The following is a 288,358-nucleotide window of genomic DNA, read 5'->3' on the forward strand; positions in this document are numbered from 1 at the left end:
AGCACAGGCCTCTCTCCTCCTGACTCACTTCTCTGTAACACACACACTGCGATGTAAACGGCGTCTCATTACCCATCTTTCCCTATAGCACAGGCCTCTCTCCTCCTGACTCACTTCTCTGTAACACACACACACTGCGATGTAACCGGCGTCTCATTACCCATCTTTCCCTATAGCACAGGCCTCTCTCCTCCTGACTCACTTCTCTGTAACACACATACACTGCGATGTAACCGGCGTCTCATTACCCATCTTTCCCTATAGCACAGGCCTCTCTCCTCCTGACTCACTTCTCTGTAACACACATACACTGCGATGTAACCGGCGTCTCATTACCCATCTTTCCCTATAGCACAGGCCTCTCTCCTCCTGACTCACTTCTCTGTAACACACACACTGCGATGTAACCGGCGTCTCATTTCCCATCTTTCCCTATAGCACAGGCCTCTCTCCTCCTGACTCACTTCTCTGTAACACACACATACTGCGATGTAACCGGCGTCTCATTACCCATCTTTCCCTATAGCACAGGCCTCTCTCCTCCTGACTCACTTCTCTGTAACACACACACACTGCGATGTAACCGGCGTCTCATTACCCATCTTTCCCTATAGCACAGGTCTCTCTCCTCCTGACTTACTTCTCTGTAACACACACACTGCGATGTAACCGGTGTCTCATTACCCATCTTTCCCTATAGCACAGGCCTCTCTCCTCCTGACTCACTTCTCTGTAACACACACACTGCGATGTAACCGGCGTCTCATTACCCATCATTCCCTATAGCACAGGCCTCTCTCCTCCTGACTCACTTCTCTGTAACACACACACTGCGATGTAACCGGCGTCTCATTACCCATCTTTCCCTATAGCACAGGCCCCTCTCCTCCTGACTCACTTCTCTGTAACACACACACACTGCGATGTAACCAGCGTCTCATTTCCCATCTTTCCTATAGCACAGGCCTCTCTCCTCCTGACTCACTTCTCTGTAACACACACACACTGCGATGTAACCGGCGTCTCATTACCCATCTTTCCCTATAGCACAGGCCCCTCTCCTCCTGACTCACTTCTCTGTAACACACACACACTGCGATGTAACCGGCGTCTCATTACCCATCTTTCCCTATAGCACAGGCCTCTCTCCTCCTGACTCACTTCTCTGTAACACACACACACACTGCGATGTAACCGGCGTCTCATTACCCATCTTTCCCTATAGCACAGGCCTCTCTCCTCCTGACTCACTTCTCTGTAACACACACACACTGCGATGTAACCGGCGCCTCATTACCCATCTTTCCCTATAGCACAGGCCTCTCTCCTCCAGACTCACTTCTCTGTAACACACACACACTGCGATGTAACCGGCGTCTCATTACCCTTCTTTCCCTATAGCACAGGCCTCTCTCCTCCTGACTCACTTCTCTGTAACACACACACACTGCGATGTAACCGGCATCTCATTACCCATCTTTCCCTATAGCACAGGCCTCTCTCCTCCTGACTCACTTCTCTGTAACACACACACTGCGATGTAACCGGCGTCTCATTACCCATCTTTCCCTATAGCACAGGCCTCTCTCCTCCTGACTCACTTCTCTGTAACACACACACACTGCGATGTAACCGGCGTCTCATTACCCATCTTTCGCCAAAGCACAGGCCTCTCTCCTCCTGACTCACTTCTCTGTAACACACACACTGCGATGTAACCGGCGTCTCATTACCCATCTTTCCCTATAGCACAGGCCTCACTCCTCCTAATTCACTTCTCTGTAACACACACACACTGCGATGTAACCGGCGTCTCATTACCCATCTTTCCCTATAGCACAGGTCTCTCTCCTCCTGACTCACTTCTCTGTAACACACACACTGCGATGTAACCGGCGTCTCATTACCCATCTTTCCCTATAGCACAGGCCTCTCTCCTCCTGACTCACTTCTCTGTAACACACACACACACACACACACACAGCGATGTAACCGGCGTCTCATTACCCATCTTTCCCTATAGCACAGGCCTCTCTCCCCCTGACTAACTTCTCTGTAACACACACTCACACTGCGATGTAACCGGCGTCTCATTACCCATCTTTCCCTATAGCACAGGCCTCTCTCCTCCTGACTCACTTCTCTGTAACACACACACACTGCGATGTAACCGGCGTCTCATTACACATCTTTCCCTATAGCACAGGCCTCTCTCCTCCTATCTCACTTCTCTGTAACACACACACTGCGATGTAACCGGCGTCTCATTACCCATCTTTCTCTATAGCACAGGCCTCTCTCCTCCTGACTCAATTCTCTGTAACACACACACACTGCGATGTAACCGGCGTCTCATTACCCATCTTTCCCTATAGCACAGGCCTCTCTCCTCCTGACTCACTTCTCTGTAACACACACACTGCGATGTAACCGGCGTCTCATTACCCATCTTTCCCTATAGCACAGGCCTCTCTCCTCCTGACTTACTTCTCTGTAACACACACACACTGCGATGTAACCGGCGTCTCATTACCCATCTTTCCCTATAGCACAGGCCTCTCTCCTCCTGACTCACTTCTCTGTAACACACACACTGCGATGTAACCGGCGTCTCATTACCCATCTTTCCCTATAGCACAGGCCTCTCTCCTCCTGACTCACTTCTCTGTAACACACACACTGCGATGTAACCGGCGTCTCATTACCCATCTTTCCCTATAGCACAGGCCTCTCTCCTCCTGACTCACTTCTCTGTAACACACACACTGCGATGTAACCGGCGTCTCATAACCCATCTTTCCCTATAGCACAGGCCTCTCTCATCCTGACTCACTTCTCTGTAACACACACACTGCGATGTAACCGGCGTCTCATTACCCATCTTTCCCTATAGCACAGGCCTCTCTCCTCCTGACTCACTTCTCTGTAACACACACACTGCGATGTAACCGGCGTCTCATTACCCATCTTTCCCTATAGCACAGGTCTCTCTCCTCCTGACTCACTTCTCTGTAACACACACACTGCGATGTAACCGGCGTCTCATTACCCATCTTTCCCTATAGCACAGGCCTCTCTCCTCCTGACTTACTTCTCTGTAACACACACACTGCGATGTAACCGGCGTCTTATTTCCCATCTTTCCCTATAGCACAGGCCTCTCTCCTCCTGACTCACTTCTCTGTAACACACACACTGCGATGTAACCGGCGTCTCATTACCCATCTTTCCCTATAGCACAGGCCTCTCTCCTCCTGACTTACTTCTCTGTAACACACACACTGCGATGTAACCGGCGTCTCATTACCCATCTTTCCCTATAGCACAGGCCTCTCTCCTCCTGACTCACTTCTCTGTAACACACACACACTGCGATGTAACCGGCGTCTCATTACCCATCTTTCCCTATAGCACAGGCCTCTCTCCTCCTGACTTACTTCTCTGTAACACACACACTGCGATGTAACCGGCGTCTCATTACCCATCTTTCCCTATAGCACAGGCCTCTCTCCTCCTGACTCACTTCTCTGTAACACACACACTGCGATGTAACCGGCGTCTCATTACCCATCTTTCCCTATAGCACAGGCCTCTCTCCTACTGACTCACTTCTCTGTAACACACATACACTGCGATGTAACCGGCGTCTCATTACCCATCTTTCCCTATAGCACAGGCCTCTCTCCTCCAGACTCACTTCTCTGTAACACACACACACAGCGATGTAACCGGCGTCTCATTACCCATCTTTCCCTATAGCACAGGTCTCTCTCCTCCTATCTCACTTCTCTGTAACACACACACTGCGATGTAACCGGCGTCTCATTACCCATCTTTCCCTATAGCACAGGCCTCTCTCATCCTATCTCAATTCTCTGTAACACACATACACTGCGATGTAACCGGTGTCTCATTACCCATCTTTCCCTATAGCACAGGCCTCTCTCCTCCTGACACACTTCTCTGTAACACACACACACTGCGATGTAACCGGCGTCTCATTACCCATCTTTCCCTATAGCACAGGCCTCTCTCCTCCTGACTCACTTCTCTGTAACACACACACTGCGATGTAACCGGTGTCTCATTACCCATCTTTCCCTATAGCACAGGTCGCTCTCCTCCTGACTCACTTCTCTGTAACACACACACTGCGATGTAACCGGCGTCTCATTACCCATCTTTCCCTATAGCACAGGCCTCTCTCCTCCTGACTCACTTCTCTGTAACACACACACACTGCGATGTAACCGGCGTCTCATTACCCATCTTTCCCTATAGCACAGGCCCCTCTCCTCCTGACTCACTTCTCTGTAACACACACACTGCGATGTAACCGGTGTCTCATTACCCATCTTTCCCTATAGCACAGGCCTCTCTCCTCCTGACACACTTCTCTGTAACACACACACACTGCGATGTAACCGGCGTCTCATTACCCATCTTTCCCTATAGCACAGGCCCCTCTCCTCCTGACTCACTTCTCTGTAACACACACACTGCGATGTAACCGGTGTCTCATTACCCATCTTTCCCTATAGCACAGGTCTCTCTCCTCCTGACTCACTTCTCTGTAACACACACACTGCGATGTAACAGGTGTCTCATTACCCATCTTTCCCTATAGCACAGGCCTCTCTCCTCCTATCTCACTTCTCTGTAACACACACACTGCGATGTAACCAGCGTCTCATTACCCATCTTTCCCTATAGCACAGGCCTCTCTCCTCCTGACTCACTTCTCTGTAACACACACACTGCGATGTAACCGGCATCTCATTACCCATCTTTCCCTATAGCACAGGCCTCTCTCCTCCTGACTCACTTCTCTGTAACACACACACTGCGATGTAACCGGTGTCTCATTACCCATCTTTCCCTATAGCACAGGTCTCTCTCCTCCTGACTCACTTCTCTGTAACACACACACACTGCGATGTAACCGGCGTCTCATTACCCATCTTTCCCTATAGCACAGGCCTCTGTCCTCCTGACTCACTTCTCTGTAACACACACACACTGCGATGTAACCGGCGTCTCATTACCCATCTTTCCCTAGAGCACAGGCCTCTCTCCTCCTGACTCACTTCTCTGTAACACACACACACTGCGATGTAACCAGCGTCTCATTACCCATCTTTCCCTATAGCACAGGCCTCTCTCCTCCTATCTCACTTCTCTGTAACACACACACACACTGCGATATAACCGGCGTCTCATTACCCATCTTTCCCTATAGCACAGGCCTCTCTCCTCCTGACTCACTTCTCTGTAACACACACACTGCGATGTAACCGGCGTCTCATTTCCCATCTTTCCCTATAGCACAGGCCTCTCTCCTCCTGACTCACTTCTCTGTAACACACACACACACTGCGATGTAACCGGCGTCTCATTACCCATCTTTCCCTATAGCACAGGTCTCTCTCCTCCTGACTTACTTCTCTGTAACACACACACTGCGATGTAACCGGTGTCTCATTACCCATCTTTCCCTATAGCACAGGCCTCTCTCCTCCTGACTCACTTCTCTGTAACACACACACTGCGATGTAACCGGCGTCTCATTACCCATCTTTCCCTATAGCACAGGCCTCACTCCTCCTGACTCACTTCTCTGTAACACACACACTGCGATGTAACCGGTGTCTCATTACCCATCTTTCCCTATAGCACAGGCCTCTCTCCTCCTGACTCACTTCTCTGTAACACACACACTGCGATGTAACCGGCGTCTCATTACCCATCTTTCCCTATAGCACAGGCCTCTCTCCTCCTGACTCACTTCTCTGTAACACACACACTGCGATGTAACCGGCGTCTCATTACCCATCTTTCCCTATAGCACAGGCCTCACTCCTCCTGACTCACTTCTCTGTAACACACACACTGCGATGTAACCGGTGTCTCATTACCCATCTTTCCCTATAGCACAGGCCTCTCTCCTCCTATCTCACTTCTCTGTAACACACACACACTGCGATGTAACCGGCGTCTCATTTCCCATCTTTCCCTATAGCACAGGCCTCTCTCCTCCTGACTCACTTCTCTGTAACACACACACACACTGCGATGTAACCGGCGTCTCATTACCCATCTTTCCCTATAGCACAGGCCTCTCTCCTCCTGACTCACTTCTCTGTAACACACACACTGCGATGTAACCGGCGTCTCATTACCCATCTTTCCCTATAGCACAGGCCTCTGTCCTCCTGACTCACTTCTCTGTAACACACACACTGCGATGTAACCGGCGTCTCATTACCCATCTTTCCCTATAGCACAGGCCTCTCTCCTCCTGACTCACTTCTCTGTAACACACATACACTGCATTGTAACCGGCGTCTCATTACCCATCTTTCCCTATAGCACAGGCCTCTCTCCTCCTGACTCACTTCTCTGTAACACACACACACTGCGATGTAACCGGCGTCTCATTACCCATCTTTCCCTATAGCACAGGCCTCTCTCCTCCTATCTCACTTCTCTGTAACACAAACACTGCGATGTAACCGGCATCTCATAACCCATCTTTCCCTATAGCACAGGCCTCTCTCCTCCTGACTCACTTCTCTGTAACACACACACTGCGATGTAACCGGCGTCTCATTACCCATCTTTCCCTATAGCACAGGCCTCTCTCCTCCTGACTCACTTCTCTGTAACACACACACACACTGCGATGTAACCGGCGTCTCATTACCCATCTTTCCCTATAACACAGGCCTCTCTCCTCCTGACTCACTTCTCTGTAACACACACACTGCGATGTAACCGGCGTCTCATTACCCATCTTTCCCTATAGCACAGGCCTCTCTCCTCCTGACTCACTTCTCTGTAACACACACAGACTGCGATGTAACCGGCGTCTCATTACCCATCTTTCCCTATAGCACAGGCCTCTCTCCTCCTGACTCACTTCTCTGTAACACACACACACAGCGATGTAACCGGCGTCTCATTACCCATCTTTCCCTATAGCACAGGCCTCTCTCCTCCTGACTCACTTCTCTGTAACACACACACACTGCGATGTAACCGGTGTCTCATTACCCATCTTTCCCTATAGCACAGGCCTCTCTCCTCCTGACTCACTTCTCTGTAACACACACACACACTGCGATGTAACCGGCGTCTCATTACCCATCTTTCCCTATAGCACAGGCCTCTCTCCTCCAGACTCACTTCTCTGTAACACACACACACTGCGATGTAACCGGCGTCTCATTACCCTTCTTTCCCTATAGCACAGGCCTCTCTCCTCCTGACTCACTTCTCTGTAACACACACACACTGCGATGTAACCGGCGTCTCATTTCCCATCTTTCCTATAGCACAGGCCTCTCTCCTCCTGACTCACTTCTCTGTAACACACACACACTGCGATGTAACCGGCGTCTCATTACCCATCTTTCCCCATAGCACAGGTCTCTCTCCTCCTGTCTCACTTCTCTGTAACACACACACTGCGATGTAACCGGTGTCTCATTATCCATCTTTCCCTATAGCACAGGCCTCTCTCCTCCTGACTCACTTCTCTGTAACACACATACATACTGCGATGTAACCGGCGCCTCATTACCCATCTTTCCCTATAGCACAGGCCTCACTCCTCCTAATTCACTTCTCTGTAACACACACACTGCGATGTAACCGGCGTCTCATTACCCATCTTTCCCTATAGCACAGGCCTCTCTCCTCCTGACTCACTTCTCTGTAACACACACACTGCGATGTAACCGGCGTCTCATTACCCATCTTTCCCTATAGCACAGGCCTCTCTCCTCCTGACTCACTTCTCTGTAACACACACACACTGCGATGTAACCAGCGTCTCATTACCCATCTTTCCCTATAGCACAGGCCTCTCTCCTCCTGACTCACTTCTCTGTAACACACACACACACTGCGATGTAACCGGTGTCTCATTACCCATCTTTCCCTATAGCACAGGGCTCTCTCCTCCTGACTCACTTCTCTGTAACACACACACACTGCGATGTAACCGGCGTCTCATTACCCATCTTTCCTATAGCACAGGTCTCTCTCCTCCTATCTCACTTCTCTGTAACACACACACTGCGATGTAACCGGCGTCTCATTACCCATCATTCCCTATAGCACAGGTCTCTCTCCTCCTATCTCACTTCTCTGTAACACACACACACTGCGATGTAACCGGCGTCTCATTACCCATCTTTCCCTATAGCACAGGCCTCTCTCCTCCTGACTCACTTCACTGTAACACACACACACTGCGATGTAACCGGCGTCTCATTACCCATCTTTCGCCAAAGCACAGGCCTCTCTCCTCCTGACTCACTTCTCTGTAACACACACACACACACACACACACACACACAGCGATGTAACCGGCGTCTCATTACCCATCTTTCCCTATAGCACAGGCCTCTCTCCCCCTGACTAACTTCTCTGTAACACACACACACACTGCGATGTAACCGGCGTCTCATTACACATCTTTCCCTATAGCACAGGCCTCTCTCCTCCTGACTCACTTCTCTGTAACACACACACACTGCGATGTAACCGGCGCCTCATTACCCATCTTTCCCTATAGCACAGGCCTCTCTCCTCCTGACTCACTTCTATGTAACACACACACACTGCGATGTAACCGGCGTCTCATTACACATCTTTCCCTATAGCACAGGCCTCTCTCCTCCTGACTCACTTCTCTGTAACACACACACACTGCGATGTAACCGGCGTCTCATTACCCATCTTTCTCTATAGCACAGGCCTCTCTCCTCCTGACTCAATTCTCTGTAACACACACACACTGCGATGTAACCGGCGTCTCATTACCCATCTTTCCCTATAGCACAGGCCTCTCTCCTCCTGACTCACTTCTCTGTAACACACACACTGCAATGTAACCGGCGTCTCATTACCCATCTTTCCCTATAGCACAGGCCTCTCTCCTCCTGACTCACTTCTCTGTAACACACACACTGCGATGTAACCGGCGTCTCATTACCCATCTTTCCCTATAGCACAGGCCTCTCTCCTCCTGACTCACTTCTCTGTAACACACACACTGCGATGTAACCGGCGTCTCATAACCCATCTTTCCCTATAGCACATGCCTCTCTCCTCCTGACTCACTTCTCTGTAACACACACACTGCGATGTAACCGGCGTCTCATTACCCATCTTTCCCTATAGCACAGGCCTCTCTCCTCCTGACTCACTTCTCTGTAACACACACACTGCGATGTAACCGGCGTCTCATTACCCATCTTTCCCTATAGCACAGGCCTCTCTCCTCCTGACTCACTTCTCTGTAACACACACACTGCGATGTAACCGGCGTCTCATTACCCATCTTTCCCTATAGCACAGGCCTCTCTCCCCCTGACTCACTTCTCTGTAACACACACACACACTGCGATGTAACCGGCGTCTCATTACCCATCTTTCCCTATAGCACTGGCCTCTCTCCTCCTGACTCACTTCTCTGTAACACACACACTGCGATGTAACCGGCGTCTCATTACCCATCTTTCCCTATAGCACAGGCCTCTCTCCTCCTGACTTACTTCTCTGTAACACACACACTGCGATGTAACCGGCGTCTCATTTCCCATCTTTCCCTATAGCACAGGCCTCTTTCATCCTGACTCACTTCTCTGTAACACACACACACTGCGATGTAACCGGCGTCTCATTACCCATCTTTCCCTATAGCACAGGCCTCTCTCCTCCTGACTCACTTCTCTGTAACACACACACAGCGATGTAACCGGCGTCTCATTACCCATCTTTCCCTATAGCACAGGCCTCTCTCCTACTGACTCACTTCTCTGTAACACACATACACTGCGATGTAACCGGCGTCTCATTACCCATCTTTCCCTATAGCACAGGCCTCTCTCCTCCTGACTCACTTCTCTGTAACACACACACACAGCGATGTAACCGGCGTCTCATTACCCATCTTTCCCTATAGCACAGGCCTCTCTCCTCCTGACTCACTTCTCTGTAACACACACACACTGCGATGTAACCGGCGTCTCATTACCCATCTTTCCCTATAGCACAGGCCTCTCTCCTCCTATCTCACTTCTCTGTAACACACACACACTGCGATGTAACCAGCGTCTCATTACCCATCTTTCCCTATAGCACAGGCCTCTCTCCTCCTGACTCACTTCTCTGTAACACACACACACTGCGATGTAACCGGCGTCTCATTACCCATCTTTCCCTATAGCACAGGCCTCTCTCCTCCTGACACACTTCTCTGTAACACACACACACTGCGATGTAACCGGCGTCTCATTACCCATCTTTCCCTATAGCACAGGCCTCTCTCCTCCTGACTCACTTCTCTGTAACACACACACACTGCGATGTAACCGGCGTCTCATTACCCATCTTTCCCTATAGCACAGGCCTCTCTCCTCCTGACTCACTTCTCTGTAACACACACGCACACTGCGATGTAACCGGCGCCTCATTACCCATCTTTCCCTATAGCACAGCCTCTCTCCTCCTGACTCACTTCTCTGTAACACACACACACTGCGATGTAACCGGCGTCTCATTACCCATCTTTCCCTATAGCACAGGCCTCTCTCCTCCTGACTCACTTTTCTGTAACACACATACACTGCGATGTAACCGGCATCTCATTACCCATCTTTCTCTATAGCACAGGCCTCTCTCCTCCTGACTCACTTCTCTGTAACACACACACACTGCGATGTAACCGGCGTCTCATTACCCATCTTTCCCTATAGCACAGGCCTCTCTCCTTCTGACTCACTTATCTGTAACACACACACAGCGATGTAACCGGCGTCTCATTACCCATCTTTCCCTATAGCACAGGCCTCTCTCCTCCTGACTCACTTCTCTGTAACACACACACTGCGATGTAACCGGCGTCTCATTACCCATCTTTCCCTATAGCACAGGCCTCTCTCCTCCTGACTCACTTCTCTGTAACACACACACACTGCGATGTAACCGGCGTCTCATAACCCATCTTTCCCTATAGCACAGGCCTCTCTCCTCCTGACTCACTTCTCTGTAACACACACACACTGCGATGTAACCGGCGTCTCATAACCCATCTTTCCCTATAGCACAGGCCTCTCTCATCCTGACTCACTTATCTGTAACACACACACAGCGATGTAACCGGCGTCTCATTACCCATCTTTCCCTATAGCACAGGCCTCTCTCCTCCTGACTCACTTCTCTGTAACACACATACACTGCGATGTAACCGGGGTCTCATTACCCATCTTTCCCTATAGCACAGGCCTCTCTCCTCCTGACTCACTTCTCTGTAACACACACACACTGCGATGTAACCGGCGTCTCATTTCCCATCTTTCCCTATAGCACAGGCCTCTCTCCTCCTGACTCACTTCTCTGTAACACACATACACTGCGATGTAACCGGCGTCTCATTACCCATCTTTCCCTATAGCACAGGCCTCTCTCCTCCTGACTCACTTCTCTGTAACACACACACACTGCGATGTAACCGGCGTCTCATTACCCATCTTTCCCTATAGCACAGGCCTCTCTCCTCCTGACTCACTTCTCTGTAACACACACACACTGCGATGTAACCGGCGTCTCATTACCCATCTTTCCCTATAGCACAGGCCTCTCTCCTCCTGACTCACTTCTCTGTAACACACACACAGCGATGTAACCGGCGTCTCATTACCCATCTTTCCCTATAGCACAGGCCTCTCTCCTACTGACTCACTTCTCTGTAACACACATACACTGCGATGTAACCGGCGTCTCATTACCCATCTTTCCCTATAGCACAGGCCTCTCTCCTCCTGACTCACTTCTCTGTAACACACACACACTGCGATGTAACCGGCGTCTCATTACCCATCTTTCCCTATAGCACAGGCCTCTCTCCTCCTGACTCACTTCTCTGTAACACACACACACACACTGCGATGTAACCGGCGTCTCATTACCCATCTTTCTCTATAGCACAGGCCTCTCTCCTCCTGACTCACTTCTCTGTAACACACACACACTGCGATGTAACCGGCGTCTCATTACCCATCTTTCCCTATAGCACAGGCCTCTCTCCTCCTGACTCACTTCTCTGTAACACACACACACTGCGATGTAACCGGCGTCTCATTACCCATCTTTCCCTATAGCACAGGCCTCTGTCCTCCTGACTCACTTCTCTGTAACACACAAACACTGCGATGTAACCGGTGTCTCATTACTCATCTTTCCCTATAGCACAGGCCTCTCTCCTCCTGACTCACTTCTCTGTAACACACAAACACTGCGATGTAACCGGTGTCTCATTACTCATCTTTCCCTATAGCACATTTCCCTATAGCACAGGTCTCTCTCCTCCTGACTCACTTCTCTGTAACACACACACACTGCGATGTAACCGGCGTCTCATTACCCATCTTTCCCTATAGCACAGGCCTCTCTCCTCCTGACTCACTTCTCTGTAACACACACACACTGCGATGTAACCGGCGTCTCATTACCCATCTTTCCCTATAGCACAGGTCTCTCTCCTCCTATCTCACTTCTCTGTAACACACACACACTGCGATGTAACCGGCGTCTCATAACCCATCTTTCCCTATAGCACAGGCCTCTCTCCTCCTGACTCACTTCTCTGTAACACACACACACAGCGATGTAACCGGCGTCTCATTACCCATCTTTCCCTATAGCACAGGCCTCTCTCCTCCTGACTCACTTCTCTGTAACACACACACACACTGCGATGTAACCGGCGTCTCATTACCCATCTTTCCCTATAGCACAGGCCTCTCTCCTCCTGACTCACTTCTCTGTAATACACACACTGCGATGTAACCGGCGTCTCATTACCCATCTTTCCCTATAGCACAGGCCTCTCTCCTCCTGACTTACTTCTCTGTAACACACACACACTGCGATGTAACCGGCGTCTCATTACCCATCTTTCCCTATAGCACAGGCCTCTCTCCTCCTGACTCACTTCTCTGTAACACACACACTGCGATGTAACCGGTGTCTCATTACCCATCTTTCCCTATAGCACAGGCCTCTCTCCTCCTGACTCACTTCTCTGTAACACACACACTGCGATGTAACCGGCGTCTCATTACCCATCTTTCCCTATAGCACAGGCCTCTCTCCTCCTATCTCACGTCTCTGTAACACACACACACTGCGATGTAACCGGCGTCTCATTACCCATCTTTCCCTATAGCACAGGCCTCTCTCCTCCTGACTCACTTCTCTGTAACACACAAACACTACGATGTAACCGGCGCCTCATTACCCATCTTTCCCTATAGCACAGGTCTCTCTCCTCCTGACTCACTTCTCTGTAACACACACACTGCGATGTAACCGGCGTCTCATTACCCATCTTTCCCTATAGCACAGGCCTCTCTCCTCCTGACTCACTTCTCTGTAACACACACACTGCGATGTAACCGGCGTCTCATTACCCATCTTTCCCTATAGCACAGCCTCTCTCCTCCTGACTCACTTCTCTGTAACACACACACACTGCGATGTAACCGGCATCTCATTACCCATCTTTCCCTATAGCACAGGTCTCTCTCCTCCTGACTCACTTCTCTGTAACACACACACACACTGCGATGTAACCGGCGTCTCATTACCCATCTTTCCCTATAGCACAGGCCTCTCTCCTCCTGACTCACTTCTCTGTAACACACAAACACTGCGATGTAACCGGCGTCTCATTACCCATCTTCCCCTATAGCACAGGCCTCTCTCCTCCTGACACACTTCTCTGTAACACACACCCACACTGCGATGTAACCGGCGTCTCATTACCCATCTTCCCCTATAGCACAGGCCTCTCTCCTCCTGACTCACTTCTCTGTAACACAAACACTACGATGTAACCGGCGCCTCATTACCCATCTTTCCCTATAGCACAGGTCTCTCTCCTCCTGACTCACTTCTCTGTAACACAAACACTACGATGTAACCGGCGCCTCATTACCCATCTTTCCCTATAACACAGGCCTCTCTCCTCCTATCTCACTTCTCTGTAACACAAACACTACGATGTAACCGGCGCCTCATTACCCATCTTTCCCTATAGCACAGGTCTCTCTCCTCCTGACTCACTTCTCTGTAACACACACACTGCGATGTAACCAGCGTCTCATTACCCATCTTTCCTATAGCACAGGCCTCTCTCCTCCTGACTCACTTCTCTGTAACACACACACACTGCGATGTAACCGGCGTCTCATTACCCATCTTTCCCTATAGCACAGCCTCTCTCCTCCTGACTCACTTCTCTGTAACACACACACTGCGATGTAACCGGCGTCTCATTACCCATCTTTCCCTATAGCACAGGCCTCTCTCCTCCTGACTCACTTCTCTGTAACACACACACTGCGATGTAACCGGCGTCTCATTACCCATCTTTCCCTATAGCACAGGCCTCTCTCCTCCTGACTCACTTCTATGTAACACACACACACTGATATGTAACCGGCATCTCATTACCCATCTTTCCCTATAGCACAGGCCTCTCTCCTCCTGACTCACTTCTCTGTAACACACACACACTGCGATGTAACCAGCGTCTCATTACCCATCTTTCCCTATAGCACAGGCCTCTCTCCTCCTATCTCACTTCTCTGTAACACACACACACACTGCGATATAACCGGCGTCTCATTACCCATCTTTCCCTATAGCACAGGCCTCTCTCCTCCTGACTCACTTCTCTGTAACACACACACTGCGATGTAACCGGCGTCTCATTACCCATCTTTCCCTATAGCACAGGCCTCTCTCCTCCTTACTCACTTCTCTGTAACACACACACACTGCGATGTAACCAGCGTCTCATTACCCATCTTTCCCTATAGCACAGGCCTCTCTCCTCCTGACTCACTTCTCTGTAACACACACACTGCGATGTAACCGGCGTCTCATTACCCATCTTTCCCTATAGCACAGGCCTCTCTCCTCCTGACTCACTTCTATGTAACACACACATACTGCGATGTAACCGGCGTCTCATTACCCATCTTTCCCTATAGCACAGGCCTCTCTCCTCCTGACTCACTTCTCTGTAACACACACACACTGCGATGTAACCGGCGTCTCATTACCCATCTTTCCCTATAGCACAGGTCTCTCTCCTCCTGAAACACTTCTCTGTAACACACAAACACTGCGATGTAACCGGCGTCTCATTACCCATCTTTCCCTATAGCACAGGCCTCTCTCCTCCTGACTCACTTCTCTGTAACACACACACACTGCGATGTAACCGGCGTCTCATTACCCATCTTTCCCTATCGCAGAGGCCTCTCTCCTCCTGACTCACTTCTCTGTAACACACACACACTGCGATGTAACCAGCGTCTCATTACCCATCTTTCCCTATAGCACAGGCCTCTCTCCTCCTGACTCACTTCTCTGTAACACACACACTGCGATGTAACCGGCGTCTCATTACCCATCTTTTCCTATAGCACAGGCCTCTCTCCTCCTATCTCACTTCTCTGTAACACACACACTGCGATGTAACCGGGGTCTCATTACCCATCTTTTCCTATAGCACAGGCCTCTCTCCTCCTATCTCACTTCTCTGTAACACACACACTGCGATGTAACCGGGGTCTCATTACCCATCTTTCCCTATAGCACAGGTCTCTCTCCTCCTGACTCACTTCTCTGTAACACACATACACTGCGATGTAACCGGCATCTCATTACCCATCTTTCCCTATAGCACAGGTCACTCTCCTCCTGACTCACTTCTCTGTAACACACACACACTGCGATGTAACCGGGGTCTCATTACCCATCTTTTCCTATAGCACAGGCCTCTCTCCTCCTGACTCACTTCTCTGTAACACACACACACTGCGATGTAACCAGCGTCTCATTACCCATCTTTCCCTATGGCACAGGCCTCTCTCCTCCTATCTCACTTCTCTGTAACACACACACACTGCGATATAACCGGCGTCTCATTACCCATCTTTCCCTATAGCACAGGCCTCTCTCCTCCTGACTCACTTCTCTGTAACACACACACTGCGATGTAACCGGCGTCTCATTTCCCATCTTTCCCTATAGCACAGGCCTCTCTCCTCCTGACTCACTTCTCTGTAACACACACACACTGCGATGTAACCGGCGTCTCATTACCCATCTTTCCCTATAGCACAGGCCTCTCTCCTCCTGACTCACTTCTCTGTAACACACACACTGCGATGTAACCTGCGTCTCATTACCCATCTTTCACTATAGCACAGGCCTCTCTCCTCCTGACTCACTTCTCTGTAACACACACACACACTGCGATGTAACCGGCGTCTCATTACCCATCTTTCCCTATAGCACAGGCCTCTCTCCTCCTGACTCACTTCTCTGTAACACACACAAACACTGCGATGTAACCGGCGTCTCATTACCCATCTTTCCCTATAGCACAGGTCTCTCTCCTCCTGACTCACTTCTCTGTAACACACACACTGCGATGTAACCGGCGTCTCATTACCCATCTTTCCCTATAGCACAGGCCTCTCTCCTCCTGACTCACTTCTCTGTAACACACACACACAGCGATGTAACCGGCGTCTCATTACCCATCTTTCCCTATAGCACAGGCCTCTCTCCTCCTATCTCACTTCTCTGTAACACACACACTGCGATGTAACCGGCGTCTCATTACCCATCTTTCCCTATAGCACAGGCCTCTCTCCTCCTGACACACTTCTCTGTAACACACACACACTGCGATGTAACCGGCGTCTCATTACCCATCTTTCCCTATAGCACAGGCCTCTCTCCTCCTGACTCACTTCTCTGTAACACACACACTGCGATGTAACCGGTGTCTCATTACCCATCTTTCCCTATAGCACAGGCCTCTCTCCTCCTGACTCACTTCTCTGTAACACACACACACTGCGATGTAACCGGCGTCTCATTACCCATCTTTCCCTATAGCACAGGCCTCTCTCCTCCTGACTCACTTCTCTGTAACACACACACTGCGATGTAACCGGCGTCTCATTACTCATCTTTCCCTATAGCACAGGCCTCTCTCCTCCTGACTCACTTCTCTGTAACACACACACTGCGATGTAACCGGCGTCTCATTACCCATCTTTCCCTATAGCACAGGTCTCTCTCCTCCTGACTCACTTCTCTGTAACACACACACACTGCGATGTAACCGGCGTCTCATTACCCATCTTTCCCTATAGCACAGGCCTCTCTCCTCCTGACTCACTTCTCTGTAACACACACACACTGCGATGTAACCGGCGTCTCATTACCCATCTTTCCCTATAGCACAGGCCTCTCTCCTCCTGACTCACTTCTCTGTAACACACAAACACTACGATGTTACCGGCGTCTCATTACCCATCATTCCCCATAGCACAGGCCTCTCTCCTCCTGACTCACTTCTCTGTAACACACACACTGCGATGTAACCGGCATCTCATTACCCATCTTTCTCTATAGCACAGGCCTCTCTCCTCATGACTCACTTCTCTGTAACACACACACACTGCGATGTAACCGGCGTCTCATTACCCATCTTTCCCTATAGCACAGGCCTCTCTCCTCCTGACTCACTTCTCTATAACACACACACACTGCGATGTAACCGGCGTCTCATTACCCATCTTTCCCTATAGCACAGGCCTCTCTCCTCCTGACTTACTTCTCTGTAACACACACACTGCGATGTAACCGGTGTCTCATTACCCATCTTTCCCTATAGCACAGGCCTCACTCCTCCTGACTCACTTCTCTGTAACACACAAACACTGCGATGTAACCGGTGTCTCATTACTCATCTTTCCCTATAGCACAGGCCTCTCTCCTCCTGACTCACTTCTCTGTAACACACACACTGCGATGTAACCGGCGTCTCATTACCCATCTTTCCCTATAGCACAGGCCTCTCTCCTCCTGACTCACTTCTCTGTAACACACACACTGCGATGTAACAGGTGTCTCATTACCCATCTTTCCCTATAGCACAGGTCTCTCTCCTCCTGACTCACTTCTCTGTAACACACACACACTGCGATGTAACCGGTGTCTCATTACCCATCTTTCCCTATAGCACAGGCCTCTCTCCTCCTGACTCACTTCTCTGTAACACACACACACAGCGATGTAACCGGCATCTCATTACCCATCTTTCCCTATAGCACAGGCCTCGCTCCTACTGACTCACTTCTCTGTAACACACATACACTGCGATGTAACCGGCGTCTCATTACCCATCTTTCCCTATAGCACAGGCCTCTCTCCTCCTGACTCACTTCTCTGTAACACACACACACAGCGATGTAACCGGTGTCTCATTACCCATCTTTCCCTATAGCACAGGCCTCTCTCCTCCTGACTCACTTCTCTGTAACACACACACTGCGATGTAACCGGCGTCTCATTACCCATCTTTCCCTATAGCACAGGCCTCTCTCCTCCTGACTCACTTCTCTGTAACACACACACACTGCGATGTAACCGGCGTCTCATTACCCATCTTTCCCTATAGCACAGGCCTCTCTCCTCCTGACTCACTTCTCTGTAACACACACACTGCGATGTAACCGGCGTCTCATTACCCATCTTTCCCTATAGCACAGGCCTCTCTCCTCCTGACTCACTTCTCTGTAACACACACACACTGCGATGTAACCGGCGTCTCATTACCCATCTTTCCCTATAGCACAGGCCTCTCTCCTCCTGACTCACTTCTCTGTAACACACACACACTGCGATGTAACCGGCGTCTCATTACCCATCTTCCCCTATAGCACAGGCCTCTCTCCTCCTGACTCACTTCTCTGTAACACACACACTGCGATGTAACCAGCGTCTCATTACCCATCTTTCCCTATAGCACAGGCCTCTCTCCTCCTGACTCACTTCTCTGTAACACACAAACACTACGATGTAACCGGCGCCTCATTACCCATCTTTCCCTATAGCACAGGTCTCTCTCCTCCTGACTCACTTCTCTGTAACACACACACTGCGATGTAACCAGCGTCTCATTACCCATCTTTCCCTATAGCACAGGCCTCTCTCCTCCTGACTCACTTCTCTGTAACACACACACACTGCGATGTAACCGGCGTCTCATTACCCATCTTTCCCTATAGCACAGCCTCTCGCCTCCTGACTCACTTCTCTGTAACACACACACACTGCGATGTAACCGGCGTCTCATTACCCATCTTTCCCTATAGCACAGGCCTCTCTCCTCCTGACTCACTTCTCTGTAACACACACACTGCGATGTAACCGGCGTCTCATTACCCATCTTTCCCTATAGCACAGGCCTCTCTCCTCCTGACTCACTTCTCTGTAACACACACACACTGCGATGTAACCGGCGTCTCATTACCCATCTTTCCCTATAGCACAGGCCTCTCTCCTCCTGACTTACTTCTCTGTAACACACACACACTGCGATGTAACCGGTGTCTCATTACCCATCTTTCCCTATAGCACAGGCCTCTCTCCTCCTGACTCACTTCTCTGTAACACACACACTGCGATGTAACCGGCGTCTCATTACCCATCTTTCCCTATAGCACAGGCCTCTCTCCTCCTGACTTACTTCTCTGTAACACACACACACTGCGATGTAACCGGTGTCTCATTACCCATCTTTCCCTATAGCACAGGCCTCTCTCCTCCTGACTCACTTCTCTGTAACACACACACACTGCGATGTAACCGGCGTCTCATTACCCATCTTTCCCTATAGCACAGGCCTCTCTCCTCCTGACTCACTTCTCTGTAACACACACACTGCGATGTAACCGGTGTCTCATTACCCATCTTTCCCTATAGCACAGGCCTCTGTCCTCCTGACTCACTTCTCTATAACACACACACACTGCGATGTAACCGGTGTCTCATTACCCATCTTTCCCTATAGCACAGGCCTCTCTCCTCCTGACTTACTTCTCTGTAACACACACACTGCGATGTAACCGGTGTCTCATTACCCATCTTTCCCTATAGCACAGGCCTCTCTCCTCCTGACTCACTTCTCTGTAACACACAAACACTGCGATGTAACCGGTGTCTCATTACTCATCTTTCCCTATAGCACAGGCCTCTCTCCTCCTGACTCACTTCTCTGTAACACACACACTGCGATGTAACCGGCGTCTCATTACCCATCTTTCCCTATAGCACAGGTCTCTCTCCTCCTGACTCACTTCTCTGTAACACACATACACTGCGATGTAACCAGCGTCTCATTACCCATCTTTCCCTATAGCACAGGCCTCTCTCCTCCTGACTCACTTCTCTGTAACACACACACTGCGATGTAACCGGCGTCTCATTACACATCTTTCCCTATAGCACAGGCCTCTCTCCTCCTGACTCACTTCTCTGTAACACACACACACTGCGATGTAACCGGCGCCTCATTACCCATCTTTCCCTATAGCACAGGTCTCTCTCCTCCTGACTCACTTCTCTGTAACACACATACACTGCGATGTAACCAGCGTCTCATTACCCATCTTTCCCTATAGCACAGGCCTCTCTCCTCCTGACTCACTTCTCTGTAACACACACACACTGCGATGTAACCGGCGTCTCATTACCCATCTTTCCCCATAGCACAGGCACCTCTCCTCCTGACTCACTTCTATGTAACACACATACACTGCGATGTAACCGGCGTCTCATTACCCATCATTCCCTATAGCACAGGCCTCTCTCCTCCTGACTCACTTCTCTGTAACACACACACTGCGATGTAACCGGCGTCTCATTACCCATCTTTCTCTATAGCACAGGCCTCTCTCCTCCTGACTCACTTCTATGTAACACACACACTGCGATGTAACCGGCGTCTCATTACACATCTTTCCCTATAGCACAGGCCTCTGTCCTCCTGACTCACTTCTCTGTAACACACACACACTGCGATGTAATCGGCGTCTCATAACCCATCTTTCCCTATAGCACAGGCCTCTCTCCTCCTATCTCACTTCTCTGTAACACACATATACACTGCGATGTAACCGGCGTCTCATTACCCATCTTTCCCTATAGCACAGGCCTCTGTCCTCCTGAATCACTTCTCTGTAACACACACACACTGCGATGTAACCGGCGTCTCATTACCCATCTTTCCCTATAGCACAGGCCTCTCTCCTCCTGACTCACTTCTCTGTAACACACACACTGCGATGTAACCGGTGTCTCATTACCCATCTTTCCCTATAGCACAGGCCTCTCTCCTCCTGACTCACTTCTCTGTAACACACACACTGCGATGTAACCGGTGTCTCATTACTCATCTTTCCCTATAGCACAGGCCTCTCTCCTCCTGACTCACTTCTCTGTAACACACACACACTGCGATGTAACCGGCGTCTCATTACCCATCTTTCCCTATAGCACAGGCCTCTCTCCTCCTGACTCACTTCTATGTAACACACACACTGATATGTAACCGGCATCTCATTACCCATCTTTCCCTATAGCACAGGCCTCTCTCCTCCTGACTCACTTCTCTGTAACACACACACACTGCGATGTAACCGGCGTCTCATTACCCATCTTTCCCTATAGCACAGGCCTCTCTCCTCCTGACTTACTTATCTGTAACACACACACACTGCGATGTAACCAGCGTCTCATTACCCATCTTTCCCTATAGCACAGGCCTCTCTCCTCCTGACTCACTTCTCTGTAACACACACACACTGCGATGTAACCGGCGCCTCATTACCCATCTTTCCCTATAGCACAGGCCTCTCTCCTCCTGACTTACTTCTCTGTAACACACACACACTGCGATGTAACCAGCGTCTCATTACCCATCTTTCCCTATAGCACAGGCCTCTCTCCTCCTGACTCACTTCTCTGTAACACACACACACTGCGATGTAACCGGCGCCTCATTACCCATCTTTCCCTATAGCACAGGTCTCTCTCCTCCTGACTCACTTCTCTGTAACACACACACACTGCGATGTAACCGGGGTCTCATTACCCATCTTTCCCTATAGCACAGGCCTCTCTCCTCCTGACTCACTTCTCTGTAACACACACACATTGCGATGTAACCGGCGCCTCATTACCCATCTTTCCCTATAGCACAGGTCTCTCTCCTCCTGACTCACTTCTCTGTAACACACACACACTGCGATGTAACCGGCGTCTCATTACCCATCTTTCCCTATAGCACAGGTCTCTCTCCTCCTGACTCACTTCTCTGTAACACACACACACTGCGATGTAACCAGCGTCTCATTACCCATCTTTCCCTATAGCACAGGCCTCTCTCCTCCTATCTCACTTCTCTGTAACACACACACACACTGCGATATAACCGGCGTCTCATTACCCATCTTTCCCTATAGCACAGGCCTCTCTCCTCCTGACTCACTTCTCTGTAACACACACACACTGCGATGTAACCGGCGTCTCATAACCCATCTTTCCCTATAGCACAGGCCTCTCTCCTCCTGACTTACTTCTCTGTAACACACACACACTGCGATGTAACCAGCGTCTCATTACCCATCTTTCCCTATAGCACAGGCCTCTCTCCTCCTGACTCACTTCTCTGTAACACACACACACTGCGATGTAACCGGCGTCTCATTACCCATCTTTCCCTATAGCACAGGTCTCTCTCCTCCTGACTCACTTCTCTGTAACACACACACACTGCGATGTAACCGGGGTCTCATTACCCATCTTTTCCTATAGCACAGGTCTCTCTCCTCCTGACTCACTTCTCTGTAACACACATACACTGCGATGTAACCGGCGCCTCATTACCCATCTTTCCCTATAGCACAGGTCTCTCTCCTCCTGACTCACTTCTCTGTAACACACACACACTGCGATGTAACCGGCGTCTCATTACCCATCTTTCCCTATAGCACAGGCCTCTCTCCTCCTGACTCACTTCTCTGTAACACACACACACTGCGATGTAACCAGCGTCTCATTACCCATCTTTCCCTATGGCACAGGCCTCTCTCCTCCTATCTCACTTCTCTGTAACACACACACACACTGCGATATAACCGGCGTCTCATTACCCATCTTTCCCTATAGCACAGGCCTCTCTCCTCCTGACTCACTTCTCTGTAACACACACACTGCGATGTAACCGGCGTCTCATTTCCCATCTTTCCCTATAGCACAGGCCTCTCTCCTCCTGACTCACTTCTCTGTAACACACACACTGCGATGTAACCGGCGTCTCATTACCCATCTTTCCCTATAGCACAGGCCTCTCTCCTCCTGACTCACTTCTCTGTAACACACACACTGCGATGTAACCTGCGTCTCATTACCCATCTTTCACTATAGCACAGGCCTCTCTCCTCCTATCTCACTTCTCTGTAACACACACACTGCGATGTAACCGGCGTCTCATTACCCATCTTTACCTATAGCACAGGCCTCTCTCCTCCTGACTCACTTCTCTGTAACACACACAAACACTGCGATGTAACCGGCGTCTCATTACCCATCTTTCCCTATAGCACAGGCCTCTCTCCTCCTGACTCACTTCTCTGTAACACACACACTGCGATGTAACCGGCGTCTCATTACCCATCTTTCCCTATAGCACAGGCCTCTCTCCTCCTGACTCACTTCTCTGTAACACACACACACTGCGATGTAACCGGCGTCTCATTACCCATCTTTCCCTATAGCACAGGCCTCTCTCCTCCTGACTCACTTCTCTGTAACACAAACACTGCGATGTAACCGGCGTCTCATTACCCAGCTTTCCCTATAGCACAGGCCTCTCTCCTCCTGACTCACTTATCTGTAACACACTGCGATGTAACCGGCGTCTCATTACCCATCTTTCCCTATAGCACAGGCCTCTCTCCTCCGGACTCACTTCTCTGTAACACACACACACTGCGATGTAACCGGCGTCTCATTACCCATCTTTCCCTATAGCCCAGGCCTCTCTCCTCCTATCTCACTTCTCTGTAACACACACACTGCGATGTAACCGGTGTCTCATTACCCATCTTTCCCTATAGCACAGGCCTCTCTCCTCCTGACTCACTTCTCTGTAACACACACACACTGCGATGTAACCGGCGTCTCATTACCCATCTTTCCCTATAGCACAGGCCTCTCTCCTCCTGACTCACTTCTCTGTAACACACACACTGCGATGTAACCGGCGTCTCATTACCCATCTTTCCCTATAGCACAGGTCTCTCTCCTCCTGACTCACTTCTCTGTAACACACACACACTGCGATGTAACCTGCGTCTCATTACCCATCGTTCCCTATAGCACAGGTCTCTCTCCTCCTGACTCACTTCTCTGTAACACACACACACTGCGATGTAACCTGCGTCTCATTACCCATCGTTCCCTATAGCACAGGCCTCACTCCTCCTGACTCACTTCTCTGTAACACACACACACTGCGATGTAACCGGCGTCTCATAACCCATCTTTCCCTATAGCACAGGCCTCTCTCCTCCTATCTCACTGCTCTGTAACACACACACACTGCGATGTAACCGGCGTCTCATTACCCATCTTTCCCTATAGCACAGGCCCCTCTCCTCCTGACTCACTTCTCTGTAACACACACACACTGCGATGTAACCGGCGTCTCATTACCCATCTTTCCCTATAGCACAGGCCTCTCTCCTCCTGACTTACTTCTCTGTAACAAACACACTGCGATGTAACCGGCGTCTCATTACCCATCTTTCCCTATAGCACAGGCCTCTCTCCTCCTGACTCACTTCTCTGTAACACACACACACTGCGATGTAACCGGCGGCTCATTACCCATCTTTCCCTATAGCACAGGCCTCTCTCCTCCTGACTCACTTCTCTGTAACACACACACTGCGATGTAACCGGCATCTCATTACCCATCTTTCCCTATAGCACAGGCCTCTCTCCTCCTATCTCACTTCTCTGTAACACACAAACACAGCGATGTAACCGGTGTCTCATTACCCATCTTTCCCTATAGCACAGGCCTCTCTCCTCCTGACTCACTTCTCTGTAACACACATACACTGCGATGTAACCGGCGTCTCATTACCCATCTTTCCCTATAGCACAGGGCTCTCTCCTCCTGACTCACTTCTCTGTAACACACACACACTGCGATGTAACCGGCGTCTCATTACCCATCTTTCCCTATAGCACAGGCCTCTCTCCTCCTGACTCACTTCTCCAGTAAGGCTGTGGTCCCCCAAACCATTCATCTATGTACCGTCCCCTAATGATAGGCACAGCGCCCCTGATAGAGCTGCGCCATCCATCATGTTCTTATGGAACAGTGACCCAGGATTGCATACTGTGGACGATGTATGTCTATGTACTAAGCCATATGCGCTATTTTATCTATGAGCTGCTAATGGTTTATTCTTCTGTCCACCAAATTCTGTTTGAAACCCAGGAATAATGGTCCTTTGGCAGAAGATATGGCCTGACGGTCTGTATGCAGAGATGTAACATAAAGCAGACACCTTACCCAGTACACAGGGACCAGACTACAACTACCTGAGTCCGGCTGAATGTGTCCCGTCCTCAGGAGAAAGTCCAGAACCACCAGAGCGCAGTTGGGTTTAAACTCCTCTGTAGCGATGGCCGCTCTCACCTGTGTATTAGAGTAATTGTCAGTATAAGAGTGAGGGGTCTGCCCATAGCTGCAGGATGGGGCCGATCACCTACCTTGTCCAGGGGCCACAGATAAAACTCCTGCACCTCTCCGTCTCCTACAACTGGCTGGAAGGATTCCGGGACCTCTAGATCATATACAAACTGGCATTCCGGGTACAGCCCATCGTCCTGCTTATAAGCATAGCTACAATGGCGGGATAATAACAATATGTAATATGGGGGAGTGAAACTCCGGGTACAGCCCATCGTCCTGCTTATACGCATAGCTACAATGGCGGGATAACAACAATATGTAATATAGGGGAGTGATACTCCGGGTACAGCCCATCGTCCTGCTTATACGCGTAGCTACAATGGCGGGATAATAACAATATGTAATATGGAGGAGTGACACTCCGGGTACAGCCCATCGTCCTGCTTATACGCATAGCTACAATGGCGGGATAATAACAATATGTAGTATGTGGGAGTGAAACTCCGGGTACAGCCCATCGTCCTGCTTATACGTGTAGCTACAATGGCGGGATAATAACACTATGTAATATGGGGGAGTGACACTCCGGGTACAGCCCATCGTCCTGCTTATACGTGTAGCTACAATGGCGGGATAACAACAATATGTAATATGGGGGAGTGACACTCCGAGTACAGCCCATCGTCCTGCTTATACGCGTAGCTACAATGGCGGGATAACAATATGTAATATGGGGGAGTGACACTCCGGGTACAGCCCATCGTCCTGCTTATACGTGTAGCTACAATGGCGGGATAACAACAATATGTAATATGGGGGAGTGACACTCCGGGTACAGCCCATCGTCCTGCTTATACGCATAGCTACAATGGCGGGATAACAACAATATGTAATATGGGGGAGTGACACTCCGGGTACAGCCCATCGTCCTGCTTATACGCATAGCTACAATGGCGGGATAATAACAATATGTAATATGGGGGAGTGACAATCCGGGTACAGCCCATCGTCCTGCTTATACGTGTAGCTACAATGGCGGGATAACAATATGTAATATGGGGGAGTGACACTCCGGGTACAGCCCATCGCCCTGCTTATACGTGTAGCTACAATGGCGGGATAATAACAATATGTAATATAGGGGAGTGATACTCCGGGTACAGCCCATCGTCCTGTTTATACGTGTAGCTACAATGGCGGGATAACAATATGTAATATGGGGGAGTGACACTCCGGGTACAGCCCATCGTCCTGCTTATACGCGTAGCTACAATGGCGGGATAACAATATGTAATATGGGGGAGTGACACTCCGGGTACAGCCCATCGTCCTGCTTATACGCGTAGCTACAATGGCGGGATAATAACAATATGCAATATGGGGGAGTGACACTCCGGGTACAGCCCATCGTCCGGCTTATACGCGTAGCTACAATGGCGGGATAATAACAATATGTAATATGGGGGAGTGACACTCCGGGTACAGCCCATCGTCCGGCTTATACGCGTAGCTACAATGGCGGGATAACAATATGTAATATGGGGGAGTGACACTCCGGGTACAGCCCATCGTCCTGCTTATACGTGTAGCTACAATGGCGGGATAACAATATGTAATATGGGGGAGTGACACTCCGGGTACAGCCCATCGTCCTGCTTATACCCATAGCTACAATGGCGGGATAATAACAATACATAATATAGCGGAGTGACACTCCGGGTACAGCCCATCGTGCTGCTTATACGCGTAGCTACAATGGCGGGATAATAACAATATGTAATATGGGGGAGTGACACTCCGGGTACAGCCCATCGTGCTGCTTATACGCGTAGCTACAATGGCGGGATAATAACAATATGTTATATGGGGGAGTGACAGTCAGTGATTCGTAGGCAGCACGGTTGGCATAGCCGCTAGCATTACTAAGCACAAATGAGTTCTATTCCTTATGAAGGTACTATATGTGTGGGGTTTGTGTCTTCTCCCTGTGTTTATAATTATGTATATATAGTCCTAGCTGGTTGGACGGGGATCCATATACTGAAGGTGGCTTATACAAGATGTCGTACGTGTACGGATGGAGGCCAAGGATACAATACAGAGGTCACCTAACTCAGAGATGCCCAGCTTAAGAGTCTATGGAGAATCTAACAATACACTAGTCAGTAACTAGAGGTTACCTGACGGTCCCGGCTGGTTTGGCGGTGACTGCAAGGGATTCTGGGATACACGCCTCTTCCATACACTCCTTGAGGAGAGTCTTCCACACTCCGGATCCTGCTGCGATTCCTCCTGCGGCCTGTTATGCAGGAGACTGAGGATTATATTCTCATACAGATTCTATATCTACTATACGGTTTTATATAGATAAATCCTCTTATGACGTCCTATGCACAGTTATTTACTATTATGGCTGCTGTGGGCAGAGGTCTCTCACACACAATTGGTGTCAGACAGCAGATTAATGTAAGTTAATGTCTGAGGAACTTACGTCAGCGCAGAACTTCTTCTGTACAATATAAACCATTACTTATTACTATTATATGTTCCTCACTGTGACACATGAACCCACCAGGACTCACCCCCACTCACCAGGTGGTCCAGCTTTCCAGGGTACGTGGGCTTCGTCAATGAACGTCTGGCGACCCACATAAATGTTTCCGCACCCCTACACAGGAAGCCATTGACGTGCACCCCATACCGTGACACCCCAAGGAGAGCTGGAAATAGGGGAGAAATAGGTGATTATTCAGAGATGCAGATGGATAACAAGAGATATGGTAAGAACTTACCTTTGTTATCTCTCTTTCTACGAAGTCCATAGGGTCCACAGGGTTGACCTTGGGGGTATAGGTTGGGAACCAAATCCGGGCACCACACAGTTAAAGCGTTTAGCTCCCAGGATGCACTGGGTCCAATCTCCCTATAGCCCCACCCCCAAGCCAGAGGCACCTCTGTTTGTAAGTAGCCAAAGGCCGGAGGAGGAAAGAAAGAGAGAGAAGACTGGAACACTCAAGAACCATACTCACAGGAGAAGGAGACGGGAAACCGGTGACCAGTAACACAGCCCATATGAAGCCAGGTGCGTCAGGGCAGGCGCCCTGTGGACCCTATGGACTTCGTAGAAACAAAGGTAAGTTCTTACCATATCTCTTGTTATCTACTTCAGGGTCCATAGCTGGTCCCCAGGGTTGACCTTGAGGATGTCCCAAAGCAGTCCTTATAAGGGTGGGGACGCTCCTGTGCTGAGAGGAGAATTTGTCGCCCAAAGGAAGCATCCTGAGAGGCAAAGGAAACATGCATAGAACCTTAAAAAAGGTGTGGACAGGAGACCACGTGGCCACCTTGCAAGGCAGTACAGCCGAGGCGCCACAGCGAGCCGCCCACGAGGGGCCCACAGCCCAAGTAGAATAGTCATCAACCAAAACAGAAAGGCCTATCCTATGTGTAGGCCCGAGATAAAAAAAAAAAAAAAAGGAGGAAAGAAAGGAAACTAAGCTATAGACCATGTAATGGCTATCAAAGCTAGTACTACGAAATCCCAAGGAGCCCCTAAGGGAGATAAAAGGAGGCATAATCCAGAAAAAATTGGATACCAGAGAGCGGAGCAATTCCACCTCCAAACCATACTGACAGTGCAGAGATCCGCACTCTCAGGAAGGCCAGGAGGAGGGCGAGACCCAAGCCAGCTGGAAGGAATGCCAGAACTTTTGAAAATCCCAATCACCGGAGGTCGTAGCGACAGGTACGATACCCTAAGAATTATGTATGCCACAGTCTGTGGTAGATCCCAGCCAAAGCTGGCCTATGCGCTCTAAACATTTCAAAGATGACAGAGCCAGGGAAGCCTTAGGAACACAGTAGTTACGCAGTCAAAGACAAACTATCCAGGTCCAAGGAAAAACAAGGACCCTGAGACCACAGGTCCGGATAGTGAAGCAGCAGGTACGGAGCATCGATGGAGAGACTCCGAAAATCCAAGAACCAGTAACATCTGGAGCGATCTGGAGCCACCAGAAGGAAAGCCCATCCGTCTCGAATTAAACCTCCAAAGACCTCGAGAAAGAAGTGAGACCAAAGGACACAGGTACCCAAAGTGGAAGGATCACTTCACTGACAAAGAGTCACTGAAGGTTGCTTCAGTACCTCTAGAGCTGGACGCTAACACCAGTAGTGAGGGACAGAGTCAGAAAGCCATGAGGATAACCTCAGGGAGGCCCCCTCTGCTCACCAGGAGATGAAACCTCTCTTGGGGAAGAGACTAGTCCCCGGGATGCACGTCGTGACGGCTGGAGGAAGCCCACTTCCCAATGGAGAGCTCCCGGAATGAACACTGCAGAGATGGCCAGGAGGAGACCCTCAGACTATGTCAGAATGTGAGACATTCCTGTCGTTGCCACCCAACGACCAGTGTTGCCTAGATGGAAGCCACTGTTGTGACACTGTCGGACTGAACCTTTTCAGGTTTTACCGTGAAATATGTGTTAGGCCAGAGCGAAGGCCCCAGACCGCCTAAAGTTCCAACAAGTTAATTGGCAGAGCCGAATCGACAGACGTCCAACTGCCCCGAAACGAATGTGGACCAGACACTGTACGTAGCAAAGAATACCCTGGACGAGATGGCCATATCCACCCGGACGGAGACCGACTCGCCTCCAGAGAGAGCATCATCGTCTGAACAGTGATCCGATGGAAAAACTTATTCCATCTGGAGAGCTCTTCTCTTCAATTATGGAAAGGCCTGGAATGGAACTGAGCATATTCCACCCTTCCAAAAGGTAGACACTCTGGATATTCGACCGCGCATTACATAATGTAATGACATATGTCGACTGCATAGACATCCGCGCACTCCTAGTTGAAGAGTGGAGATCTTGTTTCACTGCAGAAGAATTCTCAGATTCTGAGAATCCAGCAGGGCTCCCAGATGAAGTATACCCTGTGAGGGATGCGGGGAGGACTTTTTCCCCGTTGATTAATCATCTGTGCTCTGAAGAAGCCACGGTTATCCTGACATGGCTGTAAAGTACCTTGGTGATCCTGCTAAGAGCAGGAGGCCGACCAGATACTGGAGCAGTCGGATACACTGAACAGGTGAACTGTCAGAAATCCATAAAGTTGGTAAACCCCAGTGGGGCTGAGGACAGTCCAAAAGGCAGAGCCCGAAAATTGCAAGTGTTGCTGTGGCACAGCAAACCTGAGCCCATGCTGATGAGAGGGCTCTATATGCACCCGTAGGTATATGTCCTGGATATTCAGAGATACCATAAAATCCCCAGGTTCCAAAAAAAAATCGGAAGATGGAACATGGTGGACTCCTCCTGAGTCCAAGCATCCTTAGAATCTCATTCAGTGATTTGAGACATAGGATAGGCAAAATGAGGACCAGTCCGGCACTGCTCCAGAAAGAAAGTAGAACAACCAGTCAACCAGTCCCTCGCTGAGATAGTGAGGGTGGCCAAACTAGCTCTGCTTACCGCAAAGACTGTACAGCTTTCTGGATTTGTAAGGCCCTGATCGGGTCTGAAGAAGGGCCCGTGTAACAACACGTGAGGAGGCCACCTGAGCAATGAGAGGGAGTACCCGTTAGAGACTACCACTCCTACCCAAGCAGCCATGGCGACTTAACACCAGCACTGGGTGAACTGAGAAAATCGGTATCTCACTCTGGAATCCCCCAGTTGTAGACCTGTCCCGTCAGGCTGAAGATTTATCCTTAGGTTCAGAAGCAGGGTCGTCTGGAAGTCCAGGTCTGCTCGGTACTGGATATGGTGACCCTCGTGGAGGCCGACAGCCTAGGAAAAAACAGGCCTTTAGGCTGACCCTGAGGACAAAAAGACTTAACAGAGTTAGTCCGAATGTAGTGGGAGTAGCTAAAGACGGTATCTTCCCATTAGTGATACTGCCAATGATGCAACAATCTTGTCAGGGTCATGACCAAACAAGATCCCCATAGAAGGTATCTGCACTTCTGCTTTCCCAGAGCGCAGCCATAGGTATTGCAGCAGATATAGTCGCAGCCGAAACCCTGAAGGTTAGAAGACTGGCATCCAATGTAGGTATTCCCACATATGACAACTGCATATTTTATGTGAGCGGCAAAAGACATTAAACCCCAAACATGTTGGAGGGGAAAAACGTTACAAATGCATCAGCCCAGTATGCAATAGCATTAACCAATCCTGTGACGGCCCCGGTAGGACAGGCAACAGCCCCTGAAAGCGAGAATATTGACTTCAGGTAAAGTTCCGTATCCGTAAAATCCGTCCAGGCCGGAATGGGGGGCGTATTACTGCCTGTTGTGACACCTCGTATCTGGCGACAGCCAGAATCCTGACATGAAACTGAGGGTGTATGATACAGGTGCAGGAACGACATTCTCTATAACCAGAATGGACCTGGCTACCAGCCCCAAAGCAGGGATAATAATAATACTTGAAATCAGCACCCCCCCATGTAAGATGGAAAGAGCCCGATACATCATCCAGTTCACGGCCGAGCCAACTGGGAAGTAACCACAGGGCGTATATCACGCCAGCTTGTATTCCGTAGAAAACAACATCCACCCAGGGTGGCTGTTGTGGTAATCCCTGCAAGGGGATTGTCGAAGCTGATTTAATGGCTGAGACAGAATCAGTGTAAAATTAGCTTGGAGCGACGCCATCTTGCGAATGGCAACCAGACTCCATCTTAAAAATAAGAATCTGCAAGACGCCATTTTGCGACCAGTGCCATTTTAAGTTACAACTCACGAGCTAAGTACAGATGGCAATGTTTTTGATAACCTTTTTAGAAGCCATGACAGGCCCATTCTGGGGACAACCATGCATAAAGAAATACCAAAACAAACACAGTATCATTTAGCCACTAGAAAAACAGTTTCCTGAGAAAAGGAATTAGAAAAAAAGCAATACGTCAGGAACTGTGGGTGTTTTTGCATGTAAAGGGAGAGACCCCACATGTGGACAGGTGTAGCTGTGGCAATTGTAATATGGCCCAGACACTTGAATTTGAATGAACAATGGTCTTTTAAACTCACTGTCAGACAGGCTGGCACCAGCACGGTTGGGGGTCTCCACCTTGTTTGAGAGTGAAGCTCACTGCCCATAACACATTTGCATTGCAGTTTGAAAATGTTAGTAAGAAATTAATTATATTATATTATAATATATATATATATATATATATATATACACACACACACACACACACACACACACACACACACACACATACAGTCAGGTCCATAAATATTGGGACATTGGCTCTCATTCAGAGCCGTACGCTCTGAGCAGAGCGCACGCTCTGAATGAGGGCCGGGCTCCATTTTCATGGAGCGTCCTCCTGGACGCTCGTATAGCTGTGGGTCACCACCCACAGGCTATACGAGCGTGCTTTGTGATGGCCGCGATGGTCGAGACCATCGAATTTGCGAGCCGGAGCCTGCGGTTGAGGTTTTCAACCGCAAGCTCCGGAGTGATTTTGGCTCTATCAGAGCCAAAATCACTCCCACTGACATCACTAGTGATGTCAGTGGGCCGGCTTCTGACGGGAGGCGTTCCCGTGGGAACGCCCCCGTCAGGGAGGCACGCCCCCGGCACGCCCACCAAAGGGGGCGTGCTGTCAATCAACATTGACAGCACGCCCCCTTTGATCGGACACAACGAGCGAAGGACTTTCCTTCGCTCGTCGCGTCTGGCGCATGCGCACGACGGAGCTCCCTCCGTCGTGCGCATGCTCAGTGCATAACATCGACCCACTTGCGAGCGGACAGCCGCTCGCGAGTGGGTCTGAATCAGGCCCATTGACAGAATTTTCATATTTTGTCCTCTATTCACCACCACAATGGCTTTGAAATTAAACAAACAAGATGTGCTTTACCTGCAGACTTTCAGATTTAATGTGAGGGTAATTACATCCAAATCAGGTGAACGGTGTAGGAATTACAACGGTTTCTATATATGCCTCCCACTTTTTAAGGGGCCAAAAGTAATGGGACAAACTAAACAATCCTAAATCTAACTTTCACTTTTTAATACTTTGTTGCAAATCCTTTGCAGGCAATTACAGCCTGAAGTCTGGAACGCATAGACATCACCAGACGCTGGGTTTCATCCCTGGTGATGCTCTGCCAGGCCTCTACTGCAAATGTCTTCAGTTTCTGCTTGTTCTTGGGGCATTTTCCCTTAAGTTTTGTCTTCATCAAGTGAAATGCATGCTCAATCCGATTCAGGTCAGGGGATTGACTTGGCCATTGCATAACATTCCACTTTTTAGCCTTAGAAAACTCTTTGGTTGCTTTTGCAGTATGCTTCGGGTCATTGTCCATCTGCACTGTGAAGCGCCGTCAATGAGTTCTGAAGCATTTGACTGAATATGAGCATATAATATTACCCGAAACACTTCAGAATTAATTCTACTGCCTTTGTCAGCAGTCACATCATCAATAAATACAAGGGAACCAGTTCCATTGGCAGCCATACATGCCCACGCCATGACACTACCACCACCATGCTTCACTGATGTGGTGGTATGTTTTGGATCATGAGCAGTTCCTTTCCTTCTCTACCCATCACTCTGGTACAAGTTGATCTTTGTCTCATGTGTCAATAGGATGTTGTTCCAGAACTGTAATGGCTTTTTTAGGTGTTGTTTGGCAAACTCTAATCTGGTCTTCCTGTTTTTGTGGCTCACCAATGGTTTGCATCTTGTGGTGAATCCTCTATATTCACTCTTGTGAAGTCTTCTCTTGATTGTTAACTTTGACACATATACATCTACCTCCTGGAGAGTGTTATAGATTTGGCCAACTGTTGTGAAGGGGTTTTTCTTCACCAGGGAAATAATTCTTCTGTCATCCACCACAGTTGTTTTCCGTGGTATTCCGGGTCTTTTGGTGTTGCTGAGCTCTCCGGTGCGTTCTTTCTTTTTAAGAATGTTCCAAACAGTTGATTTGGCCACACCTAATGTTTTTGCCATCTCTCTGATGGGTTTGTTTTGATTTTTCAGCCTAATGATGGCTTGCTTCACTGATAGTGACAGCTCTTTGGATCTCATATTGAGAGTTGACAGCAACTGATTCCAAATGCAAATGTCACACCTAGAATCAACTCCAGACCTTTTACCTGCTTAATGGATAATGAAATAGCGAGGGAATAGCCCACACCTGTCCATGAAATAGCTTTTGAGTTGATAGTTCCATTACTTTTGGTCCCTTAAAAAGTGGTAGGCACATATTGAAACTGTTGTAATTCCTACACCGTTCACCCGATTTCGATGTAATTACCCTCAAATTAAATCTGAAAGTCTGCAGTTAAAGCACATCTTGTTTGTTTCATTTCAAAACCATTGTGGTGGTGAATAGAGGCCAAAATCTGAAAATTCTGTCAATGACCCAATATTTATGGACCTGACTATATATATATATATATATATATATATATATATAGTCCATCATAAATAGAACACATGCATAAACACCGCACATTACGCACAGTTGCGCTGTTAACATGACGCACATTAGCGAATGCACAATATCCTGCATGCGAACGCTGTTTATTAGCTGCATGCGTGCACATCTCCCCCAAATCAGATAAACCTAACTAGCGTCTTTTCCCAAACCCCTAATACTTACACAATGCACACTCACATAAAAGGTTCCATAACTTTAAAGTATAAGATTCAAGTTTTATCCATATATTACAAATGCTGTGAAATAAAGGCTATTTGGTATCTAAGGTTTAATACATGATAAGTAAGCCGTGTTTGATGTTATACTGATCTGCACTTTCTCATCAGCTTTCCGGTATCATCGGTGTGAAGATCGCAACATGCATTCTCAACTTATGGACCGTAGAGATATAAAGCACCAAAATGTATTTTGTGAAACTAACAGCTTAGATTTGCATGCAGGGAGAATAGAGGAGACAATAGGCTGTTGGAGGCTGACCTGTGTCTATTTGAATCAACCTCTTAAATATCCTGTAACAGATGCACCTGCACTGGTGTCGAAGCTGGATAATTGGCTGAGACAAGATCAGTTTAAAATTGAATCGCAGCGATGCTATCTTGCGACTGGCCGCAAGATGCCATTTTGGAAATGAGATCGCAAGATGCCATTTTGCGAATGGCCGCCTAAGCGCCATTTTAGATAAACTTACACTTTAGTACATGTGGCGATATTACTATTAGCAACATGCGATTGCATCTTTCACCATTTCTCATACACACATTAATACGCACAATTGCGCTGTCAACTAGTCGCATATTAGCGAATGCATAGGACTTTGTATGAAACCGCTGTTTTATTAGCTTTATGCGCACGCATCTGCCCCAAGTTAACTAGCGTCCTTATATCAAACCCCGCATACTCACACATTACATATTCAAACATAAGGTTTAATAAGCTTTAAAGTATAAGATTTAAGTTGGCTCAGTTAGGATAAATGCTGTGAAATAAAGATATTTGATAACTAAGGTTTTATACATGCTAAGTAAGCCGTGTTTGGTTTTGTACTGATGCGTACTCTTTCAACAGAATTCCGGTATTATCGGTTTGGAGATCGCATCAGGCATTCCCAACTTATGGACCGCAGAGACTTCAAGCAACAAAATGTATATTATGAACAACTGTTAGGATGTTGCATGGGGGCGGGAGGGCAGAGACCGCCAGTTGTTAGAGGCTGGGTGAGTCTATTTGAACCAGCCTGTTAAACGCTCTGTAACAGATGCTCCCCCCCTGGGAACCAATGGCATCAGCAACAAACTTCTCTATTGTTCTGTCTATTCTGGGGGGGTATAAATATGTGTGCTCAAACACTGGGTTTTTAGTCTTCGTGCTGAATGCTGAATGACGACGGGGTTTCTTGCTGATGCCCATCATCTGGTCCGCAAGCGCTGCGTATGTATACTGTACTTGGGTCTGTATAATTCCTTTGCGCCGAATTGTGTCTGGATCAATAGCGTGTAACTGAATAATACTTTGTGTTTTGGAACCACATGTTCTAAGTCTGGAGTCTCTATTTACTGTATGACTGCGTACGCAAATTAGCGTCATCCTTAGAGGTTTATAGGTAGGATTTTAGAAGGTACAGGCAGGGGTATATAAAGGTTCAATTTCAGTATCGTTACTGGGAACCAATGAGATCAGCAACAAACCTCTCTATTGTGTTGTCTATTTCTGTAAGGGTATAAATATGTGTGTTGTGACCCCCTTCTGGAGTCTTCTTGCTGATTGCTGATTGACGGAGGTTTCTTGCTGATGCCGGTATCTGGTCCAGAGCACGTGCGTATGTATAACTGTATCTTGGGTCTGCATAACTCTTTGCGCTAAATTGTACTTAGATCACAGCGTGTAACTGACTGTACTTTACTTGAATAATACTTTGTGCTTTGGAAACACATGTTCAAGGTCTAAAGTTTTTATTTTACTGTATGACTGCGTACGCAAATAGCGTCAATTTTAGAGGTTTATAGGCAGGTTTTAGAAGGTATAGGTAGGAGCGTATAGAGGTTCAAATTCAATATCCTTAGGAATGACAGACCGTTGTGGTACCGGAGGCAATTCATGTACTGTTAAAAACCCCGGCAGGGAGCGATAGTCTGTGTCACAGGGGTAAAGTGCAAGAAACTGCTCGATACCCTGAGATGAAAAGGGCAGTATGGTGAAGTAACCCCAAGTGAGTTACGACAATGGGGCCCACCCGGCGATCCGCAAAGGAGAGGATCCTGAGAATAAACCGCCCAAGGGGGTCGTGTAAGGGGCCTGGCACCAGATGGCGCCGCATACTTAACCCTTTCTGAGTCAAATCCTCCGCACTAACACCTGCAGCACATGACATATCTGACTAACCATCTTGGCGGAAATATAAAACAGCGCCATACCGGTCCTGACTGACGCTAAGATTAGCTGCAGGGACCCATTATCAGCGTATGCAACACACAGTTCCACCTAAAATATGGCAACTTGCAGCACGCAACAGTATATGACAAACCTCACAAATATATATATGTGAGGTCTCAGAACCACCCCAGGTACAGCTGTATTAGGGCAGATGGTAAGGAAAAGGGATAGATATACACTGATAGGTGAGAGAAGAAGCAGACAGTCAGCACTAGCATAAGTCACATACCATGCAGATATATACATATATACATACATTAGCATGACATATAATATACTGCACCATGTCGCTACATTCAACTGCCCAGATTCAGTGTCTGGGAAGGCTACAGCGCTGTGTACACTGACCTGATGGTGAGGTACGCAGGGGGACTGGACTCACTGCCATCTCCGGAGCTCTGCTGCTGCACATAGAAAATGGCCGCCTGGAGACCTCAGAAGCAGCGTGGCCCGCGGAGGAAGCAGCTCAGCGACACCAGACTATAATACTGAAAGGTGCGCTGAGCTGAGGGGAGGAGCCGCTGTAACAGGGAAGGCTTCCTCCCCTGGCCGGCTATTAACCCCCAGGACGCCAGCTCCCAGCGCCGATCGTTAAGTCCCTGGTGGTCTAGTGGACACGCGGGGTATGGGGGGGACCGCCGCCACCTCCGGTCTGTCCCCAGAGACATCGGACTGCATTTGGAAATGTGCGGATCACCGCAAGCAGAGACCCGCGACCTTACCTGCTCCCCGACGATCCAGCAGCAGTCCTGGGCGCCCGCAGAGTCCGGCTAGTACAGACTCTGGGGTCCCATTGAGATCCCCCGATCTGTACTGGCGTCTCAGCGCCGGCGGGGTGACGGAGCGGCAGCCTGGACGTCCTATGGACAGTCCGACGCTGCCGCTCAAAGGAGTCCAAAAGTAAAATAAAAATGTGAACTCATAAAATAAAATAAGCTTAAGGGCTGCTAATCAGCTCCCCCTGTGATAACGGTGACCAGACTATGGCCGGGCACCAACTTAAACTGAGGTGCCTCTGGCTTGGGGGCGGGGCTATAGGGAGAGTGGACCCAAGTGCATCCTGGGAGCTAAAAGCTTTAACTGCGTGGTGCCCGGATTTGGTTCCCAACCTATACCCCCAAGGTCAACCCTGTGGACCCTATGGACCCTGAAGTAGAAACGGGGATAGTCTACGGAGCAGCAGGAAAGTGGCAGAGATACAAAGAAACATGAAGTATAAAGGGACTTGTGACAAGAAAAGATTGCAAGCTCTTGGGGATAAGAATCATTTTTCACACCTCAGCAATAAAGGGTTACTCACGTGCTGCAGCTCGCTCCATGCTGAGGAGAGGGGGGTCTGAGAAGAGACCCTTCACATCATAGAGCTAAGGAAGAGACAGAGTGAGGGTAAATAAATGTATCACCCCCGGGGGAGCTGGCCAGGAACTCACATGGGCAGACGCAGATGACTATAATGTGTGATCAGCTTTCTGTACGGCCGACGCTAATCAATGTTCTGTTACTAATCCTGCATCACAAGGTCTCTAAGCTGAGTAAGTGATTTCACAGTACAGGAAACTCCTCTCCATGGTGGCCCAGAGCCCCCATCTCCATGGTGGCCCAGAGCCCCCATCTCCATGGTGGCCCAGAGCCCCCATCTCTATGGTCACCCAGAGCCCCCATCTCTATGGTCACCCAGAGCCCCCATCTCTATGGTCACCCAGAGCCCCCATCTCTATGGTTAAGAGCGAAGGTGACCCAAATTTCTGCACACTTTGATGCTGCCCTCCTCAACGAGCACCTGGGTGTCACCAACACCCCACTAATAGACACATTAGAAAATATAAACAGAACTCAGATGAGGGTGCTTCTTTAGTAGTAATATATATATATAATGTACTTCCTTAAAAAATATTGATGTAATCTTCTGGGTCTTTTCTTGCTTCTAAATTTCTTCAAGGATTTATTTGCTCCCAGTATATGTACATAAAACAGAGAGGAAAAAACGGAGATAGTGTAGTATTGTTTTATATACTTTAAAAGTTCTTATTCCCCATCACCAAATGGGTGTTACTAGAAAGGGATATGGGAAAAGAGCATCCCCTATATATAACAGAGATCTCGTGTGCTTAGTAAATATATATGGATCACCCCACACTGTGAAGAGAATTTTAAAGGGGCGTACCCCACTCACTCTGCTCTCAGTGATGTATATAAAGGTATCTTTAGCGTACCATACTCACAGAAGGTGTATACTTCTTCCTCCTATCAAGGCATCTTTAAATACATAATCCACAGCTAGGATGTAGCGTAATATTCCAAAGTGTATTTTATTCAGTACAATATAAATTTCATAAAAAACAGAAAAACATATCAAACTTCTTATTTCTCAGAAAAAAAAAACTATAAATCAAGGTTTAAAAGAAAGAAAGACCCCTTACGGTCGAAACGCGTTGGGTATTTGGAGATGCAAAGTAAGAACTGATTAATATAACTACCAGGACTTTATTTTACTCAGAGACTGCTGGGGCCTCACCTCATCCCTCCATTCTCGGAGACAGGGGAAGATGTCCTGACCTCTCAGCGACTCCATCACCTCTTGTACAGCTCGTGTCCTATCCTGGGGGGAGCACAGACGGCCATTAAGCTCCAGGCGGGCGGAGGGGTCTCTATGTAGGGAGAACACATCGGAGTTCTGCGATAGAAGCTCTGCCACCGGCTGCAGCACCCAGCCGACCCGCTGCCTTTCTACGCAGAACGGCAGACAACCTGCAGGATATATATCATCACATATACAGTATATAACCTATGTACTGGGGGTGTATAGGGGGACCGTGCACAGTATGGCCTCAGGGACATCACATATACTGTATATAACCTATGTACCGGGAGTGTATAGGGGGACCGTGCACAGTATGGCCTCAGGGACATCACATATACTGTATATAACCTATGTACTGTGTGTGTATAGGGGGACCGTGCAGAGTATGACCTCAGGCACATCACATACACTGTATATAACCTATGTACTGGGTGTGTATAGGGGGACCGTGCACAGTATGGTCTCAGGGACATCACATATACTGTATATCACCTATGTACCGGGTGTGTATAGGGGGACCGTGCACAATATGGCCTCAGGGACATCACATATACTGTATATAACCTATGTACTGGGTGTGTATAGGGGGACCGTGCACAGTATGGCCTCAGGGACATCACATATACTGTATATAACCTATGTACTGGGTGTGTATAGGGGACCGTGCACAGTATGGCCTCAGGGACATCACATATACTGTATATAACCTATGTACTAGGTGTGTATAGGGGGACCGTGCACAGTATGGCCTCAGGGACATCACATATACTGTATATAACCTATGTACTGGGTGTGTATAGGGGGACCGTGCACAGTATGGCCTCAGGGACATCACATATACTGTATATAACCTATGTACTGGGTGTGTATAGGGGGACCGTGCACAGTACGGCCTCAGGGACATCACACCACATACACAGAAGACCCCACTCACCTCCACGATGCAGGTTGTTGAGATCTAGCACCAGCTTCAGAACCCGTTTAGACCAAGCAGCTGCCGCCATCCCACTACAGAGCACACAGGATACAACACGGTCAACTCTTCCTGTAGAACCCACAGCAGACAATACAGTCCACCTTTCCTGCAGACCCACAGTTCACTCCTCCTGCAGAACCCATAGCAGATAATACACAGCCCACTCCTCCTGCAGATCTCACAGCAGGTAATACACAGCCCACTCCTCCTGCAGAACTCACAGCAGGTAATACACAGCCCACTCCTCCTGCAGAACTCACAGCAGGTAATACACAGCCCACTCCTCCTGCAGAACTCACAGCAGCTAATACACAGCCCACTCCTCCTGCAGAACTCACAGCAGGTAATACACAGCCCACTCCTCCTGCAGAACTCACAGCAGATAATACACAGCCCACTCCTCCTGCAGAACTCACAGCAGATAATACACAGCCCACTCCTCCTGCAGAACTCACAGCAGATAATACACAGCCCACTCCTCCTGCAGAACTCACAGCAGATAATACACAGCCCACTCCTCCTGCAGAACTCACAGCAGATAATACACAGCCCACTCCTCCTGCAGTACTCACAGCAGATAATACACAGCCCACTCCTCCTGCAGTACTCACAGCAGATAATACACAGCCCACTCCTCCTGCAGAACTCACAGCAGATAATACACAGCCCACTCCTCCTGCAGAACTCACAGCAGATAATACACAGTCCACTCCTCCTGCAGTACCCACAGCAGATAATACACAGCCCACTCCTCCTGCAGTACCCACAGCAGATAATACACAGTCCACTCCTCCTGCAGACTGGCAGCTGTCAGAGGGTATTGCAGGCCAGGGCTGGGGTGGGCAGCAGCAGATGACAGGTGGTGAGGGCGGCCATGTTTCCGGAGACCTGGAGCATGAGACAAATCACACAGTAAATAGTGTATCCGCTATGCATGTTATTTATTGGAGGCAGTGAGTCATGTGACCCGCCGCCATCTTAGTACACCCGGAAATGCCATCAGCATAGCGCTCGGGCCCATTATATACTTCCAGTTTATCCTCCTGGAATAATCAGCTCCTACATGGAGAAGGAGATCAAGTGCGAGGGATAAGAATTAACATGAAGATAGCGGAGTGTCAGTGCCAGTGGGTGTAGTAAGATGGCTTCCAGGCCTGGATTCCACCTGTTGTTATAATCATAGGACTCTGCTGAAGTTCTGTCTCCAGGTAATGGTCACCAGCTTACTGTTTCCCTTCTCCCACTGCCCCCGGGGTAACTGCTTCCCCTCTCCTACTGCCCCCTCCCCGGGTAATTGCTTCCCTTTTCTTCTCCCACTGCCCCCGGGGTAACTGCTTCCCCTCTCCTACTGCCCCCTCCCCGGGTAACTGCTTCCCTTTTCTTCTCCCACTGCTCCCGGATTATCTGCTACCCTTCTCCTACTGCCCTCCCCCCAGGGTCGTTGCTTCCCTCCTCCCACTGCCCCCCCCCCCGGATCACTGCTTCCCTTATCCCACTGCCCCCCCCCCGGGGTCGCTGCTTCCCTTCTCCCACTGCCCCTCCCCCCCGGGGTCGCTGCTTCCCTTCTCCCACTGCCCCCCCGGGGTCGCTGCTTCCCTTCTCCCACTGCCCCTCCCCCCTCGGGGTCGCTGCTTCCCTTCTCCCACTGCCCCTCCCCCCCCCGGGGTCGCTGCTTCCCTTCTCCCACTGCCCCCCCCCCCCGGGGTTGCTGCTTCCCTTCTCCCACTGCCCCCCCCCCGGGGTCGCTGCTTCCCTTCTCCAACTGCCCCCCCCCCCCCGGGGTCGCTGCTTCCCTTCTCCCACTGCCCCCCTCCCGGGGTCGCTGCTTCCCTTCTCCCACTGCGCCCCCCCTGGGTTTACTGCTTCCTTTCTCCCACTGCCCCCCCCGGGGTCGCTGCTTCCCTTCTCCCACTGCGCCCCCCCTGGGTTTACTGCTTCCTTTCTCCCACTGCCCCCCCCCCTCCCCAGGGTAACTGCTTCAATTCTCCCAATACCCCTTCCCCCAGGGTAACTGGGTAACTGCTTCAAACTCCCACTACCCACTCCCGGGGTTACTGATTCCCTTCTCTCACTGCCCCCCCCCCTTTCGTGTAAGTGATCCCCTTCTTCCACTGACCCCCCGGGTAAGTGCTATCCTTCTCCCATCACACCCGCATACCCTCAGAGGGTCTGCACCCGGGCCACTGCTGCCCTTCTCCCACTGCCCCATGGGTAACTACTGCCCTTCCCCCACTGCCCCCGGGTCACTGCTGCCCTTCTCTCATTACACCCGGGTCACTGTTGCTATGGTCGTACGATGTTAAAAGCTGTTCAACATCAGGTACGGCCACGGGGTACTATTGAGCATGCGTTAATCATATAAATATGGGGCCGTATTCAATTAGCGGCGAAAAGTCTAAAAAATTATTGCCGGTTGCGACTTTTCGCCGGTGTGACAGTTTCCTCCATATTCAATTCCAAAGAGTTCACCGGCGCAAAAGCGCAATGCAATGTAATAGGCGAAAAAGATTCTCCTATTGCAGAATTGTGGTTTTGGGGTGCAAAGGTGCGGAAACCACCCTGCACCCTTGACAGCCCCCGAAGGTTAACTGCATCAAAAAGATCCCCCCAAAAAATGACTTTGGAAAAGGGGGCAAAAAAGTACAACGTTGGGGTTCATACTTAAGCTAGCAAAATAAGCTTTTGGGGGGTCTGCAACTATGGGGGAGGTGTTTTTTTGGATTGCAGGTGCTTGCTGATGGTGCTCTTTTTAAAACTTCACTTTAGCAATTTTAAACCACGCTTACGCCCATTTTCATGTACCCCAAATTTGCTGGGACTAGTTATTTCCTACAAAAACAAAATGCTAAATGCTATTCTTCACCCCTTGTGCAAAGATGCCATATAGAGGCAATTGCAAGCACTTAAATACCCCAGATAGCTCCAGGGGGGCTAATCGGGGACATTTATACTGATCCCCAATGTTAGGGCATCTTTTGGGGGGTGTCAGGCTGATTTCCCTAAAACTGACAGCACTTTTTCGCATGTTTGAGTTTTGCTGGGATGCGTTTTTGCGTCCTTTGGAATTGAATACGGCGAATAGCGGGGGCGCGCATGATAAGTTTCTGCGGCAAAAACACGTGAAGTCGGCGAAAAGTGCAGCATGCGATAAGTACGGGACTTTTCGCGGGTAATTGAATATGCCCCATGGTTGGTTACCATCACATGAAAACTTTTGATGGTGGAAGCCCAGCTATCATGATGGTGGCCTACTGATGTCCATCCCTACTGCACGTTCTATAAACCATACAATCCAGAGTTATTCCCAGCAGTGGAGATAAATAGGAGCAGCAATCACTGTTTAGTGCTTAGGTTGCAAATTATTGAAACATCTCAGCAAGTTCATAGGATGTTCCCCTCGATGTCTGGTTCTATTACAGTAGTCTTGGGGCAGATAAATATTGTGCGGACGTCGGGTGAGACATCGTGTGAACTTGCTGAGATGTAGTGTGGAGGTACCGAGGCACCGGGTGAGTGTCAGTCAGTGGGGAATATATATATATTATATTGTCGGTAGAGGATGAGAAGTGGTTACAGTCGGCAGTATGTCCGCCTCCTCCTGCAGCTGCTGGGTAATGTTGTCAGACTGGCTCTGTCTCTCCCCAGGCTCCCTTCCTTAGTAAGATGTTTATGCTGAATCCAGCCCCACCCCTGGGTGCTGCCTCGCTCTCCCCTACAGCCGCTGCCGCCTAATTGGCAGCTGGTATATCTGGTCTTCATACAGCGAGCTATTCAGCTGGTGGCAGAGTCAGACATGGGCTCTATATTCTGCTCATTCTCCCCCCAGCTGCTTTATCATTATTATTATGTACTAGTATTATGTTATGAATTTTAGGTCCAGGATGCCACATCTGCCCCTGACAATGCCCCCGGAGCGTGGGGGTGGCTCGCTCTTCAGCCTGAGATTCACCACCTTCGCAGTGGGCACGGTCTGCCTTCCTCTCTTTGGTTTCATCTCCTGTGTTATCCTGTCGCTGCTGTTTGATTTCAGTGAGACGACTGCCACGCACTGCGGGGTGAGCGCTGTTACCAGGGGTATAATGCAGGGAGCGGGTAACGCCACAGTGTGGCACAGTGTTCTGACTTGTGCATTCAGCAGGTGGGTGGCAGCAGGCATGGTGACATGAGAGTGGGCACCTGAGATGTAGATGTGTGAATGGCAAAAAACTCAAAGCTGGTGTGGGTTGCATGGTGCCAGCATGGTATAGAGACGCTCTGTGGTAGTGCATGGTGCCAGCATGGTATAGAGACGCTCTGTGGTGGTGCATGGTGCCAGCATGGTATAGAGATGCTCTGTGGTGGTGCATGGTGCCAGCATGGTATAGAGACGCTCTGTGGTGGTGCATGGTGCCAGCATGGTATAGAGACGCTCTGTGGTGGTGCATGGTGCCAGCATGGTATAGAGACGCTCTGTGGTGGTGCATGGTGCCAGCATGGTATAGAGACGCTCTGTGGTGGTGCATGGTGCCAGCATGGTATAGAGACGCTCTGTGGTGGTGCATGGTGCCAGCATGGTATAGAGACGCTCTGTGGTGGTGCCAGCATAGTATAGAGATGCTCTGTGGTGGTGCATGGTGCCAGCATGGTATAGAGACGCTCTGTGGTGGTGCATGGTGCCAGCATGGTATAGAGACGCTCTGTGGGATGAGAGCCTACCCATGCTTTATGTGCACAGCATGGCGAGGACCCATACATTGGAACTCTTTATGTCACAGCAGCTGATGACCAGAGATATAATGTTACACTAGCAGAACATGCCCTGTGTCACTATATGGTAACAGATGAGGCACAAGTATGAATATAATGGGAGAGGATATCATTGCTGTCTGTCGTCACTGTAAAGTTGACCCTCTCTCATTGACTTTTTGAAAGGTTCCTAATTACCTGCCATCAATCAGTGCTGCGATTGGAGGTGTGACCCCACAGAGATACATCTGGAGGTTATGTATCGGTCTGCACTCTGCCCCCCGTCTCCTGGTAGCGGTGGCTTACCTCAACTTCTACCAAGAAATCGGCAGCTCCTCCGCCCTATCTCACATCAACTTCCTCTTCAATGTGCTGGAGATTGTCACCCTCCTGCTGCTCACCTACATCTCTTCCAATGAGAACCAGGGTGAGACCAGTCACTCCAGCCCTCTGACCTTCTGTGTGATGGTTCCCATCATCCACAATCATTAGTTATTCCAGTGAGGTCATTCCTGATTCCTTTCCACTTCTCCCTCACTATTTGTATCTCCCAGATCCCCTCTACTTACTCATAATATTCCCGCTCTCCATTCTCACTGTTATATTCCCCCCCATACTCCTCCTCCTCTCTGATTCTCCATTCTCACTGTCATATTCCCCCCCATACTCCTCCTCCTCTCTCATTCTCCATTCTCACTGTTATATTCCCCCCATACTCCTCCTCCTCTCTCATTCTCCATTCTCACTGTTATATTCCCCCCATACTCCTCCTCCTCTCTGATTCTCCAGTCTCACTGTTATATTCCCCCATACTCCTCCTCCTCTCTCATTCTCCAGTCTCACTGTTATATTCCCCCCCATACTCCTCCTCCTCTCTCATTCTCCATTCTCACTGTTATATTCCCCCCCATACTCCTCCTCCTCTCTGATTCTCCATTCTCACTGTTATATTCCCCCATACTCCTCCTCCTCTCTGATTCTCCATTCTCACTGTTATATTCCCCCCATACTCCTCCTCCTCTCTGATTCTCCATTCTCACTGTTATATTCCCCCCCATACTCCTCCTCCTCTCTGATTCTCCATTCTCACTGTTATATTCCCCCCCATACTCCTCCTCCTCTCTGATTCTCCATTCTCACTGTTTTATTCCCCCCATACTCCTCCTCCTCTCTGATTCTCCATTCTCACTGTTATATTCCCCCCATACTCCTCCTCCTCTCTGATTCTCCATTCTCACTGTTATATTCCCCCCCATACTCCTCCTCCTCTCTCATTCTCCATTCTCACTGTTATATTCCCCCCCATACTCCTCCTCCTCTCTCTGATTCTCCATTCTCACTGTTATATTCCCCCCATACTCCTCCTCCTCTCTGATTCTCCATTCTCACTGTTATATTCCCCCCCATACTCCTCCTCCTCTCTGATTCTCCATTCTCACTGTTATATTCCCCCCCATACTCCTCCTCCTCTCTGATTCTCCATTCTCACTGTTATATTCCCCCATACTCCTCCTCCTCTCTGATTCTCCATTCTCACTGTTATATTCCCCCCCATACTCCTCCTCTCTGATTCTCCAGTCTCACTGTTATATTCCCCCCATACTCCTCCTCCTCTCTGATTCTCCATTCTCACTGTTATATTCCCCCCCATACTCCTCCTCCTCTCTGATTCTCCATTCTCACTGTTATATTCCCCCCATACTCCTCCTCCTCTCTGATTCTCCATTCTCACTGTTATATTCCCCCCCCATACTCCTCCTCCTCTCTGATTCTCCATTCTCACTGTTATATTCCCCCCCCATACTCCTCCTCCTCTCTGATTCTCCATTCTCACTGTTATATTCCCCCCCATACTCCTCCTCCTCTCTGATTCTCCATTCTCACTGTTATATTCCCCCCCATACTCCTCCTCCTCTCTGATTCTCCATTCTCACCGTTATATTCCCCCCCATACTCCTCCTCCTCTCTGATTCTCCATTCTCACTGTTATATTCCCCCCCATACTCCTCCTCCTCTCTGATTCTCCATTCTCACTGTTATATTCCCCCCCATACTCCTCCTCCTCTCTGATTCTCCATTCTCACTGTTATATTCCCCCCCATACTCCTCCTCCTCTCTGATTCTCCATTCTCACTGTTATATTCCCCCCATACTTCTCCTCCTCTCTGATTCTCCATTCTCACTGTTATATTCCCCCCCATACTCCTCCTCCTCTCTGATTCTCCATTCTCACTGTTATATTCCCCCCATACTTCTCCTCCTCTCTGATTCTCCATTCTCACTGTTATATTCCCCCCCATACTCCTCCTCCTCTCTGATTCTCCATTCTCACTGTTATATTCTCCCCCATACTCCTCCTCCTCTCTGATTCTCCATTCTCATTGTTATATTCCCCCCCATACTCCTCCTCTCTGATTCTCCATTCTCACTGTTATATTCCCCCCCATACTCCTCCTCTCTGATTCTCCATTCTCACTGTTATATTCCCCCCATACTTCTCCTCCTCTCTGATTCTCCATTCTCACTGTTATATTCCCCCCATACTTCTCCTCCTCTCTGATTCTCCATTCTCACTGTTATATTCCCCCCCATATTCCTCCTCCTCTCTGATTCTCCATTCTCACTGTTATATTCCCCCCATACTTCTCCTCCTCTCTGATTCTCCATTCTCACTGTTATATTCCCCCCCATACTCCTCCTCCTCTCTGATTCTCCATTCTCACTGTTATATTCCCCCCCATACTCCTCCTCCTCTCTGATTCTCCATTCTCACTGTTATATTCTCCCCCCATACTCCTCCTCCTCTCTGATTCTCCATTCTCACTGTTATATTCTCCCCCATACTCCTCCTCCTCTCTGATTCTCCATTCTCACTGTTATATTCCCCCCCATACTCCTCCTCTCTGATTCTCCATTCTCACTGTTATATTCCCCCCATACTCCTCCTCCTCTCTGATTCTCCATTCTCACTGTTATATTCCCCATATACTCATCCTCCTCTCTGATTCTCCAGTCTCACTGTTATATTCCCCCCCATACTCCTCCTCCTCTCTGATTCTCCATTCTCACTGTTATATTCTCCCCCATACTCCTCCTCCTCTCTGATTCTCCATTCTCACTGTTATATTCCCCCCCATATTCCTCCTCCTCTCTGATTCTCCATTCTCACTGTTATATTCCCCCCCATACTCCTCCTCCTCTCTGATTCTCCATTCTCACTGTTATATTCCCCCCCCATACTCCTCCTCCTCTCTGATTCTCCATTCTCACTGTTATATTCCCCCCCATACTCCTCCTCCTCTCTGATTCTCCATTCTCACTGTTATATTCCCCCCATACTCCTCCTCCTCTCTGATTCTCCATTCTCACTGTTATATTCCCCCCCATACTCCTCCTCCTCTCTGATTCTCCATTCTCACTGTTATATTCCCCCCCATACTCCTCCTCCTCTCTGATTCTCCATTCTCACTGTTATATTCCCCCCCATACTCCTCCTCCTCTCTGATTCTCCATTCTCACTGTTATATTCCCCCCCATACTTCTCCTCCTCTCTGATTCTCCATTCTCACTGTTATATTCCCCCCCATACTTCTCCTCCTCTCTGATTCTCCATTCTCACTGTTATATTCCCCCCATACTCCTCCTCTCTGATTCTCCATTCTCACTGTTATATTCCCCCCATACTTCTCCTCCTCTCTGATTCTCCATTCTCACTGTTATATTCCCCCCATACTCCTCCTCCTCTCTGATTCTCCATTCTCACTGTTATATTCCCCATATACTCATCCTCCTCTCTGATTCTCCAGTCTCACTGTTATATTCCCCCCCATACTCCTCCTCCTCTCTGATTCTCCATTCTCACTGTTATATTCTCCCCCATACTCCTCCTCCTCTCTGATTCTCCATTCTCACTGTTATATTCCCCCCCATATTCCTCCTCCTCTCTGATTCTCCATTCTCACTGTTATATTCCCCCCATACTCCTCCTCCTCTCTGATTCTCCATTCTCACTGTTATATTCCCCCCCCATACTCCTCCTCCTCTCTGATTCTCCATTCTCACTGTTATATTCCCCCCCATACTCCTCCTCCTCTCTGATTCTCCATTCTCACTGTTATATTCCCCCCATACTCCTCCTCCTCTCTGATTCTCCATTCTCACTGTTATATTCCCCCCCATACTCCTCCTCCTCTCTGATTCTCCATTCTCACTGTTATATTCCCCCCCATACTCCTCCTCCTCTCTGATTCTCCATTCTCACTGTTATATTCCCCCCCATACTCCTCCTCCTCTCTGATTCTCCATTCTCACTGTTATATTCCCCCCCATACTTCTCCTCCTCTCTGATTCTCCATTCTCACTGTTATATTCCCCCCATACTTCTCCTCCTCTCTGATTCTCCATTCTCACTGTTATATTCCCCCCCATACTCCTCCTCCTCTCTGATTCTCCATTCTCACTGTTATATTCCCCCCCATACTCCTCCTCCTCTCTGATTCTCCATTCTCACTGTTATATTCCCCCCCATACTCCTCCTCCTCTCTGATTCTCCATTCTCACTGTTATATTCTCCCCCATACTCCTCCTCCTCTCTGATTCTCCATTCTCACTGTTATATTCCCCCCCATACTCCTCCTCCTCTCTGATTCTCCATTCTCACTGTTATATTCCCCCCCATACTCCTCCTCCTCTCTGATTCTCCATTCTCACTGTTATATTCCCCCCCATACTCCTCCTCCTCTCTGATTCTCCATTCTCACTGTTATATTCCCCCCATACTCCTCCTTCTCTCTGATTCTCCATTCTCACTGTTATATTCCCCCCCATACTCCTCCTCCTCTCTGATTCTCCATTCTCACTGTTATATTCCCCCCCATACTCCTCCTCCTCTCTGATTCTCCATTCTCACTGTTATATTCCCCCCCATACTCCTCCTCCTCTCTGATTCTCCATTCTCACTGTTATATTCCCCCCCATACTCCTCCTCCTCTCTGATTCTCCATTCTCACTGTTATATTCCCCCCCATACTCCTCCTCCTCTCTGATTCTCCATTCTCACTGTTATATTCCCCCCCATACTTCTCCTCCTCTCTGATTCTCCATTCTCACTGTTATATTCCCCCCCATACTCCTCCTCCTCTCTGATTCTCCATTCTCACTGTTATATTCCCCCCCATACTCCTCCTCCTCTCTGATTCTCCAGTCTCACTGTTATATTCCCCCCCATACTCCTCCTCCTCTCTGATTCTCCAGTCTCACTGTTATATTCCCCCCCATACTCCTCCTCCTCTCTGATTCTCCAGTCTCACTGTTATATTCCCCCATACTCCTCCTCCTCTCTCATTCTCCAGTCTCACTGTTATATTCCCCCCATACTCCTCCTCCTCTCTGATTCTCCAGTCTCACTGTTATATTCCCCCCATACTCCTCCTCCTCTCTGATTCTCCAGTCTCACTGTTATATTCCCCCCCATACTCCTCCTCCTCTCTGATTCTCCATTCTCACTGTTATATTCCCCCCCATACTCCTCCTCCTCTCTGATTCTCCAGTCTCACTGTTATATTCCCCCCCATACTCCTCCTCCTCTCTGATTCTCCAGTCTCACTGTTATATTCCCCCCCATACTCCTCCTCCTCTCTGATTCTCCAGTCTCACTGTTATATTCCCCCCCATACTCCTCCTCCTCTCTGATTCTCCAGTCTCACTGTTATATTCCCCCCATACTCCTCCTCCTCTCTGATTCTCCATTCTCACTGTTATATTCCCCCCATACTCCTCCTCCTCTCTGATTCTCCATTCTCACTGTTATATTCCCCCCCATACTCCTCCTCCTCTCTGATTCTCCATTCTCACTGTTATATTCCCCCCCATACTCCTCCTCCTCTCTGATTCTCCATTCTCACTGTTATATTCCCCCCCATACTCCTCCTCCTCTCTGATTCTCCATTCTCACTGTTATATTCCCCCCCATACTCCTCCTCCTCTCTGATTCTCCATTCTCACTGTTATATTCTCCCCCATACTCCTCCTCCTCTCTGATTCTCCATTCTCACTGTTATATTCCCCCCCATACTCCTCCTCCTCTCTGATTCTCCATTCTCACTGTTATATTCCCCCCATACTTCTCCTCCTCTCTGATTCTCCATTCTCACTGTTATATTCTCCCCCATACTTCTCCTCCTCTCTGATTCTCCATTCTCACTGTTATATTCCCCCCATACTTCTCCTCCTCTCTGATTCTCCATTCTCACTGTTATATTCCCCCCATACTTCTCCTCCTCTCTGATTCTCCATTCTCACTGTTATATTCCCCCCCATATTCCTCCTCTCTGATTCTCCATTCTCACTGTTATATTCCCCCCCATATTCCTCCTCCTCTCTGATTCTCCATTCTCACTGTTATATTCCCCCCCATATTCCTCCTCCTCTCTGATTCTCCATTCTCACTGTTATATTCCCCCCATACTTCTCCTCCTCTCTGATTCTCCATTCTCACTGTTATATTCCCCCCATACTTCTCCTCCTCTCTGATTCTCCATTCTCACTGTTATATTCCCCCCATACTCCTCCTCCTCTCTGATTCTCCATTCTCACTGTTATATTCTCCCCCATACTCCTCCTCCTCTCTGATTCTCCATTCTCACTGTTATATTCCCCCCCATACTCCTCCTCCTCTCTGATTCTCCATTCTCACTGTTATATTCCCCCCCATACTCCTCCTCCTCTCTGATTCCCCATTCTCACTGTTATATTCCCCCCCATACTCCTCCTCCTCTCTGATTCTCCATTCTCACTGTTATATTCCCCCCCATACTCCTCCTCCTCTCTGATTCTCCATTCTCACTGTTATATTCCCCCCCATACTCCTCCTCCTCTCTGATTCTCCATTCTCACTGTTATATTCCCCCCCATACTCCTCCTCCTCTCTGATTCTCCATTCTCACTGTTATATTCCCCCCCATACTCCTCCTCCTCTCTGATTCTCCAGTCTCACTGTTATATTCCCCCCCATACTCCTCCTCCTCTCTGATTCTCCAGTCTCACTGTTATATTCCCCCCCATACTCCTCCTCCTCTCTGATTCTCCAGTCTCACTGTTATATTCCCCCCCATACTCCTCCTCCTCTCTGATTCTCCAGTCTCACTGTTATATTCCCCCCCATACTCCTCCTCCTCTCTGATTCTCCATTCTCACTGTTATATTCCCCCCATACTCCTCCTCCTCTCTGATTCTCCATTCTCACTGTCATATTCCCCCCCATACTCCTCCTCCTCTCTCATTCTCCATTCTCACTGTTATATTCCCCCCATACTCCTCCTCCTCTCTGATTCTCCAGTCTCACTGTTATATTCCCCCCCATACTCCTCCTCCTCTCTCATTCTCCAGTGTCACTGTTATATTCCCCTCCATACTCCTCCTCCTCTCTGATTCTACAGTGTCACTGTTATATTCCCCCCATACTCCTCCTCCTCTCTGATTCTCCATTCTCACTGTTATATTCCCCCCCCATACTCCTCCTCCTCTCTGATTCTCCAGTCTCACTGTTATATTCCCCCTCATACTCCTCCTCCTCTCTGATTCTCCAGTCTCACTGTTATATTCCCCCCCATACTCCTCCTCCTCTCTGATTCTCCAGTCTCACTGTTATATTCCCCCCCATACTCCTCCTCCTCTCTGATTCTCCATTCTCACTGTTATATTCCCCCCATACTCCTCCTCCTCTCTGATTCTCCATTCTCACTGTTATATTCCCCCCCATACTCCTCCTCCTCTCTGATTCTCCATTCTCACTGTTATATTCCCCCCCATACTCCTCCTCCTCTCTGATTCTCCATTCTCACTGTTTTATTCCCCCCATACTCCTCCTCCTCTCTGATTCTCCATTCTCACTGTTATATTCCCCCCCATACTCCTCCTCCTCTCTGATTCTCCATTCTCACTGTTATATTCCCCCCATACTCCTCCTCCTCTCTGATTCTCCATTCTCACTGTTATATTCCCCCCCATACTCCTCCTCCTCTCTGATTCTCCATTCTCACTGTTATATTCCCCCCCATACTCCTCCTCCTCTCTGATTCTCCATTCTCACTGTTATATTCCCCGCATACTCCTCCTCCTCTCTGATTCTCCATTCTCACTGTTATATTCTCCCCCATACTCCTCCTCCTCTCTGATTCTCCATTCTCACTGTTATATTCCCCCCCCCATACTCCTCCTCCTCTCTGATTCTCCATTCTCATTGTTATATTCCCCCCCCCATACTCCTCCTCCTCTCTGATTCTCCATTCTCATTGTTATATTCCCCCCCCCCATACTCCTCCTCCTCTCTGATTCTCCATTCTCATTGTTATATTCCCCCCCCCCATACTCCTCCTCCTCTCTGATTCTCCATTCTCACTGTTATATTCCCCCCATACTCCTCCTCCTCTCTGATTCTCCAGTCTCACTGTTATATTCCCCCCATACTCCTCCTCCTCTCTGATTCTCCAGTCTCACTGTTATATTCCCCCCATACTCCTCCTCCTCTCTGATTCTCCAGTCTCACTGTTATATTCCCCCCCATACTCCTCCTCCTCTCTGATTCTCCAGTCTCACTGTTATATTCCCCCCCATACTCCTCCTCCTCTCTGATTCTCCAGTCTCACTGTTATATTCCCCCCCATACTCCTCCTCCTCTCTGATTCTCCAGTCTCACTGTTATATTCCCCCCCATACTCCTCCTCCTCTCTGATTCTCCAGTCTCACTGTTATATTCCCCCCCATACTCCTCCTCCTCTCTGATTCTCCAGTCTCACTGTTATATTCCCCCCATACTCCTCCTCCTCTCTGATTCTCCAGTCTCACTGTTATATTCCCCCCATACTCCTCCTCCTCTCTGATTCTCCAGTCTCACTGTTATATTCCCCCCCATACTCCTCCTCCTCTCTGATTCTCCAGTCTCACTGTTATATTCCCCCCCATACTCCTCCTCCTCTCTGATTCTCCAGTCTCACTGTTATATTCCCCCCCATACTCCTCCTCCTCTCTGATTCTCCAGTCTCACTGTTATATTCCCCCCCATACTCCTCCTCCTCTCTGATTCTCCAGTCTCACTGTTATATTCCCCCCCATACTCCTCCTCCTCTCTGATTCTCCAGTCTCACTGTTATATTCCCCCCCATACTCCTCCTCCTCTCTGATTCTCCAGTCTCACTGTTATATTCCCCCCCATACTCCTCCTCCTCTCTGATTCTCCAGTCTCACTGTTATATTCCCCCCCATACTCCTCCTCCTCTCTGATTCTCCATTCTCACTGTTATATTCCCCCCATACTCCTCCTCCTCTCTGATTCTCCATTCTCACTGTTATATTCCCCCCCCATACTCCTCCTCCTCTCTGATTCTCCATTCTCACTGTTATATTCCCCCCCATACTCCTCCTCCTCTCTGATTCTCCATTCTCACTGTTTTATTCCCCCCATACTCCTCCTCCTCTCTGATTCTCCATTCTCACTGTTATATTCCCCCCATACTCCTCCTCCTCTCTGATTCTCCATTCTCACTGTTATATTCCCCCCCATACTCCTCCTCCTCTCTGATTCTCCATTCTCACTGTTATATTCCCTCCCATACTCCTCCTCCTCTCTGATTCTCCAGTCTCACTGTTATATTCCCCCCCATACTCCTCCTCCTCTCTGATTCTCCATTCTCACTGTTATATTCCCCCCCATACTCCTCCTCCTCTCTGATTCTCCATTCTCACTGTTATATTCCCCCCCATACTCCTCCTCCTCTCTGATTCTCCATTCTCACTGTTATATTCCCCCCCATACTCCTCCTCCTCTCTGATTCTCCATTCTCACTGTTATATTCCCCCCCATACTCCTCCTCCTCTCTCATTCTCCATTCTCACTGTTATATTCCCCCCCATACTCCTCCTCCTCTCTGATTCTCCATTCTCACTGTTATATTCCCCCCCATACTCCTCCTCCTCTCTGATTCTCCATTCTCACTGTTCTGAATCTTCTTTCTTTGTACTTTATTCCCTGATTAATGTGACGTTCTCCGGTCTCTGCAGGGATACACCAGCTCTCTTTTGCACTCTTTATGATGTTTTCCCTCGTGTATATGATTATGACCATCTTACTATGGAGGAAATGCCAGAAATATGTAAGTGCTGAGGTAAGGATGACGTTTTATGACTTGTTTGTTACACAAGAGACCTCTTAACTGTGAAGTTATTGGAGTATAGACCTGGCTGGTAAATAGTTGGCATCGGGGTAATATTAATTATAGACAGAAGAATGTGGTGGGATGGTGGCATCTATCCAAAACGGTGGCATTGCCCCTTATGCTGGAGCACCCGTTTGTTGTGTAATATATTTCCTTCTTCAAGGTCCAATGTGTTCACAGGATCTACCTTGGGGTATGTAGTTGGAGAGATCCTTTGCACCAAACAGCTACAGCTTTAAAGCTCCCAGAATGCACTGGTCCTCCTCCCTATGTAACCCGCCCTCAGTCATAGGCATTTTGTTTTTTTGTGTGGTGCGTGGCAAGTATTCAGACGCACCTGTTATACAGCGGGACTGCCTAGGCAATCCAAGGCTTTTTCTCTTATGATATACTTTTAGTTTTTTTAACTTCTGACTTTAGCGGTTCTAAGCGTCGAATTGGCGCAAGTACTGCAACTCCTATGCTGCTATATGCCCTGGGGATTTCGGCGGGCCTCAGCGAGGCTTGGCTAGCGGCGACGGTGGGGTCCGGACTGCGATCGGATTCACTGAGATGGCAGGTAAGCGATTCCTCGTGAAGGGAATGTTGCGCAACGCAGTCAAGGCCTCCGTTGTAGGAGATGCTTCGGAGGCGGCTGCGGGTGAAGGCCTCGTGTAACGTGTACTCGCTAAGGCGGCCGGGGCCATATACTCTGTTGCCGGGGATGGTTAGTAGACGCACTAGTTAGCGTCTACTTCTGTGAGGCCAACGTACTCATGCTGTCAAAATCGCAGCTTAGGGGAGATTGGCACTCCCCCCGGCCGCTCCTCCCCCAACCCGGACGCAACTTCTGGTTACGGATTCCCGCCTCTGGATTGCTACTTCTGACCACCTCGTGTGTGAGACGCTCGCAGTTCGCATTTGTGTGTACTGCTGAAGCTGGTGTCTCAGAGGTCTGCTCTGTCTCCATGTATACCTCTCCTCTGGGTATGGTATATAGCGCTCTATATCCTGCCAATATCCCTGCAGGGCTGGTCAGTTGATTTGGAGTCAATTTGCAATAGTAATTGTTTGCATTTATACTGTATACCTTATACCTGTCACACATTTGCCTTGTCTGAAGGTAAAGGAGAGAAGGATGAGCCTGTGCTGAAATCGTGTAAATCCTGATTTGCAGGCCTGTCTGAACAGGATTTTGTGCAAGATGAGTTGTGTAGTGCCTGTTGCAAACAGCCAGCTTTCCTATCTTGTACACCTGCACCAACACAAGAGCCATCCTGGGTGGCTTCTTGGTCGTAGGTTTTGTCGCATATGGTGGATAAGGTCGTAGCATCGCGTGCTCCTGCCACGATATTGCCTCCTGCTATGGGATACCCATTTCAGTTGCATCCTCCTATGTACATGTCCCCTATGAATCCCTGTTGGTTGGATTCTTCTGATCACTCTAGTCAGAGTATGCTGCCAGCTATAGCCCCTCAGCAGGTGGTACAGGCGGATAGACCAGGGGCATTACAGAAGCAGGGGCATAAGAGAGGTTCTCTTCAGACGTTGTCTCAAGATTCTGACCCTCCTCATCACACACTATCAATCCTCTGTGGATGTCCCCTCTCTGGTGAGAGCGGTTAGATCTGTCCTCAGTATAGAGGCTCCTCCTAAAGCTAAGACTCCGGTCTTTAGGTGTCAGAAGGTGGCTAAAGATTATTTCCCCCAGTCTGAGCAACTGACGAATTTCATGACTGAAGCATAGTGTACTCCAAATAAGCATTTCCATGCTACAAGGAATTTAACCTCTCCATACCCATTTGCACTTGGTGAATGTAGCAAATGGGAAGTTCCCCCATGGGTAGATGCTCATGTGACTAGATTGATGAAGAGCTCTACGTTACCCATTCCTGCAGCATCCTCATTGTAAGAGGTTACAGATAGAAAACTTGATAACTATTTAAAATCCATGTTTTCATTATCTGGGGCTATTACCAGGCCAGCTTTGGCTGTTGCGTGGGTGGCCAAGGCTATGGAAGAATGGACAAAGTCTCTGGAGGATAGCATGCCGAATGCTACCAGAGAACAGCTGTCTTCCCTCTGTCAGATGCGAGAAGCAGCTATGTATATGGGGCAAGCGGTCATTGACGCAGGTATCTTAGCTTCTAGGGTATAGTCAGCTTCGGTTGCAGCTCGAAGAACCCTTTGGCTAAAAATCTGGAAGGCGGATACAGGTTCCAAGAAGGCCCTGCAGTCTTTGCTTTTTGTTGGGAAGGTACTGTTTGGACCAGAGCTGGATGACATAGTGTCTTCTCTGGCAACATCTAAATCTGCTAAGATTCCATCTACGACTACCCCTATATATAGGCAGTCGTCAGCTCGGTCCTTTCGTCCACAGAATAGGGCAAAGGGACAGTCTTCATCTAGCAAGGATATTTCCCACATGAAACGGCAGACGAAGAAATCCTGGTCAATCAAGTGTCCTGCTTCCAAGCCGGGTGGTAAGCTCACTGCCTAAAGGGGCTGTCCTCCCCCTGGGGGGGTCTCAGGGTTGGAGGCTAGCTTCTACAGTTTTCTCAGGCCTCAGACCATGACAGATGCCTGGGTTCGAGAGATGGTCTCTCAAGGTTACGCCATCACGTTCCTGAGGCATCCCCCTCAAAGTTTTGTTGTTACAACCCTGTCTTTAGACCCGTTCGGGTCCTCGGCCTTCCGGGAGTCTATTGGGGCCCTCCTGAGGTCAGGAGTCATAATCCCCGTTCCGGTGACGCAACAGTGAAGGGGTTATTCAAATTATGGAATCAGAAACCAAATGGGTTACATCACCCTACAGTATCTTGAATCTGAAGTCTCTCAAAAGATTCATCCATGTGAACAAATTCTGTATGGAAACCATACGGTCAATTATGCTGGCAATGGAGCCTAAAGATTTCATGGTCTCCCTGGACATACAGAATGCATATCTGCATGTTCCAATTGCACGATACCATCAAAGATTTCTGAGATTGGTGGTAGATCAGCAACATTACCAATTTCAGGATCTACCCTTCGGGCTGGCCACAGCCCCTCGGGTATTTACCAAGATAATGGCAGTTATGACGGCTCATCTCAGACAACAAGGGGTCAGGATACTGCCATGCTTGGACAACCTCCTGATATTAGCACAATCGAAGGAGTTGTTACTTTGTCGTCTTCAGATGACCATTTGTCTGTTTACAAGAGCACGGCTGGATAATAAATTGGAAAAAGTCCTCTTTCTCCAACTGCAGATGGCGCACTTCGGATACAATCTCAGAGGATCCACATCTTGCCAGAGGTTCGGCTCTCCCTCGCTTGGTGGCTGGAGATGACTCATTTAGACAAGGGTTGTCCATTATGGGTCCCAGATTGGGTATTCCTCACCACAGATGCAAGTCTGCAAGGATGGGGAGCAGTGACAGGTCATCACACCTTTCAGGGAAGGTGGACGATTCAGGAAAGTCACCTACTGATTAAATATCTTGGAGCTTCGTACAGTGCACAGAGTGTTCAGTCTGGCGCAGGCCATTCTTCACGGCAGGCCTGTCCAGTTTCAGTCCGACAACGTGACCACAGTGGCCTACATCAATAATGAGGGAGGCACATGAAGTCCGGCAGCCATGAGGGAAGTGGCAAACGTTCTGGTTTGGCCAGAATGCCATCCTCCAGCAATCTCGACAGTATTCATCCCAGGAGTCCTCAACTGGGAAGTGGACTTCCTAAGTTGTCAGGACAGACACGCCGGAGAATGGGCTCTTCATTCCGACATCTTTCAACTTCTGGTGGACAGGTGTGGACTACCAGACGTAGACCTCATGGCGCCGCGCCACAACCAAAAGGTCTCCAGGTACGGGTCCAGAACAAGGGACCCCTCAGCCGCCTTCGTGGACGCTCTGGCGGTGAGATGGGACTTCAGGTTGACATACCTGTTTCCTCCAATCTTCCTCCTCCCAAAAGTCATCAGAAAGTTCAAGCAGGAAGGTGGCAGGTTAATACTAATGGCTCCTGTCTGGCCCAGGAGACATTGGTTCACCGATCTGACATGTCTATCCATAGACAGTCCACTTCCACTGCCGCTACAACCAGATTTGCTAGTGTAGGGTCCCTGCCTATATCCGGATTTACCTCGGCTGGCTTTGACGGCGTGGCTATTGAGGCTTAAAGGCCAAAGGTTTCTCCCCACTTCTGTGATCCAGACAGTGAGGGCAAGGAACCCTGCTTCATCCCGCATCTATCACAGGATTTGGCATTCATATTTTTGTTGGTGTTCACACAGAAAATATGACACTAAGGGTTTCAAGAGTACTTTCTTTTCTGCAGGCTGGATTAGACTTGGGTCTTCTCCTGGCTACCTTGAGAGTTCAGGTTTCTGCTTTGTCAGTTTTTTTTTTTCCGGCACAGAATTGCTCCCCTGGCAGATGTAAGAATATTTTTGCAGCGGGTTCTCCGACTGCAAACTCTGTTTGTCCCTCTGGTAGCATCATGTGATTTATCCTTTGTTCTCAGGGCACTGCAAGCTCCCCCTTTTTGAATCCTTGGATAAGGTGGAAAGATGGTTGACAACAAAGACACTTTTTCTCCTCGCTATCTCCTCAGCTCGTAGAGTTTCTGACTTGGCAGTACTGTCATGTCGCTCTCCATATTTGATTTTTCATCAAAATAGAGCTGTACTTCGTACTAGGGTGGGCTACCTTCCGAAGGTGGTATCCGTTTCCATCTGAATGAGGATATTGTAGTCCCGGCTTTTCAGTCTTCAAACCTTTCTACAGGTGAAGCTTCTCTGGATGTGGTTCGAGCTCTTCGTATCTACGTGGATCATACCAACTCCATCAGGAAATCAGATTTGCTATATGGGTTTCACAAACGAGGCTGGCCAGCAAACAAACAGACTTTGGCTCGCTGGCTGCGTACGACTATTTCTCAGGTCTATATACAGGCGGATCTCCCTGTTCCTAACAAGGAGACGGAGCGTTCTACTCGGTCTGTCGGACCGTCGTGGGCGTTTAGAGATTGGCGCCCCGGCTGAATAGCTGTGCAAGGCAGCCACTTTGTCTTCCATCCCTACTTTTATCAAATTCTATGCATTTGATACTTTTGCCTCCCAGGATGCTTCCTTTGGGTGGTGGAATCTCCTCTCTGCTCAGGAGCGTCCCCACCCTTAAGGAAACTGCTTTAGGATGTCCCCAAGGTAGATCCTGTGGACCCTATGGACCCTGAAGAAAATTAGTTATGGTATAACATACCTCAGTTAACGCTTTTTTTTCGAGGTCCTGACGCTCCTGGCCTCAGTTGGGATCTGTTCTTTGCCTTTTTGTATCACTGATTCCCTCTTCGTATGTTGTGTTTCTTGTGTACATTGTACTTCCTTCTCCAGGTTCTGGCTCTTGCCTTTAGGCTTGTCTACAAACTGAATGCCTATGGCTAGGGGGCGGGGTATATAGGGAGGAGGACCAGTGCATGCTGGGAGCTTTAAAGCTGTAGCTGTTTGGTGCAATGGATCTCTCCAACTACATACCCCAAGGTAGATCCTGTGGACCCTATGGACCTCAAAGAAATAGTTTAACTGAGGAATGTTTTACCATAACTCTACAATTTTATTGGTAATCTATAAATTATTCCTGATGTGATGTTTTCTGACCTAGGAGCGGAAATCATATAACTGGAAAAAGCGAATTTTCTGGTTCTACCTTCTCGCCTTTGTGGTCTCCATGATGTTTTACATCCGCCATAATATGTTCTGCGAACCTGGAGGTAGGAGGCACCTGGCAGACGCTGAAAGGCTGCACCGGGGTTTTATTTATTTTCAGATTTTTACAGTTAGTATAAAAGTCTTCAGTTGTTTCACTGAGGGATTTAATGGCAGACTTCATGGGAAGATTGTGGGTTCTAGATATGTTGATTCCTCCAACCAGCATCATGACCTAGAGGCCCCAGTTATATCCATTGTTCTGTCCTGTGCTCCTAATTATTCTATTAGGATTATCTCCACGTTCCCTTTCCATCCTCCCTCTGTTCTATGACTTCTAGTCCTGGCATCATGGCCTAGAGTCCCCAGGTTTATCCATAGCTCTGTCCTGTGCTCCTAATTATCCTAGTAGGATTATCTCCACGTTCCCTTTCCATACTCCCTGTGTTCTATGACTTCCGATCCTGGCCTTAGTCTCCATCACAGCACCGTCCCTGCGACCTCATTCTCCTTATGTCGTCTTCCTATTGCCTATCTACCTGCTCTGCTTCTCTTCCACAGTCTACACCATGTTCGCGTTGCTGGAATACCTGGTGGTCTTCTCCAATATGGGCTTTCACATGACGGCTTGGTGGGACTTTGGCAATAAAGAGCTTCTCATCTGCTCCCCACCAGAGGACAAGCGGATCTAGGAGGGAACCTAGCACTGATGCACCCTCGTCCTGTCCACCATGGTAAGGATGGGCTGTCTCAGCCGGTGACTAATGGGAGGACATGGTGGAGCCGGCAAGAGATCAGATCTCCGATCCTGCATATCCTGTATGTACGAATAATCGGTGACTGTAGCTATGTCCCCGCACCCAGTGATCCTTCCTAGGAGCCGAGGTCTAGAGCGATTCCGTGCTTCCTGTGGTCCTGCCTAGAGGCCGCAGGCCGGATGACCAGTTGTGTTGGTAATAGGTCAGTATGTCTTCACAGTAGAAAGTCCAGGTTGGTTGTAGTGTATGATGTTGTGCTACCCTCTAGTGGTGAGTATGCAACTGCACCCGTGGCTGCTGAGTACACTACACAGACCTTATAATCACCACAGTCCACGTAGGGGACTAAATCAGCCAAAGCTCATTTCAGGGACCAAGATCATAATCCTACGCAGAAAATAATGTTATTACATTTTTACGACCAAATACAGACTCTTTGCTGAAGAACTTCAGCTTTTAACCAAATATTGTACAGACCATTTGTAATTCTTCCAGTCATTGTGCATTATAAGAGTTTATCTAAAGTGAACTTCCTCTCATCTGGTAGAGGGACCCAGAATACTTGTGATGTTACTATCCTACTTCAGGGGGTACCAGTAACATACACGGATCTTGAATACTCGTGATGTTATTCTCATCCTCCAGGGGGCACCAGTAACATACACGGACCCTGAACACTTGTGATGTTATTACCCCGCTGCAGGGGGCACCAGTACCATACACGGACCTGAACACTTGTTATGTTATTACCATCCTGCAGAGGGCACCAGTAACACACATGGACCATGAACACTTGTGATGTTATTCTCAACCTGCAGGGGGCACCAGTAACATACACGGACCATGACCACTTGTGATGTTATCATCCTGCAGGGTGCACTGGTAACCCGCATGACCGTGTATAGTGAGTCACAAGTGAGTTATTATTTATTTATTACCAGTTATTTATATAGCGCACACATGAAAACCGGAGCACCCGGAGGAAACTCACGCAAGCACAGGGAGAATATACAAACTCCACACAGTTAGGGCTGTGGTGGGAATCGAACCCATGACCTCAGTGCTGTGAGGCTGTAACGCTAACCATTATACCATCTGTGCTGCCACACCGTACAGAACTGGTTATAAAACCAACATTATTGCACTGTATACTTTGGATATACCTGTATAATTTATTTACACCCCCCCAGGTGTTTGCTCTTTTTATGTTGTGCTATTTATTGCAGTGGGACATGTAAGCAGGAGAATTTAATTATAACACTAGAAAATAACACTATACATATAGAGGATATATAACAGGGGGACATCTTTCCTGGGTCCTCATCTATGTTTTGAAATAAAATGTTTGAAGACAATGAGCCCTTGTGATTATTGTGCTGGTTTCCCTGTGACGGTTGTAACGGGCTGCTGGCAGTGATGACTGAGGAGTCGGGAATACACAGGGACAGGGAAGACTGGAGCCCTCGGGCTGGAGGTGAAGCAAAGCACAAATAGTGTCTGCTCCATAAACCTGAACTGTTGGGGAGCCTTGAGGACCGCGTTTGGGAACATCTGCACTATACGATTACAGCCCAAGTTTTAAGGATATTCAGAGATGGTACAATCAAACTGTCTGAGCTAGTAATTACGTCACTTGCTATGAAGGAACAACAGCATAGAGCAGTCCCCCTTGGATTTAAACTAGATCATTGGTTCTCAAACGCTGTCCTCAGGACCCCACACAGCTCACGTTTCCCAGGTCACCCAGCTGTAAGCCGGTTTATGCGCCCTGAGCATAGTCTGTACTAGTGCTCGAGAAAAATCCCTTAGATCTTAAGAGGGATGTCTCAAGAGCCACGCCGTCAGACAGATGATCCAAGTCCGAGTGTAGACAAGGACCCTGAAATAACAGATCCAGCCGTTGAGGCAGCAGAAGGGGAGCATCGATGGAGAGGGTCCGGAGGTCTGAGTACCAATGTCATCTGGGCCCCGCTGGAACCACCAGAAGGAAACCTGGTGGTACATAACCTGGCTCCAGGGAGAGTGACTGGGAGGGGACTATTCAGATGCACGGGGATGGGCCGTCTAATGGGCATGTTATGGGAGTGTCGGGGGCATTCCTAGTGCAGTGACTGGGAGGTGGCTATTCAGATGCACGGGGATGGACCGTCTAATGGGCGTGTTATGGGAGTGTCGGGGGCATTCCTGGGCAGTGACTGGGAGGTGGCTTTCAGATGCACGGGGATGGACCGTCTAATGGGCGTGTTATGGGAGTGTTGGGGGCGTTCCTAGGGCAGTGACTGGGAGGTGGCTATTCAGATGCACGGGGATGGACCGTCTAACGGGCGTGTTATGGAGTGTTGGGGGCATTCCTGGGAAGTGGCTTTTCAGATGCACGGGGATGGACCGTCTAATGGGCGTGTTATGGGAGTGCCGGGGCGTTCCTGGGCAGTGACTTACGGGCGTGTCGCTTATAGTATTTACATACACAGACTCTTAATCGCTCACATCGGAGGTCATAGTAGGAGAATCTGCACAAACCATGGGGCTTGTTCGGGTTTCAATGGTGCGACCGATGATGGCATCTAATGAAGTACCAGGCGGTATTACGCTCGGAGTGGGCGTCCCAGTCCTTACACAGAAGCACAGCTGTACCCTGAGGGAAGGGATGATATTGGCATAAAGTTGCAGAAACGACTACACTAAAGTGATCGCAGAACTTCGTACCTCTGTATCAGGCCTCCGTACCCCCATCCTGCTGGATCTACACCTCGCCCCACACCACTCCCCACAGCTCGCCTCACACCTTGCCGTACAGCTCCATGTGTAAGGTGTCTGAAAGCAATGTGAGAGCTGATGGGTTTGAGTTCCGGGTATGGCCATTTTGAGAAATGTTTGTGTTAATTTAGGAGTTTGTACCTGAAGGTGCACATAGTCTCCTGTACTTACGGGAGCCTTCCTGCATGTCAATGTGAGGTGAGAGGTGCTGGCTTCAAGTCCTGTTTCCCATTTAGCCATATCCTCCTTTGGTAATAGATGAAGAGTCTGCGACCTGCCTGTAATCTGCCTATAATCTGAAACAATCAGAATTGGTCCGCACCCCACAGGGAGATTCCTCCAATTGTGTAGGAGAAAGAGAAATGGACAACTCATCTTATTCTTCCTCCTAAATAGCGAATTGCCAGGTTCCCCCGACCACTTGCTGCCCTGGACGTTTAGTGCCTGCTGCTCCGTCTGCACCAGATCACACCGCCCTATCCTCCATGTGTGATTCTTCCTATACCTTACCTTCTTCTGGGGCAAGGACTCCGAATCAGACCTTCTCCGTCATCAGGGCCAAAGCAGAACTCCGATGTTTCCCTGACTTCCCTGGCCATATGTTTTTCCTCAAAGTATTTCCTTACGTGGCCATGTGAGCCCCAATCCACCTGAAAGGAACCACACTAGACTCCTGTGAAAGTGGTTTATTTGTCAGAGGTGCCTGGGGCGGACTTATAGCGGTACTACACCCGGCCTGCTGAGCGCCAGGAAGGACGGGAAAAGCTTCTGTAGAAACTCCTGTATCATGTCCATGGTTTGTGCAGAGCAGACGCTGCCGATGTTCCTCCTCAGGAAGTTTGGGTCCTTTGTATGGATGAGTTCCATCAGGTAGTAGAAGAAGAAGAGCAGGAAGCCAGAGATGAAGAAGACTTTGAGGTACCAGCAGAGAAGTTGCAGCAGCATATTACACAGCGACCTGTAAGAGAACATCCCGTTACAGCGATGACCAGGAGGAATAGTATTTAGGGAATGGGAATGAGCATAAATCACCTTATGAAGCTGCGACTCTTCTGTTCCTTTTCCCAGTGACTCTGCCGCAGCTGCTTCTCCTGATGGGAAATCACAGAAGATGGGGGTCAATGGGATTACGGGGGGGGGGGGGTCAGTACAGGTTTGGGATTGAATGTTTATATGGGATGAGTGACGAGCTGCAGATGTAGCTGACATGTTGGCGATGTGAGAAGTAAGGCCGCCACGGGAGCCCCTGGAGGTACGCAGTAAAAGGCATCTGGCATTTTGGACAACTATTGTATTTTGTGGTCCCAAAATGGACACCTTGCCTGATGATTACACAGCTGAAACCAGTGAGACCAGTGTCCTGCGTTTTGGGCGGTCGGGTGTGTCGTCTTCGGTCTACTGTAACAGGTCCTGGAAGCAATCTGGCTGCTTGGCCTAAGCACCGACTCAACGGATCTTGTCCACCGTGGACAGCAATCGTGTTGTCAAACTGGACAATAGTCTTGCGGCTCATCCCGTGTATGCCCGACATAAAGAGGACAGAGACATTAACTCCTTTGCTAAAGCAAGTTTGGAACAGTCTACAGCGAGTAAGAAAAGTCCTGGCCGTCCGCGCCTGACGGCAGCTGTGTGGTTCCCGTCATGGCTCAGGGGGCAGGGTTCCGTCTCACCACCTGTGCACATGCTAGGAGGGGTCCTGGTGTGTGCCTCCCTCAGTGCAGCGCCTCCGTGTTATAGGCACGGGCCCCTACTACTACCAGAATAGGGCCCCACACCTAGGCAGGTATAGCAGGAAGCGCAGTCTATGTATATTTATGGGTAACACAGAGCGTACATGCACCTAACGCACATAGAAAGGCAGCAACATCTCAGTCTCCTGTCACATGACTGCGGCCGAGGTGGGTGGAGTCACTACCCCAGTACCGGGAAGAGAGTGCACCATACCGAAGCTATCGGCCTCGTGCGACTTTCCGTAGCGCATTTGTGGTCTGATTCAGAGCCACATGCAATGACGATGTTCACATAGTTGCGCAATTTTCTTTGCCACTGTGCATGTGCGAAAATCCCTGAGAACTCCTGCGGCGCATGCCTGACACAGAGCGTAACGCACAAAGGCGCCATTGTGACGGAGGCTCGCGGTGACAAATGTCTTGGAAAAGTGCTGCGTATTACTGGCAGGTGGCTTAGCAAATGCATGGAGAGGATCTGACTTATGGGCGTGTTATGAGGGAGTCGCAGAGGGCGTGTCGCTGACATTGGTTGTGTACACAGACGCACACAGAGGAGAACGTGCTCGGATAGAGGAGCGCGCTCAGGCGTAGGGCTAGTGCAAGGTTCCATGGCGCGACCCATGGTCTAAAGAGGCACCAATCGGTGTGAGAGCGTGTTCGGGCGCTGGCAGTGGTGGTGTGAGAGCGTGTACGGGCGCTGCCAGTGGCGGTGTGAGAGCATGTACGGGCGCTGGCAGTGGTGTCTCAGTCCTAGGTTACAAAGATGGATGTGGTGGTCTCCTCCATGTTTAAACTTCTGCTTGTCCTATGGAGACCGAGTGTCAGTATCCAATTAGCTCCCAAAAATTTTCGGACGCATAAAAACAAGTTTTTTCCGCCAATGTTTTTTTTCGTGGTGTCCAATTAAACTTCCCCCCCCCCCCCCATTTTTTTTTTCTTGTCTGAAAATTTTCAGTTTTTGTCACGAAAACACATAGGATCAGCGAAAATTCGTGGACCTACTGTATGTATTTTCACTGCCGCGATCGGGAGAAAAATGGCTTCTTATAGATCTGGTGTCGCCTGCCTGATGCAGGTGAAACAAAATCCCCTAGAAGTGCCGGCATCGCCCCGCTATTTGGATAGCCCCGGGCGAGGTAATTAGCTGCGCTGATTTATCGTGGCTAATTGGATACCGGCCTAGATCCACGTCTCCCTTTGGAAAGGCTGATTCTCTGTAACTGGACAGGAGTTAGGCCGAGTCTGCAGTCGGCTCACATGGTGTCGCCCACCTGCTATCACTTCTATAGACCCGTCAGGCTCCACCCTCTTGGGACTTCGCTCCGGCCAGCTGGCGCCATCCTGGATTATTTATAGAGCAATTACCATTATCTACCCCCTGAGCCCTGTAACTGTGAGAGCATCTGTGGTCATTAGTAACGGCACTTACACCTGCCCCATACCTGCAGAAGATGCATCAGGGAATGGCGAGCAATATGCATATGTGCAATTTAGCCAACATATACCCGTGGAACGCTCCTCATGTGCAAATGCTCCTTAGCCACCCAGTAACGCCCAATCGGCTGTTGGTGAAACGCACCCACCTAGGAACCTTCTGTAGCTGCCACGTTGCTGAGTTTGCGAGAAATCTCATCCTGTAGCTGCAACGCAGGACAGGAGCGCAGGGGTCTCAGGACAGGAGCGCAGGGGTCTCAGCACAGAACAGGAGCACAGGGGTCTCAGCACAGAACAGGAGCACAGGGGTCTCAGCACAGGACAGGAGCACAGGGGTCTCAGCACAGAACAGGAGCACAGGGGTCTTAGCACAGAACAGGAGCACAGGGGTCTCAGCACAGAACAGGAGCACAGGGGTCTTAGCACAGAACAAGAGCACAGGGGTCTCAGCACAGGACAGGCGCACAGGGGTCTCAGCACAGAACAGGAGCACAGGGGTCTCAGCACAGAACAGGAGCACAGGACAGGAGCGCGGGGGTCTTAGCACAGAACAGGAGCACAGGGGTCTCAGCACAGGACAGGAGCACAGGGGTCTTAGGACAGTAGCACAGGTGTCTCAGCACAGAACAGGAGCACAGGGGTCTTAGCACAGAACAGGAGCACAGGGGTCTCAGCACAGAACAGGAGCAAAGGGGTCTTAGCACAGAACAGGAGCACAGGGGTCTCAGCACAGAACAGGAGCACAGGGGTCTCAGCACAGGACAGGAGCACAGGGGTCTTAGCATAGGACAGGAGCACAGGGGTCTCAGCACAGAACAGGAGCACAGGGGTCTCAGCACAAAACAGGAGCACAGGACAGGAGCGCGGGGGTCTTAGCACAGAACAGGAGCACAGGGGTCTCAGCACAGGACAGGAGCACAGGGGTCTTAGGACAGGAGCACAGGTGTCTCAGCACAGAACAGGAGCACAGGGGTCTCAGCACAGAACAGGAGCACAGGGGTCTCAGCACTGAACAGGAGCACAGGGGTCTCAGCACAGGACAGGAGCACAGGGTCTCAGCACAGAACAGGAGCACAGGGGTCTTAGCACAGAACAGGAGCACAGGGGTCTTAGCACAGAACAGGAGCACAGGGGTCTCAGCACAGAACAGGAGCACAGGGGTCTCAGCACAGAACAGGAGCACAGGGGTCTCAGCACAGAACAGGAGCACAGGGGTCTCAGCACAGAACAGGAGCACAGGGGTCTCAGCACAGGACAGGAGCACAGGGGTCTCAGCACAGAACAGGAGCACAGGGGTCTCAGCACAGAACAGGAGCACAGGGGTCTCAGCACAGAACAGGAGCACAGAACAGGAGCACAGGGTCTTAGCACAGAACAGGAGCACAGGGGTCTCAGCACAGAACAGGAGCACAGGGGTCTTAGCACAGAACAGGAGCACAGGGGTCTCAGCACAGGGTCTTAGCACAAGACAGGAGCACAGGGGTCTTAGCACAGAACAGGAGCACAGGGGTCTCAGCACAGAACAGGAGCACAGGGGTCTTAGCACAGAACAGGAGCACAGGGGTCTCAGCATAGAACAGGAGCACAGGGGTCTCAGCACAGAACAGGAGCACAGGGGTCTCAGCACAGAACAGGAGCACAGGGGTCTCAGCACAGAACAGGAGCACAGGGGTCTTAGCACAGAACAAGAGCACAGGGGTCTCAGGACAGGAGCGCAGGGGTCTCAGCACAGAACAGGAGCACAGGGGTCTCAGCACAGGACAGGAGCACAGGGGTCTTAGCACAGAACAGGAGCACAGGGGTCTTAGCACAGAACAGGAGCACAGGGGTCTCAGCACAGAACAGGAGCACAGGGGTCTCAGCACAGAACAGGAGCACAGGGGTCTCAGCACAGAACAGGAGCACAGGGGTCTTAGCACAGAACAGGAGCACAGGGGTCTCAGCACAGAACAGGAGCACAGTACAGGAGCACAGGGTGTTAGCACAGGACAGGAGCGCGGGGGTCTTAGGACAGGAGCACAGGGGTCTTAGCACAGAACAGGAGCGCAGGGGTCTTAGCACAGAACAGGAGCGCAGGGGTCTTAGCACAGAACAGGAGCGCAGGGGTGTTAGCACAGAACAGGAGCACAGGGGTCTCAGCACAGAACAGGAGCACAGGGTCTTAGCACAGAACAGGAGCACAGGGGTCTCAGCACAGAACAGGAGCACAAGGGTCTCTGCACAGAACAGGAGCACAGGAGTCTTAGCACAGAACAGGAGCACAGGGGTCTCAGCACAGAACAGGAGCACAGGGGTCTCAGCACAGAACAGGAGCACAGGGGTCTCAGCACAGAACAGGAGCACAGGGTCTTAGCACAGAACAGGAGCACAGGGGTCTCAGCACAGAACAGGAGCACAGGGGTCTTAAGACAGGAGCACAGGGGTCTTAGCACAGAACAGGAGCACAGGGGTCTTAGCACAGAACAGGAGCACAGGGGTCTTAGCACAGAACAGGAGCACAGGGGTCTTAGCACAGAACAGGAGCACAGGGGTCTTAGCACAGAACAGGAGCACAGGGGTCTTAGCACAGAACAGGAGCACAGGGGTCTTAGCACAGAACAGGAGCACAGGGGTCTCAGCACAGGACAGGAGCACAGGGGTCTCAGCACAGAACAGGAGCACAGGGGTCTCAGCACAGAACAGGAGCACAGGGGTCTCAGCACAGAACAGGAGCACTGGGTCTCAGCACAGGGGTCTTAGCACAGAACAGGAGCACAGGGGTCTTCGCACAGAACAGGAGCACAGGGGTCTTAGCACAGAACAGGAGCACAGGGGTCTTAGCACAGTACAGGAGCACAGGGGTCTCATCACAGAACAGGAGCACAGGGTCTCAGCACAGAACAGGAGCACAGGGGTCTCAGCACAGATCTGGAGCACAGGGGTCTTAGCACAGAACAGGAGCACAGGGGTCTTAGCACAGAACAGGAGCACAGGGGTCTCAGCACAGGACAGGCGCACAGGGGTCTCAGCACAGAACAGGAGCACAGGGGTCTCAGCACAGAACAGGAGCACAGGACAGGAGCGCGGGGGTCTTAGCACAGAACAGGAGCACAGGGGTCTCAGCACAGGACAGGAGCACAGGGGTCTTAGGACAGGAGCACAGGTGTCTCAGCACAGAACAGGAGCACAGGGGTCTTAGCACAGAACAGGAGCACAGGGGTCTCAGCACAGAACAGGAGCAAAGGGGTCTTAGCACAGAACAGGAGCACAGGGGTCTCAGCACAGAACAGGAGCACAGGGGTCTCAGCACAGGACAGGAGCACAGGGGTCTTAGCATAGGACAGGAGCACAGGGGTCTCAGCACAGAACAGGAGCACAGGGGTCTCAGCACAAAACAGGAGCACAGGACAGGAGCGCGGGGGTCTTAGCACAGAACAGGAGCACAGGGGTCTCAGCACAGGACAGGAGCACAGGGGTCTTAGGACAGGAGCACAGGTGTCTCAGCACAGAACAGGAGCACAGGGGTCTCAGCACAGAACAGGAGCACAGGGGTCTTAGCACAGAACAGGAGCACAGGGGTCTCAGCACAGAACAGGAGCACAGGGGTCTCAGCACAGAACAGGAGCACAGGGGTCTCAGCACAGAACAGGAGCACAGGGGTCTCAGCACAGAACAGGAGCACAGGGGTCTCAGCACAGAACGGGAGCACAGGGGTCTCAGCACAGAACGGGAGCACAGGGGTCTCAGCACAGAACGGGAGCACAGGGGTCTCAGCACAGAACGGGAGCACAGGGGTCTCAGCACAGAACGGGAGCACAGGGGTCTCAGCACAGAACGGGAGCACAGGGGTCTCAGCACAGAACGGGAGCACAGGGGTCTCAGCACAGAACGGGAGCACAGGGGTCTCAGCACAGAACGGGAGCACAGGGGTCTCAGCACAGAACGGGAGCACAGGGGTCTCAGCACAGAACGGGAGCACAGGGGTCTCAGCACATAACAGGAGCACAGGGGTCTCAGCACAGAACAGGAGCACAGGGGTCTCAGCACAGAACAGGAGCACAGGGGTCTCGGCACAGAATAGGAGCACAGGGGTCTCAGCACAGTACAGGAGCACAGGGGTCTCAGCACAGAATAGGAGCACAGGGGTCTCAGCACAGAACAGGAGCACAGGGGTCTCAGCACAGAACAGGAGCACAGGGGTCTCAGCACAGAACAGGAGCACAGGGGTCTCAGCACAGAACAGGAGCACAGGGGTCTCAGCACAGGACAGGAGCACAGGGGTCTCAGCACAGAACAGGAGCACAGGGGTCTCAGCACAGAACAGGAGCACAGGGGTCTCAGCACAGAACAGGAGCACAGGGGTCTCAGCACAGAACAGGAGCACAGGGGTCTCAGCACAGAACAGGAGCACAGGACAGGAGCACAGGGGTCTCAGCACAGAACAGGAGCACAGGGGTCTCAGCACAGAACAGGAGCACAGGGGTCTTAGCACAGAACAGGAGCACGGGTCTCAGCACAGGGTCTTAGCACAAGACAGGAGCACAGGGGTCTTAGCACAGAACAGGAGCACAGGGGTCTCAGCACAGAACAGGAGCACAGGGGTCTTAGCACAGAACAGGAGCACAGGGGTCTCAGCATAGAACAGGAGCACAGGGGTCTCAGCACAGAACAGGAGCACAGGGGTCTCAGCACAGGACAGGAGCACAGGGGTCTCAGCACAGGACAGGAGCACAGGGGTCTCAGCACTGGACAGGAGCACAGGGGTCTCAGCACACGGGACAGGAGCACAGGGGTCTCAGCACAGAACAGGAGCACAGGGTCTCAGCACAGGACAGGAGCACACGGTCTTAGTAAAGAAAAGCTGGAGCCCCCGATACCCAGGATGTCAGTAAATGGGAGGGGGTAGTGGGTGGCTGCACTACTGCTACCAGCATGCCCTAGAAAACACTACTGCTTCCAGGATTCACAGCTAAGATAATCAGAAATATCACAGGTACTGTAGTCCTAGGGTAACATCTGGCGGGGAAGAGGGTAACCTGGTGTTTGAGAATCTAAGGGTATGACGGATGGAATTGGGGTTCCACCCGCTTAGTCCTTGTGACAAGTGGCTGGGGACCCCCATGTCACAGCTGCTATCATTAGCTCATCAGCCACCTGTCACTATAATTGGTGTCGCCCTGCTCTACGCCATGGGATGTGCAGGTGCTGGGGAGGAGGTGCTTGTACACTGAGCTACCTGCCCCCTCCCCAGTACAGATGTGCCCTTAATGTGTCATTAGGTGGGAGAGCTGGTCTGAGAGGTGTAGTGTAAAGTCTCGTTGTTTATTGCATCTTATTCACATCGCAGACGCAGCAAATCACCACTCAGTGCCCTAGAGACGCCGACTGTGACCTCACCCACACAGGAATTACTATCACACACATAGAGAGTCACACACCTACGTAGTAATGTCACACACATAGTAACACACCTACTAATGTCTCACACCTATGTACTAATGTCACACACATAGTCACACACTTACGTACTAATGTCACACATACTAATGTCACACACACCTACGTACTACTGTCACACACCTACGTACTACTGTCACACCTACGTACTAATGTCACACACATACCTACTAGTGTCACACCTACGTACTAATGTCACACCTACTTACTAATATCACACACCTACGTACTACTGTCACACACCTACGTACTAATGTCACACACATACCTACTAGTGTCACACCTACGTACTAATGTCACACACCTACATACTAATGTCACACACACACATACCTACTAATGTCACGCACCTACTGACTAATATCACACACCTACGTACTACTGTCACACCTACGTACTAATGTCACACCTACTTACTAATATCACACACCTACGTACTACTGTCACACACCTACGTACTAAAGTCACACACATACCTACTAGTGTCACACCTACGTACTAATGTCACACACCTACATACTAATGTCACACACACACATACCTACTAATGTCACGCACCTACTGACTAATATCACACACCTACGTACTACTGTCACACCTACGTACTAATGTCACACACCTACATACTAATGTCACACACCTACGTACTAATGTAACACACGTACTAATGTCACACACCTACGTACTAATGTCACACACGTACTAATGTCACACACCTACTAATATCACACACCTACATACTAATGTCACACACCTACGTACTACTGTCACACCTACGTACTAATGTCACACACACAGAGAGTCACACACCTACTAATGTCACACACATAGAGAGTCACACACTTACGTACTAATGTCACACATACTAATGTCACACACACCTACGTACTACTGTCACACCTACGTACTAATATCACACACCTACATACTACTATCACACACCTACGTACTACTGTCAAACCTATGTACTAATGTTGCACCTACTTACTAATGTCACACACCTACGTACTACTGTCACACACCTACGTACTAATATCATACCTACGTACTAATGTCACACACCTACGTACTACTGTCACACACCTACGTACTACTGTCACACACCTACGTACTAATGTCATACCTACGTACTAATGTCACCCACCTACTTACTAATATCACACACCTACGTACTAATGTCACACACCTACATACTAATGTAACACACCTACTAATGTCACACACCTACGTCCTACTGTCACACATATACTAATGTCGCACACCTACGTACTAATGTCGCACACCTACGTACTAGTGTCACACCTACATACTAATGTCACACGCACCTACGTACTAATGTCACACACCTACGTACTAATGTCACACATATACTAATGTCACACACCTGTACCTACTAATGTCACACCTACGTACTAATGTCACACACCTACATACTAATGTCACACACCTACATACTGTCACACACACACATACCTACTACTGTCACACACCTACGTGCTAATGTCACACATATACTGTCACACACCTACTGTACATTCTAATGTCACACACCTACATACTAATGTCACACCTACGTACTAATGTCACATATCTACATACAAATGTCACACACCTATGTACTAATGTCACACACCTACCTACTACTGTCACACACCTACACCTACTACTGTCACACGTATGTACTAATGTCACACACACCTACGTACTACTGTCACACACCTACGTACTAATGTCACACACCTACGTACTAATGTCACACACCTACTAATGTCACACACCTACATACTAATATCACACACCTACGTACTAATGTCACACACCTACTAATGTCACACACCTACGTACTAATGTCACACACGTACTAATGTCATACACCTACGTACTAATGTCACACACCTACGTACTACTGTCACACGTATGTACTAATGTCACACACACCTACGTACTACTGTCACACACCTACGTACTACTGTCACACCTACTTACTAATATCACACACCTACTAATGTCACAGACCTACGTACTAATGTCACACACGTACTAATGTCATACACCTACCTACTAATGTCACATCTACGTACTAATGTTGCACCTACGTACTAATGTCACACACGTACTAATGTCATACACCTACCTACTGCTGTCACATCTACGTACTAATGTTGCACCTACTTACTAATATCACACACCTACTTACTAATATCACACACCTACGTACTAATGTCACACACGTACTAATGTCACACACCTACGTACTAATATCACACACCTACTTACTAATATCACACACCTACGTACTAATGTCACACACACCTACGTACTAATGTCACACACCTACATACTAATGTCACACCTACGTACTAATATCACACACCTACGTACTAATGTCACACCTACGTACTAATGTCACACATATACTGTCACACCTACATACTAATGTCACACCTACGTACTAATATCACACACCTACGTACTAATGTCACACCTACGTACTAATGTCACACACCTACGTACTAATGTCACACACCTACATACTAATGTCACACACCTACGTACTAATGTCACACACCTACATTCTAATGTCACACACATACTACTGTCACACACCTACTTATGTCAAATACATACTAATGTCACACACCTACGTACTACTGTCACACACCTACGTAGTACTGTCACACACACCTACGTACTACTGTCACATCTACGTACTAATGTTGCACCTACTTACTAATATCACACACCTACTAATGTCACACCTACTTACTAATGTCACACCTACATACTAATGTCACACACCTACTAATGTCACACACCTACGTACTACTGTCACACATATACTAATGTCACACACCTACGTACTAATGTCACACACCTACCTACTAAAGTCACACACGTACTAATGTCACACACCTACCTACTAAAGTCACACACCTACTAATGTCACACACCTACTAATGTCACACACCTATGTACTAATGTCACACACCTACGTACTAATGTCACACACATACATCCCTACTAATGTCACACGCAGCTACGGACTAATGTCACACATTTACTAATGTCACACACCTACCTACTAATGTCACACACCTATATACTACTGTCACGCACCTACGTACTACTGTCACGCACCTACGTACTACTGTCATGCACCTACGTACTAATATCACACACCTACGTACTAATGTCACACACCTACATACTAATGTCACACACCTACGTACTAATATCACACACCTACGTACTAATATCACACACCTACGTACCAATATCACACACCTACGTACTAATATCACACACCTACTTACTAATATCACACACCTACGTACTAATGTCACACACGTACTAATGTCACACACGTACTAATGTCACACACCTATGTACTAATATCACACACCTACTTACTAATATCACACACCTACGTACTAATATCACACACCTACTTACTAATATCACACACCTACGTACTAATGTCACACACACCTACGTACTAATGTCACACACCTACGTACTAATATCACACACCTACGTACTAATGTCACACCTACGTACTAATGTCACACATATACTGTCACACCTACGTACTAATATCACACACCTACGTACTAATGTCACACCTACGTACTAATGTCACACACCTACGTACTAATATCACACACCTACGTACTAATGTCACACCTACGTACTAATGTCACACACCTACATACTAATGTCACACACCTACATACTAATGTCACACACCTACTTATGTCACATACATACTAATGTCACACACCTACGTACTACTGTCACACACCTACGTACTACTGTCACACACCTACGTAGTATTGTCACACACACCTACGTACTAATGTCACACACACCTACGTACTACTGTCACATCTACGTACTAATGTTGCACCTACTTACTAATATCACACACACCTACTTACTAATATCACACACCTACTTACTAATATCACACACCTACGTACTAATGTCACACACGTACTAATATCACACACCTACTTACTAATATCACACACCTACGTACTAATGTCACACCTACATACTAATGTAACACACCTACTAATGTCACACCTACTAATGTCACACATATACTAATGTCACACACCTACGTACTAATGTCACACACCTACCTACTAAAGTCACACACCTACTAATGTCACACACCTACTAATGTCACACACCTATGTACTAATGTCACACACCTACGTACTAATGTCACACACATACATCCCTACTAATGTCACACACCTACCTACTAATGTCACACACCTATATACTACTGTCACGCACCTACGTACTACTGTCATGCACCTACGTACTAATGTCACACACCTACGTACTAATATCACACACCTACGTACTAATGTCACACACCTACGTACTAATGTCACACACCTACGTACTAATGTCACACACCTACGTACTAATGTCACACACCTACATACTAATATCACACACCTACGTACTACTGTCACACCTACGTACTAATATCACACACCTACTATTGTCACACCTACACCTACTACTGTCACACACCTACGTACTACTGTCACACACCTTCGTACTAATGTCACACATATACTAATGTCACACACCTACGTACTAGTGTCACACCTACGTACTAATGTCATGCACACCTACGTACTAATGTCACACACCTACGTACTAATGTGTCACCTACCTACTAATGTCACACACATACTAATGTCACACACCTACGTACTAATGTCACACACATACTAATGTCACACACCTACGTACTAATGTCACACACCTACGTACTAATGTCACACACCTACTTACTAATGTCACACACCTACGTACTAATGTCACACACCTACTAATGTCACACATATACTAATGTCACACACCTACATACTAATGTCACATACCTACGTACTAATGTCACACACCTATGTACTAATGTCACACACCTACGTACTAATGTCACACACATACATCCCTACTAATGTCACACGCAGCTACGGACTAATGTCACACACCTACTTACTAATATCACACACCTACGTACTAATGTCACACACCTACTAATGTCACACACCTACGTACTACTGTCACACATATACTAATGTCACACACCTACATACTAATGTCACACACCTACCTACTAATGTCACACACCTACTAATGTCACACACCTATATACTACTGTCACGCACCTACGTACTAATGTCACACCTACGTACTAATGTCACACACCTACGTACTAATATCACACCTACGTACTAATGTCACACACCTACGTACTAATGTCACACACCTACTAATGTCACACCTACACCTACTACTGTCACACACCTTCGTACTAATGTCACACATATACTAATGTCACACACCTACGTACTAATGTCACACACCTACGTACTACTGTCACACACCTTCGTACTAATGTCACACATATACTAATGTCACACACCTACGTACTAATGTCATGCACACCTACGTACTAATGTGTCACCTACCTACTAATGTCACACACATACTAATGTCACACACCTACGTACTAATGTCACACATATACTGTCACACACCTACTGTACATACTAATGTCACACACCTACATACTAATGTCACACACATACCTACTAGTGTCACACCTACGTACTAATGTCACATACCTACATACTAATGTCACACACCTTCGTACTAATGTCACACATATGCTACTGTCACACACCTTCGTACTAATGTCACACATATACTAATGTCACGCACACCTACGTACTAATGTCACGCACACCTACGTACTAATGTCACGCACACCTACTTACTAATGTCACACACCTACGTACTAATGTCACACACCTACGTACTAATGTCACACATATACTGTCACACACCTACTGTACATACTAATGTCACATCTACGTACTAATGTCACATACCTACATACTAATGTCACACACCTATGTACTAATGTCACACACACACACATACCTACTAATGTCACACACCTACACCTACTACTGTCACACACCTACGTACTACTGTCACACGTATGTACTAATGTCACACACACCTACGTACTACTGTCACACACCTACGTACTAATGTCACACACCTACTTACTAATATCACACACCTACATACTAATGTCATACATCTACTAATATCACACACCTACTTACTAATATCACACACCTACGTACTAATGTCACACATCTACTAATGTCACACCTACATACTAATGTCACACACCTACGTACTAATGTCATACACCTACCTACTAATGTCACACACGTACTAATGTCATACACCTACCTACTAATGTCACACACCTACGTACTACTGTCACATCTACGTACTAATGTTGCACCTACGTACTAATATCACACACCTACGTACTAATGTCACACACGTACTAATGTCACACACCTACGTACTAATGTCACACCTACGTACTAATGTCACACATATACTGTCACACCTACATACTAATGTCACACCTACATACTAATGTCACACCTACGTACTAATGTCACACACCTACGTACTAATATCACACACCTACATTCTAATGTCACACACCTACGTACTAATGTCACACCTACATACTAATGTCACACACCTACGTACTAATGTCACACACCTACGTACTAATGTCACCTACGTACTAATGTCACACACCTACTAATGTCACACACCTACTAATGTCACACACACCTACGTACTAATGTTACACGCATACATCCCTACTAATGTCGCACGCAGCTACGGACTAATGTCACACACCTACCTACTAATGTCACACACCTACCTACTACTGTCACACACATAGCTACTATCACGCACCTACGTACTAATTTCACTCACCTACTTATGTCACATACATACTAGTCACACACCTACGTACTAATGTCACACCTACTTACTAATATCACACACCTACTTACTAATATCACACACCTACTAATGTCACACCTACTTACTAATATCACACACCCACGTACTAATGTCACACACCTACATACTAATGTCACACACCTACGTACTAATGTCACACACCTTCTAATGTCACACCTACTAATGTCACACACCCACGTACTACTGTCACACATATACTAATGTCACACACCTACGTACTAATGTCACACACCTACATACTAATGTCACACACCTACCTACTAATGTCACACACCTACTAATGTCACACACCTACTAATGTCACACACACCTATGTACTAATGTCACACACCTATGTACTAATGTCACACCTACGTACTAATGTCACACACATACATCCCTACTAATGTCACACGCAGCTACGGACTAATGTCACACACCTACCTACTACTGTCACACACCTACGTACTAATGTCACACACCTACCTACTACTGTCACACACCTACGTACTAATGTCACACACCTATATACTACTGTCACGCACCTACGTACTAATTTCACTCACCTACTTATGTCACATACATACTAATGTCACACACCTACGTACTAGTCACACACCTACGTACTAATGTCACACCTACTTACTAATATCACACACCTACTAATGTCACACCTACTTACTAATATCACACACCTACTTACTAATATCACACACCTACTAATGTCACACCTACTTACTAATATCACACACCCACGTACTAATGTCACACACCTACATACTAATGTCACACACCTTCTAATGTCACACCTACTAATGTCACACACCTACGTACTACTGTCACACATATACTAATGTCACACACCTACATACTAATGTCACACACCTACATACTAATGTCACACACCTACGTACTAATGTCACACACCTACATACTAATGTCACACACCTACGTACTAATGTCACACACCTACTAATGTCACACACACCTATGTACTAATGTCACACACCTATGTACTATTGTCACACCTACGTACTAATGTCACACACATACATCCCTACTAATGTCACACGCAGCTACGGACTAATGTCACACATATACTAATGTCACACACCTACCTACTAATGTCACACACCTACGTACTAATGTCACACACCTATATACTACTGTCACACACCTACGTACTAATGTCACACACCTATATACTACTGTCACGCACCTACGTACTAATTTCACTCACCTACTTATGTCACATACATACTAATGTCACACACCTACGTACTAGTCACACACCTACATACTACTGTCACTCACCTACGTACTAGTCACACACCTACATACTACTGTCACGCACCTACGTACTAATGTCACTCACCTACTTATGTCACATACATACTACTGTCACACACCTACATACTACTGTCACACACCTACATACTAATGTCACACATACCTACATACTACTGTCACACACCTACATACTAATGTCACACACCTACATACTACTGTCACACACATACCTACTACTTTCACACACCTACGTACTAATGTCACGCACCTATGTACTAATGTCACACACCTACGTACTAATGTCACCTACCTACTAATGTGTCACCTACCTACTAATGTGTCACCTACCTACTAATGTCACACACCTACGTACTAATGTCACACACCTACTAATGTCACACACCTACATACTACTGTCACACACCTACGTACTAATGTCACACACCTACATACTAATGTCACACACCTACATACTACTGTCACACACCTACGTACTAATGTCACGCACCTATGTACTAATGTCACACCTACGGACTAATATCACACACCTACGTACTACTGTCACACCTACGTACTAATATCACACACCTACGTACTAATGTCACCTACCTACTAATGTGTCACCTACCTACTAATGTGTCACCTACCTACTAATGTGTCACCTACATACTAATGTCACAAAACTACTAATGTCACACACCTACTAATGTCACACCTACACCTACTACTGTCACACACCTACGTACTACTGTCACACACCTTCGTACTAATATCACACATATACTAATGTCACACACCTACGTACTAGTGTCACACACCTACGTACTAATGTCACACATATACTGTCACACACCTACTGTACATACTAATGTCACACACCTACATACTAATGTCACATCTACGTACTAATGTCACATACCTACATACTAATGTCACACACCTATGTACTAATGTCACACACACACACATACCTACTAATGTCACACACCTACACCTACTACTGTCACACCTACGTACTACTGTCACACGTATGTACTAATGTCACACACACCTACGTACTACTGTCACACACCTACGTACTACTGTCACACCTACGTACTAATGTCACACACCTACATACTAATGTCATACACCTACATACTACTGTCACACACCTACGTACTACTGTCACACGTATGTACTAATGTCACACACACCTACGTACTACTGTCACACACCTACGTACTACTGTCACACCTACGTACTAATGTCACACACCTACGTACTAATGTCACACATCTACTAATGTCACACACTTACTAATATCACACACCTACGTACTAATGTCACACCTACATACTAATGTCACACACCTACTAATGTCACACACCTACGTACTAATGTCATACACCTACCTACTAATGTCACACACGTACTAATGTCACACATATACTGTCACACCTACATACTAATGTCACACATATACTGTCACACCTACATACTAATGTCACACATATACTGTCACACCTACATACTAATGTCACACCTACGTACTAATGTCACACATATACTGTCACACCTACATACTAATGTCACACCTACGTACTAATGTCACACACCTACGTACTAATGTCACACACCTACTAATGTCACACACACCTACGTACTAATGTCACACACCTACGTACTAATGTCACACACGTACTAATGTCACACACCTACGTACTAATGTCACACACCTACTAATGTCACACACCTACTAATGTCACACACACCTATGTACTAATGTCACACGCATACATCCCTACTAATGTCACACGCAGCTACGGACTAATGTCACACATATACTAATGTCACACACCTACCTACTAATGTCACACACATAGCTACTATCACGCACCTACGTACTAATTTCACTCACCTACTTATGTCACATACATACTAATGTCACACACCTACGTACTACTGTCACACATATACTAATGTCACACACCTACGTACTAATGTCACACACCTACATTCTAATGTCACACACCTACGTACTAATGTCACACCTACATACTAATATCACACACCTACGTACTAATGTCACACCTACATACTAATGTCACACACCTACTAATGTCACACACCTACTAATGTCACACACACCACGTACTAATGTCACACACCTACTAATGTCACACACCTACTAATGTCACACACACCTATGTACTAATGTCACACGCATACATCCCTACTAATGTCGCACGCAGCTACGGACTAATGTCACACATATACTAATGTCACACACCTACCTACTACTGTCACACACCTACTTACTAATATCACACACCCACGTACTAATGTCACACACCTACATACTAATGTAACACACCTACTAATGTCACACACCTACGTACTACTGTCACACATATACTAATGTCACACACCTACGTACTAATGTCACACACCTACCTACTAATGTCACACACCTACCTACTAATGTCACCTACCTACTATTGTCACACACCTATGTACTAATGTCACACACCTACGTTCTAATGTCACACACATACATCCCTACTAATGTCACACGCAGCTACGGACTAATGTCACACATATACTAATGTCACACACCTACCTACTAATGTCACACACATACCTACTAATGTCACACACATACCTACTAATGTCACACACACAGCTACTATCACGCACCTACGTACTAATTTCACTCACCTACTTATGTCACATACATACTACTGTCACACACCTACGTACTACTGTCACACCTACGTACTACTGTCACACACCTACATACTAATGTCACACATACCTACATACTACTGTCACACCTACGTACTAATATCACACACCTACGTACTAATGTCACACACCTACGTACTAATGTCACACACCTACTAATGTCACACACCTACGTACTAATGTCACACACCTACTAATGTCACACACCTACTAATGTCACACACACCTACGTACTAATGTCACACACGTACTAATGTCACACACCTACGTACTAATGTCACACACCTACTAATGTCACACACCTACTAATGTCGCACGCAGCTACGGACTAATGTCACACATATACTAATGTCACACACCTACCTACTACTGTCACACACATAGCTACTATCACGCACCTACGTACTAATTTCACTCACCTACTTATGTCACATACATACTAATGTCACACACCTACGTACTAATGTCACACCTACTTACTAATATCACACACCTACTTACTAATATCACACACCTACTTATTAATATCACACACCTACTTACTAATATCACACACCTACTAATGTCACACCTACTTACTAATATCACACACCCACGTACTAATGTCACACACCTACATACTAATGTAACACACCTACTAATGTCACACACCTACGTACTACTGTCACACATATACTAATGTCACACACCTACGTACTAATGTCACACACCTACCTACTAATGTCACACACCTACCTACTAATGTCACCTACCTACTAATGTCACACACCTACTAATGTCACACACCTATGTACTAATGTCACACACCTATGTACTAATGTCACACACCTACGTACTAATGTCACACGCAGCTACGGACTAATGTCACACATATACTAATGTCACACACATACCTACTAATGTCACACACATACCTACTAATGTCACACACACAGCTACTATCACGCACCTACGTACTAATTTCACTCACCTACTTATGTCACATACATACTGTCACACCTACGTACTAGTCACACACCTACATACTACTGTCACACACCTACGTACTAATGTCACACACCTACATACTAATGTCACACACCTACATACTAATGTCATACACCTACATACTACTGTCACACACCTACGTACTAATGTCATACACCTACATACTACTGTCACACGTATGTACTAATGTCACACACACCTACGTACTACTGTCACACACCTACGTACTACTGTCACACCTACGTACTAATGTCACACACCTACTAATGTCACACACCTACATACTAATGTCATACACCTACCTACTAATGTCACACACGTACTAATGTCATACACCTACTTACTAATATCACACACCTACTTACTAATATCACACACCTACGTACTAATGTCACACACGTACTAATGTCACACCTACGTACTAATGTCACACATATACTGTCACACCTACATACTAATGTCACACATATACTGTCACACCTACATACTAATGTCACACATATACTGTCACACCTACATACTAATGTCACACCTACGTACTAATGTCACACATATACTGTCACACCTACATACTAATGTCACACATATACTGTCACACCTACATACTAATGTCACACCTACGTACTAATGTCACACACCTACTAATGTCACACACCTACTAATGTCACACACACCTACGTACTAATGTCACACACCTACGTACTAATGTCACACACGTACTAATGTCAAACACCTACTTACTAATGTCACACACCTACTAATGTCACACACCTACTAATGTCACACACACCTATGTACTAATGTCACACGCATACATCCCTACTAATGTCACACGCAGCTACGGACTAATGTCACACATATACTAATGTCACACACCTACCTACTAATGTCACACACCTACCTACTAATGTCACACACATAGCTACTATCACGCACCTACGTACTAATTTCACTCACCTACTTATGTCACATACATACTAATGTCACACACCTACATACTAGTCACACACCTACGTACTAATGTCACACACCTACGTACTAATGTCACACACCTACATACTAATGTAACACACCTACTAATGTCACACACCTACGTACTACTGTCACACATATACTAATGTCACACACCTACGTACTAATGTCACACACCTACCTACTAATGTCACACACCTACCTACTAATGTCACCTACCTACTAATGTCACACACCTACTAATGTCACACACCTATGTACTAATGTCACACACCTATGTACTAATGTCACACACCTACGTACTAATGTCACACACATACATCCCTACTAATGTCACACGCAGCTACGGACTAATGTCACACATATACTAATGTCACACACCTACCTACTAATGTCACACACATACCTACTAATGTCACACACATACCTACTAATGTCACACACACAGCTACTATCACGCACCTACGTACTAATTTCACTCACCTACTTATGTCACATACATACTACTGTCACACACCTACGTACTACTGTCACACCTACGTACTACTGTCACACACCTACATACTAATGTCACACATACCTACATACTACTGTCACACCTACGTACTAATATCACACACCTACGTACTAATGTCACACACCTACGTACTAATGTCACACACCTACGTACTAATGTCACACACCTACTAATGTCACACACCTACGTACTAATGTCACACACCTACCTAATGTCACACACACCTACGTACTAATGTCACACACCTACGTACTAATGTCACACACGTACTAATGTCACACACCTACGTACTAATGTCACACACCTACGTACTAATGTCACACACCTACTAATGTCACACACCTACTAATGTCACACACACCTATGTACTAATGTCACACGCATACATCCCTACTAATGTCACACGCAGCTACGGACTAATGTCACACATATACTAATGTCACACACCTACCTACTAATGTCACACACCTACCTACTAATGTCACACACATAGCTACTATCACGCACCTACGTACTAATTTCACTCACCTACTTATGTCACATACATACTAATGTCACACACCTACGTACTACTGTCACACATATACTAATGTCACACACCTACATTCTAATGTCACACACCTACGTACTAATGTCACACCTACATACTAATGTCACACACCTACTAATATCACACACCTACGTACTAATGTCACACCTACATACTAATGTCACACACCTACTAATGTCACACACCTACTAATGTCACACACCTACTAATGTCACACACCTACGTACTAATGTCACACACGTACTAATGTCACACACCTACTAATGTCACACACCTACTAATGTCACACACACCTATGTACTAATGTCACACGCATACATCCCTACTAATGTCGCACACCTACTAATGTCACACACCTACGTACTAATGTCACACACCTACGTACTAATGTCACACACGTACTAATGTCACACACCTACTAATGTCACACACCTACTAATGTCACACACACCTACGTACTAATGTCACACACACCTACGGACTAATGTCACACATATACTAATGTCACACACCTACCTACTACTGTCACACACATAGCTACTATCACGCACCTACGTACTAATTTCACTCACCTACTTATGTCACATACATACTAATGTCACACACCTACGTACTAATGTCACACACCTACTTATTAATATCACACACCTACTTACTAATATCACACACCTACTTACTAATATCACACACCTACTTATTAATATCACACACCTACTTACTAATATCACACACCTACTAATGTCACACCTACTTACTAATATCACACACCCACGTACTAATGTCACACACCTACATACTAATGTAACACACCTACTAATGTCACACCTACTAATGTCACACACCTACGTACTACTGTCACACATATACTAATGTCACACACCTACGTACTAATGTCACACACCTACCTACTAATGTCACACACCTACCTACTAATGTCACCTACCTACTAATGTCACACACCTACTAATGTCACACACCTATGTACTAATGTCACACACCTATGTACTAATGTCACACACCTATGTACTAATGTCACACACCTACGTACTAATGTCACACACATACATCCCTACTAATGTCACACGCAGCTACGGACTAATGTCACACATATACTAATGTCACACACCTACCTACTAATGTCACACACATACCTACTAATGTCACACACACAGCTACTATCACGCACCTACGTACTAATTTCACTCACCTACTTATGTCACATACATACTGTCACACACCTACGTACTAGTCACACACCTACATACTACTGTCACACACCTACGTACTAATGTCACACACCTACGTACTAATGTCACACATATACTGTCACACACCTACTGTACATACTAATGTCACACACCTACATACTAATGTCACACACATACCTACTAGTGTCACACCTACGTACTAATGTCACATACCTACATACTAATGTCACACACCTATGTACTAATGTCACACACACACACATACCTACTAATGTCACACACCTACGTACTAATGTCACACACCTACATACTAATGTCACACACCTATGTACTACTGTCACACACCTATGTACTACTGTCACACACACACACCTATTAATGTCACACACACCTACTAATGTCACACACACCTACTAATGTCACACACCTACGTACTAATGTCACACACCTAATGTCACACACTATACATACTTATGTCACACACATACTACTGTCAAACACCTACTTATGTCACATACATACTAATGTCACACACCTACGTACTAATGTCACACACTTACTAATGTCACACACTTACTAATGTCACACACCTACGTACTAATGTCACACACCTACATACTAATGTCACACACCTACGTACTACTGTCACACCTACGTACTAATGTCACACACTTACTAATGTCACACACCTACGTACTAATGTAACACACGTACTAATGTCACACCCCTATGTACTAATGTCACACACCTACGTACTAATGTCACACACGTACTAATGTCACACACCTATATACTAATGTCACACACCTACGTACTAATGTCACACACTTACTAATGTCACACACTTACTAATGTCACACACCTACGTACTAATGTCACACACCTACATACTAATGTCACACACCTACGTAGTACTGTCACACCTACGTACTAATATCACACACACCTACGTACTACTGTCACACCTACGTACTAATGTCACACACACCTACGTACTACTGTCACATCTACGTACTAATGTTGCACCTACGTACTAATGTCACACACCTATTTACTAATATCACACACCTACTTACTAATATCACACACCTACGTACTAATGTCACACACGTACTAATGTCACACACCTACTTACTAATATCACACACCTACGTACTAATATCACACACCTACGTACTAATGTCACACACTTACTAATGTCACACACCTACTAATATCACACACCTACATACTAATGTCACACACCTACGTACTAATGTCACACACTTACTAATGTCACACACCTACGTACTAATGTCACACACCTACTAATATCACACACCTACATACTAATGTCACACACCTACGTACTAATGTCCCACACGTACTAATGTCACACACCTACTAATATCACACACCTACATACTAATGTCACACTCCTACGTACTAATGTCACACACTTACTAATGTCACACACCTATATACTAATGTCACACACCTACGTACTAATGTCACACACTTACTAATGTCACACACCTACGTACTAATGTAACACACGTACTAATGTCACACCCCTATGTACTAATGTCACACACCTACGTACTAATGTCACACACGTACTAATGTCACACACCTATATACTAATGTCACACACCTACGTACTAATGTCACACACCTACGTACTACTGTCACACCTACGTACTAATGTCACACACCTACGTACTAATGTCACACACACCTACGTACTAATGTCACACACTTACTAATGTCACACACCTACGTACTAATGTCACACACACCTACGTACTAATGTCACACACTTACTAATGTCACACACCTACGTACTAATGTCACACACCTACATACTAATGTCACACACCTACTAATGTCACACACCTACGTACTAATGTCACACACGTACTAATGTCACACACCTACGTACTAATGTCACACACCTACGTACTAATGTCACACACCTACATACTAATGTCACACACCTACGTACTAATGTAACACACGTACTAATGTCACACACCTACGTACTAATGTCACACACGTACTAATGTCACACACCTACATACTAATATCACACACCTACATACTAATGTCACACACCTACGTACTAATGTCACACACTTACTAATGTCACACACCTATATACTAATGTCACACACCTACGTACTAATGTCACACACTTACTAATGTCACACACCTACGTACTAATGTAACACACGTACTAATGTCACACAGCTACGTACTAATGTCACACACGTACTAATGTCACACACCTACATACTAATATCACACACCTACATACTAATGTCACACACCTACGTACTAATGTCACACACTTACTAATGTCACACACCTATATACTAATGTCACACACCTACGTACTAATGTCACACACTTACTAATGTCACACACTAATGTCACACACCTACGTACTAATGTCACACACCTACATACTAATGTCACACACCTACGTACTAATGTCACACACCTACGTACTAATGTCACACACCTACTAATGTCACACACCTACTAATGTCACACACCTATGTACTAATGTCACACACGTACTAATGTCACACACGTACTAATATCACACACCTACATACTAATGTCACACACCTACGTACTAATGTCACACACTTACTAATGTCACACACCTATATACTAATGTCACACACCTACGTACTAATGTCACACACTTACTAATGTCACACACCTACGTACTAATGTCACACACCTACATACTAATGTCACACCTACGTACTAATATCACACACCTACTTACTAATATCACACACCTACGTACTAATATCACACACCTACGTACTAATGTCACACACCTACGTACTAATGTCACACACCTACATACTACTGTCACACCTACGTACTAATGTCACACACCTACGTACTAATGTCACACACACCTACGTACTAATGTCACACACCTACGTACTAATGTCACACACACCTACGTACTAATGTCACACACTTACTAATGTCACACACCTACGTACTAATGTCACACACCTACATACTAATGTCACACACCTACTAATGTCACACACCTACGTACTAATGTCACACACCTACGTACTAATGTCACACACCTACATACTAATGTCACACACCTACGTACTAATGTCACACACGTACTAATGTCACACACCTACTAATATCACACACCTACATACTAATGTCACACACCTACGTACTAATGTCACACACCTACGTACTAATGTCACACACTTACTAATGTCACACACTTACTAATGTCACACACCTACGTACTAATGTCACACACCTACATACTAATGTCACACACCTACGTACTAATGTAACACACGTACTAATGTCACACACCTACGTACTAATGTCACACACGTACTAATGTCACACACCTACTAATATCACACACCTACATACTAATGTCACACACCTACGTACTAATGTCACACACTTACTAATGTCACACACCTATATACTAATGTCACACACCTACGTACTAATGTCACACACTTACTAATGTCACACACTTACTAATGTCACACACCTACGTACTAATGTCACACACCTACATACTAATGTCACACACCTACGTACTAATGTCACACACCTACATACTAATGTCACACACCTACGTACTAATGTCACACACGTACTAATGTCACACACCTACTAATATCACACACCTACATACTAATGTCACACACCTACGTACTAATGTCACACACTTACTAATGTCACACACCTATATACTAATGTCACACACCTACGTACTAATGTCACACACTTACTAATGTCACACACCTACGTACTAATGTCACACACCTACATACTAATGTCACACACCTACGTACTAATGTCACACACCTACGTACTAATGTCACACACCTACGTACTAATATCACACACCTACGTACTAATGTCACACACCTACATACTAATGTCACACACCTACTTACTAATGTCACACACTAGTGCAGTAGTTTTGTCACTTCCAGTTGCTTTATTTATGCAGATAAGACGCAGATTATGAGCAGAAAGACTCTTGGTGAGGTTGAGACGTAGGGGACCCGATGCACAGAGAGGGCTGTTTGGCGCACATGAAGTCAGTGTATGAGGAGGACGTTCTGTATATCTGGGGAGAGGATGGGAACCTGTCTTTGTGGTATATAGTAAATAGTACTAAACAAAAGACCTGTGACAGGAGTTGAGCTCCTAGTGGTGGTGTCAGAGAGTGTAACACAGTGACCAGGACTGGGTTCTGTGTAACACAGGGCCTGATTCAGAGCCGCTCGTAAGCGGCCGCTCGTTCGCTCCGAGCGATGTTCGCACATCTGCGCATGCGTATGGGTTTTAGTACGCATGCGCGAACCAGTCATTGCGGTCGAAAATCGTGTGCTCGCAAAATAGCAAATGCCTGCTAATTTGAGTGACAGGATGAGGCGTATGTGGGTGGTAACAGGGGAAGGTGCTTGAAAACGGGGAGTGGAGATCCGAACGCAGGCGTGCCAAACGGTCAAAATGGGCGTTTTAAGGGTGTGCATAATTAACAAAGCAGCGTCATCGAGCACGTCACTTGGTTGTCTTTTAGCCTGAACTGCTCGCATGATTGCGGTAGGAAAATCCAACCACAAGAATAGCGAGCAGTTCATACGCTTTTCGATGCACTCGATTAATCAAATAAATAGCGGAGATGACGTATGATGCGAGCGGCCAGGGGGCGTTTTTTCCAAAATAGTGAGCGCATGTTTCGTTCGCTCGTTCAGACATAGAGGCGTCAACAGACCGCAAAGAGCGAGCGTTTAATTTAAATAGCCAGCCCCTTTTTCTGAACGAGCGTCCGCAAATAGCGTCCGGCTCTGCATCAGGCCCACAGTGACTGGGGCTGGGTTCTGTGTGACCGGGGCTGGGCTCTGTGTGACGCGGTGACCGGGGCTGGGCTCTGTGTGACGCGGTGACCGGGGCTGGGCTCTGTGTGACGCGGTGACGGGGGCTGGGCTCTGTGTGACGCGGTGACGGGGGCTGGGCTCTGTGTGACGCAGTGCCCGGGGCTGGGTTCTGTGTGAAGCAGTGCCCGGCGCTGGGTTCTGTGTGAGGCAGTGACGGGGGCTGGGCTCAGTGTGACGCGGTGACGGGGGCTGGGCTCAGTGTGACGCGGTGACGGGGGCTGGGCTCTGTGTGACGCAGTGCCCGGGGCTGGGCTCTGTGTGAGGCGGTGACGGGGGCTGGGTTCTGTGTGAGGCGTGATGGGGGCAGGGTTCTGTGTGAGGCGGTGATGGGGGCTGGGTTCTGTGTGAGGCGGTGATGGGGGCTGGGCTCTGTGTGCCGCAGTGACGGGGGCTGGGCTCTGTGTGCCGCGGTGACGGGGGCTGGGCTCTGTGTGCCGCGGTGACGGGGGCTGGGCTCTGTGTGCCGCGGTGACGGGGGCTGGGCTCTGTGTGACGCGGTGACGGGGGCTGGGCTCTGTGTGACGCAGTGCCTGGGGCTGGGTTCTGTGTGAGGCGGTGACGGGGGCTGGGTTCTGTGTGACGCAGCGGTCGGGGCTGGGTTCTGTGTGACGCAGTGATGAGGCTGGGCTCTGTGTGACGCAGTGACGGGGGCAGGGCTCTGTGTGACGCAGTGACGGGGGCTGGGCTCTGTGTGACGCAGTGACGGGGGCTGGGCTCTGTGTGAGGCGGTGACGGGGGCTGGGTTCTGTGTGAGGCGGTGATGGGGGCAGGGTTCTGTGTGAGGCGGTGATGGGGGCTGGGTTCTGTGTGAGGCGGTGATGGGGGCTGGGCTCTGTGTGCCACAGTGACGGGGGCTGGGCTCTGTGTGCCGCAGTGACGGGGGCTGGGCTCTGTGTGCCGCGGTGACGGGGGCTGGGCTCTGTGTGCCGCGGTGACGGGGGCTGGGCTCTGTGTGACGCAGTGCCTGGGGCTGGGTTCTGTGTGACGCAGTGCCTGGGGCTGGGTTCTGTGTGAGGCGGTGACGGGGGCTGGGTTCTGTGTGACGCAGCGGCCGGGGCTAGGTTCTGTGTGACGTGGTGATGGGGCTGGGCTCTGTGTGACGCAGTGACGGGGGCTGGGCTCTGTGTGACGCAGTGACGGGGGCTGGGCTCTGTGTGACGCAGTGACGGGGGCTGGGCTCTGTGTGACGCAGTGACGGGGGCTGGGCTCTGTGTGACGCAGTGGCCAGGGCTGGGTTCTGTGTAATGTAGCGTATAGTGAGGTGTAGATGGGAGAGTTCTCCAGGAGAGCAGAGCAGGCCGTGTAATGTCACCATCCCTGCTGTATAGTCATACAGTGACCGTCATCTCCTACTGCTGACATAGGGTCTCAGGGCCTGGTTCTGTAACAACGGGGGCCTATGTACTAAGCCTTGGAAGGAGATAGGGTACCAGCCAATCTGCTCCTAACTGTCATTTTTCAAACACAGCCTGTGACATGGCAGTTAGGAGCTGGTTGGCTGGTACCTTATCTCCATCCAAGGCTTAGTAAATAGACCCCTGTATGTGTGCCTGGGCAAAGCACACTGCAATGCAAGGGGGGCAAATACATTTATACTTTTTGCACGCAGGGTAAATACTGGCTGCTTTAGCATGTAGCCCACAAGCGCAATGTTTATTCTTACATTGCACTTTATATTTGAGTTTGGAAACTCCCCTCTGACATCTAATCTCTCTGCACATCATATACCTGAGCCCCCTCCCCCCTTCCCGCAGCGCAGCATGGTCTTACTCGCTGAGGCACCATCACACAGAGGAAGGGGACACGGACTCACCAGATTAGCCTGTACCATCTCGTACATCAACGTGCCGTCCGCTGCTGGGTCAGGTGACAGCGCCATTGTCTGCTCCACTGATTTCCTGCCAAGAGACCGTATGATACTGGTACAGCGCAGGGTCATTCAACATGGCTTCTCTTATACATTTACTTCAGTGTTGTGTAGGGTTTATATAAACGTATTACTAATACAGTATAGATTATGGGGTTTCTCTGGTATTTTCACCCTTGAAAAGACGTTTAGACACTTCTCCTCCGGTGCACACCAGGTTATCGCTGCCCCCGGAGATCTCTATGGGGACGGGAGCTTAGCACAAGTCATCACGGAAAAGCTTTGCTTGAGATTTAGTTGCCCAACTTGCCCTAGACCTTCGCTTCACGTGGGACCCTCGCTGACCCATGGGCTCCTGTACACAACACACCTTGCACCCTGTATAGCTATTAGAACATGATGTACAGAGTCTTTCTGGAGTTATTAGAGCAGTATATAGCTTTTACTCTTTGCCACCATGGCTTTTTATCTGAGTCCATGTCCTGGCCCCTGACTAAGGGCCAAATTCAATTAGCCGCGAAAAGTGCCATTCAGAGAAAAGTTTTCTCCGATTTGCACTTTTCGCCTGTTTTCAAAGTATCTCCGTATTCAATTCCCCGGAGTTATCACCTACGCTAAACTCCATAGGCAAAAACAGGCGAGAAAGTTTCTCCAGCAAAAGGCAGGAGAAAAGAAGTGTGAAATCCATATTTTGGGGTACAGATGTAGGGACTTGGTTCAGAACCCTTTGGATACACCCCCCCCAATTAACTAATAGGGCAGACATTTTTAAAAAAAATTTACTTAATTCACCCCGAAAAAAGACATGTAATTTTTGAAGCGAAAATGAAAAAAGTGTTGGAAAATGGAAAAAAAAAGTGGGGGGCCTGTTATATTGGGGGGCTATATGGATGGGACAGGTGTTTTTGGGATTGCAGGAGGCTGCAGTATTTTGGAGATTTTTTAAATCTTCATTTTAAGGAAACCAAAATATACTAGCACCCATTACATGTACCCCAAATGTAACTACGGTACTTATTTCTTAGGAAAAAAAAACATTGCTTTATATAATTTTTCCACACTTATGCAAATATGAATATAACAAAATAAGGCCCCTGAATCAGGGCCGTCCTTTTTTTTTTTTTAGCGCGGCCTCCTGGTCGCTCGCATAGCTGTGTGTGACCACCCACAGCTATAGCAAGCGGCCAGGAAGATGGTCGCGATGGTCAAGACCATCGCGATCATCGGGCTTGCGACGAGACCCTTGTGGTAGGGTCTCGTTGCCGCAAGCCCAAGAGTGCTTTTGGCTCTGACAGAGCCAAAAGCACTCCCACTGACATCACTAGTGATGTCAGTGGGGCCGGCCCTAGACGGTAGGCGTTCCCATGGGAACGCCTCCGTCTGGGCAGCCACGTCCCCGGCCCGCCCACCAAAGGGGACGTGCTGTCACTCAACATCGACAGCACGCCCCCTTTGGTGCGAGACCCGGAGCGACGGCTTGCCCGTCGCTATCCGGGTCTCGCGCATGCGCACTGGGCCAACATCGACACGCTTGCGAGCGCATAGCGCTCGCGAGCAGGTCTGAATCAGGCCCTAAGTTCACTAAATACCTTTATTAGGGCTATTACTAGTATTCTATATTGATTCCCAGGGTCACTGAAGCTTTTTATTGGGTGCAGACTAATTTCCCCAAAAAAATATGTCCTTTTCGCTAGTTTCAGTTTAGAGAACATTCGACTATCCGAGCTTTCGCATGTTTTACAATTGAATAGGGCGAAAAGCGGGGCCGCATGGAGAAAACATTGCCGCAAAACAGGCGAATGAGGTAAATTCATTCCGCCTTTAGCCAAATGACACTTTCGCAGCTAATTCAAATCGTCCCTTAGCATAATTATCCCCAAAAAACGAGTATGTGGTGATAAGGAATGCTAATTATTTATTAATAAATATGACCCCCAAGTCTCTGGAGTTACAGGAACATATCTAGGACCGAGCTGAATATTCTTCCACCGTCCCAAATTACCTCACTTTCCACAATTTCACTATTGGCCGCACCACCATCTCTAATAGCCCTAAAGTGCGCTGTCTTGGGGTTATCCTGGACTCCTCCTTCTCCTGCAAACCCCATATCCAGCGCCTCTCACAGTCCTGCCATCTCCATCTCAGATATATCTCCAGGATCAGACGCTTTCTAACCTTGGAGGCAACAAAGACCCTCATCTGCTGACTGGTCATCTCCAGATTGGACTACTGTAACCTCCCCCTATCTGGCCTCCCTGACTCCCACCTCTCTCCTCTCTAGTCTGTCCTCAGTGCTGCTGCTCGGCTCATCTTCCTCTACAAACGTAATACATCTGCCTCCCCTTCTCCTACAAGCCCTACACTGACTCCCCTTCTCCTACATGCCCTACACTGACTCCCCTTCTCCTACAAGCCCTACACTGACTCCCCTTCTCCTACAAGCCCTTCACTGACTCCCCTTCTCCTACAAGCCCTACACTAACTCCCCTTCTCCTACAAGCCCTACACTGACTCCCCTTCTCCTACAAGCCCTACACTGTCTCCCCTTCTCCTACAAGCCCTACACTGTCTCCCCTTCTCCTACAAGCCCTACACTGGCTCCCCTTCTCCTACAAGCCCTACACTGGCTCCCCTTCTCCTACACTGGCTCCCCTTCTCCTACAATGCCCTAGACTGGCTCCCCCTCTCATACAACTCCCTACACTGGCTCCCCTGCTCCTACAACGCCCTACACTGGCTCCCCTGCTCCTACAATGCCCTACACTGGCTCCCTTGCTCCTACAATGCCCTACACTGGCTCCCCTTCTCCTACAATGCCCTACACTGGCTCCCCTTCTCCTACAAGCCCTACACTGACTCCCCTTCTCCTACAAGCCCTACACTGACTCCCCTTCTCCTACAAGCCCTACACTAACTCCCCTTCTCCTACAAGCCCTACACTGACTCCCCTTCTCCTACAAGCCCTACACTGTCTCCCCTTCTCCTACAAGCCCTACACTGTCTCCCCTTCTCCTACAAGCCCTACACTGGCTCCCCTTCTCCTACAAGCCCTACACTGGCTCCCCTTCTCCTACACTGGCTCCCCTTCTCCTACAATGCCCTAGACTGGCTCCCCCTCTCATGCAACTCCCTACACTGGCTCCCCTGCTCCTACAACGCCCTACACTGGCTCCCCTGCTCCTACAATGCCCTACACTGGCTCCCTTGCTCCTACAATGCCCTACACTGGCTCCCCTTCTCCTACAATGCCCTACACTGGCTCCCCTTCTCCTACAATGCCCTACACTGGCTCCCCTTCTCCTACAAGCCCTACACTGGCTCCCCTTCTCCTACAATGCCCTACACTGGCTCCCCTTCTCCTACAAGCCCTACACTGGCTCCCCTTCTCCTACAAGCCCTACACTGGCTCCCCTTCTCCTACAAGCCCTACACTGGCTCCCCTTCTCCTACAAGCCCTACACTGGCTCCCCTTCTCCTACACTGGCTCCCCTTCTCCTACAATGCCCTAGACTGGCTCCCCCTCTCCTACAACGCCCTACACTGGCTCCCCTGCTCCTACAACGCCCTACACTGGCTCCCCTTCTACAATGCCCTACACTGGCTCCCCTTCTCCTACAATGCCCTACACTGGCTCCCCTTCTCCTACAATGCCCTACACTGGCTCCCCTTCTCCTACAATGCCCTACACTGGCTCCCCTTCTCCTACAATGCCCTACACTGGCTCCCCTTCTCCTACAATGCCCTACACTGGCTCCCCTTCTCCTACACTGGCTCCCCTGCTCCTACAACGCCCTACACTGGCTCCCCTGCTCCTACAATGCCCTACACTGGCTCCCTTGCTCCTACAATGCCCTACACTGCCTCCCCTCTCCTACAATGCCCTACACTGGCTCCCCTTCTCCTACAATGCCCTACACTGGCTCCCCTTCTCCTACAATGCCCTACACTGGCTCCCCTTCTCCTACAATGCCCTACACTGGCTCCCCTTCTCCTACAATGCCCTACACTGGCTCCCCTTCTCGCCCTGTTCTGATGACTTCTGCCCATTTACTACAGAAGGCAGATTGAACTTGTAGCCGGTGTGAGGAGTGAACAGAATCAGCCGTAACAGCCAGGAAAATGTCAGCAGCTTGCGTTATATTGAATCTGGCCCCAAGTATTTGTATAATTATTAGTATAGACCGAACCAATTACAGTATGGATCCAGTGTTTCTAGCACAGTATTGGCAGCTGCTGTATGAATCGAGTAGAACAGGGCAGACAAAGACTTTCTGTAATTACAGCCAGACCGTTCCAGACTTATTTGGTGTACTGTACATAGACTAACACAGCCTGGACAGCACCGGTCACTACTGTACCAACATGTTCCTGTATATGACGTAACCCATATAGATACTGTATATGACCTAACCCATATAGATACTGTATATGACGTAACCCATATAGATACTGTATATGACCTAACCCATATAGATACTGTATATGACGTAACCCATATAGATACTGTATACGACGTAACCCATATAGATACTGTATATGACCTAACCCATATAGATACTGTATATGACCTAACCCATATAGATACTGTATACGACGTAACCCATATAGATACTGTATATGACGTAACCCATATAGATATTGTATTTGACATAACCCATATAGATACTGTATATGACGTAACCCATATAGATACTGACAGTGCGATCTCCTGGCGAGTCTGTTCCTGCTGCACCTGCAACGCTCGGATCCTACTATTCAGGACCTAGGGGAAGAGATATGGGGTAAGATACATTATACACACACAGCCTGTCCCCTCTGGTCATTATACAGTACCTCTATAATATCCGAATATTCATTCACTGTCAGCGTCATCTCTTCCACGACTGAGTCTCTCTAAGATAGATGAAGAAGTTCATGTCAGACCCAGAGGCTGGTCCTCTTCCACAGTGCTCCCCTCCATACACCGGTGTGACCCCCATAACGCATCACCTTGGGATAATACCCCCACCCCACGATTCGCCCATTTCCCTGACCGTGTGCTGTTTCTGCTCCTCCTACCTATACTGCCCCCACTTTTCTCACTTTTCCTTAGTGATTTGTGTGGCCCTAACGACCTCACTCCCTCCGGGCCGCTCACCCACCTTCTGTGAGGATTCCTCCTTCTCCTTCAGCTCCAGCGTTTTCCTTTGCAGATTTATCTACAACAGGGAGAAAAATCATTTCACGGAAATTGGCCTTTTCTTGTATTTTTTTATTTTTCATTTTGTATAGAAATTTATTTTCGAAAGATTTAATTTATACATAACAGCAACACCAATATAAAGAGACGAGAGAAGACGCCAGCGGGACCTCTGCTGCGGCTGTCAGGGATGGACATCGGAAGCTCCTCATCAAATGGTGGGATGGGCTCCCGTCATCGAATGTTCTGATGTGATGGTAACTGACCATCCTGTGCATTAATCCGGAGTCACGCTGTGCGTCTGGAGTGGGAGGAGCCAGACAATCTGTCACTAAGTTGGAGGATAGGAGGCGGTGCAGGGCCTCACGTCGCAAGTGATGACCAGTCAGGACAGTATCGGAACACCATCAAATGACTACAATCAGATGGCAGCAAACGGCGAAAAGCCGCCATCGAATTGTAAAAACACTAACATCGCATAAAAAAACATTGATAGTGCGTAACCATCGACCATCGATGTCCATCCCTACATTGGGCGCTCTCATATTCTGTCTGCACCTATGACCTGAGAGCTGGAGCAGACACCCGCGTAGACCCGCTGCCTAAGCACCACCTCTTTATAGTAACTTTTATACGGCACCTCCAGCTCTGTGACCCGCAGCCTCAGTCCAGTGACCTGGTCACGCAGTGACTTGTTCTCATATCCACAGTCGCTAATCTGTAACAGAGGGAATTAAAGACAGGTACAGCATGGCCACAGAAATACAGGGATGAGTACAGGGATATGCACAGGAATACAGAGCTGAGTACAGGAATACAGGGATATGCACAGGAATACAGGGCTGAGTACAGGAATATAGGGATATGCACAGGAATACAGGGATGAGTACAGGAATATAGGGATATGCACAGGAATACAGGGATGAGTACAGGAATACAGGGCTGTGTACTGGAATATAGGGCTGTGTACAGGGATGAGTACAGGCATACGGGGCTGTGTACAGGAAAACAGGGCTGTGTACAGGAATACAGGGATGTGTACATTAATATTTGCCTGTGTACAGGATTACACGGCTGTGTACAGGGATGTGTATGGGAATACAGGAATGTGTACAGTAATATTGGGCTGTGTACAGGATTACAGGCCTATATGTACATATAGAGTCCGGCTTCAGAGTCCATAATGCAGGCACTGGTGGGGAGGCCACTGAAGTGAGTCTAGTGTGTTACAGCCAGGCAGTGAGGAGCAGGGACACAGCTTACACTGACTGTGAGAGTGTGTCTCTGTGCTGTGTGAGTGATTGCTGCTGGGCGTGGGCTGCGCTCTGATTGGCTCTCTGTGCTGTGTGAGTGATTGCTGCTGGGCGAGGGCTGCGCTCTGATTGGCTCTCTGTGCTGTGTGAGTGACTACTGCTGGGCGAGGGCTGCGCTCTGATTGGTTCTCTGTGCTGTGTGAGTGACTACTGCTGGGCGTGGGCTGCTGTCTGATTGGCTCTCTGTGCTGTGTGAGTGACTGCTGCTGGGCGAGGGCAGCGCTCTGATTGGCACTCTGTGTGATGTGAGTGACTGCTGCTGGGCGAGGGCTGCGCTCTGATTGGCTCTCTCTGCTGTGTGAGTGACTGCTGCTGGGTGAGGGCTGCGCTCTGATTGGCTCTCTGTGCTGTGTGAGTGACGGCTGCTGGGCGAGGGTTGCGCTCTGATTGGCTCTCTGTGCTGTGTGAGTGACGGCTGCTGGGCGAGGGCTGCGCTCTGATTGGCTCTCTGTGCTGTGTGAGTGACGGCTGCTGGGCGAGGGCTGCGCTCTGATTGGATCTCTGCTGTGTGAGTGACTGCTGCTGGGTGAGGGCTGTGCTCTGATTGGCTCTCTGTGCTGTGCGAGTGACGGCTGCTGGGCGTGGGCTGCGCTCTGATTGGCTCTCTGTGCTGTGTGAGTGATTGCTGCTGGGCGAGGGCTGCGCTCTGATTGGCTCTCTGTGCTGTGTGAGTGACGGCTGCTGGGCGAGGGCTGCGCTCTGATTGGCTCTCTGTGCTGTGTGAGTGACGGCTGCTGGGCGAGGGCTGCGCTCTGATTGGCTCTCTGCTGTGTGAGTGACTGCTGCTGGGTGAGGGCTGCGCTCTGATTGGTTCTCTGTGCTGTGTGAGTGATTGCTGCTGGGCGTGGGCTGCGCTCTGATTGGCTCTCTGTGCTGTGTGAGTGATTGCTGCTGGGCGAGGGCTGCGCTCTGATTGGCTCTCTGTGCTGTGTGAGTGACGGCTGCTGGGCGAGGGCTGCGCTCTGATTGGCTCTCTGTGCTGTGTGAGTGACGGCTGCTGGGCGAGGGCTGCGCTCTGATTGGCTCTCTGTGCTGTGTGAGTGACGGCTGCTAGGCGAGGGCTGCGCTCTGATTGGCTCTCTGTGCTGTGTGAGTGATTGCTGCTGGGCGAGGGCTGCGCTCTGATTGGCTCTCTGTGCTGTGTGAGTGATTGCTGCTGGGCGAGGGCTGCGCTCTGATTGGCTCTCTGTGCTGTGTGAGTGACGGCTGCTGGGCGAGGGCTGCACTCTGATTGGCTCTCTGTGCTGTGTGAGTGACGGCTGCTAGGCGAGGGCTGCGCTCTGATTGGCTCTCTGTGCTGTGTGAGTGATTGCTGCTGGGCGAGGGCTGCGCTCTGATTGGCTCTCTGTGCTGTGTGAGTGACTGCTGCTGGGTGAGGGCTGCGCTCTGATTGGTTCTCTGTGCTGTGTGAGTGATTGCTGCTGGGCGTGGGCTGCGCTCTGATTGGCTCTCTGTGCTGTGTGAGTGATTGCTGCTGGGCGAGGGCTGCGTTCTGATTGGCTCTCTGTGCTGTGTGAGTGACGGCTGCTGGGCGAGGGCTGCGCTCTGATTGGCTCTCTGAGACAGTTTTGTAGTTTTCTTCATTTTGGAGTGATCAGTGACTGATGAGGTGTCATTGGGAGTGAGGGGGATGGCTGTGTATAATATACACCTGGGGTGAGGGGGATGGCTGTGTGTATAATATACACCTGGGGTGAGGGAGATGGCTGTGTATAATATACACCTGGGGTGAGGGGGGTGGCTGTGCATAATATACACCTGGGGTGAGGGGGATGGCTGTGTATAATATACACCTGGGGTGAGGGGGGTTGCTGTGGATAATATACACCTGGGGTGAGGGGGATGGCTGTGTATAATATACACCTGGGGTGAGGGGGATGGCTGTGTGTATAATATACACCTGGGGTGAGGGGGATGGCTGTGTGTATAATATACACCTGGGGTGAGGGGGATGGCTGTGTAGAATATACACCTGGGGTGAGGGGGGATGGCTGTGTATAATATACACCTGGGGTGAGGGGGATGGCTGTGCATAATATACACCTGGGGTGAGGGGGATGGCTGTATGTATAAAATACACCTGGGGTGAGGGGGATGGCTGTATGTATAATATACACCTGGGGTGAGGGGGATGGCTGTGTATAATATACACCTGGGGTGAGGGGGATGGCTGTGTATAATATACACCTGGGGTGAGGGGGATGGCTGTATGTATAATATACACCTGAGGTGAGGGGGATGGTTGTGTGTATAATATACACCTGGGGTGAGGGGGATGGCTGTGTATAATATACACCTGGGGTGAGGGGGATGGCTGTGTATAATATACACCTGGGGTGAGGGGATGGCTGTGTATAATATACACCTGGGGTGAGGGGATGGCTGTGTATAATATACACCTGGGGTGAGGGGGATGGCTGTGTGTATAGTATACACCTGGGGTGAGGGGGATGGCTGTGTGCATAATATACACCTGGGGTGAGGGGGATGGCTGTGTATAATATACACCTGGGGTGAGGGGGATGGCTGTGTGTATAATATACACCTGGGGTGAGGGGGATGGCTGTGTATAATATATACCTGGGGTGAGGGGGATGACTGTGTATAATATACACCTGGGGTGAGGGGGATGGCTGTGTATAATATACATCTGGGGTGAGGGGGATGGCTGTATGTATATATAATATACACCTGGGGTGAGGGAGATGGCTGTGTATATTATACAGCTGGGGTGAGGGGGATGGCTGTGTATAATATACACTTGGGGTGAGGGGGATGGCTGTGTATAATATACACCTGGGGTGAGGGGGATGGCTGTGTATAATATACACCTGGGGTGAGGGGGATGGCTGTGTATAATATACACCTGAGGTGAGGGGGATGGCTGTATGTATAATATACACCTGGGGTGAGGGGGATGGCTGTGTATAATATACACCTGGGGTGAGGGGGATGGCTGTGTATAATATACACCTGGGGAGAAGGGGATGGCTGTGTATAATATACACCTGAGGTGAGGGGGATGGCTGTATGTATAATATACACCTGGGGTGAGGGGGATGGCTGTGTATAATATACACCTGGGGTGAGGGGGACGGCTGTGTATAATATACACCTGGGGTGAAGGGGATGGCTGTGTATAATATACACCGGGGGTGAGGGGGATGGCTGTGTATAATATACACCTGGGATGAGGGGGATGGCTGTGTATAATATACACCTGAGGTGAGGGGGATGGCTGTGTATAATATACACCGGGGGTGAGGGGGGATGGCTGTATGTTTAATATACACCTGGGGTGAGGGGGATGGCTGTATATATAATATACACCTGGGGTGAGGGGGATGGCTGTGTATAATATATACCTGGGGTGAGGGGGATGGCTGTATGTTTAATATACACCTGGGGTGAGGGGAATGGCTGTATATATAATATACACCTGGGGTGAGGGGGATGGCTGTATTTATAATATACACCTGGGGTGAGGGGGATGGCTGTGTATAATATACACCTGGGGTGAGGGGGATGGCTGTGTATAATATACACCTGGGGTGAGGGGGATGGCTGTGTATATTATACACCTGGGGTGAGGGGGATGGCTGTGTATAATATACACCTGGGGTGAGGGGGATGGCTGTATGTATAATATGCACCTGGGGGTGAGGGGGATGGCTGTGTATATTATACACCTGGGGTGAGGGGGATGTCTGTGTATAATATACACCTGGGGTGAGGGGGATGGCTGTGTATAATATACACCTGGGGTGAGGGGGATGGCTGTGTATAATATACACCTGGGGTGAGGGGGATGGCTGTGTATAATATACACCTGGGGTGAGGGGGATGGCTGTATGTATAATATACACCTTGGGTGAGGGGGATGGCTGTGTATAATATACACCTGGGGTGAGGGAGATGGCTGTGTATAATATACACCTGGGGTGAGGGGGATGGCTGTGTATAATATACACCTGGAGTGAGGGGGATGGCTGTGTATATTATACACCTGGGGTGAGGGGGATGGCTGTGTGTATAATATACACCTGGGGTGAGGGGGATGGCTGTGTATAATATACACCTGGGGTGAGGGGGATGGCTGTGTATAATATACACCTGGGGTGAGGGGGATGGCTGTGTATAATATACACCTGGGGTGAGGGGGATGGCTGTGTATATTATACACCTGGGGTGAGGGGGATGGCTGTATGTATAATATACACCTGGGGTGAGGGGGATGGCTGTGTGTATAATATACACCTGGGGTGAGGGGGATGGCTGTGTATAATATACACCTGGGGTGAGGGGATGGCTGTGTATAATATACACCTGGGGTGAGGGGGATGGCTGTGTGTATAATATACACCTGGGGTGAGGGGGATGGCTGTGTGTATAATATACACCTCGGGTGAGGGGGATGGCTGTGTGCATAATATACACCTGGGGTGAGGGGGATGGCTGTGTATAATATACACCTGGGGTGAGGGGGATGGCTGTGTATAATATACACCTGGGGTGAGGGGGATGGCTGTGTGTATAATATACACCTGGGGTGAGGGGGATGGCTGTGTGTATAATATACACCTGGGGTGAGGGGGATGGCTGTGTGTATAATATACACCTGGGATGAGGGGGATGGCTGTGTATAATATATACCTGAGGTGAGGGGGATGGCTGTGTATAATATACACCTGGGGTGAGGGGGATGGCTGTATGTATATATAATATACACCTGGGGTGAGGGAGATGGCTGTGTATATTATACAGCTGGGATGAGGGGGATGGCTGCGTATAATATACACCTGGGGTGAGGGGGATGGCTGTGTATATTATAAACCTGGGGTGAGGGGGATGGCTGTGTATAATATACACCTGGGGTGAGGGGGATGGCTGTGTATAATATACACCTGGGGTGAGGGGATGGCTGTGTATAATATACACCTGGGGTGAGGGGGATGGCTGTGTGTATAGTATACACCTGGGGTGAGGGTGATGGCTGTGTGCATAATATACACCTGGGGTGAGGGGGATGGTTGTGTATAATATACACCTGGGGTGAGGGGGATGGCTCTGTATAATATACACCTGGGGTGAGGGGGATGGCTGTGTGTATAATATACACCTGGGGTGAGGGGGGATGGCTGTGTGTATAGTATACACCTGGGGTGAGGGTGATGGCTGTGTGCATAATATACACCTGGGGTGAGGGGGATGGCTGTGTATAATATACACCTGGGGTGAGGGGGATGGCTCTGTATAATATACACCTGGGGTGAGGGGGATGGCTGTGTGTATAATATACACCTGGGGTGAGGGGGATGGCTGTGTATAATATACACTTGGGGTGAGGGGGATGGCTGTGTATAATATACACCTGGGGTGAGGGGGATGGCTGTGTATAATATACACCTGGGGTGAGGGGGATGGCTGTGTATATTATACACCTGGGGTGAGGGGGATGGCTGTGTGTATAATATACACCTGGGGTGAGGGGGATGGCTGTGTATATTATACACCTGGGGTGAGGGGGATGGCTGTGTATATTATACACCTGGGGTGAGGGGGATGGCAGTGTATATTATACACCTGGGGTGAGGGGGATGGCTGTATGTATAATATACACCTGGGGTGAGGGGGATGGCTGTGTGTATAATATACACCTGGGGTGAGGGGGATGGCTGTGTATAATATACACCTGGGGTGAGGGGATGGCTGTGTATAATATACACCTGGGGTGAGGGGGATGGCTGTGTGTATAATATACACCTGGGGTGAGGGGGATGGCTGTGTGCATAATATACACCTGGGGTGAGGGTGATGGCTGTGTGCATAATATACACCTGGGTTGAGGGGGATGGCTGTGTATAATATACACCTGGGGTGAGGGGGATGGCTGTGTATATTATACACCTGGGGTGAGGGGGATGGCTGTGTGTATAATATACACCTGGGGTGAGGGGGATGGCTGTGTATATTATACACCTGGGGTGAGGGGGATGGCTGTGTATATTATACACCTGGGGTGAGGGGGATGGCAGTGTATATTATACACCTGGGGTGAGGGGGATGGCTGTGTATAATATATACCTGGGGTGAGGGGGATGGCTGTGTATAATATACATCTGGGGTGAGGGGGATGGCTGTATGTATATATAATATACACCTGGGGTGATGGAGATGGCTGTGTATATTATACAGCTGGGGTGAGGGAGATGGCTGTGTATATTATACAGCTGGGGTGAGGGGGATGGCTGTGTATATTATACACCTGGGGTGAGGGTGATGTCTGTGTATAATATACACCTGGGGTGAGGGGGATGGCTGTGTATAATATACACTTGGGGTGAGGGGGATGGCTGTGTATAATATACACCTGGGGTGAGGGGGATGGCTGTGTATAATATACACCTGAGGTGAGGGGGATGGCTGTGTATAATATACACCTGAGGTGAGGGGGATGGCTGTATGTATAATATACACCTGGGGTGAGGGAGATGGCTGTGTATATTATACAGCTGGGGTGAGGGAGATGGCTGTGTATATTATACAGCTGGGGTGAGGGGGATGGCTGTGTATATTATACACCTGGGGTGAGGGGATGCATGTGTATAATATACACCTGGGGTGAGGGGGGTGGCTGTGTATAATATACACCTGGGGTGAGGGGGGTGGCTGTGTATAATATACACCTGGGGTGAGGGGGGTGGCTGTATGCATAATATACACCTGGGGTGAGGGGGATGGCTGTGTATAATATACACCTTCGGTGAGGGGGATGGCTGTGTATAATATACACCTGGGGTGAGGGGGAGGCTGTGTATAATATACACCTGGGGTGAGGGGGATGGCTGTGTATAATATACACCTGGGGTGAGGGGGATTGCTGTGTGTATAATATACACCTGGGGTGAGGGTGATGGCTGTGTGTATAATATACACCTGGGGTGAGGGTGATGGCTGTGTGTATAATATACACCTGGGGTGAGGGGGATGGCTGTTTATTATATACACCTGGGGTGAGGGGGATGGCTGTTTATAATATACACCTGGGGTGAGGGGGATGGCAGTGTATATTATACACCTGGGGTGAGGGGGATGGCTGTATGTGTAATATACACCTGGGGTGAGGGGGATGGCTGTGTGTATAATATACACCTGGGGTGAGGGGAATGGCTGTGTATAATATACACCTGGGGTGAGGGAGATGGCTGTGTATATTATACACCTGGGGTAAGGGGGATGGTTGTGTATAATATACACCTGGGGTGAGGGGGATGGCTGTATGTGTAATATACACCTGGGGTAGGGGGATGGCTGTGTATAATATACACCTTCGGTGAGGGGGATGGCTGTATATAATATACACCTGGGGTGAGGGGGAGGCTGTGTATAATATACACCTGGGGTGAGGGGGAGGCTGTGTATAATATACACCTGGGGTGAGTGGGATGGCTGTGTATAATATATACCTGGGGTGAGTGGGATGGCTGTGTATAATATATACCTGGGGTGAGGGGGATAGCTGTGTGTATAATATACACCTGGGGTGAGGGGGATGGCTGTTTATAATATACACCTGGGGTGAGGGGGATGGCTGTTTATAATATACACCTGGGGTGAGGGGGATGGCTGTGTATAATATACACCTGGGGTGAGGGGGATGGCTGTGTATAATATACACCTGGGGTGAGGGAGATGGCTGTGTATATTATACACCTGGGGTAAGCGGGATGGTTGTGTATAATATACACCTGGGGTGAGGGGGATGGCTGTATGTGTAATATACACCTGGGGTGAGGGGGATGGCTGTGTATAATATACACCTGGGGTGAGGGGGATGGCTGTGTATATTATACACCTGGGGTGAGGGGGATGGCTGTGTGTATAATATACACCTGGGGTGAGGGGGATGGCTGTGTATATTATACACCTGGGGTGAGGGGGATGGCTGTGTATATTATACACCTGGGGTGAGGGGGATGGCAGTGTATATTATACACCTGGGGTGAGGGGGATGGCTGTATGTATAATATACACCTGGGGTGAGGGGGATGGCTGTGTGTATAATATACACCTGGGGTGAGGGGGATGGCTGTGTATAATATACACCTGGGGTGAGGGGATGGCTGTGTATAATATACACCTGGGGTGAGGGGGATGGCTGTGTGTATAATATACACCTGGGGTGAGGGGGATGGCTGTGTGCATAATATACACCTGGGGTGAGGGTGATGGCTGTGTGCATAATATACACCTGGGTTGAGGGGGATGGCTGTGTATAATATACACCTGGGGTGAGGGGGGTGGCTGTATGTATAATATACACCTGGGGTGAGTGGGATGGCTGTGTGTATAATATACACCTGGGGTGAGGGGGATGGCTGTTTATAATATACACCTGGGGTGAGGGGGATGGCTGTTTATAATATACACCTGGGGTGAGGGAGATGGCTGTGTATATTATACACCTGGGGTAAGGGGGATGGTTGTGTATAATATACACCTGGGGTGAGGGGAATGGCTGTGTATAATATACACCTGGTGTGAGGGGGATGGCTGTATGTATAATATACACCTGGGGTGAGGGGGATGGCTGTGTATATTATACACCTGGGGTGAGGGGGATGGCTGTGTGTATAATATACACCTGGGGAGAGTGGGATGGCTGTGTATATTATACACCTGGGGTGAGGGGGATGGCTGTGTATATTATACACCTGGGGTGAGGGGGATGGCTGTGTATATTATACACCTGGGGTGAGGGTGATGTCTGTGTATAATATACACCTGGGGTGAGGGGGATGGCTGTGTATAATATACACTTGGGGTGAGGGGGATGGCTGTGTATAATATACACCTGGGGTGAGGGGGATGGCTGTGTATAATATACACCTGAGGTGAGGGGGATGGCTGTGTATAATATACACCTGAGGTGAGGGGGATGGCTGTATGTATAATATACACCTGGGGTGAGGGAGATGGCTGTGTATATTATACAGCTGGGGTGAGGGAGATGGCTGTGTATATTATACAGCTGGGGTGAGGGGGATGGCTGTGTATATTATACACCTGGGGTGAGGGGATGCATGTGTATAATATACACCTGGGGTGAGGGGGGTGGCTGTGTATAATATACACCTGGGGTGAGGGGGGTGGCTGTGTATAATATACACCTGGGGTGAGGGGGGTGGCTGTATGCATAATATACACCTGGGGTGAGGGGGATGGCTGTGTATAATATACACCTTCGGTGAGGGGGATGGCTGTGTATAATATACACCTGGGGTGAGGGGGAGGCTGTGTATAATATACACCTGGGGTGAGGGGGATGGCTGTGTATAATATACACCTGGGGTGAGGGGGATTGCTGTGTGTATAATATACACCTGGGGTGAGGGTGATGGCTGTGTGTATAATATACACCTGGGGTGAGGGTGATGGCTGTGTGTATAATATACACCTGGGGTGAGGGGGATGGCTGTTTATTATATACACCTGGGGTGAGGGGGATGGCTGTTTATAATATACACCTGGGGTGAGGGGGATGGCAGTGTATATTATACACCTGGGGTGAGGGGGATGGCTGTATGTGTAATATACACCTGGGGTGAGGGGGATGGCTGTGTGTATAATATACACCTGGGGTGAGGGGGATGGCTGTGTATAATATACACCTGGGGTGAGGGAGATGGCTGTGTATATTATACACCTGGGGTAAGGGGGATGGTTGTGTATAATATACACCTGGGGTGAGGGGGATGGCTGTATGTGTAATATACACCTGGGGTAGGGGGATGGCTGTGTATAATATACACCTTCGGTGAGGGGGATGGCTGTATATAATATACACCTGGGGTGAGGGGGAGGCTGTGTATAATATACACCTGGGGTGAGGGGGAGGCTGTGTATAATATACACCTGGGGTGAGGGGGAGGCTGTGTATAATATACACCTGGGGTGAGTGGGATGGCTGTGTATAATATATACCTGGGGTGAGTGGGATGGCTGTGTATAATATATACCTGGGGTGAGGGGGATAGCTGTGTGTATAATATACACCTGGGGTGAGGGGGATGGCTGTTTATAATATACACCTGGGGTGAGGGGGATGGCTGTGTATAATATACACCTGGGGTGAGGGGGATGGCTGTGTATAATATACACCTGGGGTGAGGGGGATGGCAGTGTATATTATACACCTGGGGTGAGGGGGATGGCTGTATGTATAATATACACCTGGGGTGAGGGGGATGGCTGTGTGTATAATATACACCTGGGGTGAGGGGGATGGCTGTGTATAATATACACCTGGGGTGAGGGGATGGCTGTGTATAATATACACCTGGGGTGAGGGGGATGGCTGTGTGTATAATATACACCTGGGGTGAGGGGGATGGCTGTGTGCATAATATACACCTGGGGTGAGGGTGATGGCTGTGTGCATAATATACACCTGGGTTGAGGGGGATGGCTGTGTATAATATACACCTGGGGTGAGGGGGATGGCTGTGTATATTATACACCTGGGGTGAGGGGGATGGCTGTGTGTATAATATACACCTGGGGTGAGGGGGATGGCTGTGTATATTATACACCTGGGGTGAGGGGGATGGCTGTGTATATTATACACCTGGGGTGAGGGGGATGGCAGTGTATATTATACACCTGGGGTGAGGGGGATGGCTGTGTATAATATATACCTGGGGTGAGGGGGATGGCTGTGTATAATATACATCTGGGGTGAGGGGGATGGCTGTATGTATATATAATATACACCTGGGGTGAGGGAGATGGCTGTGTATATTATACAGCTGGGGTGAGGGAGATGGCTGTGTATATTATACAGCTGGGGTGAGGGGGATGGCTGTGTATATTATACACCTGGGGTGAGGGTGATGTCTGTGTATAATATACACCTGGGGTGAGGGGGATGGCTGTGTATAATATACACTTGGGGTGAGGGGGATGGCTGTGTATAATATACACCTGGGGTGAGGGGGATGGCTGTGTATAATATACACCTGAGGTGAGGGGGATGGCTGTGTATAATATACACCTGAGGTGAGGGGGATGGCTGTATGTATAATATACACCTGGGGTGAGGGAGATGGCTGTGTATATTATACAGCTGGGGTGAGGGAGATGGCTGTGTATATTATACAGCTGGGGTGAGGGGGATGGCTGTGTATATTATACACCTGGGGTGAGGGGATGCATGTGTATAATATACACCTGGGGTGAGGGGGGTGGCTGTGTATAATATACACCTGGGGTGAGGGGGGTGGCTGTGTATAATATACACCTGGGGTGAGGGGGGTGGCTGTATGCATAATATACACCTGGGGTGAGGGGGATGGCTGTGTATAATATACACCTTTGGTGAGGGGGATGGCTGTGTATAATATACACCTGGGGTGAGGGGGAGGCTGTGTATAATATACACCTGGGGTGAGGGGGATTGCTGTGTGTATAATATACACCTGGGGTGAGGGTGATGGCTGTGTGTATAATATACACCTGGGGTGAGGGTGATGGCTGTGTGTATAATATACACCTGGGGTGAGGGGGATGGCTGTTTATTATATACACCTGGGGTGAGGGGGATGGCTGTTTATAATATACACCTGGGGTGAGGGGGATGGCAGTGTATATTATACACCTGGGGTGAGGGGGATGGCTGTATGTGTAATATACACCTGGGGTGAGGGGGATGGCTGTGTGTATAATATACACCTGGGGTGAGGGGGATGGCTGTGTATAATATACACCTGGGGTGAGGGAGATGGCTGTGTATATTATACACCTGGGGTAAGGGGGATGGTTGTGTATAATATACACCTGGGGTGAGGGGGATGGCTGTATGTGTAATATACACCTGGGGTAGGGGGATGGCTGTGTATAATATACACCTTCGGTGAGGGGGATGGCTGTATATAATATACACCTGGGGTGAGGGGGAGGCTGTGTATAATATACACCTGGGGTGAGGGGGAGGCTGTGTATAATATACACCTGGGGTGAGTGGAATGGCTGTGTATAATATATACCTGGGGTGAGTGGGATGGCTGTGTATAATATATACCTGGGGTGAGGGGGATAGCTGTGTGTATAATATACACCTGGGGTGAGGGGGATGGCTGTTTATAATATACACCTGGGGTGAGGGGGATGGCTGTTTATAATATACACCTGGGGTGAGGGGGATGGCTGTGTATAATATACACCTGGGGTGAGGGGGATGGCTGTGTATAATATACACCTGGGGTGAGGGAGATGGCTGTGTATATTATACACCTGGGGTAAGCGGGATGGTTGTGTATAATATACACCTGGGGTGAGGGGGATGGCTGTATGTGTAATATACACCTGGGGTGAGGGGGATGGCTGTGTATAATATACACCTGGGGTGAGGGGGATGGCTGTGTATATTATACACCTGGGGTGAGGGGGATGGCTGTGTGTATAATATACACCTGGGGTGAGGGGGATGGCTGTGTATATTATACACCTGGGGTGAGGGGGATGGCTGTGTATATTATACACCTGGGGTGAGGGGGATGGCAGTGTATATTATACACCTGGGGTGAGGGGGATGGCTGTATGTATAATATACACCTGGGGTGAGGGGGATGGCTGTGTGTATAATATACACCTGGGGTGAGGGGGATGGCTGTGTATAATATACACCTGGGGTGAGGGGATGGCTGTGTATAATATACACCTGGGGTGAGGGGGATGGCTGTGTGTATAATATACACCTGGGGTGAGGGGGATGGCTGTGTGCATAATATACACCTGGGGTGAGGGTGATGGCTGTGTGCATAATATACACCTGGGTTGAGGGGGATGGCTGTGTATAATATACACCTGGGGTGAGGGGGGTGGCTGTATGTATAATATACACCTGGGGTGAGTGGGATGGCTGTGTGTATAATATACACCTGGGGTGAGGGGGATGGCTGTTTATAATATACACCTGGGGTGAGGGGGATGGCTGTTTATAATATACACCTGGGGTGAGGGAGATGGCTGTGTATATTATACACCTGGGGTAAGGGGGATGGTTGTGTATAATATACACCTGGGGTGAGGGGAATGGCTGTGTATAATATACACCTGGTGTGAGGGGGATGGCTGTATGTATAATATACACCTGGGGTGAGGGGGATGGCTGTGTATAATATACACCTGGGGTGAGGGGGATGGCTGTGTATATTATACACCTGGGGTGAGGGGGATGGCTGTGTATATTATACACCTGGGGTGAGGGGGATGGCTGTGTATATTATACACCTGGGGTGAGGGGGATGGCTGTGTGTATAATATACACCTGGGGTGATGGGGATGGCTGTGTATAATATACACCTGGGGTGAGGGGATGGCTGTGTATAATATACACCTGGGGTGAGGGGGATGGCTGTGTGTATAATATACACCTGGGGTGAGGGGGATGGCTGTGTGTATAATATACACCTGGGGTGAGGGGGATGGCTGTGTGCATAATATACACCTGGGGTGAGGGGGATGGCTGTGTGCATAATATACACCTGGGGTGAGGGGGATGGCTGTGTATAATATACACCTGGGGTGCGGGGGGTGGCTGTATGTATAATATACACCTGGGGTGAGTGGGATGGCTGTATGTATAATATACACCAGGGGTGAGGGGGATGGCTGTATATATACACCTGGGATGAGGGGGATGGCTGTGTATAATATACACCTGGGGTGAAGGGGATGGCTGTGTATAATATACTCCTGGGGTGAGGGGGATGGCTGTATATATAATATACACCTGGGGAAGGGGATGGCTGTGTATAATATACTCCTGGGGTGAGGGGGATGGCTGTATATATAATATACACCTGGGGTGAGGGGGATGGCTGTGTATAATATATACCTGGGGTGAGGGGGATGGCTGTGTATAATATATACCTGGGGTGAGGGGATGGCTGTATGTTTAATATACACCTGGGGTGAGGGGGATGGCTGTGTATATTATACACCTGGGGTGAGGGGGATGGCTGTGTATATTATACACCTGGGGTGAGGGGGATGGCTGTGTGTATAATATACACCTGGGGTGAGGGGGATGGCTGTGTATATTATACACCTGGGGTGAGGGGGATGGCTGTGTATATTATACACCTGGGGTGAGGGGGATGGCAGTGTATATTATACACCTGGGGTGAGGGGGATGGCTGTATGTATAATACACCTGGGGTGAGGGGGATGGCTGTGTGTATAATGGATAACACCTGGGGTGAGGGGGATGGCTGTGTATAATATACACCTGGGGTGAGGGGGATGGCTGTGTGTATAATATACACCTGGGGTGAGGGGGATGGCTGTTGTATAATATACACCTGGGGTGAGGGGGATGGCTGTGTGCATAATATACACCTGGGGTGAGGGGGATGGCTGTGTGCATAATATACACCTGGGGTGAGGGTGATGGCTGTGTGCATAATATACACCTGGGTTGAGGTGGATGGCTGTGTATAATATACACCTGGGGTGAGGGGGGTGGCTGTATGTATAATATACACCTGGGGTGAGTGGGATGGCTGTGTGTATAATATACACCTGGGGTGAGGGGGATGGCTGTTATAATATACACCTGGGGTGAGGGGGATGGCTGTTTATAATATACACCTGGGGTGAGGGAGATGGCTGTGTATATTATACACCTGGGTAAGGGGGATGGTTGTGTATAATATACACCTGGGGTGAGGGGGAATGGCTGTGTATAATATACACCTGGTGTGAGGGGATGGCTGTATGTATAATATACAACTGGGGTGAGGGGGATGGCTGTGTATATTATACACCTGGGGTGAGGGGGATAGGCTGTGTGTATAATATACACCTGGGGTTGAGGGGGATGGCTGTGTATATTATACACCTGGGGTGAGGGGGATGGCTGTGTATAATGATATACACCTGGGGTGAGGGGGATGGGCTGTGTGTATAATATACACCTGGGGTGAGGGGGATGGCTGTGTATAATATACACCTGGGGTGAGGGGATGGCTGTGTATAATATACACCTGGGGTGAGGGGGATGGCTGTGTGTATAATATACACCTGGGGTGAGGGGGATGGCTGTGTGTATAATATACACCTGGGGTGAGGGTGATGGCTGTGTGCATAATATACACCTGGGGTGAGGGTGATGGCTGTGTGCATAATATACACCTGGGGTGCGGGGGGTGGCTGTATGTATAATATACACCTGGGGTGAGTGGGATGGCTGTATGTATAATATACACCAGGGGTGAGGGGGATGGCTGTATGTATAATATACACCAGGGGTGAGGGGGATGGCTGTGTATAATATACACCTGGGGTGAGGGAGATGGCTGTTGTTTAATATACACCTGGGGTGAGGGGGAATGGCTGTATGTTTAATATACACCTGGGGTGAGGGGAATGGCTGTATATATAATATACACCTGGGGTGAGGGGGATGGCTGTATTGTATAATATACACCTGGGGTGAGGGGGATGGCTGTGTATAATATACACCTGGGGTGCGGGGGGTGGCTGTAGTATAATATACACCTGGGGTGAGTGGGATGGCTGTATGTATAATATACACCAGGGGTGAGGGGATGGCTGTATATATACACCTGGGATGAGGGGGATGGCTGTGTATAATATACACCTGGGGTGAGGGGGATGGCCTATGTTAATATACACTCTGGGGTGAGGGGAATGGCTGTATATATAATATACACCTGGGGTGAGGGGGATGGCCTGTATTATAATATACACCTGGGGTGCGGGGGATGGCTGTGTATAATATACACCTGGGGTGAGGGGGTATGGCTGTTGTATAATATACACCTGGAGTGAGGGGGATGGCTGTGTATATTATACACCTGGGGTGAGGGGGATGGCTGTGTATAATATACACCTGGGGTGAGGGGGATGGCTGTATGTATAATATGCACCTGGGGGTGAGGGGGAATGGCTGTGTATATATATACACCTGGGGTGAGGGGGATGTCTGTGTTAATACACTGGGTGAGGGGATGGCTGTGTATAATATACACCTGGGGTGAGGGGGATGGCTGTGTATAATATACACCTGGGGTGAGGGGGATGGCTGTGTATAATATACACCTGGGAGTGAGGGGGATTGCTGTGTATAATATACACCTGGGTGAGGGGGATGGCTGTGTATAATATACACCTGGGGTGAGGGGGATGGCTGTATGTATAATATACACCTTGGGCTGAGGGGATGGCTGTGTATAATATACACCTGGGGTGAGGGAGATGGCTGTGTATAATATACACCTGGGGTGAGGGGATGGCTGTGTGTATAATATACACCTGGGTGAGGGGGATGGCTGTGTATATATACACCTGGGGTGAGGGGGATGGCTGTATGTATAATATACACCTGAGGTGAGGGGGATGGTTGTGTGTATAATATACACCTGGGGTGAGGGGGATGCTGTGTATAATATACACCTGGGGTGAGGGGATGGCTGTGTATAATATACACCTGGGGTGAGGGGGATGGCTGTGTGTATAGTATACACCTGGGGTCGAGGGTGATGGCTGTGTGCATAATATACACCTGGGTGAGGGGGGATGGCTCTGTATAATATACACCTGGGGTGAGGGGGATGGCTGTGTGTATAATATACACCTGGGGTGAGGGGGATGGCTGTTGGTATAATATATTACCTGGGGTGAGGGGGATGGCTGTGTATAATATATACCTGGGGTGAGGGGGATGGCTGTGTATAATATACATCTGGGGTGAGGGGGATGGCTGTATGTATATATAATATACACCTGGGGTGAGGGAGATGGCTGTCGTATATTATACAGCTGGGGTGAGGGGATGGCTGTGTATATTATACACCTGGGTGAGGGTGATGTCTGTGTATAATATACACCTGGGGTGAGGGGGATGGCTGTGTATAATATATACCTGGGGTGAGGGGGATGGCTGTGTATAATATACACCTGGGGTGAGGGGGGATGGCTGTGTATAATATAAACCTGGGGTGAGGGAGATGGCTGTGTATATTATACACCTGGGTAAGCGGGATGGTTGTGTATAATATACACCTGGGGTGAGGGGGGATGGCTGTGTATAATTACACCTGGGGTGAGGGGGATGGCTGTGTATATTATACACCTGGGTGAGGGGGATGCTGTGTGTATAATATACACCTGGGGTGAGGGGGATGGCTGTGTATATTATACACCTGGGGTGAGGGGATGGCTGTGTATATTATACACCTGGGGTGAGGGGGATGGCAGTGTATATTATACACCTGGGGTTGAGGGGGATGGCTGTATGTATAATATACACCTGGGGTGAGGGGATGGCTGTGTGTATAATATACACCTGGGGTGAGGGGGATGGCTGTGTATAATATACACCTGGGGTGAGGGGATGGCTGTGTATAATATACACCTGGGGTGAGGGGGATGGTCTGTGTGTGTATAATATACACCTGGGGTGAGGGGGATGGCTGTGTGCATAATATACACCTGGGTGAGGTGATGCTGTGTGCATAATATACACCTGGGTTGAGGGGGATGGCTGTTATAATATACACCTGGGGTGAGGGGGGTGGCTGTATGTATAATATACACCTCCTGGGGTGAGTAGGATGGCTGTGTGTATAATATACACCTGGGGTGAGGGGGATGGCTGTTTATAATATACACCTGGGGTGAGGGGGATGGCTGTTTATAATATACACCTGGGGTGAGGGTGATGGCTGTGTATATTATACACCTGGGGTAAGGGGGATGGTTGTGTATAATATACACCTGGGGTGAGGGGGAGGCTGTGTATAATATCACCTGGGGTGAGTGGGATGGCTTTGTATAATATATACCTGGGGTGAGTGGGATGGCTGTGTAAAATTTATACCTGGGGTGAGGGGGATAGCTGTGTGTATAATATACACCTGGGGTGAGGGTGATGGCTGTGTGTATAATATACACCTGGGGTGAGGGGGATGGCTGTTTATAATATACACCTGGGGTGAGGGGGATGGCTGTTTATAATATACACCTGGGGTGAGGGGGATGGCTGTGTATAATATACACCTGGGGTGAGGGAGATGGCTGTGTATATTATACACCTGGGGTTAGGGGGATGGTTGTGTATAATATACACCTGGGGTGAGGGGGATGGCTGTATGTGTAATATACACCTGGGGTGAGAGGGATGGCTGTGTATAATATACACCTGGGGTGAGGGGGATGGCTGTGTATATTATACACCTGGGGTGAGGGGGATGGCTGTGTGTATAATATACACCTGGGGTGAGGGGGATGGCTGTGTATATTATACACCTGGGGTGAGGGGGATGGCTGTGTATATTATACACCTGGGGTGAGGGGGATGGCTGTGTATATTATACACCTGGGGTGAGGGGGATGGCTGTGTGTATAATATACACCTGGCGTGAGGGGGATGGCTGTGTATAATATACACCTGGGGTGAGGGGGATGGCTGTGTGTATAATATACCCCTGGGGTGAGGGGGATGGCTGTGTGTATAATATACACCTGGGGTGAGGGTGATGGCTGTGTGCATAATATACACCTGGGGTGAGGGTGATGGCTGTGTGCATAATATACACCTGGGGTGAGGGGGATGGCTGTGTATAATATACACCTGGGGTGAGGGGGGTGGCTGTATGTATAATATACACCTGGGGTGAGTGGGATGGCTGTATGTATAATATACACCAGGGGTGAGGGGGGATGGCTGTATATATACACCTGGGATGAGGGGGATGGCTGTGTATAATATACACCTGGGGTGAGGGGGATGGCTATGTATAATATACACCTGGGGTGAGGTTGATGGCTTTATGTATATATATTATACACCTGGGGTGAGGGGGATGGCTGTGTATAATATACACCTGGGGTGAGGGGAATGGCTGTGTATAATATACACCTGGTGTGAGGGGGATGGCTGTATGTATAATATACACCTAGGGTGAAGGGGATGGCTGTGTATAATATACACCTTGGGTGAAGGGGATGGCTGTGTATAATATAGACCTGGGGTGAGGGGGATGGCTGTGTATAATATACACCTGGGGTGAGGGGGATGGCTGTGTATAATATACACCTGGGGTGAGAGGGGATGGCTGTGTATAATATACACCTGGGGTGAGGGGGATGGCTGTGTATATAATATACACCTGGGGTGAGGGGGATGGCTGTGTATAATATACACCTGGGGTGAGGGGGATGGCTGTGTATAATATACACCTGGGGTGAGGGGGATGGCTGTGTATAATATACACCTGGGGTGAGGGGGATGGCTGTGTATAATATACACCTGGGGTGAGGGGGATGGCTGTGTGTATAATATACACCTGGGGGTGAAGGGAGATGGCTGTGTATAATATACACCTGGGGTGAGGGGGATGCTGTGTATAATATACACCTGGGGTGAGGGGGATGCTGTTTATAATATACACCTGGGGTGAGGGGGATGGCTGTATATAATATACACCTGGGGTGAGGGGGATGGCTGTATATAATATACACCTGGGGTGAGGGGGAGGCTGTGTATAATATACACCTGGGGTGAGGGGGATGGCTGTATGTATAATATATACCTGGGGTGAGGGGGATGGCTGTATGTATAATATATACCTGGTGTGAGGGGGATGGCTGTATGTATAATATACACCTGGGGTGAGGGGGATGGCTGTGTATAATATACACCTGGGGTGAGGGGGATGGCTGTGTATAATATACACCTGGGGTGAGGGGGATGGCTGTGTATAATATACACCTGGGGTGAGGGGGATGGCTGTATGTATATATATTATACACCTGGGGTGAGGGGGATGGCTGTATGTATATATAATTATACACCTGGGGTGAGGGGGATGGCTGTATGTATATATATTATACACCTGGGGTGAGGGAGATGGCTGTGTATAATATACACCTGGGGTGAGGGAGATGGCTGTGTATAATATACACCTGGGGTGAGGGGATGGCTGTGTATAATATACACCTGGGGTGAGGGGGATGGCTGTGTATAATATTCACCTGGGGTGAGGGGGATGGCTGTGTATAATATACACCTGGGGTGATGGGGATGGCTGTGTATAATATACACCTTGGGTGAAGGGGATGGCTGTGTATAATATACACATGGGTGAGAGGGGATGGCTGTGTATATAATATACACCTGGGGTGAGGGGGATGGCTGTGTATAATATACACCTGGGGTGAGGGGGGGATGGCTGTATGTTTAATATACACCTGGGGTGAGGGGGATGGCTGTGTATAATATACACCTGGGGTGAGGGAAGTGGCTGTGTATAATATACACCTGGGGTGAGGGAGATGGCTGTGTATATTATACACCTGGGGTAAGGGGGATGGCTGTGTATAATATACACCTAGGGTGAGGGGGATGGCTGTGTATAATATACACCTGGGGTGAGGGGGATGGCTGTGTATAATATACACCTGGGGTGAGGGGGATGGCTGTGTATAATATACACCTGGGGTGATGGGGATGGCTGTGTATAATATACACCTGGGGTGAGGGGGATGGCTGTGTATAATATACACCTGGGGTGAGGGGGATGGTTGTGTATAATATACACCTGGGGTGAGGGGGATGGCTGTATGTGTAATATACACCTGGGGTGAGGGGGATGGCTGTGTGTATAATATACACCTGGGGTGAGGGAGATGGCTGTGTATAATATACACCTGGGGTGAGGGAGATGGCTGTGTATAATATACACCTGGGGTGAGGGCGATGGCTGTGTATAATATACACCTGGGGTGAGGGGGATGGCTGTGTATAATGTACACCTGGGGTGAGGGGGATGGCTGTATGTATAATGTACACCTGGGGTGAGGGGGATGGCTGTTTGTATAATGTACACCTGGGGTGAGGGAGATGGCTGTGTATAATATACACCTGGGGTGAGGGAGATGGCTGTGTATAATATACACCTGGGGTGAGGGGGATGGCTTTATGTATAATATACACCTGGGGTGAGGGGGGTGGCTGTGTATAATATACACCTGGGGTGAGGGGGATGGCTGTATGTATAATGTACACCTGGGGTGAGGGGGATGGCTGTATGTATAATGTACACCTGGGGTGAGGGGGATGGCTGTGTGTATAATATACACCTGGGGTGAGGGAGATGGCTGTGTATAATATACACCTGGGGTGAGGGGGATGGCTGTGTATAATATACACCTGGGGTGAGGGGGATGGCTGTGTATAATATACACCTGGGGTGAGGGGGATGGCTGTGTATAATATACACCTGGGGTGAGGGGGATGGCTGTGTATAATATACACCTGGGGTGAGGGAGATGGCTGTGTATAATGTACACCTGGGGTGAGGGGGATGGCTGTGTATAATATACACCTGGGGTGAGGGGGATGGCTGTATGTATAATATTTTCCTGGGGTGAGGGGGATGGCTGTGTATAATATACACCTGGGGTGAGGGGGATGGCTGTATGTATAATATACACCTGGGGTGACGGGATGGCTGTATGTATAATATACACCTGGGGTGAGGGGGATGGCTGTGTATAATATACACCTGGGGTGAAGGGGATGGCTGTGTATAATATACACCTAGGGTGAAGGGGATGGCTGTGTATAATATACACCTAGGGTGAGGGGGATGGCTGTGTATAATATACACCTGGGGTGAGGGGGATGGCTGTATATAATATACACCTGGTGTGAAGGGGATGGCTGTGTGTGTAATATACACCTGGGGTGAGGGGGATGGCTGTGTATAATATACACCTGGGGTGAGGGGGATGGCTGTGTGTATAATATACACCTGGGGTGAGGGGGATCGCTGTGTGTATAATATACACCTGGGGTGAGGGGGATGGCTGTGTGTATAATATACTCCTGGGGTGAGGGGGATGGCTGTGTATAATATACACCTAGGGTGAGGGGGATGGCTGTGTATAATATACACCTGGGGTGAGGGGGATGGCTGTGTATAATATACACCTGGGGTGAGGGGGATGGCTGTGTATAATATACACCTGGGATGAGGGGGATGGCTTTGTATAATATACACCTGGGATGAGGGGGATGGTTGTGTATAATATACACCTGGGGTGAGGGAGATGGCTGTGTATAATATACACCTGGGGTGAGGGAGATGGCTGTGTATAATATACACCTGGGGTGAAGGGTATGGCTATATATATTATTACATGTGGGCGATGCTGTGAACACCTATACCTGATATATTAATGTTTGTTGGTAGTGTATGAGCTGGCAGCAGTAATTGCTTGGATCGGCTTTGGTGAGTATCTCCTGGGACAATCCGTATTCCTGGGCAGAGCCCACCATGCCCGGCTATATCTTCATGGTACAGTATAACAGTCACAGATTTGCTGGTGGACGCACCTGGTTTGTTAGCTGCTCTGCTCTCTCCTCCATCTGCAGAGATCTTCTCTCCTGCCCGGGCGACAATGAGGTTATATAGAGAGAAATAAATCTATGTCACATTTACCATCACTGTGTTCTCCAGGATATTACCCTCTCCCATGGGAACAGCAGGAGACTCAGGGCAGGTAATTCTACGCTATCCCCCAGCCCTCCTCAGTCTATACGTGTGAGGAGCTGAAGGGAAGGGTGAGCCCCCCTACCATGACCACAAGAAAACACTGCTAAGTCTGATAGAAGGGTTCATTTGCCTTGGACATCAGTGAGGGGGTATAATGACATTTACTTTGTTAATTAGCAATGGGGTGAGGGTGTCCAAAGCTGACTGTAAGTCATGTTTACATAACTACACAAAGCTCATCATGGATGACCGTGCCTCAAGCCAAGCTCTGACTGACTGCCCAAACTTGTCCTCGTAGAATGAGCCTCAATAACAGAAGAGGCTGCTGAGTTATGAGCTTAAAACTAATTTCATCAGCATCTCTTGTCATTGGAAGCCTGATGTCCTAACCTTGGACCTCCAAACTCTAGAAACAAGGAATTTGGTGTCTTAGTTGTTTATGCTTTTTCAAATTGTTCTATTTTAAAGGCCCTAAGAACATTCATCTTACTCCACAACTCTAGCTCTGGTCCAAGAACTTTGCTGGTGCAATGAGATGATTATGGAGAAGCTATGACAATTCTCTAGGGACTGACGTTACAATTTGGTTGCAGGGGCACTATCCTCTTGGATGTCCTCGAAGCATGGACTGTACAGGAAAAGGAGATGGCTGACTTCAGAGGATATCCCTTTAGTCAAATTCTGTCCTGTTACTGAAATGCTGGGTCCGATAGGGCTTCTGGAACTAGTGCTAGATCTCAGGAGGATCTCATGGAGCCACTCATCCTTTGTTTGTTGTTAATATTTTACATATAGCATTACATTTATCTGATAATGAGAAGACCCCTAACTCAGGTGAGACAGGTGAGGTGGTCTGACCGAAGTGTCCGTCACCTGGGTAGGCGAGTAAGGAAACAACCAGCTGCTGGGCCGATAATCTGAATTAGAGTCACCTCGGCTTGTTCCTCTCTAATCTTCTTGAGACCACTGATTGTGAGCGGGAAACACACACATTAATGGGAAATTTCACAGGATGGCCTCATAGATCTGGGAACCATCCTAGTGGCTGTCTCAATGGATTCTGACACCATACACCTCGGTGGATCTCTGGAAAGCTAACAGGGCAAGGTACAGTACATTTCCTTGTGTTCTCTGAATGGACCATTGACTCCCAAGAAGTCTGATCCTCCCTGAATACATGAAAGATCGGTGTTTCTCCTCTATCATACACCCTTACTGAGGTTGCTGCAGTATATACATGAACATACCGTATATTCCCAAAATATTTGTGTCTTTGTAAAAGGAAATGTGTCTGAGTTGGATCAGGGACCAGCAAACAGGTTCTGTTGTTGCCACCACCTCGCCCACTAGATGACAGGAGTCAGTAGGATATTGTATGAACTTCTCATTTACCATTACCATTGGGGTCTAGCATTACTCCCCCAAATCTCATGGTGGACGAAGACAAGTTTTGGACCAGTTTTATCAGGAAATCTTTGCAGAGCTATTTGGGCTTCTAAGACCCCAGGAAATCTTGTGAGAGTCCAGCATAACCCAGACCATGCTAAATGCTGGTCTTCCCAGGCACCCCTCCCCCTATTTTCGGGACAGAGACCTAATCCTGCCAGAGGCCTGCACTTTGTAAAGTGCTGTGTAATCTGCGGTCACTATATTAATAAAGGATAATTATGTTCATGGCCTGTGGCACCCATTTTCTTGAAGCACTCCTTAGATAATGGGACCCCGCGTAATGACGCGTCACACTCAGGGCTTCATATAGTCGCAACAGTCACATTCAAATTATCCCCCCGACTGTCCTCATTTAGGCAGGTCAGGCCCGATTTGGGAGGACTGCCCTGAGTCCCGACATCCCGCCAGATGGCACGTTTGTCCCTACTTCCAGGGTAGATGGGTGAGCTGGCGTCACCATGGCGAGAGAGTGGAGCACGTACATGAGGCAGGGGGCCTTCGGTGTGTGTGCGGCAATTCAAGGGGGTTTTTGGGAGGGGAGATGGAGTTGGTCTAATGCTTCAGTAGCGCGTGGCAGGCCCCGGGGACATAACACGTCGCTCATCATGACGTATCTGCGGCTTTTTGTGATTACCCCGGGACAGTGCTGATAGATATTTACAGGTGGATATAGATCATACCAGCTCCGCCTTCTGCTGCTGCGCAGTATAGACCGCCTCCTTACTCTGCTCCACCACCAGCTTCAGGTTATCCGTCTCCTTCAACAGGTCCTTGAGCTGCGTGTTCTCTCTCTGCAAGCTGGACAGACGGGGGTTATACCGTAGGTAGAGAAGTCCTTCCTTATGTAGTGAATATTTAATGTACACGTGCGCCAGGCAGGTTCGATATATTATGTCTCCATTCATCATGTCGCCATGGTCTTTATGTCGACATGGCAATAATATGTTTATAATGTTCCTGATTGAAAATAATTATGCTATAAACAGCGCTCATTAAAGTGCAAAACAGTCAGCGCCCCTGAACCAGCACAAAATAAATTACAGTAATCACCGCAAGGATTCTTCAATATAAGTCCTACAAAACTGGAATCCCCCCCCCCCCCCCGTCATATAAGCGAGGGTTACAGCTTGTTCCTCTTACTCCTCCTCAGTAAATCTGTAATAACCTGTGTGAACAGCGCCATAGGTGGAAAGATGACATACAGAATAAAGAGAACAGTGCAGAGACTTCTGACAGGTATAAATATGTAATAATACATTGTACTTACAACCTACTGACGTTTATATAAACATAATAAATATCCCCAGGGGCAAATCAGGAACCGATGGCTGAGCCCTGGAAGTTCAAGTGATGGTAGTAGAACTGGTAAGACGTCCGTTCCGGTTATCCAAATGTACTATAGCTTAATGTGTTTACAGAACGAGAGCGCTGCTTATTGCATCATTATTTTCAATCTGCATTTTTTTTATTATTTATTTTTATTGTGCACTATCCTAATTATTCTTTGTTTGAAATTTTGATGTTCAAGTTTGATGTTTAATGTTGACATTGACCATATTAACATTCAGCATGTCCACACTGATTTCATGTCGACATGGTCGGAAACGTGACACTGGGGCTGATTCAGCTTGGATCGCAGTGTCTAATGCGCACGCTATCGGTCAATTGTTACATACTGCGCATGCCCGAACTCGCCGTTGCGAATGTACGAACACCACGGACTTCACGCAGGGCATTAGCAGAATTGATTGACAGGCAGAGAGCGTTTGGGGTGGTGACGGGGGGGTGGTGGGGTGGTCGGGGAAACGCAAGCGTGCTTGTGCGTTTGAACGCCGTTGCATGGGTGTGATAAATTAGCCTGAGCTTTCCATGTGACCCGGAAAGTTAACAATTTGTGAGTAAGATCTGACCTGCCGCAATGCTGGGTGTGGGTTTCATGTCCTCCGATGTGTCCGATGTTTGGCCTGGTTTGGGCGGTGTAATGAATGTGAGCGCAGGCAGAGGGCGTGTGTATGTTAGCCGTGCGACGGCATTGCGAATGCAGCATTTGCATATATTCGCCTAAGACCTGCCTACAGAATTGCGCACAAGCTAGCAACTGCGATCCGAGCTGGGTCAGGCTCATTGTCTTTCTCATGTCAGTCTATCTCTAATCCTAAAGCTCACCCTATCCCTAATCTTAATAATAACCATAAACCTTATTCTAACGGTGGCCCTAACCGTATATATAGCAGTAACCCTAACGATAACTCTACTGCTAACTGTAAAGTTAGTGCGTAACCCTAATGATAATCCTAACCGTAATCCTCTACCCCTAACCGAAACCCTAAATCGATCATAAAGGTAACCTTACCCCTAGCTTTAACCCTAATGTTAACAATAAACCTATTGGTGATCCTAACACTAACCCTAATGATAATCCTAACGGTAACCCTACCCCTAACAGTAACGTTAGTACATAACCTTAGCCTTAATGATATCTCTAACGGTAAAAGTAATGGTAACTCTAAGCCTAATGCAAATGTAGACATTTTGACAATATCAACATTTTGTAGGTGTCAACAAGTATGATATCGACATTGTCACTTTCTACATTCTGATGTCTACATTTTCAATGTCGGCTTCATGACTGTAGTGTTCCTGCTAGGTTGCTTTAGCAGCGCACCACACCCTGCCCTTATCTATCTATCTATCTATCTATCTATCTATCTATCTATCTATCTTTCTATCTCATATCTATCTATCTATCTATCTATCTCATATCTATCTATCTATCTCATATCTATCTATCTATCTCATATCTATCTATCTATCTATCCCATATCTATATCATATCTATCTATCTATCTATCTATCTATCTATCTCATATCTATCTATCTATCTATCTTATATCTATCTCATATCTATCTATCTATCTCATATCTATCTATCTATCTCATATCTATCCCATATCTATCTATCTCATATCTATCTATCTATCTTATATCTATCTATCTATCCCATATCTATCTATCTCATATCTATCTATCTATCTATCTATCTCATATCTATCGATCGATCTATCTATCTATCTCATATCTATCTATCTATCTATCCCATATCTATCTATCTATCCCATATCTATCTATCTATTGTGCCACAGGGGGAGGGTCCCTGATAACGCCATCTTTCCCTAATCATTATAGACTCTCCTCCTTGCCCAGCACCTGATAGGTGTCTCCTGCGCTCACCTGTTATTCTGCTCTCGCTCTGATGCCACTTCCTCCAGCAGTCTCTGCACTGCCAGATCCGCTCCCTCCAGGGCATCATACAGGTCGGTGGTCTCTTGCCTCAGCCTTTGGCACCTCTCCTCTAGTGCCAGGTGGTCTGTCATCCCTCTGTGCAGGAGAAAAAGTGTGTGCTGAGACAGATCAGGGCTACACTGTATGCAGGAACGGAGCTGAGCGTGTGCTGAGACAGATCAGTGCTACACTGTATACAGGAACGGAGCTGAGCGTGTGCTGAGACAGATCGGTGCTACACTGTATGCAGGAACGGAGCTGAGCGTGTGCTGAGACAAATCAGGGCTACACTGTATGCAGGAACGGAGCTGAGCGTGTGCTGAGACAGATCAGTGCTACACTGTATGCAGGAACGGAGCTGAGCGTGTGCTGAGACAGATCAGGACTACACTGTATGCAGGAACGGAACTGAGCGTGTGCTGAGACAGATCAGTGCTACACTGTATACAGGAACGGAGATGAGCGTGTGCTGAAACAGATCAGTGCTACACTGTATGCAGGAACGGAGCTGAGCGTGTGCTGAGACAGATCAGTGCTACACTGTATGCAGGAACGGAGCTGAGCGTGTGCTGAGACAGATCAGTGCTACACTGTATGCAGGAACGGAGCTGAGTGTGTGCTGAGACAGATCAGTGCTACACTGTATGCAGGAACGGAGCTGAGCTTGTGCTGAGACAGATCAGTGCTACACTGTATACGGGAACGGAGCTGAGTGTGTGCTGAGACAGATCAGTGCTACACTGTATGCGGGAACGGAGCTGAGCGTGTGCTGAGACAGATCAGTGCTACACTGTATGCAGGAACGGTGCTGAGCGTGTGCTGAGACAGATCAGTGCTACACTGTATACAGGAGCGGAGCTGAGCGTGTGCTGAGACATCAGTGCTACACTGTATGCAGGAACGGAGCTGAGTGTGTGCTGAGACAGATCAGTGCTACACTGTGTGCAGGAACGGAGCTGAGCGTGTGCTGAGACAGATCAGTGCTACACTGTATGCAGGAACGGAGCTGAGCGTGTGCTGAGACAGATCAGTGCTACGCTGTATGCAGGAACGGAGCTGAGCGTGTGCTGAGACAGATCAGTGCTACACTGTATGCAGGAACGGTGCTGAGCGTGTGCTGAGACAGATCAGTGCTACACTGTATGCAGGAACGGAGCTGAGCGTGTGCTGAGACAGATCAATGCTACACTGTATGCAGGAACGGAGCTGAGCGTGTGCTGAGACAGATCAGTGCTACACTGTATGCAGGAATGGAGCTGAGCGTGTGCTGAGACATATCAGTGCTACACTGTATGTAGGAACGGAGCTGAGCGTGTGCTGAGACAGATCAGTGCTACACTGTATGCAGGAACGGAGCTGAGCGTGTGCTGAGACAGATCAGTGCTACACTGTATGCAGGAACGGAGCTGAGTGTGTGCTGAGACAGATCGGTGCTACACTGTATGCAGGAATTGAGCTGAGCGTGTGCTGAGACAGATCGGTGCTACACTGTATGCAGGAACGGAGCTGAGCGTGTGCTGAGACAGATCGGTGCTACACTGTATGCAGGAACGGAGCTGAGCGCGTGCTGAGACAGATCGGTGCTACACTGTATGCAGGAACGGAGGTGAGCGTGTGCTGAGACAGATCGGTGCTACACTGTATGCAGGAACGGAGCTGAGCGTGTGCTGAGACAGATCGGTGCTACACTGTATGCAGGAATGGAGGTGAGCGTGTGCTGAGACAGATCGGTGCTACACTGTATGCAGGAACGGAGCTGAGCGTGTGCTGAGACAGATCGGTGCTACACTGTATGCAGGAGCGGAGCTGAGCGTGTGCTGAGACAGATCGGTGCTACACTGTACGCAGGAACGGAGCTGAGCGTGTGCTGAGACAGATAGGTGCTACACTGTACGCAGGAACGGAGCTGAGCGTGTGCTGAGACAGATCGGTGCTACACTGTATGTAGGAACGGAGCTGAGCGTGTGCTGAGACAGATCGGTGCTACACTGTATGCAGGAACGGAGCTGAGCGTGTGCTGAGACAGATCGGTGCTACACTGTATGCAGGAGCGGAGCTGAGCGTGTGCTGAGACAGATCGGTGCTACACTGTACGCAGGAACGGAGCTGAGCGTGTGCTGAGACAGATCGGTGCTACACTGTATGCAGGAACGGAGCTGAGCGTGTGCTGAGACAGATCGGTGCTACACTGTATGTAGGAACGGAGCTGAGCGTGTGCTGAGACAGATCGGTGCTACACTGTATGCAGGAACGGAGCTGAGCGTGTGCTGAGACAGATCGGTGCTACACTGTATGCAGGAACGGAGCTGAGTGTGTGCTGAGACAGATCAGTGCTCTGGGAAGGGAGGCTGGGAAAGGAGGCTGGGAAGGGAGGCTGCGAAGGCAGGGTGGGAAGGCAGGCTGAGAAGGGAGGCTGGGAAGCAGGTTGGGAGGGCAGGCTGGGAAGACAGGCTCCATTCACTGAGTAGAACCGAGTCCCAGCTCAGATCACTTTGGGGTTCTCTGAGTAGAACCGAGTCCCAGCTCAGATCACTTTGGGGTTCTGAGTAGAACCGAGTCCCAGCTCGGATCACTTTGGGGATCTGAGTAGAACCGAGTCCCAGCTCGGATCACTTTGGGGATCTGAGTAGAACCAAGTCCCAGCTCAGATCACTTTGGGGTTCTGAGTAGAACCGAGTCCCAGCTCAGATCACTTTGGGGTTCTCTGAGTAGAACCGAGTCCCAGCTCAGATCACTTTGGGGTTCTCTGAGTAGAACCGAGTCCAAGCTCAGATCACTTTGGGGTTCTGAGTAGAACCGAGTCCCAGCTCAGATCACTTTGGGGATCTGAGTAGAACCGAGTCCCAGCTCGGATCACTTTGGGGATCTGAGTAGAACCAAGTCCCAGCTCAGATCACTTTGGGGTTCTGAGTAGAACCGAGTCCCAGCTCGGATCACTTTGGGGTTCTCTGAGTAGAAGCAAGTCCCAGCTCGGATCACTTTGGGGTTCTCTGAGCAGAAGCGAGTCCCATCTCAGATCACTTTGGGGTTCTCTGAGCAGAAGCGAGTCCCAGCTCGGATTACTTTGGGGTTCTCTGAGTAGAACCGAGTCCCAGCTCGGATCACTTTGGGGTTCTCTGAGTAGAAGCGAGTCCCAGCTCAGATCACTTTGGGGTTCTGAGCAGGGTTGTCTTAACAGCAGTGTGGGCCCTGGTCAAATCAATGCACTGGGGCCCCTACCCACCCATTCACGGTAAAAAAATTTAATTGGTCAATAAAATGAAACCCTCCTGCATGCCCATCAGGTCTGAAGCCAGCAGATTAAGTGAAACTGGGACTGAGGTGAGTACTCGCAGCTGTAGGGGGGCAGGTTGGTGGGCCCCTACAAGCTTTGGGCCCTTGGGCAACTGCCCAACAAGCCCAATGGAAGAGATGGCCCTGGTTCTGAGTAGAACCTAGTCCCAGCTCAGATCACTTTGGGGTTCTGAGTAGAACCGAGTCCCAGCTTGGATCACTTTGGGGTTCTGAGTAGAACCGAGTCCCAGCTCAGATCACTTTGGGGTTCTGAGTAGAACCGAGTCCCAGCTCAGATCACTTTGGGGTTCTCTGAGTAGAAGCGAGTCCCAGCTCAGATCACTTTGGGGTTCTCTGAGTAGAAGCGAGTCCCAGCTCGGATCACTTTGGGGTTCTCTGAGTAGAAGCGAGTCCCAGCTCAGATCACTTTGAGGTTCTCTGAGTAGAACAGAGTCCCAGCTCAGATCACTTTGGGATTAACTGAGTAGAACAGAGTCCCAGCTCAGATCACTTTGGGGTTTTCTGAGCAGAAGCGAGTCCCAGCTCGGATCACTTTGGGGTTCTCTGAATAGAAGCGAGTCCCAGCTCAGATCACTTTGGGGTTCTCTGAGCAGAAGCGAGTCCCAGCTCAGATCACTTTGGGGTTCTGAGTGAAACTGGGACTGAGGTGAGTACTCGCGGCTGTAGGGGGGCAGGTTGGTGGGCCCCTACAAGCTTTGGGCCCTTGGGCAGCTGCCCAACAAGCCCAATGGAAGAGATGGCCCTGGTTCTGAGTAGAACCGAGTCCCAGCTCAGATCACTTTGGGGTTCTGAGTAGAACTGAGTCCCAGCTTGGATCACTTTGGGGTTCTGAGTAGAACCGAGTCCCAGCTCAGATCACTTTGGGGTTCTGAGTAGAACCGAGTCCCAGCTCAAATCACTTTGGGGTTTTGAGTAGAACCGAGTCCCAGCTCAGATCACTTTGGGGTTCTCTGAGTAGAAGCGAGTCCCAGCTCGGATCACTTTGGGGTTCTCTGAGTAGAACAGAGTCCCAGCTCAGATCACTTTGGGATTCTCTGAGTAGAACAGAGTCCCAGCTCAGATCACTTTGGGATTCTCTGAGTAGAACAGAGTCCCAGCTCAGATCACTTTGGGATTCTCTGAGTAGAACAGAGTCCCAGCTCAGATCACTTTGGGATTCTCTGAGTAGAACAGAGTCCCAGCTCAGATCACTTTGGGATTCTCTGAGCAGATGCGAGTCCCAGCTCGGATCACTTTGGGGTTCTCTGAATAGAAGCGAGTCCCAGCTCAGATCACTTTGGGGTTCTCTGAATAGAAGCGAGTCCCAGCTCAGATCACTTTGAGGTTCTCTGAGTAGAAGCGAGTCCCAGCTCAGATCACTTTGAGATTCTCTGAGTAGAAGCGAGTCCCAGCTCAGATCACTTTGGGGTTCTCTGAGTAGAAGTGAGTCCCAGCTCAGATCACTTTGGGGTTCTCTGAGTAGAAGCGAGTCCCAGCTCAGATCACTTTGGGGTTCTCTGAGTAGAAGCGAGTCCCAGCTCAGATCACTTTGGGGTTCTCTGAGTAGAAGCGAGTCCCAGCTCAGATCACTTTGGAGTTCTCTGAGCAGAAGCGAGTCCCAGCTCGGATCACTTTGGAGTTCTCTGAGTAGAAGTGAGTCCCAGCTCAGATCACTTTGGGGTTCTCTGAGTAGAAGCGAGTCCCAGCTCAGATCACTTTGGGGTTCTCTGAGTAGAAGCGAGTCCCAGCTCAGATCACTTTGAGGTTCTCTGAGTAGAACAGAGTCCCAGCTCAGATCACTTTGGGATTCTCTGAGTAGAACAGAGTCCCAGCTCAGATCACTTTGGGGTTTTCTGAGCAGAAGCGAGTCCCAGCTCGGATCACTTTGGGGTTCTGAGTAGAACCGAGTCCCAGCTCAGATCACTTTGAGGTTCTCTGAGTAGAAGCGAGTCCCAGCTCAGATCACTTTGAGATTCTCTGAGTAGAAGCGAGTCCCAGCTCAGATCACTTTGGGGTTCTCTGAGTAGAAGCGAGTCCCAGCTCAGATCACTTTGGGGTTCTCTGAGTAGAAGCGAGTCCCAGCTCAGATCACTTTGGGGTTCTGAGTAGAAGCGAGTCCCAGCTCGGATCACTTTGGGGTTCTCTGAGTAGAAGCGAGTCCCAGCTCGGATCACTTTGGGGTTCTGAGTAGAATCGAGTCCTGACTCCGGACTTCTCGCCAAGTATGGAACTTGGATCTAAAAAGCGGATCTTGGGTGTTTGGATTAATGTAATTCCCTCCCTCGTGATTTCAGCTGCTGTGAGGCGGACAAAATTGACTGGAAGTGACTGGAAATTGATGTTTTTGATGTTAATACTATAGGAACAGGCCCAAGTTACATGATTTTAGCTATTTTAGTAAATTTTAAAGAAATCATAAACCAAACCTGAACAAAAACACTTGGGGATCGTTTTGCCAAAACTTAAACATGGGGGTGAGCGCCAGAGGTCACCGGGTCTGGTGACACCTGGTGTACACTCTAAATCTCCCTTGCGTAGTTTTGCCGATCGCATTCCGAAAAGGGGGTGTAGTCTATTATAGAGGGGGCGTGGCCTTGCGGGGACTCCCAATAGCGTTACTTGCGGGCTTGCCCAGTATCCCTGGACATGCTGGGCTGTCCCCGGAGACTGTACCTGCGCTGCCAGCTCCTCCTCTGTGCTGCAGGAGATGTCACACTGCTGTCACTGATGTCATTTTGGTGTCACCACCTTAGAGGGTGACCCCCATTGCGGCCCGTACCACCCGCACCCCCATAGTGACGCCAGTGGTGAATGCACATCTCTAAGTAAATAACACCATCTTTAGATAGCGGATGCTGCTTGTTCCTATGGAGTGCGATCCCTCCGCTAATTCTCAGCGGCAGAACAGGTTTTAGTCATTGCCGGGACAGTTACTCCAAAGAATCAATGAATAAATTACCCCAGAACAACATTTATTTATGCATCACTTATTGCCCAGATAGCAGCGCTAGGTCATGGTAGTTACATGTAGATAATAAATATGCGTCCTCCGGCTGGTGGGCACTGGGCAGCATTATATAGCGCCAGCAGATTCCGTGGTGGGGTGATAGGATTAGGGAGAGGAGTGGGAGAGAAGTACGGGAGGCAGAGTGATCGCTGTATACAGGCTGGGGGCAGACGCTACATTATATACCAGGCCTTTGGCCATAGCACAAGATTCGTAGTGATGCCACATTTACCCGCCAGTCATGTGATAACGCACACGTGCAATGTGTGTGCAGGAACAGAGGGCCTAATTCTGAGATGGACGCTAATGACGCAGCCGGCAGAATTTATATTAAGACGCCCACAGGCGACATCGCAAATCCAAGAAGCTGCGTACATCGGTCACAGATCAGCCGATTATTGGACTTCTGAGTAATCCTATGTTTGCGCAGAAAGGTTGCTGGACCTCAGACGCTGTAGCCATTTTTACTGGGTATGGCATCGCAGGCAGGGACACTCCCCGGTTGCGACATGTCGCAACCTCCCCCCATTGCCGTCTACAAACAGCTAATGACTATCAGTCCCTTTGCGAATAAATCCTCACTACGAACGTCGATGGTAATGACACATGACGCATGCACAGTGTGATGCATGCACAGGCCACCGATAATCGCTCAACTGCATGAACAATGAGATTGCGTCCATAATGTGAATCAGCCACAGAGTACTGTATATGTTACTTACATGGTGTCACCACCTGAATCCAGCCAATGTTCTGCAGGAGCAGAGCCCATGGTCCCCTTCTGTCACATGTACAACACAATTACTCAGCAGATACGGTACACGTGCAATAATATACCCAGCTATCTACCAGTGTTATATAATATACCCAGCTATCTACCAGTGTTATATAATATACCCAGCTATCTACCAGTGTTATATAATATACCCAGCTATCTACCAGTGTTATATAATATACCCAGCTATCTACCAGTGTTATATAATATACCCAGCTATCTACCAGTGTTATATAATATACCCAGCTATCTACCAGTGTTATATAATATACCCAGCTATCTACCAGTGTTATATAATATACCCAGCTATCTACCAGTCTTATATAATATACCCAGCTACCTACCAGTGTTATATAATATACCCAGCTACCTACCAGTCTTATATAATATACCCAGCTACCTACCAGTGTTATATAATATACCCAGCTACCTACCAGTCTTATATAATATACCCAGCTACCTACCAGTCTTATATAATATACCCAGCTACCTACCAGTCTTATATAATATACCCAGCTACCTACCAGTCTTATATAATATACCCAGCTACCTACCAGTCTTATATAATATACCCAGCTACCTACCAGTCTTATATAATATACCCAGCTACCTACCAGTCTTATATAATATACCCAGCTATCTACCAGTCTTATATAATATACCCAGCTACCTACCAGTCTTATATAATATACCCAGCTACCTACCAGTCTTATATAATATACCCAGCTATCTACCAGTCTTATATAATATACCCAGCTACCTACCAGTCTTATATAATATACCCAGCTATCTACCAGTCTTATGTAATATACCCAGCTATCTACCAGTCTTATGTAATATACCCAGCTACCTACCAGTCTTATATAATATACCCAGCTACCTACCAGTGTTATATAATATACCCAGCTATCTACCAGTGTTATATAATATACCCAGCTACCTACCAGTGTTATATAATATACCCAGCTACCTACCAGTGTTATATAATATACCCAGCTACCTACCAGTCTTATATAATATACCCAGCTATCTACCAGTGTTATATAGTATACCCAGCTATCTACCAGTGTTATATAATATACCCAGCTATCTACCAGTGTTATATAATATACCCAGCTATCTACCAGTGTTATATAATATACCTAGCTATCTACCAGTGTTATATAATATACCCAGCTACCTACCAGTGTTATATAATATACCCAGCTACCTACCAGTGTTATATAATATACCCAGCTACCTACCAGTGTTATATAATATACCCAGCTACCTACCAGTGTTATATAATATACCCAGCTATCTACCAGTCTTATATAATATACCCAGCTACCTACCACTGTTGTATAATATATCCAGCTATCTACCAGTGTTATATAATATACCCAGCTATCTACCAGTGTTATATAATATACCCAGCTACCTACCAGTGTTATATAATATACCCAGCTACCTACCAGTGTTATATAATATACCCAGCTACCTACCAGTGTTATATAATATATCCAGCTACCTACCAGTCTTATATAATATACCCAGCTACCTACCAGTCTTATATAATATACCCAGCTACCTACCAGTCTTATATAATATACCCAGCTATCTACCAGTCTTATATAATATACCCAGCTACTTACCAGTGTTATATAATATACCCAGCTACCTACCAGTGTTATATAATATATCCAGCTACCTACCAGTCTTATATAATATACCCAGCTACCTACCAGTGTTATATAATATACCCAGCTACCTACCAGTGTTATATAATATATCCAGCTACCTACCAGTCTTATATAATATACCCAGCTACCTACCAGTCTTATATAATATACCCAGCTACCTACCAGTCTTATATAATATACCCAGCTACCTACCAGTCTTATATAATATACCCAGCTATCTACCAGTCTTATATAATATACCCAGCTACCTACCAGTCTTATATAATATACCCAGCTATCTAACAGTGTTATATAATATACCCAGCTATCTAACAGTGTTATATAGTTTACCCAGCTATCTACCAGTCTTATGTAATATACCCAGCTATTTACCACTGTTGTATAATATATCCAGCTATCTACCAGTCTTATATAATATACCCAGCTACCTACCAGTCTTATATAATATACCCAGCTATCTACCAGTGTTATATAGTATACCCAGCTACCTACCAGTCTTATATAATATACCCAGCTACCTACCAGTCTTATATAATATACCCAGCTATCTAACAGTGTTATATAGTTTACCCAGCTATCTACCAGTCTTATGTAATATACCCATCTATTTACCAGTCTTATATAATATACCCAGCTATCTACCAGTCTTATATAATATACCCAGCTACCTACCAGTCTTATATAATATACCCAGCTACCTACCAGTGTTATATAATATACCCAGCTATCTACCAGTCTTATATAATATACCCAGCTACCTACCAGTCTTATATAATATACCCAGCTACCTACCAGTCTTATATAATATACCCAGCTACCTACCAGTCTTATATAATATACCCAGCTACCTACCAGTCTTATATAATATATCCAGCTATCTACCAGTCTTATATAATATACCCAGCTATCTACCAGTCTTATATAATATACCCAGCTACCTACCAGTCTTATATAGTATACCCAGCTACCTACCAGTCTTATATAATATACCCAGCTATCTACCAGTCTTATATAATATACCCAGCTACCTACCAGTCTTATATAATATACCCAGCTATCTACCAGTCTTATATAATATACCCAGCTACCTACCAGTCTTATATAATATACCCAGCTACCTACCAGTCTTATATAATATACCCAGCTACCTACCAGTCTTATATAATATACCCAGCTATCTACCAGTCTTATATAATATACCCAGCTATCTACCAGTCTTATATAATATACCCAGCTATCTACCAGTCTTATATAATATACCCAGCTATTTACCAGTGTTATATAATATACCCAGCTATCTACCAGTGTTATATAATATACCCAGCTATCTACCAGTCTTATATAATATACCCAGCTATCTACTAATGTAATATAATATACCCAGCTATCTACTAATGTTATATAATATACCCAGCTATCTACTAATGTAATATAATATACCCAGCTATCTACCAGTCTTATATAATATACCCAGCTACCTACCAGTCTTATATAATATACCCAGCTACCTACCAGTCTTATATAATATACCCAGCTACCTACCAGTCTTATATAATATACCCAGCTATCTACCAGTCTTATATAATATACCCAGCTACCTACCAGTCTTATATAATATACCCAGCTACCTACCAGTCTTATATAATATACCCAGCTATCTACCAGTCTTATATAATATACCCAGCTATCTACGAGTCTTATATAATATACCCAGCTATCTACCAGTGTTATATAATATACCCAGCTATCTACCAGTCTTATATAATATACCCAGCTATCTACCAGTGTTATATAATATACCCATCTATCTACCAGTCTTATATAATATACCCATCTATTTACCAGTCTTATATAATATACCCAGCTATCTACCAGTCTTATATAATATACCCAGCTATCTACCAGTCTTATATAATATACCCAGCTATCTACCAGTCTTATATAATATACCTAGCTATCTACCAGTGTTATATAATATACCCATCTATTTACCAGTCTTATATAATATACCCAGCTACCTACCAGTCTTATATAATATACCCAGCTATCTACCAGTCTTATATAATATACCCAGCTATCTACCAGTCTTATATAATATACCTAGCTATCTACCAGTGTTATATAATATACCCATCTATTTACCAGTCTTATATAATATACCCAGCTATCTACCAGTCTTATATAATATACCCATCTATTTACCAGTCTTATATAATATACCCAGCTATCTACCAGTCTTATATAATATACCCAGCTATCTACCAGTCTTATATAATATACCCAGCTATCTACCAGTCTTATATAATATACCCAGCTATCTACCAGTCTTATATAATATACCCAGCTATCTACCAGTCTTATATAATATACCCAGCTACCTACCAGTCTTATATAATATACCCAGCTACCTACCAGTCTTATATAATATACCCAGCTACCTACCAGTCTTATATAGTATACCCAGCTACCTACCAGTGTTATATAATATACCCAGCTATCTACCAGTCTTATATAATATACCCAGCTACCTACCAGTCTTGTATAGTTTACCCAGCTACCTACCAGTCTTATATAATATACCCAGCTACCTACCAGTCTTATATAGTTTACCCAGCTACCTACCAGTCTTATATAATATACCCAGCTATCTACCAGTCTTATATAATATACCCAGCTACCTACCAGTCTTATATAATATACCCAGCTATCTACCAGTGTTATATAATATACCCAGCTACCTACCAGTGTTATATAATATACCCAGCTACCTACCAGTCTTATATAATATACCCAACTATCTACCAGTCTTATATAATATATCCAGCTATCTACCAGTCTTATATAATATACCCAACTATCTACCAGTCTTATATAATATACCCAGCTATCTACCAGTCTTATATAATATACCCAGCTATCTACCAGTCTTATATAATATACCCAGCTATCTACCAGTGTTATATAATATACCCAGCTATCTACTAATGTAATATAATATACCCAGCTATCTACCAGTGTTATATAATATACCCAGCTATCTACTAATGTTATATAATATACCCAGTTATCTCCCAGTATAATAGTATACCCAACTATCTACCAGTGTTATATAATATACCCAGCTATCTACTAATGTAATATAATATACCCAACTATCTACCAGTGTTATATAATATACCCAGCTATCTACTAGTATAATATAATATATCCAGCTATCTACTAATGTAATATAAAATACCTAGCTATCTACAGTACTAGTATAATATAGTATACCCAGCTATGAACTAGTATAATATAGTATACCCAGCTATCTACTAGTATAATATAATATATCCAGCTATGAACTAGTATAATATAGTATACCCAGCTATCTACTAGTATGATATAGTATACCCAGCTATCTACTAGTATGATATAGTATACCCAGCTATCTACTAGTATGATATAGTATACCCAGCTAAGAACTAGTATAGTATAATATACCCGGCTATATACTGGCAGTGATGTTTGGCAGCAGTTGGGGTGGCAGTTGGTCTGGCTCCCCTATTTGCATAGCTCCACCTCTGGAGCCACCACTGCTAAGGACTGAACACTGCAAGGACTGTAAGCTCATTGTCTGGGATGAGAGCACCATGTCGCACAAGGGGGTTTTGAGGCACTGAGCAGAACCCTCAAAGACATCAGGGGCAAAGATGGAGTGATGGGGGGGGGTTGTCACCGTGCTGTTAGCTGGAGATTTCCTTCAGACTCTACCAGTAGTGCCGAGGGGGATCTCGAGCTGATGAAGTTAAGGCGTGCGTCAAGGCGTCGTATCTGTGGTCCCTCATCTGGGAACTCATACTCAGGAAGAACATGAGGATCCGCTTGAGGGGCAATGTCTCTGCTGGGCAATTCTCTGAACTCCTTCTCAAAATAGGGGACGGAGAGTATTCTGAGTCAGAGGGAAAGGTGACCATCCCTGCAGGCCTAGGCACAGTAGTGACGACCCCAGCAGACCTCACAGCCAGGATATACCCCGATACTCCATGGACTGGCTTCGAGTGTGCCATGCTGACCCCCAAGAAAAACATGGCTACCGTCATTAATGACACTCTACTTTAGTTACTCAAAGGGGCAGAAATGCAGTACAGGTCTGTGGCCTCTGTAGTGCAAATGGATGACGCCATGGAGTTCCTCAACACCCTCAGCCCTCCTGACCTCCCAGCCCACAATCTTCTCCTCAGAGTGAGGGTTCCAGTGATGTTGCTGCTAAACCTCAAACCACCCAAACTCTGTAATGACACCAGGCTGCAAGTAAAGGCCCTATATAGGAACGTCATGGAGGCCACAGTGTTCACCGGCTGTACTCGGGGGGGGAGTGGCTGTTCATAATACGCATACCATCAGAGCACCCCTTCCAGTTCATGAGGCTGCAGTTCCCCCTCAAGGTTTGATTTGCAATGACCATCAGCTCAGCAAGTCCCAGGGGCAGTCACTGAAGGTGGCAGGGATTGACTTGAGGGAGGACTACTTCTCACATGGGCAGCTCTACATGACCTGCCCCAGTATGAGCTCGCCCAGCAACCTGGTGATTCCAGCACCCGATGTGGTTTACAAAGAAATACTTAAGTAGAGAAAAAAAGGTTTACATACCTCTTATAACCCACCTTCAGTTCATTCATATTAAAAAAAAGTTTAAAAAACTCAGTTTATATAAATGGATACAACCACTCTCCTTTACCCCAGAGGCCTAAAATCAACTAAGCATACAAGATAAGTTAAGTTAAAATGGGATGAAGGAAATAGTAAATGTCTAAGGTCTACCCGGGTGAAATTGGGTATATTAGCTAGTCTATCTACAGTATAAGTATAATAGGATGTCATAGAAAACACTATCTACCATTATCCTGTAATATACCCAGTTATCTACTAGTATAATATAATACACCCAGCTATCTATTAATATAATATAATACATCCAGCTATATACCATTATCATGTAATATACCCAGTTATCTACTAGTATAATATAATACACCCAGCTATCTATTAATATAATATAATACATCCAGCTATATACCATTATCATGTAATATACCCAGTTATCTACTAGTATAACTATAATATAATATGCTCAGCTATCTATTAATATAATATAATACATCCAGCTATATACCATTATCATGTAATATACCCAGTTATCTACTAGTATAATATAATACACCCAGCTATCTATTAATATAATATAATACATCCAGCTATATACCATTATCATGTAATATACCCAGTTATCTACTAGTATAATATAATACGCTCAGTTATCTATTAATATAATATAATACATCCAGCTATATACCATTATCATGTAATATACCCAGTTATCTACTAGTATAATATAATACACCCAGCTATCTATTAATATAATATAATACATCCAGCTATATACCATTATCATGTAATATACCCAGTTATCTACTAGTATAATATAATACGCTCAGTTATCTATTAATATAATATAATACATCCAGCTATATACCATTATCATGTAATATACCCAGTTATCTACTAGTATAATATAATACATCCAGCTATCTACCATTATCATGTAATATACCCAGCTATCTACTAGTATAATATAATACACTCAGCTATCTATTAATATAATATACCCAGCTATCTACCATTATCAGGGTTGGACTGGCTTACAGGGGTACAGGGGAGATCCCTGGCAGGCCACCTCTTCTTCTAGTGTTAGGTTTCACACAGTACATTTGAATCATACATGGTTATTCTATTACCGAGTCAGTTATCTGGTAGAGCAGGAACAGGGATGTAGAGGCCATGTACTGTTAAATCCATATTATCTAACTACAGTATAATGGTTGGCCAATTCTCTCTGTGGTTCCTGGCCACACTTTAAAGATAGGCCCCTACCAATGCCTTCCCCTTGTGGGGGCGACACTGACCAATATAATATAATATACCCAGCTATCTACCAGTATAATATAATATATCTTCATTATTAGCTAACATACCCAGCTGTCTATTAGTATAATATAAGTTATGCCGCTATCTACTAGTATAATATACCCAGCTACTGTATCTAACATTATAATATAATATACCCAGCTATCTATCATTATTAGATAACATACCCAGCTATCTACTAGGTATAATATAATATACACAGCTTTCTACTAGTATAATATACCCAGCTACTATATCCAACATTATAATATAATATACCCAGCTACTGTATCTCCCTCCGTCGTGCGCATGCTCAGTGCATAACATCGACCCACTTGCGAGCGGACAGCCGCTCGCGAGTGGGTCTGAATCAGGCCCATAGTCTGTGTATACAAGTACACTATCTGCTCCTCCATTGTGCTCTTCCCCAATCCCTACAGCTGTGTGTTCTCCCAACTGTTCTAGTCTGTATTTATCTGCACCAATTTGTCTTTACCCACCTGCACTGCTCTCTTTCCATGTTCATGCCCCTCTCTACCCCCGTGCACATCGCTGTACCCCCAAACCATGCCACTCTGACTCCCCCCTATCCACACCACTGTTTTCCACCCATCTGCATCACTTTGGGTCCCCCCCCCCTGTACTGCTCAATCTTCCCTCCCAATTCTGTGACTTAGCAGCTCCACCATTTAGTGTCCTATTATACGTCCCTGGTCCCTCCTGTGGGGATAGTGACAGCCGTGTATCAGCCTGTGGCTGCCTGTCCTTACGGTGTCCTATTATACGTCCCTGGTCCCTCCTGTGGGGTTAGTGACAGCCGTGTATCAGCCTGTGACTGCCTGTCCTTACAGTGTCCTATTATACGTCCCTGGTCCCTCCTGTGGGGTCAGTGACAGCCGTGTATCAGCCTGTGACTTCCTGTCCTTACAGTGTCCTATTATACGTCCCTGGTCCCTCCTGTGGGGTTGGTGACATCCGTGTATCAGCCTGTGACTGCCTGTCCTTACAGTGTGCTATTATACGTCCCTGGTCCCTCCTGTGGGGTTGGTGACATCCGTGTATCAGCCTGTGACTGCCTGTCCTTACAGTGTCCTATTATACGTCCCTGGTCCCTCCTGTGGGGTTGGTGACAGCCGTGTATCAGCCTGTGACTACCTGTCCTTACAGTGTCCTATTATACGTCCCTGGTCCCTCCTGTGGGGTTAGTGACAGCCGTGTATCAGCCTGTGACTACCTGTCCTTACAGTGTCCTATTATACGTCCCTGGTCCCTCCTGTGGGGTTAGTGACAGCCGTGTATCAGCCTGTGACTACCTCTCCTTACAGTGTCCTATTATACGTCCCTGGTCCCTCCTGTGGGGTTAGTGACAGCCGTGTATCAGCCTGTGACTGCCTGTCCTTACAGTGTCCTATTATACGTCCCTGGTCCCTCCTGTGGGGTTAGTTACAGCCGTGTATCAGACTGTGACTACCTGTCCTTACAGTGTCCTATTATACGTCCCTGGTCCCTCCTGTGGGGTTAGTTACAGCCGTGTATCAGCCTGTGACTACCTGTCCTTACAGTGTCCTATTATACGTCCCTGGTCCCTCCTGTGGGGTTAGTTACAGCCGTGTATCAGCCTGTGACTACCTGTCCTTACAGTGTCCTATTATACGTCCCTGGTCCCTCCTGTGGGGATAGTGACAGCCGTGTATCAGCCTGTGACTACCTGTCCTCACGGTGTCCTACTATACATCCCTGGTCCCTCCTGTGGGGTTAGTGACAGCCGTGTATCAGCCTGTGACTACCTATCCTTACGGTGTCCTGTTATATGTCCCTGGTCCCTCCTGTGGGGTTAGTGACAGCCGTGTATCAGCCTGTGACTACCTGTCCTTACGGTGTCCTGTTATACGTCCCTGGTCCCTCCTGTGGGGTTAGTGACAGCCGTGTATCAGCCTGTGACTACCTGTCCTTACGGTGTCCTATTATACGTCCCTGGTCCCTACTGTGGGGTTAGTGACAGCCGTGTATCAGCCTGTGACTGCCTGTCCTTACAGTGTCCTATTATACGTCCCTGGTCTCTCCTGTGGGGTTAGTGACAGCCGTGTATCAGCCTGTGACTACCTGTCCTTACAGTGTCCTATTATACGTCCCTGGTCCCTCCTGTGGGGTTAGTGACAGCCGTGTATCAGCCTGTGACTGCCTGTCCTTACAGTGTCCTATTATACGTCCCTGGTCCCTCCTGTGGGGTCAGTGACAGCCGTGTATCAGCCTGTGACTTCCTGTCCTTACAGTGTCCTATTATACGTCCCTGGTCCCTCCTGTGGGGTTGGTGACATCCGTGTATCAGCCTGTGACTGCCTGTCCTTACAGTGTGCTATTATACGTCCCTGGTCCCTCCTGTGGGGTTGGTGACATCCGTGTATCAGCCTGTGACTGCCTGTCCTTACAGTGTCCTATTATACGTCCCTGGTCCCTCCTGTGGGGTTGGTGACAGCCGTGTATCAGCCTGTGACTACCTGTCCTTACAGTGTCCTATTATACGTCCCTCCTGTGGGGTTAGTTACAGCCGTGTATCAGCCTGTGACTACCTGTCCTTACAGTGTCCTATTATACATCCCTGGTCCCTCCTGTGGGGTTAGTGACAGCCGTGTATCAGCCTGTGACTACCTCTCCTTACAGTGTCCTATTATACGTCCCTGGTCCCTCCTGTGGGGTTAGTGACAGCCGTGTATCAGCCTGTGACTGCCTGTCCTTACAGTGTCCTATTATACGTCCCTGGTCCCTCCTGTGGGGTTAGTTACAGCCGTGTATCAGACTGTGACTACCTGTCCTTACAGTGTCCTATTATACGTCCCTGGTCCCTCCTGTGGGGTTAGTTACAGCCGTGTATCAGCCTGTGACTACCTGTCCTTACAGTGTCCTATTATACGTCCCTGGTCCCTCCTGTGGGGTTAGTTACAGCCGTGTATCAGCCTGTGACTACCTGTCCTTACAGTGTCATATTATACGTCCCTGGTCCCTCCTGTGGGGTTAGTGACAGCCGTGTATCAGCCTGTGACTACCTGTCCTTACAGTGTCCTATTATACGTCCCTGGTCCCTCCTGTGGGGTTAGTGACAGCCGTGTATCAGCCTGTGACTGCCTGTCCTTACAGTGTCCTATTATACGTCCCTGGTCCCTCCTGTGGGGTTAGTTACAGCCGTGTATCAGCCTGTGACTACCTGTCCTTACGGTGTCCTATTATACGTCCCTGGTCCCTCCTGTGGGGTTAGTGACAGCCGTGTATCAGCCTGTGACTACCTGTCCTTACAGTGTCCTATTATACGTCCCTGGTCCCTCCTGTGGGGATAGTGACAGCCGTGTATCAGCCTGTGGCTGCCTGTCCTTACGGTGTCCTATTATACGTCCCTGGTCCCTCCTGTGGGGTTAGTGACAGCCGTGTATCAGCCTGTGACTACCTGTCCTTACAGTGTCCTATTATACGTCCCTGGTCCCTCCTGTGGGGATAGTGACAGCCGTGTATCAGCCTGTGACTACCTGTCCTCACGGTGTCCTACTATACATCCCTGGTCCCTCCTGTGGGGTTAGTGACAGCCGTGTATCAGCCTGTGACTACCTATCCTTACGGTGTCCTGTTATATGTCCCTGGTCCCTCCTGTGGGGTTAGTGACAGCCGTGTATCAGCCTGTGACTACCTGTCCTTACGGTGTCCTGTTATACGTCCCTGGTCCCTCCTGTGGGGTTAGTGACAGCCGTGTATCAGCCTGTGACTACCTGTCCTTACGGTGTCCTGTTATACGTCCCTGGTCCCTACTGTGGGGTTAGTGACAGCCGTGTATCAGCCTGTGACTGCCTGTCCTTACAGTGTCCTATTATACGTCCCTGGTCTCTCCTGTGGGGTTAGTGACAGCCGTGTATCAGCCTGTGACTACCTGTCCTTACAGTGTCCTATTATACGTCCCTGGTCCCTCCTGTGGGGTTAGTGACAGCCGTGTATCAGCCTGTGACTGCCTGTCCTTACAGTGTCCTATTATACGTCCCTGGTCCCTCCTGTGGGGTCAGTGACAGCCGTGTATCAGCCTGTGACTTCCTGTCCTTACAGTGTCCTATTATACGTCCCTGGTCCCTCCTGTGGGGTTGGTGACATCCGTGTATCAGCCTGTGACTGCCTGTCCTTACAGTGTGCTATTATACGTCCCTGGTCCCTCCTGTGGGGTTGGTGACATCCGTGTATCAGCCTGTGACTGCCTGTCCTTACAGTGTCCTATTATACGTCCCTGGTCCCTCCTGTGGGGTTGGTGACAGCCGTGTATCAGCCTGTGACTACCTGTCCTTACAGTGTCCTATTATACGTCCCTGGTCCCTCCTGTGGGGTTAGTTACAGCCGTGTATCAGCCTGTGACTACCTGTCCTTACAGTGTCCTATTATACGTCCCTGGTCCCTCCTGTGGGGTTAGTGACAGCCGTGTATCAGCCTGTGACTACCTCTCCTTACAGTGTCCTATTATACGTCCCTGGTCCCTCCTGTGGGGTTAGTGACAGCCGTGTATCAGCCTGTGACTGCCTGTCCTTACAGTGTCCTATTATACGTCCCTGGTCCCTCCTGTGGGGTTAGTTACAGCCGTGTATCAGACTGTGACTACCTGTCCTTACAGTGTCCTATTATACGTCCCTGGTCCCTCCTGTGGGGTTAGTTACAGCCGTGTATCAGCCTGTGACTACCTGTCCTTACAGTGTCCTATTATACATCCCTGGTCCCTCCTGTGGGGTTAGTTACAGCCGTGTATCAGCCTGTGACTACCTGTCCTTACAGTGTCCTATTATACGTCCCTGGTCCCTCCTGTGGGGATAGTGACAGCCGTGTATCAGCCTGTGACTACCTGTCCTCACGGTGTCCTACTATACATCCCTGGTCCCTCCTGTGGGGTTAGTGACAGCCGTGTATCAGCCTGTGACTACCTATCCTTACGGTGTCCTGTTATATGTCCCTGGTCCCTCCTGTGGGGTTAGTGACAGCCGTGTATCAGCCTGTGACTACCTGTCCTTACGGTGTCCTGTTATACGTCCCTGGTCCCTCCTGTGGGGTTAGTGACAGCCGTGTATCAGCCTGTGACTACCTGTCCTTACGGTGTCCTATTATACGTCCCTGGTCCCTACTGTGGGGTTAGTGACAGCCGTGTATCAGCCTGTGACTGCCTGTCCTTACAGTGTCCTATTATACGTCCCTGGTCTCTCCTGTGGGGTTAGTGACAGCCGTGTATCAGCCTGTGACTACCTGTCCTTACAGTGTCCTATTATACGTCCCTGGTCCCTCCTGTGGGGTTAGTGACAGCCGTGTATCAGCCTGTGACTGCCTGTCCTTACAGTGTCCTATTATACGTCCCTGGTCCCTCCTGTGGGGTCAGTGACAGCCGTGTATCAGCCTGTGACTTCCTGTCCTTACAGTGTCCTATTATACGTCCCTGGTCCCTCCTGTGGGGTTGGTGACATCCGTGTATCAGCCTGTGACTGCCTGTCCTTACAGTGTGCTATTATACGTCCCTGGTCCCTCCTGTGGGGTTGGTGACATCCGTGTATCAGCCTGTGACTGCCTGTCCTTACAGTGTCCTATTATACGTCCCTGGTCCCTCCTGTGGGGTTGGTGACAGCCGTGTATCAGCCTGTGACTACCTGTCCTTACAGTGTCCTATTATACGTCCCTGGTCCCTCCTGTGGGGTTAGTTACAGCCGTGTATCAGCCTGTGACTACCTGTCCTTACAGTGTCCTATTATACGTCCCTGGTCCCTCCTGTGGGGTTAGTGACAGCCGTGTATCAGCCTGTGACTACCTCTCCTTACAGTGTCCTATTATACGTCCCTGGTCCCTCCTGTGGGGTTAGTGACAGCCGTGTATCAGCCTGTGACTGCCTGTCCTTACAGTGTCCTATTATACGTCCCTGGTCCCTCCTGTGGGGTTAGTTACAGCCGTGTATCAGACTGTGACTACCTGTCCTTACAGTGTCCTATTATACGTCCCTGGTCCCTCCTGTGGGGTTAGTTACAGCCGTGTATCAGCCTGTGACTACCTGTCCTTACAGTGTCCTATTATACGTCCCTGGTCCCTCCTGTGGGGTTAGTTACAGCCGTGTATCAGCCTGTGACTACCTGTCCTTACAGTGTCATATTATACGTCCCTGGTCCCTCCTGTGGGGTTAGTGACAGCCGTGTATCAGCCTGTGACTACCTGTCCTTACAGTGTCCTATTATACGTCCCTGGTCCCTCCTGTGGGGTTAGTGACAGCCGTGTATCAGCCTGTGACTGCCTGTCCTTACAGTGTCCTATTATACGTCCCTGGTCCCTCCTGTGGGGTTAGTTACAGCCGTGTATCAGCCTGTGACTACCTGTCCTTACAGTGTCCTATTATACGTCCCTGGTCCCTCCTGTGGGGTTAGTTACAGCCGTGTATCAGCCTGTGACTACCTGTCCTTACAGTGTCCTATTATACGTCCCTGGTCCCTCCTGTGGGGTTAGTTACAGCCGTGTATCAGCCTGTGACTACCTGTCCTTACAGTGTCCTATTATACGTCCCTGGTCCCTCCTGTGGGGTTAGTGACAGCCGTGTATCAGCCTGTGACTACCTGTCCTTACAGTGTCCTATTATACGTCCCTGGTCCCTCCTGTGGGGTTAGTTACAGCCGTGTATCAGCCTGTGACTACCTGTCCTTACAGTGTCCTATTATACGTCCCTGGTCCCTCCTGTGGGGTTAGTTACAGCCGTGTATCAGCCTGTGACTACCTGTCCTTACAGTGTCCTATTATACGTCCCTGGTCCCTCCTGTGGGGTTAGTGACAGCCGTGTATCAGCCTGTGACTACCTGTCCTTACAGTGTCCTATTATACGTCCCTGGTCCCTCCTGTGGGGTTAGTTACAGCCGTGTATCAGCCTGTGACTACCTGTCCTTACAGTGTCCTATTATACGTCCCTGGTCCCTCCTGTGGGGTTAGTGACAGCCGTGTATCAGCCTGTGACTACCTGTCCTTACAGTGTCCTATTATACGTCCCTGGTCCCTCCTGTGGGGTTAGTTACAGCCGTGTATCAGCCTGTGACTGCCTGTCCTTACAGTGTCCTATAATACGTCCCTGGTCCCTCCTGTGGGGTTAGTTACAGCCGTGTATCAGCCTGTGACTACCTGTCCTTACAGTGTCACACATACTGAATGTTACATAAATGAGAAATGATACCGGGTTATACATATAGTATAAGAGATACAGTATATAGACAAGGCCCCGGTATGTGACACAGTCATAGGAATGGGTGAGTCACAGCCTCCTACAACGTCAGCAGACGCTTCCTGAAATAGTCTGTGCTGCTGTGAGCATGATCATGATCTGATTGGCTACATATTGTTCTCTCTCCGCCCACTTCCAGACTGTGGACACCCATATGATAGAAGATACTCTCTGATTCTGCAGAAATGCTCCTGAAACATGAGGCCTTACTCCATGAATGTAGTGATATGCTGCATTCACTTCTATATTCTAATATGATATGAAATATACCTGTATAAGACAGTCTAACGTGACATACAGCTGTACTACTTACTCTCTCTGAGCTGTCTCTCTGGGCTGTGTGGTCACTCTGATGTCACAATGCATGATGATGTCACCATTAGAACTCGTGACTCTCACCTGCAGACTGATCACATCTGTAATAGATACGCTGTGATGTGGGGGGTGGTCAGGTGGTAACTGGGGGTGGGTGGGAGACACAGCTGCCCATCCTAGCTCAGGGGTGGGAGAATGACCTGGCGTGAGGCGTTTATCCCATATTCCCCAATGATTGTTACAGAACATATGGAATATATATCATAGGAGGTGCTGTATCTTCTCCTGGATATGAATGTTCGCAAAGTGTTTGTGGTACTTACTAAGGAATTCTGAACTATTTGTGGAGGGGGTCACAGAGCCAGCAGCCCATGGGGGTCTATTCTGCTCCATGGTGACAGAGGGGCTATGTATCAAACTGGTTTTTACATTAAATTATGCAGAATTTTTGTAGGATTAGATGGGGCTTTCTTATGACTGCTACACACTGGATCATATATTGTTCATACAGTTGACGAACAATATGTCGTCCTGACCATCAGTCAGTGTGTATCTATAAACCACGTAGTTCACCGATATATCGTGTCGGCCGTGCAGCATGGCAGATGTGAGTTATCTGAGAGATACATTGTGCACATCTTCCTGTGTGTACGGGCAACCGAGAGACCCATGTGATTGCCGTGGGAACCAGCGACAATGATGTCACAACTGTTTCCTGCGGGCAGACATATCGGTCGTCCGATTGGTAAGTGTATATGTACCGCCGCATACTTATCAAATCTGTCAGTTGGCCAGACAGGCGGGCGATACGTCGGCCACGTGTGTCCCCCATATTAGACACTAATATTTAATGTGGTCACAATAAGGGACCCTTGTGTCTTATAATCAATAATAGTGTTATAAAATAGCCACATTAATCTGAGGCGCTCACCAACCATTGTGTCTTCTGTCTAGTAGGAATGTCCGCTTGCCGCAGTAATGCTGTGTTGGTGTAGAGACCCATCTATATGGGATTATTGGGGTAGATGCTGTTCTTATAGTGAGGAGGATAAGGAGCCAGCGTCCTACGCAGAGGACAGTGAGGACGATCCGCAACAAGGCTTCAAGAAGGAAAAGCTGTTTGTGCGCGTGGCACTGTATACTGTACAGTACAGGGGTAAGTGTTGGCCAATCACCTACGTGGAACCTCAGAGACTGACCTGGATTTTTAATTTTCAGCACCATAATTAGCAAATTATTTAACCTTAATGAACTCGGACGCTGTACTTTATACAAGAACCAAATAATCTGCAAGCTGTACTCTAAAGCACTTCCTACGGATGGTCATCACTCGGGTGTCCATAGATGGATACCATCGATGGACCCATCGGTGATTACCACCGATGGCACAAAAACCATCTAGGGTTTGCACCCCCTCGATGGTCACCTCTGCTGCATGCATGGCAGGCCACGGGCCAATAAAAAAATGGGAGTGGGGTTTAGCAGCTGCCGGGGCGGGACTAAACTCCATCCTGCCACAAAAAAAAACCATCAGCTCCCACTCCATTGGTTTTCTGTCATCGATGGCAAAAGTAGTGAACATTGGCAGCAACCATCGATGCTTTGAAAACATCGACAGTCAGTGACCATTGTTAGCACTTCCCATGCTGTGGCATCCTGCAACATACAGGCTTATCAGCTAGAACTGCAGTCTTTCCAACTTAGCCATGCATTAGGTCACCATCAGCTGTGAGCTATAGGCAGTGTAGGGCGTATGCACGTCTGACGTACGTCTAATGCTCGCCTGGAGTATATGCTGCTGCCGTATGGCTGGACACATGTAACCCCCTTATTGATGTATAATATAAAGTATACAATAGATGATGTAGGTTATTTCGTCTTATGGGATGGTTTATATTATCACAATATGTTTTCATTTTTATATGGAGTAAAATATATATTTTATTTTCTCTCAGATGTTTTCACTCCTCCATCTGTTTCCTTCCTATCTGGGTAACATTACTCATATAAAGAAAAACAAAATAAGCACTTAGTGGTAATTTGTAAAGACCAGGGACTCTGATAGGGAATCTGCGAAATAGTATAGAGGTCGGGCCTGTGGTTACCACAATAATCCCTACATTTCCTCATAAACAATTTTGTGTTCATTTACAGAATCAAAACGACATATAAAAAACCCTGTGTCAGTTAATACTCCTTATTCTATATAAATATCTGGTTAATGTTCACACACAGCTTCTGACATCACATACAGTATTTCCAGATATTAATTTGACGTACAACAGGAACCGTCCATAAACCATCCCTGTAATAAAGGAACCGACCATAAACCATCCCTGTAATATAAGAGGAACCGCCCATAAACCATCCCTGTAATATAAGAGGAACCATCCAGAAACCATCCCTGTAATATAAGAGGAACCATCCAGAAACCATCCCTGTAATAAAGGAACCGACCATAAACCATCCCTGTAATATAAGAGGAACCGACCATAAACCATCCCTGTAATATAAAAGGAACCGCCCATAAACCATCCCTGTAATATAAGAGGAACGCCCATAAACCATCCCTGTAATGTAAGAAGAACCGTTCACAAACCATCCCTGCAATATAAGAGGAACCGTCCACAAACCATCCCTGTAATATAAACCATCCCGTCCATAAACCATCCCTGTAATATAAACCATCCCATCCATAAACCATCCCTGTAAAATAAGAGGAACCGTCCATAAACCATCCCTGTAATATAAGAGGAACGTCCATAAACCATCCCTGTAATATAAACCATCCCGTCCATAAACCATCCCTGTAAAATAAGAGGAACCGTCCATAAACCATCCCTGTAATATAAAAGGAACCGCCCATAAACCATCCCTGTAATATAAAAGGAACCGCCCATAAACCATCCCTGTAATGTAAGAAGAACCGTTCACAAACCATCCCTGCAATATAAGAGGAACCGTCCACAAACCATCCCTGTAATATAAACCATCCCGTCCATAAACCATCCCTGTAATATAAACCATCCCGTCCATAAACCATCCCTGTAATATAAACCATCCCGTCCATAAACCATCCCTGTAATATAAACCATCCCATCCATAAACCATCCCTGTAAAATAAGAGGAACCGTCCATAAACCATCCCTGTAATATAAGAGGAACGTCCATAAACCATCCCTGTAATATAAGAGGAACGCCCATAAACCATCCCTGTAATATAAAAGGAACCGTCCACAAACCATCCCTGTAATATAAACCATCCCATCCATAAACCATCCCTGTAAAATAAGAGGAACCGTCCATAAACCATCCCTGTAATATAAGAGGAACGTCCATAAACCATCCCTGTAATATAAGAGGAACGCCCATAAACCATCCCTGTAATATAAGAGGAACCATCCACAAACCATCCCTGTAATATAAGAGGAACCATCCAGAAACCATCCCTGTAATAAAGGAACCGTCCACAAACCATCCCTGTAATAAAGGAACCGTCCACAAACCATCCCTGTAATATAAACCATCCCATCCATAAACCATCCCTGTAATAAAGGAACCGTCCACAAACCATCCCTGTAATATAAGAGGAACTGTCCACAAACCATCCCTGTAATATAAGAGGAACCGTCCACAAACCATCCCTGTAATATAAGAGGAACCGTCCATAAACCATCCCTGTAATATAAGAGGAACCGTCCATAAACCATCCCTGTAATATAAGAGGAACCGTCCACAAACCATCCCTGTAATAAAGGAACCGTCCACAAACCATCCCTGTAAAAAAGGAACCGTCCACAAACCATCCCTGTAATATAAGAGGAACCGTCCACAAACCATCCCTGTAATATAAGAGGAACCGTCCACAAACCATCCCTGTAATATAAGAGGAACCGTCCATAAACCATCCCTGTAATATAAGAGGAACCGTCCATAAACCATCCCTGTAATATAAGAGGAACCGTCCACAAACCATCCCTGTAATAAAGGAACCGTCCACAAACCATCCCTGTAATATAAGAGGAACCGTCCATAAACCATCCCTGTAATATAAGAGGAACCGTCCATAAACCATCCCTGTAATATAAGAGGAACCGTCCACAAACCATCCCTGTAATAAAGGAACCGTCCACAAACCATCCCTGTAATATAAGAGGAACCGTCCACAAACCATCCCTGTAATATAAGAGGAACCGTCCACAAACCATCCCTGTAATATAAGAGGAACCGTCCATAAACCATCCCTGTAATATAAGAGGAACCGTCCATAAACCATCCCTGTAATATAAGAGGAACCGTCCATAAACCATCCCTGTAATAAAGGAACCGTCCACAAACCATCCCTGTAATATAAGAGGAACTGTCCATAAACCATCCCTGTAATATAAGAGGAACCGTCCACAAACCATCCCTGTAATAAAGGAACCGTCCACAAACCATCCCTGTAATATAAGAGGAACCGTCCACAAACCATCCCTGTAATAAAGGAACCGTCCACAAACCATCCCTGCAATATAAGAGGAACCGTCCATAAACCATCCCTGTAATATAAGAGGAACCGTCCATAAACCATCCCTGTAATATAAGAGGAACCGTCCATAAACCATCCCTGTAATATAAGAGGAACCGTCCATAAACCATCCCTGTAATATAAGAGGAACCATCCACAAACCATCCCTGTAATAAAGGAACCGTCCACAAACCATCCCTGTAATATAAGAGGAACCGTCCACAAACCATCCCTGGAATATAAGAGGAACCGTCCACAAACCATCCCTGCAATATAAGAGGAACCGTCCACAAACCATCAGACATTCTGCATTGGAGTCAGTGGTTGTTTGGGTGGGTGAGAGAGGGCACAACAGGCACCCATATCTGTCCGTCTGACAGAGCAGGCTCTTATCACTATCTCAATGAATCATAGCTCTGAGCAAATGGGGCTTACTGGACATATCTGTAAAGTATTATTAAAGGTCTTGGCTATGAACTGAGGGCCTGATTCAGAGCCGCTCGTAAGCGGCCGCTGGTTCGCTCCGAGCGATGTTCGCACATCTGCACATGCGTATGGGTCGTAATGCGCATGCGCCAACCAGTCATTGCGGTTGGAAATCGTGCGCTCGTAAAACAGCGAGGGGCTGCTAATTTGAGTGACAGAATGTACCGTTTGTGGGTGGTAACAGGGGAAGGTGCTTGAAAACGGGGAGTGGAGATCCGAACGCAAGCGTGCCAAACGGTCAAAACGGGCGTTTAATGGGAGTGCATAATTAGTAAAGCAGCGTCATCCATCACGTCACTTGGTTGTCTTTTAGCCTGAACTGCTCGCAGTGATTGCGGGAAGTAAAACCTACCACAAGAATAGCGAGCAGTTCAGACGCCTTTCGATGTACTCGAATAAATCTAATAAATAGTAGAGATGACGTATGATGCGAGCGGCCAGGGGGCGTCTTTACAAAATAGCGAGCGCTCAATTTAAATAGCCAGACCCTTTTTCTGAATGACCGTTCGCAAATAGCATCCGGCTCTGAATCAGGCCCTGAGCTCATTGTTCATCAGGATGGGAAAATCCGTTTGGGAAAACAGTTTTAATCCATGTTATCCACATGCAGCACAGGAGCCAGCCATATAATAATGCTTCATCACTTCTACGTGGCTCTACTGGACAGGATTCTCCATCCGCACCTGCTGGGAATTTGGGATACGGAGTGAAATAATAATCCATATTTTCTGCTTATATAGGAGAGAAGTGTAACTCCAGCTGTTCCCAATCTGATTTTTATGCCAGCAGATACGTGTGACCCGTCGCATTGTCCCAACAAAAGGCCAATATATGGCAAAGCAAATGTTATAATGTCCATGTATAGATTACTGGTGGTAGTATAAGGTGTAGTCTGCAGTGCCTGCATATCTGAGCCTACGGCTAACCTAGAACATGTATGTAAATGTTCATGATCCTATCAGGTTAATCTTCATAAACCCTTGAAATGTTTTTCCTTGGTTAACCCCAAAATCCTATCCCGTATCTCCTTGGTCCTTGCCCCATAGATCATGGGATTGCACATGGGTGGAATGAGGATATACAGGTTAGCGAGAAGGATGTGGGTGTGCAGAGGGATGTTATGTCCAAACCTATGTGTGAAGAAGGAGAAGAGAGCCGGGATGTAGGAGATCAGGATGACACAGATGTGGGGGCCACAGGTACCTAGCGCCTTGTGACGAGCGGCCCTGGAGGAAAGTCTTAAGACCGCCCTAACGATGGCACAATATGACACAGTTATACATATAATATCTACAGCTATCACCAGCAGAGCCACAGTTATACCGTACATCTGATTTATGGTGGTGTCCGTGCAAGCGATCTTCACCACAGCCATATGCTCACAGTAGGTGTGAGAGATGACGTTGGTCCTGCAGTAGGACAACCTCCTTATCAGGAACGGAGCTGGAGCCATGAAGAATGAGCCTCTAATTATCGCTAGAACCCCAATCCTGGCAATAGTGAGGTTAGTTAGGATCGAGGTGTATCTGAGAGGGTGGCAAATGGCGACATAGCGGTCAAACGCCATAGCCAAGAGAACTGTAGACTCCATCATGGAGAGGGCATGGATGAAGAAGAGCTGGGCCAGGCAGGTGTTGTATTCAATCTCCCTGGAGCTGAACCAGAAGATGGAGAGCATTTTGGGGGTGGTGGTTGTAGCTAAGAGTACATCAGCAATAGATAGCGTAGACAATAAGAGGTATACTGGCTTGTACAATGTTTCTTCTGACAAGATAATAAATAATAACGTGAAGTTCCCAATGATAATTAATATATACATGACGCACATTGGTATGGCAATCCAGATCTGTACGTCCTCAAGCCCTGGAATTCCAGTCAATATGAACATTTCCGGCCTCCTGGTTTGGTTTAAAGACATTGAGCCAATCAGCACGTACAGAGAGAAAAGTCGTAAGACAAGTGAAGGTTTGGCCAACAATAGATAAATGGGTAGAACATTCCAAAAAGTCACTCAGATGACGCCATCATAACCCGCTACTCTTAGGTCCAGTCTGTATTTCCAGATAGAAACCAGAAACCGGGCCACCTGTGACGCTTTCACCACAGACATACGGGACATAAATAAAGTGCCACGAAATTTCATCAGAGGAAATAGTGAAAGGAGCAAACTTCCGGGTGCATCAGATCGGGGTCAGACGCTGAGGGTTTCTCCCCAGTTTACAATCACAGACGTTCTCTGCTAAAAAAAAGAAAGTTGCATTCAGTGAAATGTTATTGCTGACAAGTGTATTTGCATTTCATATATATACTTACTTTATTGGATATTTTCATAGCAAAGATGTGAGATGGAGGATTCAGCACACATAATTTATATACATTTAAAAAAGTTAGAAAAAACTTGTGCACATGATATGGGTGTGTGTGTTTATGGGCTCTATTTATTAGCATTATTTTTACTAAAATAAAGTGAAAAAGGGTGTTTTGTGTTGTCACACCCTTTTCACATTATTTTAGTTTCACCTGTAGTTATTACAGGGCAATTGGAGTATAATTAGTAAAATTCTACTCCAACCCCTAAGTATCACTTATTTTTAGTAAAGCAGATCGCATTTCCCATAACTGTAATGGGAAATGTGATCCAACCACAGTTACTAAAAATAAATTGTAAAAAAATACCGGGGGAAGCCCTGTGATAATAACGCCACCTGGAGGTGGCGTTATCCAGGGTCTCCCCCGGTTACCGGGCTCCCACTCTGCTCTAACGGGGAGAGCAGAGGCGGGAGCCGGTACCAGTAATCAGCTATGTGGTCTAAACAGACCGCAAGCTGATTACTGTAAAAAAAAGAAAAAGAAAATTTTTTTTTACTTACCTGAATCCAGAGACCGGTGATCGGGCCTCCGGTGATGGCTCCTCTCCGGTCAGCTGGTCTCCCACAGTGCACTGCTGCCCGGTCATCAGGTGATCGGGCCAAAGTGCAGTATGGGAGATCACCTGATCGGGAAGCCCGGAGAAGATCACCGGAGGCTAGGAGGATGCAGGTAAGTGTAATGAAGGGAGGGGGGGTCGCGGGGGTCCGCGATCGTGGGGGGTGGGGCTTAGCGTCGGTGGGGGGTAGTAGCGGTGGTCGGTCGGCGCATGCGCGGGCTCTTAGTCGCGGTATTTTTTCAGAAAATACCGCGACTAGAGTGCAGATGGGATCCGCAGGGACAGAGCTTTATCGCAAGCTCTGTCCCTGCAAGGGATTTATAGTAAATCCCTGTGATATTGCCTGAATTCACAATGCGAATTCACTCGGTAATATCACACTACAATCTGCATTCAATATGTGGATTGTAGTAAATAGAGCCCTATGTGTGTGTGTGTGTGTGTGATTATGTGTGTGTGCTTATGTGGGTGTGTGTGTGTGCTTATGTGGGTGTGTGCTTATGTGGGTGTTTATGTGGGTGTGCGTGTGTGTGTGCTTATGCGGGTGTGCTTACGTGTGTGTGGGTGTGCTTATGTGGGTATGTTTATGTGTGTACAGGGCCGGTTCTAGACATTGTGGAGCTCAGGGCGAAACTTCCCAGTTGTGCCCCCCCCCGCCCCCGATATCCAAAAAAAGAAAGACAGAAAGAACTTTTTTTAGATAACATATCATTATACCACACGCAGTAATGCCCTGTATAACACATTATACCACACGCAGTAATGCCCTGTATAACACATTATGTCACACACAGTAATGCCCTGTATAACACATTATGTCACACACAGTAATGCCCTGTATAACACATTATACCACACACAGTAATGCCCTGTATAACACATTATGTCACACACAGTAATGCCCTGTATAACACATTATACCACACGCAGTAATGCCCTGTATAACACATTATACCACACGCAGTAATGCCCTGTATAACACATTATGTCACACACAGTAATGCCCTGTATAACACATTATGTCACACACAGTAATGCCCTGTATAACACATTATACCACACACAGTAATGCCCTGTATAACACATTGTCACACGCAGTAATGCCCTTTATAACCCATTATGTCACACACAGTAATGCCCTGTATAACACATTATGCCACACGCAGTAATGCCCTGTATATCACATTATACCACACGCAGTAATGCCCTTTATAACACATTATGCCACACACAGTAATGCCCTTTATAACACATTATACCACACGCAGTAATGCCCTGTATAACACATTATGTCACACACAGTAATGCCCTGTATAACACATTATGTCACACACAGTAATGCCCTGTATAACACATTATACCACACGCAGTAATGCCCTGTATAACACATTATGCCACACGCAGTAATGCCCTGTATAACACATTATACCACACGCAGTAATGCCCTGTATAACACATTATGTCACACGCAGTAATGCCCTTTATAACACATTATGTCACACACAGTAATGCCCTGTATAACACATTATGCCACACGCAGTAATGCCCTGTATAACACATTATACCACACGCAGTAATGCCCTGTATAACACATTATACCACACGCAGTAATGCCCTTTATAACACATTATGCCACACACAGTAATGCCCTTTATAACACATTATGCCACACGCAGTAATGCCCTGTATAACACATTATGCCACACGCAGTAATGCCCTGTATAACACATTATACCACACGCAGTAATGCCCTGTATAACACATTGTCACACGCAGTAATGCCCTTTATAACACATTATGTCACACACAGTAATGCCCTGTATAACACATTATACCACACGCAGTAATGCCCTGTATAACACATTATGCCACACGCAGTAATGCCATGTATAACACATTATGCCACACGCAGTAATGCCCTGTATAACACATTATACCACACGCAGTAATGCCCTGTATAACACATTATACCACACGCAGTAATGCCCTTTATAACACATTATGCCACACGCAGTAATGCCCTTTATAACACATTATGCCACACGCAGTAATGCCCTTTATAACACATTATGCCACACGCAGTAATGCCCTTTATAACACATTATGCCACACGCAGTAATGCCCTTTATAACACATTATGCCACACGCAGTAATGCCCTGTATAACACATTATGCCACACGCAGTAATGCCCTGTATAACACATTATGCCACACGCAGTAATGCCCTGTATAACACATTATGCCACACGCAGTAATGCCCTTTATAACACATTATGCCACACGCAGTAATGCCCTTTATAACACATTATGCCACACGCAGTAATGCCCTTTATAACACATTATGCCACACGCAGTAATGCCCTTTATAACACATTATGCCACACGCAGTAATGCCCTTTATAACACATTATGCCACACGCAGTAATGTCCTTTATAACACATTATGCCACACGCAGTAATGCCCTTTATAACACATTATGCCACACGCAGTAATGCCCTTTATAACACATTATGTCACACGCAGTAATGCCCTGTATAACACATTATGTCACACGCAGTAATGCCCTGTATAACACATTATACCACACGCAGTAATGCCCTGTATAACACATTATGCCACACGCAGTAATGCCCTTTATAACACATTATGCCACACGCAGTAATGCCCTTTATAACACATTATGCCACACGCAGTAATGCCCTTTATAACACATTATGCCACATGCAGTAATGCCCTGTATAACACATTATGCCACACGCAGTAATGCCCTGTATAACACATTATGCCACACGCAGTAATGCCCTTTATAACACATTATGCCACACGCAGTAATGCCCTTTATAACACATTATGCCACACGCAGTAATGCCCTTTATAACACATTATGCCACACGCAGTAATGCCCTTTATAACACATTATGCCACACGCAGTAATGCCCTTTATAACACATTATGCCACACGCAGTAATGTCCTTTATAACACATTATGCCACACGCAGTAATGCCCTTTATAACACATCATGCCACACGCAGTAATGCCCTTTATAACACATTATGTCACACGCAGTAATGCCCTGTATAACACATTATGTCACACGCAGTAATGCCCTGTATAACACATTATACCACACGCAGTAATGCCCTGTATAACACATTATGCCACACGCAGTAATGCCCTGTATAACACATTATGCCACACGCAGTAATGCCCTTTATAACACATTATGCCACACGCAGTAATGCCCTTTATAACACATTATGCCACACGCAGTAATGCCCTTTATAACACATTATGCCACACGCAGTAATGCCCTTTATAACACATTATGCCACACGCAGTAATGCCCTTTATAACACATTATGTCACACGCAGTAATGCCCTGTATAACACATTATGCTATATGCAGTAATGCCCTTTATAACACATTATACCACACGCAGTATTGACCTTTATAAGACATTATACCACACGCAGTAATGCCCTGTATAACACATTATGCTAAATGCAGTAATGCCCTTTATAACACATTGTGCCACACACAGTAATGCCCTTTATAATACATTATCCCCAATTCAAATTACACCACACAGTAGTCCCTTATGTTATGACACAAAGTGGTGCCCCTTTTACATAATGCCAAAATTTGTGTACCTTATACACAAGGCCCACAGTAGTAGTGCCCCTAATACAATGCCCACAGTAGTAGTGCCCCTTATACAATGCCCACAGCAGTGGTGCCCCTTACACAATGGCCCAAGTAGTGGTGCCCCCCATGCAGTGCCCCCATTAGTAGTACCCCCAGTGGTAATGCCCCCAGTAGTAATGCCCCCAGTAGTAATGCCCCTATAGTAGTTCCCCCAGTAGTAAAGCTCCACAGTAGTAATCCCCCAATTAGTAATGCCCCCATTAGTAGTGCCCACAGTAGTAATGCCAGTAGTAATGTCCCTTATTGTAGTTCCCTCAGTAGTAATGCCCCCCATTAGTAATGCTTCCCAGTAGTAATCCCATTAGTAATGTCCCCTATAGTTGTGCCCCCATTAGTAATGCTCCCCAGTAGTACTGCCCCCTATAGTAGTGCCCACTGTAGTAATGTCCCCCAGTAGTGGTGCCCCCAGAAATAATGCCCCCTGTAGTTGTGCCCACTAGTAGTAATGCCCCTATAATCGTGCCCCCAGTGCTGGTGCTTCCGACTCTAAAAAAAAACAAAAAACACAATACTTACCTTTAGCCGCGCTCCTGCTGCCGCTGCCGTCTGGTCCGACCACGGCTCCTCGGATCTATGGGGAGACGTCATGACATCATCACGTCCCTCCCATAGTGCTCTCTCTCTCTGCCGGAAGCTGGAGCTCAGGAGTGAGCTCCGGCTTTCGGCTGCCGCTGCAGGGAGTGAGCTGCGTGCCTGCTGATAACAAATATCAGTGGGCGCCCGGCAAATGCAGCCTCCCAGTGGCGGCAGCGACTCGGGGGGTTTGGGACCGGCGCATTTTTAATTTTTTTTATTTTTATCCTTCTAGGGTTTTTTTTCGGGGGGGGGGGGGACTCAGTGGCGCCCTGTATGTGTCAGCGCTCCGGGCGACGGCCCTGTTAGCCCGCACCTAGAACCGCCACTGTGTGTGTATGTGCTTATGTGGGTGTGTTTATGGGTGTATGTGCTTATGTGTCACTGACACCATCACATCACCTTTTAGTAGTGGTCCCTCCAGTAGTAGCACCCCCCAGCCATGCTCCCAGTAGTAGTCCCCCCCAGCAAAGCCCCCAGTAGTAGTCCCCCCAGAAGTGCCCCCAGTGGCAGTCTCCCCCCCAGCAATGCCCCCAGTAGTAGTCACCCCAGAAGTGCCCCCAGTAGTAATCCCCCTCTGTGCAGTCCCCTTAGTAGTAGTAAACACCCCACTCCCCCCCCCCCCCCCTGCCAGACAGACGCACAAAAAAAATTCCACTTACCTTGATCCAAACTCCGGCATCTGCTCCTCCATCCGGCGTCCTCCCGGGCCGGTCCGCTCTGCAAGATGGGAGAGACATCTCTTCCATCACCCACTGCGGAAGCCGGAAGAGCCCGGCTCTGGCATTGGGTGCAAGGCAACCAGCCAATGAGAGTCTGATTCTCATCGGCTGCTGAAACAAACACACAGCTACCGGCGCCGGCGGCTGTTTGTTTGTTATAATAGTAGTGTAGTGCGGACTGCACTTACGTGCTGTCCACACTACCGCCCTGCCTCGGTGACTAACAGATGCTAGAGGTCCAGTAGGACCTTTAGCATATGTCTCCTCCTAGGTGACGGCCATTTTTGGAGGGCCGTTTTCAGCAGATTTCATGCGGATGGCTACTCCGCATGAAATCTGCAGCCCCCACGCCACCGCGCCCCACAAGCCTCCGCACCCCCAAGCCACCGCGGGGTCAGCGGGGGAGGTAGTTATGCCACTGCCTTCAGCCAGAATCTATGCCTGGGGCATCCTTAGGGCACTTCAGACGGTCACACCGCTGCCCTTACAGCTCCCCGGAGCATCCTCAGGATGCTCCAGGCATTGTTGTAATCACTGGCGATTGTGGACATGCCCTTTGTGACATCACACGGAGGGGGCGTGGCCTGCACCAGGCTCGCAAATATTGTTAAATATATCAAAATGGCCCCACCCCTGTTTTAGTGTCTATAGGTCATACTTACCAACTCTCCCTGATAGAATTAGCAGCATCTCCCTGATTACACCTTCCCCCCATTATGAAGATGTAATGTATAAAAATAAACAGATATTTACATTCAAATGGGATCATTAGTATCATTTCCCTGCATTGTGCTAAGGCACACTGGGGCAGATGTATGACGCTCTGGGAAGTGATAGCGTCTGCTGCTAGGGATGAGGACAGCGCCTCGGACGTAATGATGATTAGTCTCTTGGGGGGTCACGATAAGGCAGCCTGTCGGCTCACTTACATGTGTGTTTTCAGTATCCAGCTGAGCACCGCTGAATTACTTATCTAATCATCCTGGTTTGGAGCAAGTTTCACATCGTATTTTTATTATCTGGATGACCACGCATGTACATACCCATTGACAGGAGAGGCTTGTGATATCTGCATCTGGGACAAGTGTTAGGGGCACTCATGTAAGTGAGCCGACAGGCTGCCTTATCGTGACCCTCCAAGAGACTAATCATCATTACGTCCGAGGCGCTGTCCTCATCCCTAGCAGCAGACGCTATCACTGTCTGCAAGCCGAAAGGCTGCCGAGCGGTATCTCCTGACAGACAAGCTCACTCTACGCGTGTTGCCCGTACTTCCAGCAGCGTACGGTGCATCTATAACTGTGGTCTCCCAGGATATGTAAGTGCCACTTTTTGCATCAGCAGGACTGTGTCTGTTTTCTGCAAGGAGAACTTGTCACTATCCGTGACACTGCCTATTGTTCAGGAGAGACTTGCTATCCAGTCCGGCACACTGAGCCTGATTCAGACCCACTCACGAGCGCTGAGCGCTCGCACGTGGGTCGATGGTGGCCCAGTGCACATGCGCACGACGGAGCCGGCTCCGTCGTGCGCATGCGCGAGACCCGGATAGCGACGGGCAAACCGTCGCTCCGGGTCTCGCTACAAAGGGGGCAAGCTGTCAATGTTGAGTGACAGCACGCCCCCTTTGGTGGGCGGGCCGTTGGAGTGGCTGCCCAAACGGAGGCGTTCCCATGTGAACGCCTCCGTTTGGGGGTGGCCCCACTGACATCACGAGTGATGTCAGTGGGAGAGATATCGGCTCTGTTAGAGCCGAAATCTCTCTGGGGCTTGTGGCCACAAGACCCTACCACAAGGGTCTCGTCGCAAGCCCGATGGTCGTGATGGTCTTGACCATCGCGACCATCTTCCTGGCCGCTCGCTATAGCTGTGGGTGGTCACCCACAGCTATGCGAGCGGCCAGGGGGCCGTTCTAAAAAAAAAAAAAAAGCCCGGCCCTGATTCAGAGCGAGCCCTATGTCAGAGCGTCCGGCTCTGAATCAGGGCCACTGTGCACAGATTTAAAGACACCAGTCTATATCTGTGGAATAAGAATACCTGCCCAAACGAGTGATATCCAGTGATTATCGAGACAGATATGAAGTGTTGTTTTTAATTACAACCTTAAGAGGGATTTTTTTATATTAGCATATTAATAGTGGGCTTGTAGTACTTATTTATATGTGTGGTGCTCAATATGCTTTTTTAGTTTATACCTATTAACAAGATTTTTATTTGAGACATGTTGTCTATATATCTATGTTAATATTAACACGGTACATTATATGCAATTGATACTTTTTATGTTTTACAAACAAATTGTATTTTTATATTTACATAAGATCGAGTCTAGTTGATATTATTCTGCCATTTCAGATCACTAATAGGCAACAAGCGCAAAGTTCATTTTTTTCTTGCTTTGATTTTTGTTTGATTATATGGGGTTTCTCCGCCCCCTATAGAACATTTGCAGCTGCCATTATTACATTTAGATTGAATTTTATATAATACAAACAGTATATAAATAAATATATAATTTTCTTTTTTTGCTAAAGACGTTTTATATTAGCGCTGGAGTCAATTTGCTTATTTTTCAAACTCAGCCTGTCACATGACCTGTCACATGACAGCTGGGAGCTGAGTGGTTGGTCGTTTATCACTCTCCAGTTTATCACTTCCCAGAGCTTAGTACATCTGCCCCAATGATCCCTATGGCTACATACATGAGAAGTATCAGTGTGTTTTCATCCAAAAATAAATCTTACTAACTGCTTTGGGGGCTCATTTACATGTGGATGCAAATTAGTTATATGACACGTCTCTCAGATGTAGCAGGACACACCTTCCACATGTATGACACGTCTCTCAAGTGTAGCAGGACACGCCTTGCACATGTATTACACACCTCTCAGATGTAGCAGTACACGCCTTGCACATGTATGTCACGCCTCTCAGATGTAGCAGTACATGTCTTGCACATGTATGACATGCCCCTTAGATGTAGCAGTACATGCCTTGCACATGTATGACATGTCTCTCAGATGTAGCAGTACATGCCTATCACATGTATGACACAGATGTGTCTCTCAGATGTAACAGGACACGTCTATCACATGTATGACATGCCTCTCATGTGTAGCAGTACACACCTATCATATGTATGACACGCCCCTCAGATGTAGCAGGACATGCCTTGCACATGTATGACACGCCTCTCAGATGTAGCAGTACATGCCTATCACATGTATGACACGCCTCTCAGATGTAACAGGACACGTCTATCACATGTATGACATGCCTCTCATACGTAGCAGTACACACCTATCATATGTATGACACGCCCCTCAGATGTAGCAGGACATGCCTTGCACATGTATGACACGCCTCTCAGATGTAGCAGTACACGTCTTGCACATGTATGACACGCCCCTCAGATGTAGCAGTACATGCCTATCACATGTATGACACGCCTCTCAGATGTAGCAGGACACGTCTATCACATGTATGACACGCCTCTCAGATGTAGCAGTACACGCCTATCACATGTATGACACGCCTCTCAGATGTAGCAGGACACGTCTATCACATGTATGACACGCCTCTCAGATGTAGCAGGACACGTCTATCACATGTATGACACGCCTCTCAGATGTAGCAGGACACGTCTATCACATGTATGACACGCCTCTCAGATGTAGCAGGACATGCCTATCACATGTATGACATGCCTCTCAGATGTAGCAGTACACGTCTTGCACATGTATGACATGCCCCTCAGATGTAGGAGTACACGCCTATCACATGTATGACACGCCCCTCAGATGTAGCAGTACACGCCCACTTTACTGCCGCGCTCATAGGTGCTGCTGTCACACTCTCCCTGACATGCTTGTATGGTCAGCACTGAGGTAACCATGGCGTCCTTGTATTTCCTAATCATGTAGGTGTAATGGTCATATATGATATTATACAGAATTACAGCGATCATTACTGGCAGCTATTAGGGGAGATGCAGGAAAATGGAAATCTGCTAAGAGGACAGGTAGAGGCGGGGCCTGCAGCAACCAATCAGATGCTATCGTCCTGTAGACTGCACTAAATAAATGACAGCTAGAAGCTGATTGGTTGCTGTGGCCACTTCTCCTCGCGTCCTCGTTAGTAGGTCTGATACATCTCCCTGTCTGATAACATGATGTCTGCCAGTCTGCCCCCTCTTATTGCCCCTGCCCTTGGTGCACTTACCTCCTCCTCTGATACCCTCTTATTGCCCCTGCCCTTGGTGCACATACCTCCTCCTCTGATAACATGATGTCTGCCAGTCTGCCCCCTCTTATTGCCCCTGCCCTTGGTGCACATACCTCCTCCTCTGATACCCTCTTATTGCCCCTGCCCTTGGTGCACATACCTCCTCCTCTGATAACATGATGTCTGCCCCCTCTTATTGCCCCTGCCCTTGGTGCACATACCTCCTCCTCTGATAACATGATATCTGCCCCCTCTTATTGCCCCTGCCCTTGGTGCACATACCTCCTCCTCTGATAACATGATATCTGCCCCCTCTTATTGCCCCTGCCCTTGGTGCACATACCTCCTCCTCTGATAACATGATGTCTGCCAGTCTGCCCCCTCTTATTGCCCCTGCCCTTGGTACACATACCTTCTCCTCTGATAACATGATATCTGCCCCCTCTTATTGCCCCTGCCCTTGGTGCACATACTCAAACCATTCCCTTCAGCAAGGTAACGGATCTGTCACATAGATTGTAAGCTCCTGGGAGCAGGGTCCTCCTCCCTCCTGTCTCACAGCCCTCTCCTCTAGCACTTCAATGACAGCCGTCACCTTCCCAGCTGTACTGTGCACTGAGAATTGTGCTGCTAATTGTTACTTGTGCTCCGTATGTTTCAGTTACTATATTCAGAGCCGGCGCTAGGCATTGCTGCGCCCAGCGCCATCCTGTGTTGCCGCACCTTCCCTCCTCCGCTCCCTCCCCCTGTGCTTAAATATGTCCTATAGCGCTGGGAGGGAGGTGGGCATTTCCTTCGCCCTCCATAAACAGTAGCGCTCCGGGTGAAGGACTGGCTTACCCGTACCTGGAGCCGCTACTGACTAACTGGCCCTAACTGTGTGGAGTTTGTATATACTCCCTGTGCTTGCGTGGGCTTCCTCCGGGTGCTCCGGTTTCCTCCCACACTCCAAAAATATACAGGTAGGTTAATTGACTCCCAACAAAATTGACAATAGTGTGTATGTGTGTGAGTATATGACAGGGAATATAGATTGTAAGCTCCACTGGGGCAGGGACTGATGTGAATGGTAAGATATTCTCTGTACAGCGCTGCGGAATATGTGTGCGCTATATAAATAACTGGTAATAAATAAATAAAATGTTCTGTGTACCCTGTACTGTCCTACTGCTGCCATACGTACCCTGTACTGTCCGACTGCTGCCATACGTGCCCCGTACTGTCCTACTGCTGCCATACGTGCCCCGTACTGTCCTACTGCTGCCATACGTATCCTGTACTGTCCTACTGCTGCCGTACGTACCCTGCACTGTCCTACTGCTGCCATACGTGCCCCGTACTGTCCTACTGCTGCCATACGTGCCCCGTACTGTACTACTGCTGCCATACATACCCTGTACTGTCCTACTGCTGCCATACGTACACTGTACTGTCCTACTGCTGCCATATGTACCCTGTACTGTCCTACTGCTGCCATATGTACCCTGTACTGTCCTACTGCTGCCATACGTACCCTGTACTGTCCTACTGCTGCCATACGTACCCTGTACTGTCCTACTGCTGCCATACGTACCCTGTACTGTCCTACTGCTGCCATACGTACACTGTACTGTCCTACTGCTGCCGTACTTACCTTGTACTGTCCTACTGCTGCCATACGTACCCCGTACTGTCCTACTGCTGCCATATGTACCCCGTACTCTCCTACTGCTGCCATACGTACCCCGCACTGTCCTACTGCTGCCATAGGTACCCCGTACTCTCCTATTGCTGCCATACGTACCCTGTACTGTCCTATTGCTGCCATACGTACCCTGCACTGTCCTACTGCTGCCGTACTTACCTTGTACTGTCCTACTGCTGCCATATGTACCCTGTACTGTACTACTGCTGCCGTATGTACCCCGTACTCTCCTATTGCTGCCATACGTACCCTGTACTGTCCTACTGCTGCCATACGTACACTGTACTGTCCTACTGCTGCCGTACTTACCTTGTACTGTCCTACTGCTGCCGTACGTACCCCGTACTGTCCTACTGCCGCCATATGTACCCCGTACTCTCCTACTGCTGCCATACGTACCCCGTACTGTCCTACTGCTGCCATACGTACCCTGCACTGTCCTACTGCTGCCATACGTACCCTGTACTGTCCGACTGCTGCCATATGTACCCCGTACTCTCCTATTGCTGCCATACGTACCCTGTACTGTCCTATTGCTGGCATATGATATGTACACTGTACTGTACTACTGCTGCCATACGTACCCTGCACTGTCCTACTGCTGCCGTACTTACCTTGTACTGTCCTACTGCTGCCGTACGTACCCCGTACTGTCCTACTGCTGCCGTATGTACCCCGTACTCTCCTATTGCTGCCATACGTACACTGTACTGTCCTATTGCTGGCATATGTACACTGTACTGTACTACTGCTTCCATACGTACCCTGTACTGTCTTACTGCTGCCATATGTACCCTGTACTGTCTTACTGCTGCCATATGTACCCTGTACTGTCCTTTTGCTGCCATACGTACCCTGTACTGTCCTACTGCTGCCATATGTACACTGTACTGTCCTACTGCTTCCATACGTACCCCGTACTGTCCGACTGCTGCCATACGTACCCCGTACTCTCCTACTGCTGCCATACGTACCCCGTACACTCCTACTGCTGCCATACGTACCCCGTACTGTCCTACTGCTGCCATACGTACCCGTACTGTCCTACTGCTGCCATACGTACCCCGTACTGTCCTACAGCTGCCATAGGTACCCCGTACTGTCCTACTGCTGCCATACGTACCCCGTACTGTCCTACTGCTGCCATACGTACCCCGTACTGTCCTACTGCTGCCATACGTACCCCGTACTCTCCTACTGCTGCAATACGTACCCAGTACTGTCCTACTGCTGCCATAGGTACCCTGTACTGTCCTACTGCTGCCATACGTACCCTGTACTGTCCTACTGCTGCCATACGTACCCTTTACTGTCCTACTGCTGCCATATGTACCCTGTACTGTCCTACTGCTGCCATAGGTACCCTGTACTGTCCTACTGCTGCCATACGTACCCTGTACTGTCCTACTGCTGCCATACGTACCCCGTACTGTCCTACTGCTGCCATAAGTACCCCGTACTGTCCTACTGCTGCCATAGGTACCCCGTACTGTCCTACTGCTGCCATAGGTACCCCGTACTGTCCTACTGCTGCCATACGTACCCCGTACTCTCCTACTGCTGCCATACGTACCCCGTACTCTCCTACAGCTGCCATACGTACCCCGTACTCTCCTACAGCTGCCATATGTACCAGTACTGTCCTACAGCTGCCATAGGTACCCCGTACTGTCCTACAGCTGCCATAGGTACCCCGTGCTGTCCTACTGCTGCCATAGGTACCCGTACTGTCCTACTGCTGCCATACGTACACCGTACTCTCCTACTGCTGCCATAGGTACCCGTACTCTCCTACTGCTGCCATACGTACCCCGTACTCTCCTACTGCTGCCATACGTACCCCGTACTCTCCTACTGCTGCCATACGTGCCCTGTACTGTCCTCTGCTGCCTTACGTACCCTGTACTGTCCGACTGCTGCCATACGTAACCTGTACTGTCCTACTGCTGCCATACGTACACTGTACTGTCCTATTGCTGCCATATGTACCTTGTACTGTCCTACTGCTGCCATATGTACCCTGTACTGTACTACTGCTGCCATACGTACCCTGTACTGTCCTACTGCTGCCATACGTACCCTGTACTGTCCTACTGCTGCCATACGTACACTGTACTGTCCTACTGCTGCCGTACTTACCTTGTACTGTCCTACTGCTGCCGTACGTACCCCGTACTGTCCTACTGCCGCCATATGTACCCCGTACTCTCCTACTGCTGCCATACGTACCCCGTACTGTCCTACTGCTGCCATACGTACCCTGCACTGTCCTACTGCTGCCATACGTACCCCGTACTGTCCGACTGCTGCCATATGTACCCCGTACTCTCCTATTGCTGCCATACGTACCCTGTACTGTCCTATTGCTGGCATATGATATGTACACTGTACTGTACTACTGCTGCCATACGTACCCTGCACTGTCCTACTGCTGCCGTACTTACCTTGTACTGTCCTACTGCTGCCGTACGTACCCCGTACTGTCCTACTGCTGCCGTATGTACCCCGTACTCTCCTATTGCTGCCATACGTACACTGTACTGTCCTATTGCTGGCATATGTACACTGTACTGTACTACTGCTTCCATACGTACCCTGTACTGTCTTACTGCTGCCATATGTACCCTGTACTGTCTTACTGCTGCCATATGTACCCTGTACTGTCCTTTTGCTGCCATACGTACCCTGTACTGTCCTACTGCTGCCATACGTACACTGTACTGTCCTACTGCTGCCATACGTACCCTGTACTGTCCGACTGCTGCCATACGTACCCCGTACTCTCCTATTGCTGCCATACGTACCCCGTACCGTCCTACTGCTGCCATACGTACCCCGTACTGTCCTACTGCTGCCATACGTACCCTGTACTGTCCTACTGCTGCCATACGTACCCTGTACTGTCCTACTGCTGCCATACGTACCCTGTACTGTCCTACTGCTGCCATACGTTCCCTGTACTGTCCTACTGCTGCCATACGTACCCTGTACTGTCCTACTGCTGCCATACGTACCCTGTACTGTCCTACTGCTGCCATACGTACCCTGTACTCTCCTACTGCTGCCATACGTTCCTTGTACTGTCCTACTGCTGCCATACATACCCTGTACTGTCCTACTGCTGCCATACGTACCTTGTACTGTCCTACTGCTGCCATAGGTACCCCGTACTGTCCTACTGCTGCCATAGGTACCCCGTACTGTCCTACTGCTGCCATAGGTACCCCGTACTGTCCTACTGCTGCCATACGTACCCTGTACTGTCCTACTGCTGCCATACGTACCCCGAACTGTCCTACTGCTGCCATACGTACCCCGTACTCTCCTACTGCTGCCATACATACCCCGTACTGTCCTACTGCTGCCATACGTACCCCGTACTGTCCTACTGCTGCCATACGTACCCCGTACTGTCCTACTGCTGCCATACGTACCCGTACTGTCCTACTGCTGCCATACGTACCCCGTACTCTCCTACTGCTGCCATACGTACCCTGTACTGTCCTACTGCTGCCATAGGTACCCTGTACTGTCCTACTGCTGCCATACGTACCCTGTACTGTCCTACTGCTGCCATACGTACCCTGTACTCTCCTACTGCTGCCATACGTACCCTTTACTGTCCTACTGCTGCCATATGTACCCTGTACTTTCCTACTGCTGCCATAGGTACCCTGTACTGTCCTACTGCTGCCATACGTACCTTGTACTGTCCTACTGCTGCCATACGTACCCTGTACTGTCCTACTGCTGCCATACGTACCCTGTACTGTCCTACTGCTGCCATACGTACCCTGTACTGTCCTACTGCTGCCATAAGTACCCTGTACTGTCCTACTGCTGCCATAGGTACCCCGTACTGTCCTACTGCTGCCATAGGTACCCCGTACTGTCCTACTGCTGCCATACGTACCCCGTACTGTCCTACTGCTGCCATACGTACCCCGTACTGTCCTACTGCTGCCATACGTACCCCGTACTCTCCTACTGCTGCCATACGTACCCCGTACTCTCCTACAGCTGCCATAGGTACCCCGTACTGTCCTACTGCTGCCATAGGTACCCGTACTGTCCTACTGCTGCCATACGTACCCCGTACTCTCCTACTGCTGCCATACGTACCCCGTACTCTCCTACTGCTGCCATACGTACCCCGTACTCTCCTACTGCTGCCATACGTACCCCGTACTCTCCTACTGCTGCCATACGTACCCTGTACTGTCCTATTGCTGGCATATGTACACTGTACTGTACTACTGCTGCCATACGTACCCTGTACTGTAATACTGCTGCCATACGTGCCCCGTATTGTCCTACTGCTGCCATACGTGCCCCGTACTGTCCTACTGCTGCCATACGTGCCCCGTACTGTCCTACTGCTGCCATACGTGCCCCGTACTGTCCTACTGCTGCCATACGTGCCCCGTACTGTCCTACTGCTGCCATACGTGCCCTGTACTGTCCGACTGCTGCCATACGTACCCTGTACTGTCCTCTGCTGCCATACGTACCCTGTACTGTCCGACTGCTGCCATACGTACCCTGTACTGTCCTACTGCTGCCATACGTACCCTGTACTGTCCTACTGCTGCCATATGTACCCTGTACTGTCCTACTGCTGCCATATGTACCCTGTACTGTCCTACTGCTGCCATACGTACCCTGTAATGTCCTACTGCTGCCATACGTACCCTGTACTGTCCGACTGCTGCCATATGTACCCTGTACTTTCCTACTGTTGCCATACGTACACTTTGCTGTCCTACTGCTGCCATACGTACCTTGTACTGTCCTACTATAGACATATGTACGGCGCTGCGGACCACGTCAGGTGTCTTATACATAAAATGTTATAATATACTAATTTGTGGTATCTGGCGCAGTCCCTCCCAGTGCTCCCTCTAATACAACATTGCACTGCCACCTCCAAACACAGGGAATGTAGGGAATGAATCAGTAGTAGGATCTTACCACACTCGGATCACGCTGACAGGTCAGGAATGGTCCCAATTATCTGAGCGCTTGTCATGAGGTATTTATGTACTAAGCAGCTGGACCTGTCCTGTGGGAGACGGATCTCTGAGGCGCCAGAAGTTCTTCCAGCAATGACTGGTATCTCCTGAGGATCAGCCGGCCGCGTGTTACTTCACATTGTCATTACGGTGTCAAACGTTATACTTACTGGTATTATACACAACACGGGCACAATCTACTGTATGTGCCCCATTCTAAGCAGCCAGCTCAATGCCCCTCATACAACCATATACAGCATAATGCCAATTATATACATCTTTAGGCCACCATATACTGTTATACTGTATAATATATATATATATATATTATATACACCTATTAAAGTCCTATAGGAATGTTGCCAACATAACGTTACTAAACATTTATTGTCCCTCACATACCGATTATATAACAACATTTCGGTTCCACCTGGGACCTTTGTCAATGTAGCATCATCTGAAGAAATTGTCCACAAAACAGCAATGGCAACATACGTGAAGAACCCAGTGTATGTATATATATTAGTACAGGTTAAGTCTTCCATAATGCTTGGGACCAGAAGTATTGTGGATATCGTATTTTTCTGTATTGTGGAATATATATATAGGTGTATATTCAGATGCCTTTATGTTTCTCATACAGTGTATACACACAGGGTCTGATTCATCAAGGAATGCAACTGCTAATACGCATGCAATCGGATGCATCGCAGAGTGATTGACAGGAAGCACCGTTTATGGGTGGTGACGGGGGTTGGTCAGAGAAACGCAGGCGTGTCAGTGCATTTGAACACCGTTGCATGGGCGTGCATTAATTAGCCATTGCGTTAGGACACAGGTTCTGAAACTCGGTCCTCAGGACCCCAAACAGTACATGTTTTCCAGGTCTCCTCACAGAATCACTATTAAAATAATTAGCTCCACCTGTAGACCTTTTAAAATGTGTCAGTGAGTAATGATTACACCTGTGCACCTGCTGGGTGACCTGCAAAACGTGACCTGTGTGATGTCCTAAGGACCGAGTTTTAGAAACACTGCATTAGGATATGCAGTTTGAGCTCCCGATATGCGCAGTGAAGTTAGCAATTTCTAAGTAGGGTCCGGGCTGCTGTAATTCTGCGTGAGGGACCGATGGTACCGATGGTTTTATTTAGCTAAGTATTACGTATGTGTGTAAGGGGATGTGGGTGTCTTTATGTTGGGATGTGATGGCATTGCAATTGCAATCAGTAGCATATTTTCGCAGTGGATCTGCATGCGATTACGGAGCTGCGTTCGCAATAGCGATACTTACTGGATCAGACCCACAGCCCAAAGGTAATTTTATACAATATTTGTAATATTCATGACATTGAGCACGGCCGCTGAACAATATCATTAACGATATCGTTCAGCGCCGGGCTCTCTCCCCCATTCCCTGACATGCAGCAACCTGACGAGATCGTCAGGTTGGCCTGCATGTCAGCCTGATGAACGATGATGACGAACGACCCGCGGGAACGCGTGTCATCGTCATCGTTCATCTTTTTGGGGTTAAAAATGGATGATAAAGTGGACAACTGAACGATAACGATATCGTTATCGTTCAATCGTCCACTTTATCGCCCAGTGTGTACGCACCAGTAGAAAATTCCATATTTTGGAATATTCCGCATTTCGGATTATTTGGATATGGGAGATTCACTATATACACCTATCACATGTATATATACACCTATCACATGTATCCGCAGTGCACAAATTAGAGAAAATACAATCAGCAGAGATTCCCAATGACAGGATTATGACAGCAATGCCGCCAGACATACCTACTGTTCTGTTTATATCACTGGCGATGATCTATATTACAGTAGGTGCCCAATGCCCAGACTGTACAAACCATGCTTGTAATTAAATACTACAATATAAGAAGGAAATATGCCTCCTGCACAATGAACAGCCCTTATTGCTTAGCCAATGGAGTGGTTTATTCACAAAGAGGTACTGTTACACACTGGTTTATGGAGCAGAACTTGAGCGGAGTTGGGGGTGATATATAGCTCACCATATAATCCTGCACACTCCATACTCAACATTCCCACTCATTACAGATAGTGATAGGGTTTGGTTAACGAGATGAACCATTATTCATTGCAGCTGAAATGCCTTGTTGCATCTGAATTAGTATACCAGCAATCTTTTCTGCGTGTCAGTCTGTGAGTGCATATAGCTATGCAGTAGCAGTGCAGGATGCTTGAAAAGAGGTATTACATATAATACACCAGGTCTTTATGGAGCTAAGTAGAAGACGCCATCTCTCAACATGTCACTCTTACACATTGACAAGAATGCACCACGCATGCGCATTAGTTAGGCCAGTGGCCATCTTGGTAAGGGAATAAAGCCTGCCCACAGGAACCAACATGGAGTCTGCATAGTAGCACACTCCATTCTCATTAATATATCCCAGGACTACCCTTCCATCCCATAGCCCAGCAAAGCTACATGGAGAGATGGTTGGCTCCTGGCACTGAGAGGATGGCTGGCTCCTGGCACCATAAGGATGATAGGCTTATAGTACTGAGGATGGTTGGCTCCTGGCACTGAGAAGATAGCTGGCTCTAGGCACTGAGAGGATGATATGCTCATAGCACTGAGAGGATGGTTAGCTCCTGACACTGAGAGGTTGGTTGACTCCTGGCATTGAGAAGATGGTTCGCTTTTGGCACTGAGAGGATGGTTGGCTCCTGGCACTGAGGGGTTGGTTGGCTCCTAGCATGGAAAGGATGATTGTCTTCTGGCACGGAGAATATGGTTGGCTCCTGGCACTGAGAATGGTTGGCTCCTGCTAATGAGAGGATGTTTGGCTCCTCCCGCTGAGAGGATGGTTGGCTCCTGCCACCTGAGAGGATGATTTGCTCCTAGCACTGAGAGGATGATTGGGTTCTGTAACTGAGAGGTTGGTTAGCTCCTGGCACTGAGAATGGTTAGCTCCTTACACTGTGAGGATTGTTGGCTCCTAGAATTGAGTGGGTGATTGGTTCCTGGCACTGAGAACATTTGGCTCCTGGCATTGAGAATGGTTGGCTCCTGGCACTGTGAATGGTTAGCTGCTGGCACTGTGAGGATGGTTGGCTCCTAGCACTGTGTGGATGATTGGTTCCTGGCACTGAGAATGGTTGGCTACTGGCACTGAGAATGGTTAGCTCCTGGCCTTGTGAGGATGGTTGACTCTTAGCACTGAGAGGTTGGTTCACTCCTTGCATTGAGAAGATGGTTGGCTTTTGGCACTGATAGGATGGTTGGCTCCTGGCACTGAGAATGGTTGGCTTCTGGCACTGAGAGGATGGTTGGCTCCTGGCACTGAGTAGATGATTGGTTCCTGGCACAAAGAATGGTTAGCTACTGGCACTGAGAATGGTTGGCTACTGGCACTAAGATTGGTTGGCTACTGGCGCTGAGAATGGTTAGCTCCTGGCACTTTGAGGATGGTTGACTCCTATCACTGAGTGGATGATTAGTTTCTGGCACTGAGAGAATGGTTGGCTCCTGGCACTGAGAATGGTTGGCTCCTGGCACTGAGAGGATGGTTGGCTCCTGGCACTGAGAGGATGGTTGGCTCCTAGCATTAAGTGGATGGGTGGTTCCATTCACTAAGAATGGTTGGCTACTGGCACTGAAAATGGTTAGCTCCTGGCATTGTGAGGATGGTTGACTCCTAGCACTGAGAGGTTGGTTCACTCCTGGCATTGAGAAGATGGTTGGCTTTTGGCACTGATAGGATGGTTGGCTCCTAACACTGAGGTGTTGGTTGGCTTCTGGGACTATGGATGGTTGGCTCCTGGCACTTAGGGGGTGGTTGGCTCCTGGCACTGAGAATCGTTGGCACTTGGCACTGTGAGAATTGTTGGCTCCTAGCACTGAGTGGATGATTGGTTCCTGGCATTTAGAATGGTTGGCTCCTGGCACTGAGAATGGTTAGCTCCTGGCACTGTAAGGATGATTGACTCCAAGCACTGAGAGGAGGATTAGCTCCTGGCACTGAGAATGTTTAGCTCCTGGCACTGTGAGGATGGTTGACTCCTAGCACTGAGAGGAGGATTGGCTCCTGGCATTGACAGTTTTTTAGCTCCTTGTACTGTGAGGAAGGTTGACTCCTAGCACTGAGAGGAGGATTAGCTCCTGGCACTGAGAATGGTCAGCTCCTGGCACTGTGAGGATGGTTAACTCCCAGCACTGAGAGGAGGATTGGCTTCACTCCTGGCACTGAGAATGGTTGGTTTCTGGCACTGAGCATGGTTAGCTACTGGCACTGTGAGGAGGATTGGCTCCTGGCACTGAGAATGGTTAGCTCATGGCACTTTGAGGATGGTTGGCTCCTAGCACTAAGTGGATGATTGGTACCTGGCACTGACAATAGTTGGTTCCTGGCTCTGAGAATGGTTAGTTCCTGGCACTGTGAGGATGGTTGGCTCCTAGCACTGTTTGGATGATTGGTCCTGGCACTGAGAATGGTTAGCTGCTGGCACTGTGAGGATGATTAACTCCCAGCACTGAGAGGAGGATTGGCTTCACTCCTGGCACTGAGAATGGTTGGTTCCTGGCACTGAGCATGGTTAGCTACTGGCACTATGAGGAGGATTGGCTCCTGGCACTGAGAATGGTTAGCTCATGGCACTTTGAGGATGGTTGGCTCCTAGCACTAAGTGGATGATTGGTTCCTGGCACTGACAATAGTTGGCTCCTGGCTCTGAGAATGGTTAGCTCCTGGCACTGTGAGGATGGTTGACTCCTAGCACTGAGAGGATAATTGGCTCCTGGCACTGAGAATGGTTATCTCCTGGCACTGTGAGGATGGTTGGCTCCTAGAACTGTGTGGATGATTGGTTCCTGGCACTGAGAATGGTTAGTTGCTGGCTCTTTGAGTATGGTTTGCTCCTAGCACTGAGTGGATGATCAGTTCCTGGCACTGACAATGGTTGGCTCCAGGCACTGAGAATAGTTAGCTCCTGGCACAGTGAAGATGGTTGACTCCTAGCACTGAGAATATTTGACTCCTAGCACTGAGAATATTTGACTCCTAGCACTGAAAGGATGATCAGTTCCTGGCACTGACAATGGTTGGCTCCAGGCACTGAGAATGGTTAGCTCCTGGCACAGTGAAGATGTTTGACTCCTAGCACTGAGAATGGTTAGCTCCTGGCACTGAGAATGGTTAGTTACTGGCACAGTGAAGATGATCGGTTCCTGGCACTGACAATGGTTGGCTCCTGGCACTAAGAATGGTTAGCTCCTGGCACAGTGAAGATGGTTGACTCCTAGCACTGAGAGGAGGATTGGCTCCTAGCACTGAGAATGGTTAGCTGCTGGCACTGAGAATGGTTAGCTCCTGGCACTGAGAATGGTTAGCTCCTGGCACAGTGAAGATGGTTGACTCCTAGCACTGAGAATATTTGACTCCTAGCACTGAGAATATTTGACTCCTAGCACTGAGAGGAGGATTGGTTCCTGACACTGAGAATGGTTGGCTCCTGGCAGTGTGAGGATGATTCACTCCTAGCACTGAGAGGAGGATTGGATCCTGGCACTGAGAATGGTTGGCTTCTGGCACTGAGAGGAGGATTGGTTCCTGACACTGAGAATGGCTGGCTGTTGGCAGTGTGAGGATGGTTGGCTCTTAGCACTGAGAGGAGGATTGGCTTCTGGCACTGAGAGGAGAATTGGTTTCTGATACTGAGAATGGTTTGTTCCTATCACTGAGAATATTTGGATCCTGGCACTATGAGGAGCTCTGGTACACACGACACAAAACAATCTCAGCACAAAGGATTTCTGCAGAACCAGAGCTGCAGTGCTAGATAATAGAGGTGATCACCAGACAGTAACCACTAAGAGGCCACTTCATGTGGTAGAGCGGTCTCTGGTCACTACGAGTATGTTGAAGCCAGAATGGGAGATATGTTCCCACATCTCTGGACTTCATAATGTTATATGCAGAGTTTTGTATATCCTGGCTGATAGAGGATCTGTAATGCGTATCCTGGATGGGGAGGGGCTCAGGGTCTGATTCAGAGCCGGATGCTATTTGTGCTCGCTCGTTTAGAAAAAGAGGGTGGCTATTTAAATGAACCGTTCGCTCTTTGCGGTCTGTTCACGCCTCTATGTCTGAACGAGCGAACAAAACATGCGGTCGTATTTTGGAAAAAGACGCCCCCTGGCCGCTCGCATCATACGTCATGTCCGCTATTTAATAGATTAATCGAGTACATCGAACAGTGTATGAACTGCTCGCAGTGCTTGTGGTAGGATTTTCCTATCGCAATCATGCGAGCAGTTCTGACTATAAAACAACCCAGTGACGTGGTCAATGACGCTGCTTTGTTAATTATGCACACCCATAAAACGCCTGTTTTGACCTTTAAGCACGCCTGCGTTCGGATCTCCACTCCCCGTTTTCAAGTACCTTCCCCTGTTACCATCCACATACGCCTCCTCCTGTCACTCAAAGTAGCAGGCATTCGCTATTTAGCAAGCACACGATTTTCGGCTACACTGATTGGTTCGCGCATGCGTATTACAATCCGTACGCATGCACAGATGTGCGAACATCGCTCGGAATGAACGAGCGGCCGCTTACGAGCGGCTCTGAATGAAGCCCTTAGTCCCCCTGCATTGTACTCCTGCAGAGTGTCACTAATCAGCGTCCTAGCATCCCTTACATTCACTCCTCTATTTCTGTACAACACAGTATTAAACTAGGCGCTGGGAGGTAGTGATATCTCTGTACACAACCAAAAGCAGCTACAAATGGATGGCCAAGCCAATATTAAAAAGACAAAGAAAATATAAGCAGCGCTATAGTGGTGTATATTAATCACAAATACATATGGGTAAAATACCTTATTTATTAAAATATATAATATATTCTATTAATCAACATATAATCATAAGCATCCTGTACAAAAACTTATTTGCAAACATACAGTATACATACGAATGACATCAACCAGTGTTTAACAATCTGTGTGCTAATCACTGTTGCGAACCCTCCCGATTTAGTCGGGAGTCTCCCGAATATCGGGTGCCGCTACCGATCCCCCCGGGAAGGCAGGCAATCCTCCCGGCTGCTGCCTGCCCCCCACTACTCATAGGGAAACCCCCACAGCGGGGGGGCCAGTGACGCATTTTGCGCTGAATCACATCATCGTGGCCCCGCCCCCTGCTTCACAATGCCAATATTTTCAGCATTGTGGAGAGGGGGCGGAGCCACGATGATGCAATCGTGCGACCCCACCCCAGCTCTGCCCCCAATGCTGCATCATTACCCAACCACGCCCCCGCTGTGTGCAGACATTCAGCTCCCTCCCGGAAGGAGGGAGCTGAATGTCGGCAAGTATGGTGCAAATATAAAAAAAATCTATCTATAGTTAGCTCAAGGATTGTGAAGTTCAGTCCAGAGCAATGTAAGAAAAAAGCCAGAAAGCCGTCTTTGCTAGTAAATATGTAAGTAACCTGCCGTGTGCTGCAATACAGTCACTGACCGCCGGTATCCAACCACTGTGGTGTAATTAAGGGGCACGTGGATCTGGCTTGCGGCCTGCCAGATGATGCTCCTATGCGATTGTATCCCCTGATACCTCCGGTATACACTCTTGCTGGTCTCCAGATATTGGGATGTGTAGTAATGAGGGGGCCAGCGGAGCTGGCTTGCAACCTGCCAAATCTAGCTCTGATGCGACTAAGACCCCCCTAGTCTCATGAATACTGGATCTATATTGAGCGGAATAAAGTGTAACCTCAGTGGTGTGACAGCATGCAAATAATTGGACACAATCCCAACAGCCGGTTTCCCGACTGCTTTATCCCGGCGAGGGTTAAATGACAGGCATCTAAATCTAGACGCCTGTCATTTTACCGACACCGGGACACCGGCGCCCGGCATCCCGATCGAAGAGATGCCGGGTGCCACTGTGGACAGCCGCGCGGGGGGGGGGAGGGTTAGGTTTAGGGCTTCTGGGGGGGACTTAGTGTTAGGCACCCCCCCGGGAGGTTAGGGTTAGGCTAGGGGAAGGGAGGGTTAGGAACCCCGGGGGGGACTTAGGGTTAGGCACCCCCCAGGGGACTTAGGTTTAGGCGGGGGGGAAGGGGGGGTTAGGTTTAGGCACATAGAGGGGGGATTAGTGTTAGGCACTGGGGTGAAGGTTAGGGTTAGGCACCCCTAAGGGAGGGTTAGGGGGGGGAGGTTAGGTTAGTTAATACATACCTTGGGACGATCTGGATTTTCAGCCATGTCGGCCAGCCGCTGTCGGGATTTGAACCCGGCGGTAATGCATACTGATTCCCTCCACTTTGTATACTGTCATGGATAGCAGCTCCTGGATATTCATTATTCCTACCTGCTGTTATCCATGACAGTATATACACTGGTGTGCTGTTATCCATGACAGTATATACACTGGTGTGCTGTTATCCATGACAGTATACACACTGGTGTGCTGTTATCCATGACAGGATACACGCTGGTGTGCTGTTATTCATGACAGTATACTCACTGGTGTGCTGCTATCCATGACAGTATACACACTGGTGTGCTGCTATCCATGACAGTATACACACTGGTGTGCTGCTATCCATGACAGTATACACACTGGTGTGCTGTTATCCATGACAGTATACACACTGGTGTGCTGCTATCCATGACAGTATACACACTGGTGTGCTGCTATCCATGACAGTATACACACTGGTGTGCTGTTATCCATGACAGTATACTCACTGGTGTGCTGTTATCCATGACAGTATACACACTGGTGTGCTGCTATCCATGACAGTATACACACTGGTGTGCTGTTATACATGAGAGTATACACACTGGTGTGCTGTTACCCATGACAGTATACATACTGGTGTGCTGCTATCCATGACAGTATACACACTGGTGTGCTGTTACCCATGACAGTATACATGCTGGTGTGCTGTTATCCATGACAGTATACACACTGGTGTGCTGTTATCCATGACAGTATACTCACTGGTGTGCTGTTACCCATGACAGTATACACGCTGATGTGCTGTTATCCATGACAGTATACACACTGGTGTGCTGTTATCCATGACAGTATACTCACTGGTGTGCTGTTACCCATGACAGTATACACGCTGATGTGCTGTTATCCATGACAGTATACACACTGGTGTGCTGTTACCCATGACAGTATACTCACTGGTGTGCTGTTACCCATGACAGTATACACGCTGATGTGCTGTTATCCATGACAGTATACACGCTGGTGTGCTGTTATCCATGACAGTATACACACTGGTGTGCTGCTATCCATGAGAGTATACACGCTGGTGTGCTGTTATCCATGACAGTATACATGCTGGTGTGCTGTTATCCATGACAGTATACACGCTGGTGTGCTGTTATCCATGACAGTATACACGCTGGTGTGCTGCTACCCATGACAGTATATACACACTGGTGTGCTGTTACCCATGACAGTATACACGCTGGTGTGCTGTTATCCATGACAGTACACACGCTGGTGTGCTGCTATCTATGACAGTACACACGCTGGTGTGCTGCTATCCATGACAGTATACACGCTGGTGTGCTGTTATCCATGACAGTATACACGCTGGTGTGCTGCTATCCATGACAGTATACACGCTGGTGTGCTGCTATCAATGACAGTATATACGCTGGTGTGCTGCTATCCATGACAGTATACACGCTGGTGTGCTGTTTTCCATGACAGTATACACGCTGGTGTGCTGTTATCCATGACAGAATACACGCTGGTGTGCTGCTATCCATGACCGTATACACGCTGGTGTGCTGCTATCCATGACAGTATATACGCTGGTGTGTTGCTATCCATGACAGTATATACTGGTGTGTTGCTATCCATGACAGTATATACACTGGTGTGCTGCTATCCATGACAGTATATACACACTGGTGTGCTGTTATCCATGACAGTATATACACACTGGTGTGCTGTTATCCATGACAGTATATACACACTGGTATGCTGTTATCCATGACAGTATATACACACTGGTGTGCTGTTATCCATGACAGTATATACACTGGAGTGCTGTTATCCATGACAGTATATACACACTGGTGTGCGGCTATCCATGACAGTATATACACTGGTGTGCTGTTATCCATGACAGTATATACACACTGGTGTGCTGTTATCCATGACAGTATACACGCTGGTGTGCTGCTATCCATGACAGTATACACGCTGGTGTGCTGCTATCCATGACAGTATACACGCTGGTGTGCTGTTATCCATGACAGTATACACGCTGGTGTGCTGTTATCCATGACAGTATACACGCTGGTGTGCTGCTATCCATGACCGTATACACGCTGGTGTGCTGCTATCCATGACCGTATACACGCTGGTGTGCTGCTATCCATGACCGTATACACACTGGTGTGCTGCTATCCATGACCGTATACACACTGGTGTGCTGCTATCCATGACAGTATACACACTGGTGTGCTGCTATCCATGACAGTATACACACTGGTGTGCTGCTATCCATGACAGTATACACACTGGTGTGCTGTTATCCATGACAGTATACACGCTGGTGTGCTGTTATCCATGACAGTATACACGCTGGTGTGCTGCTATCCATGACAGTATACACGCTGGTGTGCTGCTATCCATGACAGTATATACACTGGTGTGCTGCTATCCATGACAGTATACACGCTGGTGTGCTGCTATCCATGACAGTATATACACTGGTGTGCTGTTATCCATGACAGTATACACGCTGGTGTGCTGCTATCCATGACAGTATACACACTGGTGTGCTGCTATCCATTTACTAGCAAAGACGGCTTTCTGGCTTTTTGGGGGTTTTTTTTCTCACACCCACACACTGGACAGGAGCGGGTATAGCGGTTAGCTGCACGCCCATACCCTGGACAGGAGCGGGTATAGCGGTTAGCTGCACCCCCACACACTGGACAGGAGCAGGTATAGCGGTTAGCCACACGCCCATACACTGGACAGGAGCGGGTATAGCGGTTAGCCGCACGCCCATACTCTGGACAGGAGCAGGTATAACGGTTAGCTGCACGCCCATACCCTGGACAGGAGCGGGTATAGCGGTTAGCCACACGCCCATACACTGGACAGGAGCGGGTATAGCAGTTAGCCACACGCCCATACACTGGACAGGAGCAGGTATAGCAGTTAGCCACACACCCACACACTGGACAGGAGCAGGTATAGCGGTTAGCCACACGCCCATACACTGGACAGGAGCGGGTATAGCAGTTAGCTGCGCAGCCACACAGTGGACAGGAGCGGGTATAGCGGTTAGCTGCGCAGCCACACAGTGGACAGGAGCAGGTATAGCGGTTGGCCACACACCCACACAATGGACAAGAGCGTTATAGCGGTTAGCCAAACAACCACACCCTGGACAGGAGCAGGTATAGCGGTTAGCTGCACCCCCACACACTGGACAGGAGCGGGTATAGCGGTTAGCAGCACCCCCACACACTGGACAGGAGCGGGTAAAGCGGTTAGCTGCACGCCCACACACTGGACAGGAACGGGTATAGCGGTTAGCTGCATGCCCACACCCTGGACAGGAGCGGGTATAGCGGTTAGCTGCACCCCCACACACTGGACAGGAGCGGGTATAGCGTTTAGCCACACGCCCACACACTGGGCAGGAACGGGTATAGCGGTTAGCCACACGCCCACACACTGGGCAGGAACGGGTATAGCGGTTAGCCGCACCCCCACACACTGGGCAAGAGCGGGTATAGCGGTTAGCTGCACGCCCACACACTGGACAGGAACGGTTATAGCGGTTAGCCGCACGCCCACACACTGGACAGGAGTGGGTATAGTGGATAGCCACAAACCCACAAACTGGACAGGAGCAGGTATAGCGGTTAGCCACACGCCCACACACTGGGCAGGAACGGGTATAGCGGTTAGCCGCACCCCCACACACTGGGTAGGAGCAGGTATAGCGGTTGCTTAGATACTTCAACCTGAGAGCAATAGATGAACGCTGGTGGAAGTATTTCCTTTTCCGCTAGAGATTGCTCTCATGGAGCCACTGGTTATATCTGCACCCAGGACATTATAAACTGTTCTATATATAATACAATCCTATTTGTCTGGCTATTCCCATTGGTGCATATAAGACTGCAAGCACACTATCAGACATTTGTACGTATTCCAGCTGCAATACACTATACTATATCTAATATCTGAGGATTACCTATGTCACCAGGGGGAAATTAAGGGACCTGGGAGACTGATTCTATCTATTCCACTGGATGGGTATATAATATATGATCATTTTGTTTGGACTTTCTATTAATAGCAATTATACTACCTCACCACATGATGCAACCTATGAAGTTTATAAATGTATCTTTAATTAATAAAAATTTGTTATTTTGAAATATATGAGTTGGATATTTGAAATTATTTAAGATTTCTAGTTAGAGGCGCTATTATAGTCGCCTTTGTTACCTAAATCATAATGTACCTATATATAGGATTGGTTACAGGTGCCAGTAAAGTTGCTTTGGTATCTATTAGATTGTAGGTAACGGGGAACTGGTTTAACCCCTACTTGGCTGTCTTCCAATTTTCTGTAACACTGATTTGTGCCACTCTACGAGCCTCCGCTTCCCACAGTGCCCCCTGCTGGCCGGTGCCAGTGCACTGCAAGCCAGGCCATCCCTGGGCAGTGTAAGAGAAATTCCTCTGGGCAGAGCGTCCGTGAAATATATCCTGGGGAGAACGCTGGTTAGGAAACCATGGGATTCACTAAGGCCAAAAAGCACACATTAAATCACATTTTTGGAAATGGTCATCCCCATTTTTTCTAAAACTAATAAACATTCCTGATATTCAATGAAGATAACCATTCCAGTATATGAAGCATTATAGCATGCCTTCGGTATGAACGCACTTAGAATATCTCCAATGTCAGTCAATTGTCGAAGTCAAATAATTGGTTATGATCGTTTGTAATTATTATCTGATTATCTAGTCATCTGTGGGCTGATAAAGATAGATCGGACTCTACTCTGCATCGGCGAAATCCGATTCGCACAAATGCGTATATGTATATTTATATCTATGCAAGGTTTAGTCAGTGATGAGAAACAGGTTCTGTATACATGTCTGTGACTAGTAATTGAAATACACAAAGATACTGTGAAGTGTTTAGGAATATTTTAATTGCAAAGTTAGAAGCAATTGTTAGAAGTTTTGACTATCGTTAGCAATTGTATGCCTTGTGTTCAATGCTAATGTGGTTAAGTAGAACTGACAATTATATTCTAAATAAGCATAGGGAAGCCTTTGTTGAGTTATCAGACTTCTTGACTCCTGCAAAAGCTTGCTATGTCACCTGTGAGCAGAACAACTTCATTGTATATGACTCCTTGGAATTAGATTCAGACAGATATAATATCAAAAATGCCAGTTAATGGATAAAGCTATATAGCTATATATATATATCTTAATCCATGACACATACAATGATGCACATTTGCACACACATATATACATGCATACACATAGACGATCGCATGTGTATCCACATGTGTACACATAGACGCTTACATGCATACTCACATACATAGTTGCTATTTTTAATATAAAGACGCACAACACGTATTGATGAATTCCTGTAAATGTCTCACATTCACTTATGCAAGCACATATATAAAAGGTTCCCTAGCAATGAGTGTAATATTGGAGCTTTTGTTAGCTAATCATTATGGTGTAAAATGTATATATATGATATTTAAGGTATAGAACTTAGTAGACATGTCATGTTTGGTATCATACTGACACCCTGTTTAATTCCAGATATCCGAATCTATCAGCGAACGAGTCGCATCTTGCATTCGGTGGTTATGGATTATGGGGAATTATTGGTTAGAATATGTACTTTGTATGTAGTGTTATCTCGTCTGGAGCGATGGACCATATCCCTATTGTCCCCATATGAACTGTCCTATGTCCTGCATCGTACCAGAATGACAAGAATCAAGAACCAATGAAATCACGTGTGCTTGTCTCTATTGTTGGTGTAACACTCTGGAAGGTATATATTCTTGTGCTTTTGGGGCTAGATCTCAGTCATACCCATTTGATGGCCGCAGACGTCAGGATTGATGACTGGGCCTGGATCCGGGGCGCATGTGTATGTATTGGCTGTACCTTTTGCATTTAATTGTCTTTGCGCTAATTGTGATAGATCAAAGCGTGTAACTTACTTTTTGTTGCAATAAGAACTTTTTGTGCTTTGGAACCACAATCAAAGTCTGGAAAGCAATTATTTCATGTTTAGCGATATTGGGGTATTCATACAATATATGATGTCCCCAAAATGAATACATATTTTGTCCACCATAAAATAAAATAAAAAATTGTACTTAACAAAGAAAAAAATTAAATAATTGGTGATGGAAGATGAAGGTAAGTGCACGGGGGCAGCAGTGTAATCAATGTATTGGGAATAAACCTTTCTAAGTAAACGAAGACCCCAATTCTAATGAATGGATTAATAATGATGTCACTTGTCCCTACAAATATATGAAAGCATCTGCTAACATACACATTGGGTCCTGATTCATTACGGATCGCAACTGTGAATGCAATAATGATTACACACACAGTTCAACTGCGATACTATGCTAATTCACTGCGATCGCTATGCTGCCGCTGCACTACACGGCGACGCCCACTTTACCTTACACACATCCGTAATGTATAGCAAGACTGTGAAACCATCGGTAACAGCGAGCACCATCGCAGCCTCACGCACACTGGCACAAGGTCAGACCTTACTCAGACATTGCTGACTACCACGCACGCTATCAGACCTCAGGCTGCGCATGGCATCGCTGTGGATAATTTATGCATGCCCCTGCAACAGCCTTGAAACGCACTGGCACGCCTGTATTTCTCCAACCACCCCCACACCCCTGTCACCGCCCACAAACAGCACTTCCTGTCAATCACTCTGTGAAGGGTCTGCGTAGTCACTTCGCTCCCGTTCGCAGTGACTAGTTCGCACACACGCACTGCGATGCATACGGCCGATTGCATGCGTATTAGCACTGAGTATAGCACCACCACCATTCCTATCTATACATGCATATAATGAACACAAACATGTAATTTTATGACCCATAATCAAAGGATTAATTAATTTGCTGTACTTAGTAGTGTCCTATAGATGGCGCCCTTACTCTACAGAGAAAACAATACTACTTAGTCACCCACAGTGTAATGTTCTGTAAAGCCACCAGGTGGCACCATTCATAGCTCACCTTTATTGATAATTGTAAACCATTTTGGAATTGGAGTTGGTGTACAGTATATCCCTGTAGGTTGGCGACCTTTGATTTTGTATATCAGGGATTACAGTAAGAAGTTTTTGCCTATAGTTTTGCATTGGAGCATTTACTATGTGATCTAATGTGCGCCGACCCCAATGTTTTGGTTTTGGTTTGGGATCTGGATCTCCCCTGGTTTTAGATCTGGATTGGTTTTGCCAAAACCTCACCTCCGTGTTTTGTTTTCGTGTTTTGGTTTTGGATCTGGATTTTTTTCAGAAAAAATAAAAAGAAAACAGCTAAAATCACATCAAATGGGCCTCTTACAGTATTAATAACCTCAATAACATTTATTTCCACTCGTTTACGGTCAATTTTGACCACCTCACAGCTCACAATATTGATTTGTTCAGCTTGTTTAGGCCCAAAATTTGCACCAAGATAGCTGGCTGACTAAGCTAAGCTGCACAAACACATGGCAGTTGAACTTCAAACATGGCACATCAGGAAACACTTTCATTATTCAAGAGAGGCCTGAGGGAGTTGGAGTATGTATGTAGTTTAACATGGGCAGGGACAGGAAGGGTTGATTGGTAGTAAATGTAATTTCGTTTTTTGATTCAAAATAAAATGTATGAGGGAGAAGGGGAGGAGGCGTTTACAAAAAAAAATGTGATACAGTACAGTTACATCAGTCCTTGCCACAGAACAATCCTTGAGCATGGCTGCTGCTGCTGGGAGTTGATTTTGTCATCCCAGAAGGGGACCAGAAAGAGCGCTTTCCAAAAAAAATAAACAATTGACTTAAATAATGCTTTGCAAGTCTTCTATAAAGGCATTTCCCAACCTGTACAGGGACATAAAAAAGCATAGTTAGTTACTTGCCTTCAAACTGCCGTTGTTCTCACTGTCCGCTTAACCATTTGACATATGTGAACAAGCAGAACAAAGCAGCAAATGCAACATTTCAGATTTAAGGTTTAAGTCTTACGTTGTGTCTTTCGTGGGAGTTCTTTCTTGAGCGCCATGCCTGCTTTCTGGGAGTGGATTTTTTTCATCCCAGAAGGGGACCAGGAAGCGTGCTTTCCAAAAATAAATAAAAAATTGACTTAAATAATCCTTTGCAAACCTTCTGTTCTGTAACAGAATTTCCCAACCTGTACAGGGACATTAAAAAAAACAGAGTTAGTTAGTGGCCTTCATATTGCCATTGTTCCCACTGTCCACTTCTTAGATATGTGAATATGTTAGAATGTAGAAGGCCAAAAATTGGATGGACCACACATGGCTGATTGATCAACCATGGCGACTGTATTAGTGTCATAAGGAATAGGAGGCTGCAAACTGGGTGTCATTTTATGAGTTGGCCATATGGGGTATGTTGCTGTTAAGGGATCAGGCTGGTTATCAGTGGACACATTATTATAGTTGTTGTTATTTTGGGTTGCCATCTCCTGAAGGGTGTTTACCAATAGACAGAGACTACCTATCAGCTCAGACATAGACACTTCCTGAGGAACAGAGCTCTGTTCTCTGGAGGGAAGCCAAATAGGTGGGAGCCCCTGTTCCAACAGCTGAAGCTCTTATCTCTCCACATCATCTATTATAGATGAAAAAAATGTCATCGGGGACATCTAGCTCCTCTTTCTGTACCCTGCTCACCCTTTTTGGACAGGAAGTCCAGGATGGATGGTTTGGAAGAAGAAGGTCTAGCAACAGATGGGGTTGGTCATTATCAAGACCTGGTCCCCCCAGTGGGTGTAGTCTAGGAGCTATTGGTTGGCATGCATGCAGCAGAATAACAAAGGCCTCCATGTTGTCTGTGCTCACTATTCCGTATTTCATGCACGCACACACACACAGAAAAATATAAATTACACTTTTATTTAATTTTTTTTTTTTTAGCACGACTGGAGTCGGGCAGCACTAGGTTGCAACTTGTGTTGCTGGCTGGATCATGTGCAGTACTGCGGTTAAGCCTAACATGCACGCACACACACACATACACAGACAGAAAAATATAAAAGACACTTTGATTGATTTTTTTTTTTACTACATATTTTTTTTTCCAGTCCAGAACTTGGGCCCAGATGGACACAGCACCAGCCCAGATGTATCTGCAGTTCTACACCAGCCCAGATGTATCTGCAGTTCTACACCAGCCCAGATGGACACAGCAGACAGCAAAGCACCAGCCCAAAATGGATCAGCAGCACCAGCCCAGGACACAGCAGACAGCCCAGATGGACACAGCAGACAGCACAGTGACAGCACCAGCCCAGCCAGAATGGATGAGCACCAGCCCAGGACACAGCAGACAGCACCAGCACCTCTCCCAGCCCTACACTACCCACCCTCCCTGTTCAGTCTCCACAGCTGGAGTGAAATAGCATCCGTCGCATGGTCCCTTATATACTGCATTGATCGTAGAGATGGAAGCTTGCGAACCGCAAGATTTCAGACTCTATAGTTTTGCCTCGGTTTGAGATCCGAGTCAGGCGGGAAAAATCAAGCCTGCTTGGATCCGACTTGGATCTGCTAAATTCGGATGGGCTCGGATGTCTGAAATCCGAATCCGCTCATCTCTAATCTTTACTACAGATAAGCGGGTTCAGTTCTCAGAGAACGGAGCCCACACGAATTTTGCAGATCCGAGTCGGATCCAGCCCTTCATTCGCTTCGACAGGATCCAAGGGTCGTTAATCTCTTGAAATCAGATCACTATATTTGGCAACCATACTTGATCCTAAGTTTAAGTTATACCTTGTGTCTTTCTTTCCGATGGACATAAATCTGAAAAGATGAAAAGAGCTGGTGGTGTAAAAAATTGTCAGCTCAAGCTGAACGTGACACAGCAGCATCACCTCCTTCAGTTTCTACAACTGCCAGGAAAAAACGAAATTTTCCTACGAGACCCACTGCTGGTGGAGATGCAGGTCAGTCAGCAAAATCTAAGACATCTGGTTGGGTCTGAAAGAATTGCCTACAATGAGTGACATGTCTACTGTAACTTTGTCTGATACGGTCACCATTCAGAGAATGGTGGATGATTATTTTAGGGATAGCATCCAAATAGGCATGTCAGACAGTCTGTTTCACTACTGGCAGGAAAAAGAGGCAATTTGGAGTCCCTTACACAAACTGGTTTTGCTTTACTTCATTTACCCACCCTCCAGTGTGTACTCTGAAAGAGTTTTCAGTGCAGCTGGGAACCTTGTCTGTAATCAGCGTAGAAGGTTTTTTTCCCCAAAATGTGGAAAAGATGATGTTCATTAAAATTAATTACAAATTCCACGAGGAAGACCTTTACCAGCAATTAAGTAAAAAACATGCAGAAGCGTCTGTAATGGTGGATTCCAGCGGTGACGAACTAATATTGTGTGAAGAATTAGGTTGCACACACTGATGGGGATGATGATGATGACATCTGATCTTACCTATGTTGTAAAGCCAGTTTGTGTATGGGATCATTGCCACCAATGTCCACTACGCATTGGCAGCTTGTTTTGTGGGGTCCAAACAAACCAATCATTTCAGCCACAAGTGTCAGTCCCTGTCACTGAAGTGATTGGTTTGTTAAACTGTGAATGTCCTGTTTCATATATACAACATAAGGGTGGGTGGGAGGGCCCAAGGACAATTCCATCTTGCACCTTTTTCCTTTCCATTATGTGCTGGCTGGGGCATTGCTGCCTGACATTTTATAGTTTATGAATGTCCAGAAGTTGTAATGGTCACAGACAGCATCTCCTGCATTCCCCTTTCATTTTTTTTAAAGAAAATTCTCAACCAACTGCTGCTTGTTGTGTCAACCTGACGGCACAAGTTGCACAACAGTGACATTCAGCCAAGGGTTCTCAGCCCTCAAGGTTGCTACATGGCCCAAAGACCGCATCCTGCTTAATGGCCCAAAAGGCTGCATCCTGCTACACGGCCCAAAGGCTGCATCCTGCTTCACGGACCAAAGGCCACCTGTCGTCACTCCTCACCAGCCCTCAAGGCTGTAACGGATGCAACTTGCCAAGAGTTCTAGTCCTGAAGGCTGTTGCAGGACTGGTTCCTAATCATAGCTCTGTATTCCACTACTACTCAGCCCGGAGGCTGCATCAACAATTAACTATCAATTATCAACTATCAATTCTTCAGCCAGTGGCTGCACTAATTATAAAGTATCAACTCTTCTTTCTTCAGCCAGTGGCTGCGGAAACTATCAACTATCAATTCTTCAGCCAATAGCTGCACTAATTATAAAGTATCAACTCTTCTTTCTTCAGCCAGTGGCTGCACCAATGATCAAGTATCAAATCTTCTTACTTCAGCCAGGGGCTGCGCCAACTATCAACTATCAATTCTTCAATCCTCAAGGGATACCCCAACCATCATCTTTGCACAGTCCTCAACTCTATTTATCACTCAGTTTTGAGCCAGCTAACTGGATGCAACCTTTTGGCCTTTAACTAGATGAAAAAATGTATACTGTAAGCTATGAGGTGGTCAAAATTGACTGGAAACGAGCGGAAATAAATGTTATTGAGGTTAGTAATACTGTACGAACAAAAACAGGCGCATTTTATGTGAGTTTAGCTGTTTTATATTTTTTTTAGGAAAAAATCCAGATCCAAGACCAAAACACAAAACAGAGGGGAGGTAACGGGAGTGACGGCATGGAGTGCAGGAATGTGACTCTGGCGTCTCGCTTCCCACGGCCAATCTGTGGGACCATAGACTCACTCACGATTGCGATAATCGAATGATTAGCGACTGATGCCGCCTCTTTGTACGCAACATTTTATGCAGATACTTGGATTTGCAAAGCCGCAGGTTGGTGCCTCAATGCATCTCCCGGTGGCTGCCACATTTGCATGTGGACAGATGTTATCCCCACTCGATAGGCGGTGGAAGGGGGTGTGGTATGTTAGGGTGACAGTTATCGCATCGACATGCATCAGGTCCTATAGTCACCATGTCTACACGGATGACTTGTCAACATGATAGAATGTCAATCTTATGACCCTTGTGGCCTAGCGGTCACTTACCTGGTCCCTACGGCTGCAGTGACTCCAGTGAGGCTTCCGGGTCCAGGCAATCATGTGTCTGTCACTTCTGACGGAGCGGTGGCTTAGCTGAGTATTGTAACCCTATCCCTAAATCCTACACCTAACCATAAAACTTCCCCTAATGCCTAACACTAACCCCCCACACCTTGCAGGTTAAGCCTAACCTCCCCCCCCCCCCACAGCCTAACCCTCCCGGCAGCGCCTAACCCTAACCATCAACATTCTGAGGATGTCCACATGGTGCCAGCCGACATGTTGAACCACATCGTCATTCTAGTGCCGACATTATGTATGACCACATGGTAACTGTTGACCTTGTGACCCCAGCGGAAAGCAAATTCCTCCTGAGCTATAAATAATAGCATAAATAAGATGGAGAATAAAAGCCATAAATCTGACTGAGTATTTTTAGGTGTCATCAGTGTAATATTAACCTATTATCCATAAGGTGACTCCAGCTACAATTCTCAGAAGCAGAATTATCTGCACTGTCTGTAGATGTGGGACAGGGTTGATATGAAATATGCGACACCTCCTGTTTCACCATTGTAGTGGTGGCTCTTTGGCTCTGCGTGGTCCCGCACAGCCATAATGGATGCCCTTCTGTATAATAAAATAATTCAAAGATTTTAAGATTTCAGAATTTGGTCTCTGTTGAGTTCCCATTTTTATTGACTTTTTATTGGATACAAGTAAATACAAGCACGGTAATGTTGGGTACAGGTAGTCTGGGTACCTAATGATACCGGCAAACCCTTGGTGAGTGCAGAATCAACATTTTTGAGTGGATGTTCAATTAAAAAGTGGGTAAGGACATTCTTACATGTTACATAAGCTTCATTATACTGTCCATGTGTGCACAAAATTCTGATCCCCATGTTCCTATTACAATGTCTTACATCGGGACCGGCACAATCAGGAATGGAGGGCAGGCGCTTTGTCAGGTGTGAGATTACAGTTACACGGGCTGTTTGCTTTATTGGTAAATTGTAGCTTCACCATAATTGTTTGTTGATCACACTGAGCCATTGTGCTCCCAGCCTCCCCTCTTCTCCCCATCTGACCTGATATCACACGTGTGCACTGTAGCACTGGATGGAGAAATGTACAAGGGGGTATCATAAAGTTTTAATTATCACCAGGAAGTTATTGAGATATCTGGATTTAATTTGATCAACATAATCTTTGATCCTTATGTGCATGATGTTATAAATTACAACTTGTTTTGTTTCTGGAGCTGGTAGAGATCAGTAACCTGCATGACGGACAAAATTGAAAAGTTCCTCCATTTGAAGGGTAACAGAACCCACCAAATCCATGATGAAATGGTGGCTGTTTATGGTGATGGAAGTCCTTCATATGACATTGTTGTGAGGTGGAAAAGAAACTTTCAAACTGAACACATGTCCCTCTCAGATGAGCCTCGATCTGAGAGACCCTCAATCATGGATGATCTTGACACAGTGAAGAAAGTGGAGGCTCTTGTCCTCGAAAGCAGACCACTAACCATTGAAGTGATCATGAAAGAAGTTGGTCTTAATTATGGAAGTGTGTGGAAGATTATGCATGAGCAACTCCACATGTATAAGTGTCATCATGTTGGGTTCTCCGCTTGCTGACCCCATTTCACAAGTAAACTCCATGTGAACTTTCACAGAAGATGTTGGCTCTGTTGGATCAGGATGAAGATAATTCTTTGACCATCTCAAGACTATGGATGAATGCTGGGTCTACCTGTACGATCCGGAGACCAAAGAATTGAGCAAGGAATGAAAACACTCCTCCTCCACCCTCCCAAAAAGGCTAAGGTGCAGAAATCTGCAGGGAAGGTCATGCTGTTCATTTTTTGGGACTGTTATTGGATAATTCCAACTAGCTACATGTATCTTCCAGAGGGTCAGACTATAATCAGTGCTTACTACTGCACCCTTCTGCAGAAATTGCAAGATGCCATGAAAGAAAAACACTGTGGTATGATCAGTAAAGACATCCGTCTCCTAGCAGACAATGCACCCCCACATTCCGCCCAAGCATCCGCTGTGGAAGACGAAAGGTCTGACTATGAAATTTGGCCCCATCCCCCCTATTCGCCTGATCTCGCACCTAGTGACTTTCTTCTCTTTCCTGAGATGAAGAGCCACTTCGGGATATGCAATTTGACAACACAAATTATGTCATTCTGGAAGTGGAATTGGTTCTCGAGGCAATAACAGGACGTCTATAATGATGGGTTGTATAAGGTCAAGAAACGCTGGCAGTAATGTGTGGCTCTGCAGGGTGACCGCCTTTACCTTTCTATCTCATTTTGTTCATGGTGATAATTGAAACTTTATGATACCCCCTCGTAAGTGTTGGAGGGCTAGAGGTATAATGTAGGTGGAGGGTGCGGTATTACTTTAAGTGTGAGGTGGGCTTACATTTTTAATGGCGAGTGGGGACCTTATTTATTTGCTGGTGGGTGCTATTAAATTTAATAGCAAATTGATGGGACTATAAATTTAATGTTGGGATGGTTTGGGAGCTATTGAGTGTGGGCTGTGTTTGGGGAGAAGGATGATTCTGAGCCGGCCCTAGACAAATTAGTGCCCTAGGCAAGATTTTGGGTGGTGCCCTCCACCCCATGGGATCCTGAAAAGGGGTGTGGTCTCATGGAAGGGGCCCTCACCCAGCACAGCACGGTAACAGCACCCACCCTCACCCACCACCCCTCTCCCATCAGTGAGCACCACAGCACTCAAGCCCACTCCCAGGTCCAAACTTTCTTTACTTGAGCGCAGCCTGCAGAGCTGCTTATCTCAAGGTACAGCAAGCCGCAAGCGGCAGAAGCAGTTTTCCCATCTCAGGCTGGCAGGCCGCAGCTGTGTGTGATGATTGCTGGAGGCGCAGCCAGAGCCATAAGGTGTGTCATTACTCTGAGCTCCGCAAAAGCGCATGGTGCAGCAGCCCTCCCGTAACCATCACTTAAAGTCCTTAATGAGTCTCTGCCCTCGTGGAGAAGCTCATTCTGATTTTCTGATGCCTCAGAGCTGGCCCGGAGCTAACCGATAGCCACCGCCCAGGTGCTCCGCCCCTGCAAACTGCCACCGGCTGTTCTGCTGCTGCCCACTCACTGTTGCTGCCAGGTCCAATCGGAGCTGTCAGCTGAGCTCCAATCGTGGACGCTGTGCAGTGGCAGTAGCAGCTGCCAGAGTCTCTGCCCAGCCGGTAGCAGGTGCCCCGGCCGTGCCTGCACCAAAACTCCACCAGCCCTAGGCATTTGCGATAAGTTGGGGTGGACGAATGAACCTTGTTGCAGAAGGTCCAGGCAAAGAGGAAGGGGCAACAGAACGTCTGCCAGGAGGGACCGAGGGTCAGAGAACCAACTTCTCCGACGCCAGTTCGAAGCCACAAGAATGACTGAGGCCGACTCATGTTTTATAATTTTTAGTAGACAAGGAATTAATGAAATCGGAGGAAACAGGTAAACCAAGTCGTAGGTCCATGGAACCGTCGACTGCCTCTGCCTGTGGATCCCGAATTCTTGATGATAGGTGGAGACTTTAACTGGGTTCTGGACCATCTCCTGGACACCTCATCAGGCTCCTCAACATTCCCTTGTCGAACATCAAGGAAGGTAAGACGGTTGCTTTATACTCATCAGCTGTCTGGCGTATTTCACATCCATTAGACAGGGACTACTCATATTATTCTAGTTCCCATCAGTCCTACTCCAGGATAGATTATATATTAGTTGGCCATAGCTTTCTCCACTTGATACAAGACACTTCTATAGGAGTGACAACCTGGTCTGATCATGCTCCGGTGAGGGTGGACATCTCCCTCGGATTTTCTGATCCAATCACCAGATCCTGGCGTTTTAATGAGTCCCTTCTGTCTGACCCTTACTGTAGATCTCAGTTAGAAGAGGCCATTGATACATATCTAGAATGTAATATCACCCCGGATGTATCTAGCCTCACTATATGGGAAGCCCGTAAATGTGTCCTTAGAGGAAAATGTATCCAACTTGGTTCCTATTTAAAGAAACAAAGGTTGGGACAGATAGAATATTTATTGCAGAGAATACAGGTTTTGGAATCTTCTCACAAAACCTCCCTTTCCTCTGATGTTTATGTGGATTTAGACCAAGCTCGTTCAGCCTTAAATAAACTTTTACTGGAAAAGGTCAAACATTGTTTTTGAAAATGTCATAATCGATATTATCGTTGGGGCAATAAACCCGGAAAGATGCTAGCAAGAGCTCTGCGAACACAAAGAGCCCGTTCCTTCATCCCTTCTATTAAAGATGGAAGGGGATTAGTTTTCCATGAGATTGCAGAAGCTTTTTGCTCATATTATTCGGCATTGTATAATTTACCTGCCCCCTCGGCCTTTCCTGATGTTTTTGGGAAACAACAGGCCATTGAGGCCTATCTCACTAGAATTGGATTTCCCAGGCTGGACAACTTTGCTAGTGAGGACTTGGAGGGACCTTTCACTCTACCTGAGTTATTGGAAGCTATTAAATCCACCCCTTCCAGGAAAAGTCCTGGCCCTGACGGATTCTCTATAAATTACTATAAAGCTTTTAAGAACAAACTGGCTCCCCCATTGTTGGAGGCCTTTAATTCGGTTTTCCGATAAGACCCCCTTTTCAGGCCAATCCCTAGAATCCCACATAACGGTCATCCCTAAGGAAGGCAAGGACCCCTCCCTCTGTCCCAGTTACCGTCCATAGACGTTAAACTATATGCAAAACTTCTAGCAAACAGATTAAAGCATTTCCTACCTTCTCTGATTCATAATGATCAGGTGGGGTTTGTCCCAGGCCGGGAAGCTAGGGACAATACCTCCAAAATTATAGCCCTTATTCATTATATCTTGTCTACTGATACCCCAGCTATTCTACTGTCTACTGATGCCGAGAAGGCATTTGACAGGATAGATTGGAGTTTTATGTCCAGAATACTGAGACACTTGGGACTAGGCCCTATTTGCCTTCAACGCGTCCTTGCTCTTTATCGTTCTCCCTCTGCCCACATTAGGGTTAACGGCTCCCTTTCTGACTCCTTCTCCATTAATAATGGAACTAGACAGGGCTGTCCCTTATCCCCCCTGATTTTTATTGTTTGTATGGAGGCTCTGGCAAGGTCGATCAGGCTGAATCCGAACATGTCTGGCTTTAGGTTACATAGCGATGAATATAAATTAGCTTTATTTGCCGATGATTTATTGGCCACAATTACAAATCCTGTTATTTCTCTACTGCATTTGATGGAGGAATTTAGGATATTTGGAGATCTCTCCAACTTTAAAGTCAACTACTCTAAATCGGTGGCCTTAAATATTACGGCATCTCCACAGATGGTTTCAGGCCTTAAATCAGCGTTCCCTTTCACCTGGCACCCTTCCCAACTTACATATCTAGTAGTTAATCTTACTAGAGATCCTTTACTTGTTACAAACCCTCCCAATTCAACTACCTCCAAGATGGTTTCTGGAAGTCCAGGCCCTCATTAGAGAATTTGTCTGAGGAGGTGGCAGACCACGTTTGAAATTAGATATCATGTTCCGCCATAAAGAGCGAGGGGGTTTACGCCTCCCAAATATTAAAGGTTACTACCAGGCCTGCATCCTACATAGAATTTTGTTCTGGTCCAGACCAGACACCTCTAAACAATGGGTGCAAATTGAGAATCAGATGCTGAAGATCACCTTATCAATAGCCCCATGGCTCCCTGTCCTCCCCAAAATCTCTCATCCTACCATTGGCCCTACTTTAAGCTCTTGGAAAACATTATGAAAGTCCCCCTCGATATCTTCATCCCACTCCTCCCTCACCTCATTCCTTTTTAACGAACAATTCCTCCCAGGTATGGATGTTAAGATTTTTCACCCCTGGTCAGCGGTAGGACTTTTTAGGTTTGGACAGCTGGTGCGTGGCGGTAACTTTGTTCCCTTTGATGAGGTCTGTGGGAAATGGAATTTACCCTCTTGGGAATACTGACACTACCTCCAGTTACGTCATTTTCTGCAATCTCTTGGTCCCCCTAAGACCCTCTGCTTGCCTTGTACGCCATTTGAGCAATTATGTATTAGCCCTGTCCCTCCGATTCACACTATCTCGCTGATTTATAATTTTCTTTCGGCAGACGCTAGCCTCTCTCTCCCCAATTTTACCAAGGTCTGGGAACTGGAGCTTGGAGTCGGCCTAACTGATGATGAGTGTGAGAAAATATTTAAGTTGGCTCACGCTTGCTCTCCTAGTGTTGGCGTTAGGGAGACTCAATATAAATTGTTATCACGTTGGTATAGATGTCCAGATACTCTCTCCAAGATGGGGATTTGGGTCCCGAATATATGTTGGCGCTGCTCTGGGGCCCCAGGTAATCCACTCCATATCTGGTAGCAGTGCCATATCCTTCAGCCTTTTTGGAATGAAGTCCTCAACCTTTCTGCAAAAATTTTCGAAGAACCGGTCCCTACAGATCCAACGTTTTGGTTGTTTCACCTATCATCTAAGCCCCTCTCAAAGTACAAGAAAACTTTATTATGCCATTTGAACAACGCTGCTAAAGCAGTTATTCCAGTGAAATGGCGCTCCTCCTCTCACCCAACAGTTATGGAATGGTTCACTAGGCTGGATCTATAAATGGACATGGATGATATACTGTTTTCTGCTGATGGTGATTATGAGTCCTTCAGAGATACTTGGTGTCGCTGGATGGATTTCAAGGACTCAGTGTTCTTCAAAAATATCTTATCTGCTTCCCGCCCTTCAATTTCCTAGTTCAGTTCCAAATAATGATAAAATCTATGCCCCTGCATTTGGTTCAGAAATTAATTAATGGCTATATTTAATTTTTTTTCATTATATTTCTCTCAACCCCTTTTAATAAGTACTGATAAACTTGAGATTATATTATGTGATCTGAGGTGACTGCTCTCTTTTTTTCCCCGATTTATTATATCTATCCCCTTCCCTTCCTCCCTCCCCCCTCTCACCTTGTTGTCTAGTTATGTCTCTGTCTGCTTGTGTTGTGTCTTTTTTGTGTTTACATTCTTTTTATTTTTTATTCTTTTCTATATAAATGGGTCTTCTGTTGTGATATTTTATGATGTCACTGTCAATTTTTGTGATTGAGTTTTAACATTTTCCAGTGTCTTACTTTTTCTATATTGTCTTTTCCGGCAACGGCCCGGATAATGTCCATAAGTATTTGTATTGTTATTCTACTGATTTTTCTACAATAAAATACAATTTGCACTAAAATGGGCCTGACTGAACCATCCGGTTTGGGCACCACATAAAGGTTTGAGTAAAACCCCATACCTCATTGATGCACTGGAACCGGAACTAGCACTGCCGATTGTTGCAGAGACTGGACAGCCTCCTGCAGGACCTTGGCCTTGTCTGTAGGTATTGGCAGACTTGTAGTGAAGAACCAATTTGGAGGAGGGACTTCGAAGTCTATTCGGTACCCCACGGAAAGCAGTTTGCGAATACATGGGTCTGAAGAGGTCTGGTTCCAAACCTGTTGAAAATTCTGCAGGCGAGCTCCCACCGCCAGAGATCCCAGGTGGGACAGAAGACCGTCATGCCACCTGTTTCTCAGCTGGTTTCTGTTACTGTTAACGTGCAACTGTATGTGGGCGACCTCTACCTCTGCCGCTCCTTGCCTGCGTGGGAGCACCTTGGGCCCTACCATGAAATGGCTGTGGCGCATGAAAGGAATGAGACAAGGGACCAGTGTATGTTCTCCTGGGAGCCGGAGTGGTTGAAGGGAGGAAAGAAGACATCACCAGTGGCCTGGGATATCCATTTGACCAATTCTGGGCCAAAAAGCATATCACCCGTGAACTGTAAACCCTCAACAGCATATTTGCATTCTGCATCCACCTCCCAAGAGTGCAAAAAGAGAGCTCTACAGGCAGAAATAGCAGATGCGGATATGCGCGTGCTGATCTGACTGATATCCTTGGAATCCTCACCCAGATAAACTGCAGACTCACGGATGTGTCCTGCTAATAGACGTAACTCTGCTCTGGAAGTACCCGAGTCCAGGCCTGTAATCAACTGGTCCGCCCAGAAAGTTGTAGCTTTGTTAACCCAGGCGCTAACAAGTGTAGGTCTAAGTTGGGCTCCCGCTGCAGTATAAATAGATCATAGTGTTGTCTCCAACTTTCGTTCAGAAGGGTCCTTAAGTAATGTAGCACCCGGAACTGAAAGCATTGTTTTCTTAGAAAGACGGGAAACAGATGCATCAACCAGAGGAGGTGTTTCCCACTTTTCCATCATGGATGATGGAAAAGAATAGCTGGATGTGAAATGACATGGAATCTGGAACCTCTTATCCGGTTGTTTCCAGGCAATGGAAAGCTGTTCTTGAAGCTGCTGAAAGAACGGAAAAACAGTCGTCCTTTTTGGTTGGTTATCAAATAATTGAAACTCCTGGGCTGCAGGAACTATGTCCTCAGGTAGATTAAGGATCTGCCTGACTGCTATAATTAAAGGTTCCACCCCTGTAGAGGCGGATTCCAAGTCTTGAGGTGCAGTACCGTCATCATCCAAAACATCCTCCAACTCACCTTCCTCAGTATCCTTGTGTGCATGGAGTTCCACATCCAACTCCTCTGACTGGAGATCGGTCATAAGAGGATGCTTTTGAGTAGGTTTTTTATAGGAAGTGGAGGGTATAGTAGCAGTGGTATCCATAACCAGTACCAGGCTATCTAGAGACCTGGTTTACCCTGCCACCCAGGAGGGTTGAGACTTACGAGCCTCAGCCAATACTGACGTTAAATCTTCCATAACTCCTACCATGTTCGTGGCCCATGGAGGAGTGGGTGAGGTAGTAATAGTAACAGAAGGATCTATTACCAAACAAGCATCACATACACTCGAGTGCTTGTATAAGCTGGAGAGAATATAAGCACCTGGTTTTTTATGGGAGCAAAATGAACTGTGATTGGTTGATGTGTTTTAATTGTGGATTGGTTACTGGGTTGTCAGGGAGTACTTTAGCCAATAGATAGCTCTTGGTAGGCGGGGTATTGTAGGTGATATATATATATATTGGCTGGTCGAGGAGTGACCGTCCTCATTCCAGTTTATGATCGCTCCCACCCACCCAACAAAGGTTGATATACGTTTTAATGTCTTTAATTGATTTGTTGGAATTTCATCTTTGTTTACTTCCAACATGGGAGGAACAACAGGCGGAAGGCTCTGCTCCTCGGCAGCTAAAATTTTGCACAACGGCTTGATTAGAGTTTCCCCTATGGGAACAGCGAGTCAGTCACTACCTTAAAGGGGGGGACCAGGTCACCATCTCAAGGAGGGACCAGTACTGGGCCATGTAAGGGGAACTGGTTCTACCCAAGCCGATTATGCGCAGGGGGTGGATTTCCGCCCCTAGCGGTTATTTAATAATATATTCATAGAGCTGTGACCGAGCTGCACTGCCTTTCGCCACCATTGCTAATAGGTTAATCAATAATCAATAATTCAATCAATAATTCAATTAATACATTTGGCTGAGACCTCCCTTTTTTGTAAACTTATTCAGTTGTCCATGTCATTATTTTATCTGGGTTAGAAAGGTGAATAGTAATTAATAAACATTTAGGTTTGTCTGTGTCGTTATTTTATTTAGTCAAGTAAGTGAAGTGTGAATAATAAAACCTATAGGTGGCTTAATAACGTGGAGCCAGTGGCATGAGGCTTAGGGGCCTATTCATCAACACTAAAATAACATTTTTAAGGATTTTACTTAATTAACATTATTTTAGTATTCATGAAGCCACTTAGCACAGGAGATAACACTGATATCTCCTTGCTAAGTCCCCCTGCATTAATTTCCACACTCCCCATACATTAGTACATTAGTACAATAGTATGGGGATATGGAAATTATGGTATTCATCAAATTCAGAAAATTATTTATTTTCGGAATTTGATGGAGTTACTATTCACTACTGTGAGGTGGCGAATAGCAGGACAGACTTACCTGCTTCCAGCTGTGCAGGTCCCCCGGCGTCTCCCTCTGGCGCTCTGGTGCGTCCTCTGGCTCCATCCTACTGGTCTGTCATGTGGTCTACCAGCAGAACACAATAAAGTTTTTCTAAACTGCACTGTGTGCTGCTGGGAGACCACATGACAGACCAGCAGGACGGAGCCAGAGGTGCTGCCTCGGGCAGGTAAGTGCAGGACGGGGGGAGGTGAGTGGAGGGGGGAGGGACGGGGGGAGGTGAGCGGAGGGGGGCGCACACAAACTTACCGCAGCTGTAAGCAGTGCTGCGCATGCGCTGGGTTTACGATTGTAACAGCGCATGCACAGCACAGGTTCCAGCTGCGGTAAGTTAGTGTAGAGAGGGAAAAGTATCTATTTCCCGAAAGCTGTCATCGCAAAAATGACAGGTACCGGAATAGATAGTTATAGGGAGGAGGAATGATGAATTCCTCCGGTAATTAGGCAGAACTCCATGCCAGCTCTAAACCTAATTACCTCCCTCGATATTTTAGGTGTGATGAATAGGCCCCTGTGTCTGTTTGTAATGTTACATTTGGAACAGACAAACATCTAAAGAGAAGCCTTAGTCCTGCTTGTCATTTATACTACACAGCCACTCAGACAGACTCTATGCAGAAAAAGAGACATATACAGATATTGATAGTATACAGAGACAGAAGGCTGATGTTGGGAACAGAGGGGGAGATGACACCGCACCCCTCCCCCTTTGTCAAGGATCCTGCAGTATAGAGATGGGAGCAGAGGAATCCAGCCTTCTGTTTCTATGCTGCACACTTCCTGAATAAGGGAGAGATGCAGTCATGTATTAGTTAAAACGACAGCCACGCTGTTTAACACAACCGCTTGCCGCGTATAGAGGAGAGAGAGCCCGCGCTGATTAGGCTCCGCCCCCTTCATCATGCCCTAAGGGCTCCAATTATGGCTGCTATGTGGCCATTACCTCCCCCTCCGCGCTACACCGCGTATATCAGCAGGGAGAGGGGAGAAACAGGGAGTCGCGTGTAGTGCTGTTTAACTGCGCTATGCTGACATGCTGTGTTAGCGCTGGACAGCGGGACAGGAGTCAGGGGATGCACAGCTAGATACTCACTGCGTGTCCCCGGAGGTCTCTCTCGGCAGGTCAGCACTCTCCTCTTCTTGCTGTGGACATGTGCTGCAGCGATAAGGAGCTGTCAGGTACTTTTAGAATAAGCCCTGTGCACTCTTTCCTGAGCTTAAAAGAAAATCAGGGCGCCAGGTACACTAAATAGGTGTGTAAAAGATGCTTTTAAATTTAATAAAATAAAATGAAATGTATTGCTGGAGCACAGTCTGTAGTGACCAGCTCCTAAACTGAGGGATGGTGGGGAATAGAGGGGGAGGAGCTTCACACTTTTAAATTAATTAGTGCCAGCTCCAACTATCCACGCCTCTATACCCCAGCGTAAGCACCTCCAGTGTCCCCCAGTGGATGAAAGAGAAATGCAATGTCTTCTGCAAAAAAAAATAGCTATTATTTGTGCGCAAATTAGGGGTAAGTATTGATAAATACCAGTACATTTTTTGTTTATATCACAGTGATACTAAATTAAAAATTGTGCTGGTGTTTACCATCGTTGGTAAATGAGGGCCTCTGTGACTTATGGTTTAACTCAGGGAATGGGAACCTCAGGCCTGGGGGTGTATAAGGCCCGTGGAATCATGTGGCCCTCTGAGCTTTTCTCTGCTAGCCTTATCTTGCTAGCAGGGTGCCTAGAATGGCACCCTGCAGCTAGAATATTTGCAGCAGTGCTGCCTGGAGTGTCCTTAGGACACTTCAGACAGTCAGACTGCTGCCCTTACAGCTCCCCGGAGCATCCTCAGGATGTGACATCACATGGAGAGGGCGTGGCCTGCACCAGGCCCACAGATAATGTTATATATATCAAAATGGCCCTCGGCAGAAAAAACATTCCCCACCCCTGGTTTAACTGCACCCAGGATGTTAAAAATAAGCGTATCTATTTTCAAATATACTGCTGTGGATACTGCTTACACCCAAAATTGCTTGTTAAGGCCGACGGCCTTCAGTGTGCTTCTGCATGCTTCCGTGTGCTTCTGTGTGCTTCAGTATGTTTCTGTATGCTTCAGTATGCTTCTGTATGCTTCAGTATGCTTCTGTGTGCTTCAGTATGCTTCTGTATGCTTCAGTATGCTTCAGTATGCTTCTGTATGCTTCAGTATGCTTCTGTATGCTTCTGTATGTTTCTGTATGCTTCTGTTTGTTTCTGTATGCTCCATTATGCTTATGTATGCTTCAGTATGCTTCTGTGTGTTTCTGTATACTTCTGTATGCTTCTGTATGCTTCTGTTTGTTTCTGTATGCTCCATTATGCTTATGTATGCTTCAGTATGCTTCTGTGTGCTTCTGTATGCTTCTGTATGCTTCTGTGTGCTTCTGTGTGCTTCTGTTTGTTTCTGTATGCTCCATTATGCTTATGTATGCTTCAGTATGCTTCTGTGTGCTTCTGTATGCTTCTGTATGCTTCTGTGTGCTTCTGTGTGCTTCTGTTTGTTTCTGTATGCTCCATTATGCTTATGTATGCTTCAGTATGCTTCTGTGTGCTTCTGTATGCTTCTGTATGCTTCTGTGTGCTTCTGTGTGCTTCTATATGCTTCTGTATGCTTCGGTGTGCTTCTGTATGCTTCTGTATGCTTCTGTGTGCTTCTGTATGCTCCAGTATGCTTCTGTGTGCTTCTGTATGCTTCTGTGTGCTTCTGTGTGCTTCTGTTTGTTTCTGTATGCTCCATTATGCTTATGTATGCTTCAGTATGCTTCTGTGTGCTTCTGTATGCTTCTGTATGCTTCTGTGTGCTTCTGTGTGCTTCTGTTTGTTTCTGTATGCTCCATTATGCTTATGTATGCTTCAGTACGCTTCTGTGTGCTTCTGTATGCTTCTGTATGCTTCTGTGTGCTTCTGTGTGCTTCTATATGCTTCTGTATGCTTCGGTGTGCTTCTGTATGCTTCTGTGTGCTTCTGTATGCTCCAGTATGCTTCTGTGTGCTTCTGTATGCTTCTGTGTGCTTCTGTATGCTTCTGTTTGTTTCTGTGTGCTCCAGTATGCTTCTGTATGCTTCAGTATGCTTCTGTGTGCTTCTGTATGCTTCTGTATGCTTCAGTATGCTTCTGACTTTCTCCATTAGTCTTTTGTAGTCTGCAATGTTTTTGACTACTACAGACTTCATTTTAATGAAGTATATGTGTGTCATTCTTGTGAAGCCATCAATGAACATTAGGAAGTATCTGTATCCACTTAGTGACTTCCATAGGATCACACACATCTTTATGCACTAATTGTAGTAGTGTTTTAGCTCTGCTTGCTGACTTTGGAAATGGTTGACGGCTTTGCTTCCCTATAATACATCTTTCACATACAGGTTTCTCTTATCAGTCACAGATATTCCTGTAACCATCCCGTTCACTAATTTTGGGACATTTTATACAGTATATCCAAGGTTACCAAATCTTCTGTGCCAGTGTTCCATAGATTGCCACTCAGTTGATATCATGGCACAACACTTCTGTATGTCAAGGACATATAATTGATGTCAACTGGTACCTGTTGCTATCACAGTCCCTGTTCTGCTCCGTCTGTTCAAATTTCTTTTGTGAACTGGACTTTATGACCTGTTTTGCTCTAGGACACTGATGGCTATGTTCCCACTGTATCTCTGGTACATAAAAAATATATTGTATTTCTGAGACTTCAGTTTTAGTTTCTATTTTCAAGCAAGTAGTGACTGTTCCAACGGTCATAGCTGTAAGCACATAATTCCCAATTCCTTTAGATTTTTTTTTAAATAGGATTATATGTGGTTAATTGCTGATAAAATGTCTGGTAGCTCCTAACTGAATATGCCAGTGATCTTTTCTATGGCTTTCTGTGACATTCAAGGCTGACACATCTGCGCTGCCGCGCTTCTTATTCATAGCATACACATTCCTCTGCTTACATTCATATGCTTAGTGACCTATTTTGTGACATACTGTATATAACACTAGTTACTTGATTTTTCTGAGCTTTCATTCAATTCAACTGGCACAAGTTTCTGGAACATAGTTTTGCTCTAACAAAGTATGTAGTTAAATTGGTTGTGTTTGCTTTCAATGCCACCAATAGAGAGTCAAACTCAAATGTTACATTTTGCAGCATTGCCATGGCAATCTTTTCGTCATCTACATCTACTCCTACAGATGTTAGCAGCTGTGATATAGACATCTTTCTGTCAATATAATCATTCACACTGGTTGTGAGGAAATGAGATGTGTGCTAAAAATGTATTTGCAGTGTCTCATTCGCTGCAGCTATTAATTAACTTTTTAGCCCTTTTGTTCCCCTATCCATCTACTGGTGTAGATGTTCCCATATTTGTGTTCATTTACAGGACTTGAACTTTTGCATTAGTAGGAATATTATAATTCCTTTGTTGATATGCCTGTTTTATCTATTCTTTATTCTGACCTAACCACACAGGAAGTAACCAGTAGAAAAATGGAACATCTCACAGAAAAAGCACTTTATTGGTTAAATTCCACCTCCGCAGGGGTCACTCAGGACATAAACAAATTACCTTGTCATTGTTCCTTCTATTTGCCTCCCTTTGTTCCTCTCTGGACTTTGTCAGTTGGCACAGAGCCAAGCCAGCATGGGTTCATCAGGAACATGACATCGGGGGAAGGTAGGAGGGATGGACAGGATAAGGGACCCACACCAATCAGGAAACTGTGCAACTCCCCTGGGTTGTCATGAGCACCATGGGAAAAAGGAAGGTTTTAAAGGAGGCCACACAGGGCATTTCCTCATGTTAGTCACTGACGTTGACTAAGGGGTGAAACTCTGCCAAGGTGCTTAGTTGAATGCATCAACCATCCTCTGTGGATTAATCCGGTATCACTGCTGTGTGGGATCTGTGATAGTTCTGTGTGGACTTATACATCGGAAACTCCTTTGTGGGCTAAAACAATATCACTGTTGTGTGGGACCTGTGATAGTTCTACTGTGTGGACCAATACGCTCTCACCGCTGTGTGGGTGCTATCACTGCTGTGTGGGATCTGTGATAGTTATTCCTGTGTGGAACTGTGTATCTTTAGCTCTTGCTTGGAATTGTTGTGGAACTTTATCCTCTATAGGGACTGGCTCTATCTGGACTGCTGCCTACCTATTGCCTTTTTGCTGTATTTACCTCTTGCCCTTGCATATTACCTATTTCTGTCTGCAGTGAAAAATAAACCATCACTTTGATTTCATCTGCTCGCTGTCTGGGTGATTCATATAACTTTATATTATATAATATATGCCTCAGATCAATTCTTCTTATTAGACCCCCATCCTCATATGTTGTCTGCAGTGCTGTCCACATGTATCTTGCTGACAATTTCCCATGTATGATAGAAGCTTATGTGTGCTGTTCTACACTTAAGCCAATTTTGCCCATGGCTCTCTTTACATCATCTGGGCTTGGACTGTCACCAGGATCATTTGTAACTTTTCACATATTTTCACGCTTTAGTTCCATTTCCATTGCAAACTTTTATGTAGTGTAATACTCTGCACCCTTAACTTTGATGAACCCAAACACAGTTGTAGCTACTGTATGTGTTTTTTGCATTGACATGATTATTCAGCTTCAGTGCTCTGTGACACACTGTGCTGGAAACACTCTGTGCTATCTTCACTCTGCCTGCATGTGTCTAATGGCATCTGTGTGCTGCTGGGCATTCTAAGTTCTTGGACCCTGTGTGAGTGGCACTTTTGTGCCTGGCCCCATAACCTGTTGAAATAATTGTGTACTGTTGCAGATGGAGTGGAGCCTACAGGCCATCCGCCGGTGACCGTATGTTGGAAGCGGTGCAGGGTTTAAGCAATGAACACTGCTGTGGATGCAGTATATTGCATGGTCTCACTGAGCTCAGTGGAATACATCCATGTTCCACCGCGGCGCTCTAACACTGTGATAAGATGGTGCCATGCATGCGCAGAAGTACAGACGGTAACCATCTTGGTTAGGGAATGAAGGCTCCCTATTGGAGTCAGTATGGAGACTGCATAGTAGCATTATCCTGGCTTCAAAAACTGTCTCTGTAGTGACAGTGTTCAGAAGAACCTGTACCAAGCCTCCATTACAGAAGTCTCTGTACTTTGATGTAATTGGCGGCAAAGGTCTTCCTCATAGAATTTATAGTTAATTTTTATGAACATCAGTTTTTCCACATATTTAGAATGTCACCTCCGGACTGTGCTAAACACAGTGCACACTGGGGGGTGAGCAGTCTAAGGAAGCAAAGCCAGTTTGTACAAGGAGCTGCAAAATCCCTTTTTTCCTCCCAGTATTCAAAGGGACTGTGGGGGGGCTGATTCAGACCAGGTCGTTATCTGCATACGCTCGCTGGATGCGTATGCAAATTTTTCTAAGTGATGCCATGGGAAGCGATCTCCCGCCAAGGCATAAGCACGCCCATCATGTCTTAGCGTGCGGCCACTTTGTGCCCAATTGCACAGGCAGAGCCGCCCACCAGCAACACGTCATCTCCAGGAAGTGTATTAAAACATTGGTACATCGAACACCATCGGATGTGAACGCAGTGCTTTACCCTACTGCAAGCATTGCAAGGAAATAAGTGTAAAAAAATGGCAAGTGACGCTGCCTGTTAATTATGCATGCCTCTAAAAAGGCGTTGAAACACCCAGGCACGCCTGCGTTCACATCTCCAACCCCTGTTATTAGTGTCCTGCCCCTGTTACCACCCACAAATGGCCTCTCCTGTCACTCATTACCCTGGCAGCCTTTGCTGGGCGAGCGAGCGGTATGCGATCGCAGTGAGTAGTTCGCACACACGCAGAACAAAGCATGCGCATTTTGAAAAGATAAACAAGAGAGTATATTGCAGTGATAGCAGGGCAGATGTAAGGTTTCTTGGCACCTGAGGAAAATCTTCAGCCCACTGCCGCTTCACCCACCACCACCAATACCCCCGCCCAGACCCTCAGGTCTCTAAGCTACATTCTTAATAATATGATTGGCAGACTCAGTGGTGCCCCCCAAATTCAGGTAAACTAAGCCGCCTAATGGCAGCGTCAGCCCTGAGCGGCCCCATAGAAACCTATGGAGGCTGCTTTTGCTGGCAGAGTGCAAGATAATATGCAATTTAAAAATGAAGGGTTCTATTTATCCCCTCACACTGTAATAGAAATATTTATTGTGACGATGAAAGAAAAATCATTTATAGTCATAATTTGCCAGTTATATATCACCAGGGCATCTAAGCGATATTAAACGGCCTGGTGATACATATGTGCATGTATGACAGATAGCAGAGTACAGTATATACTGCAGCTGTAACAGACGTGATACATATGTGCATGTATGACAGATAGCAGGGTACAGTATATACTGCAGCTGTGACAGACGTGATACATATGTGCATGTATGACAGATAGCAGGGTACAGCATATACTGCAGCTGTGACAGACGTGATACATATGTGCATGTATGACAGATAGCAGGGTACAGTATATACTGCAGCTGTAACATACGTGATACATATGTGCATGTATGACAGATAGCAGGGTACAGTATATACTGCAGCTGTAACAGACGTGATACATATGTGCATGTATGACATATAGCAGGGTACAGTATATACTGCAGCTGTAACAGACGTGATACATATGTGCATGTATGACAGATAGCAGGGTACAGTATATACTGCAGCTGTGACAGACGTGATACATATGTGCATGTATGACAGATAGCAGGGTACAGTATATACTGCAGCTGTAACATACGTGATACATATGTGCATGTATGACAGATAGCAGAGTACAGTATATACTGCAGCTGTGACATACATGATACATACTGTATGGGTCTTTCATGAAACATCCACCACCTCCATCGCTGTCTGCCAGCACCTGTGTACCTACATGTGGCTCTGAGCATGGTATAGGCATCACAAACATTTCTTATTATAAAATGAAACACAGGCAGAGCTGCCATAGCATCAGGGGGCACTACTGCTAATGAGCCATGTGGGTGCCAGTCAGTGCTGATAGCCCTATTCCTTTGGTGGTATACCTGCCCACCTCTCTGCTAACCATGATTCCCAAGGCTGAAGAATGACTGGGATGAGACAAGAAGAAACGAGGGACATGAGCATTTCCCTGGAGCCCGCTTAGGTACTGGGGGCTCTAAATGTGTGAGATGTTGATGCCTACCTGCCCTGGCAACCAGCTACTTGTCTTTTTCTCCAAAGGAAGAGGAGGAGATAAGGGGAGGAGGGAGCCCGGCCAGCCAGGAGGCGGGCGCCGGTGGTTGTAAGCGCTCGTCACCGCAGACAACCCGGGGGGACGAGGCAACTTAGCAGAGAGCTCACACTGGCAGTGACCAGTACAGTGAGGTCATGTGCAGGGCGACAGATAGCGGCAGCTGCGACTGATTACACCAGCGAGCCCACGTCTGCCGTCAGCACAGTGTGAAAGAAGGATGTCTCTATTAGAGATATCCTTCATTTTTTTAGTTTGATGTACTCGGCGGTGCCCTCCAGTGACCTGGCGCACTAGGCAGCTGCTTAATGGTGGCACCGACCCTGAGTGATAGTTTTCCTAGGGAAAAAAGGTGCAGGTTCACTTTAAGAAACAACTCCCCCAATCCACAGCACCACAGACAGTAGCCTGTTAGTTTGCACTGTAGTGTGTGTGACAAACAAACACACATACACTGATAAGCGACACTTCTCAGGCACCTACTCCTGTCTCCTGATCAGGGACATGCAGTCTGGTTAGGCATGGGAGGCAGAGCCTCCCCTGTCATATTCCCTGTCAAACTGCATGATTAGAATAATACAAAGAAGATATTTATAACCTATAAATATCTTCTTTGTATTATTATGATCGTTTTTTATAGGCAAAACTCATCAAAATTGGAAATACAGGGAGAGATGAGGCAGTAAAGAGTTTGCCTCACCTCTGATAGCTCAGACACTGCCTGGAGCAGGGGGCTGGACCACAAAGCAGCCAGTAAAACATAGAGAAAAAGAGCTAATGGAGGCATGCCTCACTGTGAGGGGGCATGCCTTGAGCTCTGATGGACACCACTGATGATCAGGTGACCAGTCCAGGAAGTACTCAGGCATTGGAGCTCAGCAGCAGCACTAATGAGGGAAGGAAATTGGCATATGCAGACAGAGGAAACATGATTATGAAAGTACTGAAGCGCTACACCATGTAATGTTGCAGTCTAATTGTGATCAAACTTATAAGTACTAAACACACACTGATGTATAAAAATAGAGAAAAATGTTTTACTTAATCCAACAGTATTCAACAAGTACATAAACATATATAGTGGAAAAACATGAAATCAGGGAAATATAAATGCAAAGTACTAGAATGATAAAGTCAATGTAGACGCTGCATTGATCTCAATATATGCATGCAATGCAATTGAAGGTGAGGGGTTAAGGATGGGGGATGAGGTGATATATAACTACGAACACTATGGTCACCAATCTCCTCTGTTGGTGATGAGACAGACTGAAAATTCCGAATAATGTTAATGTGACAGATGTGCGGCATCCCGCTATCTGGCTGAATGAAGTGATAAAAGTTAATGGTGGTTCACGAGAGAATGAGGCCCCGGGGTGATCTTCCCAGGGCAGGAGTACGGCTCTGGTCTGGGTGTGCAGGTGGGAGGAAGGCCTTGGAGATGATGTGTACCCCCCTGTACAGAGCAGTGCACCGGCGCTTGGGCTAGGCGTCCCAGACCAGCACCAGTGAACGCGCTGAAGGCAGGCCACAACCACGTCCGGGGAGTGGATGTAACGATGTGGGCGCTCACGGAGCTGGCTGCCGTTGAACCTCTCCTGTACAGCACTTACCTCCCCTTGCGTGTCCCAGATGGCCGCTCCTGTCCTTTGCCGGCTCGCGGTATCTTCAGTCTTCAGTCTCCGTCTTCCAGTCTCTGCCTCCGTCTTCTGTCTTCCATATGCAGGCGCTGCCTGTAGTCACGTGACCGCGATCCAGATGAGTGTGGTGAAAGGATAGAGGCTTGTGAGAATAAGTCAGAATAAGCCTGTGGGAATTCTCCTGTCTGTCTCGTGTAGATGCTGCGATTCTCCAACGCGTTTCAGCTTCCGCCTTTCTCAAGGAGCATATTAACATTATTCGGAATTTTCAGTCTGTCTCATCCCCAACAGAGGAGATTGGTGACCATAGTGTTCGTAGTTATATATCACCTCATCTCCCATCCTTAACCCCTCACCTTCAATTGCATTGCATGCATATATTGAGATCAATGCAGCGTCTACATTGACTTTATCATTCTAGTACTTTGCATTTATATTTCCCTGATTTCATGTTTTTCCACTATATATGTTTATGTACTTGTTGAATACTGTTGGATTAAGTAAAACATTTTTTTCTATTTTTATACATCAGTGTGTGTTTAGTACTTATAAGTTTGATCACAATTAGACAGCAACATTACATGGTGTAGCGCTTCAGTACTTTCATAATCATATAGTCAATTTACTTTCTGGAGATGAGACATCTCTAGCTTTCTGAAGCAACTCCCTTATAGGAACCACGATTCATCACAATTAAGCGCTGGTTCCCTTCCATCCCCCCTATTTCTAGACAGAGGAAACACACAAATGAGAAAAAGGCGAGGAGGGTCCGCTGCTAAGGGGAAATCTTTTCTGCTTGGGAGATATGTGTGAGGGGAATCTGTGTGTGTGTGTGGGGGGACACCTGTGCAAGTTGGGCAAATCTGGCTCTGATACTAGCCAGTTCCTCCCCATCCATTCACCTCACAGTGCTTCCCTGCTGCAAATGTACCGACTATTAAACTCTAAAGTCTAAATCTAAATTTAATCTACTCCTAATGGCACCATAATGACGCCCTGATGACTTGCTAATGGCATTTTTTTGAACACACTCCCTCACCCTCTCCCACTGCTCTCCTGTGTGAGATGGCGTCCGATCATGAGGAAGGGACTTTTATATGCAATCCAAAACACGCGAGATACGACGCCAGGAAGATGACGTTTTTCCGTGTTTTGAAATCACTCGGAACCATAAAGTTTGGGTGTGTTCTGTTTCCAGGGAAACCAAACTGCTTATCTCTAACAAATACACAACATTTTCATAAAATAGAGTCCAGTGTACAGGCCTCGCACACATGGGTATAAGTGCAAGTTTCAGAATATATAGGAATATCTGGAGTTTGCATTTAATGGAAATAGGAAATATTTTATTTTATAGTTGTATTTTCTAGAAATCAATTGTAATGAAGGAAGATGTTCCTGTAAATGAGAATTACTGTCCTGCCCGTCCTCTAATGCCGGAAGGGGGATTGCTCAGAGGATTAATTATGTCCTATCTGAGTGGAACCTCCAGGCCTGTGGAACTCCACCCCAAGGACATTATGTAATAATAAATTCCATAGGGGAGGCCTTTCCCTGGCTGTTGTACAGCAGCCCTCCCATACTACACTAGATAAACGTCTACCAGTAACAGATGGATACAGGAGGGCTCGGCGTCGGCCAGGTGTGGATGTCTCGCTGCTGCTTTGGGATTGTTCCCCTTCATTAGATCCATTTTGGTAAGTTATACAATATACAATATATCAGCTTTTACTAACTGACTTGTAACTCATTGTCCGCATGTAAACGATGCATTTTATTATCCAGCTCAGTTACAGAAATCAGTTCTGTGTCCCGTCCAGGCCCAGTGCGTGTTGGCCAACATTCGATCTGGTGGTTCATCATCTTCTCACATTCATGTCATAGTGAGAAGTCAGAAATTCCAGACGACGTTAAAACGTTTGTAAAAATATGTGTGACGTACAGTATTGTACCATTTCCATACTGTTCCCATTTAGTATGAGTAACCCCCATCTCCAACGTGACCCCTACCTGCATTACACGGTATTCAGCTCTGGAGCTTCCCACTCCGGGTGTAAGTGCAGCGATCTAGGCCGCACTAATTCACTGAGCTGAGTACAATTATTCAGCCCAGATAACGAACAAGAAATAAGAAGGGACATTTGGGAGAACAATTTGTACCAATTTGGCCAAATTAAAGGGTACCTAACATGCCAGATGTATCACTCACAGCTCCAAACATAGGGCCTGATTCAGACCCGCTCGCGAGCGCATAGCGCTCACAAACGGGTCGATGGTCGGCCAGTGCACAAGCGCGGCATGCGCAATGCACGTGCACGAGCCCCGGAGCGAGTGAGAACTTCACTCCCTCCGGGGCTCGCTACAAAGCGAGGCGGCTGTCGATGTTGATCGACAGCTCATCCCGTTTTGTAGGCAGGGAGGGGGGGTGGCTGGACAAACGGAGGCGTTCCCGAAGGAACGCCTACCATTTGTGGGCGGCCCTACTGACATCATTCGTGATGTCAGTAGTGAACTTCCTGGCACCCTATAATCATGGGTGATATCTGTCACTTCAGTGGTCAATCTCCATCCGCAATTCACTGATACCCCCCTTATCACATATTACACCTCAGTAACCCATCTCTATTGTTCAATAAAAAGCCAACTACAAATACCACACAACACATTTATTGTTACACATTTATCTTTTCATGATTTCTAACCGGTTCATTTTCTGTTCCTGGTAACAGGTTATTGTGCGACCACTTGTGCTGATAAAGTTGCTTTTGTTGCTCTTTGTAAACTCTTAAATACATAGATTTACAAGAAAAACAAAGTACAATGATTTAGTATGGAGAACGGAGGTCAGGGACTGCAAATAATAGGTGTATAACTCTCATCAGACCCAGAACCCACTTATGTACAGTATGTGCAATATACAAATACAGGTATACAGGTATACAGATATACAGATATACAGGTATACAGATATACAGGTATACAGATACAGGTATACAGGTATACAGATACAGGTATACAGGTATACAGATACAGGTATACAGATACAGGTATACAGATATACAGGTATACAGATATACAGGAATACAGGTATACAGATACAGATATACAGATATACAGGTATACAGATACAGGTATACAGGTATACAGATATACAGATACAGGTATACAGATATACAGGTATACAGATATACAGGAATACAGACACAGGTATACAGGTATACAGATATACAGGTATACAGATATACAGATACAGGTATACAGATATACAGGTATACAGATACAGATATACAGATACAGATACAGGTATACAGGTATACAGATATACAGGAATACAGACACAGGTATACAGATATACAGATATACAGGTATACAGGTATACAGATATACAGATATAAAGGTATACAGATACAGGTATACAGATATACAGATATACAGGTATACAGGTATACAGATGCTCCTCACTTAACGGTTCTATTACTACAACTAAGTTGCTAAACAAATTGGTCACTAAATGAGGAGCTGCATAAACTTAATGCAGGTAATCGTTATTATTTATCCTGAATAAAGAAAAGGTCTAAACTCAAACGTGATACTGTAACTGTGTTTAACTTTGCAAAAGTCTTATATACTGTACAGGGCAATTAAAGTTATATAATAAACATTAAGAGTAATATTGTAGTCATTGTACTATGGGCTCCGGCTGGTCAGAGTGCAGGTCGTAAGTCTGAGCGGTTGTTGTACAGAAGGTTGTACAGTGAGGAGCATCTGTATAGTAACAGAACAGGGGACCAGAGGCGTCACCAGGTCTGGTGACACCCGGTGCGCACTCTGGATACCTCCCATGTGCCAAAGGCGCGCCCATCTGGAAAGGGGTGTGGTCTAACTAAAGGAACGCGGCCTCACGGCAGTGGCGTATCTATAATGGGTGCAGTGTGTGCGGGGAACACGGGCCCCCGGGTCCAGGGGGGTCCCGCACCTCACACCCTGCACCCATATTATTTTAAACTTACCTGCCTGTGGTCCCGCGACGGGTGTCAGCACTGCTCGGAATACCTGGAAAATGGACACCACGGCCATTTTCCCAGCGTTCTGCGTATGCACAGTAGACTCCGGGCACACTCTAGTGCCCGGAGCCTACTAATGCTCTGGTGGATGGCCAGCCGCGTCAGTCGGCTGCCGGCCACCGGGAAGAGAGAAGGGGGCCCCGCATGGGGAGTGCACACAGGCCCCCTCCTCTCTTAAGAATGTCTCTCTTAAGAACCAGTTCCACCTCCTCCGGCCCATCTCAGCTTGGCGCCGCAGGGAGGCTCCATTTGCCGGGCGCCCACTGAGATTTTGTAACCAGCAGGCGCCCGGCTCCCTCCCCGCAGCAGCAGCCAGAGCCGGAGGTTAGAGCTCACTCGTGAGCTCCGGTTTCCGGCTCCCGCAGTGCACTATGGGAGAGACTTCATGATGTCTCTCCCATGGTGCAGAGGAGAAGAGCAGCCGAGTGGACCGGTTGGCAGTGGATGCAGGAATGGGCCTTAAGTTAAGTATTAGGTTTTTTGTTGTGCAAGTGGCTTCACTATAGGGGGCACTACTACTGGGGGTATTACTAATGGGGGTATTACTACTGGGGTATTACTACTGGGGGTATTACTATAGGGGGCACTACTACAGGGAGCATTACTATTGGGGGCATTACTACTGGGGGCATTACTATTGGGGGCACTACTACAGGGAGCATTACTATTGGGGCATTACTATTGGGGGCATTACTACTGGGGGCATTACTATTGGGGGCACTACTACAGGGAGCATTACTATTGGGGGCATTGCTACTGGGGGCATTACTTTTGGGGGCACTACTACAGGGAGCATTACTATTGGGGGCATTACTATTGGGAGTACTACCACAGGGGGCATTACTACTGGGGGCATGACTACTGGGGGCATGATCACAGGGGGCATGACTACTGGGGGCACGACTACTGGGTGTACTGCATAAAGGGCACCACTACTGTGGGCTCTGCATACGGGGCACTACCACTATGGGCACTGACACTACTGTGGGCTCTGTATAAGGTCCCCATTGCGCATACCCCCAGTTTGTCAACATTTAATAGGGGCCCCCACATGTTTGTTGCCCAGGGGCCCCCACAGACCTTAATCCGGCCCTGCTCATGATGCCACTGCACTTTGCACTCCTTAGAATATTAGTCCAGTTGGCAGAAGGAATTTACAAATAAGAGACAGACACCAGCGCTCTGGATGTACAGTACAGTACCGGTATACTGAGGGAGAAAGTAACGGCGCAGTCTGACCCTGTCTCACACTAGCAGCTACTTAGCCTACAGTAACACAGTACATGGGGGATACAGTAACCACAGTACATGGGGGATACAGTAACCATAGTACATGGGGGATACAGTAACCACAGTACATGGGGGATACAGTAACCACAGTACATGGGGGATACAGTAACACAGTACATGGGGGATACAGTAAGCACAGTACATGGGGGATACAGTAACACAGTACATGGGGGATACAGTTACACAGTACATGGGGGATACAGTAACCACAGTACATGGGGGATACAGTAAGCACAGTACATGGGGGATACAGTAAGCACAGTACATGGGGGATACAGTAACACAGTACATGGGTGATATAGTAACACAGTACATGGGGGATACAGTAACACAGTACATGGGGGATACAGTAACCACAGTACATGGGGAATACAGTAAGCACAGTACATGGGGGATACAGTAACCACAGTACATGGGGAATACAGTAAGCACAGTACATGGGGGATACAGTAACCACAGTACATGGGGGATACAGTAAGCACAGTACATGGGGGATACAGTAACCACAGTCCATGGGGGATACAGTAAGCACAGTACATGGGGATACAGTAAGCACAGTACATGGGGGATACAGTACCCACGGTACATGGGGGATACAGTAACCACAGTACATGGGGGATATAGTAACCACAATATATGGGGGATACAGTAACCATAGTACATGGGGGATACAGTAAGCACAGTACATGGGGGATACAGTAAGCACAGTACATGGGGGATACAGTACCCACAGTACATGGGGGATACAGTAACCACAGTACATGGGGGATATAGTAACCACAATACATGGGGGATACAGTAACCATAGTACATGGGGGATACAGTAAGCACAGTATATGGGGGCTACAGTACATCTGCTATAATAGTCAGCACATATGCTACGGATCATTTCATCACTTTTTTAAAATGAACTTTATTAACTATTGTCAAAGGTAAATTCCAGTATAATCTGGGGAACATAGGGCCCGATTCAGGCCTGCTCGCTAGATTTGTTCGCATACAGCGACAGTATGCAAATCCCGCGATCGCACAGCAAAGAAATAGTACGCCCACTATGTCTTGGCGTGTGATCGCAGTGTGTATGCAGACGCTCACCAATGTGTCTTCACAACACACATCATCTCCAGGCAGTGTATGCAACAATTGGTAACATCGTGAACCATCGGATGCATACGCAGCACTTGTGGCTGACCATACCCTACCGCACACTTGCCAACTCTCCCTCATTGTCAGGGAGACTCCCTGAAATAGCAGAAATCTCCTGTACAGCACTTACCTCCCCTTGCGTGTCCCAGATGGCCGCTCCTGTCCTTTGCCGGCTCGCGGTATCTTCAGTCTTCAGTCTCCGTCTTCCAGTCTCTGCCTCCGTCTTCTGTCTTCCATATGCAGGCGCTGCCTGTAGTCACGTGACCGCGATCCAGATGAGTGTGGTGAAAGGATAGAGGCTTGTGAGAATAAGTCAGAATAAGCCTGTGGGAATTCTCCTGTCTGTCTCGTGTAGATGCTGCGATTCTCCAACGCGTTTCAGCTTCCGCCTTTCTCAAGGAGCATATTAACATTATTCGGAATTTTCAGTCTGTCTCATCCCCAACAGAGGAGATTGGTGACCATAGTGTTCGTAGTTATATATCACCTCATCTCCCATCCTTAACCCCTCACCTTCAATTGCATTGCATGCATATATTGAGATCAATGCAGCGTCTACATTGACTTTATCATTCTAGTACTTTGCATTTATATTTCCCTGATTTCATGTTTTTCCACTATATATGTTTATGTACTTGTTGAATACTGTTGGATTAAGTAAAACATTTTTTTCTATTTTTATACATCAGTGTGTGTTTAGTACTTATAAGTTTGATCACAATTAGACAGCAACATTACATGGTGTAGCGCTTCAGTACTTTCATAATCATATAGTCAATTTACTTTCTGGAGATGAGACATCTCTAGCTTTCTGAAGCAACTCCCTTATAGGAACCACGATTCATCACAATTAAGCGCTGGTTCCCTTCCATCCCCCCTATTTCTAGACAGAGGAAACACACAAATGAGAAAAAGGCGAGGAGGGTCCGCTGCTAAGGGGAAATCTTTTCTGCTTGGGAGATATGTGTGAGGGGAATCTGTGTGTGTGTGTGGGGGGACACCTGTGCAAGTTGGGCAAATCTGGCTCTGATACTAGCCAGTTCCTCCCCATCCATTCACCTCACAGTGCTTCCCTGCTGCAAATGTACCGACTATTAAACTCTAAAGTCTAAATCTAAATTTAATCTACTCCTAATGGCACCATAATGACGCCCTGATGACTTGCTAATGGCATTTTTTTGAACACACTCCCTCACCCTCTCCCACTGCTCTCCTGTGTGAGATGGCGTCCGATCATGAGGAAGGGACTTTTATATGCAATCCAAAACACGCGAGATACGACGCCAGGAAGATGACGTTTTTCCGTGTTTTGAAATCACTCGGAACCATAAAGTTTGGGTGTGTTCTGTTTCCAGGGAAACCAAACTGCTTATCTCTAACAAATACACAACATTTTCATAAAATAGAGTCCAGTGTACAGGCCTCGCACACATGGGTATAAGTGCAAGTTTCAGAATATATAGGAATATCTGGAGTTTGCATTTAATGGAAATAGGAAATATTTTATTTTATAGTTGTATTTTCTAGAAATCAATTGTAATGAAGGAAGATGTTCCTGTAAATGAGAATTACTGTCCTGCCCGTCCTCTAATGCCGGAAGGGGGATTGCTCAGAGGATTAATTATGTCCTATCTGAGTGGAACCTCCAGGCCTGTGGAACTCCACCCCAAGGACATTATGTAATAATAAATTCCATAGGGGAGGCCTTTCCCTGGCTGTTGTACAGCAGCCCTCCCATACTACACTAGATAAACGTCTACCAGTAACAGATGGATACAGGAGGGCTCGGCGTCGGCCAGGTGTGGATGTCTCGCTGCTGCTTTGGGATTGTTCCCCTTCATTAGATCCATTTTGGTAAGTTATACAATATACAATATATCAGCTTTTACTAACTGACTTGTAACTCATTGTCCGCATGTAAACGATGCATTTTATTATCCAGCTCAGTTACAGAAATCAGTTCTGTGTCCCGTCCAGGCCCAGTGCGTGTTGGCCAACATTCGATCTGGTGGTTCATCATCTTCTCACATTCATGTCATAGTGAGAAGTCAGAAATTCCAGACGACGTTAAAACGTTTGTAAAAATATGTGTGACGTACAGTATTGTACCATTTCCATACTGTTCCCATTTAGTATGAGTAACCCCCATCTCCAACGTGACCCCTACCTGCATTACACGGTATTCAGCTCTGGAGCTTCCCACTCCGGGTGTAAGTGCAGCGATCTAGGCCGCACTAATTCACTGAGCTGAGTACAATTATTCAGCCCAGATAACGAACAAGAAATAAGAAGGGACATTTGGGAGAACAATTTGTACCAATTTGGCCAAATTAAAGGGTACCTAACATGCCAGATGTATCACTCACAGCTCCAAACATAGGGCCTGATTCAGACCCGCTCGCGAGCGCATAGCGCTCACAAACGGGTCGATGGTCGGCCAGTGCACAAGCGCGGCATGCGCAATGCACGTGCACGAGCCCCGGAGCGAGTGAGAACTTCACTCCCTCCGGGGCTCGCTACAAAGCGAGGCGGCTGTCGATGTTGATCGACAGCTCATCCCGTTTTGTAGGCAGGGAGGGGGGGTGGCTGGACAAACGGAGGCGTTCCCGAAGGAACGCCTACCATTTGTGGGCGGCCCTACTGACATCATTCGTGATGTCAGTAGTGAACTTCCTGGCACCCTATAATCATGGGTGATATCTGTCACTTCAGTGGTCAATCTCCATCCGCAATTCACTGATACCCCCCTTATCACATATTACACCTCAGTAACCCATCTCTATTGTTCAATAAAAAGCCAACTACAAATACCACACAACACATTTATTGTTACACATTTATCTTTTCATGATTTCTAACCGGTTCATTTTCTGTTCCTGGTAACAGGTTATTGTGCGACCACTTGTGCTGATAAAGTTGCTTTTGTTGCTCTTTGTAAACTCTTAAATACATAGATTTACAAGAAAAACAAAGTACAATGATTTAGTATGGAGAACGGAGGTCAGGGACTGCAAATAATAGGTGTATAACTCTCATCAGACCCAGAACCCACTTATGTACAGTATGTGCAATATACAAATACAGGTATACAGGTATACAGATATACAGATATACAGGTATACAGATATACAGGTATACAGATACAGGTATACAGGTATACAGATACAGGTATACAGGTATACAGATACAGGTATACAGATACAGGTATACAGATATACAGGTATACAGATATACAGGAATACAGGTATACAGATACAGATATACAGATATACAGGTATACAGATACAGGTATACAGGTATACAGATATACAGATACAGGTATACAGATATACAGGTATACAGATATACAGGAATACAGACACAGGTATACAGGTATACAGATATACAGGTATACAGATATACAGATACAGGTATACAGATATACAGGTATACAGATACAGATATACAGATACAGATACAGGTATACAGGTATACAGATATACAGGAATACAGACACAGGTATACAGATATACAGATATACAGGTATACAGGTATACAGATATACAGATATAAAGGTATACAGATACAGGTATACAGATATACAGATATACAGGTATACAGGTATACAGATGCTCCTCACTTAACGGTTCTATTACTACAACTAAGTTGCTAAACAAATTGGTCACTAAATGAGGAGCTGCATAAACTTAATGCAGGTAATCGTTATTATTTATCCTGAATAAAGAAAAGGTCTAAACTCAAACGTGATACTGTAACTGTGTTTAACTTTGCAAAAGTCTTATATACTGTACAGGGCAATTAAAGTTATATAATAAACATTAAGAGTAATATTGTAGTCATTGTACTATGGGCTCCGGCTGGTCAGAGTGCAGGTCGTAAGTCTGAGCGGTTGTTGTACAGAAGGTTGTACAGTGAGGAGCATCTGTATAGTAACAGAACAGGGGACCAGAGGCGTCACCAGGTCTGGTGACACCCGGTGCGCACTCTGGATACCTCCCATGTGCCAAAGGCGCGCCCATCTGGAAAGGGGTGTGGTCTAACTAAAGGAACGCGGCCTCACGGCAGTGGCGTATCTATAATGGGTGCAGTGTGTGCGGGGAACACGGGCCCCCGGGTCCAGGGGGGTCCCGCACCTCACACCCTGCACCCATATTATTTTAAACTTACCTGCCTGTGGTCCCGCGACGGGTGTCAGCACTGCTCGGAATACCTGGAAAATGGACACCACGGCCATTTTCCCAGCGTTCTGCGTATGCACAGTAGACTCCGGGCACACTCTAGTGCCCGGAGCCTACTAATGCTCTGGTGGATGGCCAGCCGCGTCAGTCGGCTGCCGGCCACCGGGAAGAGAGAAGGGGGCCCCGCATGGGGAGTGCACACAGGCCCCCTCCTCTCTTAAGAATGTCTCTCTTAAGAACCAGTTCCACCTCCTCCGGCCCATCTCAGCTTGGCGCCGCAGGGAGGCTCCATTTGCCGGGCGCCCACTGAGATTTTGTAACCAGCAGGCGCCCGGCTCCCTCCCCGCAGCAGCAGCCAGAGCCGGAGGTTAGAGCTCACTCGTGAGCTCCGGTTTCCGGCTCCCGCAGTGCACTATGGGAGAGACTTCATGATGTCTCTCCCATGGTGCAGAGGAGAAGAGCAGCCGAGTGGACCGGTTGGCAGTGGATGCAGGAATGGGCCTTAAGTTAAGTATTAGGTTTTTTGTTGTGCAAGTGGCTTCACTATAGGGGGCACTACTACTGGGGGTATTACTAATGGGGGTATTACTACTGGGGTATTACTACTGGGGGTATTACTATAGGGGGCACTACTACAGGGAGCATTACTATTGGGGGCATTACTACTGGGGGCATTACTATTGGGGGCACTACTACAGGGAGCATTACTATTGGGGCATTACTATTGGGGGCATTACTACTGGGGGCATTACTATTGGGGGCACTACTACAGGGAGCATTACTATTGGGGGCATTGCTACTGGGGGCATTACTTTTGGGGGCACTACTACAGGGAGCATTACTATTGGGGGCATTACTATTGGGAGTACTACCACAGGGGGCATTACTACTGGGGGCATGACTACTGGGGGCATGATCACAGGGGGCATGACTACTGGGGGCACGACTACTGGGTGTACTGCATAAAGGGCACCACTACTGTGGGCTCTGCATACGGGGCACTACCACTATGGGCACTGACACTACTGTGGGCTCTGTATAAGGTCCCCATTGCGCATACCCCCAGTTTGTCAACATTTAATAGGGGCCCCCACATGTTTGTTGCCCAGGGGCCCCCACAGACCTTAATCCGGCCCTGCTCATGATGCCACTGCACTTTGCACTCCTTAGAATATTAGTCCAGTTGGCAGAAGGAATTTACAAATAAGAGACAGACACCAGCGCTCTGGATGTACAGTACAGTACCGGTATACTGAGGGAGAAAGTAACGGCGCAGTCTGACCCTGTCTCACACTAGCAGCTACTTAGCCTACAGTAACACAGTACATGGGGGATACAGTAACCACAGTACATGGGGGATACAGTAACCATAGTACATGGGGGATACAGTAACCACAGTACATGGGGGATACAGTAACCACAGTACATGGGGGATACAGTAACACAGTACATGGGGGATACAGTAAGCACAGTACATGGGGGATACAGTAACACAGTACATGGGGGATACAGTTACACAGTACATGGGGGATACAGTAACCACAGTACATGGGGGATACAGTAAGCACAGTACATGGGGGATACAGTAAGCACAGTACATGGGGGATACAGTAACACAGTACATGGGTGATATAGTAACACAGTACATGGGGGATACAGTAACACAGTACATGGGGGATACAGTAACCACAGTACATGGGGAATACAGTAAGCACAGTACATGGGGGATACAGTAACCACAGTACATGGGGAATACAGTAAGCACAGTACATGGGGGATACAGTAACCACAGTACATGGGGGATACAGTAAGCACAGTACATGGGGGATACAGTAACCACAGTCCATGGGGGATACAGTAAGCACAGTACATGGGGATACAGTAAGCACAGTACATGGGGGATACAGTACCCACGGTACATGGGGGATACAGTAACCACAGTACATGGGGGATATAGTAACCACAATATATGGGGGATACAGTAACCATAGTACATGGGGGATACAGTAAGCACAGTACATGGGGGATACAGTAAGCACAGTACATGGGGGATACAGTACCCACAGTACATGGGGGATACAGTAACCACAGTACATGGGGGATATAGTAACCACAATACATGGGGGATACAGTAACCATAGTACATGGGGGATACAGTAAGCACAGTATATGGGGGCTACAGTACATCTGCTATAATAGTCAGCACATATGCTACGGATCATTTCATCACTTTTTTAAAATGAACTTTATTAACTATTGTCAAAGGTAAATTCCAGTATAATCTGGGGAACATAGGGCCCGATTCAGGCCTGCTCGCTAGATTTGTTCGCATACAGCGACAGTATGCAAATCCCGCGATCGCACAGCAAAGAAATAGTACGCCCACTATGTCTTGGCGTGTGATCGCAGTGTGTATGCAGACGCTCACCAATGTGTCTTCACAACACACATCATCTCCAGGCAGTGTATGCAACAATTGGTAACATCGTGAACCATCGGATGCATACGCAGCACTTGTGGCTGACCATACCCTACCGCACACTTGCCAACTCTCCCTCATTGTCAGGGAGACTCCCTGAAATAGCAGAAATCTCCCTGACTCCCTGAAGAGTCTAACAATCTCCCTCATTACAGCTTACCCCATTATGTAGCTGTTATATAAAAAAAACAGAGATATGTACATTGAAATGGGATCATTAGTATAATTTCTCTGCAGATATGTGTAGGCATAATGATCCCTATGGCTACATATATTTTCTGAGAAGTATCAGTGTTTTTTTAATCAACAAATAGACCTTACTAACTGCTTTGGGGCTCATTTACATTTGGATATAAGTAAATTTTATGACACGCCCCTCACATGTAGCAGTACACGCCCCTCACATGTAGCAGTACACGCCTCTCACATGTAGCAGTACACGCCCAGTTTACAGCGCATTCATAGGTGCTGCTTTCACAATCTCCATGAAAAGCTTTTTCAAAAGTAGGTAAGCATGCCCTACCGCAAGCACTGCGAGTGCTTCAGTGTGTAATTCAGCCATGTGACGCGTACTATGACGCTGCGTCTTAATTATGCGTACCTCTGAAATGAAGGTAACACACTCAGGCACGCCTGCATTCGCACCACCACTCCCCCATTTCCATCGACCAACCCGTTACCACACACAAGCGGCTCGTCCTATCACTCAAGCTAGTGAGGAGTCTGTACACAAGGGGCGATCGCTTTGTGATCGCACAGACTGTTTCGCGCACGCGCCATATGATGTGTATGCATACACAGACTGCGTGCAAATCATCCTAGCGAGCGGGTCTAAATCGGGCCCATAATTACCTTCATGCCCTAAAAGCAGGGGTGACCAACCAGTCAGAGGCAAAGAGACAAAAAATACCTATAGCTAATTTATAGAGCTTACAGAAAGCGTGCACTAAGGCTGTCACACGGCCACGCCCCATTTTTGTACACACGCCTTTGGTATGACATTTACAGGAGCATGACCTATTCGTGCCAATTATGCAGTGCCCCCTGTATTTGTGCCCCTTATGCACTGCCCCCTGTATTTGTGCCCATTATGCAGTGCCCCCTGTATTTGTGCCCCTTAAGCAGTGCCCCCTGTATTTGTGCCCCTTAGGCAGTGCCCCCTGTATTTGTGTCCCTTATGCAGTGCCTCCTGTATTTGTACCCATTAAGCAGTGCCCCCTGTATTTGTGCCCCTTATGCAGTGCCCCCTGTATTTGTGTCCCTTATGCAGTGCCCCTATATTTGTGGCCCTTATGCAGTGCCCTCTGTATTTGTGGCCCTTATGCTGTGCCTCCTGTATTTGTGGCCCTTATGCAGTGCCCCCTGTATTTGTGCCCCTTATACAGTGCCCCCAGTATTTGTGCCCCTTATGCAGTGCCTCCTGTATTTGTGTCCCTTATGCAGTGCCCCCTGTATTTGTGCCCCTTATGCAGTGCCTCCTGTATTTGTGGCCCTTATGCAGTGCCCCCTGTATTTGTGCCCATTATGCAGTGCCTCCTGTATTTGTGCCCCTTATGCAGTGCCCCCTGTATTTGTGCCCCCTGTATTTGTGCCCCTTAGGCAGTGCCCCCTGTATTTGTGCCCCTTATGCAGTGCCTCCTGTATTTGTGCCCCCTGTATTTGTGCCCCTTATGCAGTGCCCCCTGTATTTGTGTCCCTTATGCAGTGCCCCCTGTATTTGTGCCCATTATGCAGTGCCCCCTGTATTTGTGCCCCTTATGCAGTGCCCCCTGTATTTGTGCCCCTTATGCAGTGCCCCCTGTATTTGTGCCCCTTATGCAGTGCCCCCTGTATTTGTGCCCCTTATGCAGTGCCCCCTGTATTTGTGCCCCTTATGCAGTGCCCCCTGTATTTGTGCCCCTTATGCAGTACCCCCTGTATTTGTGCCCCTTATGCAGTGCCCCCTGTATTTGTGCCCCTTATGCAGTGCCCCCTGTATTTGTGCCCCTTATGCAGTGCCCCCTGTATTTGTGCCCCTTATGCAGTGCCCCCTGTATTTGTGCCCCTTATGCAGTGCCCTCTGTATTTGTGCCCCTTATGCAGTGCCCCCTGTATTTGTGCCCCTTATGCAGTGCCCCCTGTATTTGTGCCCCTTATGCAGTGCCCTCTGTATTTGTGCCCCTTATGCAGTGCCCCCTGTATTTGTGCCCCTTATGCAGTGCCCCCTGTATTTGTGCCCCTTATGCAGTGCCCCCTGTATTTGTGCCCCTTATGCAGTGCTCCCTGTATCTGTGCTCCTTGTGCTGTGAATCCTGTATTTGTGCCCCATATGCAGTGCCCCATGTATTTGTGCCCCTATTCAGTGCCCCCTGTATTTGTGCCCCTTATGCAGTGCCCCCTGTATTTGTGCCCCTTATGCAGTCCCCTCTGTATTTGTGTCCCTTATGCAGTGCCCCCTGTATTTGTGCCCCTTATGCATTGCCCCCTGTATTTGTGCCCCTTATGCAGTGCCCCCTGCATCTGTGCTCCTTATGCAGTGCCACCTGTATTTGTGCCCCTTATGCAGTGTACCCTGTATTTGTGCCCCATATGCAGTGCCCCATGTATTTGTGCCCCTTATGCAGACCCTCTGTATTTGTGCCCCTTATGCAGTGCTCCCTGTATTTGTGCCCCTTATGCAGTGCCCCCTGTATTTGTGCCCCTTATGCAGTGTATTCTGTATTTGTGCCCCTTATGCAGTGCCTCCTGTATTTGTGGCCCTTATGCAGTGCCTCCTGTATTTGTGCCCCTTATGCAGTGCCCCCTGTATATGTGCCCCTTATGCAGTGCCCCCTGTATTTGTGCCCCTTATGCAGTGCCCCCTGTATTTGTGCCCCTTATGCAGTGCCCCCTGTATTTGTGGCCCTTATGCAGTGTATTCTGTATTTGTGCCCCTTGTAGTTGTGCCCCTTATGCAGTGCCCCCTGTATTTGTGCCCCTTATGCAGTGCCTCTTATGCTGTGCCCCCTGTATGTGTGCCCCTTATGCAGTGCCCCCTGTATTTGTGCCCCTTATGCAGTGCCCCCTGTATTTGCACCTCTTATGCAGTGCCCCCTGTATTTGTGCCCCTTATGCAGTGCCCCCTGTATTTGTGCCCCTTATGCAGTGCCCCCTGTATTTGTGCCCCTTATGCAGTGCCCCTATATTTGTGGCCCTTATGCAGTGCCCTCTGTATTTGTGCCCCTTATGCTGTGCCCCCTGTATTTGCACCTCTTATGCAGTGCCCCCTGTATTTGTGGCCCTTATGCAGTGCCCCCTGTATTTGTGCCCCTTGTAGTTGTGCCACTTATGCAGTGCCCCCTTCTTGTTGTGCCCCTTATGCAGTGCCCCATGTATTTGTGCCCCTTATGCAGTGCCTCTTATGCTGTGCCCCCTGTATGTGTGCCCCTTATGCAGTGCCCCCTGTATTTGTGCCCCTTATGCAGTGCCCCCTGTATTTGCACCTCTTATGCAGTGCCCCCTGTATTTGTGCCCCTTATGTAGTGCCCCCTGTATTTGTGCCCCTTATGCAGTGCTCGCTGTATTTGTGCCCCTTATGCAGTGCCCCTATATTTGTGGCCCTTATGCAGTGCCCTCTGTATTTGTGCCCCTTATGCAGTGCCCCCTGTATTTGCGGCCCTTATGCAGTGCCCCCTGTATTTGTGCCCCTTGTAGTTGTGCCACTTATGCAGTGCCCCCTTCTTGTTGTGCCCCTTAAGCTGGCTACATTATACTCCAATGCAACTGTGTATTATTAACATAGGGTCTGATTCAGAGCCACTTGTAAGTGGCAGCTCATTCGCTCCGAGTGATGTTTGGCCAACTGCGCATGCGTACAGATCGTTATACGCATGCGCGAACCAGTCTGTGCGGTCGAAATTCATGTGCTCGCAAAATAGCGAATGCCTGCTAATTTGAGTGACAGAATGAGGCGTATGTGGGTGGTAACAGGGGAAGGTGCTTGAAAACGGGGAGTGGAAATCAGAACGCAGGCATGCTTAAAGGTCAAAATGGGCGTTTTATGGGTGTGCATAATTAAAAAAGCAGCGTCATTAACCACGTCACTGGGTTATTTTATAGCCAGAACTGCTCGCAAAATTGTGGTAGCAAAAACCGACCACAAGAATAGCGAGCAGTTCATACCCTGTTCGATGTACTCGATTAATCTAATAAATAGCGGACATGACGTAGGATGCGAGCGGCCAGGGGGCGTAGTTTCCCAAAAAACGACCGCAAGTTTTGTTCGCTCGTTCAGACCTAGAGGCGTGAACAGATCGCAAACAGCGAACGGTTCATTTGAATAGCCACCCCTATTTTCAGGACGAGCGAGCGCTAATTGCGTCCGGCTCTGAATGAGGGCCATAGATATAACATACTCCAAAATACATGTCCTATTTAATTAAAACCATTCCTGAGCCTTTAACAATAAATTAGCCAAAAGTAAATGCCTCTAAGCACATAAATATTAATTGGGAGGGGAGGTGCCAGAGGTTCTACACTGGGGTGCTGACAGGGGGAGTGGCTGAAGTCAGTGGGTGTGTCGGGGGCGTGCTGGTATCAGAGACTGCTCTGCAGACACAGGCAGACAAATACCGCCTGACATTCTGTGCAGCTATGGGGTTACTCAGAAGTCCGATGGCACAGCCGATATCCGCTCGATGGTGTGCCTTTGTGCACCCCCGGTAGATTAGAACTGCAACTGGGGGGTGTCTGCAGCATTAGCATAATAATGAGGAAGGAGGGGGAGATTGTCAGGTCTGGGGTATGTTTCCAATTGAGGGGTGGGGCGTTTTGGGTATATTCATAATTGAGGCAGGCTGGGAACATTTTTATTGAAGAGGGGTGTGGTGCGTGTGTCAGGTCTGGGGTCTTCTTGTTAATGTAATAAAACATTGGGAATAATAATTTATTATTTATTTTACCAATATGAAGTAGTCACTATTTGTGTTGGTGTATAAGTAACAGATTGTTAAAACTAGATCTGGCGTAAGGACAAACAAAGTAAGACCCTCATTCAGAGGTGGTCGCAAGAAGCGATCCCACTCTCTGAATGAGGTAGGGCGCTTCCTTTTTTTTTTGTGCGGCCTCCTGGTCGCTAGCTAAGCTGTGGGTTACCACCCACAGCTTAGCGACCGACCAGGGTGATGGTCTCCGTTTTCGAAACCACCCCCCCGCCCCGCCTACAAAACGGGGCGAGCTGTCGATCAACATCGACAGCCGGCCCTTTTGTAGAGAGCTCCGGAGCGAGAGAGTTTCCCTCTCGCTCCGGGGCTTGTGCGCATGCGCAGGGCTAGCCATTGTCCCGGTTGCAAGCGCATCAGCGCTTGCAACCGGGTCTGAATGAGACCCTAAATGTGTAAAGAGTGTAAATGAAACACTTACACGGGTGAGAGTCATAAAGGACTGTTCCTGCAACCATCCTAAGGACTGGAAAAATTACCAAAAGAATAGTAAAGAATTTTCGGAAACTAAAGCAAATTTTCATTAAATGTAATTGAATAAATAGATATTTATTTGTGATTTTTTTTGACACCATTATGAGTGGTAAAGAGAACAACTCTATCACCGCTAAAGGTGGCCTGCTGATAAATAGGCCAATGAGAGACATAGAAAGTAATATGACTGACTTATTGTTATATATTGTGATCCTTTATTTATATGGTGCCACAAGGGGTACACAGCGCCTCACATAGTGACTTACAGTACAGAACATTACAGAACATGGACACGGTTTATAAATATTGCTGCTTCAGCATAGTACCCAAATAATCAGCAGAGTAGCAGCACCCAAAGGTTGGGCGCTGTTTTGTAGACAGTGGGGAGAAGATGGTGGTTTAGGTGCAGGAAGGAAAAGCACATTAGGGAAGAGGGCCCTGCTCATGAGAGCTTACAGTCTACAGGGGAGGGACAGATAGACAGACAGGGGGGACATTATGTGCAATGTTATTACATTTCTGAATTACATAAGAATAGAGAAACATTTTCATATGAATTATCACAGCACGCATGCAGACCCCATTGCATACCCCAGGTATTTTGGAGAAATTAACTATTATCTTCATTTTATTTACAGAAACAATAAATGCGATGACTGATCACAATGAGACTTTCTACCAACCGGAGAATTTCATTTTGATTGGGATCCCTGGCCTGGAGTTCGTCCAGTTCTGGTTCTCCATCCCTATGTGTGCCATGTATGTTCTCACCATCCTGGGGAACAGCATCTTGCTCTGCATCATTATTCCACAAGAGACCTTTCACAAACCAATGTATCTGTTCCTCTCTATGATGTCAGTGATTGACCTTGTGGCATCAGCAACCACCACTCCAAAAATCCTCTGCATCTTCTGGTTCAGTTGCGGGGAGATTGACTTCAATGCGTGTCTGGCCCAACTCTTCTTCATCCATGCCCTCTCCATGATGGAGTCTACAGTTCTCTTGGCTATGGCGTTTGACCGCTATGTCGCCATTTGTCACCCTCTCAGATACACCTCGATCCTAACTAACCCCACTATTGCCAGGATTGGGGTTATAGCAATAATTAGAGGCTCATTCTTCATGGCCCCAGCTCCATTCCTGATAAGGAGGTTGTCCTACTGCAGGACCAACATCATCTCTCACACCTACTGTGAGCATATGGCTGTGGTGAAGATCGCTTGCATGGACACCACCATAAATCAGATGTACGGTATAACTGTGGCTCTGCTGGTGATAGCCGTAGATATTATATGTATAACTGTGTCATATTGTGCCATCGTTAGGGCGGTCTTTAGACTTTCCTCCAGGGCCGCTCGTAGCAAGGCTCTAGGTACCTGCGGCCCCCACATCTGTGTCATCCTGATCTCCTACATCCCGGCTCTCTTCTCCTTCTTCTCACATAGGTTTGGACATAACATCCCTCTGCACATCCACATAATTCTCGCTAACCTGTATATCCTCATTCCACCCATGTGCAATCCCATGATCTATGGGGCAAGGACCAAGGAGATTCGGGACAGGGTAGTCGTCATATTCCAAGAGCTGCTTTAAGATTCTGATTTTCTACACGGCAGTAATAATTTAGTGGCCACATCTCTCTTAAAGGTTTTCACTCTGCTGTAATAGTATTTGTGCGACGAACAGAACTGTTAATTCTCCCGGCAATGTAATATTGGCCATTGACTCTCTCTGGGTCTGGACTGAGAAGGGAGCAGCACCCTGAGAATGGAGGAGATTGTGTTATCTTGTCATGAAGATTTTCAGAACAGTATGTAACACACCAGATACAGCCCGTGTAACCACTGTGATATTTCTGTGCCAAATCACTAACGGACAGCACAAAACATAAAACATAACTGATGAATCTGTTTTATGGGCAGAAAGTACCAAAGTAGACCAGCAAGCATTAGAAATAAATACTATGTCAATTGCAAACCAGTATCGGGAATACAGTACTACAGTGCGTATGATAATATTGCTCATTGCGTGTTATAATGGGCTCCGGGCCGTGTGTGAGAGGACTGCACAGTGTCTATGAAAAGTGAAGCAAATACCGAATAATAAAATAACCAAAAAATACACCCTAACATGGTCGTTATCATTATCGTATGCATTTCTGTTTATAATATTATAGATTCACTTTCATTGCTCAAAAATTATACCAATGTAACCCCTGCTCACCGGTATTGGGGAAAATAGTTTAGTCTTCAATTGGAGGGTTCTGTGTACTAAGCCTTGGATAAAGAAAAAGTAAACAGATAAAGTACCAGCCAATCAGCTCCTGTTATTATACAAAGGCAGATTCTCGCATTACCATAATAGAGTTATCAGACAGGAAAGTGGATGCATCCAGCTCACAGTCAGCCCCATTATCTATAACAATGGTTCTCAAACTCTGTCCTCAGGACCCCACACACCTCACATCTCCCAGGTCACCCAGCAGGTGCACAGGTGTATTCATTACTCACTGACACATTTCCCAGGTCACCCAGCAGGTGCACAGGTGTATTCATTACTCACTGACACATTTCCCAGGTCACCCAGCAGGAGCACCGGTGTACTCATTACTCACTGACACATTTCCCAGGTCACCCAGCAGGAGCACAGGTGTAATCATTACTCACTGACACATTTCCCAGGTCACCCAGCAGGAGCACAGGTGTAATCATTACTCACTGACACATTTCCCAGGTCACCCAGCAGGAGCACAGGTGTAATCATTACTCACTGACACATTTCCCAGGTTACCCAGCAAGTGCTCAGGTGTAATCATTATTCACTGACACATTTCCCAGGTCACCCAGCAGGTGCATAGGTGTAATCATTACTCACTGACACATTTCCCAGGTCACCCAGCAGGAGCACAGGTGTAATCATTACTCACTGACACATTTCCCAGGTCACCCAGCAGGTGCATAGGTGTAAACATTACTCACTGACACATTTCCCAGGTCACCCAGCAGGAGCACAGGTGTAATCATTACTCACTGACACATTTCCCAGGTTACCCAGCAAGTGCTCAGGTGTAATCATTATTCACTGACACATTTCCCAGGTCACCCAGCAGGTGCACAGGTGTAATCATTACTCACTGACACATTTCCCAGGTCACCCAGCAGGTGCACAGGTGTAATAATTACTCACTGACACATTTCCCAGGTCACCCAGCAGGTGCACAGGTGTATTCATTACTCACTGACACATTTCCCAGGTCACCCAGCAGGTGCACAGGTGTATTCATTACTCACTGACACATTTTCCAGGTCACCCAGCAGGAGCACAGGTGTATTCATTATTCACTGACACATTTCCCAGGTTACCCAGCAGGTGCACAGGTGTATTCATTATTCACTGACACATTTCCCAGGTCACCCAGCAGGAGCACAGGTGTACTCATTACTCACTGACACATTTCCCAGGTCACCCAGCAGGAGCACAGGTGTATTCATTACTCACTGACACATTTCCCAGGTCACCCAGCAGGAGCACAGGTGTAATCATTACTCACTGACACATTTCCCAGGTTACCCAGCAAGTGCTCAGGTGTAATCATTATTCACTGACACATTTCCCAGGTCACCCAGCAGGTGCACAGGTGTATTCATTACTCACTGACACATTTCCCAGGTCACCTAGCAGGTGCACAGGTGTACTCATTACTCACTGACACATTTCCCAGGTCACCCAGCAGGAGCACAGGTGTAGTCATTACTCACTGACACATTTCCCAGGTCACCCAGCAGGAGCACAGGTGTATTCATTACTCACTGACACATTTCCCAGGTCACCCAGCAGGAGCACAGGTGTATTCATTACTCACTGACACATTTCCCAGGTCACCCAGCAGGAGCACAGGTGTATTCATTACTCACTGACACATTTCCCAGGTCACCCAGCAGGAGCACAGGTGTATTCATTACTCACTGACACATTTCCCAGGTCACCTAGCAGGTGCACAGGTGTATTCATTACTCACTGACACATTTCCCAGGTCACCCAGCAGGAGCACAGGTGTAATCATTACTCACTGACACATTTCCCAGGTTACCCAGCAAGTGCTCAGGTGTATTCATTATTCACTGACACATTTCCCAGGTCACCCAGAAGGTGCATAGGTGTATTCATTATTCACTGACACATTTCCCAGGTCACCCAGCAGGAGCACAGGTGTAATCATTACTCACTGACACATTTCCCAGGTCACCCAGCAGGAGCACAGGTGTAATCATTACTCACTGACACATTTCCCAGGTTACCCAGCAAGTGCTCAGGTGTAATCATTATTCACTGACACATTTCCCAGGTCACCCAGCAGGTGCATAGGTGTAATCATGACTCACTGACACATTTCCCATGTCACACAGCAGGAGCACAGGTGTACTCATTACTCACTGACACATTTCCCAGGTCACCCAGCAGGAGCACAGGTGTAATCATTACTCACTGACACATTTCCCAGGTCACCCAGCAGGAGCACAGGTGTAATCATTACTCACTGACACATTTCCCAGGTCACCCAGCAGGAGCACAGGTGTAATCATTACTCACTGACACATTTCCCAGGTTACCCAGCAAGTGCTCAGGTGTAATCATTATTCACTGACACATTTCCCAGGTCACCCAGCAGGTGCACAGGTGTATTCATTACTCACTGACACATTTCCCAAGTCACCCAGCAGGTGCACAGGTGTATTCATTACTCACTGACACATTTCCCAGGTCACCCAGCAGGAGCACCGGTGTACTCATTACTCACTGACACATTTCCCAGGTCACCCAGCAGGAGCACAGGTGTAATCATTACTCACTGACACATTTCCCAGGTCACCCAGCAGGAGCACAGGTGTAATCATTACTCACTGACACATTTCCCAGGTCACCCAGCAGGAGCACAGGTGTAATCATTACTCACTGACACATTTCCCAGGTTACCCAGCAAGTGCTCAGGTGTAATCATTATTCACTGACACATTTCCCAGGTCACCCAGCAGGTGCATAGGTGTAATCATTACTCACTGACACATTTCCCAGGTCACCCAACAGGAGCACAGGTGTAATCATTACTCACTGACACATTTCCCAGGTCACCCAGCAGGTGCATAGGTGTAAACATTACTCACTGACACATTTCCCAGGTCACCCAGCAGGAGCACAGGTGTAATCATTACTCACTGACACATTTCCCAGGTTACCCAGCAAGTGCTCAGGTGTAATCATTATTCACTGACACATTTCCCAGGTCACCCAGCAGGTGCACAGGTGTAATCATTACTCACTGACACATTTCCCAGGTCACCCAGCAGGTGCACAGGTGTAGTCATTACTCACTGACACATTTCCCAGGTCACCCAGCAGGTGCACAGGTGTAATAATTACTCACTGACACATTTCCCAGGTCACCCAGCAGGTGCACAGGTGTATTCATTACTCACTGACACATTTCCCAGGTCACCCAGCAGGTGCACAGGTGTATTCATTACTCACTGACACATTTTCCAGGTCACCCAGCAGGAGCACAGGTGTATTCATTATTCACTGACACATTTCCCAGGTCACCCAGCAGGAGCACAGGTGTACTCATTACTCACTGACACATTTCCCAGGTCACCCAGCAGGAGCACAGGTGTATTCATTACTCACTGACACATTTCCCAGGTCACCCAGCAGGAGCACAGGTGTAATCATTACTCACTGACACATTTCCCAGGTTACCCAGCAAGTGCTCAGGTGTAATCATTATTCACTGACACATTTCCCAGGTCACCCAGCAGGTGCACAGGTGTATTCATTACTCACTGACACATTTCCCAGGTCACCTAGCAGGTGCACAGGTGTATTCATTACTCACTGACACATTTCCCAGGTCACCCAGCAGGAGCACAGGTGTATTCATTACTCACTGACACATTTCCCAGGTCACCTAGCAGGTGCACAGGTGTATTCATTACTCACTGACACATTTCCCAGGTCACCCAGCAGGAGCACAGGTGTATTCATTACTCACTGACACATTTCCCAGGTCACCTAGCAGGTGCACAGGTGTATTCATTACTCACTGACACATTTCCCAGGTCACCCAGCAGGAGCACAGGTGTAATCATTACTCACTGACACATTTCCCAGGTTACCCAGCAAGTGCTCAGGTGTATTCATTATTCACTGACACATTTCCCAGGTCACCCAGCAGGTGCACAGGTGTATTCATTACTCACTGACACATTTCCCAGGTCACCTAGCAGGTGCACAGGTGTATTCATTACTCACTGACACATTTCCCAGGTCACCCAGCAGGAGCACAGGTGTAATCATTACTCACTGACACATTTCCCAGGTTACCCAGCAAGTGCTCAGGTGTATTCATTATTCACTGACACATTTCCCAGGTCACCCAGAAGGTGCACAGGTGTACTCATTACTCACTGACACATTTCCCAGGTCACCTAGCAGGTGCACAGGTGTATTCATTATTCACTGACACATTTCCCAGGTCACCCAGCAGGAGCACAGGTGTAATCATTACTCACTGACACATTTCCCAGGTCACCCAGCAGGAGCACAGGTGTAATCATTACTCACTGACACATTTCCCAGGTTACCCAGCAAGTGCTCAGGTGTAATCATTATTCACTGACACATTTCCCAGGTCACCCAGCAGGTGCACAGGTGTATTCATTACTCACTGACACATTTCCCAGGTCACCTAGCAGGTGCACAGGTGTATTTATTATTCACTGACACATTTCCCAGGTCACCCAGCAGGAGCACAGGTGTATTCATTACTCACTGACACATTTCCCAGGTCACCCAGCAGGAGCACAGGTGTATTCATTACTCACTGACACATTTCCCAGGTCACCTAGCAGGTGCACAGGTGTATTCATTACTCACTGACACATTTCCCAGGTCACCCAGCAGGAGCACAGGTGTAATCATTACTCACTGACACATTTCCCAGGTTACCCAGCAAGTGCTCAGGTGTATTCATTATTCACTGACACATTTCCCAGGTCACCCAGAAGGTGCATAGGTGTATTCATTATTCACTGACACATTTCCCAGGTCACCCAGCAGGAGCACAGGTGTAATCATTACTCACTGACACATTTCCCAGGTCACCCAGCAGGAGCACAGGTGTAATCATTACTCACTGACACATTTCCCAGGTTACCCAGCAAGTGCTCAGGTGTAATCATTATTCACTGACACATTTCCCAGGTCACCCAGCAGGTGCATAGGTGTAATCATTACTCACTGACACATTTCCCATGTCACCCAGCAGGAGCACAGGTGTACTCATTACTCACGCTCACATTTCCCAGGTCACCCAGCAGGAGCACAGGTGTAATCATTACTCACTGACACATTTCCCAGGTCACCCAGCAGGAGCACAGGTGTAATCATTACTCACTGACACATTTCCCAGGTCACCCAGCAGGAGCACAGGTGTAATCATTACTCACTGACACATTTCCCAGGTTACCCAGCAAGTGCTCAGGTGTAATCATTATTCACTGACACATTTCCCAGGTCACCCAGCAGGTGCATAGGTGTAATCATTACTCACTGACACATTTCCCAGGTCACCCAGCAGGAGCACAGGTGTAATCATTACTCACTGACACATTTCCCAGGTTACCCAGCAAGTGCTCAGGTGTAATCATTATCCACTGACACATTTCCCAGGTCACCCAGCAGGTGCATAGGTGTAATCACTACTCACTGACACATTTCCCAGGTCACCCAGCAGGAGCACAGGTGTACTCATTACTCACTGACACATTTTAAAAGAGCCACAGGTGGAGCTAATTATTTCACTTGTGATTCTGTGAGGAGACCTGGAAAACAGGAGACCTGGAAAACATGCACTGTTTGGGTTCCTGAGGACAGAGTTTGAGAACCTGTGATCTATAGTAATCAGGATACCAGTGACTGTGATGGGCAATAAGGGTTAGTGAAGAAATTGTGGTATGTATCAACACACGTCCTGCTAACTCCAAATAACAATAGCAGTGTATTCCAGTTACTGTATATATATATATATATATATATATATATATATATACGACAGGAGATAGATCACTGAGATCTTAATGACGTCAGTACTGTGTAGGTCACCAGTGATTACTACAGACACCCTACTTAGCAAACTGGCCACAAGTTCCTGGACAGCGGCAGGCGGTATGTCCTGCCATTCTGCCTTATATACAGTGACCAACTGTGACCATGAGGAAGGGCGAGTCAGCCAAGATCGCACTCGTCGCCCCAATTTCACCCAGAGGTTCTCAATGGGGTTGAGATCTGGAACATGAGAGGTGGCCTTGTCATCCTGATAACACATTCGTCGTTTCCATAGAACTACAAGTACATGGGCCTCCTACCAAGTGTCCATGTACAAACCACCACATTAGTGGCCATTTGGAAATTGTGTGCAATGTTATGCATGGGACTATTTTGCTTGCGCAGGGGTTGTCCAATCACATTTGTGTACTGTACATAGGGCCTGATTAAGCACGGATCGCAATATAGGGTACACACGCAGTTCAGTGCGATTGTAAGATAATCTATTGCGATCGCAATGCCGCCACGGCACTACATAATTGATGCCCACTTTACCTTACCCACACATCAGGGTTAACAAGACTGTGAAAACATCGGTACAATCGAGTATCATCAGACCCATACGCACAGATAAGGCAGGTCAGACCTCACTCAGGAATTGCTAACTTCAGCGCACGCTATGAGGCCTCAGGCTGTGTATGGTATTGCAGTGGCTAATTTATGTACGCCCCTGCAACACTGTTGAAACGCACCGGCACGCCTGCGTTCGCCCGACCACCCCTTGTTACCACCTTCAAACGGCACTTCATGTCAATCACTCTGCGATGGGTTCCAATCACAGTGGCTGGTTCGCGCACACGCACTGCGATGCTTACGCATTGCGAAATAATTGGCCCATTGCGTACATATTACCAACTGCGATCCAAGCTGAATCAGGACCATAGTGTAGATAGATATATTACTAGATAGATAGATTGATTAATTTAGGGATGTATGGGCCTGATTCAGAGCCGCTCGCTAGATGCGATCGCTCGCATGATGTGTATGCAAATTGCGTAGGCAGTGCTATCGTACACAGCAATGCATTAGCGCGCCCAGTATTTCTTAAAGAGCGATCACATAGTGTATGCAGACACCCACCAGCCTGTCTTAAGACGCCCACTTGTGCACGTCATGTCCACCATCCGTCATGCTACCATCGGTACATCGGATGCTATCGCAGCGCTTGTGGTTGACCATACCCTGTCGCAAGCACTGCGAGCACGTCAGTGTTGCCAGATGACGTGTACTATGATGCTGTCTTATAATTATGTACACCTCTAACACGCCGGTGAGATGCTCAGGCACGCCTGTGTTTGCACCTCCACTCCCCCGTTTTTAATGGCCAGCCCCTGTTACCACCTACAAACGGCTTCTCCTGTCACTCACTCTACTGGGCTGTCTATGCGCAGCGAGCGCATGCATTGGGAACTTTCGCTAAGGCATGCACACAATTCAGAAACACTGCATACCATCGGCAGCTGTGAGAGGATGCATCTTGGCGAGCAGCTCTGAATCAGGCCCTATGTACTAAGACAGCTTCTGGGGCCTCAGGAGCCCAGTTTCCAGTGGTGCAGTGGGACTGATTCAGAGCCGGACGCTCTGACCAGAGCGCTCGCTCTGAATCTGGCCCATCCTACCTAAAATTGGAGCGGCCACCAGGCCGCTCGCATAGCTGTGGGTGACCACCCACAGCTTATGTGAGTGGCCAAAAAGATGGTCGGGATGGTCAAGACCATCGCAACCATCGGGCTTGCGACGAGACCCTTGCGGTAGGGTCTCGTCTGCCGCAAGCCCGGAGTGCTTTTGGCTCTATCAGAGCCGAAAACACTCCCACTGACATCACTAGTGATGTCGGTGGGGCCGGACCCAGACAGTAGGCGTTCCCATGGGAACGCCTCCGTCTGGGCAGCCACACCCCCGGCCTGCCCACCAAAGGGGGCGTGCTGTCAATCACCATCGACAGCACTCCCCCTTTGGTGCGAGACCCGGAGCGACGGCTTCCCCATCGCTCGCCGGGTCTCGCGCATGCGCACGATGGAGCAGCCTCCGTCGTGCGCATGCAGACTTCGGCAACATCGACCCACTTGCGAGCGCTCAGCGCTCTTGAGTGGGTCTGAATCAGGCCCAGTGTGCGGTGACATGATGACATCACATGCCCAGCAGTTACAGAGCAAGTTTGGAGACTTGTCAGGAAAGTTAAGTGTTCTGTGGGTATGATTATTGGGGTTATTATCTGAGGCTAAAATTAGTTTTGGAGCTATTGTTACATAATAGCACCAATAACAATGCACACATTTAAAAAAATAGCCATAATAATGCACTTAGGGCCTCATTCAGAGGCGGTCGTAGGATGCAAGCGATTGTTCTGAAACAGGGCGGCCGCTTGCATCCTGAATGGCCGCCTCCAGGTCAGTCGATAGGCTGTGGGTTAACTCCCACAGCTCTAACAACCACTAAGGGTGATAGTCGCGATGGTCAAGACCATCGCAACCATCGGGGCTTACGACGAGACCCTAAGGTAGGGTCTCGTCAACCTTAAGCCCCAGGGAGCTTCCTGCTCTGTTTGAGCAGGAAGCTCCCCACTGACATCACTGATGATGTCAGTGGGGCCACCCCCAAACGGCAAGCGTTCCGACAGGAACTCCTCCGTTTGGCCGGGCACACCCCCGACCCGCCCAGCAAACTGAGCGAGCTGTCACTCAACATCGACAGCTCGCCCCGTCTGCTATGAGACCCCTAACGACGGATCACCCGTCGTTAGCTGGGTCTCGCGCATGCGCACGTCAGAGCAGGCTCCGTCATGCGCATGCGCACTGGAGCAACATCGAACCGGTTGGGAGCTCGTAGAGCTAACGACCGGGTCTGAATAAGCTCCTTAATGTGTACATCTTTTTGGTGCTATTGTTTGAGATGGGCATTATTATTAGAGATGAGTGGGTTTGGTTCCCTGAGAAACTAACCCACCCGAACTTAGGGGATCCTAGTCAGTTCCGAATCGACTCGGGTTTTCCCGCCTGACTCGGATCTGAGAACGAGGCAAAACGTCATCATCCTGCTGTCGGATTCTCGTGGGTTTTGGATTCAATAAAGGTCCCGCGATCACCGCCAATTTTCATTCCGGCTGTGGAGAGTGAAGAGGGAGCTGGGTGCTATGCTGTTGTGCATAGGGGCTAGCTACTATTGTGTAGCTTAAGGGCTGGCTGTTGTCCATACAGGGGCTGGCTGTTGTTGTGACTGAGGTTGTCCTGTCCTTCCATAGGGACTGGCTGTCTGCTGTCCATATATAGGGGCTGGCTGGCTGTTGTCCTGTCCATAGGGGCTGGCTGGCTGTTGTCCTGTCCATAGGGGTGGGTTGGCTGTAGTACGTAGGGGCTGGCTGTAGTCCATAGGGGCTGGCTGGCTGTTGTCCATAGGGGCTGGCTGTTCTGCTGTGTTGTCCAGTGGGTGCTCTGTCCATAAGGGGTGCTCTTCACCCCCAGTGTGAAAATAAAACGAAAAAACAATTTTTTCTGTGTGCATGCTGGCCACACTTGTCATCAACATAGGTGCGCAGGGGTGCTGTGCTGCTGTCTGTCAAGGGGCTGCTACCTCTTTCAGGAGTGCTGTTCACCCCCAGTGTGAAAAAAAACAATTTTTTTTTCTGTGTGCGCATTCGCCACATTTATCAGCAATGTAGGTGCGCAGGGGTGCTGTGCTGCCTGTGTCATTTATCAAGAGGCTGCTGCCTCCTTCGGGTGTGTGTGTGTGTATGTGTGTGTGTTTGTGTGTGTGTGTGTGTGCGTGTTACCCATGGCATCACAAAACGCTTCTGCTGAGATTTGCATAAACATTTTCAAAGGTGAAAGTAGAGGATATGGTTTAAAAAAATAGAATAAAGCAGCTAAAACTGCATTCTCTGATTATAGTGTCCCTATTCCCAGTCCCTACCCATGGCCCCTCTACCTGACTTTCAGTGAGTCAGAGGGGCAACTCCATGCAACTGTATTTCAGAGTGCAACTGCTCCTCCTGTAGCCCAGGTCAGAAGATGTGTTGGGGGTTTGGTGATGATATGGACTAAAATGGAGCTCACATCCACTAAAGTGGACAATGAATCCCCAATCTAACAGGGAGTACAGCTGTAATTTATACACAACACACGATGGGATAACTATATAGGCTTGGGCGATGGTATAATATGGGGTGATGTATACATCATCTTCTTCACACAATATTCATTTGTCCCTGATGGGATCCACCATTAAAGGTGCCTCTGTAATTTTTGCACATAATTGACGGTAAAGGTCTTTCTCGTAGAATTTGTAGTTCATTTGATGGACATCATCTTTTCCACATTTTGGGGAAGTAGTCTCAGGCCGATCACTGACAAGGTTCCCGGCTGTGCTGAAAACTCTTTGAGTACACACTGGAAGGTGGGCAGCTCAAGTAAAGCAAAGGCAGTTTTGTGTAAGGGCCTCCAAATTGCCTCTTTTTCCTATTAGTAGTTATTTACATCTCTTTAGATCTGTGTCCATTGGGAAGAAAAAACAATGTCTTCATCCCATCTATGGATGAAAATCCACTCCCAGCAGCAGGCATGGTGCTCAAGACACAAAGTAAGACTTAAACCTTAAATCTTAAATGTTGCATTTGCTACTCTGTTCCACTTGTCCACAATATCTGCTTTGGTTAAGTGGACAGTGGGTACAACGGAAGTTTGAACTGAAGGCCACTAACTAACTATGTTTTTTGTTAAAGTCCCTGTATAGGTTGGGAAATGCTTTTTCGGAAGGTTTGCAAAGGATTATTTAACAGTCAAATGTTTTTAGAAAGCACTCTTCCTGGTCTCCTTCTGGGATGAAAATCCACTCCTAACTGCAGAAGCAGGCACAGGATTCTCAAGAAAGATACAACGTAAGGCCTTAAATCAGGGGTAGCTAACCTCGGTCCTCGAGAGCTACTAACAGTTCATATTTTCCAGACCACCTAGCAGGTGCACAGGTGTATTCATTACTCAGCACCACATTTGAAAATATCCAAAGGTGGAGTTAATTATTTACTACACTTGTTGTGATTCTGTGTGGAGACCTGGAAAACATGCACTGTTGGTAGCTCTCGAGGACCAAGGTTGGCTACCCCTGCCTTAAATCATAGATCTTACGCTTGTCCACATATCTGTGCTGGTTAAGTGGCACTTTGAGGACACTAACTATATTTTTTTTAATGTCCCTGTACAGGTTGGGAAATGTTTAATGTGGAAGCTTTGCAAAGAATTATTTTACACTCAATTGTTTTGGAAAACAGTCTTCCTGGTCCCCTTTTGGGATGAAAATCCCCTCCTAGCAGCAGAAGTTGGCACAGGATTCTCAAGAAAGACACAACGTAAGTCCTTAAGAGGTAAATTTAATTTACTAAAGTGACAGTTTTTAGAAGTGAGTTTTAGAAGTGATGTTGCTTGCCCATAGAAAATAATCAGATTCTAGCTATTATCTTCTAGAAAGTGATGTTAAGTAGAATCTGATTGGTTGTTATGGGCAGCATCACTTCTAAAATGCACTTCTAAAAACTCTTACTTTAGTAAATTAAATTTACCCCTTGATATCTTTGTGCTGGTTAAGTGACAGTTTGAAGGCCACTAACTAACTATGTTTTTTTTAATATCCCTGTACAGGTTGGGGAATGCTTTGTCATTTGGAAAGCACTACTAGAAGTCTTCCTGGTCCCCTTCTGGGATGAGAAAATCCACTCCCAGCAGCAGGAATGGCCCTCAAGGATTCTTTTGGGGCAAAGACTGATGTGAATGAGTAAAATATTTTTTTGTAAATGCCTCCTCCGCTCCCCTTCTCCCTCATAAATTTAATTTAGAATAAAAAAAATTAAATTCAATTTACTACCAAACCCTTTCTGTTCCTGCCTTCAACTACATACATACTCCAACTCCCTCAGGCCTCTCTTGAATAATAAAAACATTTCCTGATGTGCCATGTTGGCAGTTGAACTGCCACATTTTTGTGTCGCCCACTGCTGCCGCATAGCTTAGTCAGCCAGCTAGCTTGGTGCAAATGTTGGGCCTAAATGGAAATAAATGTTATTGAGGTTATTAATACTGTAGGAACAAAAATAATACTGTAGGAACAAAAACAGGTGATTATAGCTGTTTTTATGATTTTTTAAGAAAAAATCCAGACCCAAAACCTAACCGATAAACAAAATACGGAGGTGAGGTTTTGGCAAAACCAATCCAGATCTAAAACCAGGGGAGATCCAGATCCAAAACCAAAACACGGGGGTCGACGCACATCTCTAATTATTATTAATTATTAATAATAGCTCCAATAATAATTTCTACTCAACACATTGATACTGGTAGATGACTGCTAAGCAAGTGAGCAAAAAGTAAATCCCAGGTCACAAAAATCCATTCACTCCAATCTAAAGACTATTCCTGTCCTGCTTCCAGCACTCTGTCCAGCATTTTCCTAAAGACTACAGTATATGGAGCATATTCAATTGGGAATGAGATTTAGCGAGGTAAAAAACCTTGCGTCCAATTTTGGATTACCGCGGGTATGCACGCTCCCGGTACCGCAGTATCTAATAAAAAAAAGTGGTTGCAGAGTTTTTCAGAGCTGAAAACCCTGCGGCACGTAAAAGAAATAAAATAAAAAAAATAATACTTACCTGTTCGGAGGTCTCCGGTCGTCTCCGGCGCTCCCAGTGGCCTCTCCTCCATCTTGTCACTGGGGGAGGGGGTTGCTGGGAGGCTCTGGGGGCAGCATGGAGGCACAAGGGCTGCTGGGAGATATAGTTTTCCCAGTGTCGGCTAAAGGGTGGGAACACACGCACATAGGGGGGGGTCACACACATCGGGGGTCACTCTCATACACTCACACACACATACACTAATGCACACACGCACTCACTCATACACATTTACAAACACTCACACAGACTCACATACTCATCTGCTGTAGAAGACCTGTCTCCCGATGCTGGAGGAAGAAGACACTGCTTTAGAAGGTGTGTAATTAAGACTAATTAAGCTAATTGAAAATGTCCAATTGCTTAATAAGTCATTAGGAGGGGTACCGCCAGGGTCTCAGAGCATTTCCCGAACATTTTTCCTAAAAATATAGATTATAAGAGGTAATCAAAAACTGAAACATCCCGCTCCTAATTAAATAGCAAAACTCCTGCACATGCAGGAAAAACCCCATGGGTGCAGGATTATTTTCTATTCTCACACCTAGCTGATATCTCCCTATACATCTGTCCATTGACAATCACCATTCATCTCCTTAAAGTATAAAGGATGGCCATGGAATAGTATTAGGGGTAGCCATTGAATAGTATTAGGGATGTCCATGGAATAGTATTAGGGATGGCCACTGAATAGTATTAGGGATGAGCATGGTATATTATTATTAGGGATGGCTGTTGAGTTATATTAGGGATGGCCATGGAATAGTATTAGGGATGAGCATATAATAGTATTAGGGATGGCCATGGAATAGTATTAGGGATGAGCATGGAATAGTATTAGGGATGAGCATGGAACAGTATTAGGGATGAGCATGGAATAGTATTTGGGATGGCCATTTAATAGTATTAAGGATGGTCATGGAATAGTATTGGGGGTGGCCATTGAACAGTATTAGGGATGAGCATGGAATAGTATTAGGGATAGCCATGAAATAGTATAAGGGATGAGGATGGAATAGTATTAGGGATAGCCATGGAATAGTATTATGGAAGGCTGTTGAGTAGTATTAGGGATGGCCATTGAATTGTATCAAGGATGGCCATTGAAAAATATTAGGGATGAGCATGTAACAGTATTAGGGATGGCCATGGAATAGTATTTGGGATGGCCATTTAATAGTATTAGAGATGGTCATGGAATAGTATTAGGGATGGCCATGGAATAGTATGAGGGATGACCATTGAACAGTATTAGTGATGAGCATGGAATAGTATTAGGGATGACCATTGAATAGTATTAGAGATGAGCATGGAATAATATTAGAGATGATCATGGAATACTGTTAGGGATGAACATGGAATAGCATTAGGGATGAGCATGGAATAGTATTATGGATGAGCATGGAATATAATTAGAGATGGCCATGGAAATAGTATTAGAGATGAGCATTGAATAGTAATAGGGATAATGCATGGAATAGCATTAGGGATGACTATTGAATAGTATTAGGGATGACCATTGAATAGTATTAAGAATGAGCATGGAATAGTATTAGGAATGAGCATGGAATAGTATTAGAGATGGCCATGGAATAGTATTAGGGATGGCCATGGAATAGTATTAGTGATGGCCATGGAACAGTATTAGAAATGAGCATGGAATAGTGTGGTATGTGGCCATGGAACAGTATTAGGGATGAGCATGGAATAGAATTAGGGATGGTCATGGAATAGTATTAGAGATGAGCATGGAATAGTATTAGGGATGGCCATTGAAGAGTATTAGTAATGAGCATGGAATAGTAGTAGAGATGGCCATGGAATAGTTTTAGGGATGGCCTGGAATAGTATTAGGGATGAGCATGGAATAGAAGAAGTATTAGTGATGGCCATGGAACAGTATTAGAAATGAGCATGGAATAGTGTGGTGTATGGCCATGGAACAGTATTAGGGATGAGCATGGAATAGAATTAGGGATGGTCATGGAATAGTATTAGAGATGAGCATGGAATAGTATTAGGGATGGACATTGAAGAGTATTAGATATGAGCAGTGAATAGTATTAGGGATGGCCATTAAAGAGTATTAGTAATGAGCATGGAATAGTATTAGGGATGGTTATGGAATAGTATTAGGGATGGTCATGGAATAGTAGTAGGGATGGCTATGGAATAGTATTAGGGATAGCCATTGAAGAGTATTAGTAATGAGCAGTGAATAGTATTAGGGATGAGCATGGAATACTATTAGGGGAGGCCAATGAAGAGTATTAGTAATGAGCATGCAATAGTATTAGGGATGAGCATGGAATAGTATTAGGGATGAGCATGGAATAGTATTAGGGATGACCATGGAATAGCATTAGGGATGAGCATGGAATAGTATTAGGGATGAGCATGGATGAGCATGGACTAGTATTAGGGATGACCATAGAATAGTATTAGGGATGAGCATGGAATAGTATTAGGGATGGCTAATGAATAGTATTAGGGGTGAGCATGGAATAGTATAGTATTAGGGATGAGCATGGAATAGTATTAGGGATGAGCATGGAATAGGATTGGGGATGAGCATGGAAGAGTATTAGGGATGAGCATGGAATAGTATTAGGGATGAGCATGGAATAGCATTAGGGATGGCCAATGAATAGTATTAGGGATGAGCATGGAATAGTATTAAGGATGAGCATGGAATAGTATTCATGGCCAATGAATAGTATTAGGGATGAGCATGGATAGTATTAGGGATGAACATGGAATAGTATTAGGGATGAGCATGGAATAGTATTAGGGATGAGCATGGAATAGTATTAGGGATGAGCATGAAATAGTATTAGGGTTGTCCAATGAATAGTATTAGGGATGAGCATGGAATAGTATTAGGGATGGCCAATGAATAGTATTTGGGATGAGCATGGAATAGCATTAGGGATGGCCAATGAATAGTTTTAGGGATGAGCATGGAATGGTATTAGGGATGACCATGGAATAGTATTAGGGATGAGCATGGAATAGTTTTAGGGTTGGCCAATGAATAGTGTTAGGGATGAACATGGAATAGTATTAGGGATGAGCATGGAATAGTATTAGGGTTGAGCATGGAATAGTATTAGGGATGAGCATGGAATAGTATTTGGGATGGCCAATGAATAGTATTAGGGATGAGCATGGAATAGTATTAAGGATGAGCATGGAATAGTATTAGGGTTGAGCATGGAATAGTATTAATGATGGCCAATGAATAGTATTAGGGATGAACATGGAATAGTATTAGGGATGAGCATGGAATAGTATTAGGGATGAGCATGAAATAGTATTAGGGTTGTCCAATGAATAGTATTAGGGATGAGCATGGAATAGTATTAGGGATGGCCAATGAATAGTATTTGGGATGAGCATGGAATAGCATTAGGGATGGCCAATGAATAATTTTAGGGATGAGCATGGAATAGTATTAGGGATGACCATGGAATAGTATTAGGGATGAGCATGGAATAGTATTAGGGTTGGCCAATGAATAGTGTTAGGGATGAGCATGGAATAGTATTAGGGATGAGCATGGAATAGTATTAGGGTTGAGCATGGAATAGTATTAGGGATGACCATGGAATAGTATTAGGGATGAGCATGGAATAGTATTAGGGTTGGCCAATGAATAGTGTTAGGGATGAGCATGGAATAGTATTAGGGATGAGCATGGAATAGTATTAGGGATGAGCATGGAATAGTATTAGGGTTGGCCAATGAATAGTGTTAGGGATGAGCATGGAATAGTATTAGGGATGAGCATGGAATAGTATTAGGGATGAGCATGGAATAGTATTAGGGTTGGCCAATGAATAGTGTTAGGGATGAGCATGGAATAGTATTAGGGATGAGCATGGAATAGTATTAGGGTTGAGCATGGAATAGTATTAGGGATGACCATGGAATAGTATTAGGGATGAGCATGGAATAGTATTTGGGATGGCCAATGAATAGTATTAGGGATGAGCATGGAATAGTATTAGGGAAGACCATGGACTAGTATTAGGGATGACCATGGAATAGTATTAGAGATGAGAATGGAATAGTATTAGGGATGAGCATGGAATAGTATTAGGGATGACCATGGACTAGTATTAGGGATGAGCATGGAATAGTATTAGGGATGACCATGGCATAGTATTAGAGATGAGAATGGAATAGTATTAGGGATGAGCATGGAATAGTATTAGGGATGACCATGGACTAGTATTAGGGATGACCATGGAATAGTATTAGGGATGAGCATGGAATGGTATTAGGGATGGCCAATGAATAGTATTAGGGATGAGTATGCAATAGTATTAGGGATGACCATGGACTAGTATTATGGATGAGCATGGAATAGTATTAGGGATGAGCATGGAATAGTATTAGGGATGAGCATGGAATAGTATTAGGGATGACCATGGACTAGTATTAGGGATGACCATGGAATAGTATTAGGGATGGCCAATGAATAGTATTAGGGATGGCCATGGAAGAGTATTAGGGATGAGCATGGAATAGTATTAGGGATGGCCAATGAATAGTATTAGGGATGAGCATGGAATAGTATGAGGGTTGAGCATGGAATAGTATTAGGGATGGCCAATGAATATTATTAGGGGTGAGCATGTTATAGTATTAGGGATGACCATGGAATAGTATTAGGGATGGCCATGGAATAGTATTAGGGATGGCCATGTAATAGTATTAGGGATGACCATGGACTAGTATTAGGGATGACCATGGAATAGTATTAGGGGTGGCCATGGAATAGTATTAGGGATGAGCATGGAATAGTTTTAGGGATGGCCAATGAATAGTTATAGGGATGAGCATGGAATAGTATTAGGGATGGCCAATGAATAGTATTGGATGAGCATGGAATAGTATTAGTGATGACCATGGAATAGTATTAGGGATGAGCATGGAATAGTATTAGGGATGAGCATGGAATAGTATTAGGGATGGTTACTGACACCATCACAACAATATGGTTGACATAGTGGTTAGTATTACTGAATATCAGCACTGAGGCCATGGGTACAATTTTAGGTAATGGCTGATCTTTGTATGTGATGCTAGATTCCTAGTCACCTTGGAGTGAATGTATGTATCAGATACTGCTAATGGCAGTCGGGAGCATTGCTACAGTAGGGTCTGCAGCCAGAGATGTGTCTGTTAGAAACTGATTGTAGTCGGGTCTGACATAGTGCCAGTTTTTAGGGTGGATTTTGCACGGGCTAATTGTGGCACGAGGCTTACGGAGGTGAGCTATGGGAGGCAGCCTTGGGGGCTGACGAGCTTTGGCTCATTGTGGCCAGAGGCCTGGAGGTGAGATGCAGCCTGTGGGCTGTAGGAGAAGCCTTCAGGGCTGGTTGTGGCCTTTATAGTCGTGGCCAAGGGACTGGTGGTGTGTAACAGCCTTTGGGCTGATGAGACTCAGGTGAGGTATGCAAAGTTGAGCTGTTACCAGAACCACCGGGATTACACTGGCGACGGTGCACTTAATAGTGCCCCTGGAATGCAGAGTTACTACCAATGCCACCAAGATGACACTAGTGACGGTGTGCTTATATGTGCCCCAAGAACGCAGAGTTGCTACCAGCACCGCTGGGATGATACTGGCAACTGTGTGCTGATATGTGCCCCTGGAACGCAGAGTTGCTACCAGCGCCACCGGGATTACACTGGCGACAGTGTGCTTAATAGCACACCTGGACCGCAGAGTTGCTACCAGTGTCGCTGGGATGACACTGGCAACAGTGTGTTAGATTGCACACCTGGAATGCAGAGTAGCTACCAGTGCTGCTGGGATGGTACTGGCACCAGGTGGTGACAGACGCTTCTGGGGTAGGAAGCGCTCCATACTGCCCAGATGGTACAAGCAGCACGTGAGGATGAGATGTAGGTGGAGCCGCCTGGATGGAGTAAACGGCACACACAAAACACAGCTAGTCTGACTCAGGAACACGACTGACATGCTGACATGCAGGAGACAGGAACCGAAAGTACGAAAAAACTCTATCACCGGCATGGAGTGCAGGGCTGGCTGGAATTTACAGAAACAGGGCCCAATCAGAGCAAGTATCCATAATGACAGATTATTGAGCACCTGGGCTGTGTTTAGACTGGAGAATCAATCAGTGTGCACCTGATGCTGCACACAGACAGGCAGTAATTAGTGCCTCAGGCTGGAAACTGCAGATCCTAACAGTGTCCTTCTCACTGCACTGATTTGTGATCATGGAGACTGAAATCATTGTGGCCAACACTGTTCTACTGAAAGCCAGAGAAGAAACCCTTGGTGAATCCAACCCACATTGAGGACGTGCCAAACAGTATACAGAATCCTTTTCTATATTGAAAAGATACGTATAAGTATATATAGTATCTGATACATACATCACTCCAAGGTGACTAGAAATCTAGAGTCCTGACTCACATCTTATCTACTTATTCACTTGTTTATTCTTTGATCTTTAGGATGATCATTTTGATGTGAATAGGTGGCAGCAATGTTTCTTTGTATTGAGCGCCCTAAACCTCTTATATATCATTCAGATCTTTGTATGTGTCAGCGCAGGGTGTTCTCCAGGTGTTCTGGTTTCCTTCCATCTGATGAATGAATAAAGATTTCCCTGCAAAGTGCTGTGTAATATGTGTTTTCTGTGTAAATAACTGATAATAATAATAATAACAATAATAATAGTATAATGTTGTTATGAGACCTGTACCCTGGTATAAATGTTCCGTGTGCTCATTAGAAATAGTCCCTTAGAACAGCACAGGCCGTCAGCTTCAGGGACTCACTGATCATCCACGGCAGCCTGAGAGCTGAGCCCCATTATCTCAGGGGCATCAGTCCAGCGGGAACCTGCATCCACATCGGAGTAAACACATCAGGACTATAAATGTCCGGTGCCACCATGTAACCCGTACCCCATCTCTCATCACCTGTGAGGGGCTGTTATGTCTCTGCTCCCAGCACGGAAAACACAATATACTTACTATGAGGTGAGAAAGTTACACTTCTATAGCTCCTTATATATTGCTATACCTGCTATGTCATTGGGGTTACCTACTAACACAGGGGTAACGTCTTATACTGTATGCAGGGAGAGATGTGTTCCTATAGTGTAACCTTCTATAGTGTAACCAGAGCTAAGTGCTGGCTGATTGCTGAGGATTATACACATTTGTAATAAATGACCCAATTGTCTGATTGTGTCAAGTTCTGATCTGCAAGATACTTATTTACTAACAATTACTTCTATAGCGCCTGCAAATTCCATTGCGCATTAAAATTGGTAACAAAAGAGGAAGAGGGCCCTGCTCGCAAGATTACAATCTACAGGATATGATGTATTATACATTATTACATCTCAGGACATGATATCACACAGGCTGATCTGCAATATACAAAGTCTTACTGTATACATTATTACAGCTCAGGACAGGATATCACACAGGCTGATCTGCAATATACAAAGTACTATACATTATAACAGCTCAGGACAGGATATCACACAGGCTGATCTGCAATATACAAAGTGTTATACATTATTACAGCTCAGGACATGATATCACACAGGCTGATCTGCAATATACAAAGTCTTATACATTATTACAGCTCAGGACATGATATCACACAGGGTGATCTGCAATATACAAAGTACTGTACATTATTACAGCTCAGGACATGATATCACACAGGCTGATCTGCAATATACAAGGTAATATACATTATTACAGCTCAGGACATGATATCACACAGGCTGATCTGCAATATACAAAGTCTTATACATTATTACAGCTCAGGACAGGATATCACACAGGGTGATCTGCAATATACAAAGTACTATACATTATTACATCTCAGGACAGGATATCACACAGGCTGATCTGCAATATACAAAGTGTTATACATTATTACAGCTCAGGACATGATATCACACAGTCTGATCTGCAATATACAAAGTACTGTACATTATTACAGCTCAGGACAGGATATCACACAGGCTGATCTGCAATATACTAAGTACTGTACATTATTACAGCTCAGGACAGGATATCACACAGGCTGATCTGCAATATACAAAGTACTGTACATTATTACAGCTCAGGACATGATATCACACAGGCTGATCTGCAATATGTGATGTATTATACATTATTACAGCTCAGGACAGGATATCACACAGGCTGATCTGCAATATACAAAGTACTGTACATTATTACAGCTCAGGACATGATATCACACAGGCTGATCTGCAATATGTGATGTATTATACATCATTACAGCTCAGGACATGATATCACACAGGCTGATCTGCAATATACTAAGTACTGTACATTATTACAGCTCAGGACATGATATCACACAGGCTGATCTGCAATATGTGATGTATTATACATTATAACAGCTCAGGACATGATATCACACAGGCTGATCTGCAATATGTGATGTATTATACATTATTACAGCTCAGGACAGGATATCACACAGGCTGATCTGCAATATGTGATGTATTATACATTATTACAGCTCAGGACAGGATATCACACAGGCTGATCTGCAATATGTGATGTATTATACATTATAACAGCTCAGGACATGATATCACAGAGGCTGATCTGCAATATACTAAGTACTGTACATTATTACAGCTCAGGACATGATATCACACAGTCTGATCTGCAATATACAAAGTACTATACATTATTACATCTCAGGACAGGATATCACACAGGCTGATCTGCAATATACAAAGTACTATACATTATTACAGCTCAGGACATGATATCACACAGTCTGATCTGCAATATACAAAGTACTATACATTATTACAGCTGGGGACAGGATATCACACAGGCTGATCTGCAATATACAAAGTACTATTTGCGGTCGTTCGTTCAAAAACAAGGGGTGGATATTCAAATGATCCGTTCGCAAATTGCACTCTGTTCACACCTCTAAGTCTGAACGAGCGAGCAAAACATACGTTCGTTTATTTGATAAAAACGCCCCCTGGCCGCTCGCACCATACGTCATGTCCGCTATTTATTAGATTAATCGAGTACATCGTACAGCGTATGAACTGCTCGCTATTCTTGTGGTTGGTTTTTTCAACCGCTATTTTGCGAGCAGTTCTGAGTTTAAAAAAACCAAGTGACGTGGTCAATGACGCTGCTGTATTAATTATGCACTCCCTTAAAACGCCCGTTTTGACCTTTAGGCATGCCTGCGTTCTGATCTCCACTCCCCCGTTTTCAAGCACCTTCCCCTGTTACCACCCACATACGCCTCATTCTGTCACTCAAAATAGCAGGCACTCGCTATATAGCGTACAAACGATTTTCGGCCGCACTGACTGGTTCACGCATGCGTACTAAAAACCGTATGCATGCGCAGATGTGCGAACATCGCTCGGAACGAGCGTACTGCCGCTAGCGAGCGGCTCTGAATGAGGGCCAATAACAGCTCAGGACAGGATATCACAGAGTCTGATCTGCAATATGCGATGTATTATACATTATTACAGCTCAGGACAGGAAATCACCCAGTCTGATCTGCAATATGTGATGTATTATACATTATAACAGCTCAGGACAGGATATCACACAGTCTGATCTGCAATATGCGATGTATTATACATTATAACAGCTCAGGACATGATTTCACACAGTCTGATCTGCAATTTGTGATGTATTATACATTATTACAGCTCAGGACAGGATATCACACAGTCTGATCTGCAATATGTGATGTATTATACATTATTACAGCTCAGGACAGGATATCACACAGGGCTGGATGTATTAAGTATAATAAAGTGAGGTGCGCTATTTAGCAGAAGTTGCCCTGTATAGAAACTTGCAGCTGACAAACAAGGGGCTCAAACACCCTCAAAAAGACATAAAAATAGTGAAAGTGTCTGCGCCAGTATCTATACAATGATCCCCAAGGCTGTGAGATATAAACAATTAAAATGATTTATTCAACATACATGTGATATGCAGTTCATCCCTTTAAAACACATGAATACATAGTATACAGTATTGCCATCTGTAATAATATGACTGGAGATAATACAATATTCTGCACAATAGAGGTCCCAGATAGATATAAGGGACATATATGTCTGATCGTATTGGATTATAACCTGTGCATTAATGGAACCGTATCCATATATAATGCAAAAAGAAGTTCCGGCATGTAAATATATCCTTATGTGCACAAATATATAGTCACCATTTGTAGAGACTGTTGATAAATGTCGTGTGCGAGGTTCCAGATATTCTGGCTCCTTTATGCTTGTATAGACCCGCACCGAGTCTCCTGTGTGACTTACACAATGATGGCAAATCCCGGCTTGTATTGCGCTCCAGCGTCTTGTCTGTGGTCGCACTGCACCAGCAGCTCCCGACCATCGCGACCATCACCCGAGCGGTCGTTAGAGCTGTGGGTGTTAACCCACAGCCTAACGACCGCAACAGAGGCGGGCGGTCAGGATGCAAGTGGCCGCCCAGTTTCTGAGCGACCGCTTGCATCCTCCGACCGCCTCTGAATGAGGCCCTGTATTTAAGGCAGAATGGCAAAACATACTGCCTGCTGCTGTCCAGGAACCTGTGGACAATTTGACAAGTAGGACGTCTGCAGTAATCACTGCACGTGGTGGCCTACACAGTACTGACGCCACTAACATCTCACTGCACGTGGTGGCCTACACAGTACTGACATCACTATAACATCTCACTGCACGTGGTGACCTACACAGTACTGACATAACTATAACATCTCACTGCACGTGGTGACCTACACAGTACTGACATCACTATAACATCTCATGTGGTGACCTACACAGTACTGACCTCACTATAACATCTCACTGCACGTGGTGACCTACACAGTACTGACGCCACTAACATCTCACTGCACGTGGTGACCTACACAGTACTGACACCACTAACATCTCACTGCACGTGGTAACCTACACAGTACTGACCTCACTATAACATCTCACTGCACGTGGTGACCTACACAGTACTGACCTCACTATAACATCTCACTGCACGTGGTGACCTACACAGTACTGACCTCACTATAACATCTCACTGCATGTGGTGACCTACACAGTACTGACGCCACTAACATCTCACTGCACGTGGTGGCCTACACAGTACTGACGCCACTAACATCTCACTGCACATGGTGACCTACACAGTACTGCCGTCACTATAACATCTCACTGCACGTGGTGACCTACACAGTACTGACCTCACTATAACATCTCACTGCACGTGGTGACCTACACAGTACTGACCTCACTATAACATCTCACTGCACGTGGTGACCTACACAGTACTGACCTCACTATAACATCTCACTGCATGTGGTGACCTACACAGTACTGACGCCACTAACATCTCACTGCACGTGGTGGCCTACACAGTACTGACGCCACTAACATCTCACTGCACGTGGTGACCTACACAGTACTGACCTCACTATAACATCTCACTGCACGTGGTGACCTACACAGTACTGACCTCACTATAACATCTCACTGCACGTGGTGGCCTACACAGTACTGACGCCACTAACATCTCACTGCACGTGGTGACCTACACAGTACTGACCTCACTATAACATCTCACTGCACGTGGTGACCTACACAGTACTGACCTCACTATAACATCTCACTGCACGTGGTGACCTACACAGTACTGACCTCACTATAACATCTCACTGCATGTGGTGACCTACACAGTACTGACGCCACTAACATCTCACTGCACGTGGTGGCCTACACAGTACTGACGCCACTAACATCTCACTGCACGTGGTGACCTACACAGTACTGACCTCACTATAACATCTCACTGCACGTGGTGACCTACACAGTACTGACCTCACTATAACATCTCACTGCATGTGGTGACCTACACAGTACTGACGTCACTATAACATCTCACTGCACGTGGTGACCTACACAGTACTGACCTCACTATAACATCTCACTGCACGTGGTGACCTACACAGTACTGACGTCACTATAACATCTCACTGCACGTGGTGACCTACACAGTACTGACGTCACTATAACATCTCACTGCACGTGGTGACCTACACAGTACTGACCTCACTAACATCTCACTGCACGTGGTGACCTACACAGTACTGACCTCACTATAACATCTCACTGCACGTGGTGACCTACACAGTACTGACGTCACTATAACATCTCACTGCACGTGGTGACCTACACAGTACTGACATCACTATAACATCTCACTGCACGTGGTGACCTACACAGTACGGACCTCACTATAACATCTCACTGCACATGGTGACCTACACAGTACTGACCTCACTATAACATCTCACTGCACGTGGTGGCCTACAAGGTACTGACGCCACTAACATCTCACTGCACGTGGTGACCTACACAGTACTGACGCCACTAACATCTCACTGCACATAGTGACCTACACAGTACTGACCTCACTATAACATCTCACTGCACGTGGTGACCTACACAGTACTGACCTCACTATAACATCTCACTGCACGTGGTGACCTACACAGTACTGACCTCACTATAACATCTCACTGCACGTGGTGACCTACACAGTACTGACCTCACTAATATCTCACTGCACGTGGTGACCTACACAGTACTGACGCCACTAACATCTCACTGCACGTGGTGACCTACACAGTACTGACGCCACTAACATCTCACTGCACGTGGTGACCTACACAGTACTGACCTCACTATAACATCTCACTGCACGTGGTGAACCTACACAGTACTGACCTCACTATAACATCTCACTGCACGTGGTGACCTACACAGTACTGACCTCACTATAACATCTCACTGCACGTGGTGACCTACACAGTACTGACCTCACTAATATCTCACTGCACGTGGTGACCTACACAGTACTGACCTCACTATAACATCTCACTGCACGTGGTGACCTACACAGTACTGACATCACTATAACATCTCACTGCACGTGGTGACCTACACAGTACTGACGTCACTATAACATCTCACTGCACGTGGTGACCTACACAGTACTGACCTCACTATAACATCTCACTGCACGTGGTGACCTACACAGTACTGACCTCACTAATATCTCACTGCACGTGGTGACCTACACAGTACTGACGCCACTAACATCTCACTGCACGTGGTGACCTACACAGTACTGACGCCACTAACATCTCACTGCACGTGGTGACCTACACAGTACTGACCTCACTATAACATCTCACTGCACGTGGTGACCTACACAGTACTGACCTCACTATAACATCTCACTGCACGTGGTGACCTACACAGTACTGACCTCACTATAACATCTCACTGCACGTGGTGACCTACACAGTACTGACCTCACTAATATCTCACTGCACGTGGTGACCTACACAGTACTGACCTCACTATAACATCTCACTGCACGTGGTGACCTACACAGTACTGACATCACTATAACATCTCACTGCACGTGGTGACCTACACAGTACTGACATCACTATAACATCTCACTGCACGTGGTGACCTACACAGTACTGACCTCACTATAACATCTCACTGCACGTGGTGACCTACACAGTACTGACATCACTATAACATCTCACTGCACGTGGTGACCTACACAGTACTGACCTCACTATAACATCTCACTGCACGTGGTGACCTACACAGTACTGACGTCACTATAACATCTCACTGCACGTGGTGACCTACACAGTACTGACCTCACTATAACATCTCACTGCACGTGGTGACCTACACAGTACTGACCTCATTATAACATCTCACTGCACGTGGTGGCCTACACAGTACTGACGCCACTAACATCTCACTGCACGTGGTGACCTACACGGTACTGACATCACTATAACATCTCATGTGGTGACCTACAAAGTACTGACCTCACTATAACATCTCATGTGGTGACCTACACAGTACTGACCTCACTATAACATCTCACTGCACGTGGTGACCTACACAGTACTGACGCCACTAACATCTCACTGCACGTGGTGACCTACACAGTACTGACACCACTAACATCTCACTGCACGTGGTAACCTACACAGTACTGACCTCACTATAACATCTCACTGCATGTGGTGACCTACACAGTACTGACGTCACTATAACATCTCACTGCACGTGGTGACCTACACAGTACTGACCTCACTATAACATCTCACTGCACGTGGTGACCTACACAGTACTGACGTCACTATAACATCTCACTGCACGTGGTGACCTACACAGTACTGACCTCACTATAACATCTCACTGCACGTGGTGACCTACACAGTACTGACCTCACTAACATCTCACTGCACGTGGTGACCTACACAGTACTGACCTCACTATAACATCTCACTGCACGTGGTGACCTACACAGTACTGACGTCACTATAACATCTCACTGCACGTGGTGACCTACACAGTACTGACATCACTATAACATCTCACTGCACGTGGTGACCTACACAGTACTGACCTCACTATAACATCTCACTGCACATGGTGACCTACACAGTACTGACCTCACTATAACATCTCACTGCACGTGGTGGCCTACACAGTACTGACGCCACTAACATCTCACTGCACGTGGTGACCTACACAGTACTGACGCCACTAACATCTCACTGCACGTAGTGACCTACACAGTACTGACCTCACTATAACATCTCACTGCACGTGGTGACCTACACAGTACTGACCTCACTATAACATCTCACTGCACGTGGTGACCTACACAGTACTGACCTCACTATAACATCTCACTGCACGTGGTGACCTACACAGTACTGACCTCACTAATATCTCACTGCACGTGGTGACCTACACAGTACTGACGCCACTAACATCTCACTGCACGTGGTGACCTACACAGTACTGATGCCACTAACATCTCACTGCACGTGGTGACCTACACAGTACTGACCTCTCTATAACATCTCACTGCACGTGGTGAACCTACACAGTACTGACCTCACTATAACATCTCACTGCACGTGGTGACCTACACAGTACTGACCTCACTATAACATCTCACTGCACGTGGTGACCTACACAGTACTGACCTCACTAATATCTCACTGCACGTGGTGACCTACACAGTACTGACCTCACTATAACATCTCACTGCACGTGGTGACCTACACAGTACTGACATCACTATAACATCTCACTGCACGTGGTGACCTACACAGTACTGACGTCACTATAACATCTCACTGCACGTGGTGACCTACACAGTACTGACCTCACTATAACATCTCACTGCACGTGGTGACCTACACAGTACTGACCTCACTAATATCTCACTGCACGTGGTGACCTACACAGTACTGACGCCACTAACATCTCACTGCATGTGGTGACCTACACAGTACTGACGCCACTAACATCTCACTGCACGTGGTGACCTACACAGTACTGACCTCACTATAACATCTCACTGCACGTGGTGACCTACACAGTACTGACCTCACTATAACATCTCACTGCACGTGGTGACCTACACAGTACTGACCTCACTATAACATCTCACTGCACGTGGTTACCTACACAGTACTGACCTCACTAATATCTCACTGCACGTGGTGACCTACACAGTACTGACCTCACTATAACATCTCACTGCACGTGGTGACCTACACAGTACTGACATCACTATAACATCTCACTGCACGTGGTGACCTACACAGTACTGACATCACTATAACATCTCACTGCACGTGGTGACCTACACAGTACTGACCTCACTATAACATCTCACTGCACGTGGTGACCTACACAGTACTGACATCACTATAACATCTCACTGCACGTGGTGACCTACACAGTACTGACCTCACTATAACATCTCACTGCACGTGGTGACCTACACAGTACTGACATAACTATAACATCTCACTGCACGTGGTGACCTACACAGTACTGACATCACTATAACATCTCATGTGGTGACCTACACAGTACTGACCTCACTATAACATCTCACTGCACGTGGTGACCTACACAGTACTGACGCCACTAACATCTCACTGCACGTGGTGACCTACACAGTACTGACACCACTAACATCTCACTGCACGTGGTAACCTACACAGTACTGACCTCACTATAACATCTCACTGCACGTGGTGACCTACACAGTACTGACCTCACTATAACATCTCACTGCACGTGGTGACCTACACAGTACTGACCTCACTATAACATCTCACTGCATGTGGTGACCTACACAGTACTGACGCCACTAACATCTCACTGCACGTGGTGGCCTACACAGTACTGACGCCACTAACATCTCACTGCACATGGTGACCTACACAGTACTGACGTCACTATAACATCTCACTGCACGTGGTGACCTACACAGTACTGACCTCACTATAACATCTCACTGCACGTGGTGACCTACACAGTACTGACCTCACTATAACATCTCACTGCACGTGGTGACCTACACAGTACTGACCTCACTATAACATCTCACTGCATGTGGTGACCTACACAGTACTGACGCCACTAACATCTCACTGCACGTGGTGGCCTACACAGTACTGACGCCACTAACATCTCACTGCACGTGGTGACCTACACAGTACTGACCTCACTATAACATCTCACTGCACGTGGTGACCTACACAGTACTGACCTCACTATAACATCTCACTGCACGTGGTGGCCTACACAGTACTGACGCCACTAACATCTCACTGCACGTGGTGACCTACACAGTACTGACCTCACTATAACATCTCACTGCACGTGGTGACCTACACAGTACTGACCTCACTATAACATCTCACTGCACGTGGTGACCTACACAGTACTGACCTCACTATAACATCTCACTGCATGTGGTGACCTACACAGTACTGACGCCACTAACATCTCACTGCACGTGGTGGCTTACACAGTACTGACGCCACTAACATCTCACTGCACGTGGTGACCTACACAGTACTGACCTCACTATAACATCTCACTGCACGTGGTGACCTACACAGTACTGACCTCACTATAACATCTCACTGCATGTGGTGACCTACACAGTACTGACGTCACTATAACATCTCACTGCACGTGGTGACCTACACAGTACTGACCTCACTATAACATCTCACTGCACGTGGTGACCTACACAGTACTGACGTCACTATAACATCTCACTGCACGTGGTGACCTACACAGTACTGACGTCACTATAACATCTCACTGCACGTGGTGACCTACACAGTACTGACCTCACTAACATCTCACTGCACGTGGTGACCTACACAGTACTGACCTCACTATAACATCTCACTGCACGTGGTGACCTACACAGTACTGACGTCACTATAACATCTCACTGCACGTGGTGACCTACACAGTACTGACATCACTATAACATCTCACTGCACGTGGTGACCTACACAGTACGGACCTCACTATAACATCTCACTGCACATGGTGACCTACACAGTACTGACCTCACTATAACATCTCACTGCACGTGGTGGCCTACAAGGTACTGACGCCACTAACATCTCACTGCACGTGGTGACCTACACAGTACTGACGCCACTAACATCTCACTGCACATAGTGACCTACACAGTACTGACCTCACTATAACATCTCACTGCACGTGGTGACCTACACAGTACTGACCTCACTATAACATCTCACTGCACGTGGTGACCTACACAGTACTGACCTCACTATAACATCTCACTGCACGTGGTGACCTACACAGTACTGACCTCACTAATATCTCACTGCACGTGGTGACCTACACAGTACTGACGCCACTAACATCTCACTGCACGTGGTGACCTACACAGTACTGACGCCACTAACATCTCACTGCACGTGGTGACCTACACAGTACTGACCTCACTATAACATCTCACTGCACGTGGTGAACCTACACAGTACTGACCTCACTATAACATCTCACTGCACGTGGTGACCTACACAGTACTGACCTCACTATAACATCTCACTGCACGTGGTGACCTACACAGTACTGACCTCACTAATATCTCACTGCACGTGGTGACCTACACAGTACTGACCTCACTATAACATCTCACTGCACGTGGTGACCTACACAGTACTGACATCACTATAACATCTCACTGCACGTGGTGACCTACACAGTACTGACGTCACTATAACATCTCACTGCACGTGGTGACCTACACAGTACTGACCTCACTATAACATCTCACTGCACGTGGTGACCTACACAGTACTGACCTCACTAATATCTCACTGCACGTGGTGACCTACACAGTACTGACGCCACTAACATCTCACTGCACGTGGTGACCTACACAGTACTGACGCCACTAACATCTCACTGCACGTGGTGACCTACACAGTACTGACCTCACTATAACATCTCACTGCACGTGGTGACCTACACAGTACTGACCTCACTATAACATCTCACTGCACGTGGTGACCTACACAGTACTGACCTCACTATAACATCTCACTGCACGTGGTGACCTACACAGTACTGACCTCACTAATATCTCACTGCACGTGGTGACCTACACAGTACTGACCTCACTATAACATCTCACTGCACGTGGTGACCTACACAGTACTGACATCACTATAACATCTCACTGCACGTGGTGACCTACACAGTACTGACATCACTATAACATCTCACTGCACGTGGTGACCTACACAGTACTGACCTCACTATAACATCTCACTGCACGTGGTGACCTACACAGTACTGACATCACTATAACATCTCACTGCACGTGGTGACCTACACAGTACTGACCTCACTATAACATCTCACTGCACGTGGTGACCTACACAGTACTGACGTCACTATAACATCTCACTGCACGTAGTGACCTACACAGTACTGACCTCACTATAACATCTCACTGCACGTGGTGACCTACACAGTACTGACCTCATTATAACATCTCACTGCACGTGGTGGCCTACACAGTACTGACGCCACTAACATCTCACTGCACGTGGTGACCTACACGGTACTGACATCACTATAACATCTCATGTGGTGACCTACAAAGTACTGACCTCACTATAACATCTCATGTGGTGACCTACACAGTACTGACCTCACTATAACATCTCACTGCACGTGGTGACCTACACAGTACTGACGCCACTAACATCTCACTGCACGTGGTGACCTACACAGTACTGACACCACTAACATCTCACTGCACGTGGTAACCTACACAGTACTGACCTCACTATAACATCTCACTGCATGTGGTGACCTACACAGTACTGACGTCACTATAACATCTCACTGCACGTGGTGACCTACACAGTACTGACCTCACTATAACATCTCACTGCACGTGGTGACCTACACAGTACTGACGTCACTATAACATCTCACTGCACGTGGTGACCTACACAGTACTGACCTCACTATAACATCTCACTGCACGTGGTGACCTACACAGTACTGACCTCACTAACATCTCACTGCACGTGGTGACCTACACAGTACTGACCTCACTATAACATCTCACTGCACGTGGTGACCTACACAGTACTGACGTCACTATAACATCTCACTGCACGTGGTGACCTACACAGTACTGACATCACTATAACATCTCACTGCACGTGGTGACCTACACAGTACTGACCTCACTATAACATCTCACTGCACATGGTGACCTACACAGTACTGACCTCACTATAACATCTCACTGCACGTGGTGGCCTACACAGTACTGACGCCACTAACATCTCACTGCACGTGGTGACCTACACAGTACTGACGCCACTAACATCTCACTGCACGTAGTGACCTACACAGTACTGACCTCACTATAACATCTCACTGCACGTGGTGACCTACACAGTACTGACCTCACTATAACATCTCACTGCACGTGGTGACCTACACAGTACTGACCTCACTATAACATCTCACTGCACGTGGTGACCTACACAGTACTGACCTCACTAATATCTCACTGCACGTGGTGACCTACACAGTACTGACGCCACTAACATCTCACTGCACGTGGTGACCTACACAGTACTGATGCCACTAACATCTCACTGCACGTGGTGACCTACACAGTACTGACCTCTCTATAACATCTCACTGCACGTGGTGAACCTACACAGTACTGACCTCACTATAACATCTCACTGCACGTGGTGACCTACACAGTACTGACCTCACTATAACATCTCACTGCACGTGGTGACCTACACAGTACTGACCTCACTAATATCTCACTGCACGTGGTGACCTACACAGTACTGACCTCACTATAACATCTCACTGCACGTGGTGACCTACACAGTACTGACATCACTATAACATCTCACTGCACGTGGTGACCTACACAGTACTGACGTCACTATAACATCTCACTGCACGTGGTGACCTACACAGTACTGACCTCACTATAACATCTCACTGCACGTGGTGACCTACACAGTACTGACCTCACTAATATCTCACTGCACGTGGTGACCTACACAGTACTGACGCCACTAACATCTCACTGCATGTGGTGACCTACACAGTACTGACGCCACTAACATCTCACTGCACGTGGTGACCTACACAGTACTGACCTCACTATAACATCTCACTGCACGTGGTGACCTACACAGTACTGACCTCACTATAACATCTCACTGCACGTGGTGACCTACACAGTACTGACCTCACTATAACATCTCACTGCACGTGGTGACCTACACAGTACTGACCTCACTAATATCTCACTGCACGTGGTGACCTACACAGTACTGACCTCACTATAACATCTCACTGCACGTGGTGACCTACACAGTACTGACATCACTATAACATCTCACTGCACGTGGTGACCTACACAGTACTGACATCACTATAACATCTCACTGCACGTGGTGACCTACACAGTACTGACCTCACTATAACATCTCACTGCACGTGGTGACCTACACAGTACTGACATCACTATAACATCTCACTGCACGTGGTGACCTACACAGTACTGACCTCACTATAACATCTCACTGCACGTGGTGACCTACACAGTACTGACGTCACTATAACATCTCACTGCACGTGGTGACCTACACAGTACTGACCTCACTATAACATCTCACTGCACGTGGTGACCTACACAGTACTGACCTCATTATAACATCTCACTGCACGTGGTGGCCTACACAGTACTGACGCCACTAACATCTCACTGCACGTGGTGACCTACACAGTACTGACATCACTATAACATCTCATGTGGTGACCTACACAGTACTGACCTCACTATAACATCTCATGTGGTGACCTACACAGTACTGACCTCACTATAACATCTCACTGCACGTGGTGACCTTCACAGTACTGACGCCACTAACATCTCACTGCACGTGGTGACCTACACAGTACTGACACCACTAACATCTCACTGCACGTGGTAACCTACACAGTACTGACCTCACTATAACATCTCACTGCACGTGGTGACCTACACAGTACTGACCTCACTATAACATCTCACTGCACGTGGTGACCTACACAGTACTGACCTCACTATAACATCTCACTGCATGTGGTGACCTACACAGTACTGACGCCACTAACATCTCACTGCATGTGGTGACCTACACAGTACTGACGCCACTAACATCTCACTGCACGTGGTGACCTACACAGTACTGACCTCACTATAACATCTCACTGCACGTGGTGACCTACACAGTACTGACCTCACTATAACATCTCACTGCACGTGGTGACCTACACAGTACTGACCTCACTATAACATCTCACTGCACGTGGTGACCTACACAGTACTGACGCCACTAACATCTCACTGCACATGGTGACCTACACAGTACTGACCTCACTATAACATCTCACTGCACGTGGTGACCTACACAGTACTGACCTCACTATAACATCTCACTGCACGTGGTGACCTACACAGTACTGACCTCACTATAACATCTCACTGCACGTGGTGACCTACACAGTACTGACCTCACAATAACATCTCACTGCACGTGGTGACCTACACAGTACTGACCTCACTATAACATCTCACTGCACGTGGTGGCCTACACAGTACTGACGCCACTAACATCTCACTGCACGTGGTGACCTACACAGTACTGACGCCACTAACATCTCACTGCACGTGGTGACCTACACAGTACTGACCTCACTATAACATCTCACTGCACGTGGTGACCTACACAGTACTGACCTCACTATAACATCTCACTGCACGTGGTGACCTACACAGTACTGACCTCACTATAACATCTCACTGCACGTGGTGACCTACACAGTACTGACCTCACTAATATCTCACTGCACGTGGTGACCTACACAGTACTGACCTCACTATAACATCTCACTGCACATGGTGACCTACACAGTACTGACCTCACTATAACATCTCACTGCACGTGGTGACCTACACAGTACTGACATCACTATAACATCTCACTGCACATGGTGACCTACACAGTACTGACATCACTATAACATCTCACTGCACGTGGTGACCTACACAGTACTGACGTCTCTAACATCTCACTGCACGTGGTGACCTACACAGTACTGACCTCACTAACATCTCACTGCACGTGGTGACCTACACAGTACTGACCTCACTATAACATCTCACTGCACGTGGTGACCTACACAGTACTGACGTCACTATAACATCTCACTGCACGTGGTGACCTACACAGTACTGACATCACTATAACATCTCACTGCACGTGGTGACCTACACAGTACTGACCTCACTATAACATCTCACTGCACATGGTGACCTACACAGTACTGACCTCACTATAACATCTCACTGCACGTGGTGGCCTACACAGTACTGACGCCACTAACATCTCACTGCACGTGGTGACCTACACAGTACTGACGCCACTAACATCTCACTGCACGTAGTGACCTACACAGTACTGACCTCACTATAACATCTCACTGCACGTGGTGACCTACACAGTACTGACCTCACTATAACATCTCACTGCACGTGGTGACCTACACAGTACTGACCTCACTATAACATCTCACTGCACGTGGTGACCTACACAGTACTGACCTCACTAATATCTCACTGCACGTGGTGACCTACACAGTACTGACGCCACTAACATCTCACTGCACGTGGTGACCTACACAGTACTGATGCCACTAACATCTCACTGCACGTGGTGACCTACACAGTACTGACCTCACTATAACATCTCACTGCACGTGGTGAACCTACACAGTACTGACCTCACTATAACATCTCACTGCACGTGGTGACCTACACAGTACTGACCTCACTATAACATCTCACTGCACGTGGTGACCTACACAGTACTGACCTCACTAATATCTCACTGCACGTGGTGACCTACACAGTACTGACCTCACTATAACATCTCACTGCACTTGGTGACCTACACAGTACTGACATCACTATAACATCTCACTGCACGTGGTGACCTACACAGTACTGACGTCACTATAACATCTCACTGCACGTGGTGACCTACACAGTACTGACCTCACTATAACATCTCACTGCACGTGGTGACCTACACAGTACTGACCTCACTAATATCTCACTGCACGTGGTGACCTACACAGTACTGACGCCACTAACATCTCACTGCATGTGGTGACCTACACAGTACTGACGCCACTAACATCTCACTGCACGTGGTGACCTACACAGTACTGACCTCACTATAACATCTCACTGCACGTGGTGACCTACACAGTACTGACCTCACTATAACATCTCACTGCACGTGGTGACCTACACAGTACTGACCTCACTATAACATCTCACTGCACATGGTGACCTACACAGTACTGACCTCACTAATATCTCACTGCACGTGGTGACCTACACAGTACTGACCTCACTATAACATCTCACTGCACGTGGTGACCTACACAGTACTGACATCACTATAACATCTCACTGCACGTGGTGACCTACACAGTACTGACCTCACTATAACATCTCACTGCACGTGGTGACCTACACAGTACTGACATCACTATAACATCTCACTGCACGTGGTGACCTACACAGTACTGACCTCACTATAACATCTCACTGCACGTGGTGACCTACACAGTACTGACGTCACTATAACATCTCACTGCACGTGGTGACCTACACAGTACTGACCTCACTATAACATCTCACTGCACGTGGTGACCTACACAGTACTGACCTCATTATAACATCTCACTGCACGTGGTGGCCTACACAGTACTGACGCCACTAACATCTCACTGCACGTGGTGACCTACACAGTACTGACATCACTATAACATCTCATGTGGTGACCTACACAGTACTGACCTCACTATAACATCTCATGTGGTGACCTACACAGTACTGACCTCACTATAACATCTCACTGCACGTGGTGACCTACACAGTACTGACGCCACTAACATCTCACTGCACGTGGTGACCTACACAGTACTGACACCACTAACATCTCACTGCACGTGGTAACCTACACAGTACTGACCTCACTATAACATCTCACTGCACGTGGTGACCTACACAGTACTGACCTCACTATAACATCTCACTGCACGTGGTGACCTACACAGTACTGACCTCACTATAACATCTCACTGCATGTGGTGACCTACACAGTACTGACGCCACTAACATCTCACTGCATGTGGTGACCTACACAGTACTGACGCCACTAACATCTCACTGCACGTGGTGACCTACACAGTACTGACCTCACTATAACATCTCACTGCACGTGGTGACCTACACAGTACTGACCTCACTATAACATCTCACTGCACGTGGTGACCTACACAGTACTGACCTCACTATAACATCTCACTGCACGTGGTGACCTACACAGTAATGACGCCACTAACATCTCACTGCACATGGTGACCTACACAGTACTGACCTCACTATAACATCTCACTGCACGTGGTGACCTACACAGTACTGACCTCACTATAACATCTCACTGCACGTGGTGACCTACACAGTACTGACCTCACTATAACATCTCACTGCACGTGGTGACCTACACAGTACTGACCTCACAATAACATCTCACTGCACGTGGTGACCTACACAGTACTGACCTCACTATAACATCTCACTGCACGTGGTGGCCTACACAGTACTGACGCCACTAACATCTCACTGCACGTGGTGACCTACACAGTACTGACGCCACTAACATCTCACTGCACGTGGTGACCTACACAGTACTGACCTCACTATAACATCTCACTGCACGTGGTGACCTACACAGTACTGACCTCACTATAACATCTCACTGCACGTGGTGACCTACACAGTACTGACCTCACTAATATCTCACTGCACGTGGTGACCTACACAGTACTGACCTCACTATAACATCTCACTGCACGTGGTGACCTACACAGTACTGACCTCACTATAACATCTCACTGCACGTGGTGACCTACACAGTACTGACATCACTATAACATCTCACTGCACATGGTGACCTACACAGTACTGACATCACTATAACATCTCACTGCACGTGGTGACCTACACAGTACTGACGTCTCTAACATCTCACTGCACGTGGTGACTTACACAGTACTGACGTCACTAACATCTCACTGCACGCGGTGACCTACACAGAACTGACATCACTATAACATCTCACTGCACGTGGTGACCTACACAGTACTGACATCACTATAACATCTCACTGCACCTGGTGACCTACACAGTACTGACATCACTATAACATCTCACTGCACGTGGTGACCTACACAGTACTGACCTCATTATAACATCTCACTGCACGTGGTGACCTACACAGTACTGACATCACTATAACATCTCACTGCACGTGGTGACCTACACAGTACTGACGTCACTAACATCTCACTGCACGTGGTGACCTACACAGTACTGACATCACTATAACATCTCACTGCACGTGGTGACCTACACAGTACTGACGTCACTAACATCTCACTGCACGCGGTGACCTACACAGAACTGACATCACTATAACATCTCACTGCACGTGGTGACCAACACAGTACTGACGTCACTATAACATCTCACTGCACGTGGTGACCTACACAGTACTGACATCACTATAACATCTTACTGCACGTGGTAACCTACACAGTACTGACATCACTATAACATCTCACTGCGCGTGGTGACCTACACAGTACTGACCTCACTATAACATCTCACTGCACGTGGTGACCTACACAGTACTGACCTCACTAATATCTCACTGCACGTGGTGACCTATACAGTACTGACATCACTAATATCTCACTGCACGTGGTGACCTACACAGTACTGACGTCACTAACATCTCGCTGCACGTGGTGACCTACACAGTACTGACCTCACTAACATCTCACTGCACGTGGTGACCTACACAGTACTGATGTCACTATAACATCTCACTGCACGTGGTGACCTACACAGTACTAACGTCACTATAACATCTCACTGCACGTGGTGACCTACACAGTACTGACGTCACTATAACATCTCACTGCACATGGTGACCTACACAGTACTGACATCACTATAACATCTCACTGCATGTGGTGACCTACACAGTACTGACGTCACTAACATCTCACTGCATGTGGTGTCCTACACAGTACTGACGTCACTATAACATCTCACTGCATGTGGTGACCTACACAGTACTGACATCACTATAACATCTCACTGCACGTGGTGACCTACACAGTACTGACATCACTATAAAATCTCACTGCACGTGGTGACCTACACAGTACTGACCTCACTATAACATCTCACTGCACGTGGTGACCTACACAGTACTGACGTTACTAACATCTCATTGCACGTGGTGACCTACACAGTACTGACCTCACTAACATCTCACTGTACGTGGTGACCTACACAGTACTGACATCACTATAACATCTCACTGCACGTGGTGACCTACACAGTACTGACGCCACTAACATCTCACTGCACGTGGTGACCTACACAGTACTGACCACACTAACATCTCACTGCACGTGGTGACCTACACAGTACTGACATCACTATAACATCTCACTGCACGTGGTGACCTACACAGTACTGACGTCACTAACATCTCACTGCACGTGGTGACCTACACAGTACTGACCTCACTAACATCTCACTGTACGTGGTGACCTACACAGTACTGACCTCACTAATATCTCACTGCACGTGGTGACCTACACAGTACTGACGTCACTAACATCTCGCTGCAAGTGGTGACCTACACAGTACTGACCTCACTAACATCTCACTGCACGTGGTGACCTACACAGTACTGACGTCACTATAACATCTCACTGCACGTGGTGACCTACACAGTACTAACGTCCCTATAACATCTCACTGCACGTGGTGACCTACACAGTACAGACGTCACTATAACATCTCACTGCACGTGGTGACCTACACAGCACTGACCTCACTATAACATCTCACTGCACATGGTGACCTACACAGTACTGACGCCACTAACATCTCACTGCACGTGGTGACCTACACAGTACTGACCTCACTATAACATCTCACTGCACGTGGTGACCTACACAGTACTGACCTCACTATAACATCTCACTGCACGTGGTGACCTACACAGTACTAACCTCACTATAACATCTCACTGCACGTGGTGACCTACACAGTACTGACCTCACTAATATCTCACTGCACGTGGTGACCTACACAGTACTGACCTCACTATAACATCTCACTGCACCTGGTGACCTACACAGTACTGACCTCACTATAACATCTCACTGCACGTGGTGACCTACACAGTACTGACCTCACTATAACATCTCACTGCACGTGGTGGCCTACACAGTACTGACGCCACTAACATCTCACTGCACGTGGTGACCTACACAGTACTGACGCCACTAACATCTCACTGCACGTGGTGACCTACACAGTACTGACCTCACTATAACATCTCACTGCACGTGGTGACCTACACAGTACTGACCTCACTATAACATCTCACTGCACCTGGTGACCTACACAGTACTGACCTCACTATAACATCTCACTGCACGTGTTGACCTACACAGTACTGACCTCACTATAACATCTCACTGCACGTGGTGGCCTACACAGTACTGACGCCACTAACATCTCACTGCACGTGGTGACCTACACAGTACTGACGCCACTAACATCTCACTGCACGTGGTGACCTACACAGTACTGACCTCACTATAACATCTCACTGCACATGGTGACCTACACAGTACTGACCTCACTATAACATCTCACTGCACGTGGTGACCTACACAGTACTGACCTCACTATAACATCTCACTGCACGTGGTGACCTACACAGTACTGACCTCACTAATATCTCACTGCACGTGGTGACCTACACAGTACTGACCTCACTATAACATCTCACTGCACCTGGTGACCTACACAGTACTGACCTCACTATAACATCTCACTGCACGTGGTGACCTACACAGTACTGACCTCACTATAACATCTCACTGCACCTGGTGGCCTACACAGTACTGACGCCACTAACATCTCACTGCACGTGGTGACCTACACAGTACTGACGCCACTAACATCTCACTGCACGTGGTGACCTACACAGTACTGACCTCACTATAACATCTCACTGCACGTGGTGACCTACACAGTACTGACCTCACTATAACATCTCACTGCACGTGCTGACCTACACAGTACTGACCTCACTATAACATCTCACTGCACGTGGTGACCTACACAGTACTGACCTCACTAATATCTCACTGCACGTGGTGACCTACACAGTACTGACCTCACTATAACATCTCACTGCACGTGGTGACCTACACAGTACTGACCTCACTATAACATCTCACTGCACGTGGTGACCTACACAGTACTGACATCACTATAACATCTCACTGCACCTGGTGACCTACACAGTACTGACCTCACTATAACATCTCACTGCACGTGGTGACCTACACAGTACTGACCTCACTATAACATCTCACTTCACGTGGTGGCCTACACAGTACTGACGCCACTAACATCTCACTGCACGTGGTGACCTACACAGTACTGACGCCACTAACATCTCACTGCACGTGGTGACCTACACAGTACTGACCTCACTATAACATCTCACTGCACGTGGTGACCTACACAGTACTGACCTCACTATAACATCTCACTGCACGTGGTGACCTACACAGTACTGACCTCACTATAACATCTCACTGCACGTGGTGACCTACACAGTACTGACCTCACTAATATCTCACTGCACGTGGTGACCTACACAGTACTGACCTCACTATAACATCTCACTGCACGTGGTGACCTACACAGTACTGACCTCACTATAACATCTCACTGCACGTGGTGACCTACACAGTACTGACATCACTATATCATCTCACTGCACATGGTGACCTACACAGTACTGACATCACTATAACATCTCACTGCACGTGGTGACCTACACAGTACTGACGTCTCTAACATCTCACTGCACGTGGTGACTTACACAGTACTGACGTCACTAACATCTCACTGCACGCGGTGACCTACACAGAACTGACATCACTATAACATCTCATTGCACGTGGTGACCAACACAGTACTGACGTCACTATAACATCTCACTGCACGTGGTGACCTACACAGTACTGACATCACTATAACATCTTACTGCACGTGGTAACCTACACAGTACTGACATCACTATAACATCTCACTGCGCGTGGTGACCTACACAGTACTGACCTCACTATAACATCTCACTGCACGTGGTGACCTACACAGTACTGACCTCACTAATATCTCACTGCACGTGGTGACCTATACAGTACTGACATCACTAATATCTCACTGCACGTGGTGACCTACACAGTACTGACGTCACTAACATCTCGCTGCACGTGGTGACCTACACAGTACTGACCTCACTAACATCTCACTGCACGTGGTGACCTACACAGTACTGATGTCACTATAATCTCACTGCACGTGGTGACCTACACAGTACTAACGTCACTATAACATCTCACTGCACGTGGTGACCTACACAGTACTGACGTCACTATAACATCTCACTGCACGTGGTGACCTACACAGTACTGACATCACTATAACATCTCACTGCATGTGGTGACCTACACAGTACTGACGTCACTAACATCTCACTGCATGTGGTGTCCTACACAGTACTGACGTCACTATAACATCTCACTGCATGTGGTGACCTACACAGTACTGACATCACTATAACATCTCACTGCACGTGGTGACCTACACAGTACTGACATCACTATAAAATCTCACTGCACGTGGTGACCTACACAGTACTGACCTCACTATAACATCTCACTGCACGTGGTGACCTACACAGTACTGACGTTACTAACATCTCACTGCACGTGGTGACCTACACAGTACTGACCTCACTAACATCTCACTGTACGTGGTGACCTACACAGTACTGACATCACTATAACATCTCACTGCACGTGGTGACCTACACAGTACTGACCTCACTAATATCTCACTGCACGTGGTGACCTACACAGTACTGACGCCACTAACATCTCACTGCATGTGGTGACCTACACAGTACTGACGCCACTAACATCTCACTGCACGTGGTGACCTACACAGTACTGACCTCACTATAACATCTCACTGCACGTGGTGACCTACACAGTACTGACCTCACTATAACATCTCACTGCACGTGGTGACCTACACAGTACTGACCTCACTATAACATCTCACTGCACATGGTGACCTACACAGTACTGACCGCACTAATATCTCACTGCACGTGGTGACCTACACAGTACTGACCTCACTATAACATCTCACTGCACGTGGTGACCTACACAGTACTGACATCACTATAACATCTCACTGCACGTGGTGACCTACACAGTACTGACATCACTATAACATCTCACTGCACGTGGTGACCTACACAGTACTGACCTCACTATAACATCTCACTGCACGTGGTGACCTACACAGTACTGACATCACTATAACATCTCACTGCACGTGGTGACCTACACAGTACTGACCTCACTATAACATCTCACTGCACGTGGTGACCTACACAGTACTGACGTCACTATAACATCTCACTGCACGTGGTGACCTACACAGTACTGACCTCACTATAACATCTCACTGCACGTGGTGACCTACACAGTACTGACCTCATTATAACATCTCACTGCACGTGGTGGCCTACACAGTACTGACGCCACTAACATCTCACTGCACGTGGTGACCTACACAGTACTGACATCACTATAACATCTCATGTGGTGACCTACACAGTACTGACCTCACTATAACATCTCATGTGGTGACCTACACAGTACTGACCTCACTATAACATCTCACTGCACGTGGTGACCTACACAGTACTGACGCCACTAACATCTCACTGCACGTGGTGACCTACACAGTACTGACACCACTAACATCTCACTGCACGTGGTAACCTACACAGTACTGACCTCACTATAACATCTCACTGCACGTGGTGACCTACACAGTACTGACCTCACTATAACATCTCACTGCACGTGGTGACCTACACAGTACTGACCTCACTATAACATCTCACTGCATGTGGTGACCTACACAGTACTGACGCCACTAACATCTCACTGCATGTGGTGACCTACACAGTACTGACGCCACTAACATCTCACTGCACGTGGTGACCTACACAGTACTGACCTCACTATAACATCTCACTGCACGTGGTGACCTACACAGTACTGACCTCACTATAACATCTCACTGCACGTGGTGACCTACACAGTACTGACCTCACTATAACATCTCACTGCACGTGGTGACCTACACAGTAATGACGCCACTAACATCTCACTGCACATGGTGACCTACACAGTACTGACCTCACTATAACATCTCACTGCACGTGGTGACCTACACAGTACTGACCTCACTATAACATCTCACTGCACGTGGTGACCTACACAGTACTGACCTCACTATAACATCTCACTGCACGTGGTGACCTACACAGTACTGACCTCACAATAACATCTCACTGCACGTGGTGACCTACACAGTACTGACCTCACTATAACATCTCACTGCACGTGGTGGCCTACACAGTACTGACGCCACTAACATCTCACTGCACGTGGTGACCTACACAGTACTGACGCCACTAACATCTCACTGCACGTGGTGACCTACACAGTACTGACCTCACTATAACATCTCACTGCACGTGGTGACCTACACAGTACTGACCTCACTATAACATCTCACTGCACGTGGTGACCTACACAGTACTGACCTCACTAATATCTCACTGCACGTGGTGACCTACACAGTACTGACCTCACTATAACATCTCACTGCACGTGGTGACCTACACAGTACTGACCTCACTATAACATCTCACTGCACGTGGTGACCTACACAGTACTGACATCACTATAACATCTCACTGCACATGGTGACCTACACAGTACTGACATCACTATAACATCTCACTGCACATGGTGACCTACACAGTACTGACGTCTCTAACATCTCACTGCACGTGGTGACTTACACAGTACTGACGTCACTAACATCTCACTGCACGCGGTGACCTACACAGAACTGACATCACTATAACATCTCACTGCACGTGGTGACCTACACAGTACTGACATCACTATAACATCTCACTGCACCTGGTGACCTACACAGTACTGACATCACTATAACATCTCACTGCACGTGGTGACCTACACAGTACTGACCTCATTATAACATCTCACTGCACGTGGTGACCTACACAGTACTGACATCACTATAACATCTCACTGCACGTGGTGACCTACACAGTACTGACGTCACTAACATCTCACTGCACGTGGTGACCTACACAGTACTGACATCACTATAACATCTCACTGCACGTGGTGACCTACACAGTACTGACGTCACTAACATCTCACTGCACGCGGTGACCTACACAGAACTGACATCACTATAACATCTCACTGCACGTGGTGACCAACACAGTACTGACGTCACTATAACATCTCACTGCACGTGGTGACCTACACAGTACTGACATCACTATAACATCTTACTGCACGTGGTAACCTACACAGTACTGACATCACTATAACATCTCACTGCGCGTGGTGACCTACACAGTACTGACCTCACTATAACATCTCACTGCACGTGGTGACCTACACAGTACTGACCTCACTAATATCTCACTGCACGTGGTGACCTATACAGTACTGACATCACTAATATCTCACTGCACGTGGTGACCTACACAGTACTGACGTCACTAACATCTCGCTGCACGTGGTGACCTACACAGTACTGACCTCACTAACATCTCACTGCACGTGGTGACCTACACAGTACTGATGTCACTATAACATCTCACTGCACGTGGTGACCTACACAGTACTAACGTCACTATAACATCTCACTGCACGTGGTGACCTACACAGTACTGACGTCACTATAACATCTCACTGCACATGGTGACCTACACAGTACTGACATCACTATAACATCTCACTGCATGTGGTGACCTACACAGTACTGACGTCACTAACATCTCACTGCATGTGGTGTCCTACACAGTACTGACGTCACTATAACATCTCACTGCATGTGGTGACCTACACAGTACTGACATCACTATAACATCTCACTGCACGTGGTGACCTACACAGTACTGACATCACTATAAAATCTCACTGCACGTGGTGACCTACACAGTACTGACCTCACTATAACATCTCACTGCACGTGGTGACCTACACAGTACTGACGTTACTAACATCTCATTGCACGTGGTGACCTACACAGTACTGACCTCACTAACATCTCACTGTACGTGGTGACCTACACAGTACTGACATCACTATAACATCTCACTGCACGTGGTGACCTACACAGTACTGACGCCACTAACATCTCACTGCACGTGGTGACCTACACAGTACTGACCACACTAACATCTCACTGCACGTGGTGACCTACACAGTACTGACATCACTATAACATCTCACTGCACGTGGTGACCTACACAGTACTGACGTCACTAACATCTCACTGCACGTGGTGACCTACACAGTACTGACCTCACTAACATCTCACTGTACGTGGTGACCTACACAGTACTGACCTCACTAATATCTCACTGCACGTGGTGACCTACACAGTACTGACGTCACTAACATCTCGCTGCAAGTGGTGACCTACACAGTACTGACCTCACTAACATCTCACTGCACGTGGTGACCTACACAGTACTGACGTCACTATAACATCTCACTGCACGTGGTGACCTACACAGTACTAACGTCCCTATAACATCTCACTGCACGTGGTGACCTACACAGTACAGACGTCACTATAACATCTCACTGCACGTGGTGACCTACACAGCACTGACCTCACTATAACATCTCACTGCACATGGTGACCTACACAGTACTGACGCCACTAACATCTCACTGCACGTGGTGACCTACACAGTACTGACCTCACTATAACATCTCACTGCACGTGGTGACCTACACAGTACTGACCTCACTATAACATCTCACTGCACGTGGTGACCTACACAGTACTAACCTCACTATAACATCTCACTGCACGTGGTGACCTACACAGTACTGACCTCACTAATATCTCACTGCACGTGGTGACCTACACAGTACTGACCTCACTATAACATCTCACTGCACCTGGTGACCTACACAGTACTGACCTCACTATAACATCTCACTGCACGTGGTGACCTACACAGTACTGACCTCACTATAACATCTCACTGCACGTGGTGGCCTACACAGTACTGACGCCACTAACATCTCACTGCACGTGGTGACCTACACAGTACTGACGCCACTAACATCTCACTGCACGTGGTGACCTACACAGTACTGACCTCACTATAACATCTCACTGCACGTGGTGACCTACACAGTACTGACCTCACTATAACATCTCACTGCACCTGGTGACCTACACAGTACTGACCTCACTATAACATCTCACTGCACGTGTTGACCTACACAGTACTGACCTCACTATAACATCTCACTGCACGTGGTGGCCTACACAGTACTGACGCCACTAACATCTCACTGCACGTGGTGACCTACACAGTACTGACGCCACTAACATCTCACTGCACGTGGTGACCTACACAGTACTGACCTCACTATAACATCTCACTGCACATGGTGACCTACACAGTACTGACCTCACTATAACATCTCACTGCACGTGGTGACCTACACAGTACTGACCTCACTATAACATCTCACTGCACGTGGTGACCTACACAGTACTGACCTCACTAATATCTCACTGCACGTGGTGACCTACACAGTACTGACCTCACTATAACATCTCACTGCACCTGGTGACCTACACAGTACTGACCTCACTATAACATCTCACTGCACGTGGTGACCTACACAGTACTGACCTCACTATAACATCTCACTGCACCTGGTGGCCTACACAGTACTGACGCCACTAACATCTCACTGCATGTGGTGACCTACACAGTACTGACGCCACTAACATCTCACTGCACGTGGTGACCTACACAGTACTGACCTCACTATAACATCTCACTGCACGTGGTGACCTACACAGTACTGACCTCACTATAACATCTCACTGCACGTGCTGACCTACACAGTACTGACCTCACTATAACATCTCACTGCACGTGGTGACCTACACAGTACTGACCTCACTAATATCTCACTGCACGTGGTGACCTACACAGTACTGACCTCACTATAACATCTCACTGCACGTGGTGACCTACACAGTACTGACCTCACTATAACATCTCACTGCACGTGGTGACCTACACAGTACTGACATCACTATAACATCTCACTGCACCTGGTGACCTACACAGTACTGACCTCACTATAACATCTCACTGCACGTGGTGACCTACACAGTACTGACCTCACTATAACATCTCACTGCACGTGGTGGCCTACACAGTACTGACGCCACTAACATCTCACTGCACGTGGTGACCTACACAGTACTGACGCCACTAACATCTCACTGCACGTGGTGACCTACACAGTACTGACCTCACTATAACATCTCACTGCACGTGGTGACCTACACAGTACTGACCTCACTATAACATCTCACTGCACGTGGTGACCTACACAGTACTGACCTCACTATAACATCTCACTGCACGTGGTGACCTACACAGTACTGACCTCACTAATATCTCACTGCACGTGGTGACCTACACAGTACTGACCTCACTATAACATCTCACTGCACGTGGTGACCTACACAGTACTGACCTCACTATAACATCTCACTGCACGTGGTGACCTACACAGTACTGACATCACTATATCATCTCACTGCACATGGTGACCTACACAGTACTGACATCACTATAACATCTCACTGCACGTGGTGACCTACACAGTACTGACGTCTCTAACATCTCACTGCACGTGGTGACTTACACAGTACTGACGTCACTAACATCTCACTGCACGCGGTGACCTACACAGAACTGACATCACTATAACATCTCATTGCACGTGGTGACCAACACAGTACTGACGTCACTATAACATCTCACTGCACGTGGTGACCTACACAGTACTGACATCACTATAACATCTTACTGCACGTGGTAACCTACACAGTACTGACATCACTATAACATCTCACTGCGCGTGGTGACCTACACAGTACTGACCTCACTATAACATCTCACTGCACGTGGTGACCTACACAGTACTGACCTCACTAATATCTCACTGCACGTGGTGACCTATACAGTACTGACATCACTAATATCTCACTGCACGTGGTGACCTACACAGTACTGACGTCACTAACATCTCGCTGCACGTGGTGACCTACACAGTACTGACCTCACTAACATCTCACTGCACGTGGTGACCTACACAGTACTGATGTCACTATAATCTCACTGCACGTGGTGACCTACACAGTACTAACGTCACTATAACATCTCACTGCACGTGGTGACCTACACAGTACTGACGTCACTATAACATCTCACTGCACGTGGTGACCTACACAGTACTGACATCACTATAACATCTCACTGCATGTGGTGACCTACACAGTACTGACGTCACTAACATCTCACTGCATGTGGTGTCCTACACAGTACTGACGTCACTATAACATCTCACTGCATGTGGTGACCTACACAGTACTGACATCACTATAACATCTCACTGCACGTGGTGACCTACACAGTACTGACATCACTATAAAATCTCACTGCACGTGGTGACCTACACAGTACTGACCTCACTATAACATCTCACTGCACGTGGTGACCTACACAGTACTGACGTTACTAACATCTCACTGTACGTGGTGACCTACACAGTACTGACCTCACTAACATCTCACTGTACGTGGTGACCTACACAGTACTGACATCACTATAACATCTCACTGCACGTGGTGACCTACACAGTACTGACACCACTAACATCTCACTGCACGTGGTGACCTACACAGTACTGACCACACTAACATCTCACTGCACGTGGTGACCTACACAGTACTGACATCACTATAACATCTCACTGCACGTGGTGACCTACACAGTACTGACGTCACTAACATCTCACTGCACGTGGTGACCTACACAGTACTGACCTCACTAACATCTCACTGTACGTGGTGACCTACACAGTACTGACCTCACTAATATCTCACTGCACGTGGTGACCTACACAGTACTGACGTCACTAACATCTCGCTGCAAGTGGTGACCTACACAGTACTGACCTCACTAACATCTCACTGCACGTGGTGACCTACACAGTACTGACGTCACTATAACATCTCACTGCACGTGGTGACCTACACAGTACTAACGTCCCTATAACATCTCACTGCACGTGGTGACCTACACAGTACAGACGTCACTATAACATCTCACTGCACGTGGTGACCTACACAGCACTGACCTCACTATAACATCTCACTGCACGTGGTGACCTACACAGTACTGACGCCACTAACATCTCACTGCACGTGGTGACCTACACAGTACTGACCTCACTATAACATCTCACTGCACGTGGTGACCTACACAGTACTGACCTCACTATAACATCTCACTGCACGTGGTGACCTACACAATACTGACCTCACTATAACATCTCACTGCACGTGGTGACCTACACAGTACTGACCTCACTAATATCTCACTGCACGTGGTGACCTACACAGTACTGACCTCACTATAACATCTCACTGCACCTGGTGACCTACACAGTACTGACCTCACTATAACATCTCACTGCACGTGGTGACCTACACAGTACTGACCTCACTATAACATCTCACTGCACGTGGTGGCCTACACAGTACTGACGCCACTAACATCTCACTGCACGTGGTGACCTACACAGTACTGACGCCACTAACATCTCACTGCACGTGGTGACCTACACAGTACTGACCTCACTATAACATCTCACTGCACGTGGTGACCTACACAGTACTGACCTCACTATAACATCTCACTGCACCTGGTGACCTACACAGTACTGACCTCACTATAACATCTCACTGCACGTGTTGACCTACACAGTACTGACCTCACTATAACATCTCACTGCACGTGGTGGCCTACACAGTACTGACGCCACTAACATCTCACTGCACGTGGTGACCTACACAGTACTGACGCCACTAACATCTCACTGCACGTGGTGACCTACACAGTACTGACCTCACTATAACATCTCACTGCACATGGTGACCTACAC

General features: G+C 47.4%; 5 protein-coding genes across 6 annotated transcripts; 2 read left to right on the forward strand and 3 right to left on the reverse strand.

Annotated features, from left to right (window-relative positions):
* Positions 1-25,563: 25,563 nt before the first annotated feature.
* Positions 25,564-41,552, reverse strand: LOC148431347 (uncharacterized; the record flags this gene model as incomplete). The annotated part of the gene is made up of 8 exons (XM_088466074.1): positions 41,494-41,552; positions 41,075-41,148; positions 40,075-40,307; positions 38,860-38,923; positions 28,250-28,377; positions 27,838-27,956; positions 25,735-25,867; positions 25,564-25,660 (listed from the first exon to the last, which is right to left on the reverse strand). Coding segments are annotated over exons 2-8 (844 nt in total), but the record flags the coding sequence as incomplete, so codon positions are not given.
* A 558-nt stretch (positions 41,553-42,110) lies between these two features.
* PGAP2 (post-GPI attachment to proteins 2) lies at positions 42,111-63,820 on the forward strand. 2 transcript variants are annotated; one of them, XM_088466071.1, is made up of 6 exons: positions 42,111-42,324; positions 44,991-45,171; positions 46,028-46,268; positions 55,898-56,001; positions 61,674-61,782; positions 62,279-63,820. In XM_088466071.1, the coding sequence occupies exons 2-6, from the start codon at positions 44,998-45,000 to the stop codon at positions 62,407-62,409; spliced, it is 759 nt and encodes a 252-aa protein (XP_088322197.1). In that variant the 5' UTR covers positions 42,111-42,324; positions 44,991-44,997; the 3' UTR covers positions 62,410-63,820. The 2 variants fall into 2 exon arrangements, with proteins under 2 accessions (XP_088322197.1, XP_088322198.1); XM_088466072.1 differs by having other exon boundaries at positions 55,898-55,989.
* Positions 63,821-64,950: 1,130 nt separating this feature from the next.
* LOC148431349 (uncharacterized) lies at positions 64,951-129,676 on the reverse strand. The gene is made up of 12 exons (XM_088466076.1): positions 129,534-129,676; positions 126,983-127,100; positions 124,694-124,744; positions 101,595-101,672; positions 100,917-100,973; positions 100,609-100,668; positions 100,473-100,537; positions 95,722-95,827; positions 66,265-66,323; positions 65,959-66,190; positions 65,743-65,882; positions 64,951-65,110 (listed from the first exon to the last, which is right to left on the reverse strand). The coding sequence occupies exons 1-12, from the start codon at positions 129,674-129,676 to the stop codon at positions 64,951-64,953; spliced, it is 1,269 nt and encodes a 422-aa protein (XP_088322202.1).
* Positions 129,677-157,800: 28,124 nt separating this feature from the next.
* Positions 157,801-158,748, reverse strand: LOC148431350 (olfactory receptor 52P1-like). The gene has a single exon (XM_088466077.1). The coding sequence runs from the start codon at positions 158,746-158,748 to the stop codon at positions 157,801-157,803; it is 948 nt and encodes a 315-aa protein (XP_088322203.1).
* Positions 158,749-224,301: 65,553 nt separating this feature from the next.
* LOC148431351 (olfactory receptor 52P1-like) lies at positions 224,302-236,197 on the forward strand. The gene is made up of 2 exons (XM_088466075.1): positions 224,302-224,368; positions 235,242-236,197. Exon 2 carries the CDS (start codon positions 235,256-235,258, stop codon positions 236,195-236,197), a length of 942 nt encoding a protein of 313 aa, XP_088322201.1. The 5' UTR covers positions 224,302-224,368; positions 235,242-235,255.
* Positions 236,198-288,358: the final 52,161 nt, after the last annotated feature.

Source organism: Taudactylus pleione, unplaced genomic scaffold (genome assembly GCF_031769625.1).
Source record: "Taudactylus pleione unplaced genomic scaffold, aTauple2 ptg002403l, whole genome shotgun sequence".
Taxonomy (NCBI): Eukaryota; Metazoa; Chordata; class Amphibia; order Anura; family Myobatrachidae; genus Taudactylus; species Taudactylus pleione.

What these genes read in the sequence shown, in the direction of transcription:
- PGAP2 (XM_088466071.1), top strand. Translation starts at nt 44,998, where the DNA reads ATGCCACATCTGCCCCTGACAATGCCCCCGGAGCGTGGGGGTGGCTCG. An exon ending in CGACTGCCACGCACTGCGGG is followed by an intron (nt 45,172 to 46,027) that starts GTGAGCGCTGTT and finishes ACTTTTTGAAAG; the next exon opens with GTTCCTAATTACCTGCCATC. An exon ending in AGAAATATGTAAGTGCTGAG is followed by an intron (nt 56,002 to 61,673) that starts GTAAGGATGACG and finishes TTTCTGACCTAG; the next exon opens with GAGCGGAAATCATATAACTG.
- LOC148431349 (XM_088466076.1), bottom strand. Translation starts at nt 129,676, where the DNA reads ATGACAGACCACCTGGCACTAGAGGAGAGGTGCCAAAGGCTGAGGCAA. An exon ending in AAGAGTCGCAGCTTCATAAG is followed by an intron (nt 66,191 to 66,264) that starts GTGATTTATGCT and finishes GTTCTCTTACAG; the next exon opens with GTCGCTGTGTAATATGCTGC. An exon ending in AGTCCTTGCCCCAGAAGAAG is followed by an intron (nt 65,111 to 65,742) that starts GTAAGGTATAGG and finishes CCCTTCCCTCAG; the next exon opens with GGTACAGCTGTGCTTCTGTG.
- LOC148431350 (XM_088466077.1), bottom strand. Translation starts at nt 158,748, where the DNA reads ATGTCTTTAAACCAAACCAGGAGGCCGGAAATGTTCATATTGACTGGA.
- LOC148431351 (XM_088466075.1), top strand. Translation starts at nt 235,256, where the DNA reads ATGACTGATCACAATGAGACTTTCTACCAACCGGAGAATTTCATTTTG.